At 49.7% G+C, this 243,664-nt stretch overlaps 6 protein-coding genes and 1 long non-coding RNA gene across 12 annotated transcripts; 4 read left to right on the forward strand and 3 right to left on the reverse strand.

Moving 5' to 3' along the window:
- The first annotated feature begins 4,919 nt into the window (after positions 1-4,919).
- Positions 4,920-10,363, forward strand: LHX1 (LIM homeobox 1). Its single transcript, XM_066333541.1, has 5 exons — positions 4,920-5,212; positions 6,461-6,687; positions 6,990-7,267; positions 7,884-8,049; positions 8,385-10,363. The coding sequence occupies exons 1-5, from the start codon at positions 5,043-5,045 to the stop codon at positions 8,762-8,764; spliced, it is 1,221 nt and encodes a 406-aa protein (XP_066189638.1). The 5' UTR covers positions 4,920-5,042; the 3' UTR covers positions 8,765-10,363.
- Positions 10,364-17,827: 7,464 nt separating this feature from the next.
- AATF (apoptosis antagonizing transcription factor) lies at positions 17,828-56,232 on the forward strand. Its single transcript, XM_066333560.1, has 12 exons — positions 17,828-17,914; positions 19,361-19,549; positions 19,754-20,185; positions 20,710-20,847; positions 31,205-31,319; positions 31,606-31,810; positions 32,526-32,690; positions 34,933-35,016; positions 41,803-41,870; positions 43,019-43,099; positions 45,903-45,974; positions 55,330-56,232. The coding sequence occupies exons 1-12, from the start codon at positions 17,830-17,832 to the stop codon at positions 55,391-55,393; spliced, it is 1,698 nt and encodes a 565-aa protein (XP_066189657.1). The 5' UTR covers positions 17,828-17,829; the 3' UTR covers positions 55,394-56,232.
- Positions 56,233-58,724: 2,492 nt separating this feature from the next.
- ACACA (acetyl-CoA carboxylase alpha) lies at positions 58,725-161,734 on the reverse strand. Of its 4 annotated transcripts, XM_066333557.1 has the most exons (56): positions 161,667-161,734; positions 157,062-157,108; positions 156,125-156,377; positions 145,479-145,611; positions 144,760-144,898; positions 144,129-144,238; positions 143,624-143,705; positions 143,171-143,269; positions 142,319-142,425; positions 141,519-141,629; positions 141,208-141,417; positions 140,528-140,698; positions 139,747-139,908; positions 139,333-139,496; positions 138,426-138,576; positions 137,862-137,965; positions 137,263-137,344; positions 135,861-136,006; positions 135,082-135,232; positions 133,735-133,869; positions 133,214-133,360; positions 132,846-133,034; positions 132,207-132,307; positions 131,999-132,087; positions 130,863-130,987; positions 127,707-127,820; positions 126,123-126,236; positions 125,377-125,466; positions 124,810-124,928; positions 117,959-117,982; positions 115,866-116,009; positions 115,270-115,366; positions 113,984-114,091; positions 111,539-111,595; positions 111,179-111,223; positions 108,448-108,489; positions 107,885-108,100; positions 107,227-107,382; positions 105,039-105,242; positions 101,885-102,040; positions 101,196-101,342; positions 93,095-93,364; positions 92,564-92,661; positions 91,994-92,114; positions 91,428-91,538; positions 81,574-81,717; positions 81,347-81,467; positions 79,637-79,733; positions 78,035-78,131; positions 77,298-77,433; positions 72,456-72,633; positions 72,093-72,205; positions 66,075-66,229; positions 64,718-64,888; positions 61,359-61,495; positions 58,725-60,841 (listed from the first exon to the last, which is right to left on the reverse strand). In XM_066333557.1, exons 3-56 carry the CDS (start codon positions 156,349-156,351, stop codon positions 60,715-60,717), a joined length of 7,044 nt encoding a protein of 2,347 aa, XP_066189654.1. In that variant the 5' UTR covers positions 156,352-156,377; positions 157,062-157,108; positions 161,667-161,734; the 3' UTR covers positions 58,725-60,714. The 4 variants fall into 4 exon arrangements, with proteins under 4 accessions (XP_066189654.1, XP_066189651.1, XP_066189653.1 ...); XM_066333554.1 differs by lacking the exons at positions 117,959-117,982; positions 161,667-161,734 and having other exon boundaries at positions 157,062-157,142; XM_066333556.1 differs by lacking the exons at positions 156,125-156,377; positions 157,062-157,108; positions 161,667-161,734 and adding an exon at positions 148,075-148,127.
- A 1,294-nt stretch (positions 161,735-163,028) lies between these two features.
- On the reverse strand, positions 163,029-164,768 carry LOC136370230 (uncharacterized). Its single transcript, XR_010745141.1, has 2 exons — positions 164,123-164,768; positions 163,029-164,042 (listed from the first exon to the last, which is right to left on the reverse strand). It is a non-coding gene; the product is annotated as an uncharacterized lncRNA (long non-coding RNA).
- Positions 164,769-166,796: 2,028 nt separating this feature from the next.
- TADA2A (transcriptional adaptor 2A) lies at positions 166,797-186,638 on the forward strand. Its single transcript, XM_066333543.1, has 15 exons — positions 166,797-167,172; positions 167,865-167,971; positions 168,699-168,758; positions 169,334-169,425; positions 170,040-170,197; positions 171,517-171,605; positions 172,438-172,510; positions 177,638-177,701; positions 179,058-179,101; positions 179,593-179,703; positions 181,015-181,086; positions 181,673-181,805; positions 182,614-182,657; positions 184,846-184,919; positions 186,232-186,638. The coding sequence occupies exons 1-15, from the start codon at positions 167,148-167,150 to the stop codon at positions 186,415-186,417; spliced, it is 1,332 nt and encodes a 443-aa protein (XP_066189640.1). The 5' UTR covers positions 166,797-167,147; the 3' UTR covers positions 186,418-186,638.
- Positions 186,639-194,026: 7,388 nt separating this feature from the next.
- On the forward strand, positions 194,027-204,554 carry DUSP14 (dual specificity phosphatase 14). Its single transcript, XM_066333544.1, has 3 exons — positions 194,027-194,187; positions 202,187-202,274; positions 203,596-204,554. Exon 3 carries the CDS (start codon positions 203,714-203,716, stop codon positions 204,308-204,310), a length of 597 nt encoding a protein of 198 aa, XP_066189641.1. The 5' UTR covers positions 194,027-194,187; positions 202,187-202,274; positions 203,596-203,713; the 3' UTR covers positions 204,311-204,554.
- Positions 204,555-206,616: 2,062 nt separating this feature from the next.
- SYNRG (synergin gamma) lies at positions 206,617-242,257 on the reverse strand. Of its 3 annotated transcripts, XM_066333545.1 has the most exons (23): positions 242,173-242,257; positions 238,691-238,731; positions 237,263-237,381; positions 235,990-236,120; positions 235,614-235,719; positions 235,234-235,345; positions 233,800-234,090; positions 232,847-233,074; positions 231,317-231,394; positions 230,438-230,634; positions 229,414-229,698; positions 228,554-228,681; positions 226,479-226,597; positions 226,221-226,283; positions 223,858-224,802; positions 216,453-217,043; positions 215,934-216,097; positions 215,176-215,229; positions 214,378-214,474; positions 213,966-214,114; positions 211,744-211,854; positions 211,160-211,195; positions 206,617-210,225 (listed from the first exon to the last, which is right to left on the reverse strand). In XM_066333545.1, exons 1-23 carry the CDS (start codon positions 242,241-242,243, stop codon positions 210,094-210,096), a joined length of 4,248 nt encoding a protein of 1,415 aa, XP_066189642.1. In that variant the 5' UTR covers positions 242,244-242,257; the 3' UTR covers positions 206,617-210,093. The 3 variants fall into 3 exon arrangements, with proteins under 3 accessions (XP_066189642.1, XP_066189643.1, XP_066189644.1); XM_066333546.1 differs by lacking the exon at positions 233,800-234,090; XM_066333547.1 differs by lacking the exons at positions 232,847-233,074; positions 233,800-234,090.
- Between the last annotated feature and the right edge of the window lie 1,407 nt (positions 242,258-243,664).

The raw sequence follows: 243,664 nt of genomic DNA on the forward strand, positions 1-243,664 counted from the left end.
TTTTGGGAGGGGGAAAGAGAAAAAAGAAATAGAGTGAAATAATGAAATAAAATCAGGCGAGGAGGTTGTGGGGGCGGGCGGGATGAGCAGGGAGCGCTTGGTGCCGCTTTGGGCCGGGTCTGGGCTCCGCAGGGAGAAGCGATGGGAAGGGGCGGCCGCGACCCCCGCGAGCCCGAGCTCCGGCTCCGCTCCCCGAGCTCCCACTCTTCCCCTTTAAAACTCCTCCTGCCGCTCGCGCTGACCATGCGGCGGGATTTATGGAGAGAGATGTTTTAGCAGAATCCCCCCGAGTCCCCCATCAGCCCTAAATCCCCAGCCCGCGCTCCCCGGGAGCCCTCCTGACACAGAGCATGCCAAAACAGCTTCGTTTTGCCTATGCATTAGCAATCTATTTTACCTTTTTGACATCTCTCACACATAAAACCGTAAGAGAGAAATAAAATATCTGTCTCTGGGCGAAAATAAAGCTTTGCCTCCCTCCTGATCTATAGGATATAAAATAAAGCCATGGCTTTGATAGTGGCTTTTCCTCAGACCGGAGTTGCTTTTGCACACACGGAGACAATGAAGATGGATGAGCCGGGAGCCGAGCGTCCTCCGGGGGTTCGCTTCACCCTCTTTTTTTATAGCCCCCCACCCCTCGCCCCTTCTACCTCTCCACTTTTCTTCCTTTTCTCTTGTTTTTCGCCTTTTCTCTGTCCTTTAAGGAGGGAAGGATGTCGCTCCGCTGTCCCACAGCTCGGGGACCCCCGGCCCCTTCCCCGTCAGTGAAAGGCAGAGCCGCGCACCTCGGCTTGGGAATTATTTATTCAGCGGATTTCCCATCGACAATGCGTGAGCTCGGGGTGTAAGCGACAACATCTAGCGACGCGGGGAGGGCTGATGGCGGGGGAGGGGGGCAGGAAAATAAATAAGGAAAAGGAAAAGGAACGGGAAAGAAATAAAAGGGAAAGGGAAAGGCGAGCGGAGCTGGGGAGCGACAGTGTGGTGTTTACCCTCAGCATCGACCCGAGTGTGGCAGGATAAACTGGGACCTTCTAATACATAATTTAAAGATCTTTTTCTTCCTTTTTTTTTTCCTTTTTTTTTTCTTTTTCAAGCAGTTTTAAAACAAACCTGAGGATGGATCCTTGCCCAGCCGCGGGGTTTATTGCGCGGGGATGTTCTACAGGCTTAATTACATCTTAACTTCAATATTTGGACAGTGCATTAAGCGCATATATATTTAATCAGGCGGAGGCGCTCTTTCTGCCGGGGGAAAGTGCCGGGGCCGGGGGGAGAGGTGTGACCCCCACCTTGTCCGCGGGCTGTCCCCGCACACAGCGGGGCTGTCCCCGCACACAGTGTCACCGGGGCTGGCTCCGAGACACCCCCGGGGTGCGGAGGGCTCGGAACGGGAGCTCCCGGGCTCCTCCCGCCCCGTCGGGGAAGCTGCTGCTCACCGGCCCCGGAGCAGCCCCGAGCCCGCAGCCGGTGATGGAAAAAGGTTAAAAAGGAAAGGAGGATAAAAAAAATCAAATGTAAACTAAATGGGGAAAGAGGGATAACTTCGTGCTGTCGGGGGATGGATGGGGTGGGAAGCGTCTGCCAGGGAAGTTTGTGGCCGGCTGGGGATGCGCGGTGGGGGCTCAGGGGTTGTGCAGCACCGGGACTCCGTAAAGGAGAGAGAAATCCCATTACTGAGCGCAGAGGTGGCGAAAGGGGATGATAAACAGGGTGATGGTTAACTAAAAAGACGGGAACGACATCCATAAAATGCAAATTTAAACTCGCCTGAAAGGGTCTTGGGGATTTTTTTCCTTCGGTATTAGATTTAAAATTAATTTGAGTTTGGGTTTGTTTGGCTATTTTTTTTCTCTCTTTTATTTCCCCCTCTCTTTATTTGGATCTCTCTATTTTATTTGCATTCTCTATTTTTAAAAATTGTTTTTCCCCTCTTTTAATTTCCATTTTTTAAAATTTTTTTTTCCTTTTTAAAACATCTGCTGATTTCCCTCTTTTCTTCCTTGCTTTTTCACTGTCCTAATGTCCCTCCTTCCCAGCGCTGCGGCCGGCCGGGGCTGCTCTGGAACACGCTGGTTCCCTGCGGGGTTCGGGGGAGCTCGGCCCCGCTGGGGATGGGGCCTCGACCCGGGAACGGACCCGGGCGAATTGCAAAATACAGTGAAGAACGAACAAACAAAAAAAAACACCCCCGGGCCCTGGGAGGGGTTCCCGGGGCTGCCCCACGCCGTGGGGCACAGGGGGCCCGGGGATGGTGGGTTTTGATTTTCGCCTCCTCCTTGAGCCAAGCGCGGGCATTTCGGCCTCTCAAACGCCTGCTCCGGGTCGGGCTCGCCGCTGGGGAGGCGGTGAGGCAGAGGGGACACCGCAGTGTCCCCCGGCTCTGTGCTGCCTCCTCCCCGAGCGGGCTTTGGGGGGTTCGGGTACCCCGGAGCCCCGCGGGGAGAGGCTGGGCACTGCCCGCGGCCCCCGAGGGAACGGGGGAGAACCAGATGCTTTCGCTAACGCCCGGGAAAGAAGGAGGAGGGGGAAAAAAAAAAAAAAAAAAAAGCCGCTGTGAAAAACTGGTGTTTGATGGACACGAGATGCTCATCTCCTTCCCCTCATTCATCCCCACCGACACATGGCACGGGGGCGGCGGGGAGCGCTCCCCTGACGGCAGCCCGCAGCTGTCGCCTTCCCGGGCGGCTCCGCATGAGAAGCGCCCATGTGCGGGCACCGGGCGGGGCCAGCCCCGCTCCTATTGATCCCGGCAGCTGCCCCGACGGGGGACAGGCTGATAGCGCCCATACGGCCCGCGGGCCTTCGAACACCCGCGGGAGCTCCGAGGAGATGTCTCGGCCCCGGAACCGCCTCTCCCGGCCCCGGCGGGCTCAGCATCCTCGCCGGTCCCCGCCGCACCCCGCTCGGAGCGGGTTTGCTCTTTTCCTTTTGCTTTCTGGTTTCCAATTTATGCCTTCCCCGCTCTGTCCCTCTTTCTCTCTATATATTTTTTTTTCCTCAAGGGCGAGGAAAACAGACGTGAAAGAGAGCGAGGGCGGTGGGGATGCTGCGTCCGGCAGCTCTGGGTGTGTGTGTCACCGCGGGCACGCTCGGACCCTTCCAGCCGCCGTTCCCTCCCGAATTCCCGGCCGGGCTCAGCCCCAGGGGACGGGGCCAGGCGGTGACACGTCCCCGGAGCGGGCAGCAAAGCGCCGAGGAAAGAGAAACCTCGTCCCTCCGCACCGCCCCGGTACCGACCGGCCCCTGGAAGGGAAAAGCGAATTAATTTTTATTTACCAAAATAAAAAAAAAATAGAAAAAAAGATAGAAAAAAATTAATAAAAAAGAGAAGGTCCATCGCGGTGGCCGGTGTCGCTCGGGCCCGGACGGGCGCTGCGAACGCCGGTGACGGAACCACGGCGAAGTTCCCGGTGCCTCGGCTGGACCCTCGGTGCCCTTCCCAGCGGCGCGGCCCCGCCGCACGGCTCCTCCCGGGAACATCGGCCCGGCTTCTGCTGCCCTCCTCGGCCCGCCGCCACCCCGCGCCCTCGGGCCCGCCGTTTACCGTGCAAAACCGCACGCTGGAGCGGGATCTCGATGATCTCCAGTACTGAGCCAGGCGCTGCGGCCGCCACCGGCTCCCTCTGAGGGCTGCCGGACCTCACCGAGCGGCCTCGTGTGTGCCCACCGCGCCCGCACCCCTCACACCTACCGCCGCATCGCTCTGGGGGGCGCCGCGCGGGCCGGGGCCGCGGCGTGCCCGTCTGTCGCTGTGTCGCTGTGTCGGTGTGTCGCCGTGCCCGTCTGTCGCTGTGTCGGTGTGTCGGCGTGTCGGTGTGTCGGCGTGCCCGTCTGTCGCTGTGTCGGTGTGTCGGCGTGTCGGCGTGCCGGTGTGTCGCTGTGTCGGTGTGCGGGTCGCTGTGGCGGCGCCCCGGCGGCTCTATAAAGGGGAGCGGACGCCCCGTCCGGCGGCGGCGGCGCGGCGGGCGCGGGGGGCGGCGGCGGCGCGGATTGGCCGCGGCGGGCGGTGACGCGAAGGCGCGGAGCATTAAGGCCGCGGCGGCGGCGGCGGCGGGACCATGCAGAGCCCCCTGCGCGGCCGGACGGCGGGGCCGCCCCTGTGCCCCGCGCCCTCCGCCCGGCCCGGCCCGCACACCGCTGCCACACCGACACCGGCACCGCCGGGCCATGCCACGCCGCGCCCGCTCGCCGGGGACACGGGCGGCCGCCGCGGGTAGAGATGCGCGGGGGTAGGTAGGACGGACTGACGGACGGACGGACTGACGGACGGTGCCGCCGAGACGTCGAGGGAGAGAGAAAGAGAGAGAGAGAGACACAGAAGGAGAGCGAGGAGCGGCGGAGCGTGTCCCCGTCCCCGCGTGTCCCCATCCCCGCATCGCCGATGTCGCCGCGGCAGCAGCCACAGCCCGTCTGACCGCCACCGCCTCTCCATGTCCCGGCTCGTTATTTATTATTATTATTATTATTATTATTGTTATTGTAATTTTTTTTCCTCCTTTGATTTCTCATCGGGAAAAGCACTTTGACTCCTGACTGCTCTACCTCAGACCTTAGAAAAACTCATCACGCTCGCTTTTTTTGGCGGTTTTATTTTAATTTTTTTTTAATTTTTATTTTTTTTTCCTGAGCGCCGATCTTTATAGCCGTTATTGTTTTATTGTTACTATTATTATTACTATTATTATTATTATTACTATTATTATTATTATCCGTGTGGTTGGTAGCGGCCGGGATCCTGCGGCTGTGTCGAAGCGCTGGGCAGTGGGAGGTTCTCCTGTGTACCCCTCCTAAGACACTCGAACGAAGATTTTTTTTTCTTCTTCTTCTTTCTTTTTCTCCTCCTTCACTTCTCCAAGGCTTTTAAAAAAATACATACACAAAAACAAGAAAAAATTAAGAGAGAAAACAAAACAAAACAGAACACAAACCTTCGCCGCTGTTGTCGTCTTTTTGAAAAAAAAAAAAAAAAATTGTTTTTATTTTTTTTTCCTTGATACCTGGGAAACCGCTGCCCCCCTCAGAACTAACCAAAGACAATGGTTCACTGTGCAGGCTGCAAAAGGCCGATCTTGGACCGGTTTTTGTTGAATGTACTGGACAGGGCTTGGCATGTGAAGTGTGTTCAGTGCTGTGAATGTAAATGCAATTTGACAGAGAAATGCTTTTCGCGAGAAGGCAAGCTTTACTGCAAAAACGACTTCTTTCGGTGAGTACCGGCCTGCGCCTGCCCCCGCCGCTCCTCTCCGGTCGTTTTTCACCTCCATTTCTTTTCCCCTTATTTTTGTTGTTTTCCCTCGTTGTCGGCGGGACCCACAGGCGCCTCTTCCCTCCCCGCGACACGCGAACATCTCAGAGCGCGGCTCCTTCTGCCGCTGCTCCCGGAGCGGACGGCGGCCGGGGCTCGGGCCCGTTGATGCCGCCGCTCTCCGCGTTCCCCGGCCGAGCTCGAGTTGCTCAAAGTTCCCTCCAAACTATCGACCGGCGGGACGAGGAACCCGGGGGAAGCGTCCCGGGCGGGGCGGAGCGGGGCTGACCCTAGCGGGGCTCCCCGCGGCCGCCGGCGCTGCCCGGAGCCCGGCGATGTTCCCGGTGCCGCCCGCCGGGGAAGGGCCGGGGCGGCCCGGCCACCGGAGCCAGGCAGCGACCCTCCGCCGGTGGATGGATGGATGGATGGATGGATGGATGGATGGATGGAGAGGGAGGCGAGGACCGACGCTCGTTCTCCGCCGTTCTCCCCGCGCATCCCGGCCGGCTGCGGCGCCGGCCTCGATCCCGGGCTCGGAGCGGCCGCTGTCCCGCCGGCGCACACCGGCGCTAAGGACAGGGAGCGGCTCGGGGCCGGGGTGGCCGCGGAGCCCCCGGAGCACACCGGCACAACGCCCGGCCCGGCCCGGCCAAGCGGAGCTCGGCCCCGCCGCCGCTTCTCCCGGGGCACGGGGCATGGCGCTGCCCCGAGCTGCAGCGCCTCTCCCCGGGCATGGGCCCTGCTCCGGTCCCGGTTCCCGGAGGCCGGCGGGGCTGAGCGGGGCTCGGGAGGCCTCGGGCCCCGGTGCGGCTCCGGCCCCGCCGTCCCCCGGCTCTCCGTGCCCGCCTTGCCCGCAGCGGCTCCTCCGGCCCGAGCGCGACCGCCGCCGGGACCGACATCCAGAACGGGCAGAATGTGTGCGAGCTGTTTGTCAGAGCGCCCTTAACACGGGGGGACACCCGGGCAGCGCAGCCCCGGCGGTCAGCGATCCCCGGCGGTCAGCGATCCCCGGCACAGCCCCGCGGCCGCTGCCCGAGCCGGGTTTGATTTTTTTTCGTTTTTTACAAGCCGTACTATGGGGAGGAGAGAGAGCGCTCCGCGGGATGCTGTGCGGCACCGAATGCCGTTTTGCATGGGCGAGCAGGGCGTGCGGAGGCCGCGGCTCGGGGCCCGCGGGCGCTGCTGACCGCTCCCGGCCTCTCTCCGCAGGTGTTTCGGGACCAAGTGCGCGGGCTGTGCCCAGGGCATCTCCCCCAGCGACCTGGTCCGCAGGGCGCGGAGCAAAGTGTTCCACTTGAACTGTTTTACGTGTATGATGTGTAACAAGCAACTCTCCACCGGCGAGGAGCTCTACATCATAGACGAGAACAAGTTTGTCTGCAAAGAAGATTACCTAAATAACAGCAATACTGCCAAAGAAAACAGCCTGCATTCAGGTGAGGGAGCGCGGCCGGGGCGGTGAGGAGAGGGATGCGCTCAGCACCGGCCGCTCCTTGGGAAGAGACTCTGCTCTCCCTCCTCTTCCTTTCTTCTCTTCTTTCTCCTGTCTTCTTTCTCATCTCCTTCCTTCCTTCTCCTCTTCCTCGTCTTCTTCCTTCTCTTTCTTCTCCCTTCACTCTTCTATCCCTTTCTTTTCCTCTCCTTCTTGTCTTGCTTTTTCTTCTTCTTCCCTTTTCGCTCTCCTCGCGGTCGGTATTTCCCCGCCGGCTGAGCGTGACCCGGGTTTCTTCTCCCGCAGCCACCACCGGCAGTGACCCCAGCCTGTCCCCCGACTCCCAAGACCCCTCCCAGGACGACGCCAAGGACTCGGAAAGCGCCAACGTGTCCGACAAGGAGACGGGGAGCAACGAAAACGACGACCAGAACCTGGGCGCCAAGCGGCGGGGACCCCGCACCACCATCAAAGCCAAACAGCTAGAGACTCTGAAAGCCGCCTTCGCGGCCACCCCAAAACCCACCCGGCACATCAGGGAGCAGCTGGCACAGGAGACCGGCCTCAACATGCGGGTCATCCAGGTACCGCCGCCTGCGGGCACCGGACACGGCTCCGGGCCGTGCGGGGGCGAGGAGGGGCCGGTGCCCGGCACGTTCCGCCCTGCGGGGCCCGGGGAAACCCAGCCGGCCTTGGAAATCGTTATTCCCGGTGCTTCCCGGTGCGTCCCGGTGCTTCCCGGTTCCCCAGCCCCGGCCGGTCGGCGGGGACAGAGCCGCGGGTTTGTTCGTAAAAGTCCTAAAGAAGCTGCAAAGAGTATGGAAATTAATAACCAGAAATGTGAGGGGTTAATGGGTAAATAAGAATGACAACGCGCTGGAATTATTAAAAGGTTTATAAACCCGCAGCGCTGGGGTAATGGGGGGTTAAAGGACCATTACAGACGAGGTTAGATTGGAGAGGCTCAGTGTGAGGGTAATTAGCAGTAATCTTGTCAGGGTAATAAGAATTAACTCAATCATTCTCGACCTGCAGTGGGTGGGGAGCGCGGCCGCCGTCACGCGTGGGTTCGGCCGCGCTTGGAGCACGAGAGAGCGGGCGAGGGGAAAAGCGCAGCCCCGGGATGAGGACGGAGATGGGGACGGAGGGGAAGGGAGGAGCGGGCTGCCGTGACCGGCTCCTGTCCCGCCGGCCCCGCAGGTCTGGTTCCAGAACCGGCGCTCCAAGGAGCGGCGGATGAAGCAGCTGAGCGCGCTGGGCGCCCGGCGACACGCGTTCTTCCGCAGCCCGCGCAGGATGCGGCCGCTCGTGGACCGGCTGGAGCCCGGCGAGCTCATCCCCAACGGGCCCTTCTCCTTCTACGGAGGTGGGTACGAATGCTGTCCCCGCGCTGCCTCGCTCCGGGCCGGCCTCCGGGCCTCGCTTCCCCGCCGCCCGTGGCGGGACTCCCCGCAGCCGGGAGCGGCCGTGGCCGCGCTGCCGGAGGGATGCCGGCCTCCTCCCGCTGTCCCCGGTGTTTTCGGGAGCGCCGCTTTGTGCCGGTGTCCCCGCTGCTCTGCGGGAAGGGGGTCCCGGCGCTGGCCACGGTCACGCGTTTCCCCTCGGGTTCGCGGGTGGCGCCCTGGGAGCGCGCCCGTGTCCTCCTCGCTCGGGTACCCGCCCGCCTGTTACCTTCCCTCTGTCTCTCTCTTTGTCCGCCAGATTATCAGAGCGAGTATTACGGCCCTGGAAGCAATTACGATTTCTTCCCGCAAGGACCGCCTTCGTCTCAAGCGCAGACCCCCGTGGATCTCCCGTTCGTGCCCTCCTCGGGGCCGTCAGGGACCCCGCTGGGGGCCATGGACCACCCCCTGCCCGGACATCACCCCTCGAGTGAGGCTCAGCGCTTCACCGACATCATGTCGCATCCCCCGGGAGACTCGCCCAGCCCCGAACCCAACCTGCCCGGGTCCTTGCACTCCATGTCCGCGGAAGTTTTTGGCCCCAGCCCCCCATTTTCGTCGATATCCGTCAACGGTGGTGCTAACTACGGCAATCACTTGTCCCACCCTCCGGAGATGAACGAAGCGGCTGTGTGGTAGCTTTAAAACGAACTGGGTCTAAGTAAGTGATGATCATCTAGTCTGCTTATTGTTATGGTGTACAGAAATGAATTCATATAACATCTCTCCCGCCCTAAGACAATTTTACCTTGGGAACGAACTGAATCCAATCGCTCCAAGGCAAGCTTTGCTCTAGACCAGGACAATCTCCATGTTATGGTTGTATCAAACAAGCGAGGGGACTTTTTTTGTACCATTGACAAAGAAACTGGGGAAAGCTGTACAGTAAAAGTGCTGCCATTTCCGTAGGATGGCGTAAGTTCGATTACCCTGTTGGATGTCATCCTAAGAGCCACAATCCTTAGAAACTTCTCGTTTAAAAAAAAAATTAAAAAATAATTGAATGAAGGAGAGGTCAAAGAAAAGGGAAAAAAAAAGCTTCAAGAACTCTCTATAGCGTTCCCGGTTAAGGATGGTTCTGGCATTATGAATCTGTTTGTTCATTTTTGTCTCTCAGAAAGTTCGACAACAAGAAACTCTTTTTAGCTTCAGCCATTTCAGCCTGCTGACGATCAGGTGGGACAACTTTTCCTTTTTCCTTTTTCCTTTCTTTTCTTTTTTTTTTTTTTTTTTCTGTTTTACTTTTGTTATTTTGTTTTTTCTTTTTTTTTTTATTGTTTTCCAAAAATAGCAAATACTAAATGTTAAGCCCTCAGCACCAACTCTTCTACCTTCATAAAGCTACACGTACAAAACCTCCTCATCATAGCAAAGGTCACCACCCAGACCTCTAACGAAAATGACTTGAAAAAGCGAACAAACAAAAAGTATTCTACCTTCACAGAGAGAGAAAAGCTAAACAAAAAGACTCTATTGAACTAAAAACAGTCAACTGTTTACGTCTAATGTTAAATTCAGGAGCTCAATGTTTTACTAATAAATCCTGTTTTAGAAAAAAAAAACCTCTTGTTCAAAAGCAAAAGATTTTGAGCAGCCAACCAAAATAGTTCATTTTCTTTTCTGTAGATGTTCTAACAGATTGCAGGGCTTGTGGTTCACTGTGCTAGTTTGTAAAAGGTGTTGTTTACAGAAGGCAAAGAAAAAAAAAACCCACAAAACCCAGACAGTTGCCAAATAAAGTAAATATATAGCACAAATACTGTAAGGTGCTTTGCACCAGCAACCCGAGAAGGTGTTTAAAAAGTGTTACAAGGTTAAAAAAAGAAAAAAAAAAAACACAAAAAAAAAAAAAAAGACAAACAAACATCTTTGCTAATTTTTAGTCCTGTTGAACATTCATGGAATTGTTAATATGACTTATATAGACCCACACAGGTTTTATTTTTGTGTCTTTAAAATAAAAGTCCAAAATATTTAAATTTTATGGTCAAATATGCAGTCAACAGCTGCTACTTTTTTCTTTATATATTAAATTTCTCATATGTCTTTTATTGTTCTAATGAACCTAAGCTTGTGTGACCTCCAGTGCATATTAGACCATTCACTGTATGAAAGAAAACATGTTGGATAAAATTTGTGCGTTTTTAATAAAATTAGAAAATCTGATGTTTAGATAACTTGTGTTTCATTTGATGTTTTAAGCAATTTTTAGCAATTGATTCTCTTGAGTAAAATAGCCCCAAGAAGGAATGCTCCACTGATCCTGGGCAGCTCTTTGGCTCTGGAGGAAGTCTAAGCCCTGGTGTCGATGCAGACAGCGGCCAGAGGCAGCTCCAGCCTTTCTTTCCATTTCCAGACTCAGTTGTTGAAGTCCAAATACCCTGTTCCACTGCATTTTAAATTTTAAAACTCAGAAATAATCTAATTTTTTTCAATGTCATCAGTTATTCGTGCTCTATGCTAAGAGAGAACGTTTAAAACGTTGATTTTGTGCATAAACCAAAATGTGTTGTTAATGTGAAATGCTTGCAAAGATACGGTTTGCGATTGATCCAGTTTTAGTTAATTCTGCAAAGGTAATTTTATTTTATTTTATTTTTCTCCTGATTGGATGGTTTGGACACAGCATAACCTCAATATGCTGAAAGTAATTTTAATCCTTTTTCCTCAGAGCTGAGGCAGACTCAGTGCTTTGATGGCGATTGGTGGTTCTGAAGTTCTCTAAAGGGCAGCGGGGGAGAATATTTTGCTTTGCCCTCGGTCCAGCCTCATTCTCTTGGAGAAAAATGAAAAAAAAAAAAAAATAATAAAATCCTGGAGCCTTGCGAAACGCCAGATTTCACATTTTAATTATCAACCGTGGCAGAATCCTGAATATTCAGTTCTTCAAAAGCAAAAGTCCCGCTGATCCCGAGAGGACTCGGAGCTGTGCTAGGGACAAAGAGTCAGGTTCGGTTCTGCAAAGTCTCTGCTGTGAATGTTCCACCTGCTGGGTTAATGGAAAGGGATGAGCTGGGATTGCATCTCCTCCTTCCTCTCTCGCCTCACCGGGGCTGGGGCTGGCTTCTCTTTCATTTGATGTAGACGCAGAATTTTATGCTAAACCCCAGACTTCCCCATTCCCAGCGATTCCATTCTCTCTCTCTTTGGACTGGGGGTGGGAAAAGAACCGACTCCAAACGCTTTTAAGTTGCATAGTTTGTGATTTTTCAATGGTGATTTTTTGATTTTGTTCACTACCTAATTTCTATGCCCGGCAGAGGGGCCACCTAGATGAAGCAATAGTTCACTTTAAACACAAAATGTCTTATATAATAACAATATAAAGATAAAAAAAACTATCTGCAAGGGATCTGTTAGTGTTTCTAAAGAAAATAATTCATGCTTTATTAAATACAGGGGAGACTTCTTAAAACTCCTGGACTCCGTGTCTAACTCATTTGTTTGTCTTTTGTGCTATTGCCATGTTTTGTTGCTCTGGTTTGCATTTATATAAGCGGAGGAATGGGTGATTTATTTATTCCAAACTTCTGCTTATCTGGGAAAGATAAATACTGCTGTTTGTGCTGCTGGGCTGGGCTGCTGCTTTATTGTTGAATCAATGATTTAAAATGAGGATTTCGTCAAATAGGTTTGTTTTGGAGGAAATTTTGAGGGGTTTGTTTTTTCTTTCTTTCTCTCTCTCTCCCCCTTTCTTTTGGTCCTTGTGCAGTTTATTCTGTGTCCATTTGGGCAGCGACACAGCTCGGTTTAGGTCGGTGTTAGGCTCAGTTTAGGCCAGTGTTAGGCTCCGTTTAGGTCAGTTTAGGTTGTAAAAAGGAGAGTTTGTCTTTTTGTGACGTTCCCCTCGCTTCCTTGGGGCTTCGCTGTGTTTGGGGGACCCCAGGAGCCGTTCCCATGGCCGAGGCCGAGCCCCAGCCCTGTGGAGATTGGAATTCTGCACTCCTCAGAGCGAGCTCGGTGCGTCTGAAGCCCCTAATCCAGCAACAATTGCACAGTCAAAACTCCTTTTGAAAGCATTGTCACGCTGGGTTCTTGTAAGTCCTTGTTTACAAGAGCATTTCCATTGACTCCGGCAGCGCTCCTGTGAATGGAGGGATGGACGGAGGGATGGGTGGATGGAGGGATGGAGGGATGGATGGATGGAGGGATGGATGGAGGGATGAAGGGATAGATGGAGGGATGGATGGAGGGATGAAGGGATGGATGGATGGATGGATGGAGGGAGGGCTGCAGGAGAAGGGCCTGGAGGGATCTCAGGATCCTGTCCTGCCTCTGCCGTGCAGTGCCCGGCTCTGTGTCCGTGCAAGGCCTCCCCAGGAGCCCTTTGGGAAGTAACTGCTCTCTTTTGATCTCTCCTGCCTCTCCTGCTGCCGTTAACGTGACCTCGGGGCCGTGGCCCAGCTGAGGGCAGCGGGGTGATGCCGCCCCTGCCCCAGCTTGGGGTGGCCGGGGATGTTCGGCCCTGGAAGGTGCCAGGCTGAAGATCTGAGCACAGCCACGGGTCAGAGCTGCTGCAGCCCCCAGGAAAAGGCTTCCAGGCACATCCTGTGAGTACCACCCGTGCGCAGCTGCTCTGTGTGGAGGGGATTTTTGCAGGTCGATTCAAGTCTGTGAAATGCCACGAGTTTCCAGCAGCCAAAGCCCTGCTTTTGGCCCAAATGTCACACGCTGTCCCCACCGAGGGTCCTCTCTCCCACTCCCTCCCTCCCCAGGCCCTGCTGGGGTCTGTTTGCTCGGGGATGGAAAGGCATTTGGGAAGATCTGTATGCCAGGAGTAAGGACATACTTAAATGATGATTTGTGGACAAATGATTTGTAATATTTTAATGCCTGCACATGCTGAGCAATGGGTACAGGATATAAATTGATAAATAAATATAATTTTAAAATATCAGTGGTGATTGACATACTTTTGCCATCCTGGGAAGTGGCAGATATTGCAGCATCCTCTCAGGAATGGTTCCTTTTGCTACAGTCTGGATTTTTTTACCTTGAATAACTGTGTTGTGTTTAGGCTTTGCATGTTCTTACAATACGAAAATGCAGCATTTGCAATCTCCCTTTCTGTTCCAACCCCTAATAGATAAATTCACATTTACTAAGTTTAAACAACTGATACAAATCCTTCTGTGCTGGTGAGCTGGGAACAAGGAATTGTGATGCTGGAGCAGATGTTGAAAGGTCCTTTCTTTGTCTCTGCCATGGCACTGGGGTGCTCAGCACTCCTCATGCTAACAAAACACCCATGAAGTTACAAATGAAATCAGTGGGTCTGTTAAAATATATTTTGACTATAAATCTGGGATTTGTTTATTTGTTGATAGTATTCATGGTGGTTTAGTTACAGGCTTGGAAAGAGGAGTTTGGTGTGGCCCAGAGAGTTGTTCACTCTTTAAATGCAGAATTGTAAGGCAGGAACTGGAGAGAAAATGTGGCCTTGTGGTGAGGTGGCCTCCAAATTCCTAAATCCACGTCCCTGGGGTTGCTGGAACCGTGATTTGGGGTGTTCTTGGGATGCTTTTAGGCTGTTCCCACTGGCAGACAGGATCCTAGTTGTTGTTTTTGTTGGCATCTCGTGGTTTTGTTGTTGGAGCATCCCTTGGTGACACTGCTGGGACAAGGGGGTGACTGGGCTCTGGTACAGCTCCTGCTCCAGGATGTCACCAGATTCAGGGACAGCTCTGCCTCGGTGCCACTTGGGCACTGTTCACAGCTTGGAAATTGTAAGAATTGGAGACATTTTTGCTGCTTGGTTTTACTCCAAGCTCCCTTCCTGAGGAATGTGACCCTGCTCAGAGGCTGCTGGGATCCCACGTGGTGTGGGAGGAAATCCTTGGCTCAGTTCCCCCGGCCTGTCCCTGTGTGGGGATTGTGACCCAGCACAGACTGGAACTGGGCTGGAAAATCCTCCCTGGCTTCCCCAGAACCGGGGTGAGAGGAATTCCCAGGGGCTGTGGGGAATTTCTGGGGGCGAAGCCCATGGCAGAGGCTGCCAGACACACGTCCCTTGTGCCCGTCTGTGTGCTGGCATGGCTGTGCACAGGAGAGCACACGTGTGCTTTGCTTGAAAATCAGACATTTTGCTCCTTCTAAAACCAGTTTTTGTCTAGTTTTTAAATTGCCTCTGGGTGGCCTTTAAAATTTTTATCTGCTGGAAGCATCTTTGGGCTGTGCATCTCTTCAGACACACTCTGTTCCTTCTATTTTTCAATGTAGGAACCATTAAGGGTTGATAAAATCTTTAAAACAATTGTGTTTTTTGAATGAGGGATGGGTTAGGCACAGCAGAAGTACTCAAGTAAATAAAAGCACAGAAGAAAAATACTAATAAATATTTATAAGGAGAGTTTTTTATGTACATAATCTAAATTTCATGTAATTTGTTTTAGTGGATGGGGTTTGCTTGTGTTCTTTTCTGCTTCTCCCCAGGTTTTTTTTTTCACTTCTTTTTTCTCTCCTTTTCACGGATAAATTGTGTAGCCGGTTTTAAAAGAAAATTTTATCTGAACTAGCATGACTGAAATGATAAAGGTCAGTTTGGAAAAGGACATTTGCTCACCCAAGCGTTGGCAAGACCAGCCCCAGCTCGTGGCTATTTTTGGCCAGCACGAGGCCCTCTGTATATGGGTCAAATTTTGCTGTTGATGAAGTAACTCAATGAAATGCAGCAGGGGTGGGTAATTCCCGTGGATCTGGCTGGGAATGCCGATGGAATGGGTGTCTGCAGCCCCCGTGGGGCCGGAGACAGCTGAGCTGGGAGTCCCTCGCTGGCAGTGCCCAAGAGGCTCCTCATTCCACCCTGGCCCATTCCTGTGTCCTGGTGAAGGAATCTGAAAGATGGATTGCTGTTACCAAGCTGTGATTATACAGGCACGGGAGGATGGTGCAGCCCTGCCCTGCCCAAGCCTCCATCTCAGCTGATAATCTCCCAAAAGCTCCGTGGGTACGGCAGAGAAAGACGCCGAGTGGGAGAAATTGGAAGCCCTTTTTATAGCCCAGCCTGCTCCACGGCCCCTTGTTTATCTGCCCTGTGTTTAGGGTGATATTCCCCTTTTAGCAAACAGGCATGCAAATCAAAAAAGTAAAATTAACAGGGGAAAATGCCAAAGAAATGGTGTCAGTGAGGTCAGTGGAGTTTCTAAACAGGCCGAGGGTTTCTCTGAACTGACCGTGAGGCGTGAAAAGCCTTTCAGGAGCATCTTAAATGAAAATGTATCGATACAGTTTTGGTACAAATATTCCCCTGCTCTGTTCTGAGTCCCAGGCACGGCAGCATGGTTGGAGGGCACGTGAACCAGAAATTAAAACCCAGCCCTGGAGTGTGATTTAATTACCCCGCTAAGTGAAAGGCAGAGGAGAGAGAATGAACGGCGGCGAAGGCGACTCTGCGGGTGAAATATTTGAACAACCCCCGACTTCCAGAGGCTGCAGTTGCTGTTTGATGTGGCTTTGTGCTGGCTGCATCCCCTCCTGCAAACCCGTGAAGGAACAGGTGCTGTGGCAGTGGGAGTGAGGCCGGGGTGACCCAGCGGTGGGGGGTCCCCCCCACCTGAGCACACGTTTTGTTCCGCACGGCTGTGAGTGATGGATGTGGCACAGAGGAGGAACAGGCGAGCTCTGCCAGGACCCCTGAGTTTACAGCTCTGGACGTGGATTTGAATGCATTGCTGGGCTCGGGATTTATATGGAGCAATTGTCCCATTAGTCTCAGTGGGTGAAATCCTGATCTCAGTGGCCTGAGTATCAAAAAACGCTGTGACTTCAAGGAGCTCATTTTTTACTCCAAAGGACTAATGCAGCTCGCTTGTATTTTTTATTAATTCTACTGGGTCTGTTTTATTTAACCATCACTAAAAGCCTCTCTCCCTTCATTAACAGGGCAATCCATTATTTGTGAGGGTAGAGAACATCCCTTTTTCACTCTAAGAGTGCAGACGTTTGAAAATGCAATTATGCAGGAGAGTCTTGGCACTAGTTCTTTGGTTGTGAGTGGTTAGTTACTCAGAAGTAACTGCACAGGTAAGCACTTGTTCCTGCTACTTCGTTTTCCTCGGATTTATTTCTCCAGGCTCCTCCCTTTGTTTATGGTGGCATCTGGGAACAAAACACCAACAAAGTCAAAGGGGGGGAAAAAAAGAGGAAAACCTAGAAGCAAAGCCGGGGAAGATACAGTGTGCATGTCTCCTGGTTTATAAGTTTCCTGTTTTTTCAAACCGTGTTTTAGTAAATAAATAAATATCGGTGTTTAATTTCTCCTTGCTGGAGCAGAGGCAGTCCCCCCATCAGAGATTACACAGAGCATGATCCATCCTGAAGTGATAAAATAAATACAAACTACAACACTGAGCTGGATTTTATGCTGTTTTATGAATATTTTAAAGTTGGGGAGGGGAGGTGTTTGTTGCGATAATGTGCGTTTTCAGTAACGACTGTTTTTTATATAAATCGAGCTTTATTTTGCCATCAAGGCCTCCAATGCCACCGGGCTTTGAGAGAAGGGTCACAGCGGGGCTGAGGAGAGGAGGGCGATGTTTGGGTTTTTCCAGCCGGCTCCTCTCGGTGCCTGCCAGGTTCGTCCCCGGCTGGAGGCGATGGGAATTCCTGATATTCCTCTGCCCTCTGTAGGAGAAGCGCCCGCATGAGCCGTGCTGCGGGATGGATCCCGCTGCATCCCGGCACCGCGCACATCACACCTCCTGCCGGTTTTCACGGCCTGGAAAGGCACCTCGGGGGCAGGGGAGGACAGAAAGGGATGAGCATCGGCCCGCTCAGGTTCACAGGGGGCTGCTGGAGCCTCGGCAGGCGAAATCCCAGCGCTGGATGTGGAAAAGCCAAACCCGCAGCCCGTGCTCATTGCGGGGCCTGAAGCTCAGACCTACACCCGCAGCTCGGAGAGGAGGACCTGGGCCCCGGCTCACAGAACAAAATCCGTGTCAGCCTCGGCTTCTGTTCCCCAATCCCAGGCAATTCCCCGAGTTTTGGGGCCACCGTAGGACAGGAGGAAGGGGCCGGGGGGGGCTGGCAGAGGGCAGACCCAGAGCCCGACCCTGCCGAGGCTCTCTGCAGGTCACGGCCGTGTCCCTCGGCCAGAGCTTGACCCCAGGAGCCCAAACCCCTGAATTCCCGGTGTAACTCCGGTGTAATTCTGGTGTAACTCCGGTGTAACTCCGGTGTAAGGATCTATCTGTGCGAGGCCTGACCTGAGAGCCCAGCTCCGGCACCTCGCTGCTGTGAGAGGGACTCCAGCCGAGGCCACAGAATATTTAACACAGGACGGGAAGGGAATTAATTCAGTTCTGCTCAGCGGGAGAGGCTGAAAAAGTTCGACGTTGATTTAAAGCGGTAGTTGCCACATGATGCATTATTTATTCATGGCGCTTTGCTGCTGTGCTGCCGTTATCCGGTACCGGAGCCCGATCCTCACTGCCCGCTGCCCACAGCGACCGGGAATCCCCCGGTAACGACGGGGGCTGAGGCAGCAGGAGGCTCGGGGGGTTCCCGGGTGGATCCTGGTTTCATTCCCGTTGGGATCCCGGTTTAATTCCTGGTTGTATCCCGGTTTAATTCCCGGTTGTATCCCGGTTCCATTCCCGGTTGTATCCCGGCGGCCCCGGGCCCGCCCCTGGCCCCGCCCCGTCCCCTCACGGAGGCCCCGCCCCCGGCCCCGCCCCGCCCCCGGCCCCGCCCCGCGCTCCCCGAAGATGGCGGCGCCCTTGGCTGTGCAGCTGCAGGAGCTGCTCGACCCCCGGCCGTGCCCGCGGGACCCCGAGGATGATGCGGAGGAAGGTGCGGGAGCACCGGGGCACGGAGGGGTTGGCACCGCGGCCGGCGGGGCGGGAGGGAGCCGGCGGGGCCCGGCCCGGCGCTGCCGGAGCGGCCGCACGTGGCGCCGCGGCGGCCTGAGGGGGTCGGGCTCCCGCTGTGGCCCGGCCCGGGGCGATCTCAGGGCTCGGGGACTGGGTTCATCTCGGGGACTGAGTCCATCTCGGGGACAGAGCCAGCTGCGGGGTCCGGGAATTGTCCAGGATCGGGGCTCTCAGGGCCTGGGGCCACCCCCGGCCTCGGGCCTGTGTTAGGCTTAGCCTGCTTCTTTCCTGCGGTCTGTGAGAGCAATAGTGACTTGTAAGAAACGTCTTCATAACCACTGAGGAAGTTCCTGCGAGCAGAGGCGTTTTCCCATGGTAGTAACCATAATTTTGTTCCAGTCTTGGCAGAATCCCAGACTGGTTTGGGTTGGAAGGGAGCTCAGAGCCCAGCCAGTGCCACCCGTGCCATGGCAGGGACACCTTTCCCTGTCCCAGGCTGCTCCCAGCCGCGTCCAGCCGGGCCCGGGACACTGCCAGGGATCCAGGGGCAGCCACAGCCGCTCTGGGGACAGCTTCATCCTGCGCTGGTGCCAGGACTGAGGATTCCAGAGATCTCTGGAAGGATCTGCCTCTGCCCCTCCTGCCCAGCCCCTCCTTGCTGGGCAGCATTTCCCCATCCTCTGCTGGCTGAAATGACTATTTAGAGCAGATTTGGTTGCTTTGGTTATGAGCAGGAGATTTTTTTAGAGGCCCCCCTCTGCCTCTAACAAACGCTCCAAGCGAGGCATTAACATTTCCAAACACACATTAAGAGCACTCAGCGATTTGAGTCGCTCGATTGCCCCGACAGAGCTAACCCTGTAATTTGGCACAGGGTGCCTTGCACATGAATGAAATCAGGGAGGGAGAGTGGTGGGATGTGTTCTCTGGGCTGCTCTGCTCTATGTCCTGGAGAAGGTGGGGATAAAGAAGGGCAGTAACAGTAAAATCATTTCCTCTGCTGAGCTTTTCTGAAATGTTTAATGTATTTATGTGGTTTGTATATGTAGCAAAAGGCCAAAGTGCATCTGAATTGGAGTTTTCCTCTTTTAAACTGCAAGCATGAAGTGAGTGAAGGCATTGCAGCTTGGCAGAGTTCTCTACACGAAGGGCTGTACTCCTCAGAGACCCTCCTGCGTCCTTGGGAGGGTTTAGATGGGCTTAGCTCATGGTCTGCTTCATGCAGAAACCTCTCCCCCTTGCAGGAAATTATTTGTGTGCCTTTCCTGCACTTCTCAAAGTTCCTGTTCCTCTGTGCAGTGCACTGTTGTTCCAGAGCATGAGGAGTTTCCCAGGGCTCCGTCCTGCAGCTGCTGCTTCCAGACTGGAATTCAGTTCCATTTCAGACACCTCTTCCCTCTTTTTCTGGGTTTTTTTTTCCCTACAGCTACAGTTGCTAAAGTGATTGACAGATTTGAGGATGAAACCACGGATGAGATTTTGCCTGTTGGTAATATCAGGAAAAGAGCTTCAGCCTCTCTCCTGGAAGCTGATAAGAGGTACAGTGGAAAAGCCACATCTCGGAAAGCTCTGCAGAAAGAGCTCTGGGGAGATGCTCTGTCTGAAGAAGGATCTGGTAAGAAATCTCTTCTTTTTTTCCCTCTTTTTGGTGGCAAGCCATGATGTCAGCACATGACTGAGCATGGCAAACCTCAGGGCCCTGTTACAGGGCAAGGAACAGCTCCAATTAAGTTGGGCATCGAATAGCCCAAACCTGAGCTATTGCTGATGAATTTTTCTGCTAAGTTAATAACTTTTTTTTTTTCCTCTCTTTAATTAGCTGAAGAAGCCTTGGATGACTGGTACAGTGACAACGAAGGCTCAGAAGAGGAGGACAGTGTTGGCACTAGGGACAAGGAGAAGCCCAGCAGTGCTGGCAGTGAGCAGGAGGGTGACTTGGAGGATGATGAAGAGGCCAAGGCACCAAAGTTCAGCTTCCAGAATATCACAGACTTTGAGAAGTTTACAGAGGGGATGGACGATGCAGGGAGCAGTGAAGGGGAGGATGAAGATGAGGATGAGGATGAAGATGATGCTGACATGGAAGAAGGAAGTGAGGAGGAGGAGGAGGAGGAGGAATTTGGGAGTGAAAACCAGGATGATGATGGAAAGGAAACCAAAGACAGTGAAGATGATGGAGGAGTGCTGACCTTCTCCAGAGGACAGGAGTCTGAAGAAGTGGAGAAGGGCAAAGCTGTGAGGAACCAGCTAGGTTTGTGCATGTTTGCTGTGTGTTTGTGGCAGTGCAAATAAAACCAGCCATGCTGGGAAGCCCCACGTGTGTGCAGATGTTCTGCCAGGTCTGGTGTCACTGCTGCTGTAACAGCTCATGGTGTGAAGTGTATTTATCCATTAGCTTAACTGGACCAGTGCTGAATATCCTCATGGGTTTGGGAACGTCCTGCCCTGCTCCTGCTGTGATCACTTTGTTTCTCTCCAAAATGTAACTCCCCAAATGCCATTTGTTCCTCTCTGAGCTGTTAAACCATCAAACCTCCGTTTGCAGGCTGCCCTTTGGAGCAGTAAAGGGCTGGTTTGATCTGTGGGTCACAGAGTTGCAGGTGGGATTTGTGCAGACACAACCTGTGGCACCCATGCAGTGCTGGTCAGTGCATGCCAAGGCTGCCCTGAGCAGGAGTAATGCAGCCCAGAGAGGGCCTGAGCTGTCAGCTCCTTCACCAGGAACAAATGCTTTGTTTTGCTAACTGACTCTTTTATTTCCTCTCCGTTGTGAAGCCCTGTGGGATCAGCTGATGGAAGGGAGGATCAAGATGCAGAAGGTGCTCCTGACAGCCAACAGGCTGCCCCAGCCAGACACCTACCCCAGGTTCAGGAAGGAGGGGGGACAGGACTTTGACAACGCTGTGGAGAACTGTAAGAGCCTTTTCATCTTTCTCCTTTGCTCAGACTCTTATAAACAACTGTTCAGTGCTGCTTTGTCCAGTGCTGCTTTGTCCAGTGACACACTTTTTACCAATTTTATGCTGGGCCAGTGAATGCAAAGGTTTGCCCAAAGCAGGAGTAATGCAGCCCAAAGGAGGGTCCAGCGTGGAGCTGCTTCACCTGTTTATTCCTGAGATCACTGCCAGTGGCACTGATCTGATGGGATCTGGAGTAGATTCTGCAGTGTGAAATCACAGCATGCAGGCTCCTGGGCTTTGGTGTGGTGTGCCTCTGTTCAGTTTTTATAGTTGGACACCTGTTTTTTTTGGCCTTGAGGTGAATGCACAGGGAGACAGATCAGTTATGGGTCATCAGACATGACCCTGACCCTTGGCCCTGCAGCAGGTTTTGGCTGTGATCCTCTGTCCCTGCCCAGGACAGGACAGTCAGCTTACCTGCAGCTACAGGTGAGCTCCTTTCTGCTTTAAACTTGGCTCTGCTGCTTTAAATGAGGTGATTAAGGACAAAAAGGCAAACTCCCACCAATGCTGTGCTGACCTTTCGGTGGAACACACGTTATTAATGTCCTTAATGAGATGCATTACAAACTGCCCCAGCTCCATGTTTCATTACAGGTCTAAGATGCAATATCATTAAAGACCTTTAACAGAAACAATGGTTGACATTTTGGTATTTCCCATAAGCAAAATACACCCAAGAGCATGGAGTGTAATGTCCCCAGTGCTGCAGAGGCTGATCCCTCAGTTGTGCAGAGCTCTGGGGGAAACTCCACTGCTGAGTGATCCCTTCCTCACCTTCTCATCCTCTGGGCCAGGGAGTTGGGGGAGTTCACTCTGGTCTTCCTCACAGCTTTATGTTCTGTGGTTCATCTGTGAAAACAGGACATAAAGCTGGAGTGGCCTGGGCAATGTCAGCAGAGGAAGTCTCACGCTGACAGGTGAGAAATGCTGAATTTAGGAACGTTCTGCTGCTGCTGCTGCACTTGTAGAGCTTCAGCCTTGGGCAGGGTGTGGGATCCTCATGGCACAGACACTGTTCTGGCCTGGATGGTGCTCTCCTTTCAGGGGAGCCTCAGCACTTCTGTGCAAACCCACAAAATAAATCTGGCACGTTTTCATCCTCCTCATTGAACAGGAGGGAATGATTTGGTGCTCCACTTGCACAAAAGGCTTGGGGCCAAAATGCCAGAGTCAGGTGAGTCCTGCAGGATGCTGAAGTCAGAAGGCTCCCAGTGCTCTCAGAGCTCCTGCACAAAAGTGTTTTCAGTAATTTTCCCCAAATCTTTCAATTTCTCCTGAAATTTCTGCTCTGTCCCCAGAGGAAGATTGAATTTTTGGAATTGGAAAATGGTCCTTTGTGTATTTTCCTCTTGAGTATCTCCTACTCAGGACAACCCTGTTGTGGTGCTGGAATTCCCTAAGGGCTGGATGTCATAGTGTTAAAGACTAGACAGCAATTCTCCATCCATTTGCAGTTTTAAAGCCAAACCTGGGGGAAAATGGCAAGGTCATGCTCATTTTCCACATTTTGAGACCGGAGGTTACAAAACCTAAAGTGTTTAATTTATTATTTTTGTAATCTTTTATGATTTTTTTTTTTAATGTTACAACATGCTTTGGACAACCTTAGATTCCTGAGATCTCAGGTTCTGGTAGATGATTTACTGCAAAATTGCTTATAAATTGAAGTAGAAAATGTTTTGCAGACCTGGCAGCTTTCAGGCTTCACACCCATTTGTCACCCAGCATTTCCCTTTGTGTATAGAACAAGAATTAATTAGGCTGCACTGCAGGAAAAGTTTATGGCCATAATTTATATAGGATGAATTTCTGTTTAAAGAGACAGCATTGCTTTGTTTGTGCTGTCTTACTTTTTATTCCCCCCCCTTTTTTTTTTAAATCTTTAATTATATTCCAGATTTTTTTTTTTTTTTATTTTCTGTCACCCTTTTTACATACAAATGGGAGACCAAACTGTGGTGGTGGAGCTCCTGTTTATTCCTGGTTTTGCAGCCACTGAGAAGGTCTGGATGGTTTTTAGTGCTGAGATGAGAGTGGCTGAGCTTTGAAAAGCAGCACAAATGTCCAATGTTCAGTGCCCTGCCCACACAAACCCAGCTCACAATTCCGAGGTGCTGCTGCCTGGGCTGGGCTCTTCCTCCAGGACAGATTTGTATTCCCCTGCACTGCATCTTCCACTCTTGTCCAGGCCTTGAGATGTTGCCTCTGTTTGGGGTCTTGCACGTTCAATTAATGTTTTTCATAATCAATGCGAGTCAGAATTTGCAATCTGCTCCTGATTTGCACATTAAAGAGACCCATTAATTAAAAATTCCAATCCCTGGCAGGTTCCCGCAGGATCCCTGCATTATTTACATAGAAAAGGAGTGCAAGGTGCAAGTTTCTGTGCTGTGCCTGTGCACAGATTGCAGGCCTGCCACTCACATTTCACTGTGCTGGGAGGGGATCTCCTGAAATTGTCTCCAAAAATCACCTCAGGGGCAAGGGAGAGCCAAAGCAGAGGTGGAGAAAACATTGGTGGGAGCCACATCCAGTGTCAGGGATTAAACACTTCCAGGGTTTGGGGTTTGTTGTGTTAAATCTTGATAGAGTGACAAAAAAAAAACAAACCCACAAATAATTGAGGGACAAGGAGGTAGCCAGGACTTGAAGGAATTAAATCACTTCATCCTCCAAGGTCCTGAGTTCCCAGTACAGACCTGTAGCTTTTTTCTTTCTAATTCTAGTTAAAAATACTAAACTGGGGAACATTTCAGTGACCAATACTTTCTGCTTTTCAAAAAGAGTTGGGATTTGCAGCTTTTGAATAGCAGACAGTGTTATTTTCACTTTATAGTTGGTGAGATGAGTTAAGAATGTACCAAAACCAATGTGAGGAAGGTTTTCTTTGCCAGAAACTGATGGAAATTGCAAGAATTTAAAGGGACAAGTGGCTGTGCTTTCCTTTTGCAAGAGTTCAGGAGGTCCCTGAAATGTCAACCGTTCACTGCATTTTTGTGGGTTGTTATTTCTTTTTTGGCTTTTGACTCCATCTGTCAGTGGAGTAAGAGAAAATACCAGAATCCCACATTTCTGTTCCTTGGCATAAGCTGCAGATAATTTCAAGAAATGGAGGAAATAGTGGGTTTGGTAAAAGAGATATGCAGGGTGTGTGGGGATGGGTTTGCTCAGTGGAGGGACAAAAGTGGGGACAACAAATATTAACTTATTTACACTTTGGAGAGCTGTGGTGGAGTTTCACCAAGATTTGTGATGAGCAGTAAAATTTGTGATGAGTAAAGTGAATCAGATTGAAAAAAAAAAAAACCAAACCCAAAAACACTGGGCTGTGTTGCTTTCTGGAAAATGAAGATGCTGTTGGATTTTTGTTCCTAAAACTTCGAGTGACCCAGAAATGGCTCTTCTGGGGTGGAAATAGGTGGAAATTTGTGGTGAGTGTGCTGGGAAAGAGCTGAGCTCCCATCTGGAATAATTCCCTGAGCTGGGCCCTGGCACAGCAGGTTGGATACCTGGTGCTATGACAAATTCTGTGGCTTGGGACTAAACAGCACTTTTAGACCTCTGAGTGCTTCACACTGAGTATTTTCATTTTCATTTTCTTCTGGGTTGGTTCTCCAATATTTTGACACTGAGAGAGAGAGGGAAAGATTCTGTTTAGTCTCTGGTTAGTGTATGAGCATGTTCTCAGTGTCTTTTTAATGAGGATTTTTGTTGGGCTCTCTTAATCCCAGTCTATAAAATACTATTTTTACATCCTCCACGACATCCAGGTAAGTCGTGTTGATGACACTGATTAAGCAAGGACTAATTTGGGCTAAAATCCAGTCTGCTGAAGGTGCCAGGGAAGCTGTTCCACTTCCTAGGAGAGAGGATGTGCCTGGCAAGGCTTTCCCCTGGACTCACCTGGCTAGGGAACAGCTCTGTGATGAAATGGGATTTACTGACACAGGCTTGGAATTTTTAAGGGAAGCCTGCAGGACTCAGCAGCCAAGAACTCCCTGGTAATTTTATTATCACCTCCATTCCTGGCTGGCTTTTAGAGCTCCAGTATATCCACACCTCCATCTGGAGATGTTAATGCATTAATACAGAGCAGGGTGAGTGTCACAGGGAGGGGGAGGAACTGAGGCACAGGCAGATTACACAGTTTCCAGAGGCATAGAGCAGTTACAGGATTAATTGGTGCTAGGCAAGATCATGGACTTAAATATATTCTTGCTTTGAAGATTTTACTGGGAGCCTGCACAAATGTGTGACAGCAGAACTGGGTTTCAAGCCTGAGTGTAAATTATTGTGATCAGATCTAGCCCACTTAAAACTGGTAGTTCATTTTAATTGAATTGTATTAGTCTGGACACTTTATGAATACAAAAAGCATCAGCCCTGTCAGCTCCTGCAGGGTTGGATGTGATTTAAATGGATGTGGATGCAGGTGTCCCCAAATCTCACCTCTCCTCTCTGATCTCATGGAGAATCTGTTCAACTCTTTCTGGGTCTGAGCCAAAGCCTGTTGACATTAATGAAGTCTCTTCTCTCGGCTGAAAGAAATGAGTGGATGAGAATTTTTTTTTCCCTAAATTTTGTAGAATGCACCATGCAGAGCTTTTGGTGAGGAGTGTGCTCAGTGAGGATGAATAACTCCTGGGCCATCCTGAGTGTTCTGTGTGTGCCACTGAGTGAGAGGGAAGAGCCCTGGAGTGAGAGGCTTCAGACAAGGCCCAGGGCTCAGCTTTGGAGCTCAGTTGTTGCTGTGGGAATGTTGGATCATGAAGTCCATGATGTTTTGGGCATGTGCAGAATCTGGGCTGTGAGAGGTACCAGGAAGGCGTTTTGTGGTTTGGCATCTCTGTCTGTGGTTTGTTCAGGAATTCTGTGTGGGAGGTGGGTGGAGAAATGCAGGACATTTATTTAACATGCAGGGTAGTGCAGAAATGCGGGACATTTATTTAACATGCAGTTTTGGGCTGTTTTCACAGAAACAACTCTTGCCCTCCCTCATAGAGTGCCAAGGCTTTTAGCTTGTGGTATTCAGTATTTTTGAGCAGAATTGTCTCCTTCTCATGTGTGGGTGTGCTAAAATGATTTTTCAGGTGATCTCCATAGCCATATGCGTTGTTCAGTGGTGATGTCTGAGGTTTATTGGAAATCTGCCTTAAATTTTAGTGCAGGAAATGCTGGGACAGTCCCTGGTTGGTGACCCTGATCCAGCTGAACTCCAGCCCGTGGGATTACACCACAGACAGCTTTGCCTACACCTGAGTTTCTCAAGATTAATAGCTAATTAAACTGAATTTAGCTAAATATTTGTGCATGTTAGTGCGTGTACTGCACAAACAAGGTGCAGGGAAACAAAGGCTTTAAAAGTGTCCAGACAAGCATGTGCAAATGTCAGCTAACTGGGATTAATTGGCAGTTGGGTACCTTGAGATGGAAACTCAGGGCTTGTCATGATAAATATAATTAATGGCCTGGTATTATGTGGGGAGGTCAGTCTGGATGGGCTAATGTTCCCTTCTGGCTTTAATATCCAGATATAACTGTGAAATTTCACATTTCCTCTTCCTTCCTCCTCCTTGCCCCTGTACTTGGGGACTCCAGGCTGGCAGAGGCAGGAACGTGTGCTGTCAGCTTCTTTGCATTTCCAGTAATGGAAAGCATCAGTTTTTATAAATCTCATTTTTGCCCAGCCCCGTCCCCTTCCTGGTTTGGGCTGATATCAAAAGATGATGGTTGAGGCGAATCAGCAGAGCATGAACTTCATGGAAGTGTTTCTCTTTCTCTCCTCCTCAGCTTTCCCCCTCCCCCAGGCCCCTCTCATCAACCCCTGAATACCCAGCCTTTATTCTGTTGTTGAATCCAGTTATTTTCTTTACTTTTAGCAAACTCATCTGTGTCTGATCCTGTTGTCCTCCCTGTCAGGTGCAGTAATATTGGAGTGAAAGGGCTAAATTGAGGCTGTTCTGGGACTCTTTGGGAGTCAGCTGAAGCTCTGCTGTGGCAGGGGAGTGCAGCCCTGCCTCCTTTGTGCCCAGGGAATACAATTTTTCCCTCTGCAGAGGCTCTTGCATCATTTGCATTCCAATGGAACCAGCAAACTGGGCTTGGGTGTGGAGCAGACCTTTGCTGTCAGCTTTTCCTGCTATCTTTTGGTAAAATTCCCCAAAATCACTGTTTTGGGAAGCATGAAAGGGATGTTGCTCCCATCATTTCCTAAATTTGGATGGATTTCCCGGTGCTTTGTGCTGAAGTCTGTGAGAAATGGGAATGTAACCACACCACCTGTAAAAAAATCACCTTTAGCCTACCACTGAGTCTGGGCTGACTCTTGGAGCTGCTGGCTGAGGCTTATCAAGCAGAATAATTTCTTTTATTTCTGTGCCACGTTGATTTGGGACCCCCAGGGTGCTCAGGGGTGCCACTCCTCCCTGCCCCGAGTTGTTTCCACACTGGGAATTACATCCCAGCTCCTGTCCACAGCCCCATGTCTGAGCTGTGACACCTGGAGGAATCCCCCCTCCTTTTCCTGGCTGGGAACGTGGGTCCTGCTGCTGGGAATAGAGAGCAAGCTCCAAAAGTAATACTGACAGGCTTCAGAATTATGATACACTGGAGCTGCGGCGTAATTCTTTGTTGAAGAAGTTAGAGGCCTAAAATGTTAAGGCTTATTGTTATTCCGAGTTGATAATCTCTGCCTTGCTTTAATAATTTTTCCTCATGCCTGGATAGCCTGCGAGTTGCACAATAATCACTCACACAGCTTTGTAATCAATGCCCAAAGTAATAGGATTCCGCTGGCCAACGGCAATTAATAAATTTGTGTCTTTTTTAAAACACTAGCAAGTCGGGCCTGAAATACGACTGACTGGCTTTCCTCATTTGCATATTTATTGCAGTGGAAAAATTCTTGCCGAATGATTGATGTTGAGCCTGCCTCTTGAATTCCAAACAGCACATTATTATGAAATGAAAAATGCCGGCCATACAGTTGATTAAAGTTGAAGACAGTGGAATCGGTGTTTTTTAAGATTGTGGGAGAATTAAAGGCATATTTTAATAGATGTTGACAAGAAGTGAACTAACAAAAGCAAAGCAAAGGATTTGCTTGAAAAGATTTAATCAAACGTGTTTGGTGGGGGATTAATTGCTGGGGATGACGAGTGCAAGTGGCTGGCTGCTGGATGTGAATGGGGAGCATTGTTCCGAGGCCAGCACATCGAGGGCCATTTTGACCTGGAGTTTAACTCCTGTCCCACGGCCCTTTGAAGGGAGGGAAGATTCCCCCTCTCCATCCCAGTGCTGGGATAAGCCCCTGTGCCAGGTGGAGATAACTTCTCATTGTGTGCAGAAATAAGAGGTTGGGCTTCTCTCCTCCTGCTCTTGGTGGGGATGTGAGGGCTCTCCATGGAGGCAGGGGAATGCTCCCAATATTGGGCAGCTCAGCTTTTGCTCTGCATCCTCTCATCCCAATTCCAGCCCTGCTCCAGCTTTTCTGTGTGAGCACTTCCCCAGCCTGTGGAGGTGCAGGGAGAATGGAAAGCATTGCATGCCTGTGATATTCCAGTGATGCCAGAGCCTCAGATTCAATTGAGGGAAAAAAAATTCCTTAATTTCCAGTGCTGGCACAGGCTCTGGAGTGGAGCTGTGTGCTGGGGAGGTGGTGGTTCCTGCTGGTACATCCCAGGAAAGGTTTTTCCATGGATTCAGTGTCCCTGTGGCTGCTCCCACTGCTTGGGAGGGTGTAATGAGAGCCTGTCCTTCGAGGTCAGGGAGAGGAGTGCAGGGCTGCCTTTTCCTGCGTGGGAGGCTGTGGGAATGCTGGGCCTGGATGAGCACAGCAGCCCCTCCTCATGGGCAGTGCATGCATTCCATGGCAGCTCTGGGATCAGGTCCCCCCACTCCGGTTTGTCCACTGCCACTGGCAGTGACAGAATTGATTTGGTGTGGTTTGAGAGCAGCAGGAGAGGTTTCATCTCTGCTGGCTCTCCTGACACTTTGATCCATGGCTGTGCTACTCCTGAATGGAGCTAAACACTCCAGGGCTACTTGCAGCCTGGCTGCAGGGCTGGATAAAACCAGGACATATCAGGAGGATTGAGGGAAAGGCACACTTTGATTTACTGGTGCTGGCTCCCAGCGTTCTGGGTGGATTGATCTGCTGCCTGCTGGATCTGGAGCAACGTTTTCCCTCCTGGGCACACGATAGAGGGGCTTCTGTGGAGTCTTCAAAGTGACTCTTCCAAGGTAGTGTCCCACCACTGACGCTGGGTCCCATCTGAGCTGGAAGTTGTGCTCCAGCCACGTTTGTTGTGTTCTTGTTTCAGACAAGGGGCAGCATTACAAAAGTCCTGCTGGGGGTAGGAAGGTCAGTCAGTGTCCAGCCTCCTCTCAAAATGACCCAGTTTGCATCTCTGGAATGGTTCTGGTTTGTGCTGAATTCATTCACAAATGGGGCCAGGCTCTGCCCCAAAGCAGGCAGTGTAAAGGCGGGCAAGGGCTTCAGAAGAAGAAAAGGAGGGAAGAAAACTGCCCCTTCTGGAATTAAATGTGAGATGGTTAGGGCAGGGCTGGGTGGGAAGAGAGCAGAGGAGGGTGACACGTGGCTGCTGAAGTTGAGTTTACAGCACACTTGAGCAGCCAACAGCAGAAGTGAGAATGCCATCCAGTGAGGCTGTTAAATACACAAGAACTGAGAGCAGGGAAATTACCCAGCTGTAAGAGGCTCGTGATGAAGCCACTGCCTGCAATAATTAGCCCTCCCACCTGGTTAGACACACGGTCATTGTCTTCCCTGCCCTCTCCAGCCCCTTCACTCCAAATAAAATTGCTCCCCATCCCCACTTCTGCTGGGCTCTGTATCTCGTAGCCCGGGGCAGCTTGAGCCTGTCTTTATTTCCTTGCCTGCTCGCCATGGCCCTGCTGTACCCCAGAAGGGCTGGAGTGCTACTCCAGTTGTAATTGTCAGGATCAAAGCTGCCTGGGGTGCATTAGCACTGCTGCTGGAGGAGAGGCAGCGGGGAGAAAATAAACAGTTTGGGAAGCTCTGGGGACATTTGGCTGTGTTGCAGGCAGTGGGAAGGATTTTGCTGGTGTAAGCTGTGCACTCGGGCTAGGGTGGGGGCACTTGGCTCCTGCAAGTGATGCTTTAGCTGCAGACACCTACAACAAATGCATTTTTTAAGGGCTTTTGTCTGTTTGTCTGGTGGAATTGTTTTGATGCTCGCACACGTCTGATTTACAAGTGCAGCAAACCTAATCCGTTAATAGGTTTATACAGAGGAGTTGTCAGAGTGGATCTATAATGAACCACGGGCTCAGGGAGGGCGACTCCAACAGCTGATGTGCAACAAAAATCTTAAAGCATCTTCTCCTTGACATTGCTGTTACTGAGGTCAGGCCATAATTTATCTGAAGGTGGTGACAACTGAGCAATATCACAGTGGGAACACGCAGGAGATTGAGACCTCTGAGTGTCTGGGCTGATTTCTGCCTCTGTCTGCCTGAGGAAGATTTGCTGTTCACTCTACCCATGATCTCTGTGTCCCCCAGTGAAAAGCAGAAATGAAGAGAAGAGTGGAGTGGGGAGAAGCTCTCCCTGTTCTTTTTGAGCCACGTGCAGAGGGAGGTTGGGGAATTAAGCAGTGGCAGAGGAGGCACCAGGGGAAGCTCTGGGGAAGGTCCCAGCTCCTGCTCCCCACACAAACCCACGTGCTCTGTCAGCCAAAGTTCACTTCAGGTTTTTGGGTAGGAGTGTGCCAAGTTTTTCACCTGGGAGAGCTGACCCTGTGATGGATGTGGAAAGGGACACTTTGTGTAGGCCTGGGCAGACACTTATTTTCTATCAGAGAGTTCTGCAGGGAGGCATGTTGGTTGCCACAGAGGAACTATTTTTGAAGAGCAGATGCTGTGGCAGTGTGCAGTTAACCTGTCCCACAGTCAGCTGGAGCTGAGTGTCCTTGGAGAACCCACAGCCACTGGAACAGGCACTGTGTGGGTACAGGAAAACTGTCAGCTGCAAAAGCCTTTGGGTACACAGCATCACATCTGTGATTCAGGGCTTCCAATTCAGGATTTGTGTGTGTGAACACCCCGGAGTGCAACTGCTCATCTCAGTAAAAATGACATTCACACCGTGTATTGATCAATTTACACCCCTCCACCCCATCTTTTCTTCCCTTTCTCTCTTCCTGAGGATCTCTGGGCCTGCAGTTCTGCTTTTCTGATCAGAATCTTCTCATTAAACTCACCAGCCATGGTTTAAAGTTTCCCCTGTAGATCAGATCTTGTCACTTGTGTCTCTTACTCTGCAGGTTGTAAAACCCTGGAGGCCTTGCTGAAAGTGCTGGTGGAACTTCAGGATGAGCTGCTTTATCAGTACCCAGGCACGAGGCATCTGGTCGATGGAAAGCAGGCAAAAACTGAGAGGTGAATGCAAAAAGAGATCAGATCTCTCTGAACCCTTTGTCTCCAGCAAAGAGGACAATGCCCAGCCTTCCTGCCCACCCTCTCCCTGCTGCTCTCTCAGTCACTGCTGTGTCTGGGGGACAGACACTGTTATTTGGGTTCCTCCTGCCTTGTGGGAAGCCTGGTTTGTGATATTTCTGATAGTGGAGCAGAGGTGTGGTGTGGGCTGGTGCTGGAGGGGCCATCAGGGACTCACACATTGCCTTAGGGAGGGGCAGGGTGTTTATCCTGAGTGGTTTTGTTCCAGTGAGGATGAAATCCCGAGCAGCAGCGATGAGGAGCCAGAGGAGAAGGCTCAGGAGAAGAGGAGGAGCCTCCCCAAACGGAAGCTGAAGTTTGAGGAGTACCCTGAGTTCATAGCCAAGCGCTACAAGGACTTCAGGACCTACAGGAACAGCACCCTGCAGAAGTGGCACGACAAGACAAAGCTGGCAACTGGCAAAATGGGGAAGGCAAGGCCTGGTTTGTGTGTGCTGACACGGCTCTCAGGGAGCAGGGATCTGGGGGGCAAGTTCAGACTGAAAAAGGGGAAATTTGGGTGGGATACATGGAGTAAATTCTTCCTTGTGAGTGTGGGGAGGCCCTGGCACAGGGTGCTCAGAGCAGCTCTCCCTTCCCCATCCCTGGAAATGTCAAAGGCCAGGTAGGATGGGGCTTGGAGCACCCTGGGACAGTGTAAGATGTTTCATGGTAGTTTCTGTATTCCCTCAACCAGATATCCCATCACAACCAATCTCCAGCAGCAAATAATCTCCAGGAAAATGTCACTCGTGCTGCTGCAGGAGCTGTTTGTGCTTCCTCCCAGAAGCAGGGCCCTCTGAGGCTCTCCTCCTCCATGAAGTGTAGGCTTTAATACAATGGGTAATCATTTCACCCAGAGATCCAGGGTCTCCTCACATCTCTGAGTTGGTATTAATCATCGAGAAGTTAATCTGAACCAGAACAGCAAAGGCATTTTATTAAGCCAGGCGTCAACTTGCCTCAGGTTGGGAAGGGAGAGACGAGGGAGAAACAAATAAAAAATCCTCACAGAAATCCCTGCAACGAGCCCAGACCCCCCTCCTCCCCTTGGAACTGCTTATCCAGTGACATGGAAAGATAGAGGAACAGTGGTGCCTTGAGGAGAGGCTGTGTGTGTGTTATCTGACACTGCTTAATGCCGTGCAGGGCTTCGGAGCCTTCGAGCGCTCGGTGCTGGCGCAGATCGATCACGTCCTGCTGGACAGGGAGCGATTGCTGCGGCGCACCCAGACCCGCCGCTCCCTCTACACCGTGCTGGGCAAGCAGGAGCAGCAGCCTGCCCCAGCCCCTCAGCCTGGGCCCGACAGCTCGGTAAGGAGGGGCTTTAATTCTCTAACTCATCCTGGGAAACTCCGCTGCTCGCGGAGCCTTTAGCGGACACGGTGATCTTTTGGGAGATGGTTGGAGGAGGTGTGTGTTGATTCCTGTAGTGTAATGGCCAAGTGAAAATATTTAAACTCCCTCTACACCGTGCTGGGCAAGCAGAAGCAACAGCCTGGGCCTGACAACTCGGTAAGGAGGGGCTTTAATTCTCTAACTCATCCTGGGAAACTCCGCAGAAGGAGCAGCGGAGCCTTTAGCGGACGTGGTGATCCTTTGGGAAATGGGTGGAGGAGGTATCTGAGTTTTAGCTCCTGCAGTGTAATGGCCAAGTAAAAATATTTAAACTCCCTCTACACCGTGCTGGGCAAGTAGAAGCAACAGCCTGCCCCAGCCCCTCAGCCTGGGCCTGACAACTCGGTAAGGAGGGGCTTTAATTCTCTGACTCATCCTGGGAAACTGCGCAGAACACGCAGCGAGCGTTCAGCAGGTGTGGTGATCCTTTGGGAGATGGGTGGAGGAGGTATCTGAGTTATAGTTCCTGCAGTTTAATGGCCAAGTAAAAATATTTAAACTCCTTCTACACCGTGCTGGGCAAGCAGAAGCAACAGCCTGGGCCTGACAACTCGGTAAGGAGGGGCTTTAATTCTCTAACTCATCCTGGGAAACTCCACAGAAGAAGCAGCAGAGCCTTTAGCGGATGTGGTGATCCTTTGGGAGATGGTTGGAGGAGGTGTGTGTTGATTCCTGTAGTGTAATGGCCAAGTGAAAATATTTAAACTCCCTCTACACCGTGCTGGGCAAGCAGGAGCAGCAGCCTGCCCCAGCCCCTCAGCCTGGGCCTGACAGCTCGGTAAGGAGGGGCTTTAATTCTCTGACTCATCCTGGGAAACTCCGCAGAAGGAGCAGCGGAGCCTTTAGCGGACACGGTGATCTTTTGGGAGATGGTTGGAGGAGGTGTGTGTTGATTCCTGCAGTGTAATGGCCAAGTGAAAATAATTAAACTCACTCTACACCGTGCTGGGCAAGTAGAAGCAACAGCCTGCCCCAGCCCCTCAGCCTGGGCCTGACAGCTCGGTAAGGAGGGGCTTTAATTCTCTAACTCATCCTGGGAAACTGCGCAGAACACACAGCGAGCGTTCAGCAGGTGTGGTGATCCTTTGGGAGATGGGTGGAGGAGGTGTGTGTTGATTCCTGCAGTGTAATGGCCAAGTGAAAATATTTAAACTCCCTCTACACCGTGCTGGGCAAGCAGGAACAGCAGCCTGGGCCTGACAACTGGGTAAAAAAGGGGTTTAGGTCTCTAACTCATCATGGGTCACTCCACAGAGCAGCAACTTTAGCAACTGTGGTACTTGTTTAGGAGAAGGGTGGAGGTATCTGAGTTATAGTTCCTCCAGTGTAATGGCTAAGTCAAAACATTTAAATTTAAACATTTAAACTCACTCTACACCATGCTGGGCAAGCAGGAGCAGCATCCTGGGCCTGACGACTCGGTAAGGAGGAGATTTAATTCTCTAACTCATCCTGGGAAACTCTGCAGAAGGAGCTTTCAGCAGGTGTGCTGCTTGTTTGGGACATGGGTGGAGAAGGAGGTGTTCTGAGTGTTGGTTCCTGCAGTGTAATGGCTGAGTAAAAGCATTTAAATTCCAGTTTTGTGATGTTTGCATTATCTCCTGTCCTGGTTCCTGACAGGGGAAAACGAGGTTTGAGTTGGGATTGTTCCCCTCCTGTGCTGCTCACTGAATCTGATCTTTGAGGTAGCAGCAGCAGAACTTGGTTTTCACTCTGCAACTCAGAGTCTTTAACCCAGAAAGTCCCTTTTAAAATCATACTGCATATAACCTGCAGAATATGTTAGTAGTAAGCCTGTTATTAATTTAGTATTTAAGAATGAATAAATACTCAATTCTGAGAGATCAGGTAGAATTACTGGACTTGCAAGATGTATTTTTGCCATTACATTAAAAATATCTGTAGTATTTTGCCAGAAAGACTTTGCACAGCCCTATTTATTTCCCAGTAAAGGCATCATAAATCTAGTTTGGCATTGGCAGCGTTTCTGCCTTGCCTTTAAATGCATTCCTGGCCCTTAAAAGCTGGTTATGTTGGGAGTTTTTTCCCCGTTCCTTCATATCATCAAGTGTGTTTACAAGCTGCTGCACGTGATGTCTCTGGAGTTGGGGACAGAAATGTGCACATAGGAGCTCTCATATTTCCTTGGTGCTTCCAGGAAGTCCTCCCTGCCTCGGATTCCAACAGGCACCTGAAGGACATCGATGAGGAGATATTTGATGATGATGACTTTTATCACCAGGTAGGTGATGGTAAATGTGTGCTGGAATTACAGCTCCAAGTTGGGTTTCAATACTTACAGAGAAAATGCAGTTGGTTCTCTGCTCCCTGTTTCTCTTTACCTGTAAAACCCAGTTACCTGTTTTAACACCCAAAATCTCTACAAGCCCCTCAGGGCACTCTGCTCTCAGGTTTTGTTCGAGGGCTCTGTGAGTTTGGAGTTGCCCTGTGGGTAACTTGGTGCTGGTGCTTGAGTGTCAGGGCTGCAGGAGCTGTGCCTGTTGTTCTCTCTGGGAAAAGGCTCTGAATTCTCTGCAGGTGACTGTTCTCTGTGGGCAGAGCACCCTTAGGAAAAACAGTCCCAGGAGATCCTCAGAGACACTGAAAGTTGCTCTTGTCTCAGCCTAAATCATCTCATTTGCCTGCTGAATGGGAGAGCTCCTGGGCTGCTCTGGCACTTCTCTTGGAATTGTGCCAGCTTGGATCCGGGCCAGTTATTCCTTTTATTTGCAAAATTCTTAGAAGCAAGGAATCTGCAGCCAGTGCAGGGAAACACTGTGTTTGTAGTTTATTGAATAAGGACAGTGCCAGCTTTATGAAAAACTGGAATTGTCACATATTGATGAATATGTCACTGTAAGTCCTTCTGTAGTGTGTGAAAGCCTCTGCCTGCTTTGATGATCCACACAGAGCCTGAACTTCAGGACTAAACAAATATCATTATATCACTGGAAAGACAGAAATTTTTGATCTGAATAGTTTTTATTAGAGTGGCCAGTAAAGTGCTAGGGGTGTAGGAGAGAGCTGGTGCCATGTGAGGATGTCAGATGGTGATGGGAGAGGGCCTGTCCTGTTGGCAGCAGGGATTGAAGGGGCCAAATCTGTTGAGATAACTCTGAGGTGGTATTTGGGGTCCAAGTGGCCCAGAAGCTCAGCTCTGGGGGCAAATTGGACCCTGAGAACACAGAAGGAATGAAGCTGGCATAACAAACTCATGGAGTGGAGGAACAGCTTAGGTTGACAGACCAAGGACCTGTACAGAGAAGGTGCTTCTTGGCCATGAAATGTTAAATTTTTTTAAAGAAAACAGCAATGGATGAGTGTCCCCATCTTTCTCTGTAATAACTGTAACTGTGCTAAATTGTGATTTCAGAAATATGAGCGGGCCCAGCCTAGCTTCTCCCCTCACTGGTTAATTGGGGTGCTGGGGTTAATCTAAATTAAAACTTAAACTAATAGAGGTCATCGAGGGAAGAGAATCACCTGAGTAAAACAAATGGCTCTGCCAGGCACAACTGTATCTTGGCCATTTCCCAGGAGGGAAGTGGCAGCAAATTGGAGCAGTTTGAGGCCCGGGCAGAGGTGAAGGATGGGTGGCAGGGGCTCCCTGCAGAAGGCAGCCTTCCAGATTGCATTCCCTGCTGCTCCAGCTGCAGGAGCAGGACCAGCCAGCAGCATCTGGCAGCACAGCCAGGCATGGGTGCCACTTTGGGAACCCCACGGACTGGAAATATGGTGCTTAGCCTGGTGCAGGCTTTAATCACTTCCCAGTCCTTGGCAGCGGCTCCGACAGCTTCTCCCGGCCTCGTACATCACACACAGACATCTGCTGAGCTGCCAGGCAGCTGCACATCCATTTTCCTCTCTTGCTGGGGTTGGTTTTTGATCTCTCTCCCTCCCTTCCACCCTTCTCCTCTCCTCCATCCCCCAAAATGCTTCCTGGCACAGAAGGATCCAGTGTGGGGATATTTGTGGGGATGGCAACCTCCTCCTCTGCCCCAGCTCATGTCCCATGCTCAGTGGGGTTTGGAGATTGGAGCTGAAGCCAGTTCAGGGATCAGGCTGAGGAAAATGGCTCTGCTGTGTTTTCTGTCACCTCCCCAATTAAATTGGATTCATAAAGTGCTTTCCTTTATTTGTCAGGGCGCTGAGCAGGAGCTGAACGTTGCATTGAGAGCAGGGAGAGCACAGCACAATGGAGCTGCCCAGGGCCTGAATGGCTCTGCTTTGCCTGGGTCAGAACTGAGCAGTGCTTTTGTGTGTGTGTGTGTGTGTGTGATTGCATGTGTGGGCATGGAAATAAAACCTAGGGAGGGAACTGCTTCTCCAGGAGTGATCAGCACCGAGCTGAGGGTGCTCACAACCTCTGACCCCTGTGCATAAGGCTGATTGCAGCCTGCATTTCAGCACCTGCCTCTCCCTTCCTATTTAAATCTACATCCAGGCTTCCCTTGGCATCCTTTTCATGCTTCTAAATGGCCTTTTATAGTTATGAATGTATTTTGATTGCTGCTTAAAAGGTAAACATTTGGATAAAGAACAGCACTGGAAAGCAGCTTCCTCTATGTGTCAGTGGGAAATTAGGCAAGTAAAAATGAACCAGATTTGATGAATGTGCACGAGTTAATAATAACAGAATAAGTAGTTATGCTGTTTTATTATAGATTATAATAAAAAGCTCTTTAATTAATCTGTTTTTCTTCTGGAAAAACAATTTTCTTGTCCAGGTCTTAATATTCAGTGGAATTCAGCAGGTGGGTTTGGTGGAATTTTCTGATGATTCAGGATTTAACTCTCTTCTGCCTGTTCATCCCACGTTGCCTTTTCTCCTATTCTTCACTTGTTTTATAAGCAGTTACAGTTTTTATTGTGATGCTCCACGCTGGATGGTGATGGAAAGCTGAGCTGGAATAATGCAGTGAAATATTTTTATTTGGGTGGGAATAGTGAAAGTGTTTCAGAAGGCTCCTCATTAGGGGCAGCAGTGAGAGGCTGGAGCCCATTTCCCTTTCCTTTAAATTCTCCTTCATACGTGGTTTTTAGGGAAGAAAAAGGCTTTTTATTTTTAGAAGTCATATTTACGTAGAATTCATTACAGTTGATATTGCAGCATTAGGACTTAAAATTCCAGCCTGCTACCAGGGAGCTGCTGCTCTGACATGCTACAGTGGAGATTTTATTGTTAGGTTGAAATACTCCTCTGGTAAAGGAGAGAGTGGAAATTGGTTTATTTCCAACAGGAATTAGGTTAGTGTTCATATGCTAAGTGTTCCACTGGTAGCAGCTCTTCCCAGAACAAATGTTCATCACTGCTGGCAGCAGGTATGCCTAAGGAGAATTGGGAATATCCATAATCCCCTTTTTTTCCTCTGCTCAGCTGCTCCCTCCTCTCCTGGTTTTGGTGCTGTTGTGCATTTTGTGACACACAGTCCTGGCTGTGGGCACCAGAGTGGAGGGGGAACACCCAGGGAAACACCAAAGCTTTCCAGGAGGGGTTCTCATCCCCCCAAACTGGGATTTACCCCAAGGTCAGCCTCCTTAAACCCCCCTGTGTGACTCTTGGGAAAACTTCACTGATGGGGTGAGTGTCCCCAGCAGTTTCCTGGGCCCACAGGAATCTGATAATGCCATAAACAAGGAATTACCAATCCAGAGGACTATTAAAAGTCGATAATGGTGAAGAATAGAGAGAAGCCTGGCTTTGTGACAAGCTGGTTTACCTTAATTAAACCGGTGAGTGATTAATATGGACAGCTGATCTTGTGGCTTTAATTAGATGCATTTAGAGTTTTGTGTGAATAAGAGATGTCTCGAACCATCCCACAGGTTAATGGCAATACAATACTCTTATCACGGGCATGTATCTTTCAAATGGCTGGGTAGATGGTTAATAACACATTTTAAAGCTTGATTTGGAGCTTCTGTTAATGGGTTATTCGAAAATAGGCAAATCTGTGCATCCTACACAAACCTGAATTTGAGTAAAATGGGTTTTAAAAAGAGACCGTCCAGTGATTTCAGCTTGCATTTTGTTAAATATAAAAAACTAGTTTTTTTCAAAGCATTTCAAGGGCGTTTAAAATAATATTTGAGCTGCAAACTTAAATTTTCTCTGCTGTTGGTAGAAATGTTGTTACACAGCTACTGAGTGGGACCTTGGAAGGGGATCTATAGATAGACTTTTTTTTTTTTTTAATTTGATTTGCTCTGTAAGGTCTTAAGACAAGTGAGCCTTTTGTCACGAGGCTGATTTCAGCTCTCCTTAGCTCTTTGTCTCAACTGGAAATTCTTCGGGGTCTGCAAATCAGAAAGGTCAGCGAGTGTAGGATTAGAAACACTGATAGATAGTGCATGAAAATGAGACCTAACCTCTCAAATGAAAATTGACCTCTCAAATGAGAAATGAGTCTCTGTTACCCTTGAACAACACCCTGATGGCATTTCCAAGTCCCTCTGATTCTGTCCAGTGGGCTTGGTGTGCATCTCTCCAGCTGGCACCGAGGGAATTCTATAGGAAGCACTTGAGTGGTGTCAGGACAGGTTTTGGGTTCTGCAGGAGCTCTGCTGGCAAACCTCAGCACTTCCTGCCAAGGAGAATTGAGCTGGCATTGACACCTTCCCTCTGCTGCCAGCTTTTGGCAGGAGCAGCTGGGATTGGGGAGGTTGAGCTGTGGGATGGGGCTGTGCTTCCCTGCAGTTGTGTGTGCTGCCGTGGGAGACTGAGCTGAGGTTCTGGGAAGAGGTGAAGGAGGGAAAGCAAAACAGGATCTGTTTCAAATCAAAGCCTTTTGATGCTGGAATTGCCTAACTCTGTCTTCACACATCAGGGCTTAACGCTGATGGTGATTTACTCACACTTCCTAGTTAATAATTAGACATTGGGAGACACCATATATCACTCCTAATGGAATATATGGGGCCTGATGAGAGTTTTCTGTTTTGACTAATAAATTTTAAGCAGAATCGCCAGGCTTAATGAAATATTACCGTTTGGGAAGTGGTTTAAGTCTTGTGCTGGGAAAACAGTGTGGCTTTATTCAGTAAATGAATTTATCATTCACTCTGTATCCCGAGCCCTGGCTGGCTCTGGAGCACGGGCTGGATGCAAGACTCTGAACCAGAAAGCAGAAAACTAATCAAATCCTTAAAGACCAAAGGCAGCCAGGCAGGCCTGGACTGACTTTTTCAGTGGTAGCCTCTGGCTACATCCACTTTTATTTTAGTAACCATTGTTAGCATGATTTATAACCTCAGCTCGGAGACGTTCGCTATTTAGATGTAACAAGATGCTTCACAGCTTTTATTTCCATTTCTTAATTTCCCTCTTGCTCCTGCTTTGGTTTTTTGTTTGGTGTTTTTTTTTTTAACTTCTCCCTGATCTTTTGCCTCGCTCTGCTCTCCCAGGCAGTGTCCCCAGCCCCACAGCTGACCCTGCACTGCAGGAGCATTTGGAGCACTGGAAGGCCCCAAGGTCGAGGGAGTTGGTTCAGGGTTAGGAACCTGCCCCAAAAATGCATCTTGGAATCCTGGAATGGTTTGGGTTGGAAGGAACCATAAAGCTCATCTTGTTCCACCCCATCACAATCAGGGACACGTTCCACTGTCCCAGGTTGCTCCAAGCCCCATCCAGCCTGATCTTGGACACTTCCAGGGATCCTGGGGCAGCCACAGCTTCTCTGAGCACCTCTGTCAGGATCTCCCCACCCTCACAGCCAGGAATTCCTTCCCAAAATCCCACCCAACCCTGCCCTCTGTCACTGTTCTCACCAGTGTGGGAACAATTGTAAGACCCTGGGACCCTCCTTGGTGTTTCAGTGTGGATTTCTGGGCCAGCAGGAGGAGTCCAGCCCTGCAGGGAATGTCCTGCTGCTGCTGCTTCCCCGGGAGCACAGGGTGGGGTTTGTGTGTGACATCTGTGCCTCAGCAGCTCCTCTGTGAGCAGCACCAGAGCAGACAGCAAACTGCCCTCTCTCCTCAAGCCACTCTCACCTCTCTGCACCACTTGTGGCTGCTGCTCCAAGCCTCCCTCCCACCTTGCTTTTGACAGAATATTGACTGGAAAGCGAGATCCCATTTCTGCTTAGCCTTAAGGGCAGCTGTTTGCAGAGTGGCAGTGTTACACAGGTTTACTGTGTCGTATGTCTGTGTAACACTGGATTTGGATCTTGTATTTAGCTGCCAGAAGTGACTGTGATGAAGTGGCAGAGATAAACTGATAGATTGTGTGCCAGAAAGATGTTGGGAATCAATCAGATAAACAGGGCAGAGAAGTAGCTTGCTGTTTTCTAGTGATAATAAACCAGTGGCCTGGCTCCTGGAGTTTTAAAATGTAATTGCTGCAGTAATAATCTCCAAAAATAAGCAAGTAGAAAAAAAAAAAAAGTAGTGGCAGGTTTTTAATTATGTTTGAATCACTCTTTTTTTCTGGTAATGTGATGTATGCCTCGAAGGAGAGGAAGTACAGGGTGGAGGAAAAGCATCCAGCATCCTTTCTTCCCTGGAATTGCCTGGATTCTGATTCCAGGTGGGTCTGTTTCAGGCAGTAACTTTCCTGGCTGGTGAAATGTAGGTATCCATAAAGCAGTTTGTTCCCCTCAGTTTTGGAGGGTTTATTTCTGTTCCTTGTGTTGCTGTCTTGGCCAGTACCCAAGGCACAGCACGCACGGTTTGCAGCGAGTGGTGATAAACACACAGCACCAGTCAAGGATCCAGAAAGGCTGTTCACAACATCCTCTGGCTGCAGGAAGCAGAGAGGACAAACCCCAGCCCTCAGGACACAAAAAGAACTAGAACAGGCTGCCTGAGCACTCCTGCTGTAGCTATAAAAAGGATTTTGCTGTGCTGTTCTCTGAGTGAGCATTGCTGCCCAGCTTCTCTTTGTGAGTTGTTTCATTCCCCCTGCCCTTCCCCAGGAGTGTGGGGCAGCCCTGTGGGGCTGAGCTTCTGCACATCTGCCCCTGTCACACCTCTGGGAGCTGGCTACACAACAGCTGTGCTTATTCCAGATGGGATTTTTGTCTTCCTGCAGCTGCTGCGAGAGCTGATCGAGAGGAAAACCACTTCCCTGGACCCCAACGACCAGGTGGCCATGGGCAGGTGAGTGACAGGGGCTGTGACATCCCTGCCTTCAGCCCAGCAAAGTGCCCTGTGCCCTTCCAGTCCAGCCCATTGCAGAGGGCAAAACACTGAGTTCATCTGGAAAAAGGCATGACATGAGTCAGGGAGCTCATCCTCTCTAACAGACTGAGTTATGGATCACCCAGTCTGATTTTTGAGCTGTTTGTGTGTGATCCTCTGGAGGTATTTCCCCATGGGAAAGGTTTGCTCCAGGTGTTTCTGTCTCTCAGTGGTTCCTGCAGCACAAAAACTGGCTGCCCACTGCTGAAATTTGGCTTTGTGTCTTTATTAACTCAGCTTTGATGTTGCCTCAGAAGAATAAACCTTCTGACCTCAGTCAAAGCAATTCCTGTGTATCCCTCCTGTAAGAAAAGCTTCTGTACAATTAAAACAATATCAGGGAATGGTCCCTGCATGCAGAAGTGAAATACAATTCCATGCAGAGAATTATTTCTCTCTTTAATTCCAGAGTTAGAAAGTAAAGAATCTTCCAAATGCCACTTGATGAGCAGTGTACCTTGAAATAGCCACAGGCTCTAATTCAGGAAAGTGTAAAAGCCAAGGAAAGCTGCAAGAGCTGGAGTTGGGCTCTTCCCTGACACAATTTTGGAGGGGTTGTCTAGAGGGAGGGGAAGAAAATGCATCAGGAAATTTTGTTGATGGTGAAACAACTTTTCTTCTTGTAAAATATCACCCAGATTTTAGTGCCGTGTGTCAAATTTATTTTGTGTACGTCTGAAATATTATGGAAAGCTATTCACTGTGATTTAACACGATATAGACAAAATTACATTTAAGTGGTGATTGCATTGTACATTTATCTGACTTTACAATAAAATAGATTACAGTAATTAAGATTATATTAAGATTGCAGTAATTGGATTTTGTTAGATTTTTTCCCTGATGTCGAGTTTTCACTGTATAAATCAGGTGAGATGATGCTCGTTTCAGTTTAAAAAAAATATATTTATAACCAGGAGAAGTTTTTTCCCTGCTGGAAACTTCTTTGACTTGAGGAAGTTGTGGTTGAGAAATGGAGCTTTTAATACAGTTGGGGATCAGAGAGTCTTTTTCTGGGAGTGTTCAGTGGCTCTGAAGCTGTGTTCCTGTTGTTCTGCATCCCCCAGGCAGTGGTTGGCCATCCAGAAGTTACGGAGCAAAATAAAGAAGAAAGTGGACAGAAAAGCCAGCAAAGGAAGGAGAATCCGGTGGGTGACACCTTCTGCCAGCACACACGAGTCCTGATCTTGCAAAAAACCCCAAAGTCTGACAGCTCTGGGTGTGTTTTAGCCCAGTTGGCCCTGGGGGTGTTGGGTGGTTTGTGGCCTTGAGGCCATTTCTTGCTCTGGGGCAGGCAGTGGGGAATGCTGATGTTCCTGGAGCCTGGAATAAAAGCTTGGTGGATGCATTGCCCCAGTCAGGGTCTGAGGAAACACCAGAGAAAGGTGCTCACCTGTCCCTGAGCCATTTGGGGCTGGGATTTCCAGAGAGAGCCAGTAAACCCCTCTGGTGCAATTTATATTTCCTGACTGAGACGTGGGCAGCATCTCTGGGGGAAAAGATGTGCAGAAACACCTCAGGTAAATCTCTATTTCTCACTGAGTGCCACTTGCAATTTGGTGTCAAATCTCTCTTTACTGGTAACTCACATCACAGCTTCCTTCATGTCTGAATCATTTCCCTCCTGGATCACTCATTTGGGTTGGACTCAGTGGAAGAATCTTCCAGGTGGGAAGGATGAGCAGAGCAGGAGGTGTTTCCCCTTTTGCAGAGCAGCTCTCTGAGTCTCCCTGAGATCAGCATGATTTGTGGTGGAGGAGGGAGGATGCTGAAAAGCTGCTCTGCTTCCTGAAAAATCCACCACATTAACCATCCTTTGTGAGTAAACTATAAATCCTGAGTTTAGATGGCATCTGATAGAAAGTCAGTGGAGTCAGTCTGGGTCTGGCCTGGCATAGCAATTTTTAAGATAGATGTCATAAGATAATTTATTGAAAGAGGGAAGAGCTACTTTGTTGGCCTGAAAAGCCTGTAATTATTGACTATCAATATTCTTTTCTGTCAGCATCACACATAATTGGATATATTCAAGATTCAGTCAAAACTCCTGACAACATCACACAAGTGAGGCAGCCTCATAAACCTCCAGGAATAATGGGGAAATCTCTCCTTGTGTGCAGTCTGTGCCTTCAGCACTCCTGGGAGAGCAGCTCTCCCCCCAAAATCTGTTGCCTCTTACATCTTAGGTGTCACTTTTTTGCTTCTTTAACTAAAAGTTGTACTGACCCTGCAGGGAAAATAACAATAAAAGAAAACCTCATTGTGGTTGGGATTAGGATGCAGTGAAGCTCCTGCATTTTTCAGAATAGGGCAGTAGAGCCTAAGTGGGTATTTTTAAATAGTTGGTGCTTCCATTGAGAGATTTGGTGTCACCCCAGGCAGATCCCTGACCCTCTGTTCTTCCTTCTCTTTCTTTAAAATTGGAACAGCAGTGCTTAAATTTGCCTGCATGACTTTGAGATGCTGGAGAGCCAAGTCTTTAATACCAAGTTTCATCTGTCTCCTTGACTCTCCCTTTTTAGCAAAGCCTCAGTGTTACAGCCTGGTTGGGTGCAGTGTTTATTGCAGGGGCTGAGGATCTTCAGGTGCTTCCAGAAGCAGTCAGTCTTCCACAAGGGAAATCTGGCCATTAAGAGGGGAAATAAGTTCATCCAAAAATCAAACGGAAGAAGGGGATGTTTGCACACCTCTTTCACGTGTCAGTGTTTCCTGATCTGTTCTGCTGTGACGTGGGGTGTCTTTCTCTCCACTGAATGAAATATTTTACGTCTGCTGGACTGGTGTTTGCAGAGCCCTGATTTCCAAAGCCATCAGATGTGGACAAAGAGCTGCTGCCAGGGGCTGTACCTGAGTGGCCACAAGCCTGTGCCAGGCTGTCCCTGCAGGAGCCCTGTCCCCATGGAGAGACCCCAGGCTGTGACCTGGTGCTTGTGGCTGCTCCTGCCTCCATCCTTGCAGCCTCACACCGAGGCAGCTCCTTCCCTTGACAAAGGCAGCAGAGTGCAGAGAAGCCCTGGTGTGAGCTGTGCCTGAAGAGCCTTCTGAGATGGGCTGTGAGCTCAGCATCCCCCAGGGAGTGTTCCTGCACAGGCAAACAAAAGGGAGTGCAGAGGTGACAGAGTGGAAAGGTGATTCTGGGCAAATGCCAGTGAATCCTTTTGCCTGCTATTTGTCAAGCTCTAAAAATAGCAGCAGCTTGGATGAGGCAGCTCAGGCTGGGGCAGGCAGGCAGTGCACACAAATGCCTGGCTTTGGAATCCCCTGCCCTTGGACACGGGTTTAAAGCCTCCTCATTCAGAGGTTCTCAGTACCCTGTTAAATTTTATGTCAGGTCCTTGAATATAAATCATGAAATCCCTGCAAATGGCAGATGGGAAGGGGATCCTCTCTCTGGAGGTGCAGGGCAGCTTGCAGCAATGTTTTGGTGATGAGAATATGCCCCATCCCATCTCTGCACAGGCCTTTTCCTGTCTCCTCCTTCCCTTGTTTCCACATGCTCCGTTTACTCAGGGTAAGATTTTCCATCTCTGGAAATGGCTCCAGAGTGGGATTTTGCTGTCCTTTAGGGCCCTGCAGAGCACAGAGCAGGGCTGGAGGGGGAGCAGATGGATGCTGGAGCTGCTGATGCTCCTGGGCACAGGTTTGAGCAGGTGATGAGGATGGGAGGGCTGGAAGGAGGGGCTGTTTCTCTGTCTAGGGCTCACAGTTCATGGCTGCTGCTGCCCTCTCCTTTGCTGGGCTGAGGAAGGATTTGCAGTTACTCGGTTCATTTTATCACCTGATCATTCCCGTTGTGAGAAGGGAGGGACAATTGGCAGCTGCAGCTCGTGACTCCTTAGGGATGAGCCCCCAGGAAAGCTTTTCCTGTGGGAGCTGGGCTGCTCCTGCTCAGGCCTGCAGCACTGCCCTGATGTGAGCAGTCCCTGATGTGCTGCCTGCTGCTCTCCTCAGGTACCACGTCCACAGCAAGCTGGTGAGCTTCATGGCACCTATTGACCACTGCACGATGAATGATGATGCCAGGTGAGTAAGAGATTAATTATGTTTCTCAAATGGCTCCATGACAGTGTGGTATTGACCTGTTCTTCAGCCTGTCACCCTCTCCATTCCTTCTTATCAGTTCCCCATTTGTCACTGGCGTCATAGCCTGGGTGTCTTGGTCACATCTGTCCTGGCAGCCTGGCTGAGCTTTCACTCTGTAATTACTGTGACACCAAACAAGGAGTTGTCATAAATCTCAGCACCTACCCTTTGATTCCTGCTGTAGAAACTCCTCCCATTTTGAATTTTCCCTGGTTTGTGGAATTAGTTTGGAAATACACATAGTTTGGAAATATACCTGGTGTCTTCAGGTAGAATCAGAACTTCTAACAGAAGTGGCAACTTCTCTGTTCTGGTTAATGTGCACATTCTTAGCTGAGTTAATGACTGCAATAGTTCTCTCAAGATTCACTCCAGACTTTTATGTTGCTTGTGTTTATCTCTATTTAAGGAGTAAAGAATTTTATTGGGAGGCTGTAATGTTTTAATGTGGGAATTAGTAAAAGAAACACCAGTGAAGTTTTATGCATGATTACCAGACAGCTCCCCCACATCTCCACCCGTATTTCTTCAGCAGAACACTTTAAACCCAAATCTCCAGAAGCTGAGCTCTTTGTGAGAAGGAGGTGGAATAATTTTTTCCAGTGAATGGATGGAAAAAGCTTGAGAAACATCTTTCCCCTGGGTTGTGGAACATGTTTGTGCTTTGTGAGGGAGAGATGTCATTTGTCTGTTTGTGAAATGGAAACCAAATACCTGCTGCTCTTTTGCTGCTGCCTTTTGGGGGATTGCAGGGACTTATGGATGAGAAGTTTTGTGTCCATGGGACCTGTGCTGGTTCATCAGTGCATCTTTCTCAGAGTTGCTTTACTCTGGTTATTTTCCCTCTCTCTTTTTTTTTTTTTTTCAAATGAGAGCAAAGCCCAACTGCTGTGTTTTTTCAGTATTGTTTGGATCCTCTCACCACAGAAAGAAATGTGGTGACAAAAATGTGGTGAAAATGACAAAAAGGCTCCAAGCCATGTAGTCCTGATGTTTAGCTTCAATTTCCCTCTGCTGTAATTTAGGACCAGGTGGGAACAGGTTCTTGCTTCCTCTTTGCAGCAGCCCTTGCACCTTTGAGTGGGAATTCTTGTGAAAAGCTGGGAGTTATTTTTTGTCTTCCTCCCCAGTTCACACCATTTGTATTTGCACTCATACACAGAACACATCCAAAACACTGCAGTGGGTGTCTGAAAATCAGCCTTTTTGTAGGTGTTTTGGTTCAGCTTTCCCCAGATGAAGAGATCTGCTGCTCTCAGTGATTTGTTTGAAAATCAGAGCCACTCTCTCTGGGGGTCAGCTCACCTCTCTGCTTAAAATTCCCCTGCCCTTGGCACGAGCCACAGGATCTCTGTCCAGCACTCAGCTGGACCACACAGGGCAAGAAGAATTCAACATCTGCAGGTGAATTAAACAGAAGAGGCCAGGCCTGTGTCCTGGGGAGGGAAGCAGCAATGATAACAGCTTCCCTTTGTGGCAGAAGCAGGGAATTTTATTTGTTTGCAAGTGTGAATTACTGGATTGAGAATGCACATGGGCATTTCACAGAGATGTGACTGTGCTCTGAGCCAGTTTTATTTTATTTTTTTTTTCTGGTCAGGCACTTAAAAAGCATGACCCCAGAATTTATACAGCTCTGAACAACAGGCCAGTGTGCTGTAGTGGGAGAGATTTCCCAGTGCCAGGGAGCTGTGTGTAAAATGGGTGTAGAAACAGCTGGCAGAGCTTTCCCTCTGAGTTCTACCAGTGGCCACAGGGGCAGGAAGACACCAGGAAAATGCCAGTAAATAGCTGAATATTTACTGAATAGTGGGTGGGTTTGGGGGTGCTGCAGAGGGCAGGAGGTGAGTGAGTGGTGCCGTGGTTCTGGTTCTTCCTTGGCTGTGCAAACAGAAAGGAAAGAAATCCCTGAGCACTGCCAGGAGAAGGGGGATCACTGCAGATTTTACAGCCTGAATTCGAAAAGAAAACCACACAAGTCAAATAAGTGCCTTTGTCAACGTCCCTGCCACTCCTGCTGCTGGTTTGGAGAACAGCATTGCTGGAGGCAATTCATCTTCCCCTTGCCCATTTTCCAGGCACCCCAAGCATGGGCAGGGCTCTTTAACCTCGTGCTCACATATTTTATGTTGTGATGTGTGGGACACTGGTGGCCTCCAGCCCTCCTCCTTTTTAACCCCTCTCTGGCAGTATTTTAAAACATACACTGGGAAGTGATTTTTATGGTTACCTTGGGGTCTGTGTTTATAGACTTTAACACATTTATTGTCCTCTTGGGCCAAGGTTTTTCTGATCGGTCCAAGGTCATTGCTGTGTAAATGCTCTGCCTTGGGACAAGGAACCCCAAGGCAAAGCTGGGAGTGGGGTCTGGGGGTTGTCCAGAGGAGAGAGGAGCTGGCTTGGGCAGGACAAGGTTGGTTGTGCTTTCTCCTGGGTTTGAGGGTGGCATCATGTGGTTTTCCCCCTTCTTGGACTTCCCTTGAAATAGATTTTTGCCACCATCAGGACATGGCACCTTGTGCAGCAGAGCTGGGAGCAGGCCAGTCTTTGCTTTGGGAAATGGGGCACAGGGAGGTGATAGCCCCTTTCTCCACAGGCTTTTGGGTCCAGAGATCCTTGAGGCAGGATCCTCAGGGAATTCCTGAAGATGTCACACAGGACTGGGCTGGAGCTGAGGTTAAACCCAGACCTTCTGTGCAGTCACTGCCCTGAAAGGGGCATCTTCCTCTTTTAGAAGGTCAGACGTGTACCCTTGCAGAAAGCTCCTGTGCCAGGATGTATTTATTTATTTATGGGCAGGCTGAGGCTCAGGATTGCCCCTGGAATGCCCCTGGAGACCTGCAGGCCCTGGGCAGGTGTTCCCAGTCCTGGGGTGGATCCAGTTCCCAGCCCAGGTGAAGTCTGTGCTCCTGGAAGAGCATTTGGGGTTTATCCTCTCCGTCTGTCAGCTGTGACACACAAACCCTCAGATCTCTGCCCTGTCCCTGTGTGAGGGGAGCAGAGACTGAGCACAGACTCTGCACAGCCAGGGCTGTGTCACACTGCTGCAAAGCCTGATGAACATCCTGATTTCACCTCTGGAGGACAGTAACTTGCAGGAAGAGACATCCTCTAAGGACACAGATGTTTGGTCCAAACACCTTTATCTCCCAAGACAACTCAGGTTATTGTGACAGGTAAAACAAGATTGTGCAAATATGCAACAGTGATCTAATCAGCTGGAACAACAGCAATATTTTAACTGGCGCTACCTTTTAACAGCATCATTAAGGGCTCTCATTACTCTTTTATTAGAGGCTCACTCTATTTCTTATCAGATTACAGAATGAACATAACTCATGGCACTGATTTGATCTCTTGTTAAAGAGGATTACAGCTTTGCATTAGCTGGGATTGACATGGTTTATAATTTGCTGTTGATACCCAGGCTGGCGGTGTCACACGTGTGACCCCTCCCCACACCCCCCCGAGGGGAAGGGCACCCATACATCATCATTAAACGTGGCACCCAGGGCTCTGCAGGAGCCTCAGGGAGCCTTTTCTGCAGGAAAGTCAGGCAGGACACCAGGGACACGCTGGAATTCCAGATGGGGATTTACAGCTGGGGGAAGGAGGGGGAACAGATCCCATTTTCTGTAGGTCGGTTTGTGCCTCGGCAAATGGATCCTCGTTAGGGAGGAGGAATTTGCATCCTTTATGAGCTGAATCAGAGGGATGAAGGTGGCTCTGATGGGACTGTGTCAGGCCATGCAGCGTCACCACACCCTGAGGTGGGAATCACTTCCTTAAATCCCACATCCAAGGGCAGGAAATGAACCCCCTGACCCCAGGATGCTGCGAGGCACAGGAGCCTCCAGCCCAGTGCAGGAGCTGAGTGCTGCCTGCTGGGAGGCTGAATTAACACCCAGATTATCCAGCTGCCAGTGAGGTTTGGATTAGAGCCTTTCCCTTGGATCCTGTGCATTTTCCCAATCAGCATTCTCCCTTTAGTGCAGTTGCTTTGTCACAGAGTGTCTTGCTGCAAGCAGAGGGGGGTATGTAGCAGGAAATCCTGGTATTAAAAGATTAATTTACTTATATGACATAAGAGTTTAATAAAAAAAAAATTAAAAAAAAAAAGGTTGGTGAGATACCAGCCTTTAACTTGGCTGACTTTGTGCTTGGGGTATTAAAACACCACGAGAGCAGATTAATGGAGGAATTTGGGCTCGGCGATTGTCAATCCAGGGTGTTCAGCACCACAGAACTCCTGGGAGGAAGCAAAGCCCTTCCTGCTGGAAGAACTGGGCCAGCAGCTCCTGTGCTGCACAGCCCAAACCCCACTGACCCTGCTGGTGTGAGGAAAATGCCTCCAAGTTTGTCCAGGCACAGCCTGGAAGAGAGGATCCTGCTTTGGCTGTGCTTTAGGAAACAAAGGGAGGAACAGGAGCGTGGAGGGCAGTCTGGAGCCAAAGGAAAAACATTATCCTGGGAAACTAAACCTGCTGGGATTGATCCTGAGGTACCACAGAACCCCAGACTCCCAGCTTGGCTTGTTTTAATTAAAGCCCATCCACCTTCCACTGCCCCAGGTTGCTCCAAGCCCTGTCCCACCTTCCCTTGAAGTTTCTTCTCTTAGTGCCTGATTTTTTGTTTTATTTAAAGCCCCCAGCCTGTGGCTGGGTCAGCCCCTGGAGGTGCAGTGCAGGGCTTTTGGAAGGGCTGCTGCTGCAGCAGGGGCTCTGTGGCTTCAGCTGCCAGTGTGAGGTGTGACCCAGCTGGTGGCTCTGGGCTGGAATCATCGTGTCCCCACAGCTGATGTTTGACATCCCTGGCAAGGGGACAGGCGCCTCTGGTATGGAAATTTCCCTCTTAAAGGAGGGGAAAAAAAAATAACCTGTTAAAGGCTGCGAGATGATTTGTCGTTTTTCCTTTGTGAGACAATTTGTCTTCTCCTGCATCAAATCTGTTATAAAATAGGCAAGCTGTGAAGGAGGGAAATCGTCCTCGGAATATGAGGAGCACAAAGAATGGTTCCCTCTGCACAGGGCACTTCCCAGCAGCCTCCCAGAGCCTGCCCTGCTCAAAGAGCCATCCCAAACCAGCCTGGGAAGGCAGCACTTGATGGATTTCCTGGGGAAATCAGAGCTGCTGCAACACAAGCCAGTGGAGCAGCCTGGAGGTGTCTGCATCTTGTGTGCTTTGTGCTGCAAAAGCTCCTGTGAAAATGGGACCAAAACCAGGATGAGAGAGGTCCCACCTCTGCTCCGTGTCTGTGAGCTGAGCTCAGGGCTGAGTGCTGCTGGAGGGGAATGTTGGAATTGGTGGCAGGGATAAACCCCAGGGCTGGTTATGGGGACAGTGCCCTGGGCTCCACCTCTCTGCTGTCCCCCTCTCCCCAGCCCATCCCCACATCCAGCCCCTCCAGATGTGCACTGTGCCTTTGTCTGGGGCCAGAACCAGCGCTCTGAAACATTTATAAACCCTGTGCCTGCTCTCAGGGGACAGGCCAGAGGTCACACGTCACCTCCCGTGATTTAAAGCCGTGGGGCTAAAAGCATCTGCAGGGGCACAGAGGACCCAATCCTGAGCTGCCTGGGAGGGAGGCAATTGCAGGAGCCCTTTGTGAGCCCCCTCCAGGAGCTGGGTGGGCTCTGGCCAGGGATTTATGGCTGGAATTTTGGGAAGAGGGTGAGTGCCACCTCCTGGGGCTGCAGCAGCTCCACAGCCCCTTGAACCCCGTCCCAGTGATCCCAGCTGGGAATGCTGGAGCAGGGAATGTGTGCTGGGAGGTGTGGGAATGCTCAGCACATCCCTCCTGGCTTTAGGCTTTGACTGGGGAGTGGGTAGAAACTGGGAATAAATGGTTTCATCCTGTTTGTCCTTCCTGGTGTGGAGCAGCAATACGTGGGATTTGGAATGGGGTAAAATCCACTGGCACTGAGCACACCAATGGAATTCCTGCTCCTTTCATTTCATTTTTTAAGAGAAATACTCATTTTTATTGAGAAATGTAAGGCTTCAGCTTTGTTTTGTCTTCCTGGTCCCTGCTCTGCTTGGTGGGCACTTTAATCTGAATTTCACACCACTGGACAAAACATTTCACAAAATATTCCAAGCTGAAAGAGACCCAGATGGATCATCAAGTCCAATTCTTCAGTGAATGATCCATCCATGGGCTGAACCCCCAGATTCGGTGTGACCAGCTGCTCTGACCAGCTGAGCCAGTCTGGGACAGACAGAAAGTTTTCTAAGGAAATCATCAGCCAACTTCAGTTTCTATCAGGAGCTGCGTTTTCTACGGGTTTTTATGTTCCATCTTCTTTTGCAGTTTTTGTGAATTAAAAATTCATAGTTCCCGGTGGAGGATGGCAGTAGGAATGGGGGATATACTCATTTCAGTACTGCTTGTGGCATATTCTAAATTATCTTCTTTTTTTGGGTAGAGGAAGAGAAGAAGTAAAAGGTACTTGGGAAAAGGCAGAGAAATTGCTTGGAGGGTATTTTTACTAAAGAGCACAGCAGTGACTGGAGCACTGTTGCTATTTTAATACAAAACCCACCCCCTAGAAACTGAATTTTCCCCCTTAAAATTGTTCTTTTAGTGGTTTACAGAACTATATTAAAAAAAATAAAAAAGGAAATAACATGACTGTAATTACACAGCACTGGCTGCTCCTCTCCCATGTGCAGGCACAGGTTTGGTTCCCCCTTGGAGTGTTTGGTGCTGCTGCAAAGGGACAGAGGAGATTCCTGGGGATCTGCTGAGAGCTTTTGTCATTTCTATTTTGATGCTTCCCAGAGATTTCTGAAATGTGCTGCAGCTATTAATATTCACCCAGGGCGCTGCTTTCTCTCTGTTGTGCCTAAAAAATGTCTGTAGTAGCAACAACACCTGGGATTTGGAGAGGGGAGAACCACTCTCACCACCTGGACTGGCTGTAGCAGCTTTTATTTAATTTTTAAAAATGATATTGTTGACCTGGAAGCAGCAGTGTCCGGGTGAGGAGGTGCCACGTGCCATCCTCTGGAAGAGATGCATAAATAATTAAGCCAAGGTACTTACACACACATGTTTTATGGCAAATGGCTGTGTGGTTCCTGATCATTTTTTCCAGAAACAGGTTTTATGATAATACAGTAAAAATATTAAATTAGAAAATGCCTCACTAAGGGTGATAAAACCTTACTACAGTGGAAAGAGGTAATTATCCCCTCTACAGCCTAAATGACAGTTTAAAAGAAATAAAAATGTTAGTGCTCATTACTTGCTTTTGTGGGTTGCAATAAAGGGTAAGTTAAATTTTAATTCAGGGAAGACCCCTGTATCGACCTGCTCTGGCTGTACCTGAGGTGGAAGTGGTGTTAATTACCTGCCCAGGTTATTCCTCTGCCTGCAGAACCTCCTTGTGCTAAAGTCACCTTTCCCCCAGCTCCAGGTAGCACTGGCTGTTTCAACCCACTGGCTCAAGTCTGATGTTCAATATCTGTGGGTGGAGGAGAGAAATTTTTATATTTTTTTTAACCAAAAAAAAAAAAAAAAAAAAAAAAATCCAAGTTCATTATGCATAGCCTTAAGGGGGCTGAAAGTATTAAAATCTGCACTTACCCTGGTGAATTGAAACACAGACAAGGTTAAACCTGGAGGATTGATGAGTTTTACTCTCTGCATGGGTAAATCCTGCTGAGGGGAGAGGCTGGAAAAGAAAAGGAGCCTGGCTGATGAGGAGAGGGGGGAGAAAAAAGGGTTGGGTTCTTTTATAGTTTCTTTTCAGGGTGAAGTATTTGCCCTGTTTTGGGGGTGCTGGGGTTATCTGATTTCTGTCTGTGCCTGCTGTGTCCTTACCCAGACAAATCCACTGAGGTTTTGCTCCATCCCATTCCTTTTGCCAGGATGAGGGAATCCCCCTGACCCCAAAACCTGGAGTTTCCATGTCACAGCCTGTCAGTGCCAGCAAACATTGCTCTGCCAGCAAAGACAAATTCTCCCCTGAAATCTCCCCGGGGCCCTGCTTGCTTGAAAAATGGCTGTTTATTTAAAATCTGTGGGATTGGAGCAAATTCAGCATCGATCCCTGAACTCCTGCACTCACAGGAGAGCCTCAAACCCACAAAAACAAAGACAAAAAACCTGAATAATTCTCCTCCTGGGTGCTCCCCCAGTGGGAAAGGCCAAGGCAGGCTGCAGAGCAGCACTTTTGGGGTTCAGCTGCTCATGAGGCACACACAGCTTTGCTCTCTCCTAATTCAGATTCCCCTGGGGTTCCCCAAAATGTGCAAAATGTTGGTTTTGAGCTCCCTCGCATTCCTGGGGATGGAAAAAATAAATCAGTGTGGAAGGGAGAAGAGCCTGGAGAGAGGAGCAAGGCCCCAAATGCCTTTAGGGTGCTTTTTGAGGAGGGTTTGGGGCTGTTCCCTGCAGGCAGGACAAACCCTTGTCTGTCCATCCTGCACTGCTGGCACTGGGATTTCCTTCCTTCCCCTCCTGGGGAAGTTTTTCTGCCATCACTGTTGAACATGGAATTAATTGCTGCTTTGGGAGCTGACAGGGAACCCTCCCATGAAGCAGGGCCAGGGCCCAAACCCAAATCTTGCTGTGCTTGGAATGGGAAATCCCATCCCTGTACCCAACACTCCCCTCCAGGTGTGCAGCCAAGAGCCTTTAGGAACTGCAGTCAGGGAAAATCCAGCTTTTCCCTTGCTTTTCCCTCCCTCCATGCCCAGAAATGCCTGGTTTATAAGGATCCCTCCTTTCCTTTCCCCCAGCTCCTGTTCTCTAAAATTAAAGATAAATAACACCAGCCCACTTTTTTTTTTTTTTTTTTTTTTTAAGGGAAATTTGCTCCTGTTATCAGAATTGCTGCACATGGGATATTAATTGGAATCTTGTTGCTGGGTCATTTTCATTGTTTGTCAAGTACTGTCCAAGAAAATGTATGAAAACTAAATTACAGCCCCACGTTGGCTGTGTGATTGAATCCTCCTCACGGCCCCGTACATCCTATTAAAATATTCAATCTTGTTTTCTTACTTGAAGAGCCTGTCTGTAAAGGGCAAACTTATAGAAACCCTCATTCTCTGGAGATCCAATATCCAGCCACTCTGGAATATTTCCATATTTCCATATTTCTGTCCTGCCTGGGATTGGGCTCACACAAGTTCCCCCCTCTGCCTGTATTTATTAATAAAGATTCTCAAATGTATTTTTAATTACATGAGGCCTTCCCTACTGAAAGAGTGGAGGATTTGTGGCAGCCTTTTGATTCCATTTTGACCTTGAGAAGTAACTTTTCCCTCTGCACCTTTTCCCCTCCAGGACGGAGCTTTATCGGTCGCTGTTTGGAAAAGTCACAAACGGAGAACAAACGGAGCAGAATTAGGATCTGGGATTGAGCTCCTGGTGCCCTCCCAGCTGCTTCTGCCCTCAGCTGCTCCTCAGGCTGAGCCAGCTCTCTCCAGCCTCTGGTTTGTCCCTGGAATCCTCCCTGAAGGAGCATCAAACCCTGTTAAATCGGGGGCTGAGCACTCCCTGTCCAGCCTGAAATGCTTCCTCCCAAAGACAATCCATTTTTAACTATTCCTTTTGAATTCCTGACCTTGATTTTGCAGCCTGGGAGGAGGGACACAATCCAGCCCCTCCTGCAGCTGTGCCCCCCACGGTTGGGTTAAAACCTTGGAGATTTGGGGGCTGGGTTGGGGGTTCAGTGCCCTGTTCTGGTGCTTGGCTGCATACTGGGAGCGTGTGACTTCATTTTTCAGCAGGCAAGAGGATTTAAATGTCATTTCCATAATTAACACGGCCTTAAAACAGAGGCAAGGTGCTCCTGTGCAGGCTCCAGAGCTCCCAGTTGACATTCTGCTTGTTGAACACACACAGGGACATTTGCTGACCCTGACACGGGGATGTGGCAGGATTTTGCTGCTGTGGGAAGATCCTGGGGACTTTTCCAGCCCAGCCCTGCTCCTGCACACTCAGTTCTTTGCCAGGGTGTCTCCAGCACGGCTGTGACATCCCGGGCAGGATGCCAGCACAGCACAGAGGTGACTCCTCTGAGGGGGCTGTAGTAAATTCCCCATAAAGGGAATTTGGGAGCTGCCCTGATCAATCAGAAACGGGGCTTCTCTGGTGTCACTGATCCCTCTAATGGCCGTGGTTTGTCCCACAGAGTTTTCCTGGCCTTGCCTGGGCTTTGGGCACTGCAATTAAAGAGGTTTGTGAGCTGCTTGTCCCGGTGTGATCCGTGCAGGATCCCCAGCAGGTCCCTCCCTCAGGTTTCCTGCAGAAAGCAGAGCAAGGGCCAGCTGAGGATTGACACTGGGTGGAACAGAGCTTCCAGGGGGAATAAATCCGTGCTGCAGCTCCCAGGGAAGTGCATTGATTTCCCTGCCCTCTCTCCCTCCCAGGCTCTCTGGTCCAGGCAGAAAAACACCCGGATTTCAGGTCCCACTGATGCCCTGATGGGATTTTAATCCCCCCACATGCAGCAGAGCCCATCCCAGGCAAAGCCCCCCCGGGAAACGAGCCCTGGGCACAGGGAAAGGCTGGCCTTTGTCACCTGCGCCAGGTGAGCAGCCCTGCCTCGCTTCAGCTCAGCTCCAGCACACAGCAGCCTCCCCATCTCTTGGGATAACATCTCCCGTGGACAATTCCTGGCAGTGCCACGTGCCATCAGCGCCAGGTCCCCAACACCAGGCAGGACCCTGGTGGGAGCTGAGGTTGTGTCACCAACAGCACGAAACCCGCTGGGTTTAACCCCTGCAGCTCTGGGAGGCACCAAGGCAGTGAATGGCTGGCTTTGGGGCTGTCCCTGCCCCGGTCTGTGCCACCCTCCAGTGTCACCACTCCTTGTCCTCTGCAGCCGCAGCTCCGCGCCTCTCCATGGGTTTATTTTTCTCCCTGTTCCCGTTCTGGCTGTAATGTTAAAAGGGTAATACGAAGCACTTTAAAATGTGATAACTTCTCGCCGGTATTGTTCGAGGAGATAAGAGCCCGAGCCGCGCTGAGCAGCGCTTTTGAATTCACTTATCAGTGTTTAAGCAGGCGCTTTCCCCGTCCCCATCCCTGCCACCACCTGGGCCGGGGGACACGGGGACGGCCCGGGGGACACGGGGACAGCCCGGCCCGGGGCATGCGGCCCCGCAGCAGCTCTGACCTTGCCGGGGAGGAAAGAAAAGGGCAGCAAAAGGAGCCGTAGCTGATGTGGGGATGCTGCAGGAAAAGTGTGACCCCCGAGGAGCAGCCAGGAGAGGCTCTGGTGTGGTGGTGGCACCTCGCAGAGCCTGGGGACAGCAGGGACAGGGGGTTCTGTGACCCGGGGTGACAGTGGCCAGCACAGGCACAGCTCCCCGAGCCTTCACAGACACCCAGAAAGAACCAAGGTGATTTCCAGCAAGTTTTCCTAATGCTGCCAGTTAACAGTGCCATCTTCCCTCTCCCCCCTCCCCGCTATATAGCATATTAATTCTTTATTAATTCATGATACAGCTGCTAATTAGTACCTCCACAAACGGGCATTCCACCTTAGCAAAACACTCGCAGGTGTTTTGGGGACTGGGGTGTGCAGAGGGAGGGACAGAGGGTTGTGATAATCCTCTCCCCCCAACCCCGCCACAGCCAAGAATTTCAACTTTCAGACAAACAACTTCATTTACAAGTGTGTCTCTAATTAGCTGCAGAATTAGTAAAGCAGAGTTTTCCCCCCATAGATCGGCCAAACCCCCGGGGGAGGCTCTGGAATGGAGAGAATCGCATTTCCAATTATTTTGTTGAATTGCTAATTTAGTTATTGTGCCTGGCGTAATTGTGATGGGTATTGGGTGTGCAATTCAATTTGTTTTAAATATTTGTGGGAAGGCTGATCAGTAATGGAGCTGACCTATTTCATGGCCCAAATTGAGAGGAGAGACTAAAACAAAAAACAGCTACAAAGCCCCAGTTTGTCTCAGTTTTTATTTTGATGTCTCTCATCCCTCTTAAGACTGTTGATGCAACAAAAGGTTTACATTAAAAGATGATGGCACTTTGATCTTGGGCTTTGGAGAGCTTACAGCTTTTGGTATGTCTTTTCTTGGCATTTTAATATGGAGATATTTTAGGCTAAAGAGTTTTAAATGTGATGCTGGAGTTCAGTAGGGTCTGTCCCCTCACCACCCCCCCAAATTTTAACTCTCCTGATTCTGGTTTGAGAGACGTGAAAAATCAACTGCTGGCACTGTCTGTGGTGGTTCAGGTGGGCAAATTTCAGTCTCACCTTTCCAAAGGGTGTTTGTGGATCAGCTCCTGGGGACATCCTTTAGCCAAAGTCCTGCTGGGCCCTTCCCTGCAGGCTCCTGCTGAGCAGGGCACAGGATGAGGCTGGAAAAGGTCCCCAAGATGCCCCAGTGCCACCATCCCTGCCCATAAAACAGCCCTGGGAAGAGGGGCCTGATGTTCTCCCACCTCAGCAGCAGCCACTGGAGTTTGGGGCTTTTCCCTGTTTGTCCCATTCCCTGTGAGGTTAAAGATGACAATAAATGCTGGAGGGTGGGAATGGGGAGTGGGCACCATCAGGTTTGGGGACAGTGGGGACCAGGGATGGGGCAGAGCTGTGGGATGAGCTCAGGTGAGGGCACAGCTGACCTGGAGGGGTTCCACAGAACCCTGGCCTGGCCTCAGGCAAAGCCCAGCTCCCCCAGGACGGGGGTGACAGATTCCACTCACAGCAGCAGAGCTGTAATTCATTCTTTTTATTAAAAGAAATTGAGGTAAGTGAAATACTTCAGCACCAGCGAGAACCGTTCGTACCCAGGGGCTTTCCCTCACCCTGCCCCACCCAGTGACCCCCACACACCTGGGGACAGCTCAGGTGCTGCTGCCACAGCGCCCCAGGCCCCCAGGGCCAGTGCCAGCCCCCGATGTCACCCAACAGGGTTTGGTTTTTTTGGAGCTGCTTCACCCCCAAATTCAGCTGTGACACTGAACTGGGGGGCTGCTCTGCACGAGGCTGTGGCAGAGGGCAGTGGACACTTCCCATTCCACCTGGGAAAGGGACTCAGGTGACACCAGCACGGGGGCGTCCTGGTGACAGGGGAGGAGCCCCACAAGTCCCGGTCCTGCCTGGCTGACACATTCTCTGTCTGTGTGTCCTGCTGCAGCCCACCCTGGCGTAAGCAAAAAGCATCTTTGGGGCTTGTTCGGGGGGCTCTAGTGGGAAAAAAAAAATCTCTTGAATCAAATTAAGGTTCTTAACTATTAAGAAAAAGCAAGTCCTGCAGGTGGCAGGGGAGCAGCGACCCCGGGCTGGCACCTCCAGTCACTGGCACCACAGGCAGAAGGGCTGCATTGCACTTCAGGAGGGAAGGAGGAGAGGTGAGAGGCACTGGCAGCATCGTTGATTAATTCTCCCGTAAGAAGAGCCCTTCTGATGTACCGTTCTCCTGACAGCCAGCCCTTCCTGCTGTGCTAAAGGAGGGGCTGCCAAATGGGAAATCCACCCAGGACCATCACTGGTGAGCCCGGCCCCAGCTCCGGAACAGGAGCTGTGTGTGAGGGGTGGGCTGTGCTTCCCTCCTGCAGCTTCTCGGAGCTTTTGTTACATAAAAAACGTGTAGAAAGAAGTTGGGGAGGGACCTGGGCAGCTGCCACCCCTTCCTGCACTTACCTGCCACCCAAATCCTCCTGGCCTTTGGAATGACATACCAAACCCAATTTTTTTTTTCACATTCCCAGGTAAGGGTGGCCCCTCCCCAGCCAAGCACAGGCAGCTCTGGGGCAGGGCAGGATGATGAAGAAAAAGCTCTCCTCAGATCCTCAGGTTGAGATTTCCTCCTGCACTTCCAACCCCACTGAGGGGGTTTGGCTCTGTCCTTTGTCCTCTGCCCCCAGGAAAGGGACGAGCACTTACAGCAGGGACACACAGTGGGGCTGCCCCACCCGTTATCCCCGAGAGCATCAGGGAAGGGGGAGCAGAAATGCTGAGCAGCTGCACTTTGGTCTCGGGGCCTCCTCCCAGAATGGCCTTGCCCACAATTCCCAGCCTGTCCTAAAGGAATTGGGCACAAAGGCAAAGCGAGGGGGCTTCAGCCCCCCAAATCCTGCCCACCTCCCCCCAAAAAAAACCTTCACAGCCCTGGGGAGCCTCCTGGGGGCACGGGGACAGCCCTGGCCACAGCAGCTAAAGGTTTGTCCTCTACCTACGAGACAAGACAGACGTGGGACACAGGAATCAAATCACGGCTGACGGAGGGTGGGTGACACACGAATCACCAGTGACAGAGCCAGGGGAGAGGGGACAGGGAGACATTGGCACTTGTCAGCACGGAGCTGCTGCTGCTGCCGGGCACGGGGGGGACAGGAGAGGAGGGCAGGGTGTCCCTGCAGGGACAGGGGTTTCCCTGTAAGGACAGGGGTGTCCCTGCAAGGACAGGGGTGTCCCTGCCACGCCAAGGCCTCGCGGTTCCGGAGCTCCCAGCGCCGCTCCGTTCAATAAATAAGGGACAGGAGGACAAGAGGGGACTCGGCTCCGCAGGGCGCCTGTGCTTTATACATTTCCCTCGTGTCCCTTGGCCAAAGGACAACGCTTCCTCTGGTTCAGTCTGATTGGAAAAAAGACAGAAGTGTCCCTTGCAGCAGCGTTCCCTGAGCCTCCCCGTGGCGGTGCAAAGGGCGAGTCCCGATTCCCGGCTCCGGCTCCTCCCGGCCGCGGGCTGGGAGCAGAGGCTCTTACGTGGAAGAAGAAGAGTCCATTGTGGAGAGGATCCGCACGACCTCGGCTCGCTGCGTGGGGGAGATGTGCTGGGTCATGTGCACAATGGAATCCATGGCAACCTCGGGGTTGGCCTGCACCAGGCTGCGGAGAGGACAGAGGTGAGGGATGTGCCCCAGGACTCCTGCCTCTCACTGCTTGTGGTGGGTTCTCACACAGCTTCCAGAGAACTGTGTGTGCTTTCGGGACTCGGCTGTTCTGTTTACATGCTTCTCCTCTGGGAGATGATGGTGATGGTCACCAACGGAGTCAAAGAGGTGGCAGCCTGTGTAGCCAACCTTTGGGCTTCTTCTCCAAGTGTATATACACTTTGGAGTCAGAAAAATAAAGAGCTTTTTTTCCTGCTGACCTTTCTGCTGGTCCTTTTGTGTCCCTAACAGTGACAGAAGGAGGCAGCTCCCGAGCTTCCCCCAGCTCCCAGCAGGAATTCCAGGGGCAGGAATGTGGGGGGACACAGCCCTGGGTGGGCTAGAGCAGCTCAGAGTTCCCTCAGGACACTTTTCAGGCTGGACCACGCAGGGACTGGGATCCTGAGCGTGTGGCCATGGGTGGCAGAGGGCAGGAATCCCTGAGCCCACCCAAATCCCCTCCCCGCTCTCACCTCCGGATCTGCTTGAGCACATAATCCCTGGAGATGTATTTGATGTTCTCCTCCACCACGGAGCGAACGCCCTCCTCCTCCGTCAGCTGCTTCTCCAGCCACTCCACCAGGTCCTTGTTGCTGTCCCACAGGTAACCCTGCCAAAAATGCCCCAGCTCAGCCTGGGCCCAGCCCTGCCCGCTCCCCACGGCTCTGGGGGGCAGCTGTGGGGGGCACATCTGGCTGGGGACCCCCACAAACACACCGAGCACTCAGCACAAGCCCAAAGGTTCGTTATTTCTTTTGCATCCCGCCATAAAAATGTGACCAAAAGCGACCAAGGAGGTGTTTGGTGAGTGCTGCAGAGAAGGAGCTGTCCCAGATAAATCCATTTCCCTGGTTATCAGCTCCCCAGTTCTGCTGGAACGTGGCTGACCTGAGATTCTGCTCTGGGGATTCTCCCCTAAATCATCAGGGGACCTGTGACACAGGGACATCACCCGCAGCCTGTCCCTGTGCTGGTGTCCCCAGCCATCCTGGGGCAGGCCACAGCAGCTCGGGGTGTCTGGAAGCCTCAGGCACAACCCCCTTTATGCCTTTCACAAGATCATTTCACCTGATGTTTGCTGATAGTTGGCTGTGTAATAACTCAGGAGTGTGTGAGCCCCTAACAGCCTTCTCTCCTCTCCTCTCATTTTCTTTACAAATCATTTAAGAATCATTTTGTTAATGGTTTCCGGAAAAGCAAGTACTGCCATTAGCACTCATTCATATTTATGTCATTTTATTTGGGTAATTAAACACAAAGCTCCTCATTTAAAGGTGCACTATCCTTCTCTGTTATCGCTAACCAAGTCAAAGGCAGAATGACAATGAGCTGGGGGCGGTGACACCGTGGTGGCACCTCCCTGAGCAGCCCCCGCTGCTGCCAGAACCTTTGGGACACAGAAGCAGGGAGCCACAGAGTCCTCAGGGCTGGGAAAACCTCTGGGATCATCGAGTCCATCCACTGCCCCAGGAGTGCCAAGGCCACGCCCCCTGACCGTGTCCCCAAGTGCCACATGCACACAGCTCCTAAATCCCTGCAGGGATGGGGACTCTGCACTGCCCCGGGCGGCTGGGCCAGGGCTGGGCTGCCCTTTCCGGGCAGGAATTGCCTTTTCCGGGCAGGAATTGCCTTTTCCGGGCAGGAATTGCCTTTTCCGGGGAGGAATTGCCCTTTCCGGGGAGGAATTGCCTTTTCCATGGAGGAATTCTCCTTTCCAGGGAGGAATTGCCTTTTCCAGGCAGGAATTGCCCTTTCCATGGAGGAATTGCCCTTTCCAGGGAGGAATTTTCCTTTCCATGGAGGAATTCTCCTTTCCATGGAGGAATTGCCCTAAACACGGAGGAATTGCCCTCTCCAGGCAGGAATTCTCCTTTCCATGGAGGAATTTCCCTTTCCATGGAGGAATTGCCTTTTCCATGGAGGAACTGCCCTTTCCAGGGATGAAATTTCCCTTTCCAGGGAGGAATTTCCCTTTCCATGGAGGAATTCTCCTTTCCATGGAGGAATTCTCCTTTCCATGGAGGAACTGCCCTTTCCAGGGATTAAATTTCCCTTTCCAGGGGTGAAATTTCCCTTTCCATGGAGGAATTTCCCCAGTGTCCCACCTGGCCCTCCCCTGGCCCAGCCTGAGCCGTTCCCTGTCCTGCTCTCCCTGTCCCTGGCTGTCCCCTCCTGTCAGGGCTTTGTGCAGAGGGGACAATTCCCATTTTCCCCGGCTGCTCCCAGCCCCAGCCTGGCCTTGGACACTCCCAGGGCTCCAGGGGCAGCCAGAGCTGCTCTGGGCACCCTGTGCCAGCCCTGCCCACTCTCACAGGGAGGAATTTCGGGTTCAGAGCCCAGCCCAGCTCCTGACACACCTCAGAACCCCCAGGATTATTTCATTCCCTTTCACACGACGTCTCCGATTGTCTCAGCCCAATGATGTCACTTCAAGATTTTGCTTATTCCATTGTTTTTTCTCTCCTCACTGTGATTTGAAACTCGCTGGTTTTCACTCCCTGCCTGTGCCCTGCCAGGCAGCTCCACTCCCTGCATACAAAGGAAGCTTCCAGGGAAAAGGGGGAAAAAAACCCAGCCCGGGAAGCTCCAGACCTGTGTAAAGCTCCATTTACCCAAGAATCCCAAAGCTTTTAGTTTAGGAGAATATTTAATACTCTTATTAATCATTTTTAATCCGTTTGCTTTTAATTAAGAAACAGCATGATGCTTCCCTATCAACATATGCCAGGGAGCAGATTAATTGTGGCTTAAGATAACTCTCCTTGATTGGTGTAATGTATTAGCTAACGAGCTGCCTGCTTTAGGAGAGCTCAGGCTCTACCTTGGAAAGGCTGCTGCCCTCCAGAGAATGTCCCCCCTTCCCTGGAACCCCTGGGGGTTGGGGACTTTAAACACGGGATGGAAAAAAAAAAAAAATTAGAATTAAAAAAAAAAAAAAAAAAAAAAACCCCAAGAATGGAATAAAATAGAATTTTTAAAAAGATAAAATAAAAATAAAATAAATAAAATGAAGGAAAATATAATAAAGGAAATGGAGTCGTGTAAAATGAATTGAGTAACATAAAGTCAAATAAAGTAACAGGAAGTAAGACAAAATGAAAGAAATAAATGAAAGAAATAAAATTAAATAAAGTAACGTAATAAGGAAATAAATAAAGTAAAATGAAATAAATAAATACATACAAATAAGCGAAATAAAATTAGATTAAATAAAAATAGAATAAAATAGAACAGAAGAAAATAGAATAAAATAAAATAAAACAGAATAAAAATAAAATAAAATAAAATAAAGTAGCATTAAAAAATAAAATAATTAAATAAATAAAATAAAGTAAAATAGAGTAGAACTTATAAAGTAAAATAGAATAGAATCGAACAGAATAAAATAGAATAGAATAAAAAAATTAAAAAGTAAAAAAATAAAACAAAAATAATTAAAAAACAGCAAAATAATAAAAAATAAAATAATAACAAAAAAATAAAATAAAGCAAAATAAAAAATAAAATAGAATAAAATAGAATAGAATAGAATAAAATAGAATAATATAGAATAGAATAGAATAGAATAGAATAGAATAGAATAGAATAGAATAGAATAGAATAGAATAGAATAAAATAAAGTAAAATAAAATACAATACTAAGATTGAAGGCTTGTACCAAACCCAAGCCCAGAGCACCTCCAGAGCTTTCCCTTCCTCCAGAGCCCAACTCCCCAAGGAGCCCCTGGGCCCACCGTGGGCAGGGCTGACAGCCCGGGGAAGGGACAGCACAGGGGACACCGACACGGGGACAATGGCCCGGGGGACACAGGCTGGGGCGGGCAGCACTGACCTTGACCGTGCCCTCCACCTCGACGAACCAGCGGCGCAGCATGGCCTGGATCTGCCCGTCGGTCAGCTCGGGGTTGGCCTCGTGGATCTTCCCCTTCACCGCCTCCTCCAGCAGCAGCCGCCGCAGGCGCCAGTAGAAAAAGGCCCGGGAGGTTTTCCAGTCCAGGATGTCCTGCCCCAGGCACGGGTGGGGAGGGGGACACCAGTGAGGGGCAGCAGGGAGCCCAGGGACGTGTCCTTCCCAAAGGGAGAGCCACAGGCTGGGAGTTGGTCTGGCCTCGGGCACAGAGGAAGATGGAGACGCCCCCACCGTAGGGAAGTGGCTCTCTAAGAGGGGTCATGTAAAAAATCCGCAGCTGGATAGCAGCAGGATGCTATCAGCTCTTATCTTTACTGTAGCCTTTTCCTTAGACACAGACATTGTGTCCCCGGGGTCCTTGAGGGTGCTTCTGGACAATATCAAATGTGTAATAGGAGCCACAGGAATGCAGAGGTGGGAGTCAGATTCACACTTCTTCATTTAACCAATAGTACGCTTACTTTTAGTTTTATGCAGGAGCTTATGAGGTGTGCTATAAATTCTGTAAATGCTTCTAATAAACTGAGTCTTGCTATTCAATCGTATCGATTGTGGCATTTCTCCCACCGACCACGACACCCCACTGGTGCCTTCAGTTTTAATTTCATGTATTCCAGGTTCTGGGGTGCCCAGGGGTGAGCTCACATCAGCTCTGCACACAGCAGGGACACAAAACAAATCCTCCTCCTGCTGCACACCAAGGACAACTTCCAGCACAACCCAGGGTGGGCTGGAGGGAGGAACAAGGCTGGGACCTCACAGCCTGGGGCTGGAATGGGACAGCTAAACCCCAGTGTGCAAATGGACCAAAACTTAGAAAAATATAAGGGAAGGGAATGGAATAGGAAATTATAGAATGGAATGGAATGGAATGGAATGGAATGGAATGGAATGGAATGGAATGGAATGGAATAGAATGGAATGGAATAGAATAGAATAGAATAGAATAGAATAGAATAGAATAGAATAGAACAGAACAGAACAGAACAGAACAGAAGAGAACAGAACAGGACAGGACAGGACAGGAGACTGGTTGTCCATTTTGTGACCATTCTTAGCCCACCCTGGGTGCAGCCCTGGCCAGGCTCTGTCCTGCCCAAGGTGTGTCCTAAAGGCCTTTCAATAAATCCCTACAGCTCTGTCCAGTCTCTGCTCCAGCTCAGCCTTCCCAAGGCACCACCACGAGGGACTTGTCACCCCCCTGTCACCCAAGTGGGTCAGCAGGAGCTGCAGAGGCTTGTGAAGGCTCTGGCTCCATCCCCAGCCCCAGGACACTCACGGTTATTGCTCCTTTCTCCTGCATCCTGCCGGGGGTGTCGTGCAGGTCAGCGAACTGCATGGCCACCTGCTGGTACATGGGTGCCAGGAACTCCTCCCTCTCCTTCAGCTTGGCCTCCAGCTCCTTCCTGTCAGCCGGGCTCAGCTCGGGGGTGCCTGAAAACACACACAGCTCAGACCCTGCGGCAGCTCCAGGCAGTGCAGGGCTTGGGAAAGCCAAAGGACAAACCCTGGAGCATCAGCTCCCAGCAGTGCCCAGCAAACCTCTGTGGTCCAGAGCAGATTTTGTGCCACAGAGACCCAGGCAAGAGCTCTGAGGGTGTTTTCACCATGGAAACTCTGCTCCATTTAAATGCCAACGATCTAAGCCATCAATTAAGTGACATTTACGGGACTTACTCCTAAAAGAGAATAATGTCCCAGCACTGCTGTTCATTTAGCAGGAAACACAGAGCATGGCACACCACCTTCAGCACTGTGAGCTCTCCCTCAGCCCCACTCCAGGGGCTCTGCAATCACAGCAGCCAGCCAGAGCCACCCCAAGCCAGGAAACCCAGCTTAAACCAGAGGGCAGAAGCTTTAGAGAAACCCCAAGAGGGAGCAGCTTCACCCAGCACAGAATGCGAGGCTGGAATTCACTGTCACTGGGCCCAAAGAGGCTCACAGAGGGGAATCAGACAAATCCACGCAAGGAAATCCCAGCACAGGCTCCTGAGCATGAAGATCAGATATTAATCTGTTCTCAGGAAGCCTCTAAACCACAGCTGGAAGCTGAGCCAGCATCCTGGGGGCTGCACCCCGCTGCACCTGCAGGATGCTGCTGCTCTCTGCATGGCTCATTCCCACAGACCCCATAATCCAAGGCTGCTGGTGCCAAGGGAAGAGCTCCCCAGTGGCCTGAGCACTCCAGTGCCTGCTCACACCCCCCAGTTCTGTGTTTTTCCAAGGCACAGCCCCTCCAGACAAAGATCCTTCCCAGGGCAGGAATGTTGTTGGTTTTTTTTTTCCCTGTGCCTACCAATATAAATGTCACCTAACCCTTCAGATGCGAGTAAGAAGGTTTTAATTAAGAGAAGCTCCCCTTCTAACCTTCAGAATAAAAAATTATCTATATTTCTCCACGTTGAACTCCCAGGCTCCCTGATTTTAATGGCAACACAAGCACTTAAGGCAGCCCCACTGGTGAATTCCAGCCCCTGCCACCGAGTCCACCCAGCCAGGCCCAGTAATGATTTAGGTGAGATTAACAAATATGTCAATGTCTATTTTCTGCTTAATTTAAAAGCAGCGTCTATAAAGATTTTTGACTTCTGAACCCTGTTCTCCTGGAAGAAAGAAGGTAACAATGAGGAGGGGGGATAAAGAGTGATTATCCCATCATCGATCGTTTGTCAGGAGCATTTCTTATTCACTGGACTATTGTAAAAAGCTAAGCTCTCGATCAATCCCGTAAGCCCCCTGTACAATTAAATATCTTGGAATGGTTTTCTTTCTTTCCTAGTCAGATCTTGAGGCCTCAGGGTTTTTTTTGGTTTTTTTTTCCCAGAAAGCCTGGGCTTTATTTATTTATTTATTTCTCAAGGAAAAAAAAATTTAAAAAAACAAAGAAAGAAAGAAAGAAAGTCTCCTTTCACAAATCTTCTCCTGGCAAGGAGAGCGGAGTTAAAATATGGGATTCCTTTGCTCTTAGAGGTACTTGACAGTTAATGAAACTGTTAAAGTTTAAATCATAGGAACATTATAGACCTCCAGGTATGGATTGGCTGCTGATCAATAGGGAAACAAAAGGAGCAGCCCTCTGAGACAGCCCCATTCCGTGAGGAGATGTGGCACACAGCTGGGGCACACCAGGAACACGGGTGACCTTCCCAAGCTGGCAGGGAGCACAGGGCACCCACCAAGGCAGCTCCAAAGTGCCATAAAATGTCACCTTCCTCTTGGACTGCAGCTCCACCGTGCCTCCAGAGAGTGCCAGGATGGGAAGGGGCTGGAAAACATCTTAATTCTGCTCCCAGCACCTCCAGAGCCCACCCAGGACAGGGAACACCCCAACACCTCTTGGTTCTACACTCCTTTCTCTTGTTTAATCGTAGCAAAACTGCCTTAACCAAGCTGAAAAGATGCTCTGGGAAAGCAGCAGCTTTGGGGTGTCACCTCATTTCCACCCCTGCAACAAGAGCCTCCCACCTGAATCTCACCTTCCCTTCTCCTGCCTTGAGCAAAGCAGTGGCCAGACACATTTTTTCCCTCCTGTGGCCCTGGTTCCAGAGGTGCTGTGGCTGGATCCCTGCAAGTGTCCAAGGCCACATCTGGGGGGCTTGGAGCAGCCTGGGATAATGGAGGATGTCCCTGATGAGCTTTAGGGTTCCTTCTAATCCCAACCATCCTGGGACCCCAGGAAATTCAGCAAAGGCAGCAGAAATGCCAAAGGTGTCCAGGCTGCCCAGGCAGCTCCCCCCAGGCCAGCTGCAGAGGGGAGAGGGAAGGTCACAGGGAGGCACTCACGTCCCTGGAGAGACAGGCATTTTTGGATTGTCTCTTGTTTCTTTAAATGAGACGGGCTGTAATTGCTTCACTAAATATTCAGCAGGATTTATGTCAGAAAGGTGCAGCATGAACAGCCAGTGAAGGTCACACATGCTCGTGGCACAGGCTGCAAATATCCTTGTACAGAATCCCTGGGATTCCCACCCTTTGCTCCTGAAGGTCTCATTTCCCAGCAGGTGGAGTGTGGCAGGGACAGAATTCCAAAAATTTCCTACCCCCAGCCCTCCTGGGAGGATATCCCAGGTGCCAAGAGCTGGGGAGGAGCTGAGAGAAAGCAGGACTTGCTCCTGGAGCCTTGTGATTGTGAATTAACACCAATTTAAATGCAGCAGCACCTGCACACTGAAACCAGCGTCACCCACAAAACAAAGTTACAACCTGTGTTTATCCAACAGCCCCTGAGAGATGGAATCAGAACTGCAGGGATTTCTCCCAGGTTTTCCTGAAAAACTGGCAGAGGGGGTCAGTTCTGGTCCTGCACCCCAAAGAATTTCTTTTCAGAGAGGAGCTGCTGTGCTGGAGTGGAGCTGAGGGATGAATATTTGAGTGTTCTCTCATGATTTGGAAATTTAAAGACAATTTTGGTCACCCTTTAGCCAAGTAAAGTATGAAGCAAGCCCCAGCAGCACAGTGTGACTGCCCTAGGACATGAAATAAATGAAATAAATAAAATTAGAGGTTCATTCCAGCACACAGGAACCCCTCAGAGCGAGGAGGACACTGCCACTGTCACAACACACATCAGGAGATGAGTGGACGCTGCCTTTTTCCTACAAGAAACATGGAAATACAAAAGCCAGTCTTGCTGTACCTGGAGCCATTCTGCCACTCCTCTCACTCACATCCCACCCCATTTCTGCCCCATTTCCTGCACTTCTGACACAAGGCACAGGATCTGTGTGATGAGCCTTATTCCCACTCTGCTCCTACGTGGTTTAGTGCGATTGTAATAAATAAATAAAACTGAATCTCTGTATTTTAAACTGTGGCCCCAAGGCTTGCAGGCTGCACCGTTCCCATGCAGAAATCTGGGATTTCTGGGTGATCCCAGCACACCCATTCCACGTGGGAATGTGCTCTGGGGCAGGGTAAGGGCCACTCCTCTCTCCCCCTGCCCTCCGCTGGAACAGCCCAACTCCTGAGTGACACTTTAATAAACCACGGGGGCTAATCAACATTTCAGCAATGGTGAAATGGAGAATTGATAATGAACAGATTTATGTCAAATGATTCAATATCTGCCAGCCTCCCTTGCTCTCCCACTCCCCAACTGCCAAGTCCAACCCCGGCGTGGGCTCGTGGGAGAGCATCTCCCTGGTGCCTCTCCCCAGAGCTCCGGGGAGGGATGACAGCCACTCAGGGGTTAAAGAGAGGCAGTGAACCCCCAGCTAATGAGTAAGAATTCAGCAGGCAGTGTAAGATAAATGGAGCTTTCTCTGCTTCTGCTGGAGTCAGCATGAACTGCGGCCCTGCGGCTTGTTTGTGGCAAATGGAGTGCGCGAAATATCAAAGGGCAGTGATCCAGAAGAAGACCGACTTTGACAAATTTTAAATTGGCCAGAAAGAAAACCAGGAAAAGAAAAAAAAAAAAGAAAAAAAAAATTATGCAATTCAGTGTGTCCTGCAATCTTGGTTTTTCCTGCTCTGGTAGGGAATCGGTGCCAAAACAACAGCAATGATCACCCAACGCTGGGAGCAATTACGATCCATCTCGGGGAGATGCTTATCAGTGACTGAAGCTTTTAGAGCTCTGCCCATGTACAGTTGTAAGTGACTTGCTCTTGTGTTGCAGTCCTTTTAATTAAAGTGTGTGGAGTTTGCTGGGAGTAATTACCCTGTAGAGGAAGAGGGGGAAAAAAAAAAACCCTGACCAGGTTCCTGCCTCCTCACATGGGGTTTTGAGGCTGTGGGCACAAAACTCTATCCCATCTTTCCCCTTGTGGGTTTTTTGGTTTTTTTGGGGGATTTTTTTGTTGGTTTTTTTTTTTTTTTGCAGTGTCCCACAGGATTCAAGGCTGTTTTGCACCCAGAGGGCTGAGTGAAGGTGATGCTCTGCTCCCCTTCCCTCCAGGATTTCCAGCCTTTGTGCACAGCATTCCTGGTGGATGGATCCATCCCTAGGGCTCTGCCTGCAGCAGGGTCTGGTTTGCTGCTGGCACAGCCCAGGGCTGTGTGAGGAGGAGAAGGGGAGCACTCCCAGCAGCAGTGTTGTCCTGCAGGGCCATCCATCCGAGCTGAGAGCTCAGCACATTCCCCTCCCTAAGCACACATCTGATTTCTCCTTCCCTGGACATTCCTGCTCTCCCTGTCTGCAGCTGCCTGCCCGAGGAACTCCACTGAGCACCTCCAGAGAGGCAGTCACTGCCCCTTTGCTCCTCAAGGGACACTGTCAAGTCTGACAGAGGCCAAAAGTGAGGTTTTCTGAAAGTAACCTCCTTGCTACAACTGCAGGCTTTAAAACTGGGACTTCAGTCACAGAATAATACAATGGTTTGAGTTGAAAAGGACTTCAAAGATCGTTTCATTCCACTCTTTGCCATGGGTAGGGACACCTTCCACTAGCCCAGGGCATCCCCTCACCCTTCACCTGTTATTATTCTCTGCCTGAGGCGTATCAGGAGGGTTGTTTTGTATATATTGTTGCCCTGCCATAAATTAAAAAAAAAGCCAAATAATAAAATGTAACTGCAGCAATAGCCAGGATTTATCAGTCATTTGCAGAACACTTTTCCTCCTGAAGGATCCCAAAAGGCTTTATAAATTCAAGCCATACCCACATGGCACTCTGCTCCCTCCACTGAAATGTAGTCAATTTTGGAGGCAAAAGGAGGCTCTGTAAGATTATACTCTTATAGTAAGAGCCAGTAAAGAACTATTTAAAGAGCCTATTCCCCCGAGAGAGAACATATCTGATATGAAGTGCAGTTTGCTGAACACTCTGTATTTTGGGATGTTGAGTGTGCAGCAGGCACTGGGATCACTCAAGAGTGGTAATAACACAACCCTGAGCTCTGCACAAAACCCCAGGTTACAGAGACATGGACAACATTCCTCATCCCCTTGAAACCGAGGAGCACACGGACATCATCACTGCAAACTACCCCAGACACTCAGTGACAGTCCAGCAGCCCAAAATGTCTTTGGTCAAACCCTTCCTTAGGTGAAACCCACAAACCTTCAGTGAGCTGAGCTGGAAATCAGCCCCAGGCATGTGCAGTGAGGGTCTATTGTGAGATCCAGTCCATAAAACACGATAGGAAAGAGAAATCAGCTCAAAACCCCACACATTACACACCCTGGGTAAGCTGAAGGTGCATGAGGATCACCTCACACGCACACACGTGCGGTGGTCTCATCTGGTTTGGTTCCCAAGTCAGACAACAGTAACTAAGAATGGAAATGGCCCTGATGCAATGGCTCAGCAGCCCTCAGAGGGTGCCCCAGGGCCCTGTGAGGAGGGGGTCCCACGTACCCAGGCGCTCGGCCAGGCTGATGTACACAGGGTCCACCCTGCGCATGGTCTTCACCAGGTCCTTCCTGCGGAACCGGATCTCCACCGTCCCCTCGGGCTCCAGGATCCCTCCTCTGCAAAAGGGCACAGAAAGGCTCTTGGTGACCTGCAGGCCATCAGACACACAGCTGGTTCAAGGTTAGCTGGAAGGGTTCAGGAACGGCATGAGCAGAGAACGGGCAGGGAGACAAAACCAAGGGAGAACTTTTAGCTCCGGTTTACGCAGGCAGACAAGCTTCCACCTGGGAATTATCCACCCCCAGGGAAACAAAGTGCCCCAGGCCACAGGGAGCCGGGGTTCCAGGCAGGCAGACGGCTGTGTACCTGCTCTCCCTGTCAGCATACATCTCCATGTGGCGGGGGTTGATGGTGGGGTCCACGACCACCCAGGAGCCGCCGCGCAGCTCGCCCTGCGGCGGGATGTAGATCAGCACGGGCTGCTGGTACTCCCGCAGCCCGTCCACGATGTAGGCACCAAACTTGAGGATCTGGTCATACATGTCTGGGGAAGGACACAGAGATGGTCAGACAGGGCTGGGGAAGGACACAGAGCTGGCTGGGGAAGGACACAGAGATGGTCAGACACAGCTGGGGACAAGGGCACAGGTAAGACATAGCTGGGACAAGCACACAGAGCTGGGACAAGCACACAGAGATGGTCAGACACAGCTGGGACAAGGACACAGAGCTGGGACAAGCACACAGAGATGGTCAGACACAGCTGGGACAAGGACACAGAGCTGGGACAAGCACACAGAGATGGTCAGACACAGCTGGGACAAGGACACAGAACTGGTCAGACACGGTTGGAGAAGGACACACAGTTGGTCAGACATGGCTGGAGACAAGGGCACAGGTCAGACAGACCTGGGGAAGGACACAGAGCTGGGACAAGCACACAGAGATGGTCAGACATGGCTGGGACAAGCACACAGAGCTGGGACAAGCACACAGAGATGGTCAGACAGGGCTGGGGACAAGGACACACAGCTGGGACAAAAGCACACACAGCTGGGACAAGGACACACAGCTGGTCAGACACAGTTGGAGAAGGACACAGAGATGGTCAGACAGGGCTGGGACAAGGACACACAGCCTGCAGTCACAGCTCATCTGTGCCCCAACCTTGGACACTTCCAGGGCTGGGGCATCCTCAGGTTGCCAGAGAAGCCAGCACCTTCACAGGGAGGGTTTTCCTCTGATGTCCCATCTCAATCTACCCCCTCCAGGTCCAGGCCATTCCCCCTGTCCCATCACTCTTGGGAAAAGCCCCTCTCCAGCTGCAGGATGTTCCCACACCAGCCACGGGACCTCCCCTCTGGAAATCCAGTCTGGAGACTTTCCACAAAACCACATCTATGCCAGGGCTGCAGGTCCTCAGTTCACAGCAGCTGCTCTCCACCAGGTGCCCTGGGGATGTTCCATCCCTGACTTCCCAGCCCACAGCATTCCCACAGTTTGGGAACTCAGGTACATCTGTACTGCCCAATTTCAGACTCACCACCCTGGACCTCTCCCACAACTCAGGTAATGTGAATAAAATGCACCTAAGGGCAGCAGAGCTTTTCCAGATCTTCATAAAAACGTGTGTGGGGAGGGATGGGGAGCAGCACTCTGCTCTTCTCCTCCATTAAAATTTGTTTAAGGCATTTTGCTCAAAATTAATAAGAACAACTCCACTGTGTAAAGACAGTACATTGAAAATACCAGCCCCAAAGGTGATTTAAATAAAAGAGAAGAAGAGAAGGCAGAAGAATTTCTACGAGATGATATAGCTTCTAATGGATACAGTTGGTAATGGAAACGGGCACTCTTGAATATATATATATTTTGTTACATATAATTATATCTAGAAGTATTAAATCAAAATACAAGAAATGAAAAATAGTTATTAGGCTCATCTTAGCCTAATAACACACAGGACCGTTTCCTGCACAGTGCTTTTGAAAGCTCCCATTTAGAAAGCCCAAACAATAAATCTCCTGCTTCTTGAGGGGCATTTCCACAGCCAAAGAGATGAGATTCCCCTCAGAACTCAGCCAAACCTCCCCTCCCTCCCCATTAATTTCGTGTCACCTCCCCTTGTGCCACCCTACACAACGTCTGCACTCCTCCAGGCTCACCACAAACAGCAGCAGGATCCTCAGTGGGGTTTGTCTTTAAACACCACAGGTTTAGTAACCCCTCCTCTCTCTTCCAACCCTCTCCATTACTGGGTTTTGGTTGTTTTTTTTTGCTTGGACCCTCCCTGTTTGCCTCTTTTTTTTCTGGCCATTAAAATTCCAGTGCAGAGAAACTCAAAGGAGCTGTGTTTATGTCCCTCCCACCTGCTGCAACAGGAACAGTCTGAAAACACTGAGACACTTTTATTCATCTAAAATCCTCCTATCCCTCGAGAAAAGCCCCATTTCTGGGGAAGAAAGAGGCTCCAGCCAAGGTCCCTTTGTCATTTAACCCTCATTTTAGTGTTAAGTATTAATGTGAACATAATTAAGCAATTAATTCCTTGGGAAACTCACTCTTTAGTATTTTAAACATATATATATATATACACACAAACAAATATACATAAATATATATTAGTACCACAGGCACTGATAGGATCTCTCCATTTCATTTCCAAGGTCATTGCCCAAACACCCAAGAAAAGGAATTTATTGTTATTTAAGAGGTATCAAATGCTGACAAAAGGAAGAACAATTTATTCCCTCTAATTGGGAATAAACATAAATCCCAGCAGAGACAGTGAGGACTGAGAACCAAACAAAACTCCAACCTCTCCCTTTGTCCTGAGCAAAGGAAAAGACTCAAAAGGGGTGACAAATTTATTACTAATTATACAATTATTTTATTATGTAGTGCTAGTAATAAACCACTTGAAGTACTTTCAGCTAATTCTAGTGTTAAGAAAATAATTGCTTGATTCAAATTATTTTAACTGAATTAATTCTTTACTAGACATTTTTTACTAGTGCTACATAATAAAATAATTGTGTAATTAGCAATACATTTTTCACTCCTGCCACGGGTATATATTTTACTCAGGTGCAGTGCAGAGAAGAGCAGCACTAATTGTTTGAACAGGGCAGAGGGAGGAGGAGCAGAGGAACTGGGGGAGCTCCAAACCTTGGGTTTGATTTCCCAAGGTGCTCAGGGAAGCATTTGTGTGCCCAGGGATGGTTTGGGATCAGGAGCCCTCCGTGGTCCTGCACACAGCTGCTCCCTGCAGTGCAGCACTTCCATGTCCTGGAATGTCCCAGCAGCCTTGGGATCCTGCTTAAACACCTGACTAAACCCCAAGATTTGTTATTAAATCAAGTGCTGGCTTTCTTTGCACACTTCAGCAAGGCCAGTGCAGCTGCTGCTGCTCCTGGGGCTGGAGACACTCTTGGTGCTGGAGACACCTTTGGTGCTCCCAGATCTGCTGAGGAGCATCCTCCTCCCTGACTGCCACCACCCAAGTGTCCCCACGGTGCTCCAGGCCAAAATCCCTGTGCTCAGTCAAACCTCAGCCCAATCTGAGGTGTCCCTGTCCATGGCAAGGGGGTGGAATGAGGAGACTTTAGGGCTCCAGGAGCAGCAAGGCAGAGCTGCTGCAGGATGTCCCCAGGAGAGCAGAGCTGGGTGTGCACAGAGCCCTGTCCCCTCCTCTGCTGTCCCTGTGGGTGTAAATCCTGGCTCTCCCTGCCCTTCTGGAGCTGGAACAGATGCCACCAGCCTGCCTGGAACATCAGGTGACAACCCAGACCAAGACACCCCATCCCAGAGCCCAGCTCCAAACCTCTTCACTCCACTGAATTACTTCATTTTTTTTTCTTTTATTCTTCTTTATAATCTGTCCTGGGCCAAAAGGGAGAAGGAAACCTCCCGAGGGGAGCAGGGGGATTTGCATGTGCTCAAACCCTCCCTGCAGAGCCCAGGACCCTGGTGCTAATTTCCAGGGAATTTCACGCTCGGATGTGTCCCCGTCGTGGGTCACCGCCGCTTCGCCCAAATAAACCCCTGCCAAATGGCTCCTCCACTGGAATATTCCAGCCAGTTTTTCATAATTTAATTTCACATTATGCTCAGGAGCCTTCTGGCCACGCAGAGAGCTCGTTGGGGGAACCACCAGCACCACGAGCTGCCTTTCTTTAGGGTGTTCTGTATTTATTTTACAGCAGGAATTGGATCTCCCAGGTCGACGAGGAAAGAGGGGGTTTGATTTTTTCCCCCTCTTTTCTTTTTTTTTTTTTTTTTTTTTTTTTTTTTTTTTTCCCTCCTTCCTCCCCCTCTCCACTAATGTCAATTTTCAGCATAGCAAGAGCTGTCTCTAATCTTTTCCTACTCATTACACACAATTTTGGAGTCATTTTACCCACAGTGCAGTCGGCTCCTGGCAGTGTGTTTGTGTGCACTGAGGGGTGGCATAATTGTTTATTTTCCCTCCTCGCATAATCCCCAGCCAGAGCTGAAACCAAAACTGCAAACAACTCCCCAAGGGACACCCAGAGTGTCAGGAGACACCAGCAGCAAGCAGGAGGCTGGAAAATGCAAGGAGCAAACTGCAATGGCTCTGTCCTTCCCTCCTCCTCCTGCCAGCTGGAATAACTCAGGATATGCAAGATCAAATATTAACATCCCCCTGGCTGCCTTCTTCCACCCAACTCCAAAGCTAAAACTCTGTTTCTGAGGAACCCAGCATGGCCAGATCTGATATTTTTAAGGTAAAAATGGTATTTAAGGACTAAAAAAAAAGGGAAATAAATAAGCTAAAATTCCATCCACAACTTCCCAGCGAGGTGTGTGGCTGGGAAAGGAACTGGTGTAGGGAGAGCAGCAGCAGCACACGGAGCAGGATCCATCCCCAGAGGCAAGGGGCACTTTCCAGAGGGAAGAATTTTGCCCTCTTTTGCCACCCCTCACACCTTGGCACCTGCAAACTCCAAGGCCAAACTGAGGAGGCAGCAGAGCCCAGCAGCCTCTGAGAACTTCCACCAGCTCAGTGCCCCTGGAGCTTCTCTCACAAGGCTAAGAGCCCCTGAGCTCATCTTTTGCTTCCAGTTTCACAGGCTCAATCTCACATCCCTGGCACTTCACAGCGTTTCAAGCAGCACTCCGTGGTGCCCTGAGCAGCCAAGACTGAGCCCAAAACCAGCCCCAGGACAGCTCCAAAGTGCTGCTTACCTTTCATTCCCCCAGAGAAGCCTCTCCAGTTGGCAAAGACCATCAGGGGCAGCCCTTCCCTGTTGAAGTCCTTGATTGCCTGGGCTGTTTTGAAGGCAGAGTCAGGGAACCACACCTGCCCAGCCTGCTGGATGATCTGGAGGGAAGAAAAACCTGCTGTCAGCCCTTGAAGCACACTGATGTAAGAAATAAAACATAGAAAAAAATCATCAGGGGCTGGGATGTGGGATAAACAATGAGGAACAAAGTGGGATCTGCTTGGCCAGGGGAAAATTGGGACAATTCCTTTTGTCACCAACCTCAAGAGCAGCATTCCCATTAATTCAGCCAAGAAAAGAGAGTATGGACAGCCTGACACTGAGATGCTGTGAGGAGGGGAAGGAGAAGAGAAGGAAAAGGACACAGAGAGAGGAGAAAGCCCTGGAGAGATGGGGCGGTGAAATCAGGGAGGGGAACAGCAAAATGTCAGAGCAGGGAGTCCATGGAACAGCCCAGTCACAGCAGGAGAGCAGGGAGGTGATTTTTTTGGGGCCCTAATCCCTGCCTGTCCCCTGAGTCCTGAGGGAAGCAGGAGTGCTGGGGATGTGTCTCCTGCAGGAATGTCCCACAGCAGTGCAGGCACTGCTCCAGCAGCTCCCCAGGAACAGGGGAGAGGAAGGAGCCCCACGAGCACAAAGGGCTCCTTGCACAGGCACAGAGAGCACAAACAGGGCCAGCAGCACACAGCCCACACCCACCTTGGCCTCGGAGTCCAGGTTTGCAGGATCAGCAGGGATGCTGAGCTCCACCGACCTCGTTTCCACAGCAACCACTCCTACAGGTATTCCTCCCAGCCTGCAAACAGGTGAGACACACAGAATTCCCACTCCTGCTCTCCCACAGCCAAACAGGCAGCAGACACAGGCAGAGCAGTGTGCTGCCCTTCTGCCCACGGGGCTGCACAGTCCCACAGAGGTCACAGCTCCCAAAGCAAAATCTATTCCAAAAACGAGCACATTCCCCTCTAAAGATTAAACAGAATCAACCAAACCCGGATTTTGGACAGTATCCACCACCCTGCACCTGCCATCACCCAGATTTTGGTTCTGATGGTCTTGATTGTTAAAAACCAGAGAATCCCAGAGCGGGTTGGGAGGGACTTTATAAACATTTTCTGCGGGTTTGTTGTTTTTGGTGGGTTTTTTTTTTTTTTTCCCTAGATCTGCTGCTGCAGGGTGACAGCAAAGTGGGCAGGGTGACTGCCAGGTGGGCAGGGTGACAGCCAGGAGGGCAGGGTGACAGCAAGGTGGGCAGGGTGACAGCCAGGAGGGCAGGGTGACAGCCAGGTGGGCAGGGTGCAGGGCCAGAGGGATGGGCAGCAGTGCAGGCACCAGGGAGGATTCCCAGCTCTGCCTCCCAGGGGATGCACACACAAAAGCCATCGATGCCACACTGCCAGGACAGTCCCAGCAGAGTCCCCTCTCCCTCCCCAGCCACCCCAAGCTGATGACACACGAACAGGCAGGCAAGAGACAGGGCCCATGTGCACTGAGGGGCTGGAAATATTCCCATTCCCTATGATGAAGAGTCTGCTGGAACCCCGTAATTGCAGAAGCCGTCTTAAATCGGTAACTTATAACTTCTGTATTAGGGCCCATGTGACCTAATAAAGAACATCTTTATCCAAGTATTACAGTTATTTATTGAACTTGAAAACAGCTCAAAACAACTTCTGTTTTCCATAATACTTCATATAAATTTTATCAGGCTAGCACATGAAGATGCTACATCTTGTTTTATAGTGTGTCCCTGGACAAGTTGCCATAGAATAATAAAAGACAATTTACAGCCAACAGCACACATATTCCAAACATACATACAAGAGATGAGTTTTGGCAGCACTTACAGTAACAATCCCAGAAGAATACATTCATATTTGTTTGGTTTTTTTTTTTTTTTTCAAAGTGCCACTGCTTTTGAAAGGAGTCTGTTTCATTTGTGTTATATATCCCTGCCGTGTGAGAGTCCAAAGGCACTCGGAATTTGTCAGGAGAAAAGAACTGCAAGTGAAGCTGAGCATGGACAGAGAGCTTCTGGCTTTGCCAAATCATTGATTTCCACCCCTGGCACACGGCTTAGCCTGGAAGCCTTTAAATTATAGAATTATAGAGCCATGGAATGGGTTGGAAGGGACCTTAAAGGTCATCTCATCCCTTTTTCTCCAACTCTTTCTATTAAATAGATATATATGCACAGAGAGAGACAGAAAGAAATAATCACAGGGCTGTTGTGCTCAAGAGAAACGCAAAACATGACCCAAACTGGATTTCTACAGTTGTCTAAAACACCTCAGAACTTACCTTGCTCTCCCCACCACGACTGTCTGTGCCCAGGGCTGCATGATCTCCATGAAGGAGCCGTGGTCGAAGAACCCACTCAGCCACTGCCCTTTCTGATCTAAAGGGAAGGGAAAAAAAGGGAAATATCAAAGGAGGAAGTAGGGAGGGAAGAAAGAAAATGGAATTATCAAAGCAGCAACTCAAACTTGCTTAAAAATGCCAACTGGATAACATGGCACTGTCTCCTTATTTATTTAATTTTAAATCGATGGCAATACAAGGGAACATTAGACAGCTGAGCATTTGTCTGCCTTCAGCCATCATGTCTTATTTCATTTCCTAGTCTGCATAAAGACAGCAATTTATCAGCAGAAGCATCATTTATTGTTAAACGATGGGGTTCGGAGAGCAGAGGGACTTCCCGTGCTTTTAAATAAATAACTCTGCTTTTTTCAAGACGACAAACATTTGTCAAAAGGCAGTAAAGTCATTAAAGATGGTTTCTAACACATCTATTTCTATTTTAGAACTTATCTCATATTCTTCTCTTGATCCTGCCTAATCTTGCCTTGAAAGAAGGAATGCTGAAGAAATCCAGGAACTAAACACGAAAATGTGTCAACGACACTTTAGAGCCAGTCACAGAAAACACAACTCTCTTGTGCTCCCTTTGCACTGGGCTTTTGGGAAGCCCTGCATAAAAACAAGCCACAAAAAATCCCCCCAAATCCCTCCCAGCTTCACCCCTCAGCACAGAGCTCCCGAGGAACTCTTCCCTCTGAACGAGCCCCTCTGCCTCTGCAAACCCAAGTCCAAAACCAATTAAAAAGTGGAGATCCAAGCAGGCTAACCTCTGCTGACTTAAACAGGATGGAGAGTGTTTTATCAAGCCCAAACTTGTAATTACTGTGTTCTACATTCCTTGCCTCTGTGGCCCCACTGTAAAATGTGACCATCCATTTCAAAATTATCTCTTTATCGCGAGCCCGAAGCTGATCGTTTAGATTCCGGCCTCGTGTCGGGCGTCAGTTTGAAGAATATCACGGCAATATCTCCTCTAATAAATGGCTTTAACTTTTCACCTAGGAGATATCTGCTTTAACTTATCACAGGGAATCATCTGCTTTCCTTAACGCTTCCACTAAATTAAAATCTGAAGTCACTCGATTTGGAAGCCGGCGTTTGCGGCGCCCCGGACAGTTGGATGAATTGCTCGAGAGATGATGAAAAAATATTATCCAAAACCAGAAAACTTAGTTTATCACAAATCTCATTTCGGCCCCCCAAACTCATTAATAACAGCAGGAGTAATGGTCACCCAGTTTGCAGCTTGTACCTACACAAGGCTGCACAACCTCGGTGGTGCCAACACAGCAACTGCCCCAGGATCTGCAGGAATAGTGTGATTCCTTTAACTTACAGATCCTCTGTGGATGGACTTCCCCTTAAATCAGACCAAAAAATCCATAAAAGTTACTATTCTAAGTAAATATATCATCTATAAAAGTATGGTGTCCTTGAGCACTCAGGATTTACATGCTACTTTTCGATACTGTTTATAAATAATATTATAGATTAATATTATTATATGTAAATATATATATATATATATATGTATATATCCATTTTGCTTAGAGATAATTATTTTACAGACTCTGAAACACATTTGGGTTGCAGACATGAGGCAAACAGCATTGAAATGAGCTGAGCTGCTGCACATCCTGGCCATACTTGGGTTGGGGCGTCCAGCCAGCATCCAGCGAGGGTCGTAGGGGGTCTTGGTGGGAACAAAGTCAATGGTCCTGTCAATGGGATCCTTGGCTTTCAGGATGGGCACAGGGCTGTGGATGTTCTGAGGGAAAAAGGAGAATACAGCAGGAAGTGAGAGGCCTCTTTCCCAAAACCCTGCAGACGAAGCCAACAGTGGCACCCCGCAGCTCTGCAGGCCCAGGAATTACCTTTGGCATGTAGGAAAGCCACTGCAGAATGGTGTAGACTCCTTCAAAGTCATCACAGACGGTGTCATGGGTCACCCCGTTGTTGTGCATGATCTGGATCCCTCCCAGCTGGTTGTTGGAGGTGTAAACCTCCCGTCCAAGCACCTGGGGAGAGGAAAAGGGGAAAGACCATCAGTGCTGGGATGTGCTGGCCAAGGAGCTACACACAAAACCACTCCTGCAGCACCTCAGCACCACCTGGAAATGAAAAGGATGGAGCAAAACTCTCCCAGCACAGCCTGCCAAGTCCTGTGTGCAGGTAAGAGCTGCTGAACAGGGAGCCCTAACCGGGACAGGGGTGGATGGGGTTTTGGGAGGGAATTGTTCCCTGGCACAGGGTGCCCAGAGAAGCTGTGGCTGCCCCTGGAGCCCTGGCAGTGCCCAAAGCCAGGCTGGACAGGGCTTGGAGCAGCCTGGGACAGTGGGAGGTGTCCCTGCTCATGGCAGGGGCGTGGAATGGGATCTTTAAGGTTCCTCCCAAACCAAACCATTCTGGATTTTACAATCCCCAAGGGGGATGATACCAGTGGGGAAACTGAGGCAGTTTTCCCATTTGCCTTCCCCAAGCAGCAGTGTGACCAAAGGTCCCCAGTGCTGAGCCCAGCTCAGCTCACTAACCCCACATTGCTCCAAGAAAACTGTAGGGTGAACATATTTAAATGGATAACTGGGGAAAAAAAAAAAAATAAAAATCCAGACAAAGGCCCAGCAGCTCCTGGGAGAGGCTGGACAGAAGCAGGCTGGGGCTCCTCATTCTCTTGCACAGCTCCATCTCTAATCTGAGCCTGGGCAGCACAGCTCTTTTCTCATTCTCCTGCTGTCTCTTCCCATTTGCCCTCTCCCTGACTGATACACTGATCTCTCGGTCACTTGGCTTTCTGCTCCACTGACTCCATATTACTAATAACACCTCTGCCACGGCCAGTTTACCTCATGAAGGCAGGAGCACATCATTACAAAATAAACTCATAACTTTGACATTCCGGCAAATACACGCCGTTTGTTATTTTTATGGGTTGAGTCTTTCTAACAGACAGAGGACATTACACACCTGCTTCATTTGGATCTTAAAAAAAACCCCCTCCAACAGCCTGGCCTCCCCCAAACCCCCAGCACAGCTCATTTTGGGGACAGAGGAGCTGGCAGATGCCAGCCAAGGGTTATGTACAGAAGAAAGCGAGGCGCAGATGTTACAAAACTGATTCCCAAACACGGAATTCCGCGTGTGTTTTAGCACAGGGATGTCCCTGGGTCTCCCTTCTGAGCTCCAACACCTTCCTCCTCCTCCAAACAAAATCAGTGCCAAGCAAAGCCACGGGAGAGAAGACAGCAGCACAGATTTAGCTTCAAGGATAAGAAAAGCCCAGGCCTCCAGATGCCAGGCACAAGCCTAGCTAAACGCTTCCCACAGAGGAAAATAAAAATAAAGAGGATTTAAACTCCCCCTCTCTGAACTAATGCAAAAGCATGTACATGCAAAATGGGCCTCTGCTCCTGCTTATCTGGAGGCACTGCAGACAGCTCAGGTTTAGCACTGCTGACAGGCAATGAAACAGCCTAATATACCACTGCTCTCGCCCTGAAATCCCTTTTGGAGATCAAGATAAACACACAGCTCCTTCTCCTGAGTGCTCCAGCCCTTCCAGCAGAGCCTGGAGCAGGTCAGAGACCCCAGAGCAGCATGGAGCCTGGGGCAGGGGGTGCCCAGCTGCAGGGAGAAGCTGCTCTGAGGAGAGTTTGATGTGGGATTTGGATGGGCTGGACGTGTACAGGTGAGCACCTGTGCAGGTGAGAGGGGACACTGAGCTCTGAGTCTGCCCCACGTCAGCACAGCCTGAGCTGCTCCATCCCCAGGCTGGCACTGGGCTCTCAGGGGCTTCAGGAGGGTCCTGGAATCCACAAATGGTCTGGGTGGGAAGGGACCTTAAACCCTTTCCATGAAGGAATTCTTCCTCATGTCCAACCTGAGCCTCCCCTGGCAGAGCCTGAGGCCATTTCCTCTTGTCCTGTCATCTGTTACCTTGAAGGAGACTTACAAAACATTCCAAAATACTTGGAATACATTCAAAAAAACTCATTAAGGAACCACATTTCTCGTTATTTCAGAGGATCTTTCTGGCAAAACACAAGCAGAGCCAGGATTCTGACAGCCTCTAAAGGATGGTCCTCAGCAGGTCCAGAGGCCCATCATGTGCATGTTAATAATTTTCTAGCACTCCAACCCACGCTGAGCAGCTGCTTTCTCCTCTCAGAACCTGAGCTGCTGGAGAGTTGGGACCTTCCCTGCAAAGCTGGGCTGGGTTGGCTCATCTGTTTCACCCAGGATGAAAGATCTGCAAACACGACAGCTGGGAGGGCTTGAATGGGAATCATTATGTAACATAAGTGCTGTTATTACTCCAAGCATATCATGTGTTTATATCAAATCTAACTGCCAGATTTTTACCCAAATAATTTCAATAATTGCAATTCCCATCCCACAATTTATATTGTCTGCCAGAGACACGAGGCAGGAGAGGCATATGCACGTCCTATAAATAGCCTATTTTTCATAAACAGGCAGAAATGATGGGAATGAATGCCTCATCAGAAAAAATGTAGCAACACGACGCAGGAACTTCAAAACCTGACTGCTATTATGTGCAGCACAGAGCTCAGTGCTCATTTCCAGCTCTTCCCCCACATGGATCATGTATTAGAGGGGAAAAGCAGCACGAGGGAAGAGAGTCCAGCTGAGCACAGCCCCTGTGCCTGGCACTGGGAGCACAGACAGCTCCTCTCTGCCCTTCCTGCATTCCTAATCCCTGAATCTGTGCAGTTCCTGCACTTCTAATTTACGAGCCTTCGGTGGGGGACCCTCCTGACTTGGGAACAGATTGGCTCGGTCTAATGCTTGGAGATTATTAAAGGCAGAGCTATACTCCACTATCAAGTCTACAGATCTTTTATTTAGAAGATATGGTGCTCTAAATGCACAAAGAGCTCCCTGTCACCTTCACATTAAAGCCCCTAGTGCCTGGTAAATGGAATTATATAGCTGTCATCTCCTTTCCCCAAAGTTTTAAGAGTACAATGGGCTCATTTTTTCCCACTCCATCCCAGCTTCAGAACTAAGAGACCTACTTTGTATTGATTTAGAGTCTGGGAAATAAATAAACCTGCTTCTCCAATGTGATTCACAAGAAATTCATGATACACTATTGCATGATATATTTCAAGCTGCAGCTCCGGCTCTTTTTTCCCTTTGGTGAGTGATGGGGGAGGTGGGAGCTGGGGGGAGGTGGGGAGCTGACAGCCTGATGGTTATTGGGGATGGCTCCTGACTGCAAATCCACAGGCAGGTCCTGCTGGTGGAGCCTTTCCCTGCCTTCGTTTGGTGAGATCAGAGGAGGAAGGGACAGAAAAAAAAAAAAAGGGATTTGCACTTCACCTGGCAGGGAGCACAAGGTGCACGTGGGATTACAGCTCCTGCCTGGAGATCCCAACACTCCTCACAGACACACAGGGAGCAGGGCTCCACAGCTGCTCACACACTCAAGAGATTCTGTCTGTTTGCAGCATCACACCTCTTTGGTGGGAAGGTTTTTCCACCCTGAGGTTGTTGAGGAGGATTTGAGAAGATTTGTGGTCGCAAGAGAAAAATCTCGAGAGCTGAACTACAAACTTGAGACCAGACAGGCTCCAAACGACCTCTAAAGTATTTGTTGGACGTATTAAAAATAAAAATTAATTTGGGAAGCAAAGTCAGCTGGGAAATAAAAAAACCTAACTTTTCACTCGACCCAAAAAAATTCGAAAGGAGAAGCTCATCCAAACTGCTACTTTTTTTTCCTGAAGAGCTCCAGTTTCAGTGAAGTGGCATTTCCAAATGAAAAATGCCTTGTCAAAACCCTCGTGCCCCTCTCTCCTCTCCCTGCGTGTGTTTTGCTCAAGGTCACTCCCTCAGCCAGTGGTAAATCAAAAGGACTCAATACACTTGGCCAACTAAAAATTACAGCCCCTATTCTGCATGGTGCCAACAGCCATAAATCCCACCTGTCTCAGTCAGGGGTTCCCTAATCTAGATATGAACCCCATAAACAATATTAATGGTTGTCTCCAACTTAAAGATCTTGGTCATTTCCTTTGTCACCTTCTGGACCCCTGTCAGAGAACCCAGTGACTCAGAGACCCCCGGGGCACAGGGACCTCTTCACCAGGACACTGAAACTCTGTCCACTTTCTCCAGTGGGAGTTGAGGTTCAGTCACAAGAAAGGTTGCAATTTTCCAGTGCTGTTCCTATAGTTCCCATCAAGTGCCCAGAATCACAGGGAATTTCACAGGGAATTTCTCAAGAAATGACCCCAGGCTGGTCACCCCAATGTCCTCCTCAGGGTATCCCAACAGGGATGGTCAGAATATTCCTGGGATACGTTTGAGAAGTTCAGCTCCTGTGGAACATCAGAGTTAAATGCTCCAGGGAGAATGAGCCCTGCAGGATCCCCAGGAGCTGGGACACACTCCTGGGGAAAAGATTTGGACAGGCAGAATGTGGGACATGATATTAAACTCCTGTTTAGCAGAACTGAACACACACAGAGTCCCCCACCCACACAGATAAACTGAGCAAGATCTGTATTAAAAATGATAGAAGGAGGGAGAATAAAAAAAAAAAAAAAAAAAGTCAACAGAAATCTATTAGACTTTCTTCCCTAAGCAAACACCAAGGGACTGATAATGGCATGCCTGGAACGTAAATTGTCTCTAATGGGAACAATACACAAATATCACCACTTAAAGAAAAGCAATTAAAAGGAAAATGCAGCCAAGGAGGGTGCTGGTTGTTTATCTGCACTGAGGCCAGGCATCCATCCTGCCTGCATCCACTGCTCCACACACAGCAGGGACCTGTGTGTCCCCAGCAGGGCCACCAACCACAGCCCCTGCAGCACCTAAAGCCTCTCAGAGGCAGGGAAAGGAAGGGATGAGCCTGCCTTGGCTGGTTCTGAGCCATGGGGACCCACACCAGGGACACCTCCAGCAGCTCCTGGGGCTGCTCCTCAAGAGTGGGACAACCCTGGGCAGCTCCAACCTCCCCACAAAGAACCAACACTGGATGCCTGGTAAATGTTGATTTCTGCTTGACCCTTCCTTGCTGAGCATCCCCCAACAGCCTGCACCCACCCAGATCTTCCCAAGAGTCCTGCCGTGCCACTACAGAAAAGATTCATATCATGCATTAATAATTATAATGCTCCTTTGAATGACAGGGCTGGCACTTGCTGTTCTAACTCACACGATTGCTCTCACATGATTGCCTTGATCTAATCCCAAGGCTGGAGTCATCTTGAGCAGATACTGAGCTATTCCTGCCTTGAATCTCAAAAAAACCACCTTTCCACAAACCCCAAAGAGCATCAGGCTCACAGGGCTTTTATTTATTTTTGCAGATTGTGAAATTGAAGGGTAAATCTTACTGTTGGCAATCACTCCCCAGCCTGTGGGAGCCTCCTGTTCCTCCCTGAGCTCCTCCAGGGAGCCTCAGAGCTGCCCAGATCTCTCTCACATGGGCACAGCCCCCTGAGCAGCCCTGACCTATTGTCTCATCCCCAGAGCATCCAAGAAGTTCTGCAGCCCAATTCAGGACTGAACCAAAAATACAAAGGTTTTCTCTTCTCATGCAATGGAATCCAACAAGACCAAACAACTCTTCTTGGTTTGGTTGGGGTTTTTTGGTTGGTTTTTTTTTTACCAATTCTGGTCAAAAGTATCACCCCAGGGTGATCTTTTTAAGTATGAGGCAGGGAAATCATCTTCCCTGCAGACTCCTGGCACATGGGATCTGTCCAGCTCATCCTTGGTACTCTGGGATGCTCCGAGCAAACCACGGTGAGCACAGGGCCTGAGGGTTCAGGCAAGTCAAAACCAGAGAGTTTGGGGGGGAAATAAAGCTAAAACAGGAGAGAAACAAACCAGTGCTGGTCAGAATTCTGTCACCTCCAGAAGGGACAGCAGCTTTGGGGCAGCTCCTCATCACCATCAAAAAACAAACTGCTGGAGAGCCTGGCTGGACATCTACATAAACTGCTGGGAATATCCCTGAAAATCTCAGCTGAGCCTGGCTTCCCCCAGGAAAAACCCAGAACATGTGTCTGCAGGGAGAATGGGACTGAAAGCCACTATTTGTTTCCATTAACACAACAGTCTCCAAGACGGGATTCCTTTTAAACACAAAAGACAAGGAGGAGCAAAGTGATTAAAAATAGGTCAGCAGCAGACTCTGGAACATCCTTGGGAGGACTGAGATGGAACAGAGCCCTGGAAGCTTGAAGCACAGAAGCAATGCAGGAATTGGGAATGCCAGGCCCTTTGGTCTTCCTTCCATTAAAAAGAAAACCCATGGAAATGAAGGTGTTGGTGCAGGGCACAGCATGTCATGTCTGGAATCACCCTGTGCTCAGCTTGTGACGAGGGAAGGGAGTGAGAGAGGAGGAGGAGGAGGAGGAGGAGGAGGAGGAGGAGGAAGGTTTGAGGGTGGAAAAAGGGGGAGAGGCCAGGGGAAGTTAAAAAAAAAATTAAAAAAAAAAATAAAATCTCTTGCCTCAGCAAAAGTTTTCATTAAAATTTTAGACAAATGATCTCTGTGTCCTTCTCCCATGCTGCCTGGGGCTCCATGCTATTTCTATGCAAATAACAACCTCGTGGTTTATATCTTATTATTTCCACCGGAGCTGCGGCGACATGACCCGAGACGTGTGTGAGGTAGAGACAGAGAGAGAGAGGGAGAGAGAAAGAGAGGGAAGGGAGGGAGAGAGATGGAGTGGCTGCTCGCTGAAGTGTGAAAAAATATTGTCAGGAGTGAGCAGCAAGAACAAAAAAAAAAAAAAAGGAAAAAGAAAAAAATTGCAGGGATAACGTGTTTATTTCAGCCCCTCTCCCCATGTGAACCAGCATCTTTTAAAATTCATTGGGCATCAGGCGATCATGCACAATCCATCTGCTTTCACTTTATCATTTGCATTTCATGCCTCCTGGCTTTTGATGTGCTGATACTTTGATGCAGTCAGGAGACGCGCATTATCATTATTTCAATTTGCAGGGGGGTCAGCGGGCTCGGCACACGCTCACCCCGAGCAAGGAAATGGCATTTCCACCTCTCCACCCCCTGCTGAAACGCGCTGGGGAGACAAAAGGGGGCAGCTGAAACACGGCCCCGTGTCCCCTGGGCTGGCACTGTCCCCAGAGTCACTGTCCCCAGAACACCTCAGCGCAGGTCTGGTGGCACCAGGACAAAGAAAGAGCTCCAGCAGGAGCACAGGGAGACCCTGCACAGCCCCGGGGTGTTCCCTGCCAGGGAATGGGGCTGGAGAATGCTTCACCCAGGGTGTCTCCCCAAGGTGTGAGCAGCCAAGGGCAGGGAGCACCAGGAGCTGCAGCTCCAAATGACACTGACCTTGAGCTCATCATCTGAGTTAGAGGTCATCCTGCGGCTCTGGCAGCTGGACCTTTCCCTCCACACCTCAACCCTCGGGCTGGTTTTACATAATGATAATGAACAAGACCAGCAACGGCTCTGGCTGCACATAATGTTTGTCACCATTCCCCTCTGCTCCCTTTGGAAATTAGAAAGAATCCAGCATTTTACAGGAAAAAAAAATTAAATGAAACAACTTCCCAGAAAACCCTGCCTGCTCCCTGAAAGCCCAATTGTCTCCACTGCTGCAGAACACAGTTCTGTGCTGCACATTCTGCTGGCAGAGAGGAGACATTTTGAAGATGTGTTTGCAGACACAAGAAGTGTCAGCTCTGTCCTCTGGGAACACACGTATGGAAAAATCAGCAATGGAAAAATTGTCCCAGATCTCCGGCACCCAACTGGGGAAAGCTGAAGGTGGCAGTTTTCCACGTATTTATCTTTTTCTCAGCCATCACCTCTTGAGGAGGCCCTGCCAGCCCTGACTCCTCAGCTCCTCCAAGGGAACAAACAGCACCAAGACTGACTGACTCCAAACACAGCAAACACAACAGGTTTTCCCTCCTGGAGTCTCCTTCCTGGGCATGAGCAGGAACACTTCACATCCCACACCCCGCCAGCCTCTGCCCTCCTGCAAGGGGACACTTTGCAGAGCTGGCCCCTGGCTGGCAGTGACCTGATCTCTCAAAAATTTTAAATTGGCCCTCTAAATCCCAAAGAAAAGTGTTTAACAGGTTTCAGGGTGAGGCTGAAGTCAGACTCCACGGCAGGAGGATGCCAATGGAGCAGCATCCACTGCTTGTTTCAGATCCTCCAGAGGATCAGCCAGACTGAGCTGGGACACTCCAGGCTCACCCTGGACACCAGCTCAAACTCACACAACTGCAGCTGGATCCCTTCAAAAAGCCCTGAGAAGAACTGCAGGGGCTGGAAACTGAGGATGACATGAAGCAGCAGACACATCACACACCCCCAGGAGTGTCTGGGGGCTCTAGGGCAGGTAAATATTGTTGGGTCCTGCTGGAAAAGCTGCACAGGATGCAACAGGTTCTGCCCTCACCTTCAGACAGGTAGAGGTTCAGAGCTGACACCAACACACAAACACCCCAAGAGAACAGGGAGGAGGAGGGAAAGGGACACACAGGATTATTCAGCCCACTGAAATCCTGAGGATGGGATAAATCCCCCCCTTAGAAAGCAGCTCCTTCTGCCTGTGCCTGCTGACAGATGTCAGGCGCTTCATTCAGTCCACACCCTTCATTTTGAAGTGCCTAAAATGCAGTGAGATGAATCCAGCCCTGTGAAAACAGCCCTTGACTCCAGGGGCAGGGAGTGCAGTTGAAGCTGGGAGAGGGGGAACAGCCTGGCCCTGCCATCTGGGAAACTCTGCAGGGCCCCGAGCCCCAGCAAGTGACAGCTGGAGCCAGGCAACTCACTGCACTCCAGCAGGCACTAAACTGGCTCCATTTCTTTTTAAAGGCTGGATCTTCAAAATGCCTCTTTTCCTCCCATTGATGCAGGTGTGTGTGATGTGTGTAAGAGATCTAACTGAGGGTGCTGCAGCCTGGAGTTGATAGGATCAATGCTTCATTTTCTGCAGAGCCCCCTTTATTCAGGGGAATAATTCAACAAGAGCCTGTTTTCCTTTATCTCCCATTGTCAGGCAGGCACTCCTGGAAACACAGCTTGCCATGGAGCACAGCCACCCCAGGTGCTGAGAGTGCCTGAGAACAAAGCTGCTCCATGTGCAAGGGCACTCACAGCACACAGCCCCAACTCCAGGGAAACAAAGCCCTCAGGGACAGGGATGGGAGCAGAGTGGGCTGGGAGCTGTGTCTGCACCAGGCAAGGAGCTGCAGGCTGTGGGATTAATGGGCTTGGGGCAGCAAGGGAGAAAATCTGCCTCTGGAGTGGAGAAAATAAAATAAAATAAAAAAAAAAAGAGCCACTTTAGTAGTGAAGCTGTAAGTTTTCTTTGTAGCAGCCCCAGTTGCTCCTCCTGTCCCCACAGCTGAGATTTCCAGCAGGAAATCTCCTTCCCAGCCTGGGAAATCAGCACCCAAGCTCCTGAGGTTCAGTGTTCCCCAAAACTAACACAGTGCTGTGGATGATGGGAAGTTCAGGTGAGTCTGGAAGTTCTGGATCCTGGGATTATTTTGGAACAGCCCTTTGTCCCTTCACAGCACTCAGGGGGTGAGAGAAGACACTGCCTGGGCTTCTCCACTCCTGGGATTTAATCACAACCCCTGGGAAAAGCTGCTTCTCCTCCTTCTCCAAGCCAACCCCAAACCATTCCAGGACTCCAGGGCAAACCCCAGCCCCACTCAGGAGTGCTCTGAGGGCTGAAATGCAAAGACTTGCCTTGTTGAGGGCCCCGTAGCCGGTGAGGATGATGTGGGAGTTCTCCACCTGGATGGTTCTCTGGCCCAGCCGGACCAGGTAAGCCCCAATCCCAATCGCCCGACACGTGACCTGGGGAAAACGGGGAAAAAATAAAATAAATAAAAGCAATGGCATTGATTTCTGTCTCTCCACACAGCCCCAACCTATTGATTCAAACACTGAGATAAAACTCAAAGGTATGTTGGTAGTACAAGGCTGTAAAATCTACTCTGGCTGGAACATTCCAGAATCCTTTACTCTGGAAAAACACAGCATCTGAATATAAATGTATTTTATTAAAAAAAAAATGAGAGAAGCAGCAACTTTCAGACTGAGCAAATACGAGGCCAAATGCCTGAAGGGTTTTAAATTGAGTGTGGAGGGGACCCAGCCCTGCACTGCCCCAGGAGCACTGCTCAAAGCCCACAGCAGCCCACTTCCATCAGCCAGAAGGCTGATCCCAGATGGATGTCTGGGATATCATCCCAGGATTTTTAGCTGAAACAGACAATACATTTGAAGAATAGAAAGCAGTGGGGGATTACCAAGCTGATGGTGATAACATTCTCATAGGCTAAAGATGATTCTCCAGCAATCATGCCACATCCTCTGAGGTTCTCCACTCCAAGCCCGTCCTCCTTCCCGATAATATCCGTTATCTTGTACCTGAGGGAGATACAGACAGCCTTTGAGTCACAAGGTCCAGTGATTTGCTGAATCAGTTTGCTACAAAGAAAATGAAAAGTGACTAAATATCATTAAGGTTCCAAGGAGAAATGTGCATTAAGGCCGGGCAGGAGCTGTGCAGGGCTCACCCTGCAGCTCCATGGAACACTGTCACGGCTGCAGCACTGCAAGGGGAAGTGCCAAAGGAGAGGAAGGCTGGGAAAAGTGTCCTGTCATTCCCACAGGATGTCAGGAGCAGGCTGATTAATAAAGGAAGGGAGTGCAGACAAAGGGAAAAAGGAAAAGAACAAGGATTACAACAAGGCTCTCACCTTTTCTTCACTTCCTTGTTCCATGCCTCCAGCCCCTGACCCTAAGGAACGCCTCAGCTGGGGACAAGGACACACCAGGCACCACCCAAGGATGAACAGAAAGCTTTTCATTCCTACCTGGACTCTCCATTTTCCTCCACGTGTTCACAGTGAACAGAGTTCAGGGCGCTGACTTTCTTATAGTCTTGAGGAGTCAGGTACAAGTATTTGTATCCCTGCAGGGAAAAACAGTTCCTTCATCCCAATCCCACCCGTAATAACCCCCGTGACCCCTCCTGAGACAAAACTTTCATGGGACAGAATTTAATTCCACAGAGTGATAAGAACATTCTCTCAGCACTGGAGATGCAGCTGAGGCCAGTGAAAGCTGGGAATGCTGCAATATTTAGCACTAACTCCTTCTAGATGCCAATCTGCTGCCTGGGAGATTGTCAAATCCTGTCATGGAATGGTCTGGGTGAGAAAGGACCAGCTTGCTCCCAGCTTCATCCAGCTTAGCCTCGGACATTTCCAACGCCAAGGAGAACTCTGGAGGTGACACGCTCTGAGAAACCCTTACCCCTCACCTCTGTTAGAAGAGGTGGTGCCAAAACAAGACTCCTGTGGGCTGCTGCAGAGTTCCCTCCTCTGCCTGCTGCAGCCCCTCACCTTGTAGGGGTTGTCTGGGTCTTCCCAAGCCACGTGGAACATGTGCCGGATCTCCTCGGCCAGGCCGATCCTGGCCCCGCTGTTGGCGGCCACGTAGATCCTGGGGATGCCCTGCACCCTGGCCAGCTCGGATGCCCTGAGGAACAGCAGGTCCTCCTGGGGCCCAAAGGAGCCGATTTTGTAGGTGATGTCATTGCTGATGACAATGATGTCCCGACCCTCCGGGTACTCGGGCGTCTTCAGCGTCATCCTCCAGGCCACCATCCCGATCTGCAGCCCCAGAGCAGAGAACAGCACAAAATCAACCAAAATCGGCCAGGGGGGAAGGAAGGGAGCCACACCGAGGCCTTGGGAAGGCTGGGCTGCAACACAGACTGGACAGAGCTGGAGAAGAAAGTAGGGATTTATTGAAAGACCTCCAGGATCCACCTTGGGCAGGACAGAGTTTGGCCAGGGCTACACCCAAGGTGGACTAAAAATGGTCACAAAATGGACCCAAAATGGTCACAAAATGGACCACTGGTCACGAGGTCTCACACTTTAATAAATTTTGGTCCATTTGCATACTGGGGTTTAATTGTCCAATTCCAGCTCCACGTTGTGAGGTCTCATCCTTCCTGTTCCTCCCTCCAGCCCACCCTTGGTTGTGCTGCTGGGTCTGAAAGTTGTCCTTGGTCTTCAGCAGGAGAAGGATTTGTTTTGCCTACCTCCTGTGTGAACAGAGCTGGCTAGCATTTAATATGGGGCTCAGAACTGCACCCCCAGGCAGCACAGAATCTGGAATACATGGAAGCTCAAACTGAAGCCATCAACACTGGGAGCATTTCTCTAATTTGAAGAAATAGTCTCTTGGATTCTCTTGGACTTGGCATATTTTCCTGGGGAACCTGGATAACAGCAGCTCTGATGGGCTCTGAGCACAGCACTTGATCCTTCCCACATTCCCTGGAACACGTTCTGCACTGCTCTCATCCCACCAGGACACTCACCCTGGTGTTCCCTCTCCCTGTTCAGGGGTTTATCTCAAGTCCAACACGTTCTGTCCACGCTCCTCCCGGGGAGCTGTGTGTTCCCTGTGCTCCCACGGTGAGGTGGGATGTGCTGCTGCACAGGATTCCTGACCACCTGCTCAGCCTTCCCAGGAATCACCCCACACCCTGATCCCGCTGGAGTCTCATTCCTGGGAATGAGCAGGAACACATCACATCCCACAGCCCACCAGCCTTTGCCCTCCTGCAAGGGGACCCTTCACAGTGTCCCTCATTTTACTCTCATTTTAACCATCTTTTGAATTCACTGCTATCTCAAATTCCCCCCTCCATCATCCCTTTCACTTCTTCTTCTCTTTCCTTTCCTTCCCCAATTTTTACTTCATCCCAAACCTGCCTGGGTAAGCAAGGCTTTTTTTGCTGCCTGTTTTTCTGTTTAGTTTTTTTTTTTATTTTCTTTGCCCAAAACTCAGGGGATGATGTCTCCTGGAGGATCAGCAGTGCCTCCCCTGCCTGCCCCATCCCTCAGGCAGAGCTCAGGGCTGAGCTGGCCAGCTCAGAATGCCATTAACAGATGGCAACAGCAGCATCCTTTGAAAGGCACATGCATCACCCAGTCCCCGCTTGCCCAAGGATCATAAGCTCTGAGTACACATTCCTCAAGCTGATTTCACATCCTCTGCAATCAGCAGGGCTGAGACTCTCATCGTGGAGCCTCGGAATTCAGAGCATTGATGAACTAAAGCGGGAGGGGGAGATAGATCTGTGCCATTTAATCCACAGCCAAATGGCACAACACACAGCCCAGATCCAATCAGCGGCTGCAATAAGATATGCCATAATAGGCTCATTAAAAAAAATAAAGAGGCAGAGGAATTAATCAAAGGGTCATTGGAAGTAAAGAAGGCAGCAATCCAAAAATATTACAGCCAGCTACTGGCAGATCCTTCCTCACACCCTCCCCTCCCAAGAGCTGAGATTGCAAGTTAACAGAGTGTTTCAGTTCACCTTCTCCTTGGATTCCTCCACTCCTCCTCTGACAAGCCAAAAGGGAATAATCTGTTTGCCTCTGAATATTTGCAGACTTCAGAGTTCCACCTCAGCATCCAGCTGCAGGGTTTGGAACAGAGAGATGCTGCAGCAGCTTCAAAGAAATGAGCAAAAATCCCTAAAAGTTGTTTCCTCACAGCCACATTGATCCCGTCAGCCAGGGACCAGTGATGGACCAAGGAGTGCCCAGGGCTGGTCTCATAGTCCATCCACCAGGATGTAAGAGATTTTCCTCACTTTCAGCAGCTCGATGAATTTTTGACAGCACAGGAAACAGGCCAACTTAAGGCATTTCTTATTTAGCAAATTCAGGTTGTAAGGGAAGCGTTGGTGCAGTTTCCTAACCCAGGATCGTGTGTCCTCCACACCAGTAAAAGCCCCTTTTGCTAGTGCTCACCAGGAGAACAGAAAACAATCTACCCAGGGCACAAACTCCTGAAAACAGTTTACACTTGAGAAATACAGAGCAACCCTATACAGTTTAGGAAAAGAAAAATTAAAAGTGCACCACCATTAACTTGGGTGTCTTTTGGCTCCCCAATTCATTGCGTGTTTTGTGCCATTTATCCAGTCATAAAAAGCCACGGGGATCTGCACAACTAAGGATTTTTTTTTGCAATGAATTTGCTAGATTCAGTTGAGATTTATGGGCAGTGGAGAATGGCTTTCTATTCCAGAAAAAAAAAAAAAAAAGAAAAAAAAAAAAAGAAAGGAATAATGAGATTTTTAAGTTAACGGTAGCACTCCAAAAACTGGAGAGTTCCCAGGTTAATTAACCAGGCTGAGTTAATCACCTAAGAGCACTGGCAGGCAATAGTAGGTGATGGTGAGCAGCCCTGGCTTTGGAACAGGCTCTTTTGAAGAGGCAGCACAGTTTGGAAGTGCTGCTCCTGCCACGGCTCCATCCCCAGCACACCCAGGAGTGGAGCAGAGGCGGAGGAAAAAAAAAAAAATAAAAGCAGGAACCGTCTTATTTAACTGTTTTTATGTTGGCAAAATGATTTGTGCCACGGTATTTCCATAAGAAGTGGGACCATTATTCTCCTGTAGGAACACATTTGGTTTGAAAAGTATCAGTGGGCAGCACGTGAAAATCAAAGGGGATGAATTATTCACAAGCCCCGATCAGAAGTGATCATTATTTCTGATGCTCCGAAGTGTGATTAGGATTCAGTGCTCAGCTGTCATTTGCTCCCTGAACGGCCCCAGCCCTGCAGAAATTGCACGACACACGGAGATGACACCCAAGTTTCAGCTGTGTAATTTTACACACACCTTCTCCCTCTCCATCTTGGCCTTAATGGAAGCATTAAGAGCCAGTAAAAGGGGCGCGCTAACGAACGGCGCTCGTAAACGCCGCTCGTTTGACACCCAGTGTCAACACTAATCATGGCCTAAAATTAACACCAAAATTGACTTCAACATTAATTGCACTATCGATGGGAACAGTAATACACACACTGATGCAGTTCCAAATTGACTGCCGGTGGCAGCCGGAGCTGTTGACGACAGGCACCGAGGGGAAGGAGCCGGTCCCAGGCTCCCTCCGGGAAGCTCCGAGCAGAGGGGAGCCACTGCCAGTGGTGCTGCTGGTGCTGGGGACAGGCAGCTTTTCAGGCTCATTCTGGCAGCTTCTGTAATTCCTGGAGAAGCACAGAATATCCTGAGCTGGAAGGGATCACCCAGTCCAACCCACGGCCCTGCGCAGACGCTCCGGCAATCCCACCCTGTTCCTGAGAGTGTTGTCCAAACACTCCTGGAGCTCTGGCAGCCTGGACCATTCCCTGGGGAGGCTGTTCAGGGCTCCACCACCCTCTGGGGGAAGAATCTTTTCTTGGTATCCAACATGAACCTTCCCCTGGCCCAGCTCCAGCTGCTCCCTCAGGTCCTGTCACTGGGCACCAACAGAGGAGATCAGTGTTGGTTTATTCTTCCCTCCTCACAACAGGACAGTGCTGAGCCCGGGGACTGGAGGCCAGGCTTCATTTTATCTTTAAAATTATCTTTATCTTTCATTTTATCTTTATTTAGATGTTTTTAATTTTTTCAAATTTACATCTAAATTTGTAAAGCTGAATTTGGGTATTTACTTGGTGCAGATGCAGCAATTTTGGCATTTCATCACTTGAATCTGTTGCCTGGAATTTCAGGTCTAGAAGAGCAACTCTCTGCATTTTACACTGTGCAGAGCTTTCCAACTTTTGTCTGGAGCACGAACCAGCTCCCAGGAAAAGGGCAGAGTGCACGTGGTTTGCCAGAGGCATTCCAGCTCCGTGCCTTGACGAGGGTGGAGTGCCAAAACCCAGGATTCCTTCTTGGCTCTGCAAGAGGTGTCCCTCAGCAATCCAAGCGTGGTGGTGGCAGGGTGTGCTTGTTTTGTGCCAAGCACACTGGCACCAGCTGATGGGAGGGAACAGCTCCAGGGTGAGACCAAGTGCCCAGGGAAAGGTGTCACAGAATCCCAGAACAATCCAGGTTGGAAAAGACCTCACCAAGGTCATCGAATGCAACCTTGTCACCCAGACCAGAGTGCCACGTCCAGTTCTTCCTTGGACACCTCCAGGGATGGGGACTCCAGCACCTCCCTGGGCAGCCCCTTCCAGTGCCTGACCACCCTTCCCATGGAGAAATTCCTCCTGAAGTTACAGATGGGCAAAGACACATTACAGAGACACAAAACCTGCATCAGGAGCTTTCCAGTGAGCAAGAACCTTCCTGCCCACAGTATCCACGTGAGCCACATACACCCGTTCAAACATCTACATGAAAATAAGAGAATAAAACCGTGCCACCTCTTCCACCTCTGTTCCTGGAAAGCTTGGATTTGGGGATTTTAAAACCCTCCAAGAAATCTGCAGCTCTCACTGCTGCTTTAATTCCCTGTGCCTGCCATAAAATGCAGGAACAGGGGGTGACAAAGCAGAACACGCAGCTCAACGATTAAGCTGTGCTTGTATAAAATGCATTAGCTACACCTTTCTGCCTCTGGCAATCCAGAGCAGCATTCCAGGAGCCCTCTGCCATCCTGAATTTCCCCTGGCCAAACCTTCCCAGCTCACCCAGGAAAGGTGCTGCAGCCAAAGCTCCAGCAGACAGCGGCGATTGTGGATTATTTCTGATCCTCGTGCTACTGAGGAGGAAAAACTGTGACATCTAGTGCCAGTGGGGAAAAATGACACATTCTCCACGGGCACCGGGATGAAGGGGGATGTGGGGTGTTGCTGCAGGCCCTCCTTACATCACTTTCTCCTTGTCCTTGAAGATTAGTTGGGTCTTATCAGCAGCTGGAGCTTTCCCGGTGCCAGAGGATCAGGGGAAATTGTAGTCAAAATACATAAAGTGCTATAGAAAAGCATCCAAACGCCCAGCTCAGGACTGACAAGGAATATATTGAGTTCTGCAAGGGGCTCAGGGAATTACCTTTTCACACTGAGATTTCTGCTAATATGCTAATCTTGGGAACAAAGCCCTGGGCTTTGAAGGGGGTGTCACTGCGATTTAAACAGTGGTGGATACACTCCTGAACTGCTCTGTGCTCACCCAGCTCCTCACTCTTTCAGAGATCTCCCCATTTTAGCACAGCAGGGGTGGAGCAGGATGAGGTTGAAGGTCCTTACGACCCAAACCAGTCTGGGATTCTGTGACAAAGTGGTGAAAGAGGATGGCCAGAGGCTGGGAAAAGGTGTGTTAGTGATGCTGCTGTGTCCCAAAGGCAGGGCAGGGCCAGCAGCACGAGGGCTGGGAGCAGCCAGAGCAGCCTAGGAATAAAGAGCAACTTGTATTTTCACAGTCCATTAATTCCTTGGCTTCTTTGTTGAGACCACAGCAAAGAGCTAATTACTGCAGTGGCCTGGTGGGCGAGGGGAGTGGTCGTGAGCTACACGGAGAAAAACCTCGTGGATTGGGAGAAGTCTAGAGACATCAAGATTTTCCTGAAATCTCAGACGAGATTTTTGCCCAAAATGCTGCTTGCAAACTCTGTGAGGACAGGGAGAAGCCCAGCTTAGAGCTCGTGCCCTGCCCCGTGTCAGAACAGGGATTGCAGCTCTGGCTGAACGCTCTGCTCCACAAATCTCCTGGATTTGATGTTGGCTTCTCAATCCCTCCCACCAGCTCAAACACTCAGGGCACTCGCTCAGCTGAATGCTGTAAGAGCAAAAGTGTCCCGACCCCTTTTCACAGGGAGGAGATGTAACTGTGAGGAGAGCCAAGCCCTGGCTCTGAGACACCAACCCTCCAGTGCTGGGCTCCCTCTGGAAGTGTGGGAATGGCTCTGAACCTCTGACCAAAACAAGGAGAACCTGAATATACCCAACAACAACAACAACATCATTAACCACGGGCACCAATTCCCACCAGGAATCTCCTCTTCACTAAAAAACGCCACGGGCAATCTCTCCAACAGCTCTGAACTCAGAGAATCGGCACCTTTTGCTGGCAAGAAAGAAAAATAATGATAAAAATCTCACTTTTACCTGAGAAGTTCCTATTTCACCTGCCAGGCAGCTCGCTGGAAGCAGCTCTGGGGCACAGAGTCCAGTGTGGAGCTGGAGGGACCACAGAGCCCACCCAGTGCCACCCCTGCCACGGCAGGGACACCTCCCACTGTCCCTGGGTGCTCCAAACCCATCCAACCTGGCCTTGGGCACTGCCAGGGATGGGGAGCCCACAACCTCTACAACGCCTCTGGGCAAGAATCCGTTTGACAGATCACACCAGCTCAGATTAATTTACAAACCAACACTCCACACACCACGAGAGTCACGTAATTTCTTTACAGACAGAGCACAACGAAACCTACCAAGGGTTAAAAAAAAAAAATCTCCTAATTTTTTTTTTTTTTTGGTGGTCTTTGGGTACAGAATCTCTTATAATAAGACTATTTGTATTCATACTGGCAGAGTAAACACTACATGTTCATGCCCAGGCAGCTCTGTGCTTGTAATTTCAGCAAGAACAGAGCGACGTCCCTGAGGGACTTTGCTGTTTCCCCAGCCACCATCCACTCAAACGCTGAATGAGAGCAGGGAAAGAGAGAAAGATGATGGCACAAGGCTCCCCAGCAGCCTCAGCCTGCACTGGGAATGCAGGGAACAGCTCATTCCAGCTTTAATTACACCAGCTCAAACATTGCTCCTCAAGTCCAGCAGAAGACCAACAGTCACCATCGGGGGCAGTTTGCAAAAATCCTATTCCAAACCTTCCCCTGACAAGAGCCACGCAGGGAATGGTGAGGAAAACCCTTTTCCTTGCATCACTACCCTGATGGCTTTGAACAGAGCCTTTGCAAACCTTAAGCTGTGCATTGAGGAAAATATGGTTCAACGACACCAAGAAAAAAAATAAATGATATCGTCCCTTAGAACTGTTCAAATTCAAACGACTTTGGAACATTCACTCACTAATTCCCACAAAAATAACCAGCACATCTTCTAGTGGTTCTCTTGACCGTGCAGTCATTCCAAAGCTCCAATTTTTGCCTTCCTAATGGGAAGACACCCCAGCAAAACCCCACCACGACAGCAAAACCTCCTGATGCCATCCCCAGCATCAGCTCCTTGTAACTCTTGAGTAAGTCCAGCTCTAGAGGGGGAGGTTTCACACACCTTGATACAAACTGCATGGGGAGGATGGAAATGGAAGCATAAACCAGATTGTTCTGTGGTTTGGGTTGGTTTTTTTTCTTTTTTCAGCAAATGAAAATATTTCTCTTTAGTCTTGTAAAACACATTTTGCCCAAATACAAACCGCAGTTACCTGGAACAGCTGAATGAGTGTTTTTTAATTACAAAGGAAGCCCAGCACAGGCACAGGTTTGAAATGGAATCATCACTTACTATGGAAGTTAAAACACCCATTGTAGGGAAGGTATTAATTTTTAATGAAACAAAAAAAAAAAAAAATCCCATTTTCAAGAGTGAGATTCCATCTGTGAAAAGCTGAAAGAACAGATTTTTGTGCCCGGCTGGTAAATTTTCATTACAACTATCAAACCCAGCCCCAAAACACAGCATCTTGTGGGGCAGGGAGGGAGAAGGAGCACGAAAGGAAGGGACACTTGCCTCATTTCCTCCTGGCAGCCTGTTCATGTGCACCAGCTGGCCCTGGTCATCCAGCACCAGCTCTGTGTAGGTCAGGATGTCCGAGGGCAGAGGTGCTGGCGGCAGGAACGCGTGGTCATTCATGGAATTCCACAGCTTGATCAAAGACTGAGGGTGGGGAGAGGAACTCTCGTCAACAACATCACCTTCTGACACATTTTTGTATTTATATTCAGTATTTTATATTAATATTTATTTATATTCAATCCCTTCCTCAGTGTGGTATTCCCACATTTGGGAATTTGGGATTATTCCTGACTCAGTATTCCCAACACGACACCCTAAAATATCCCTCCTCCCAGTGCCTGTCCCTCCTGACAGTATTCCAGGGATAACACCTGCTTTGGGGTTTGAATCATGAAAGAGTTTTCCCCCCAAAGTGAAATTTGAATGAGGTGGCTCAGGACAGGACCCAGCAAACCAGAACCACCACCCAGGAAGGGCAGATGACAAGGTGGGAAAGCAAAAAATAAAACAGCAACAAGAAAGGGGAGATGGTTTGTGTTTCAACTTCTACTGTTTGACTCATTCATGGAACTCCAGCAGTAATTTATCCTAATTTCACTCCAAGTAGATTCAACCCACAGCTGATAATCCCACTCCAGGCCTCTGACAGTCAGGATGGCAAAGAGAAGAGCCCAAACACTCACCTGCCTGAACATCTCAGGGATGTCATAGACATAGGACGTCCCTAAAGTCTGTGCCTGGAACCTCTTGGACTGCAGCAGGTCTTTGGTGACGTAGGGAGTGTTGATCAGCATCCCATGGAGAGGTCCCTGCTTATCTCCATACGCCTGGAACATGATCTGCAGGACAAACCACGGCCAAGCCCTGCTTAATCCACGGGTTCTCCTCCCAAAAATCCCCAGGCTGACTGTCCCTGACCTCTGCAAAGCTGCTCCTGGTGCCACAGACAGGCACCTCATGCTCCATCACACACTGCTGCCCTTTTGGAGACGCCGACACTGCGCCAGGCCAGCAGAGCACAGAGCACATCCCCAAACATCACAAACCCGGGCCTGAGAGGAGCTCCCAGTGGCCAGCAGCTCCCCTGCCACCGTGCCTGTGCCAATGGATGGATGGGGAGAGCCTGGGAGCAGCCAGGAGAATTCTGTTATTTATGGGGCGGGATGCGCCCGCCAGCCGGGTCAGCACTTGCATATGTCACTGGGCTTGAAGTTTTGATATTTTAAGTTTAAAAGATTTTCCCAGGGTAGCAACATGAATTATCAACTGCCGTGCTTCAGGGCACTAAATATTCCGGGCAGGGAGGGTTGGGAAGGGAAGCTTTTCAATGGAGAAGCAGGAGGAAATAAAAACGGGATAAAAACGGCCCCAAACGCTGCTGAACAGGGACACACCTGGCAGGAGGGGCATGGCTGGGATGTGTTCAACAGAACTTATCTCATTGGAGATTAATTTATCTCACTGGAGATGAATTTATCTCATTGGAGATGAATTTATCTATTTGAAGATGAATTTTATCTATTTGAAGAATTACACAGAATTCGGTAAAGCCCATTTTTGTTTTTATTTTGTGCCTCTTCAGTCTGCACGAACATTAATTTGGCAGCAGCTTGTTTAATGGGAGAAGCATTTGTTCAGGGTAAATGAGGGGTTTTGTGACACTGCCAGTCCCGGGATCTGTCAGGATCTGCACTTGGAAATTCTCCTTCCATCTCTGGAAAGCTCTGTAGGGAACTGGAGAAGTCTGTGCTGAGCATCACCACTTATCACTACTGAGAAACAAGAGATCAGGGTCATTCTCTCACCATGAAGCCTTCTTCCCATTCTTCAGAAGTCAGGAAAATACCCAGCACATCAGTAATATTTGAATTTTTTTAAAAATATTCCTCTATGTTTAAAAGAACCCTCTGAAAACACAGGAGAAAACCCACAGATCTGAACCTTCCCTATAAACCTCCATCACGAGGGAGAAGTTTCCTAAAAATATCAGATTTTTATTTTTTTTTTTTAACTAGAACTCAGTTTAATATTCCGGAAAACAAATCAAATTTAATACCAGAAAAGTTGCTAAAGCCACACACAGCCACATGAGCTCATTTCCCCAAGCTTTAAATAACGAAGCTCAATCAGTTCAGAGTTCACTCGTGACCTTCACAAGTGACTGACCCAACTCAAGGGTTAAGCTGAGCTGCTGGAGATTATTAAAACGTTCTTTTCTTTCCTCCTCTGACCTCAAAGGCAGGAATGAGGTAAAACACACTGACACTATCTGCTCTGGGATCTCAGAGCTGGATGGACTCCACGGCCAGCAGCTCGCTGGAAGAATTAAATGGAAAAAAGAGGGAGAAAGGTGACTCAGCACTTTGTGTTCTACATTCACAGTGCCCAAGTGATTTATTCTGCTGCTTCTCCTGCCTGGCAGAGAGATGATTACGGAGGGAGATGTAAACATTTCTCTATTTAAATATTTTCCATGCATCCCATGCTCCATGGATTTTAGCATATGTAGGTATTGCAGTTAACCACACTGTTCCTGCACCACGGAAAACAGAAATACCACAACAGCCACAACCATTACAAAAGAGCCCATTATGCTTCGTAAAAATGATATAAAAGCACCTTCCATAATTTTACATCATCCTACCCAGGTCACTCCTTATATCTTTATAGAATTTAAAGGACGCGTTCACAAATTTTCTTCCACCTACTCAGGAAAATGTCTAATTAGTAACATTTTTTATTACAACTTTCAGGATAAGCATCAGCAGCGATTCTAGTACTTTTTGGAGCACTCTGAGGAAAACTCTTTGGGAAAACAGCTGCCCAAATGACTGAGGGCATGTACAAAACAACCAGAAAACTTGACTGATTTAATTGATCACATTTTCACATCGGCTGCTTCAAGTTTATCTTTCTCCTTCCTTTGGCTAAGTTGAATGGCAATTTTGTGTTACATGAGACACATATTACAGGGCTTGAAGCAACCTGGTCCAGTGGAAGGTGCCCATGCCCATGGCAGGGGGTTGGAATGGGATGAGCTTTAAGGTGCCTTCCAACCCAAACCATCCTGTGATGACCTGGAAACACCAGAGCCCACACGAGAGTGTTGGGGTACAAATCCCCCTGGGCCCCACTCACACAGGCCCAGGAGTGTCCAAAGATGTGAGGACTGAGTTAAAACCTTCAGAGAAACTAAGATACATGAATTCACCCAGACGTGAGATAGAAATGCAAGTATGGTTTTAAATAAATAGAGGATTTTTTTAAGTGCTTAAAAAAATAAGAGCCTGTGCTAGTAAGCAAAAAAAAGACCTAATAAACTAGGTATTCCTAGTTTATAGTTCAGTAATATCACCTTTTGCAAAGTTAGTTAAATTGTTAGTCATAACAAAAATAATGTAGCCTTGCTTGAGATTCCTAGATAGAACAGACCTCGAATTTGTGTAAGAATTTACAAATATTAACACACATAGATCTTAGCTTAGGATAGGTCCAACACTTTTGTAGAGCATTTGTGTTTAAGCCTGATTGGCTAAAAATAGATTTGAATGCACTAAGAATGTTGGAACACTCACTTAGGGGACACAGAACACATGCTGCTGCTGCTGTTCTCTTTACTGCTGCTGCTAAGATGCTACCACTTCTGCTTGGGACTTCAGAGACTTTATGTTAGAAGGTTGCTGCACACTGCTATGGACTCAACTTTGCCTCCATGGGACTGATTTAACGATGCAATGAAGGACTTGTTTTTAGAACTGCTCATCTTCCAGCCTTCAATGAAGACGCCCAAACCTCTCGGCGTCACAAGAGCTCCATCACCCAACCCCGGGGACCTACCTGCCCCGTCCTGGAGTCTGTCACCTCCTTGTAGAGGCTGATGTCCAGGTAGTAGCCCGACTCGTTGGTGAGGAAGAGGCGGATGGGGATGGCCTTCCCCGTGGGCGTCAGGCGGATGTTGATCTTCAGCTCAGCCTGCAGCACGCGCAGCTTCCAGAGGCGGCTGCCGTAGCGCATCACCATGGAGCGCACCGACTCCTCGATCTGCACGGGGAAAAGGCTCCCTCAGCAGGTGCTGGGCAGCCCAGTGGAGCTGGCCCTGCCTGTGCCAGGGGTGCACTGAGATGGAATTTAAGGTCCCTCCCCAAACCAGATGGTTCTGGGAATTTTTCTGGATCCGTCACTGCTCTGTGTTCTCCCACATCCCGCTGCTCCGAGGTGATGAAGGAGCATCACGCATCAGCACGTGCCCACTGCAGGAGCTTGGTGACTTGTCCCTCCTCATCCCAAGCCTTGAGACAGGCAGGAACTCCACCTGGGGACTGCAGATGGAGTGGGACAGTGTCGCCCCCAGGTTTGCCTGCTTTTCACTGTTTGAATTTTGTTCTCATGCAGCTTCAACAAAACTACGTGTATTTTCAGAATTTATCTGTTTTGTTTACATATTTCTCCTCTGGGAGGAGAAAGATGATTGATGGTGATGTTCACCAATGAAGTCAAAGAGGTGGCTACCTGTGAAGCCAATCTTTGACCTGCTTGTCAAAGTGTGTATTAGATAGAGTCAGGAAAATAAAAAAAAAGAACTTTCCTGCCTAACCTTTCTGCTGCCTGCTCGTTTTTTCGTGTCCCTAACAGTGCTGGATTCACGGCTCTGTTTCCTCATGGCACACAGAGCCACAGAACCATGGAACACAATCATTAAGTTGGAAAAGACCTTGGTGATCATCAAGTCCAACCACCACACCCCACCCAGCACTGGGAGCCCCTGCCTCCCCTCCACAGGCATCACCCACACCCGGGAATCACAGAATCCAGGGAAGCCAAACCCTTGGCAAGCAGTTCTGTAGCCTTCCTATGCACAGTAATCACATTTTCCTGCCTGCACGGAGCTTTAAATCAACAAAGCAATTACCACTTGGAGCTGGCCCTTCTGCTCTTCTATTAAACTTTATAAAATACCACTGTGGGCAAAGCGCATATTAAAAGAAGGCAATTTATAGGCTGGGCTAAGCATTTTTCCCCAAAAAAAAGTCTCTTTTGCACAGCAGCTCAAGGAAAAGTCATGGTTTGTATCTGAGGGCAGCCCCAACTTCCAGGGATGAATATTCCAGCTTCTTCTGAACTTCCTGGGAAACAAAGGCACTGGATGCACCAGGAAAGGTTCATTCATAAAAGGGATTTAAGCCACCAATTTTTAATCATGATTTAAAAGTCAGCAAGCAAGAGGGAGCTATTTTGTTAGCAGTTTCATCTTTTTAAACTTTCAGCTGTTCTCCTCAGGAAAGGTCAGCTCTCATCTTTGGGTACCCATGAACTGAATGCTGATTTCCAGCTAAATTCAGCCTGGACTTGGGATTTGCTTTGTGGTGATTCTGCTAACCACAAACATCCTTTATCCCTGAACACTTTTATCTGTGCATCTACAAAGCTTAATGTTCATTTATTTATAACGTTCATCTCTGTGGTTTTGTACCAGAGACTGAAAATGAGGCACTTTTCGTAGCTGAATTTACAGATTCTTTTTAAGCTCCTAATTTACCTCATGTTTTATTTGGATGGAATCTGAACTTCTGTAACAAACAGAAGAGCGTTTACATCTGCTTCCTTATTAAAACTGTTTACCTCAAACACGCAAGGAAAAAAAAATAGGTTTAGTTTCAAACACAAAGCTTATTTCTAACACTTCTCCCTCAGTTTACACAGAGGTGCTGAGCTGCACAACAAAATGGATTTAAACTGCCAGAGGGCAAGGTTGGGTGGGATACTGGGAAGAAATTCCTGACTGTGAGGGTAGGGAAACGCTGGCAGAGGTTGCCCTTTCCCTGGAGGTGTCCAATGCCAGGCTGGATGGAGCTTGGAGCAGCCTGGGCTAGTGGAAAGCACCAGGGTCAGAACAGGATGACCTTTAAGGTCCATTCCACCCCAAATCATTCCATGATCCTGTGATTCTACGAACAAAAGACCATTTAGTTCTGACAGGTGAAGCCCTGGAAAGACAAGCAGCCCCGAGCTGGGCAGGAGCTCCCACCTTGGAGGGGTCCATGATGACGGTGGGCACGAAGTTGAGGAAGATGTGGTTGCAGTCCGTGCGCACGTTGGTGTTGTTGAAGGCCACCTCCAGCTCATCCATGGCCTCCAGCAGCAAACGCTCCCCCTCGTTCTGCAGGTACTCGAAGGAGGCTTCCTGTGCCAACAAACCAGTGACTTCTCACTCACAAATCACTGCCAGAGAGCGCAAGGTTTGGAAAACTGCAGAGGGATGTGGTGGGGAGAACGGGACCCATGGGTGCTGCTGGATGTGCAGCCCTGGAGCAGATCCACCCCCAGCCCAGTGCTCCCAGTGCCTGATCCCATACCTGGCTGCCTTGTGCCCTCTTTCAGCTCAGAGTAAATCTGAAATCAGACAGGGCAAGCCACTGTTGCCTCAAGATCTAAGGCAACAGACCTAAGTCCAAGATTTAAGTTCAACAGATTCAAAAAATCTAAGGATTTATGACTCTTCTCTTAGACTCCTGAAAAACCTCCCTGGAGTACAGGAACACCAGGACTTCAAAGGGATGGTTCTGCAGAGCAGCACCCCCAACACAACCCCCAGCCAGCCATACAGGGAACGGTCAGTTTGGGATCCTGCAGGTCCCTAGGGTGACCCCGGCGTTCACTCACCCTTTGGGAAGGGCCAAACTCACCTTGGTCACCAGGTCCGAGTGCCTTATGATGGCCCTGACGAAGAACCTGTAGTCTGTCACCTCTGTGCCCACCTCCACCTTGGCTGCCCCCAGGTAGAGGTGCATTTTGTGGTTGGCACAGGGGATGGCCGTCAGGTCGAAGTTCCTCATGCGGTTCAGCTCCAGCTGGAAGGCCAGGGCTGGCTCCAGGTGCCTGTAAATCCTGTCCTCCTCGAACTGCAGGGGCCAAGGGCACAGCAAAGAGTGCATTGAAAAGGTGGAACACTCAGGGCAAGAGCTTCACAACACCCCTTAGGAAATTTCATATTTAAATCAAACTCTAAGACTTCCAACAAACCCAAGCCAGGCTTCTTTATCTGGCACTGGGAGCTGTGAAATCCTTGAAGCACTGAGAGCATAGTACAGATTGCAAAAACAGCAACTCCTCAAGCTCATCCCCTCAAAAAACCCTCTTTTCCACAGAATCCAGAAGGTTTTGTGCTGATTCTGAGTCATGAATCACTGCATGAAAAAAAGGATAAAGCCAACAGCTGGAGAAAAGTGTCTAAAAATATCCAACTCACCTTATCCCGGGCACGGAACGTGAAGAACTTCGGGAATTCCCTCTGTTTGGAAATAAAAACAACAGTGTTAGTCCTCCCAAAGCAAGCCCTGCTGTCCCCAGAGTGCTCTCAGGCCACTCCTGGGGCAGCACAAGAGATGACACAGGTTGTCCCCAGCTACTTTTTCAACATCACAAAGGTGGTGGGAAATCAAGTCACCTTCAAGACAGCAGAGGCAGCTTTAACCTGCCCTCACTAGTGCAGAAGAGGCTACTTGATTGGCTTTAGATTATTACTGTCAGTTAGGAACAGAGAACAACACAGAAGTGTCCAGACAGCAGTGGGAAACCTTTTCTAGTTCTGATTTAGACTCCTGTGGAAATGTCTGGAGTGATATGAACATTCTGCTATGGATATGCAGATGTACACAGAACAATGATCTTACTCTACAGCTCTCTTCACACCATTACTGCCAGAAGTACTCCCTTCCCAAGGAAAACTGGGAGTTGTGATCAAGTAATTTTATTATCCTCTATGGAACAGCAAAAAAAAAATTTTAAAAAATCCCTCATATACCACTCAGTTTCCCTGATTTTCTGTTGCATAGAGAAACCCCTGGCAGAGCCTTGGGAGTTTTCTGAAATATTGTACAAATCTTAGATGAAGAGACAAAGTCTAGACATCATCCTGTCCCTCCAGTCCCATCCAGGCAAATCCATCCCCTCCTCTGGAATTACACTTTTACTGGGCAGAGCTTTGGTCAGTGCCTTGCACCACACGAGAGCACTGCTGCCTGTGCTGAAGGTGACCTGAAGGGACACACACAACTTGCCAGAACTGCCTTATTAAGCAAAAAAAACAGGGAATCTGACCTGGAGTCACTGAATTTCTGGCTCACATTCCATTATCCATGGAAGATGAACAGCCCCAGCTGGAGGGAGTGTGACAACCAGTGACACTGTGCAGGCCACCACTGAGCAGCACAGATTTTAAGGCTGAAAGTACATCTCTAGTCAATCACCTTCCTTTCTTCCTAGGTAAAACAGCCCCCAAATCTCACCCTGATGACTCTCAGTTGAGCAAAACGACTTGTGTTTGCCTGGAAACCCTTCCAAAATAAGCAGTGGTACAAGAAATGCTGCCTAAAAACTCAGCCTCACCCAATCAATCCATTGTCTGCGAGCCTCATCTAAGAAACAACCTCCTCCATGGTTCCTCACTTCTCCCAGTGCCTCCTACCTGTCCTCCTCTGCACTCTGCCAGCTTCTCCCACCATCTCCAGGCTCATTCCACCACTAATGGAATTGCTTCCAGGGCACCTCACTGGTGGGGTGGGCAAATGTCATAATTAGATGTGCACAGGCACAAAAATCCTCAGTGCTCCGGTACCAAAATCCAAAAAGAGTGCTCCGTTTCCTAGGCAGAAGAATTATACCCCTGCTGTGTTCTAATCAACCAACCATCATCAAGACAATCAAAATAATTTGCCTAAATTAGCCAATCAAGACACCCTGCAAACTGCAGAATGCGAAAAGCTACACCAGAAATCATCAGAGTTGATTATTATACTAATAATCACGTTAAAAACCTAATGAGATGAGGAAATTGGAAGCTTGCTGGAGCAACTCTCTATTACCTCAACATGCTGGGAACTAATTATATAGACTGTAATTAAAACAAAAACAAACCCAAGCCCAGGCCCTGGCTAAGTTAATAGTTGGTCCAGTAATGAAGGGGCTGGGATAGGAGACAGTAATAAAGACTGACAGAGCAGCTCCCAGAGGTGCTCCACAAACTTTGCAGCCAGATGACAGCACACCGAGGATGCAGGGAGGGCTTGGGGATGGTTCCTTCTGCTCTGTGCCTCCTTTCCGACCTCTGACACGTCCCACAGCACTCACTCAGCAACTCTGATTTTTCCTTTCCCCCAAGTCCCATTCTGTTCTCTAAAACTTCCTTTTTCAAACCTAAAGCCTAGATCTTTTGTGCAAAATGCCCCCAAAAAACTCTCCACAAAATCTGCTTTCCTAAGCCATTGGCTGACACCTCTGTACCATGAGCAACAATTCCCACGTGGTGACTCCAAAATAGGTTCAAACACTATTTCTGCTGATTTGTAAACTAGTTTTCCCTTCATAAACCTTCCTAGACCAGCTGTGTGGAGCACAGGGTGGAATTATTGCACTTCAAAGGCTGCTGATAACTTCCAGAATTGAAAAGTGGACACCCAAGAGATAAAAATCTGGTTTGTGCCTTACATTGGCACCTGAACCAGACCTCACTGATGCCCAGGCCCTGGGGAAAGAAGTAATTCTCAGCAGTAAGAGCACCAGACATTTCCCACATCACAAAAGCACTCTGCAAAATTTAACAAGTCCCTCCAGCGACTGCGCCGAGTTATTTTAAAAATCAGCAAGAGGCCGAAAGAAATCACCAAACTAGGTAAGAAATGCCAAGGCTTCACTGATAATTGCACTCCAGAACAGAAGACAACACTGAAACACGAGGCAGTCTTGGTCAGTGTGGCTTCCTGAGCTCAGCCAGGTAACGAGGGAGACTCAGAGCCTCAGTGCTGAGGTTTTCAGCCTGGGTTTGCAGCCAGATGTTCAAATAAATACTTCACCCCTTCACTTTGACACCAGTGTGGGCATTAAATGCCTGCCTGAGATCCAAATGAGCAGCCCAGAGCCCCCTGTGTGTCTCCTGGCCTCACGTCAGGAATGCCACCATGCTCCAGGCCCTTTTTACTTACATGGAATCTCTGATCCACCTCATAGTTGACCTGTTTCCTGAAGTCCTTACAAACGAAACATACACACATAGGAAGAAAAAAAACAAAAAGCAGAAGACAGCTAGCAATTAGGATTAAAATCAAAAATTAATTAATTCAAGAATACAAGAGGCGTCAAGATTGTTCACAATTGTAAATTAATTTTCTTAAGCGAATTCATGAAAACCGTCTCAAGTTTTAGAGGACAAAAACAGTGAAGACAGAACTAAATACAGTAAATATAGTGTTCAGTTTGGGGGAAAAAAAAAACTTGTCAGATGCCAACATTACAATGAGCTAGAAACCAAAGAGTTCTGAGCATCAGGAGAGACATTGAAATACCTTTTGTGCTACAAGGAAAGTCAGCCTCCGAATGCCATGTTCAATCAGGACTGATTTCTGCAAAAACAAGCACGGAAACAGGTGACTGGGCTGCCAGGAAAAGCACAGGCTAAAACCATGCTGAAATCCTCTGTGAAGTGAAAAAGCTCAGCAGATCCTTCTACCTCTGAGCTCCTGCTTCCCTTCAGCCTCCCCTGAGCCAGGATTTCCCACCAGAGGCTCCTTTAGCAGCATGAACACCCAAATCCTGACCCAAAAATCCCAATTCCACCTGAGCAGGTAAATAACTAAATCACAGGAGCGGTGAATTCCAGCTGAGCCTGGCTGAGCTGGAAGCCAGAAGAGTCACACCCAAATCTTGCAGGAAATATCCTCCTTCATCTGCCAGGATTTGCTTTTTGAAGGGAGCACGGCGTAAATGTGGTAGGGTCATGGAAAATGATGGAAAAGGAGTTTTGAAGGAGCTAACCCACAGAAACATGTAGCTCAAACTTGCCTTGGGCACAGAAAGCTGATGGATAACCCAGCCCAAAGCACACATCCAAGGCTCTCAGCCTGGAGGAGCCTTTGGGGGGCCTCACTGTGACCCCCCAGTGCTTTAAGGGCATTAAAATAGAAGGGAGAGGGACTTTTTTGTATGGGCAGAGAGCAACACGGCAAGAATTAGATGGACAAGGATTAGATGGGATGTCAGGTAGGGCCTTAAGGTCCCTTCCGACCCAAACCATCCTGAGATCCCCCATTGCAAAGGTGATACAAGTCAGATGTCAGTTATTTTTTTTTTTTTTCAAACAGATCACAGAATTTCCATTCTGGTTCCTTCTCCCTCATACACCCCCGAGCCTCCTCTCAGAGGAGTGCTGCCATCAGAATTTGCCACACCAGTGATCCTTTGAAGCGTTGAGATCTCGTAATTCTCCTCTTTTTCAAACTTTTCTCCTTCCTCCTCCCTCTTCCAATTCAAAAAAGGAACAACAACTCAGCTCAAGCAGGAAGAAACCAGCCCCTCTCGGCACAGACTGTGATGTTTCACTAAGGTTAAGCCCTTTGAAAATGAGCAGCAGTGACTATATTCATGGCAAGAGGAAGAAAATAACTTTAATAACGCCGCGATTTAAAAAAAGCAAAAATTGTTATTGCTTTTAAAATTCCACAAGTGGCAGACAATAACAGCAGAGCAACAGGATTCTGATTACATGGTAATAATGTGGGTCTCCCAGCAAGGCCACAGCTATTAGAGAGCGATTAGCCATCAGCACCTGGAGAAACTCCATTTCCACTGACTGCCTCAATCTCCTCCACAAGTCATTTACAAGTATATGATCCTAATTTCTATTAAAAAAACCACACACAACATGCTGGGACTAGAAGATTATTTGGACAATTTGGATCAACCTATTTGATAGTTTAATGTGGTTTTGGATTTTTTCTTTTTAAATATTTTTTTTTTATTATTATTTCTTTCCTCCCATTTTATTTATTCCCCTCCCATAAAAACGCCTGGAGCATGATCAAGCAGATGAAAAGCAGAACTAGTTTTAATTCTTAGATTTGATTGTTTTCCTTGTTTAAAGAGACAGGAAGCTGCTGAAGCCAAGTGGATGCCAGTCCCATTTTGGAAGCCCTGATTTCTGCAGGATATGTTCCCACACTGAGAAGCTGGAGGTGCTCTCTCAGTGCTCCCCAAACCAGTGCAGAGCAGGAATCCCAGTTCCTGGTGGGATATTCAGCTCCACAAACTGGTGGAGTTCTTCACACCACCAGGAAGAGCCCAGAGTGGACACAAGGATGCTGTTCCTAACCCAGGCTGTCTCACAACTGCCCCAGCACTCACATCTGGGTCTCTAAAGTGTGTCCCACACTTAGGAAGGAGACACAGAACATGCCAAATCATTCCTGCTCATACCAGGAATATCGTATAAGGTGGATGCTCCAGCATGCTAACAAGGGCAATAAATGTTAATTGCATTAAGACTATGATGATACACAAATCCATTTTAAATGCTTCTGTTGCTCATAGAGCAACCTTATCATCAGGGAAAGGGACTGAGCACATTTTTCAGAGCACGTGGAGACAGTTACTGAACACTGACCTGATGTGTTTAAAACCTTCAGTTACTGAACACTGACCTGATGTGTTTAAAACCTTCAGTTACTGAACATTGACCTGACGTGTTTAAAACCTTCCAAGTCTTTCATCCCACCAAAAATTCAAGGGAAGAAATCCTGAGAGATCAGGAGGAGAAACAATGACCTGGTGGCTTCAGGAAGGTGCAGCCACACCCAGTCAAAGGAACGGCTGGGCTTTAAACGGGATAAATTAAGGATGTAACTGCAGCACGTTTGGTTTGAAATCAAACAAAACCACCCCAAACCTGGGGAACAGACAGACTTTTCCTGCTTTCTAGAAGCCCAGAGAGGCAGAGGGGGATGCAGGGACCTCACCTTGCTCTGGGTGAACTCCCTGAACATGGCAGCCAGGCTGTCGTCGTCGACGTCGCTGTCGGTTTTGATGGCCACGTTGAGGATGTGGATGGGCTCCTCCCGGGCACTCTGCAAGCACAAGGGAATATTCCCCACGGTGAAATAACCATCAGCTTAACACCTGCCAGTCCTCAGAACAGGACCCAGAGATGCTCTGGGGGAAATGAGCTCAGCAGACAGCAGGGAAAAAACTCTGAGGGGAATCCTCGACCAAAGAGCCTCATAAATCTGCAGTTGCACACAAGTCAGTGTCCACAAACATCCAACAGGAGCCTCCTTTGGAGAATCCAACTGTGAGGATGAGACACAGGGTCAGGGCCTCTCTTTACCAGATGCAGCACAAGGACAGTAGAGGACTTGGACATGAAGGAAAGTAAATTAATCCAATTGTAAGGGCAAAACAATGTGAGTTTTCATATCTACAACGGCATGAAATAATGTTGGAAACATCAATTCCATTAGAGCTCCAAGCAATTACAAATTCAGCCTTCAGGAGCCTGTGATGAACTGGGAAAAACTGAGTCTGGACAGGAAATTACCTTGGTGAGGTGAGGGGGATGTAAAGAGAGGGACCTGAGGACATTAAGGTTGACAGTAATATTCTGGAAGAGGCTACGGTGCTTCCACACATCAGGATCAATGGATCAGTGGAAAACAAAGCCCTGTTCTGGACACAGGCTCTATTCCAGCAGAGTCTTCCACTCTTTACCTGTGTCTCTAAGGGAAACTGGACTTCTATCCCTACGGATTAGGGACCACCTGCCTCCTCTGCACCTGTTCTCCACATCCCTGCAAAAACTGAGCGGCTCCACTCAGCCTTTCCTCCCAAAAACAGTTCCAAGGGGTAGAAGAGAGGGAAGAATCAGGATCTGAGGTGACTGGGAAGGGTGTAAGACAGGAAACAAGGCAAGTCAGATGTCGAACAAAGGCGGCTGAAGGTGCAGCTCAATATCCTGCTGCAGAGAGAGGGTCTGGAGACTTCATGGTGCCGTGGATCCAGTAATTCTGCTGATGCTAAAAGCCATAAACTAAATTTACATGGAGAGCAAGAGGCTGAGCCGTGGCTTTAGAACAGAGCCGGAAAGCGGCCGCCTACGCCGAGTCACCTGCTGTGGAACAAGCAAGCAAATCACAGCCATAAATACACAGAGCTCCCAACTCCTGCTCCCAGCACTCCAGCCAGGGAGGAGCATCCAGCCCTGCTGCCAGCCTGAGAGTGCCTTCCAAAACAAAAAAACCCACCCTACCTTGTCTTCATCGTACAGGGAAGCGTGGCCGGCCTCGGGGAACGTCGGGCTCTGCGGGGGAGAGTCGCAGAAGCATCCCATGACTTCATCAAAGATCCTGGAATACAGCAGGGAAGGAGCAGTCACCACCACAGCACTGCCAGCCCACGGAGCACCCAGCTCTGAACCCACCAGCCCTTGGAGGAGAGGGCTCCTTCCCTTGCCGGGCTCAAAGATGAGGAGGCAATTCCTCAAACCAGAGTCTGGATTGTCCAATGTTTGTCAGAGACCTCCTGGGTGCAGGCTGAGGGCTCTGCTGGGGGATTGCCTATCCCAAAAAGGTAGGAAGCACAAAAAACTCCACCCCCTCACATATCTACAAAGCATTAGGAGACATCAGCACGTTCCCAAATGTTTTCCAACCAGCAGGATGCTGATCCCTCTGCCTGCAAACCGCAGCATGAGACGGCACAGGGACACATGGGGATCCAAACAGAGAAACGCGCTCAGAACCAGCCTAAACCCGACTCTAAAAACCTGGCAAAGCCTTCCCCAGCTCTCCCAGGGGCCCAGGTGGGGAGGTGGCCACAGAGGGGAGGCGCAGGCTGCCCACAGACCTGACGAAGTCCTCGAAGGTGCGGAAGGAGACCATGCCGCCCATGCGCTGGCACGGCGGCGTGAAGGAGTTGTCCAGCAGCACGTCGCTGACGCTGGCCACGTGCACCATCCCATAGTGATTGAGGTTGGAGGAGAAGGACATTCTAAACAGCAAGGCAACAAGAGCACAGTCAGCAGGGACAGGGGAAGAGGGGGGACAGCACTGGGAGAAGTTTGGGCAGGTGCTCTGACCACCTGGAGCCGTGCAATCCACGGGGGACTTCCCTGCCAAGCCTCTGGTGCCACCCTCACCTGGATGCTGTCCCAGCGACAGGAACACTCAAGAGTTAGCAAATAATGTTATAACCCCTTGAAACAGGCATTTCTTGAGATGACAGGAGAATTCTGCCTATGCAAAGCTGAACTGATTTTTCCTCCTGTCTTTGTGTTTTGCCTTTACAGGTGGAACATGATTCAAACAGCAACAAGGCTAAGATTTGACACTTGAAGGATTCAGTACATTTCTGAAAATTAGGCTGAGGCACACCATGCTGTATTATCTTATTGATTGCAGGATTCTTCTGATCACACTGTAATTTGCACTCCCCGAGTGCAGTATGGTACAGTGACTTCTCCAAAATTCTTTATTGAATCTTACACTCATATTCCTACTCTTTCTGTTCAGGAAACAACTGGACGTGGCACTCAGTGCTCTGGGCTGGCTGACAAGGTGGGAATCAGTCACAGGTTGGACTCAAAGGTCTTGAAGGTCTTTTCCAACCTCAGTGATCCTGTGATTTTTATGGTTTTTTTAAAGACGCACAATGCCATGGTCAAGACTTAGCAGAGGAGAGGAAAAAAGCCCACGATTAGACTGGACCTTCCTCTGGTGACCACAGCTGGGGTTTCCCTTCTCTGCAGCAATCACCACCAATTTCTGAGCTGTACTACAGACTCATCTCAATTCAGACTTCCCTCAAGAGCTGCCTGCAGCGTGGTGACACTTCTGAAGAGACACAAGCAAGGAGCTGGCTCAGGAACCAGCTCTCCCTCCCTGGAGCTTGGGGACATGAATTTTGCTCCCCTCAGCTGCTGCCACAACAGCAGGAGATGGGGAAAAAAACCCCTCAGGGGATGGATTCCCCAGCACAGAGGGTGCCTCAGAGCTGTGAAGTCCCAGGGGTGCTGAGCTGTGTGGGAAAAGCAGGGCCAGCCACTCCAAGCCCAGCTTTGCTGACATTCCCTCCTTTCCACACAGCAAACCCTCTGTGATCCAGCCCTGAGTACAGTGTTAACAAGTCTAAAGTATCATCAGTGTGATTAATAGCTCTCCATGCTTAAAGTCACCCTCTGTTTCTGCAATTTATCTCTGATTAAGAGCCGTGAGACTTCCAAGCCCATTTTTACTATTTTTCCCTAAATAGGCTTGTAAGCAGTAATAAATAATAGGTATTCACGTTTTGGAAGAGAGGAATTTTTCAGGACATGCCTTGGTGGACATTTCTTACAACTAATACAAAAACTATCACAGAACAAGAACTGAACAAAAAGACAGCAGACATTTTTCACGTATTATTTAAAACAAGAAATAGTTTTCAACTGAGACACAGGAGGAAAAATTAGCGTCCAAACCACAACAAAACATGCTGTCAGCTGTTTGAGATGTAGATTCATCTGCGGTGTGAGGGAAGTGAAGCAGCCTTGACAAATCCTAAGCTATGGACAAGAAACCAGGGTAACACCAGGTTGGGCTGGGGAGGAACTGCCTGGGGTCACCCTGGGAATCCAGTGCCAAAAAAGACCCTAGGACAGCACTTTGCTGTGTAACACACTGCACATGAGCTGTGTCACCCAGCAAATCTGATTTCAAAGACTGCTGCATGCAAAGATTTTATGATTCTTTTTTTTTTTTGTTTGTTTGTTTTTTAAGGAAAAGCTGAAAACATGTTTTAGACAAAGGGAGAAGAAAAGGGAAGGTAAAAGAAGAGTTATGGTTGAGAGTTTCCCAAGTAAAGAGAGGGGCACTACAAACAGAACATGTTAAAACATTCAGGATTAGGCTACTTCTTTCTAGTGTGGCTTTTGAAATGTGAAAAGATGACGAGTACCATACCTGTTGAGCGTGGGGATGTTCCCTCTGTAATCAAACAACCACAGTTAGTCACAGACTGGTTAGTGACAGGCGTCATAAAGAACCATCATCAAACTGATGCACACAACCAGCAACACCTTTACCATTGACTCTCCCACATTTGTCAGCTGCCAGGGAGAGAGCTCCCTGCCAGGAGCCCTGGGGAGGCACCCTCTGCCTGCCAGGGCCACAGCCAGGCCATGCAGAGAGCAGGAAAATCCTGGAATAGCCCAGGAAAACACTTGGCATCTGCAAGGGGACCCCACATTCCTGTCCACCTTCCACTCCAAGCCCTCTGCACACACCAAGTGCAAAGCAAGACAGGAGGGGAGCCTGCACTCCCTGACACACCAGCAAACAGCAGAGATGCAAACAAAACAAAATAAAATAAAATAAAATAAATCGCCACCTCACACAGGAAAATTGCAACAGGTTCAGGAAAAGAAGCCAAATGCTCAGTGCCAGACTCCAGGCTGAGCAGCAGCCCACGCACAGGCTCCCACAAGGCAGGAACAAGGCAAACACACACAGCACCACGGAACACGCTGCGTTTTCAGCCCTCTGCACTAAAAAACAACAACCTCAAGGCTAAAAAGAACAAACTAAAGGCTCATTTCAGGAAAACTTGACCAATTCTTTTGTGACATCAGGCCAGCTCTCCCTGGATTTGCATGCAGCCCAGGGCTCAGTGATGCACACAAGGCAGAGGGGAATAGGGGCACGTTTTCACAGCAGCAGAGCAGCAGCACAGCCCAGCCCACACCAGGGACAGCCAGGACAGTGCCCCATGCAACGTGGAAAAATTGCTGGCATCTCACATGCAAAAGAGCATAGACCAAACTTATTAAAAATCCTTGTACTCAGGAGGCTTGTGCAAAGGGAAAGGAGAGCTTTGAGGAACATCTGAGTGGACATTCACCCCCTTCCCTTCAGGAGATCAAACCAAACACTTTTTTGATATCCTGGACCATAGGCAAGACCCCGAGTTACTGAGCACAGAGGCTCAGTGTTTAATGAGCAGTGTGTTCCATGGTCACACTGGTCAGCCAGCCTGGCCTGCTCCTGTCCCAAACTGGTTTGGTCACAGCAGAGTCACCTTCACCACAAGGAGATGTGTTGGGTGCATTACTGATAGAGGCACAAAAGATCCCTATAACCTCCTTAAACCATATGGAGGGGGAAAAAATCCCTAAAAACGTATCTGTTATGGTGTAAGCAACACAAATATTTAATTTTTGGGGGGATGGTGGGGACAGACCCTGTGCTGCAGAGCCTGTGGTCAGCACAGAACGGGCCTCCAGCCCTCAGGGGGTTGGGACTATTTTTTGAGCTTGGCAAAGAGTGGGAAAGCTGCATGTGATCTCCTTCAGTTGGAAAAAATAGTCTGGAGAGGACTGGCAGTTCCTACCCCCAGCAGGAACACGCCTGTCGCCGTCCCTGGAAGGCTTTCAGGAAAGAGAGGGACAAAAAAAAAAAAAAAACCCAGCAGAACAAATGTTCAGGTCAGCCTCAAGAAGGGCACCCTGGTGCTGTGCTCTGGGAGCTCCTCCTGCCACTCCACACGGAGCTGAAGAGGCTCAGGCAGGAACAGCAAGGAGGGAAAGACAAGGAGGAGAGGATTGGAGCTGAGAGAGGCTCAAATGGGATGGGGAAATTCCAGGTGAGGCCCTGGCACAGGGTGCCCAGGTCAGCTGTGGCTGCCCCTGGAGTGTTCCAGGTTGGACAGGGCTTGGAGCAGCCTGGGACAGTGGAAGATGTCCCTGCTCATGGCAGGGGTGGAATAAAAGATCTTTAAGGTCCTTCCCAGCCCAAACCATGCCCTGGTTCTGTGTCAGAGCCACACCAGAGCCCCCAGCAGCACCAGGGGTGAGATGGGCACAGCCATGGGGCAGTGCTGGCACCCACCCTGTGCCCCAGAGCAGCCCCAGCCCTGCTCTGATCCCTCCTCAGCTCCCAGGACAGCCCTTCCTGGCCAGGAACTGATCCCAGCTCATTGCTGCTGCACCCCCTGGGCACTTGGAATTCGGGTCCCTTTGCCCTCTCCTCCTTTTCTGCCCCTTTTTCCGTGAGAACAGGGGCTGCATGCAGAGAGCTGCAGCTGAGAGCCAGTGCCAGCACAGGGCAAGGCTTTGGAAATGAGGCAGCAAAGCAGAATCAGCAGAGGTTGGCTCAATAACCCACTTGTAGTTATTAACAGCAGTACCACAGGAGAAAGAGCAATTCCACTGGCTCTGACCAGTGCCATTCCTCTTATGTTTCTTCATTTCAGCAGAAGAATCTAACCAGAAGGCTGTGAAACATGCCTCAAACCATACATTTTGATTGGGTTTTTTTTTCCCCTCTCCCTCTTTCTTCCCTTATTCTTCTGCTCCCTCTGTGATTCAGCCAAGCTGAATCTGCTACAGAAGTCCAATTTGCATAAAATTATCGCCGTTCCATTCAGTTTGCTGCCCCTTCCACAGCCCCTTCTTTGCTCTGCTGGAAGATTTTGCCCTTTCCGAGGCAGGCAAGCCAAGGGAACAGCAGCACATTACTGCTGCCTGCTGCCTAATTAACATCAAACCTCAGCACGGAGCTGCAGGGATTTACAGGTGTCCTGGAATCGTTTTTCCTCTCCTCCTTCCCTGTACAAACCACTCTCACAACAAGGAGGGGACCTCAGGCTTCCTGAGAGCCCAGGAGTTTTCCCTTTGGGGCTGCAGGTAGGGTCAGAGCCCACAGCTGGGTCACTCCTGCCACCCAAAGACTGGTGCCAGAGGCTGTTCCTGCAGCTAGAAAATGCTTTCAACTTTGCCAGAAATTCATATTTTACGAGCAGATCACTGTAAAATGATAGCAGGGAAAAAAAAAAAAACACCTCTCCACACTGCTCTCAATGTGAGTGAGTGTGGGGTTCCTGAAGAAGCCCTGTTTGGGAGCAGGGATATTTAACCTGGCTTTCAGCCTTCCAAACGGCTCCTACCTGTAAGCTAAGGAAGGAGCTGACAGACAGGAACAACCAAAATACCCCACAGATGATAAAACATCAGGAGACAGCAAAGGAGACATCATGCACCACTCTCAAGCCTTGAAATCAGCAACACCAGAGTCCAAGGTGGGGCATGAACAAACACAAGGGGAGCAGATTCCAGGCAAAACCCAGCCCAAGATGAGCCATTTCTACTGATGGAAATCCCTTGGATGGGGCTCTGAGCAGCCTGGTCTGCTGGGGCTGGAATGAGATGAGGTTTAAGGTCCTTCCACCCCAGGCCACTCTGTGGTTTGACGGTGCTGATGAAATGCAGAGCAGCTCATGCCTAGGCTGGAATGCCAGCCCTGGAAGCCCCATGGAGAGCAGGATGCAGCCCCAGGAAGGAATTCAGGCCAGACAAGGCATTTGCCTGCGCACCCATGGAGTGGAGTGTGTGCAATCCTGGCTCCAGAGGCACCCAGGGCGTGCTGCCAGCAGACATCTCCTTTGTCACACCTGCCCTAAAGCTAAGCCAGGCCCATTATCAAAACTCCATCTGCAGCGCCAGCCTCTTCCTCACTGCCTCCTCCCAGTGCTACATCCTGATCCCAGATCCCTCAGGACATCCCAGTGTGGCAGCTGGGACAGAGGGAAGGTGTGGGCTCAGTGCCCAGAGGGCTTGGAAAGGCATGGCAAAGGCAGCAGGGACCAAAACCCGGCTGGGTTCTACTTCAGCTTCCTCTGGGGCTCAACCAAGCAGAAGGCAGAGCCCTGGGCTATCCCTGCCACGCCCCAAAATCAGGATATATCCATCCCAAAGGGCAAAATCAGGATACATCAGCACCTCTGGGTGTCCTTGTCTCAGCACCTGGCACAGGGGACGCATCCAGCTCTGAGAAATACAGGGATGGGGTTTGTGGGAGCACATTTATCCCTGAGTTCTTCCCTCCAGCACATCTGTTCCTGGGGAAGGGGGGTCAAGGAAGCAGCCTGCCTGGGGGAGCTGCAGAGAAGGGGATGCTCTGGGAGGAGCAGGGCAGCAGCAGGCTCCAAGAGCTGGCTGCAGCAGACAATGTCCCAGTTTAATTTAAACCTTACAGCTTCAGACATAAGAAAGGCTGCTGGAAAGCAGGAGAGGAGAGGGGATTAGAAAGCAGCACTTTTTGTTGAGAAAGCACTATAATTCCCTCTCCTCCACACACAATGTTTCTTTGAAGAGAAGATTTTAAGCTAAGATTAGGCAAGGCCAGTTCCATGAACACCTCAGCGAGGCCTTTCAGTGTCTGTCACCTGGGCTGCCAGGCTCACAAAGGCAGCTGAGCCCCAGTCAATATTCCAGCCAGGGCTGGCAGAAGGAGCAGGGAGCAGAGCACAGCTCTGAGCAGGGCTCATCTCTCCCTCCCATCCCCTCTCCCTCCCCAGGAGCTGCTCCAGGCAGGTGACCCATCCCCAGGTAAGGGCTCTGCTGTCCCCTGTGCAGCGTGGGGCCATCAGCATGGCACAGATCCCCAGGAATCCACGCCTCCAGATTGAGTTTCTGCTCACAGAGGGCTCCCAAACCCCATTTGCTGCCAGATGGTGACACTGCACTCCTCATCTGCCCTGCACTGGGCACAGGGAGTGCTGATGGATCCACAAAACCCTCTGGGATTGCCATTAGAAGGTATTTTTCTCCCTGTGACTTTCCCTTGCCGTTCAGTGGGGATTCTTGCATTAGGATGGTTTCTGTTAATCTCAACAAATAATTCCCCGACCAGTTTTCTGCCCACAAAACCCCACCAGGAGCAGGTTGCACTTCTGTGACTTTGTCAGCAGATTTAACAGCTTTTCTGTCCTCTCTGCTTCCCTGTGGGCAGCTGATGGCAATCCTTCCATGGCCAAAACCACAAAGTCTGAGCCCGAGCTGTGATCAGGCAGCTCAGGAGGAGTGACTGGGATTGTTTCTGCCACAATTAAGTAGAGCCATAGCAGGGTTAAACACCAATAACAAAGAATTTAAATGTAAATTTAAAAACCCAATTAGAATTTAAACCATTAGCAGTTTGCTGTTTTCTCTATGTGAATATTGGCTTCAGTAAAACTTGGGCTCTCAAAGCTTCACAGACATCTGACACAAATGGACCAGGGTTTAAAAATACCCGAGGCAGTGGTGAAAAATGTGTGGCATCATGTAACAGCACCTCCCCAAGGGAATGCTCTCCTAAGGGCATCTGCTCCTGGGTCACCTGCCCTGCAGAGCCTCCAGGGACATTTTGGGATATTTTGGCTTTGGGGTTTGCCCTTGGAATGCATTTTTAGCTTTTCAGCCTAAGAATTTGTGCTCCAAGAGATACAGAAAAGCACGTGATGAACACAGACCGTGGTCGGGAACAACAAAGAAGATTTAAGCAGGACAATGTCAGAGTTTAGAGATTTCACATGTGGTTTTCAGAGCTCCTTACACCCTGTGCCACCATCAGCCCCTGGGCACCCTCCAGCCACCCCAGAGGGTGAGCAAGAAGCTGCCCCAAGCACCAGGAGCCAGATTCATCACTGGCAGCTGCAGGCACCTCCAAGGAGCTGAAGCTGCTTCCCCCTGCTCAAGGAACAAGGTGCATTTTCCAGCAGCCTGAGGAGCAGAACTGAGCTCAGAACACTCAGAACACTGTCCCAGCCAATTCAGTGTAAGGGGAGAGGAGATTTCAGGCCGAAGAGGTGTTCCTGGAGCAGGGAACATCTCTCCTCTCCCAGCTGACCTTGTCTGGTTAAACCTGTGCACGGAGCAGAGCAGTGGGCAGCACTGGCCACCAAAAAACTCCCTGAGCAACAAAGGCAACGGAGGCCAGCAGAGAAGAAATGGAGGAAGAATGAAGGGGAGAAAAGAGTATTATAAAGGGGTACTAAAAATAGCATGCAATCATTTACAAATATTCTAGAAATGCAGGCAGCAGATGAGCCCCAGCACACGTCCCATTTGTAGCAGGGGTGGTTCAGGGGCTGGCTGGGGACAGCCATTCATTTCCAGCAAAGCACACCCTGAAAACCAGCTCATAAAAAGGTCCTGATGGATTCTCAGCGAAGCGAGACCGGACCCCACCAAAAAATGAAAGCAGGGAGAAGATGTTTGGGAACAAAGGAGGGAGGAAAGGCCGAGGGGACCCGGCACGGACCAACAGTGGCACCCGGTGGCTGCAGGGACTCACTGCGACCTCCGAGGCAGCAGGGACAAACGCAGGTGACAGCCCAGACATCTCCCTGGGCAAAGCAGGGGCTGATCCCACTGACACCCAGTGCTCCAGGGCAGGGGGATGAAAGAGATGAGCTTTAGGGTCCCTCCAGCCCAAACCACGCTGATTTAATGCTCCTCTAAGTTCTGATAATCAGGGTTATTTTGGGGTTTTTTTTTTTAATGAACTAGAGATGCCACCCTCCACTCCAGGAGGAGGCAGCAAGAGTCGAGGCTTTTGGTCGTAGTCACAAGAAATGGCAAACTGAAAATCAAACTGTGTCAAGCCCAGTGTATAAAACCCTCATCTTGGTCTGCTCCATCGAGAAACGGCGTGCTACAGATGTGACCTCATCCAGCAAAGGCAGGAAGGAGCAGAGCCACACAAGCAGTCAGAAAGGGCTGGCAGGAAGGGGACAGAAACTGTCTGACTGCTCTGTGTTACAATTCTCATTAATTGATTATTCTGCCTGGAATTGTATCTTTTGGAAGGCTCAGCATTCAGCTAGAGCTGACATCCCAGAGGTGATTTACCACCCAAGCTGAAGTTAAAAACCAGAAAACACATGAAAACTGCATCACACTCAAATGACCCCCCTTCTCCTGGGGCAATTTCTCTTTGCCAGAGCAGGACAAGCCCCTCTCAAAGGTCCAGGCTGCAGAGGCAGGTGATCTGACCTGTTGGGGTGGGAGGTGGGCAGCATGAACTGGAACTCCACCACGCAGGTGTTGTCCTTCAGCTGGCGGTGCTGGACGCTGTTCAGCTCATAGGCAATGTAGGCTCTCCTAACATACACCTGGGGACACACAAATTCCATCAGAGCACTGCCCTCGGGGCAAGGCACAGCCCAGAGAGCCCCAAAGTGTTCAAAAACAAAACAGGTGCCTCCAAAGGAGCAGCTGATAAACTGTAATTCAACCAGAACTAAAATGATTTTTTGAGGAAGGCCAGGAGCATCAGGATTATGGGCCTGTCCTCTGACAGCAGCTTCACTTTCTGCCTTCAGCCACCTCAGTCCTCACACAAACATCACTTGAATTTGAAAATTCACTCAGTTATCAGTGTTAATGCTGTTAATTACCAGATTCTAAGCATGCCCAATCCCACACAACCTACAGCTCTCTTGGATCTTGCTCAAAACAAGACAGTGCTCAAAACAAACCAAATCCACAGGAAAATTAAAAATACTGATTTTTTGGTTTTTGTTTTTGTTTTTTTTTTTTTTTCAATGAGAATAAACTCACCTCCAAAGCTGCCATTCTTACCACCTGGTTACTGTGGTAGAAAAAGTTGGGAAGCACATCAAAGATGGATGTCTCGGACAAAATCAGTTTCTAGGAGAGATCACATTAAGCAGAGGTTTAAAAGAGAATTCTGTCTTGCAACCAGGATCAGGCAAAAAAGGAAAAATCCCCAATCAAGCCTGGTTAGTTCTGATTTCTACACTTTTCCTGTTGTTCATCAAGGATTATGACTTTTTTGTATTAAACCACAGAAAAGCTGAAGGTGGAAGGGATCACTGAGTCCAACCCCTTGTTCCTCACAGGACTAAAACTAAAACCACATGAGAGGAGCTCATCCAGGTGCTCCTGGAGCTCCAGCAGCCTCGGGGCTGTGCCCATTCCCTGCTCAGTGCCCCACTCGGGGGAAGGACCCTTTCCTAATGTCCAATCTGAACTTTCCCTGGCACAGCTCCACTCCATTTCCTCGTGTCTGGTGACCACAGGGAGGAAGCAGCAGCTCTCCTCTGCTGTCCCCTGTGAGGTTTAGTCGAGGTTAGGGTTGGGTTGGACTTGCTAATCCTGGAGATCTCTTCCAACCTCATGATTCTGACTGTGCAGAACTGGCACAAGGTGATCCCCACGAAAACAAAAAGCAGGGCAAAGCTGGACACAACAGACGTGTCCAGACCAACACAACTGAAAGCCACAAGGACCCTGGGACACGAAGGTCACTGAGGAGGAGGCAGGGAGAGGAGGCTGGTGGGTACCTGCAGGTTCTCAATGCAGAACTGGTGGCCGTACATGTCGATGGCAGACAGGAAGATGGACTCCACCTGGTTGTGGCGCAGCTCGTAGGAGGGCAGGTGGGAGGCAATGAGAACCTGGGGAAACACGGGCAAAGTCAGAGAAAGGAGCCACGCCGGGCCATCAGCAGGGGGCTGGCACCTCCAGGCAGGAGCAGTCTGCTCCATCCCTGAAGAGGCAGGCAGATTCTCCTGGCTGGCACCCGGGAGATGCCGCAAAGCCTCTCCCCTCCCCGGCCTCATTTGTGTCTCTGCTCCGTTTGTATTATTGGCAAATCCCCACGGAGAAAGGCAGCAGCTTCAATCAAGTTCCATCAGTGCATGTGATTTAGCAGTGCAGAGCTGCCAGTCCTGGGGATTGCCTGCCCAGCTGTTAATTGGGAAGCAGAGCTGGCGGGGAGCAGCTGTGGGGAGGCCCACGCTGGAGCCAGCCTCTGCTCCCGGGCAGGAGAAGGAACAGACAACCAGTGCCAGGTATTAAATGCCCAACGTGAAGGATGCAGAGGTAGGAAATGGCAGCAGCCAGCAGAGAAAATGAAGTGGAAGAGCAACACAAGGACTGCGGCACCATCCCCAGTTGCTGCGGGGAGGTTCAATAGCGGAACGGTTCAAGGACACAAACACAATCCTGAAGGAAACAGAAGGTCACTGAGCAGCTTCAAACACCGTGCTCATTTTCAATAGCCAAGCTTTGAAATGAAAGGAGAGACCCCCGAAGTGTGAGCTTTCCTGCTTTAGGCTGGAGACAGGGGCTGTGGAGGGAGAGGAGAGATCAGACTCCGGGGTCAGCGTTATCAGGAAACCACTGCGCCCTCTCACCCCTTCCTGGCAACAGAGGGAGGGTTCAACTGAACTGCTGAAGAGGAAGCTCACAACAATATCTGGGTGCCTGTGTGACATTCAAATCACTTCTGTAGCAGACTCTTGGAATTTACAGCATCTAGAGTTTTTCCAATTATTTCCAGGTTAAAACAGAACCGACAAAGCGCAACTCAAAGATGGAAGAAACCCTGCAAAAGGCCAGCATCATCATTCTTTGAGTTAATTCCTCAGCAGCTGCAAGGAACATCTGGTTGTTGTGCAAATGGCTCTCCCTGTTCCCTGCACACATGGATCCACAACAGCAAGGCAGCTGAGGAACCTGGAGAGCCCGTTCACGTTGTTCCTGCACAATCCAGGCAGCCCGTGCTGGTCAGGTTTGCAGATGACAAAACCACGGTGACCAAGCATTTCCACTTCCTCCATCACACAAACCATGGGCTACTCCCAGCTAACTCCTGTGTGAGCCAGACAAAACTTTCTGGAGGGGCAGGGACAAAGGAACGCACGTCGAATTTAAATATTTCAGTGCTTGGGAACGCACCGCAATCTTCGCCCGTCACCACGGTTAATCACTGTTAATTAGCTGCGCTGTCAAAGTGCTGCTCACAGGAACCCACTCTCCCCATTTGCATAGTGATCAAAATAAACATCAGGAGGTCTGGATTTCCCAAAGGGGTGAGCTCCAGGCAGGAGCAGCCTGAGCAGAGGAGGGCAGGGGTGCCTCACCTGCCGCGCTCGCAGGGCCACCTTGGCGTTGGTCGTCTTGCTGAGCTGGGTCAGCTCCGTCAGGATATTGATCAGCTCGTCTGTCAGGGTGGGGTCACGGCCACAGAGCTGGTCCTGGCAACAGAGAGAGCAGGACATGCTTAGAACAGAGGGAAACCATCATCTGTGCTCCCCCAAAGGAGTTTGAGCCTGGAATATGGACACACGCTCAGGGCTGGATCACACCGTGCCCAGGATCCTGACCTGGGTTATCCTGGAATTTTGGGCTGACAAGGCCACAAATATTCAGCATTCAACAGTTTTATCCACATAAATAAAAGGTGAAAGAAGGGACAGGCAGCATCTCCCATTCTCCTATTTGAGGCACATGTTTTGGCAGCAAGACACATGAAAAATGTGTTTATCATTGTCACTTGTCAGAGAGACTCAGAAAATCTTTTCCTTTTACCCAGTTTCTGGTTTGTACCAGAAGTTTCTCATAGCACCAATGCAAAATTCCAAGAGCTTAAATTGTAGCCAGACACCGTGTGGAACACGTAAGGGTCAGCAAACCTTCTCCATGAAGGGTGACCAGAGTCACACTGCCACAGAACCTCCTGAGTTCCCCTTAAAAAAACACCTCAAACCTCAGAAGTCCCCACAACTCCACAACCACAAACCACCCAAGCTTTGTGCAGCTTCAGCCAACATCAGAACAAAGGTCTGTCATTCCTCTGACAAGGCTAAGCAAAGCTAACTAAACCCATGAATAATGTACTGTATTTCCTGCCACAGTACAGGACTGACTCCATAATATTTCTTCTAACCAGAGAATCCTGGATCTGAGGAAGTCCACAAGCTTCCCTTACTGTCTAAACTGGCTGGATAAAACAACAAAACTAAAGAGCCTAAACTTCCAGTGTTAATGCTGTTCCAAAATTCTTCTGAATTCATTCATTCAAAAGAACAAAAAAATGCCAACAGTAAAGGCTTTCTTCCAAAAATAGTTTCAATTCCCATGAATAATCCCACAGTCTTCAACACTTCTTGTGAGCCTCTTCCCTCCCACCCCGAAGCTGGAAACTCTCTAGGAGCCTCTAACGTGATTCTTCCACACAGCACTTAACAGCTTGTCTTGATAAATTAATCATAGGAGGGAAATGTGAGATGAAACAGGGATTTGCCACGAGAAAGAGCTGGTGCCTAAAAGTTTAAAGAGATCTTAAACATCTACAGACCAGAATAGGCCATCTGAAGATCCAAGAAATAGGGAAGGATAAGGGCAAACCTCTGTGCAGCAGGTGGGATTGACAAACCTGCCAGGGAAAATAAAGTGGAAACCAAAGCCAAATAATCCAAAAGCCCCACAGAGTGAATAACGACACAACAGCTCATACTCCACCAGATTCCAAGGCTCAACAGCTTTTCCCTCACACTGCTCTTGATCCCTGTGTCTCCAGCCCCACTCAGGCACGATGGCACCTCCAGGAATGATGACACAGATCTCTCCCAGGGGGACAGACCACACTCAAACCACGGAGAAAACATCTGAGCTCCTCACTCTGATCAGACTGCTGTGTCCTCCTGACCAGCTCTGGGCCACCAAACACCAGTGTGATTGCTCCCAAAGACAGTTCTGTGCCTTTATCCACTTCAGGACACTGTGGGGATTCACAGTGAGTAATTCATGAACTGCTGGGTGCGAAACACAAACTCCTGGGTGTTGTTCTGTTGCTGCTCCAGGGAACAGAAATCCAACAGGACACGAGCCCCTGCCATGCCACCAGCCACTCCACCCTGTTCAGACCAGGATGTGCATAAGTTAAGCCCAGAAAATGAACCTACAACAACGAATCACACCGTACTTCAACAGCTGTATGAAGGATGGAGCAGTTCCCACCCTGCCTGCAGTGCCTGCTGGCTAAAAAAGGTGAGTGATGGCAGCACAACACCACTGCTAAAGGCATCCTCAGAGCCCCTGGTTAATGATGGATTCCTGGGATACATCAATAACAGCCACACGGGCAGTGAGGCTGCCCTCACCCCACCCAGCCTGGCCACCATAACACACCACAGCTGTCACCCTGGTGACACCAAACGTGCCACAAGGGGACACAAAGAGCCATCAGCTGGGAGGGAGAAGAGTGATGGTCTTTTGGTTCATGGAGTGCCCAGAAGCTCAGGGACACCCTGAGCTGCCAGCTCCAAACCCAGCAGCTCAAATCAGCTGTGCCAAAGGGGACCACAGGCACACTGTCCCCACCCTAGAGGAGAAATCCCTGTGCCCCCCGTGGGGCAGCACTGATGGCACTCAGATAACCAGGAGAGGCTCTTCCATCGTGGTCTCCCTGCTGTTCAAAGCTCTGGCAACCTGGGATGTTGGCTTTTCCTTGAGCAGAGCTAACTGGCAGTGATGGTGGGAAGAATGACCCAACAAGAAGGGACAAGGGAGGTTCTCCTGAGCTCTCCCCTCACACGGCCACCACCAGCCAGCGAGGTGACACACCAGCCCCAAAGTTCCAGCCCCATTTTAGCAAGGAATAATCAGGATGACAACAACAGCCCAAAGGCAGGGGCTGGCTGTGCCTGCACTGATTGGCAAAGGCAGCAGCAAAGCCTCAGCCCAGCTCTCTGACAAGGGCTAACGCCTCGCCGGCACCCCCGTGTAATTACACACTTGAGTGACTGGACTCTGAAGAAAATTGAAGGCCTGAGCTGTGAACAGCTGCCATTTTCTCTCTCCATCACGCCAGCGTGATTACTTGAGAAATGAACAGCCCCGGCTCAAAGCTACTCCAGAATTCTCAGAGGAAATATGGCTCCGTGTTCAAATAATGAGATTCTTAAGGCAAGCGTTACTTACAATCACACCACACACCAAAAAGGGAAAGGGGGGAAAAGAAAAGGGGAAAAAAGGAGAGCCAAGAAGAAAGAACACCAGGATCCTTACATCTTACAAATGAGAATTTAAGAAACTCAGCCTCGGTCGAGGAAAATTATGACACTTTTTTTTTTTTTTTTTGCTTTGGAGAGTTATTTCGTGGATGGCTACTTTGGATGTATTTTTGGCAGTAAGAGACTACATTTGGCTTGTAAAATAAAGGGTAAAAAAGAGAGAGAAGGAGAGAAGGAGAGAAGAAGGAGAGGAAAGAAGGAGGGAAGGCAGCAGACACTTACAATGAGCATGGTAACCAGCAGGTTCTTCTTGGTGACCTGGGCATGGGAGAAGATGTAGTTCAGCACTGCGTTCATGTCACTCTTGTTCTCCTCACGAAGGGTGAAGACACACTTGTCATAGTGACCTGCAGGCAGAAATGCACATTTCTTTTCCATTCTTCACACCTCCGTGGCAAGGATTGCAAGTTACCAGATAGATGTGTCTTTATTTTTCTACTATTATTTCTTGAGAATCTCCTTGGCCTGAAGGGAGCCGACAAGGAAGATGGAGAGAGACTATTTGCAAGGGATGGAGTGACAGGACAAGGGGGAATGGCTTCACACTGACAGGAGCAGGGCTGGGTTGGGTATCAGGAAAAAATTCCTCCCTATGAGGGTGGGGAAGCCCTGGCACAGGGTGCCCAGAGAAGCTGTGGCTGCCCCTGGATCCCTGGAAGTGTCCAAGGCCAGGTTGGACAGGGCTTGGAGCCACCTGGGACAGTGGGAGGTGTGGAATAGTGAAATGAGATGTGCTTTAAACTCCCTTACAACCCAGACCATTCTGTGTTTCTCTGTGGTCCACACAATCAATCTGGGAAGGAATCATTCCCACCATCACCTACTGCAAACTTTAATTCTAACATCCCACTCTTATTAAACAGCTCCAACACCAAATGCCTCCTTTGTGAGCAATACTGACAGAGGAATAGGGAGCTCAGACTTTCATTCAAATGACAACCAAAATGAAATAACAGCAAAAAGCCTTGCACCATCCTCTGCTGCCAGCAAATTGAAGTGGAAATGAATCTGCAGTACCATTAGGCCAGGGCAGGTAATGGAGCAGGACAAAAGAAGAGAGGAATCTGAACTACCTGTAAGAGCCAGAGCCTTGGAATTAGCCAGGGCTTCATTGCCATCTTGTGCCTGGATACAGCAGTGCAAGGCACTGATTTCACCTCTCAGCTTCAGCAGAGCTTTGGGGACAGAATCTCCTCTAGAGAACCCAGGATCTGACTGCAGACCCTTAAAACCAAGGCTGTGCACCTCACCCTCGGCACAAAGTGAGAGCAAACCTCCTCCAAAGGGCCCACGGGGCCTTTCCAGCACCAAGCACAACTCTTCAACAAATCAAATCCTCGACGTGCTCAGGAACTCACCGTGCTGGAACTGAGTCTCCACCTTGAGGTACTGCCTGAGCAGATCCATCACCACGGCCTTCATGTGGCCCCGAATGCCACTGCGGTACCTGCGGGGACAAAGACACCAAACCCAGCCCTGAGTGAGGCTGGAGGCAGCCAGAACAAGCCCTGCCATGCCTGCTGGGGGTGGCTCCTGTGCTGCAGGGCCCCCCTGGGGAAGGCTCACCTCTGCACCAGCTGCACGATGCTCTGGGTGTTCATGAAGAAAACCTCGCGCTCCGACTTGCGGTTCAGGGTGGCAGCGTGGCTGTCCAGGATGTTGGCAATCTGAAAGTGGGGAAAAAAACCACACAAAACATGTTAAAAAAGCACAGGAGAAAGCCCTCGATGGGCTGGACAAGAGCAGAGACATCAGAGCCCCAGCATACTCTAGCAAAGGAAGTGCAAGACCTGCCAGCGATACAAAAATCACTGCACTGGATCATACAGTGGAGAAATCAGCTTCCACCATCTCCCTACCCTCCCTTGGCTGCAATCATCCTTTTTTGAGGTTACACTGACACTACAAACTGCACTGCAGTATATGCACATGGAAAAAAACAAATAAAAGCCCATAGGAGCACCGATAGATTAAAGTGTTTCCAAAGTGCCTGGTTAAAGCTGTACTGAGCAGGGAACAGGGATCCTTCAGCACAGGTACAGAGGCAAGCCTTGAAGTGACACAGACAATTATGTTTCATCAATGGGGACCCCATGTTCAAACACACTTTCAGTTTCAATTACCCTCCACATCATTTAAAGGAATTTTCTCTTTTTGCCCCAACACAAACCAATTTTTATCCCTCTATGAAGTGTGGTTGGTCACCTGCTGGCTGGGAAACTGGCAGAGGACCGAGGTGATGTTGCTGGCATACTGGGCCATCTCCTTCTTGATGGACTTCTCTACGTTGGGTGGTATCCGTCCAGAAACACTGGTCATGATGTCCTGAAGCTCCAGCAGGGGCAAAGATGGATCCCTCAGGGTCTTCATCAACCTCTCAACCCAGCCCTTCACCTAGAGACAGACAAGGCAGAGTGAAGGGGAGAATAAACAACAAGAACGGGGAAAAAGGAGAGGGGTGACGTCCAACATCCCATCTCATGGGTTCTGCCCCGTGGCAGAAGAATTGCCCAACCCTTCCCTGAGCTGCAGAAACGTTGTGTTTTGGCTCTGGAAGAAGAGGCCCCCGGTACCTTGCTGCTGAAGAAGGGCTCTGGCAGGCAGTACCCATTCATCACGTTGACCAGGTTGTCCAGCACGTAGTGGAAGATGCGGTGGAGCTTCTCGCCCCGCAGCGCCGTGCTCTGGATCTGGGGCAGGGTGCCCGTGTGCAGCTCAGCCTGCAACAAGGAACAGCCTCACTGAGCCTCCTGTGGGGCACCAGCCTGGGGGAGCAGCCAGCTACCCTCACATGGAGCCAAGGTTTAACCTGCAAGGATTCCCAGAGTGGGAAATGTGCTTGGTTGAGTGACACATCCCCACAGTAGAACTGAGCTAAGCAGAGAGCAGCAGGTTAGTTTAGCCTGAATCAGAGAAAGAGAGAAAAATCTCAATCCCCAGTCTTCATCTGAGACAAATAAACAGTGAAGTGACAATTCCAGTACAATGCACAAACGGGGAATTGGTTCACTGGGAACTGGTTCATCCTGTACCACTCTCGACATCACTCCTGCATTAAAACCCCACAAAAGCTGTGCCTTCTGCAACTCCTCACCTGCTGAACCCTGCTGGGATCATCCAGCTGGAGCTTGGCAATCACACAGCCTGGATCCAGGACTGCCCCTGGGCGTTTGACATAGTGGATGCAGCCTGATTCTCCTGCTGTTATTGTCATCACCATTTTCATCACCTGTAGCAAGGAAAACAGGTTACACACTCAGCTCCATGTGCCCCAAAATGGTTCTAGTTTTGGGAGGCAGCAGACAGTGTCCCACCACAGACAGACCTGCATGAGCACCCCTGGCATTCAGGTGCTCCCAAAACTTCCAAGCACAGATGTTGGGAACAAAACTCAGCCACTAAAGTGAGTGGGAGAACAAAACAACTGGCCAGAAAATAGCACAGCAGGAACTTCAGGAATATCACTGCTGACACTGCCTGAACCAACAGACTCAGGAAGGTCCCACACTCAGCACAATGAACAAAGCAGACAATTTTCTGCTGCATTCCAAAGGCTGCTCTCAAAGGCTACAGCCACACCTTCACTTCAAGCAGAGGGAACCAGCATCACTTTCTAGAGCTCTCAGACAGCTCTTCCCAGACAGAAATGCTTCCTTGGATCAAGAGCCTTTGGAGCAGAAGGGCTGGGTATGGGGGAGCCAGTCTGGTTTTACCCTTGCTCTGCTCTACACCACTGGGAGCCACAGGGATTGTGTGGGTGGTGCCTTCTTAGCCATGACCTGTTGCAGTGCAAAAGCACTTACATAAAAGAGCTGGATCTCTGTCTTGATATTTTTCTCCTACACATTGTCCCCAACTGGTTTAATTGCCCCTCTGTTATCACACACCTTCCCCTCCCTCAAATCTGTTTTGAGCCACACACTCCTACACAACCCCCTGCGCTTTCCTCACTGTGATGCAAAAATTGCTCATCCTCCTCCTCTGTAAGAGTTAAGTAACTTCTCAGGGAGAAGGGAGGAGTGACACTTATTAACTTAGGGGATCGACCTGATAAATGAGCAGCTAACCAGGATGAAGTTTGTTGCTTCATCCTGACCCTGTGTCAGTACTACAAGGAGAAGGCCTTCTTCACCCTATCTAGGGAACACATGGATCCCACCTTCCCTTGGAATCTCAGGAAGGTGATAACCATGGTCTCACTGCTGAGAAATTTTGCTCATCACTTGGTGTACAGTCATTAAAACTCAAATTTCAGCTGTTAAGGAATTTCTTGCCCACCCCGTCACTCTCACTGATGACTCCCGCTGTAGTTCAGGTTAAAATTTGTAAATGAAATACTCTGAATTATCCCTCATGCTCAACTCCCAGTCCCAAAGCATGCAACATCCCTCCCCCTTGAGCTTTTCCCTGGGCAGCCAAAGCAGCTCTCTGAGACTTTTACCTCAATTTCTGCAAAGCACTGGCCTGCAAACACGTGTCCTCCATCCTCCACCACGTACTGGATCAGCTTCCCAGCGGAAGGCGAGCGCAGGATGGAGGGATCATTCTCCTTCTCAAACACACAGGTCTTGTTCCCGATGGTGATGCGATACCTGGGGAAGAACAGGACACATCAACAACAGAATTCCTCGGGGAAGGCAGGGGAGAGGGAAAATCCAGTCTGCCTTTCCCTATTCTACTTCGAAACAAAACTACGGGAAGACAGTCAGCTGAGAGGTGAAGATTCAAACCCAGAAGGTTCACTAAATTCTTTTTCCTCCTGAGCAGATTCATTACTTTTCCCAGAAGATAACACAGCAGAAGGGGCAGAGTTCACATTCCAGACCTGGGGATGCCCTTTACTGCCCTTACTGCTACGATCCTTGCAGGAAATTTTGAGGGGATGCACTGAAACAGTAGAACTTGTCTTTATTTCTAAAGCAGCCGTGGAACTCCAAGAATTTTAAAAACTTTCAGGTTCTGGGTTTTTTTTTTGTTTTTATAATCCCAAAAGTCACTTTTAAGGACCAAGCAGAGGAATATGGATGTAATACACAGCTGGATCCTTCTTCTACAGTAGCAAAGATCCGTTCTGTCTTAAAACTCACCCGGGGTGCACCTAATAAACCCTTTCCAGGAGGGAATTCCATTCCCAGCTGATCTTTTGGCAAGCACGAAAGCTACAAACACACCTCGTTCTGGCTGTGTAAATGCTAAACATGAAGCTGTACAGGCTGCTACCTGTCCACTTCTTCTTTCATGTAGGTGGTGTAGCTGCTGCCATCGTAGGAGAGGAGCAGCCCCCCGTCACTCAGGCGATGCACGTCGACTTCCACACAGGAGCTGTTCATGATGACCACGTAGGAATTGGGAGACTGCCTGGTCACCTGCAAGCCCACAGGGATGGGAATTACCCAGTGAATTGAACACAGCATCGAGTGTCTGGGCTGCCACAGCACGGAGTTTTCCAAGTGCTGCAATAGCGGGAATTAATGAAGAGGAACGGAGGTGTTCGATGTCACGGAAAAAAAATTGGGGTCACAAAGGCAAGCAAGCAAGCTGATCAGAGGGATGGAGCACCTCTCCTGTGAGGAAAGGCTGAGAGAACTGGGATTGTTGTTCAGCATGAAGAAGAGAAGTTCTGGAGTGATTTAATTGTGGCTTTCCAATGCTTGAAGGGAGCCCACAAGAGAGAGACTTTTTACAAGGGCCAACCCAAACCAGTCTGGGATTCTGTGACACAGCAGCCAAGAGACATCAGAACCATGCTGTCCATGAATGTTGATTTAATCCTCTCACACTTTTGCACTGATGGTTGAGGTTTGATTGTGCAATTTGATTTTCTCACCCTCATCTACTTACAAGTCACAGTCGTGTACTAGAACTGCACAATGGAGGAGATCATTTGGGGAGAAAAAAGAGAAATTGTCTCACAGGGAAAGCAACAAGGGATCCTTGGAGATCCCTGGAGAAAGGAATCCTATCCCAGCCTCCACCTCAGAGCTCCTACTTGAAGCTAGGTAAATCCTTTAAAGAACATTTCAGCTGCTGCTCAATGCCTCTATTCCTCATCAAAGATTAACCCAGGCGGGTGCAGAGGTGCAGAATCCTCACCGCTGCAAAATCCAGCCTATGGTCTTGTCATTAAAAACTTCACCACCACAGATCTGCCCAAGGAAGCTAATGAAGATTGCACAGGCAACCTTAAGTCTAATATTTCCTAACTTTCAAATGTTTTGTTTTGCAACATGGCGTTTTGCACGCAGCAAAAAAGCAACACCACGGGGGAAAATTGCTGCAAATTCTGTCACGTTGGTGTGTCAAAACCCCAGCAGAGGAGACCTACATGCTCAGAAAAATCAGCTGGAAGCTTTGGTCAAGCTGCAGTAATCTTTGCCTGCAACAATGTGATTTTCACCCTCCTCAGAGCAAGAGGCTGAAATGTTCACAGAGACACTGCAATGGAAGGACAATGAGGGGTGTTATCATAAGGGAGGCCGTGCTGGTTTCTTCACCCACTAAAGCAGGGAAAATAAACCCTGCTCAGCTAGAACTCCCTGTGGAGATGAGTGCAGAGGTGAGGCCAGAGCAGCACACACAGCCATGTCCAGCTCAGAGGCAGGAGGTGGGTCCCACACTGTACCTTCAGCACGTATTTCCTTCCCTCGTAGATGAGCTCCACGTCCACCGTGTTGAGCAGCGTGTGAGCAGGGAGGACTTGGCCCCTGGAAAGGGAAGAACAAAACAAAACTCATCTTCCACAAGCCACCAAATGACTAGCAAGGGTCTACAGGGCTTCAGAGATTAATGCAAGGTTTTAGGAAACGCTGGCAGAGAGATGGGAGCAGGTTTCTATAGAGTCTCTTCTTAGGAGAGACATGAATCAGTTTGACCAAGTCAAACAAAGTCCCTCCAGCCACACAGGCCAGCTTTGCTCTCCTTCCCATTCACCCCTGGGGGATTCAAGATTCCCTAATGCTGCTCTAGCAGCACACAGAGAAAGAACTCCGTGTTTCTGAGCCATTTCCTGGAGCTCCTTCCTGCTGGAAACCAAAGCAATCAGTGCAGACAGCAGGGGAGACTCCGAGGAGATGCAGATACCTGCCAGTTTTCTCAGCAGATAAAGAGCTCCCTGGGGCCAGGGAACAGTCAGCAGATAACAAGCCCTGAGCATTCCTGGACTGGACTTGAAGAGAACTTGTACACCAGGAGTAATTACTAGAGAGCAGCTTGCACTTTTACCTTTCCAGGGAGTGCAGGAAGTTGGAGACGCTGTTTCGGAGGCTGACGTCAGCCACGTGCAGAGCCCCACACACCACCCCCAGCATGGTGTCAGGCCTCTCAGCCTAAAAAAGGGGACAGACACAGTCACACCTCCTCCAGCCTCAGCCCAGCTACAAGAATCAGCAGTCTCAGCTCTATTTTTGGTTCATCTCTCTTTAAAATCAAGTCAGTGTAGCAGCCATGTGAACTCTACACAGAAGCCATTATTTCTGTGACTCCTTAAAACTCCATTTTCTCCTGCCTGGATGAAATCTCGAGGTTCCAACAACATTTCCACTGTCATCAGCCCCGGATTCCAAACACAACACTGGCCTCAGTGCTTTTCTGGACAACTTTAAGACCAACTCTCCCTCCAACAGGGACGACCTAGGATTTCGATATATGTAAGATGCGATGCCACTGAAAATGTTCATTCATTAAGTGGAAATTCACCACTCCTAACCCCTTTTTGCAGCAGCAGGCACCCATCCCCTCCCCTGCTCACTGCCACACGTGTGTTCCTGCAAGGGGAAGCAGCTGCACCTGCACTTTCTCAGCGATGAGCCTGTCCAGCCAGCCCGTGTCGATGCGGTTCTGCTGGAAGCTCTCTGTCTCCAGCAGCTTGATCAAGTATTCCACAGTGGTCCTGAAGTCCCCTCGGATGGACAGCTCCTTCAGAGCCACCACCATGTTTCTGAAAAGGGAAAGAAGCCCTGTTATCTGTCCCATCCTAATGGTAGCAGGCAAGCTGCAGCTCCAGACAGGAAAGGTCAGAGCAGAGGAGCACAGGATCCTGTAGGAATGGTTGGGAATGGGGGAAGATCAATTTCCCTGCTGCTGGTGTGAAGAGCAGCTCAGTGGGGTCAGGAGTTCCCCCTGTTATCATCACCCAGGGCCCTAGCACATGTCAGGGGTGTACAACAGACAGACAGACAGATGTGGCATCCACCCCACCCAGAGTGGAACTGGGGAAAGGCTCTGATGAAAAATGTGGATGACAGGTCAGACAGCTCTGCCTTAGGACCAGGTGCTTTATAATCCCACACCACAGAGGACACTCCATGGTTCACAAACCATCCTGAAGCATTGGTAAGTCAGGTTAGCAACATTTGTTCCTGTTAGAAGCCTTCACCTGGATGCTTTAAAGAGGGGCTTTCACACTGTGGTAGCTGTGCCATAGCCCAGCAGCAGGTACACAAGGCAGGGGTGAAAGAGAAAGGAAGAAAAAGAAAGAAAATGAAGCAAAAAGTGTAGAAATGTAGGTGCAACACTGTGGAATTGCAAAGCAAGACAGGATGAGAAGCCTGATCACAAAATGGAAAACAAGGCAAAGAAAGGGAAATTTCTCTTGCAGCTCCTAGAAGTGAGGAGCCTTGTTTTCCCGTGGCACTTTGGATCAAAGAGGACAACCCCGAGCCATTCCCAAGGCTCTCCCACATTTCTGACTTACGAGATGGCTTCCTCACGGTTCTCTCCCCAGGAGAAGCAGTGACCAAACTGGGAATCAGCAAACTCATGGAGCCCTCCTGCAGCAGCCACGCTGAAATAGCCCCAGACATTCTTATTGCTGCGGAAATTCAGCTCCTGCACCGTGCCAGAGCTGGGCTTGAACCCCTGTAAAGACACACAGACATTGCTCTAGGCCCTAAAGAAAAGGTGAATAATGCAGAATTAGGGTTCTGCAGGCTCTGAGAGCACTTCTTTGTGCTGCAACACGGTATAACAAATCCAGGCTGTGTCTAACCAGGGTCTAAGTGAGGTAAGGGAAGAATCTGTTCAATTTGCTGCCAGCATTTTCAGCAGCAGCAGGGAGTGGCCCTGCAGAGCCCACAGGGAGCACCAGGCACAGAAGCTGAGCTCTCACCTCGTCAGGATTCTCACTGGTGATGCGGGCAGCGATGACGTGGCCGCGGGGACTGGGGACGTGGGCTGAGTTCTCAAAATCAATGGCTGTGTCTCCCCAGGGAGAAACCCCATACATCACCCTGATGTCCTTGATCCTGTGCAGGGGGACCCCCATGGCAATCTAAGGAGGAAAAATAATAATAATAATTTTTAAAAAAAGCCCACCACTAAGCTGCTCTCCTCACACAGACAAATGTTCACACTTCCCTTGACAAGTCAGCTCAGTGTAATATCCACCTTAAGCCCTTCAGCCAGTATTTTCCATTGACTGATTAAAAGGCTCCAGGGAAAGCTGGCAGTGCCAGGTCAGCTGAGGATGGGCATGCATTAGGGCTGTTAAAAATACACTGAGGTCCCAGTGAGACACAAGGGCCCTAATTGGTTATAGGAAACTGTGGAATTTTGCAATTATAAACTGTGGGGAGAGCAACCTGCAGAACCAGCTGCTGGCTGCATCCTCATGGAGCAAAAACCCACTTGCCCTGTTCATTAGTTGGGTATTTTTTACAGACAGAGTTCAAAAAAGAAGTAGAAAAATCATACAGAGTCTTAATGAGGTGTGAGGGGACTGTGGAAAGTTGGGGTCAGGAGTTTGGGGGGACACACAGAGGACTGACAAGCCACAACACATCAACAACTGCTCTCTACAGGATCTCTGAGGGGTCCGCTCGTGGCTTTGGGGAACCTCAAACAACTCCTGAACTCGCTGAAAGCTGAGCAATTCCATGCTCTGTGCTCACCTGGAGCTGTGCTGCTGGCAGGTTGACATCTGCCACCATCTCAGTGCAGGGATGCTCCACCTGCAGGCGTGGGTTCAGCTCCAGGAAGTAGAAGCTGCCATCCTGGCTGTACAGGTACTCCACAGTGCCTGCACTCACGTATCCCACCATTTTGGCCAGCTTCACTGCACACTGCACACAGAAAAAAAAGGAATATTGCATTGCCAGTTACCCCTGCTGTCTCTGCTCATCCACCACACCCACTTCAGATGTTTGCTGGCATTCCCCAAAACTTGTAACAGGCCCAAGACCTGCTCAGAGAAAAGCTTGTAGCACAGCAGTTTTGATTTCCAACTTATTCCAGCTACAATTTACAGAAGGCAGAGGTTGAAGCAAATATTTGCTACTTTCAACATTAGGCAATTCCTGCAACACCTGAAACTTGCTTTTAATATGGTAACACACATTCAAAACACACTTCCCTCCCCTGTCCTATCTTTGAAAGGAGCTGTTGGTGAGGTTTAGTGTGGAAATGTGAGTGGCTGCCCACACTAAGCAGCTCGAGACACACAACCCCACATTGCTCCATTGAAACATCCAACAACGCAAAGCTCTGGGTGATGTAAAACAAAAACACAAAGTCCTGCCTGCTCCTGGAGCCTGGCCAGGGCAGGGGGAAAGCTGCAGAGCCACACTCTCACCTGTTCCATGTGCTCAAAGACTGTTGAGGTTGCAATAGAGGCTGGAGCCTCCTCGATGATCTTCTGGTGCCGGCGCTGCACGGAGCAGTCGCGGCCGAAGAGGGAGATGGCATTGCCATACTGGTCTGCCAGGATCTGCACCTCCAGGTGCCTGGACTGCTTGGCCAGCCTCATCACGAAGATGGGAGAGCCTGGCACTTCAGTTTGAACCTACAGCAGGGACAGAATGGACAGGCAGAGCAGCTGGTGTGAGATGGGCGGTCAGCGCTGAGGTGTCACAGACCCGCAGCCTGAACAGAAGGAAAGGTCACCTGTCTGAACAGATTGGGGAAGTCATCTGCATTGTTCACTTTCCTGATTCCTTTTCCTCCTCCTCCTTCAGAAGCCTTGATCATGACAGGGTATCCAACCTCCTCAGCAGCCTGGAAAGATGGGCAGAACAACAGGGTAAGTACAAAAAGGGCAGCAGAATCCAGTGAAAAGATCATTATTTCTCTGCTGATTCACAGCCAAGCTTCTATCTGACTAGTTAGCAACCAATGGGATAGAAACCAAATATCCCATTGGAGGGATTGCCTGTAGCTGGAAAAATCAGCAGGGATTTTGTGATTACAGAGAGCTCTGACCTCTCCAAGTGAACACAAAATCTCTTGCCACTGCTTCCATGCCACAAAATCCACAAACTCACAGAAAAGCTTTTGTATAACACAGAAAATCATTAAGCTGAGTGACATGGCAAAATCATATCCCTACTCCTGCTCTTTGCAAAGGAAAACTCCAAATCCTGTACTGCACCAGGAAATATTCTAAAACTCTTCCTCAAGCGAAAACTTGAAAGATGAAGTCATGTGAGGCTGTGGGTCCTCACTAAAAACACCTTCCTCCAGCACTAAACAAAAACTAGACGACAGCTTTTACAGCAACACAACCTTCACCCTGTATTTTGCCTCTCCCCATTAATCCCCACCTAATTCAGCAGGCCGGGGCCAAAAAGATCCCTGAACGATCACTTCCCAGCTTGCCAGAGGCAGCTCTGGGGCTGCAGTTTGTGGTGCCATGAGGAGAAAGCCCAGCCCCAGCTCCCTGAGCCCTGGGAGAGCCCCAGACCCACCCTCAGTCCGTCGTCGGCGTCCTTGACGTAGCCCTTCTCGTAGAGCTCCTGGGGGACGCTCAGGATGCGCTTCTGCAGGTCGTTCTCCTGCCAGTCCACCCGCAGGCCTGCGACACAAACAGCACCCTCTGAGCCCCCTGTGCTCGCCAGGCTGTGAGAATCCTCCTGTGGGATGTGGGTGACACGAGGCACAGCCACAGCTGCCTGAGGAACCAGGCTGGGAGCCCTCGGAATGGAAGCAGACATTCCCCATCTCTGGGGAGCAAGTGTTTTCCTCCAATCCAGGATATGCTCCTCCTTTTATCTGTGAGGAGCAGGCTGTTATTTACAGTGTTTTGAGGAATTTCCATGGAAGAAGAGTATGGGTTCCAAAACGACACAGAACCATGGGATGGTTTGGGTTGGAAAGGACTTTATAGATCATCTTGTTCCAAGCCCCTGCCATGGGCAGGGACACCTTCTGTGGGAAATACTAAAGGTAAAAAAACTTCCAGAAACCTCCAGAAACTTCCCTTCCACTAGCCCAGGGGTCTCCAGGCCCTGGGTGTACCAGGTGGGCCTGTGAGCATCAGCTGCTCTTTAGGAAACAACCTCTTGCACATTTCCTCCCCTCTCTCTGTCCTCCTCTGCACTCTGCCAACCTCTCCCACCATCTCCAGGCTCATTCCATCCCCAATGTCACTGCCCCCAAGGCTTCTCTCTGGTGTGCTGGGCAAACAGCACAAATGGGAAACCCTGAGCAGATGGAACATCTCCTGGAACACACTTCTGAGCTTCTTAAAAACCAGACATGTTGAAGGGAAAAAAAAGATTAGGATGATCTTGATAAACACAGGACGATTTCCTTCTTACCACTGCCACTCCAAGGAAGAGTAGGAATGCCAGCAGTCTGAGCCACGATGGAAGAAGCAATTTTATCTCCTAAGGCCCACATGGCTTGGCTGGGAGGACCTGCAAAGAGCAAAGACAATGCATGAGAGAGACACAAGGGGTGTCAGACACTTGGGAAATTCTGATTTAGGAAAAAACACCACCCTTCCCATGAAACTGAACCCTCTTTAAAATGGGATCAGGGACCATCTGGTTTAACAGGAATCTTCCCTGATCTTTTATCTCAACATTCAAGGCTATTTTGGAAAACTTTCCCCTTCTTCCATACAAGAACTACTGTAAAGAACAGCTCATCCATCTTGCCCTGCAGACCACTCCTCATGGCTCTTTCTTGGACCCAGGATTTTCTATCTCCCTAAACATCCCCACCTCCAACCAAAGACTAGACATCAGATGAACAGCCCATCTCCTCACCCATGAAGGCAATCCCGTTTTTGTGGAGAAGTTCTGGCAGTTTGGGGTTCTCTGATGCATGGCCCCAGCCAGCCCACACAGCCTGCAGGAGAAAAGAAACAATTTGCTCTTTGTTGGAATAAATCGAGCAAGTGAGCAGAAACAGACACGTGCAAACACTCCAAGTCTTTCTTTTCCTCGTGGAAAACAGCCTCAGAACACCCAGGAGCCAGAGCAGCCTCTGAGCTTCAGGGTGTGCTGAATTTAAAGCATGACTTGCACCTTGCAGACAAGTGCAAGCAGGCTGCTGCAGCAAGCTGCTGAGGAGGAGCTGGGTGCAGGGAAGTGCAAAGGAACCTCCCTGTCCTGCAGATATTCCTGCTGGGACAGCCACTGCACTGTCACACGTGCTGCCTCAGGGTGCTAATTTGGTCTGGAACTCCAGTTGCTTTGTCCTGCCTTGGTCCCCAGGCACAGCTCCTTACTGAGGGAGAGGAGATTGCTCAGTGTGTGTGACACTTCTCACCTGCACTGGAATCCTCTTGGCAATGTCGAGGATGAGCTCCACGTTTGCATAGTTGTTGTTGTTGGGTCCTCCTGGCACGGGCACGTAGTGATCTGCCATTTTAATGTACTCTGCAAACAACAGAGGAGGTGCCATTCAGGCTGCAAAGCTAACAACAGGATTAAAATTCTGCCCTAAAATTCTCCTTTTCCCCAGGCTGAGCCCTCCTGTCGCCATCAGGGACACGAAAGAACAAGACAGGCAGTGAGAGTCAAGCAGGAAAGCTCTATTTTAATTTTTCTGACTTCAGATATATATCACTTCATCAAAAGTCAAAAGATTGGCTACACCTCTTCGACCTCATAGGTGAACATCACCATCAATCACAAAACTCCTCCCAGAGGAGAAATACGTAAACTATACACAGTTTTTACATGAAGCTATGTAGGAATCTCCACTACAAAAATGTGAACACTCAAAATGCAAGAAAATTCAGGGTGACACCCTCCCAGCTCCCTCAGCTGCTCCTCACAGAGCTGACCTGCTCCAGAACATCCCACTACTGCCAAGACCAGCTGGACATCCCACCCTTTGCAACCCCAGGGCTGTGCAAGGAGAAGGCTGGGACCTTTCCCCAGCTCCCCCAGCTCACCTGCGTTGGCTTTGAGGTCCTCAGGAGTGACCATGACCACGAACCTGATGGCCCTCTCATTCCTGAACATCTCGTAGGACCAGCGCCGGATGGACCTCATGCACTTCACTGCTGCAATGCCATTGTTTGCTATCAGGACCTGGGTGCATCAGAAGCTGGGATGAAATAGAGTCTAAATAGCACAAAACAATTACCAATCCTGAAAGAAGTTTTTCTCCCTCTCCCCTCCACAGGCTCCTTTGCCCAGTTTTGGGCTGTGGCAGTTTCCTCAGCCAGCATCCAGCTCGTGGCCCATCTGTCAAGTCAGTGAGCAGCTCTCTTGTTTCACCATAAAACTTTAATGTGTCATGCCTTGGTTGGATTAAAGAGCAGAAGGACTCAAAATCAAATTATTATGCATTTTTATATCCATCTCTTAGTGTTTTTCCAGTCTAGAAATCTAGACTGGATTTTGTTTTATCTGTCTAGAAATCCTCCTGCAGAAGTGCTCTGGTTCACTCACGTTTTGCTTCCTTTTTTTTTTATTATTACATTAAGCTGAAATAATGAGATGTTTGTTTATCACATAGAAAAAGGAAACGCAATGATTCCAGGTGGAAGCACAACTTCCAAGCTCAGAAATATCAGTAATTTCATATCTGCAATGTACAACCTTAGAGAGAGACAAGCCAAAGCTCCAGAGAGGAGCTGTAATATGCTAAAAAAGGTCAAGGAGTTACCTTCTCAATAACTTTATTTCCTCCAAAACGAGTAACAAATTCTGCTGGAGAAGCCACAGTGAAATCTCGTTGCACATCCACCTTCTTCCTGTCCCTGCCTTGCTTGACAAGGTGCAAACCAGACATGCTGGGCCTGAGGAAACAGGGGGAGACAGAACCAACCTGTCAGTGCAGCTGGACACCAGTAAAAGAAAGTTTGTGAATAATGTCCAAGTCTTCTTTGACCACATTCCCCAAACAGACAAGCAGAATATCTCCTTTCCTCCAGACCCTCATGGTCTGCTCCTCAGTTTTTACAGGGATTACCCCTTTTAAACTACTTTTCAGTTGTTTCCATGCAAAAGTTTCAGGTTATCTGGGAAAAATTCCAGCTATGCCAAAATATAATCAGGTAAAAGGAAAAAATATAATCAGGTTTGCTGCTTGTCACTGCCCAACACATCAACAACAGTGCTCCAGCAGATTGCTTTCAATCCATCTAGAGAGGCTGGAAACAACACTGATTGCTGGCTTTGGCAAAACAAGCTATAAAGATCAGATTCTGTAAGGAAATCCTCTTGAGAAGCACAGCAAATTTATCTCCAGGTGCAAATGAGAGACTCAGACTGGCTAAGGAAATCATTTTCCAAGAGTTTTCCTCTACTCCAGTGTTTAATACCTTCCTCAAAAGCTCTGAGGGCCAGAGGACAAATTAATCACGTTACTCCTACTACAAACACAGAAAGCCAATTTTGTGCCTGCCAAGACCAGCCCCGTGTCCTGCCACAGCCCTTCTGTGTGGGAATGGCACAGCCACTTCCCCTCTTTCTGCCTCAGCTTCCTCAGCAACAGCACAGGGATGGATCACCCTTTGGCTTGGGTTGGCTGAGGTTTACAAAGCTGAGCCTGTGAGAGGAAATTCCAGGGAAAAGCACAGAGCTGCTCCTGACAGTGAGTGTCTGCCATGGACAGCACGAGTGGGAATTCGGGAATTAATGAGATCTTTTTACTGCACTTAAGCTTCAGCCTCTCTGCTCACCCCACAGTTTACTTGCTGTGTTTTCCCCAAGAGTTCCCCATCCCAGGAGCACAGGGAAGCCTTTTCCCTGCCCCTGGCACCACCACAGAACCCTCCTGCAGGAAGGAAGCTTGGGAAGCTCAGCTCAGAGCTCTGGAAGGCACCAAGGGGTCAGTGCTGGTCACTGGCAGATCTGTGCCCTCTGGGTGGAACCTCTGCCCTAATCAGCTGCTGAAGGGCTGCTCCATTGAGTAATTCCACTGGGAATGGGATGGGAAGCAGCAGAGAGCAACTGGGGGTGGGCACAAAGGGAAAAACAACGCCAGGAGAAGCCAAGGCACATTTACAGAATTTTTTTATACCATCACAGGCACCAAGGCCAGGGAGCTGCACCTGCCCCAGGGCTGGAGCATCCCTGCTGGAATGAATGAGCTGCTGTTCCAGGGAACACACAGATTCCCCCTCACATTCCCCCAAAAACACCTCCTGGCCCATGAAGATTTACCCACGTGGATCACAGCTCCCCCTTCACCAAGGAGCAATCCTGCCACTCCCAGCGACATTCTGGGACACAGAAAAGGCTCTGCTGGGTCAGGCCAACTCCATCCAGCAGAGTATCTTATCTCAGGGAAGAGCAGGGAGCTGACAGCCACAGAAAGGCAAAGAACAAGCTCTGAGTGCACAGGTCCCTCCCCTCTTACTTTCCCTTTTTCCAGTAAGCTCCACTTCCAGACACTGACACCAAACTTGGTGTCCCCGTGAGCAAAAGTTCTCACACTCCTGTGAACTCAGCCTGGGAATACAAGGACAGGAGCCAGCAAGAAAGAAAGAGAGCATATGTGTCATTAAGGTTGAATTTATACTAAATTCGTGCATTTAAGGGTCAGAGTCTTTCTTCCTGGCAAGGAAGGAGCACAGCCCAAGAAGTGAGAGAGGTTTATGCATTACAAGTTTATTGAGAGCAGTCCCAACAAAAATAATAATAAGAGATAAAAATCCCAAGGTGAGAATTTGCAGACACATTTAAATATGAACTGTCCCACCACGAAATTACTAGACACAAAGATATTGCTACAGGCAACATGTCAACAGAGCCTGAGGTGCATCATCCAGGACACAACAAGCACTTGGACATAAACAACAACAGTTTGATTTGTGAGCATGCCACGAACATAAAGTTTATTTATCAATAATCACATTGTAATCAAAACAGAAGAGTTGGGGTTGGTTTTGGGGTTTTTTTTTTTTGCAGGATAAGATGAGGTAGAAGCTGGACAAGAGGGAAGGAAGCACAGAGCTCTAAACAAAACAGAAGAAATGCTGAGTTAGTGACTGCCATCCCTATTAACACCACTGCCACGCTTTGTGACGGAGGAATTTCCAAAACGCTTTTCCACCCTCCAGAGCTCACAGGGGGCAGAAGTTGAGCAGAAGCTGCAGCAGGAACAACCCCGAGCCCCCAGCTGAGCTGCACACCGGCACCTCTGTCCCCAGGCTGCAGGCAGGGAGAGCCCACGGGCACAAAAACCAACAGCAGAGGACAAAACGAACCCACAGAGCTCGGTGGGCACCTCCAGCAGGGACACGTGTGAGCCCTACCTTTGCAGCATGTGGTACCTCATCTCCTGACTCTGCTCCGAGGACTCCTCCATGCCGAATTAACGCAGCCGGGGCCGGCTCCTCAACGCGGCTCCTCAACCCTGCCAACCCCGCGGCCCAAAGGAGGAGCCTCGGGCGGCTTCTGCGCTCCAGATGTGCCGACCTCTGTCCCCGGCTCGCCCCGGCAGTGTCACCCGCGCGGTGACGCAGCGCAGGGGACCAGCCTCCCCGGCTGTCACCCGGAGCAGCGCAGCGCAGCGCCAGCGGCAGCCACAGCTTACGTAACGAAGGAGCCGTAGAGCGCCTGCACGGCGGCTGCTCCGAGCCGGAGGCTCCACGGCCGGCGGCCAAAGCGGGGACACGCCGCGAGTGGGCAGCGCCGCTCCCCGCGGCCTCCGGCAGCGCCCGCCGGGATGCGGGACACCCACCGGGATGCGGGACACCCACCGGGATGTGGGACACCCGCCGGGATGCAGGGACACCCAGAGGGATGCAGAGACACCCAGAGGGATGCGGGGACACCCAGAGGGATGCAGAGACACCCGCGGGGATGCGGGATACCCACCGGGATGTGGGACACCCAGAGGGATGCAGAGACACCCAGAGGGATGCAGGGACACCCGCCGGGATGCAGGGACACCCGCCGGGATGCGGGGACACCCAGAGGGATGCGGGACACCCGCCGGGATGCGGAGACACCCGCCGGGATGCAGGGACACCCAGAGGGATGCGGGGACACCCAGAGGGATGCGGGGACACCCAGAGGGATGCGGGACACCCAGAGGGATGTGGGACACCCAGAGGGATGCGGGACACCCACCGGGATGCAGAGACACCCGCCGGGATGCAGAGACACCCGCCGGGATGCGGGGACACCCGCCGGGATGCGGGGACACCCAGAGGGATGCGGGACACCCAGAGGGATGTGGGACACCCAGAGGGATGCAGGGACACCCACTGGGATGCAGGGACACCCGCCGGGATGCGGGACACCCGCCGGGATGCGGGACACCCGCCGGGATGCAGGGACACCCAGAGGGATGCGGGACACCCACCGGGATGCGGAGACACCCGCCGGGATGCGGGGACACCCAGAGGGATGCGGGGACACCCAGAGGGATGCGGGACACCCAGAGGGATGCAGGGACACCCACTGGGATGCAGGGACACCCAGAGGGATGCGGGATACCCGCCGGGATGCAGGGACACCCAGAGGGATGCGGGACACCCAGAGGGATGCAGGGACACCCGCCGGGATGCAGGGACACCCAGAGGGATGCAGGGACACCCAGAGGGATGCAGGGACACCCAGAGGGATGCGGGATACCCACCGGGATGCGGGGACACCCGCGGGGATGCGGGACACCCAGAGGGATGCAGGGACACCCGCCGGGATGCGGGATACCCACCGGGATGCGGGACACCCACTGGGATGCGGGATACCCACCGGGATGCGGGACACCCGCGGGGATGCGGGACACCCGCGGGGATGCGGGACACCCGCCGGGATGCAGGGACACCCGCCGGGATGCAGGGACACCCGCCGGGATGCAGGGACACCCGCCGGGATGCGGGACACCCGCCGGGATGCGGGACACCCGCCGGGATGCGGGACACCCGCCGGGATGCGGGGACACCCGCCGGGATGCGGGGACACCCGCCGGGATGCTGCTCCAGGAGCACATCCCCAGCTTTGGGCTCTAAGACCCCAGGAATTCGGTCCCCTTGTAGGATTTCACATGGGGTTTTTCAGGAGGGGTGAGGAGGTGACAGGGACAGTGCCCCATGTCCTCCAGCAGCGCCCACAGAGATGCAGTAACACCCAGAGGGATGCTGCTCCAGGAGTACCTCCCCAGCTGCAGGCTCTGAGACCCCAGGAATTCGGTCCCCTTGTAGGATTTCATATGGGATGTTCAAGAGGAGTAGGGAGGTGACAGGGACAGCACCCCATGTCCCCCAGCAACATCCACAGGGATGCAGCAGCACCCACAGGGATGCAGCACCCACAGACACATCCCCAGCTGCGGGCTCTGAGACCCCAGGAAATCAGTCCCCTTGTGGGATTCAATATGGGGTTTTCAGGAGGGGCAAGGAGGTGACAGGGACAGCATTTCCAGGGCTGCAGAGAGGAATGTCACAGGCAGCTTGTGCAGGCACACAGTGTGTCAGAGGTGACAGATCAAACTGGACACCAGCCTGGGAGCTGGGAGACCCTGGACATGTCACTTCAGGTTTCTGTGCCTGTTCCCCACCTAGAAGATGGAGATGAGATCACTCCATGTGCTGGGAGAATAAATATCCTCACAAGCAAAGTGTGGCAGGGTGTAGTAACATCACTGGAGGAAGGAAGAATGTTTACTCAGTACCAGAATCATGGAACACCCTGAGATGGAAGGGACCCACAAGGATCATCAAAGTCCAACTCCTCTTGGAAAAGCATCTCAAACTACCCAATCATCAGGTACTTCACAAATTCCCCATTTAATTCATTCCCCAAAACCCCACCTGCGGCCCCCAATCCAAACAGCTTCTGCCTATTGTGGCTGCAAGGAAACAAATCCACACACAGCTTAATGTGGCACTGTCAGAGACATTCCCAGTGCCTTCCACCAAAGGAATCCACTGCTGGGAGAGAAATGGCCATGATTTGCTGCTGCAGGAACACACCCAGAGGAGCAGCTTCAGCATTGGTTAAAAAATAAGTCTGAATTCGCTGCTGGGAAATCAATGGCCACGATTTGCTGCAGCAGCCCTACAAGAACGAGGTGCACAAAGATGTGTCACTGATCCAGGGCTGGCTCACACACATCCAACACACACACAGGCTCCCCAGAGCTCATTCCCTGCAGGCAGTGCTCCCCAAATCCCCAATCCCGAGGAATCCACCCCCTCCTCGGCGCTGGCAGACAAAGGGAAGGGCTGTGCCTGCTCCTCTGCTGCAGCCTGCAAGGGAAAACCCTTCCTCAGGGCCACGTACCTGAGGCACATCCCAGCCAGGAGCCGGCACTGATCCCAGCACTGCCACATGCCAGGGGCTGTGGGTGATGCTCCCGTGGATTCCAGAGGCAGGGATGCATGAGCTGTGTGTGTGTGCTGGAGCAGACTGCAGCACACACACACACACACACACACGGACTCCCCAGAGCAAGGGCTGGGCATTGCTTCCCTCTGGATGTGGCCCGTGAAGGGTGTGGAAAGGGCAGCTCTCTCCCCATCCTTTTGGGCTCTGTGTTTTGGAAAGATGAGGAGAACACAAATTCCAGTTCCATCTGGGTGATAAGTCTCAGGCAGCTGAAGCCTCCCTAAGATCTGCTCCAGTTTTAGCTCTGCCCTTGCATCTGATTTCCCAGGAAGGCAGAGGGAAGGAACAGGCAGAAATGCTGTCCAGCAAGGGATGCAGAATTCCACAGCTGGAATGAATGGTTCCCTCCACCTCGGGTAACAGGAGGCAGCAATCTGCACCCTGTCAGCTTTGCCCTTGCTTTAAAGAGCCAGAATTGGCTTGAACACAGACACTGTCAAAACCAGGGTTTCACCTAGAGGTCAAAACAAATGAAACTTGACTCAGCTCTGACAAGGAATTGAGCCTCAGGATTTCAGGAAATTAAATAAAGGATGCAGCACAGAACAAAAGCAGCCCTCCCTGCACTGCCTGGTAAATAACTTCCCTTCCATGCTGACACAGAACTCCAGCAGCAGTCCAGGCAGGTCTTTAGCCTAAAGCAGGAACTTTCACAGAGCCCAAACAGGTACAAGCTGCCAGGATTCCTCCTAAAATAACCAAGTGCCAGCAGTTTGCCAGAAGTTCCTTTTCCTAACCACACACCTGGCTGTATATCTGTCCTGCCAGGTGCATTTGGAACGGGACCATTCCCAGGACACACAGCCCAAATCACTGAGGTTCACTGCAAGCCCAAAAGCAACACCCTGACACTCAAAATACCCACTGAATCCAAGCATCAATCCAAATAAACAGCCAAGTTTAAATCAAATTAGTATCCACACTGCAGTGCCTAAACCTACAAAGTACCACCTTTTACTTTTACATCCTCGTGAAGTATAAAATTCCACATGTTCCTAGAGCAGCAGACAGCCCAACGCTGTCCAGGTCAAGCCCTGGCACCAAGATAAAAGTGAACTACAACAAGAGCAGCACGAGATAGTTCTGCACCAGAGGGTGGAGTGGAATTGGAGTCCCTGGCAGGGAGCCCTCCCCGTGCTCTTTGGCAAAGTCCAAGTGTTGAACAGATCTGATCTGCAGGAACAGAGAATGGACCTTTTCACACCACAGTCAGGGGGTAGGTGGGGGAGTCTCGTATTTAATTCACCCCAAGTTAGAGATTCTCTCAGGTAGAAGGATCAGGTAAGTGAGCATGTGGGAGATGCTGTCACGCCGTGGTATCTCAGGGAATCTCCACTAAATCTCCCAACACACGACTGAATTTAGAGAGGACATTCCCTCTGTTACCTGAGGTTAAAGGCAGTAAAACAACACCAAAATAAGAATGCAACTTCTGAGAGGGATGCAGAGGTATAGAACGTGTTCGAAGGAAGCAGAGCACCTTCCAGGGAAGAGAAGAGCTGCAATTCCCACCTACTGTTATCAGTCCAACCAGGCACAGCCACGAGTCCAAACTACCTCCTTTGCTTTCAACAGAGAGAGGAGGAGGAAATCAACTGTTCACTCCAGGTGGATGAAGTTCATGGCCTTAAGCTGAAGGAGGGCAGGTTCAGATTAGAAGCTGGGCAGAAATTCTTCCCTGTGAGCGTGGTGAGGGCTTGGCACAGGCTGCTCAGAGAAGCTGCCCCATCCCTGGAAGCGTCCATGGGCAGGTTGGGATAGATTAAAGTGTTCCTTTGCACACAGAACCTCCAGCATCACCTGAATAGCACAGGCAGAGCCAGAGGAGGACCCTGCAGACAGCCTGGAGCAGGCAGGACTCCGTGCAGCAGAGGAGGAATCCTCTGTGGAGCACCCCTGCAGACCCTCAGAGCACATTTGTACCTCCCTGCCCTCGGCTGGGCTAAAACCACAGCAGCCCCAACAGCTTGACAGCATCAATGCCCCACAGTGCAACCTCCCAGCCACACACTGGAAAGGAATTTTTTTTACATTCAGGAGAGGCTCAAAAGGATCTTTCATGACGTTCAGGACTCTGTGCAGTCACTCTGGGGCTGGTTTCTAAGCAGGGACCTTGTCCCAGTGCCAGGCTGGGCATGCTCAGCCACTACTGTCCAGGCTAAAATTGAGGCATTTGTCCAAATTTCCTTTAGCAGATGATTAGTTCTGCTTAAGCATCCCCATAATTTATGGAGACAACGCACTGGGAAGTCCAGCCAGTGTTAGGAGCAAGGAGCTAAACTCTGTGGGCTTCCTATGAGGTAACAGCTGAACTCCATCCAAAAATTTGGCTTTCAGCTGATACAAGTGGATTGTCAGGTGACTCTGTGCACCCATGTCACTGCTTATGAAACCAGAGCCCTGATGTACAAATACCAGAAGACATCCAGGTTTTGTTCTATTTTAAACAAGAATTTGATACGAGATACCATCTTGGCTAGAAATTAAAATTCAGCAATAATCAGCAACAATTCATTAACCAAAACAGATGGGCCTGAAGTACTTTGCAAGTGGCATTTATGGAGTTATTTAATCTGCCACTAAAACTTCAGAAAAGAGCACAGCAACTCTAGAACAGCTCACCACAAGGAAAACTGTACCCCAGCAAGACTGGCTGGAAGTGCTGATGGAAACTTCTGAACTCAGAGACAGCACAGGCAGAAAGAAGGAAAACACAGCAGGCTTGGTTCTATTATTTAAAGGTGCAAAACGCAACAAAGACCCTCTGAGCACTCAGTCTGTGTGGGTACTGTCCCCACACAGCAATTTTTAGGTGCTGATGATCCACACAGTTCATTTCTCAACCCTGGGGAGCAGCAGCCAGCTGGCACAACTGAAGGTCTCCACAGATGTCCAGTGGCAGGAGAGCCCAGAGTGCACAACCTGTCCCAGCAAGAGTGTCTTTGGCAACAGCACAAACACCTCACAAGGTCAATAAGGTCACACAAACCTGCCCTTTGGCAGCTGAGGAAATCCTAATCATAATTGTATTTTAATCATAACTGTTCCCTGAGAACTGCCCCCTCACCTCAAAGAAAGAGCCATCTCTATTTTAATCCTGTGGGAAAATCACCAGCAAATGGAAAGATTTTTTTGGCAGCTTCTTCCAAAAGATATGCTCCCTTGGACCTGCACCTTGTGTCAGAGTGCACAGAGCTGCCTGTGGATTTCCCTCTGTGATCACCAAAAGGAAGAGCACCTCTGTTCCATGAACTGACTGCCACAGAGTGACTCCAGGCAAGTTGTTGAACTTGTCTTTGCTGTTGTCTTTGTCTCAGTTTCTCCATCTGTAAACACGATTTAGAAATCTCCTGATGAAAGGGACAACCATCCTGAAAAGTATTTCAGCTCATCTGAGTTTATCTTAGAAAAACAGCCCATCATGCTGTAACTTTTTTTTTATTTGAATTGGCATTTCTCTCCAATTTAACTCAAAAGTCAAGTGCTCCCCAAAGGGACTGCCAAAGTAAGCAGGTTACAACAGAGGTGCCCAAGGTTGCACAGCTATTGCACTGGGGCTCTCTGGTGCCAGCCACTGTCCTGGAAGTTTCTTGCTCTGATATTGTCCATTTACACACTTGTGGTTAGGTGCTCATTCAATTTCTTCTGTTCCTAACATATATATATAGTCACAGTTTCCTGCTTCAAAATTACCTTTTGTGCTGCCAAATGATTGCAGCTGGCAGGCCCTGGAAAGGTAACCCTCTGTAAATTTGCTTTAAGGTTTTGCATCTGTTGTGCAAGTGCCAGCTGGTTGAACATGCCCAGCAGCCTGGCCACCACAGCCCTGTCCAGCACAGACCAATGTCCCCCTTCTGCCCCAAACTGGGAGTCTGGCACTGTGTGTTCTCCCTGAAGTGGGGAGGGAGCCACAAAAAAAAAAAAAAAAAAAAAAAAGGAAAGATGAAAGATTACAATTCCTTAACCTGCACAAGCAAAGAAACCAGTGAAACACAAGAATAAGGATTAGCTGGTTGTGTAAATATCTCCCACTGGTCAGAAAACCTTCCTGGAATCAAACACTCCTTCAAGAGCAACACAGAGAAGGCAGGGAGGGATTGTCCAGCAGGAACTGGAGTGGGACTCACATTGTCCTGGTGTTCCTGGAATGGGATGGCACAGGCAGGAAGAGCAGAGCCCCTGGGATATGGCAAACAAATGAAGGATACACGGGAGAGTGAAGCCAGACTGACCAGGCACCAAGACACTGATCTGTACACGAGAAGTGCCCAGAGCACAACAGGGAAAATCCACCAGGCACATCCCATTACTGGAATGCAAATCAGCAACACCTAAAAATAAAGGGACCTTTGGACAAGGAAACACCCCGACCTCAAAAGCCCAGCTCGTGGTTCATTCACAAAGAAGCAGGAGTGGGGCAGGCTGAGACCAACCCTGAGCTCAGGCAGAAGGGACCAACATTAAATCTTGGTTTATCACCACACTGCAGGACTCCAATCTTCACTACAACCATCACAACTTTCCCTATCCAAACCAAAAAAATTCCAGCATGGAGCCACTGATCCTACCCACTGCCAATCCTCTGGTTATGTTTAAAGCAGCAAATCCCATGGAAAGACAAAATAAGCAACTATTGTTCTTGCTCTCAACAAACAGGGCCCAGAAAAACCACAGACAAGTGAAAACTTTAAGTATCTCAGTGAAAACACTTGCATTTTCTGAGAGCCAGGACAAAAGAAGCAAGGTGCTTAAGGAATTTAGGCACAAATATTTCAGCAGAACCAAAGGAAAATGGAAGGGTTTGATGCAGACAAACGACCAAGAGGTCATTTAGAAATAAAACACTCAGCGCGTGTCTTAGCACAACAAAAACATTTGAAGCCAAACAAATAAAGCTATAAACCTGAACCTTTGGATTATCCTAGGAATTGACAGGGTAAAAAAGCCTGGAGAATGACTCATCCATACCTCATGTGGCTGGCCAGCCCATCCTGAGGGTTTGGAAGGCCCAGGTCCGAGAGGGAATCGGAGCAGACGGACGCAGGGGACAAAGATCTCTCCTTCTCCTCCAGCAGATCCAGTTTCACCAAGGAGCTGGTCTCATCCTCAGAGTTATCCTCTGACACGGAGCCAATGATGAAGCGAGAGTGAGCATTGGCATCCAGGCTTTTGTTGGCTTCTGAAGATTCCTCCATGGCTCCGCCAAACTGGGCTCTCAACACTGTAAGGGGCAAAGGAAAGGAAAAAAAAACACACCTGGGGTGAATACCTGCCCTTGGAGGACGAGGAGGAGGAGGACAAAGCAAGGTTCACTGATGGGAAACACAACGTTAAAAGGTGAGAGCAGAACCCTGAGTCCAGGATCCAAAACAGTTCTGCTCTAAGCACTGACTTCCCTGTTTGCACAGGACTCTGAGAGTCACCAGCTGCAGGACCTCCCACCTCAGACAAAGCTGCAGGAGTCACTTAAAGGAGAAAAAAAAACCACCAAAATAACCCCACACAGCAGACCCAAAACCTAGAGACAAAGGCAGGGAACTCCGAGAATCAAAAACCACAGGGTCAGAGAATCCCTGACTGGTTTGGGTTGGGAAGGGAACTTAAATCTCATCTCATCCTGCTATGGGCAGGGACACCTTCCACCAGTCCAGGCTGCTCCTGGCCTTGGAAACTTCCAGGGATGGGTCTTTTCCAGTATTCCAGCAGGGAATTAAACCATTAAAAAAAAAAAAAAAATCCAACTGAGAAAGAGCCATGAGAGATGTGGAAAACAAAGGAACACTCCACAAGGCAAAGGTGGGATGGGGAATAAATGTTTGATACCCTCTGCTCTGCCTTTGCTGCACTTCTATGACAACTACAGCCAGCTGGAAACACATCATCAGGAAATGAGGAATGCACTAACCTCTTGATATCCGTGCAATCTGAGCAGTGAGCCACTTCCAAAACGAACTGGAAAAGAAAAGAATTAGGAAGTAAGCATTAGGGTTATAATGAAGCATATTCCATGTGGGTTTTCCTGTTTGTACCATTAAAAAAAAAACCCCAGGGACACCAGGACTGCCTCCTTTGCTCCAGGTACAGATTAACCCAGGAGCAGTGCCCCGAGTCCAACGTGGCACCTCCTGCTGATCCATCCTTCTGGAATCTTCCGAGAGACCTGACCCTCCCACCGGCCAGTTTACTCCTATCAAACCTTCCCTGTCACCTTCTGCACCTGCTGGCTGATTCCCAAGGAGTAAATCCCAGTGAAAACTTCCTCAGCCCCGCTAATTACAGCCACGAGGACGCAGCACAATCGGCCGGACGGGAACGCGGCACAAAAACCTGGCCCGTGGTGTCACACAGATGGGACATGATGGGACCTTTAATGAGGGCCCAGACAAGGATTTACAGCCAGAGCAACCCCTAAGCACCACGCTCCTGCTTTCCATCAGTGACTGAGAGGGAAAAACTCATCCAACTGGCTCATGCACTTTTGCCATGAATGTACTCGGCTGAATTATTTAGATGGAGTCCTGTGTTGACATCATTCCTCCCACAAACTCCAGTTGCCCTGGGGCCACGGGCACTTCGTTTGACAGAGGCATCATTAACCATTTTATAACTGAAAAGCCACAAATATCTGTCTGACATGGACATTAAAAGCATGAAAAAAACCCTTTTTTGAGGGTAGAGATGAGAAGAAGGGGAAGCATGTCCAGAAAGTTTCCCTGTCTACCTGTGATGTGCGAGCTAAACCACGCAGGGAGATTTATTTCTTCACCTCAGGTGCTCAGACAGCACAAATCCAATTTTGTTTGGATGCATACAGAGATGCAGACAGTATTTAAATGGATATTTATCCTGGCATCTGATCACTCCTAAAGATTTTCACCCAGGCAGATTTACTGCTGGCACAATCACCAGCGCTGAAGAGGTTGGGATGCAGCCAAACTTACTTCAGCCCCTTCACTGAAGAAAAACCTTTTCTGATTTCAATAACTAATATATTAATAACCAAGTTTCAAGGATATGTATATATATATATTATTTTTTTGGAAGCAGAGGGACAGGAAGTGAAGTGTTTCACTCAAATATTCCATGAGAAACCATCCACCCAAGGCCACGCTCACACAGCTTCATTCCAACACCTTGTTTGAACAATTCAGCACCAAAAACCCCAGTTTTTATCCATGAAAGCCCACTCAGGTCCATCTCCCAAGCCCTGGGAGCCCAGTCCCACAGGCAGGAGTTCTGCTGGGGTTGTGCAATCAGCGCTGGGCTGGAGTGATAAGCTCAGCTTGTTCTCAGCACACCAAGAGTCCTCGATCATAATTAAATTAATTCCAGCATTGTCTGGGGCTAAATTACACAGGGGCTTTCTCAGAGATCTCCTCACCCAAGCCTCTGGATTTCAGTGCTGTGAATGGAATGCATAAGGCTCTGTACTGTACACTGGTAGATTGCATATATAGAAATATAAAGATAAATTTTATATCTATATATAACTATAGAGGTGAATTATGTATAAATATAGAGGTGTATTACACACACAAAAACACACTTCTACTATCTATACACATATAGAGTGGTATTTTATAAATATATTATCTATACATCTATAGAGGTGTATTTTATAAATTTATATAATCCATACCCATATAGAGTGAATATTTTATAAATATATGTATATTACCTGTACACCTATGGAGGTATATTTTAGAAACATACTTCTATTATCTATACCTCTATAGGGGTATATTTTAGAAACATACCTATCTATACACCTTTAGAGGCATATTTTATAAATATATTTGTATTATTTATACACATAGGGGTATATTTCATATATATATATATATATACAAACACAGAGGTCTGTTACATATCTACAAATAAAGGAGGATGTTACATACATACAAATAAAGGAGTGTGTCATATATATACAAATAAAGGGGTATATTTCTGCACCTCTGCATATTGCATTGGCTCTCTGAAATTCAACTGCCACAGTTCCATTTTTACACAGTCCAGCTGAGCACCAAGATAAATCCCTGTGCCACAAACCACTGCGAATGCAGTGCTTGTCTCAAAAAGGCTGAAGCAGACCCTACAACCCAAAATAACCCAGACCTCAGCTGTGCACAGCCCCTGCACTCCCTCCTGCAGGTGCCAAAGGCCAGACCAACAGGTACCTTGTGCAGAGACAGAGAAAAACCTCAGTTTGTGGAAGGATGGGGATTGAGAGCTCAGTCTGTGATGATGTCAGGACAGGTAACAGCACTGAGCCTGCTCAGATGTAAAAACACATTTAGGCACAGCTGGATCTACACAGACTGAGCCTCTCCCAGGGAAATCAGCTCCAGCTCTGCACTGAACATTTAACACCCAACTCGTGTCCGTGCCACCAGCAATGGAAACTCTGCAGCCCAAACCCAGAGAGTGTTGTGTCTGCTGCTGCCAGGGGTGGAACAAAGCCCACTGCCCTCCTCCACAGCTCTGCTGCTACCATTAGTCACATCTTTGGCTTGACACTGAAATGCACTTGTAAGAATAACAGACTTCAGAAGTTTTACAACAGCTTCACTTTAAAAATCACTTTCAATATTGTAAAATACGCCCAGGCGTGAAACTTGGGCAATGACAGGTGGGAATTAAAGTTTCCTATTTTTCTCTAAACCATCCCATTCCGAAGACAAATCCACAACTGAAGAGGACATCAGAATTTCAATGGGCTCTTTCAAAGAATCAGAGTAACACCTCTACCATATTGATATGGTAGAAATTAATAAAACTAGCTGTATCCAAATGTCTCCTGATTAAAGCCCAGGGAGCTGTGGCATTGCTGATCAAGGTGAATCACTTTAAATTTGTGCTCTCACAGAAACATGGAGAAACACAGAAAACAGAGAAAAAAAAAAAAAAGTAAAACCAAATTAAAATAGAGTCTCTTCTCCTGACCACAGAAAAACCAGCAGCGTGCTCACCTATACCAGGGCTGGGGGGGGAGTTCCAGGTCGGGAGAGAAGGGATGGCTCCTGCCCCAGAGGGTTCCCAGCTCTGAACAGCCTCAGTGGCTCCCTGGCCGGGCTGTTTTAACCCACACAAGTGCCCAGCCCGGCCGGTGTCAGCCCCAGCTGAGCCTGCCTCCTGGTTAATCATTGGGCATTGCCTCACCGCCGGCCCAAAACGGCCTGGGCACACAGCAAACAGCCCCAGAGGTGCTGGAGGACAGGATCCTCACGGGTTCTTCACCAGCTCCACGTCCACTGCACACTGCTGGCAGCTCAGGCTCCACAGCACCAGATCCAGAGCTGATGGAGAGTGTCCAAAGGAGGGACACGAGGATGGGGAAAGGTCTGGAGGGGTCTCACCAGGAGGAGGCTGAGGGGACACTCACCAGGGGCTGCTGCTCCGATTTCTGCTCCCTGTGACAATGATGGGACATGAAGGAACGGCTGGAGCTGTGCCAGGGCAGGGTTAGGTGGATACTGGGAGAAAAACAACTACCTAGAACTTTCCACCTGTGGATGCAGAATCACAGAATCATGGAATATCCAGAGCTGGAAGGGACCCACGGGGATTATCCAGTCTGACTCCCAGACCCCCTAGAAATCCCACCCTGGGCATCCCTGGCAGTGTTGTCCAAAGGCTCCCGGAGCTCTGGCAGCCTCAGGCTGTGCCCATTCCCTGGGGAAGAACATTCTCCAGGGGAAGAACTGTTTCCTATTATCCAGAGAGCAAAATAAGAGCCTGTATTTACAGCTATCCCAGTTTGCTAAAACACTCGAGACTGTCTAAATCCCACTGTCTTTCAGAGATTTTGGCATCACTTAAACAGTTTGCTGAATATTTCCTGCCTGCTGAAGTGGAACAGACTCCACTCACGCTTCGGATACTTTCTAACACAGCACTCCTTCTCATTTTAAACTTCTCCAAGAATATTTAGGAGAAGGGAGGGGGAAGAACAATTTGGTTTGCTCTGCCAATCTGCCTTTAAAACTCCACAGGTTTTGAGCAGCTCAGGGCTGCTCTCAGCCCCTCGGCGGAACCAGACCCAAGCTGTTCCCCAGGATGCTGAAACTCCCGCAGGGATAGCGCAGAAGGATGAGCTGGAGGAGGGATGTCCCGGCCGCGGAGCTCCGGCCCCGCTCGGTGCCAGACCGGCCGCCGCCCACGTGCTGGGTGTTTCAGGGGACGGGGGAACCGGGGGCGGCCCCGGCCGCGCCGGCCCGGGCGGAGCGCGTGGTACCGGCCCGGGAGAGCCCGGCCCGGCCCCGGCTCAGCCCGACCTGGCTCGGCTCGGCGTGGCCGCCATGTCCCGCCGGCACGGCTCGGCACGGCACGGCACGGCCCGGCCACCTCCCGCCGGCGCGGCGCCCGGCCGGGTCCCGCCCGCCCGGCACGGCATGGCCCGGCCATCTCCCGCGGCACGGCCGGCCCCGCCCAGCCCCTCGCGCGGCCGCCCGCCGGTGCCCCGCGCCCCCCGCGCCCCCCGGCGCTCCCCCCGGCGCGGCCCCGCCCTCACCTCACGGTGCCGGTGCAGCGGAGGCGCCGCGGGCCCCCGGCCTGGCGCTCCCCGCGCGGCCCCGCCCCCGGCCCCGCCCCTCCCGCCAGGCCCCGCCCCCGCGCCGCCTCCCGGTGGTGTGATCGGGGTTACCTGGGGTCAGGCCCCGCCGCGCCCCGCCCCGCGCGCGCCACGCCCCGCCCCGCTCCCATTGGCTGCCGCCCGGGCAGCGGCGGGGGGCGTGACCAATGGGGCGGTGCGGCGGGGGCGGGGCCCGTGGGGCGATGCCCGTGGCCTGAGCGCCGGGCGGGGCCGCGCCCGGGTTCGAACCCGCGACCCCCGGGACCTCCGGGACCGCCGGGACCGCCGAACCCCGGGACCCCCGCCGCACCAGGGACGGGAGCATCGCTCCTGGGAGGGAAGGCCGAGAGGGCTGGGCCTGCTCAGCCTCCACCAGAGGTGACCGAAGGGACCTGGTCAATGCCCACCGGTCTCCGTGATGGGGGTGCCAAGCTGGACCGGGTTCCTCCCAGCATCAGCACAAGAGGAGACGGGCGGGAAGTGATGCGCACAGAGTTCCACCTGAACATGAGGGAGAGCTTCTCTCCTGTGCAGGTGTGCGGGAACAGAGGCCGGGCAGGCTGTGCAGTGTCCTCAGCGGGGATATTCCGGAACGGTGGGCACAGCCCTGTGCCCTGTGCCCTGCCAGGCCCCTCCTGCAGCAGGGAGTGGGACAGGGTGACTCCCTGTGTCCCCCCCGACCCACGGAGTGAGTGTGGAGACCCCAGCCCGCTCCCTGCGCACGAGGGCCCCGCGTGGCTCGGGGACAGTGGCCTGTCCCCGCCTTGGCACAGGCAGGACAGAGCTGATAACAGGTGGTGAGGACACGGCGAAGCAGAGCCAGGCACTGCCAGCACCTCTCCTGCTTGTCTTTGACCTTCAGCTGCTTGTTCTGTCGAAGAACAGTGGTTTAAAGAACTACCCCTCTTCCTTTTTTCCCACATTTTGTGTTTTATTTAAACTCTGTGGCATTACAGGGTTGCTGAAATTCAAATAGAGTGAGGAACACAAGTTTAACTCCTGGTGCTGCTGGATCTGGTGACCTGTGCAGGCTGATCCTGCCGGAGGTGCCAGGGGCCCCGAGGATCTGCACAGAAGTGGGATCCACTGTTCCAAAGCAGAGATAATTTCCACCAAGACAGTGGTTAGAAGGTGTGAGACCGTGCAGGGAACTACACTGACCTGGGAGCACGTGGTGGGATGGGTGCCCACTGCAGCCAACAATTACCCAGCCAGAAAATCCAACTTGGGGCTTTGTAGTTAATAAAATTATTGGGGGAACAGACCATATTCTCACATCCACTTGGGCTAAATCTGGAAATCTGGGGGCATGGACACTTTTATTTATACCTCTGTAGACATAAATACATATGTACAGATGTGCCTTTTACATAAAGGATCTTCCTCTGATGAAGTATTTCATGAAGGAGCTAAAGAAAAGAGGTTTGGTGTTAGTTCATCATCTCCAGTGCTCAATCCCAGCTCCTGCAGGAGTGAGGGGGAGTGCTTGCCTTGCTGAGGGGCTGGTCCCAAATCACTGATAATAACTATATACAGAACTTACCAAACCAGGAGATTACGACAGGTGCTGAGTTCACCCTGGCTGCTGTTCCCAGAGCTCCAGGCGTGCTAAAACCTGCACCTGCACTCTGCCTGTCTGCCCAGCCCAGCACATCCATCCAGGTACAAACACTGTCCAAACACTGCTGGGGGAGGCATTGCTTCACACACTGAAATCCTGCAGCAACTCTTCCACTCAAGGGCAAAGAGAGGCACGAACACGTGGAAAGGAGCAAGTTAAACGCATTAACCTTAAGAATCCAGCATGGATTTGGAAGGAGCTTTTTTGGGCTATGAAGATGGTGAAGAGTCTGGAGGGGAAGGCATGTGAGGGGAGGCTGAGGGCACCTGGAATGATCAGCTGGAGGAAAGTGAGGGCTGATCCTTGTGAGCCCTTTCCAACTCAGGAGATTCCACCACTCCATGAAATTAAACTGCTAATAGTGGTGGAGTCCCCATCCCTGGAGCTGTCCGAGGAATGCCTGGATGTGGCCCTCAGTGCTCTGAGTGATGATCTGGGAGGTCTTTTCCAACCTAAATGATTCTGGGATTCAAGTCTGGGCAAGAACAATCTGTGTTTTAATTGTTTCACCAGGGTTTAGACACACTTTCCAGCAGTTTTCTTTTAAATTTTTGAATCATACCCACCTTCTGCTTTGGAGGAGGGGTGGTAATTGCACATCCTTTTCCTGTCCTGCTCCAGCACTGCTCACAGTTATTTACCCTCATTCCATGATTTCCAAGCATGTGCACCGTGAGCTCATGCCACTCCGTTTTCTAAAAAATAAAAAAAAAAAGGAAGTTCAGCCTTAGTTAATCAACTCCAAAAAAACGCAGGGGAAATGTTTTTTTTTTACCTTTCTTGGTGACGCCAAGGGCCAGTCCCACCTCTCCTGACCAGGCTCTGGTGACACCCCCAGTGCAAACACAGCACAGATCATCCCAGGTGAGGGGTCAGTGACACTGCCAGCCTGGCACCACCTGTGCCCTGGCAGCCAAGGAACGGAGAGAAAGGTCACATCACTTTTCAAGAGCATAATATTGACATGCCAGGCCTCGAGGCTTCATTTGCTCTTGTTTCAAACACAAACATCCTAATTTAAATAATATCACTGCCGATGAGGAAGTTTTCTGGATTTTCTAGAGCCTCGGCCACTTGAAATGTCAGTGATTATTTGGGACTGGGCAGAAATATTTCATCCTCCTGTGCTCGGGGACACACACGTGTGGTTACTTCGCACTCCAAAGCCCCAAGCTCTGGAGGAAAAGGTGATTTCCATCGCCACCGTGTGTCCGAGGCAGAAAACAGCGATGCCGTAAAAAACTCCACCCAACAACGTCGAGAAATCCCAGCAGGACTTTGTGATTCACCGGCAGGGAGAGGTCTGATAATGCTCCCACCGATTTTTCTGGATCTGCTGGCCACAGCTGCCCCAAAACTGTTGTGCTTCACCTGGGGCTCAGCCTGCACTGGGTGAGGTGAGCACAGGGAAGCAGAAATTATCAGCAAATCATTTCAAATAGCAAATGAAAATTACCTCATTCACTAAAACCTCCGAGGAGCAGCTGAATACATTCCAAACTCCCCACTGAGATCCTCTTGGAGTGCAACTGGAGTGACAAACGTGCTTGGAGAGAGGCTGGGAATTGAGCTGAGACCCTTTGGAGCCATTTCACAGATGCACTTCAGGCCTCTGCTCTTGGAAACCATTGGAGCAGACTTGAGGACTTTTCCTGCCACTGCTCCCTCCAGGAGCCATCAGGGGCCTGTGGCTCCAGCTCAGGTCAGCCAGATGTTGTGTCACTAAAATGCTGCCCTGAAAAACCTCTAAAACTCCACGGATTTTTAATGTCCCTCATGAATATTTTTTCATTCCTATGCCAGAGGCTTAACAGGAAGACCCTGACCATGGAAATATCCACAGTCCACAGAAAGCTGCAGGTTTCAGGGCAGCATTTTTACCTTGCAGATCCATCACCTTTCCTGGGAACAGCAGGAACCAGCTGCTGAGAAGATTCCCATATGCTGATTCCTCCCATTAACCACCCAGAGACCTAATTCCCAGATGCAGGAAAAACCTGTTAGTAGAACCAATAAATATTTCATTGACATTCCAGTCTTTGCCTCTCCCAAATTCTTGATTTTTTCCCATAATTTTTCACAGGCGCTTGCAGCCTGGGCAAAAGGAAACAATTGCCAGTGTTTTTAATCTTACAGGGGAATAGTTCTGACAAGGAGCAGGGATGGAGGAATGGTTTCAGACTGCAAGAGGGCAGGGTTAGATGGAATATCGGGAAGGAACTCTGCCCTGGGAGGGTGGGGAGGCCCTGGCACAGGTCCCACATCCCTGGCAGTGTCCAAGGCCAGGCTGGATGGGGCTGGGAGCACCCTGGGACAGTGGGAGGTGTTCCTGCCATCGCAGGGCGTGGGGCTGGACGATCCTCAAAGCTCCTTCCCAAACCACTCCGAATTCTCTGCGGTTATATCCCGTCCTAATCCCCCCAAAAGCTGCTCCTGCCGAACCTGCTCCACAAGGCCATCCACAGCGGCACGGGAGGCGGCCAGAGAGCCCTTTCCCCATGAAAACCCCCCCTTTGGCACCCCGAGACCGGCAGGACGGCCCCGAAGGCCGAACGCCGTCGGGAGCCGGGGGAAAGCTGCTCCGGTGACGGCGGGAAGGAGCGCGGGGCTCTCCGGGGCGCTCTGAGGCGCTCTGGGGGCTGTTCACCGGCTGGCACGGCCTGGGCCGCTTCCCCCGTGTGAGGCCCGGACCGTGCCCAGACCCCGGGCCCACTCCCGTGCCCCGGCCGGGCCCGGTGCCCTCAGGCCCCCGACGGGCGGGGCGGGCCTTGCTGCGCGCACCGGGCCCGCCAGGGGGCGCCCGCCCCGCCCCGGCGCGTGCGCACGGCAGGGCGCGCGCGGGCCCGACCCGCCGCCCCGAGCGAGGTGAGAGGCGGCCCCGGCGGCCGCGGCTCCCCCCCGCCGCCCACAGCGGGCCGCACCGGGGCCGGGCCGGGCCGGGGGCAGCGCGGAGAGCGGGGATCGGGCGGCGGGGGGCGCGGGCGGCGGGGAGCCGAGTGCGATCCTCACGGAACCGCGCGGGCCGCGGAGGGGCCCGGCGGGGGCGGGGCCGGGCCGGGTCAGGGGGGCGGGGCCGCGTCAGGGGGGCGGGGCTTGGAGGGGGCGGGGCCTGGCGGGGCGGGGGCGAGCTGTGGCGCCGCCTGGCGGTGATGGGGAGAGGGGACAGCCGGGGCTGGAGAGGGGATTGGGAATGGGATATGGGATTGGGATATGGGGTATGGGATATGGGGTATGAGGTATGGGGTATGAGATATGGGGTATGGGATATGAATTGGGATATGGGATTGGGACAGGGATACAAGATATGAGGTATAGGATATGGGGTATGGGATTGGGATATGGGATACAGGATATGGGATTGGGGTATGGGATATGGCATATGGAGGAGTGGGAACTGGGATATGGGAGAGGTGATATAGAGAGTGGGGATTGAGATATGGAGGAGTGGGAATTGGGATATGGGGATTGCTTGTGGGAGGTGCAGAGCACTACTTTGCACAACACTTGCTCATAACTCTCCACTCAGCACACCCAATCCCACTGAAACCATCCCTTTGGGATTTCATCCCCATCACTCCCCATCTCCGTGTTTTATTTCTCCCCATACCCAGAGAACAGCCTCTGATCCGTGTGGAATGGGGTCTGAAGGCTGCTGACAGCCTTCCTGCTTCCTGCTCAGACATCCTGGGAGGATCACACCCCTGAGGGCTGTGGAAGAGGCGGCTGCAGGGAGAGAATTCCCTTTGGGATACACAGTTTGGGACCACTTTTACTCCAAGGAGCAGCACCAGGGGGGAGGGATGGAGCGCCTGGCCTCCTTCAGCAGTAAGTGTCATCAGAGAAATCCCACATCTGGTCCTGGAAAACCTGCATGGGACAAGGATTTCTTGCAGCAGTGGGATTTTGGGGTCACCATCCCTGAAAGTGCTCAAAAAAAAATCTCGGAATGTGGCACTCTGGGGGCGTGGTTTAGTGGCCACACAAATGATTCAGTGTGAGTTTTGTCTTATTTCTCTCTGCTTATAATTGAGCTGGTTTGAATCCATTTTCTTGGAAAAATTAAAATCAGAGAATCTCAGACTGGTTTGGGTTGGAAGAAACCTTAAAGCCCATCCAATTACACACTTTGCCAGGGCCAGGGACACCTCCCACTGTCCCAGGCTGCTCCAAGCCCCAATATCCAGCCTGGCCTTGGGCACTGCCAGGGATCCAGGGGCAGCCACAGCTTCTCTGGGCACCCTGTGCCAGGGCCTGCCCACCCTCCAGAGAAGGATTTCTTCCCAATACTCCAATCTAACCCTGCTCTCTTCGAGTCTGAAGCCATTATAACCTTATTATTAGTCTAAATAAATAGTCTTATTTATTTATTGCACACCTGAATTAATTTAAAACCCGTAGAATCACAGAACATCCCGAGCTGGGGACCCACAACAACCTGAGCTAGGCACAAGTGAATTTAGGGGCTGCCAAAGTATTGCTGTGCTCGTGTCCCAGGAGATTCCCTTTTGTTTTCCCAGGTGACCCTTTTGATAAGCCCCCGTGCCGAGGCTGCTCCTCGTACCTGACAGAGCCCTACGTGAAGTGTGCTGAGTGTGGCCCTCCTCCCTTCCTGCTGTGCCTGCAGGTGAGTGCCAGCAGCAGGCCTCTGGGGCAGCCCCCAAAGCCTGCCTGGGGCCAGGGACACCTGAGTTAGTGTTGTGGTTTGAAAACAAACCAGAGTGAGAGGCTCCAAGTCAGAAATACAATTTCATGAGAAGGAGAATAAAATGAAATGAAATGAAATGAAATAAAATAAAATAAAATAAAATAAAATAAAATAAAATAAAATAAAACAATACAAAAAAGACCACTGATAGAGTCAGAATACAACCTGTGCAGGGTGATGGAAGCAGTCCAGGTGAAGTGGTCTTCCTGAAGCTGTGATCCTGTAGAAAGGTCTTGATAACTCTGGTCTTCTGGGAATCCCTTGTACTGTCCCAAATCCCAGCTTATATCCAGGTGAGAATGCTTGGCTCCTCCCCCTGGGCGGAGCATCTCACACTGGGATGATGAGTCATATATTAATTAGGTCCTTGATGGCCCATTAAAGAGAGATAACCCCCAAAGGCAGTTATCTGTGAGTCATGCACGAGGCATTGATGGGCCATGAACTGAAGATGGTGATAGAATACATCCTAAACTACAGCCCAGGACAGTTACTGCTCTCTCCAAACACGGATCAGCACACTCCTTTGCTCAGGGAAATGGCAAAGGGGGTTTGCAGGGTGAAGACATGGGCAGAGAATGGAAGTCAAAAAAGGGGACCACTTTTCAGGGCAAAAGTAACACAGTTCTGATCTTTTGTTCTGCAGTGTTTCACCCGAGGATTTGAATACAAGAAGCATCAAAGTGATCACACTTATGAGATAATGGTAAATATTATTCCTTTTGGATAACACCTACTCAATCCTGGCCTCTCACAACTTCCCAGGTGTTAGGGACCCTTGCTTACCCATATTACGTCAAAAGGTTAAGTGATGCAATTCTTTGATTCAGAGGTTCAAAACTATTAAAGAAAAAGAAAAATACCCGCCTGGAAGAGAATGGAGTAGTGGAGTCATTTACAGCTGCATCTTTTTGTTGTGCCTGGACAGCACAATGCAGCTCACTAAACTTACTGTCCTTTAACCAGGTGCATTGACTTCTGTTTCTCTAGGCTTGGTTCTTCTTCCTCAAAATTAGTACTTCTTAAAATCTTGAGTAATTTTACTGTGTTTCCTGGTATAACATTGTGAAATTACATCTGGGAGGCACGACATGTACCGTTATTTGCTGTGACTGATGACCCAATCCCTAAGCAATCCAATAATTATTCAATCAGGGTTTGTGAAAGTTGAAAACTGCCAGAATTATCTCATGTGTCACCCTGTGGTTCAGAGCTCCTTTGCCCTTTCTGAGGTGGGTTGGAACAGAGGATCACAGTTTGTTCTGCTTTTCTCTTCTCCAGACATCTGACTTCCCTGTCCTGGATCCCAACTGGACAGCTCAGGAGGAAATGTCTCTCCTGGAAGCTGTGATGGACTGTGGATTTGGGAACTGGTGAGTATTCAGTGGTTCAGCCAATGATGGGCAGTTTTCCCTCTCTTTTTCCTGGATCTCACTGTTGAATTCATCACATTCACTGTTCAGTGACTTTTGGTGTGGGTGAGACACTAATTCAGCAGCTGAAGTGGAAGGCTGGAGTATCAGATCCTGTTTTCATGAGTTTTCTGTCTTCTCCTTTATTAAAAATAGTTGTGTTACAAGTACAGAACCCCAGGATTCACAGAAGCAGAACTGAGGGTTCTTAGTTGCACATTGCTGTCAGAAGTAAAACTAAAAACTGGTCACAGAGTTTCCCATTACCTGGGGTCAGTGAAATGTGTAAAAAGCTCATCAGTAAATTTCAAGCCTGTTAAAGATGTGGTACATTCCATCAGCCAGAGTTTCCCATATGGAAACAGTGAATTTCATTGTTCATGGACACCCAAAAACGCTCCCTGGCACAAACCATGTCAGTGTTGGTGTTGAGAGTGTGAGTTCAGACACCATCACAGGCCAGCCCTCTGCACACAACCAATCTCTTGTCCAAAATTATCTTTTTCCCACTGGACAAATTTAAAAAAAACCCCAACATTTCTGCGTTGTTGACCCCAAGCCTCTCCCCACTCCAGGCAGGACGTGGCCAACCAGATGTGCACCAAATCCAAGGAGGAGTGTGAGAAGCACTACATGAAACACTTCATCAACAACCCCCTGTTTGCCTCCACCCTGCTGAACCTGAAGCAGGCAGAGGAGGCTCAGCACCACGAGACAGCCATTCCCTTCCACTGTGAGTATCCCTGCCCTGCACTCCCTGGCATCAGCAGCTCTGGGAAGGACAGGCACCACAGATCCTGTTTGCTGTCATTCCCAAAGGGATAACCTCTTCTGGTAACTGCCTTGGAGAATGTCAGCATTCTCTTCTCTCATTGGGTTAATTCCTGGCTGCAGGAAAAGGCAGGACACAGCAAATTCTGACCCCAACGTCAGAGTCTCAAAAGCATCAATTCCTCCACAGCCAGAACACTCAGGAACCACCCCAGCAGAAAGCTGGGTGTTTTATCCATTGGATTACAATCCACCCCAAAGCTCCTTCACCTGTGTCCCTCAGGATAAATACCAGTGTGGTTCTCACCCTGTCCAGCACAGCAAAGAGAACTGAAAAGGCAGAACTCTCCTGCCTTCAAACATTTCCTCTGATCACGTGCACATTACTGTGTACACACCGTGTCCCAGGCCTAACTGCTGATTTAATTTGCCATAAAATCACTGCTTTCAACTCTGCTGATTTCACACCTCTCTCTTGAAAACTGCCTGTTAAAACACTCTGCAGCAAGTTCACAAATTCTCAGTTTTCCTCGCATTTCCCATCTTTAGCATTCCCCCGGTCTGGCAGCTGTTCATTCCAGAGCTCCCCAGCCTCTCTGGGTGAGCCTCTTGCTGGCTGGCTGGAGGTTTGCATTTCCCACTGAAGTGCTTAGAGCTAAACAGTAGGAACTGGGCAATTTGGGTTCTGTCCCTGGCTGTTATTGGTATTTTTATGTGCCCTGGGCCAAGACAAACTCTCTGTGCCTCAGCCTGTTTTATCTGTGCCCTGGGACACACAACGCTCGGCTCCTGCACAAGTGCATTGTGAGCCTCAGACTGTTATTGTCTGTAAAACCCCGAGCTCCTCAGCTGGGAAGGGCTGTAAAAACTGGGAGTTCTCTGCCTTTAATTGCAGCTCTGCCAATGGCCCCCAGAAGAAGGCAGATTTAACACTCCTGTTGCTATTAACTGAAAGAAGCTGAGCACGCTGTGCCCCAGGGAGCTGCAGAGGTTTAGAGGGGGATGCTTAGCTCCAAAATGTAAAGTTTACATTTTATTACCTGTTTATTACCTTGAATTTGTGTTTGACTCCTGAGAATACTACGGAGATCTCAGATTGCTGCGTTTTTCTCTGGATGAACTCTTGTCTTTTCTGACTGTAACACCGAATAAAAGCCCAACCAGGGTATTTTTCTTCAACTAATTATTCCCACTTTTCCTGCAAAACAAACACTTATTTACAGATCCTCAAAAAACCATCTCAAGGCCTACTCCACAACTGAAAATCTCTGGTTTTTTCAGCTGCTGATGATCCCCCACGGCCCACCTTTGACTCCTTGCTCTCCAGAGACATGGCTGGGTACATGCCAGCCAGAGCTGACTTCGTTGAGGTAAGAATTACTCTCCTAATAATTTAAAAATTATTTTAAATTCGCTGCTGGGTGCAAGCTCAGCCCTGTTTTGCCCCTGCCTGTCTTTGCTCTTCATTTAAAAACCATCCCAGGAGGGCACAGGAGTGAAGGATGCTCTTGGTCCTGTGGTTTCATTGAAGGTTATCCCCACGAGGAGCAGGGAGTTGGACTCTGAGCCTTACGGATGCCTTCCAAATTGAGATTAAACCTCTGGATTATGTCAATCCCGTGATTAAAGCTCGGGGTTAATGAAGGCTTTGATGCCAGAGGTGGCGCTGGTGGCCTGCAGAGCCGGGGGAGGCAGCAGAGGCTGCAGGATGTGCTGCTGCCACCAGATGTCCGTCTGTCCATCTGTCCATCGGGGGCACTGGGAATTGCCAGAGGATCAGCCCCAGTTCCTGCTCCTGGCCGTGGAGGAAGGAGTTCAGCCATACAGGGGCTTGTTTTTATACCTCTGAGCAAACTCAGCACCCCAAAATCCCACCCAAGGCTCTCTTGGGGGTGTCCTGAGCCAAGCCAGGGGCTGGACTTGATGATCCTTGTGAGTCCCTCCCAGCTCAGGACATTCTGTGGCTGATTCCCATCCCAGTCAGGAGTCATGACCTGCCTAATTCCCACTGCCCTGTCACGACACCCTGCTCCAGCTGCAGCCACCACACACGTTTTCCCCAGGTAAAGCTTCCCTTGTTGCTCTAGGATTGAACCTCATGCCCTGAGTCTGAGTAAATATCTCTGTTCCCTGCATGTTCTCAAACCTGAGGCCAATATTTGAGTGCTCCTTAGTGACAATGTATTAATCACCCCTGAACAGGAGTTTGACAACTATGCTGAGTGGGATTTGAGAGATATTGATTTTGTAGAAGATGATTCAGACATTTTGCATGGTAAGTGCCATGTTTTTGTACCCAGTCTGAAAACTGTTTCAGATGCCTGTGCAGCTTTCCATTGGGTCTCTGTCTCCACACACTTCAAAAGGAAACATACTCTTTTTAATGTATGGGGTTTACTGTTTGGGTTTTTAATGCACTGAATCTGTCAGTGTAGGTATTAATGCAGGCAGCAGGGAGGTGTGCAGTTTATGTGAAACACATTAAAAGTGTTGGACCTGAAGCTGTGTGATTTTTTTTTTATATGTTCAGCATGCCCTGAGTTAGAGTAGCATCAGCTGTGTGTGACAACTTCCTTTTTATTGTCAAAATGATTGTACAAGCCCAGCTCCTGCTCTGAGTTCCTGTGAACATGGCTGCCTTAATGACATGAAATAACAGGAATTACCAAAGTGACATTTTAATCCGCGGGGAGGAAAAGATCCTGCTTTTTCCCCACGTTTGTAAGTACACCCAGGGTTTAAAAGTCCTGTGTTTATGCCTCAGAATTCTGCCATCTGTGTCAGGCAGTTCTGAGCTAAAGCCTTTGCATCCCTTGGAGACAGACAAATCCTGTTACGTACAGACAGTCTGGGCAAAGTTGGAAGCAGCAGTTTGAGGTTGAGCAGTGTACACAGGAGCTTTAGGAATGCAAAGTGCCCTGGCTCAGGGAAGGTTCTGAGAGTCATATGTCTGCCTCTCCCCTTTCAGCATTTATTGCCAGGGGGACATGGCAGGAGTTCCTTGTGCCGGCTCTCTGCTCTGCCATCCTGTTCTGGGTCCTGGTGAACTGAGAAAGCCAAATAACCCAAATAATCTCTTATTTCTGCACGTTAACTGATAGGTTCGTGTTCAGTCCAGCACTCCCCTTCCCCTGCCTTCCTCCCAGGCACAGCTCAGCCATTTGAGGTCTCTCCTGCCAGGTGCCACCCTCCAGGAGCTCTGCTAACTCCTGCTGGAGCTGGATCTGCTCCTGCACATCCTGCACCAGGGACTTCCACAATCGAGTTAGGAGTTCACAATTCAATTACCTGTCGTGTGAAAAAATACTTCCCCCCTCCGTCTGTCCAATGTTTCTTTGCCTGATAATTTCATTGGGTGTTCTCTGCTCCATCCTTCAGTGGCCTTCAGTGTTTGGGGAGAGATGTCAGGGCATTTGCTGTGTGCAAAGTGCTTGGCAGAGGTTTGTGGAGCGTGACCAGCTGCATTTTGGATCTCTGAGCCCAGGAACTCTGGCATCTGCCTTCCCACAGCTGTCCCAGATCTGCCCACGTGAGAGAGGAAAACCTCACAAAAATGAAGTCCCAGGGTGCAGCCAGCTTTTTCCCCTCTCACATGAGGCATCTTGGGGAGAGAAGGAATGCTTTTCTAAAAGAATTTGGAACGAGATCTTTCATTTCTGCGATTTAATACAAGAAAAGGAAGGAGCCACCTCCTCCCTGTCCTGCACTTTTCAAGGGCTCAGCTGCCCACTTTGCCTGGGAGAATTTTGCAAGCCAAATGTAGGAGGCCACGGGGCAGGAAATGGCTCAACATGTGGCTCCTGAGAGCTGGGGGGGTTTGAGGAGCTTTTGTGTTTTGTAGCTGATGGGCAGAGGGGCTGTGAGGCAACCTGTAAAGGTGAGAATGTGACACGTTTAAACACATTTTATAGCCCAGAGGAACCCAAGTGGAGCCTCAAAGCTCAGGTTAGGAGGAAAACCCTCAGTTTGTTTTCCTGCCACTCATTAAACCTCACTGGGTTCAAGATGAATTTTTGAAACCCACTTTGCTATTGGGTTTTCTGCAGGTCACTCAGGCTGGGCCAGTGAAAGTAGGAATAAGTAGGAATAGCCCAGCCAGTTACAGTTTCTGTGGTTCTCTTGGTGCACCAGTCACTGCTCAGTGCTGCACATCCCACAGGAATATTTGTGCTTCCATTGGGGTGGATTTTCCCCTTGTTCCCTTTTCTCCCACAATGCTTTTTGTAGTATTTTGTAAAAATACATTTTTAAGAAGTTCTAGATCTGAGCTGCTTGACCTCTCTTTTCTGATGTAGTGTGTCTTTTATATGATACATGAGATAAATCTATAAATATATATATTTTTTTACCTGTCAGATTTTCCCTGTGTCACTCTAAATGAGTTCCAGGTATCCCCACAAGAAAATGCTGTTTCATACAAGGTGGGAAGGCTCCCAGGCAGCTTTTGGGAAGAGCACAGAAGCTGTACCTGCTCTCCCCACCTCACAGGGGGTCACAGACATCACTCAGTCACTTCTTGGTATTAGTGAGATGGCAAAAAATTGCATGAAATCTCTCATATTTCAATTAAATTCTGGAATTGTTCTCTTTTGTTCAGTGCTGGCAGTACAGTGAGGGCATGCAAATATTTATTGCAGTTACACAAAAAACATAATGGACAGATCAAAAAGCACCAACCAGTTACAACCCTAATTCAGCCCACAGTGCTTGAATATTTCATGAACTACAAGTTTTCATCAGGCTGAATTAGAACGTTGGTAATTTATCTTTTTTCCCAGCTTCCCCCCCCCTTCTCATGTAAATGATTTTTCACTTCTAACACTGCAAAGTAATTGCTGAAACCACAGATTTAGAAGTGAGTGGAAATAGGCTGCAACTGGCAGGGAAATTTGATTTTAAGCTGCGAGGCAGTTCAGTGTCCTTCCTGACAGAAGATGGTGTTTGTTCTGCTGGGGAAGGTGCTGCCATGCTCCAGAGGCACACAACTGTTTGCCAAGGGTCCTGCTTTGCTCCAGGGTGGGTGAATTTGGACTGCAGCCCTTCAGCTTGTCCCCAGCCCAGCACACACTGGTCCCACAGGCTGTTTCCTGGGATTAGTTTGCATTTTTCCCGTTATCCCTGCCAGGGCAGGTTCTCTCCCCTGGAACAAAGCTCTCACTGATTAACCCTCAACAAAGTTTCCTGCACACCAAGTGAGGCTGAGGAGGAATGAAAAGCAAAGGAGACTTGTTTTGGACACACTCCGGAGAAACCAAAATATTTGGGGTTTGGTTTTTTGGAATGGAGGAAGGAGCCTTGAATTGCTGCCTATCAGTGGGACCTTCAGAGCACTGCAGAGAGCTTTTATCAGAGCCCAGGGTGGACACTGAGCACGGTGTCAGCTGGAATTATCTCTCATTTCCAGCACAAACAAGTGCCTCCCCTCCAGGATCCAGGGGGGAAAAGCACAGGCAGATCATTCTCATTCCCCCAGCATCTCCTGTCTCATTTCCATGCAGTGTGTAGCAGTGTAGTAGTCAGAGTTATTCATGCATTCCACATTTGGTAATCGCCTGGGCCTGGGTGAATATGGCTATTAAAAACAAAAGCCCCTCCAAAAGGCCATGTGGCAGCAAAGACTAATTTCACTGCAAGCAGAAGCTCCTTTTTTTTTTTTTTCCCTTCATTTGTTCCTTCCCCTCCCCAGCTGATCATCATTTCTTTAGAATATTGTGCACTCAGGTGAAAGCATCAAAACTCCATGGTTAGAGGTGCATAATTACTTGTGATATTTATAGAGGTTCTCCAGTGCAGTTTCTGCATGTACTTATTAAGTTCTGCCCACACAAACCCCAGAAAATAACAAGTTGGCTGAGCTCGCAGAGGGTTTCAAAACTACAAAAATATTTTCCATAAATTGGCACCAATTCCAGCCCTTCCTAATGGATTTCATTCACGTTTAACTTGCTGCATTCCCAATTTCTCATCCCCACATTTGAGCACAAAGGAGAATTTGCTCTCTCTGCTTGTTCTTCAATTAGGAAACTGGAATCTCTCCCTGTGAAAACACACGACGATGCTGGAAAATGCAAGAAATTTGGAAAAATAAGTAGGAATATTGTAGCACCTCTCCTATCTCATACAGAATCCTTTACTCTTAGATTAATGTCAGATCAGTTTGGGATAAGCTGAAGGTTTTTGGTTTTTTTTCCTTGGGATCAAGCTCCTGAGCAAATCCCCACAGGCTCTGGGCTTCAGCTGTCCCTGTTTGTATGAAATTTGATTACCCAGAGGGATGCAGGGATGAATTTCCCAGAGGCTGGGGGCTTCCTGGTGTTTACACCCACATACACATTGAAAATAGACACATAGCCACACTTCTTAATTGCATTATTAATTATTAATCTGAGAGCAACGATCAATAAACTGTCACCATCAGTTTTGCTCTTTTCTGTGGATTACAGAGAGAAATGGATCCTGGATTCTGTCCCCTTTGGGCCACCCTAGGTCCCCTTTTTCCAAAATCTGGTTGTTGTGTCACAGCCTCTAAAGCACTGCCCAGCCTTGAGCCTCTTCCTTCTGAGAGCTCCTGGAAATTATTAAAGTTAAAAAACCCACTAAAAATCAGCCACCTCTACACTCATTCCATGCCCCAGAATTTGTATGTTATCTAACAGAGCGAGGGAAGGGAAGGTGATAGGTGTCTCTTTATCTTGTCTTTCCAGAATTTACCCCAAAATAAAGTTCATTAAGCTAATGGCTGCAGGAAAAAGGAGCTGCAGGCTCCTGTGAGTGGCTCAGGCAGGTTTGATTTTGGGAAGGATGTGATTTCTAATGAGCATGGCTTTTTCCTGGGCTTCTTCACATTGTCCTGAACTATTCTTTGTTCTCCTGGCAGACAGATTAAGCCTGGAAGTTAACAAGCTGGACTTTTCCAGATGTTTTTAACAACTGTAGCAAAGGCTACTTTTGAGTGCTCACAGTTCAGAGCTGTGTCTGCTTTTTGGAGTTCCTTGTTCTGGGCAAAGAAGCCCTTTGCCCAAAGATGACACCTCAGATCCTTAAATCTTTTTTCAGGAGAGGGAATACTTGGCAATTTCATGTATGAAGGAACAAGTAAGTGCTGGTAGCAAAAAAAACAGTCCAAGAAGGAAGAGGAGGGGAGTTCTCAGGATCTGCCCATGTTCATGTTGACATGAGTGTGTTTACAGAGATGAATTTGGCAGGAGCAAGCAAAAGAAACCTTCCCCAGGTAACCAGGACTTGAGGTTTGTCTCTAATGAGTTGATGCCACCGGAAAATTGCCTCGGGATTTTTAAACCAGCAAAGCAGTGACCATTTCAGCCTAATGTGAACATAAAAGCTTGAAATTCAACCTCCTGCAGTGATTGCTTATGAATTCTTTCATCTTTGTGTTTTGCAGCTCTGAAGATTGCAGTTGTAGATATCTATCATTCCAGGTTAAAGGAAAGGCAGAGACGGAAAAAGTGAGTTTTGAAGCAGTGACTGTGTTTTTTCCTTCCTTGTGCAATGCTGAGGGATTACACATCATTAATTTCCTACTTAAGGAGGAAAAAAAAAAAATTCCTGCCAGACTGTGACTGATTGCTGGACCCCCACTTTTCCCCCAGAAATATTGGCATTATTATTTTTAATTCCTGGTGGTCCCTAAGTTAGTTTTCCACCCTGAAGATAACCCTATTGCTGACGTGGGCTTGAATAATTTATTCAGCTCATTTGACAGCATTCTAGAATGACTCAATCTATTAATTAAATGAAGTTTTATTATAACTTTGAAATACTTTGTTCAATATTTAATATTCTATCTTGCTGGATTACTCTCTTCTGGAAGAATTAGTGATTTGAAGTGAGGCTGCTCCAGTCCTTCTCATAAAACTACCCAGTTCTGCTGAGTGACAGGAAGGATTTGACCTGGTTCTTTATAATTCTTTATAAAAAGTATTTATGTGGTGTGATTTCCATGATGATCCATCTTGTCATGCTAAAGGAAAGTGCTGCAGGGCTCTTCATAACTCCTGTGCTCACATCAGTGTCGGGGTTTGTGAAGTTTCAACAGGAGAATGGGACAAAAAGCTGGAAAATGACACAGAAGTGCTGATGTCACTCTCAGAAAGGTGACTCTGCACGGGTTTTGTGCACAGCAAAGGAAATGTAATGGATTTTATAAAGCAAGTTCTGTCCTGACCTTGACAGCCCAACTCTGTGGTGTGTCATTTGCCAGAGTGGAGTCACCACAGAGCAATGAGCACGTGGCACTGCTCACACTGGTGACAAAGGGATTTTTCAGGCACCTGCTTTTCCCTCTGCTCCTTCCCCTGATCCTGTCAAGAGCAGTTCAAACCCAGAGTTTCCTCCATCATCTCTTTAAAACTGCCGTGGAAAAATGTTTTTTCTCTTGTTCCCAGTGGTGGCATTTACAGCCCAGCTCTACCCTGGGCTTTAGCAGAGGGATGTTTGTCCCTCTCTCTGAAGCTGGAAATCATGTTCATGACACATTCATTAGCTCTGATTTTGGGAGGACAAGTTATAAGATGCTGTAGATGTGAAATCTGTGCCTAAAGAAGCAATTTTAAACCTTTAAAGTGATTGCAGCTGCCTTTGTGCTCAGGGCTAATGCACACCACTGTCCAAAATTGACCCTGATTAAAGACACACTGCATCATGTTTCCATTCCAGCCAGCCCAGGGCTTATGGAAATTTCATTCATGTTTAGTTTTAGACCCCTCTGATGGTCTAAATCAAAGTTTCTTCTGAAGCCTTTGTGTTTGTGAGGCAATGCAGGTGTAATGGCCTTTATTAATATAATTTTCTTTCATTTGCAGGATTATAAGAGATCATGGCCTGATCAACCTCAGAAAATTTCAGAGTGAGTATCAGGTGTAACTGCTTCACTTCAAAGTGGCAAAACTTCACACATTCACCATTCCCAGGTCACCAGTGTGGTTTGTTCATACTGGAACATATTCAGACGTTCTAAATTCCAGCAGATTTCCTGCCCCAGCTGTTTCCAGCTGTCTCATTCAAACTACTCCCAGCTCAGTGTTTTAGTTATGGCCTCCAATTTGCTCTCCAGAAGCATTTGGAGCTCTGCTGAGTGGGGAAAAAAAGGGAGAAGGTGAAACCCAGGCCTTTAAATGCACCTCATTCTTGTGACCAAATAACATTTAAATATCACCCTTTATGCCTTAAGGATTTTAAGGGCTGCAGCATCTGTTGCCTCTCACTCAGCAATTTGTAGCTGTGACACCAAAAAGTGGATTTTTAGGCAACCCCGAGGCCGGTGCTGAGCTCAGCCCCCACAGAAGTGTTTTCTCCCGGCAGCAGGAATGGAAATAAGTGGCATTTTCCCCCCTGTAGTTCTGGAAAGGCGTTACCCCAAGGAGGTGCAGGAGCTGTATGAGACCATGAGGAGGTTTGCCCGGATCCTGGGGCCAGTGGAGCACGACAAGTTCATCGAGAGCCACGCGCGTGAGTCTGGTGCTCTGCACACACACACACAGGGACAGGGCTTGCATCATCCCTTTCCCAAATACATCCCTCTCCTGGAGGGCAGGAGGTGGTTTTTTTCCTCCTCCCCCATCCAGCTACCTCAGGAAAACAAATCCATTTGTGGTTTGATACGTTGGAGGAGCAGCAGAGTGGCTTTTTTTCCGCTAAACTGTGTCCGAGCTCTTGGTTTGAGTTCGCAGCTGACTGAACATTCTGGTCACGTGTTAGAGGTAATAATTTTTTTATCTAAAGACCACTGTTTATTTACTGGGCCTCTGTACTGGGGGAAGAATAAAATCCCTATATCACATCTGTGTGGAGAGATTGGGAGCTGGCAGCAAACTGAATTCTTTGAAAGACACAGGTTAAACTCTTAAATGTCACATAATTACACAGTGCAGTGGTCATTATGTCCTTACCTTAGGGGAGAGGCATTGTTCCATCCCTTGAATCATCCCATAGCCTGCATTTAGGCAGATTCCAGTCCGAGTCACCACATCCTGCTTCATTCTGTGACTTCAGCTGGGAGAGCTGTTGCTCATTAGAAAGAACAAAGCATTTACGCAGTTGTGCCCCTGTTTTTGGGACACCCTGAGTGAAATACCAAGAGCATGACCCTGCAGAATCACGAGTCCTACCTGAGAGTGCTGCTCCTGGGACCTGGTTTTGTTGTTGTAGTGGCTGCAGGTCCTCAGGTGAACCTGACAGTCAGGTACAGGCACTACATAAGTCTCCTGAGCAGCAGCAGGAAATAAATTCACAAGGAAACCTGCTCCCTGTAAAACTGAGCAGTGCTGGAAGGCAGCTGATGAAAGCACCAGACAGGAAACATCTCTGAGCAAAAGAAACATTTCATGATTTCATCCTACTGACTGCAGGAAAAAAATTGTCTGCGAGGAAAAATTTTGGAAGGTCCAGCTTGGAAAATGATAGTTCCAAGAGAATATTTGATGTGTAAGGAGCCTGGCTGGAGTAGTTCCTCAAATCTATTGAAATGTCTTCTAGAAACCCCACATTATTGTTACTTGCCTTGTCTAGGGTATGGCAAAGGGGCTGTGAAAGCATGAAAAGAAAATGCCTTTTCTGAGCACACAAATGCTGGAAACCAGCTGAAATCTGTGACCAAGGAGCGTGAGGACACAGGGAGATTGAGATCTTGTGGAGGGAGGTTCACCCTGGCTGGGGTTTGTGCGTTCAAGGAAATAACAAAGAGCCACATTCCTAGTCCACCCCACTGACCCACTTTTGCTTTTTTGGTTTTCCCTCCTGCCACCTTGTGGGGTCCAACAGTGGAGTTTGAGCTGCGCAGGGAAATAAAGAGACTCCAGGAATACAGAGCAGCGGGAATCACCAATTTCTGCAGTAAGTACCTGATGCATTATTCAGCCCATTCCCATCCATCACGGAAGGGAAGGATGATTTTACAACATTCAGGACGTGTTGAATAAAAAGACACTTAGTTCAGAGAGGCTCTGGAAGTGAGCAAGGCTTCAGCAATGATGCACAGTCCAGCTGGGCTGGTTTAGAGCTGGTCTGAGCCATCAGCTTGGAGATCACAGTGTCTAACCCAGCTCTGCTCTGGGCACCACTTCGCAAAAGCTTCATTAAAAACTATTTATGTCATGGCACAGTGGTCTCAAGGCTTTATCTTGGGACACTTTCACTGCCTGTCAACTCATGTGGTATTTGGAGAGAGGCCTCAGACCTCCACCTCAATGAAATGGCCTGTGTTCTCCTGGAATTAGATCATGGAAACCTTTTTTGTTTGTTTTTGGCCTGAAATGACCAAGGGGAAGGCTGCAGGGCAGAACCTAATCCCTCGTGGTGCCAAACACTCATCACGAGGGAGAACAGCAGGGCTTGGGCCCGAGGTAGAGAACTCCCCAATATCTCCTGAAGCAGGGGAAAGGCAGTGTGGCCTTTTTGTGTGAGTGTTTGTGTGCCACAGGTGCCCGGACCTACGACCACCTGAAGAAGAGCCGGGACGAGGAGCGGCTGAAGCGCACGATGCTCTCGGAGGTGCTGCAGTACATCCAGGACAGCAGCGCCTGCCAGCAGTGGCTCAGCCGCCAGGCAGACATGTAAGCACTGCCCTGGGCTGTGCAGGGAACCTGCCCCATCCTGGGAATACCCACAGGCAGCTTGGAGAGGGTTTGGAGCAGCCTGCTGCAGTGGAAGGTGTCCCCGCTCAAGGGACGCGATGAGTTTCCAGGTCCCTTCCAAAGCCAAACAAACCTTGCTGGGATCCCGTGGTTTGGTTTGCAGCCAGCACGTTTTCCTGCCTGCTAGTAACAAACCCATTCCCAATTTATCAAAGCAGGAACAGCCTGTAAAATTGAGAAGGGCAGAGAAGTGGGTGACAGCAGTAGTGCTTGTTGAGAGCAGGCAAAGGAGGGACTCAAAGCCCTCAGTTTTATATTTCAGGAAGTCACGGAGGGAAATGAGCCCTTTATGGGTATTAATGAGGGCACAGCTGACGCCTGAAATATTTCAGATGATTTTAGATGTAGCAGCATTATTAATGTGTCATCACCCTGCATGAGCACTCGGATTTAGGGAGCAAGCTGCAACGTAAAGGAAATGCATCCTGTGCAGGAGATGGTTTGGAATTTCCCCACTCAGTCTCCACTGGATTTTGAATTGTGTGCCCCTCCACCTTTCTCTGTTGGGTTTTTTAACAGACATAAACAGACAGGTTTCAGACATATTTTTCAGTGTGGGAACACTAAATATTTATAAATCATGTTGACTCCTAGTCAGGGCTTGGGTTATGCAAGTTGAATTGTATAATTATTACAAGTCGTGGAAGAAGCGCTTTCAGGGCCAACATATGCAGTTATTCTTAAAAAAAAAACATGAAGGCAATTTGAAAATTTCCTTTCTTTTCAGCGATTCTGGCCTGACTCCCACAGTACCAGTTCCTTCAACTACAGGTAAGTGTCAGATGATGTCTGCTAACAACCCAGCAATATCTCTCTGACAGCCTTTTTCTGGCTCTTTTTCTTGAGTGCCAAAGTGTCAGTCCTCAAACCTCACATTTAACGCTGCTTAAGTCAACATTACATCAATCTGCAAGTCATTCCACTCCCATATCCTGCAGGATTTTTTGCTGAATTTCTAGATTTTTCTGACTAGAGGTCAAAACCCATCCTAAAGCTACATTAGCAAGGCAGGAAACAAGAGAATTTTCACAGTCTGTAAGCACAAATTAGGGTTTTTTCCACCAAGAGGACCTCATCTTCTTTCAGTGCCCAGTAAGGACAGATTCAGGGGGTCAGTCAAGGTCCTCATGAACAAGACTTAAATAAATTCCCATCCCATTTGTTGAGGTCAGGGGGTGACTGAGACTGGGATAAAGTTTTACTACAAGGTTGTTAAATGTTGCCAGGGAAAATGGCTTTGGCTCTGCCCCAGTTTTTATGGGGATGCTGTTATACCACTTGAATCAAACCTCTCAGAGGTGGACACTGGCTCTGTACGTTCTTCCTCATTTCTTCCAGGAGCCTCAGAAATGTGGGTCAGGATCCCAAGCGGTGAGTCAGGGCACCACAGACTGTTCTAAACCTATTTGGTGATGGCTAAGATCTGATATCTTGGAGACAAAACAGCTCAGTGGAGCTCAGGGCGTCAGAGTCCATGAGGGGAGGACAGTGTCTTCCAGCTGAAGGTCTGGGATGAGGGATGAACTTCCTTTTTTGTCAAGGATCCCGTGTCCCACGAAGGGGATTGTGTTCCTGTGGAGCTGTGATAGCTCACAGTGTTTACAAGCAGCATCACATGTGGAAGAAAACCCAAACAAAATACCAGAGAGTTGCTAATTAAGCAAACATCCTGCCCAGGGAACGGGATGCTGGGGAAGAGCTGCCACGTGGCTCTAATTAAAGGCTGCATCACTCTGAATATACAAGAGGGCAAATTAATGCTTCTCTTCTAGATTCTAAGCTCTTGACTTTGCAGCCTTGATGTGTTTCCTTTAACGTAGCTCGTGTGTGTGTGTGTGTGGTATTTTCTGGGTTGATAAAAGAGTAAAACTGGATTCTGTCGTGTCTCCTCCCAGCACAGTCGCCCCATGCCATGGGGAGAGGGAGCAGTGCTGAGAAATAACTTCCTTTACACCTCCCACAGACTCACACTCCAGCTTCTCCCCAGTCCCTCTGAGCTCTCTCTGCTCAGGCTCCTCACACCCAGCCAGATCCCTTCTGTTCCTGCAGATGCCCAGAGGCAGAGAGACTTCCCAGTGCCAGGGGCAGGACCTGGGCAGGGCAGGCTCCTTGGGAAAAAACAAGGAAAACATTTCCCAAGGTCTCATCACTTTGCCAAATTTGGGAAGTTCTGCTGGGATAGAGACCTGTCTCTAACAGTGCGAAATATGCAGCCCACAGCACAGGAGTGGGAGACTTTTTCCAGTGGGAAGAAATAACCCAAACTTTGTCCTGAGCTCTGCAAGTTTCCAAAAAAAAAAAAAATACTATTAGGGAAAAAAAAGCCAAACCTGCAAGCAGACAGCCCCTGTGAAAGTTTAGGCTGTGCCAGGTAATGTTCACCAAAGTTATAAACAATAGTGAAAATGAGAAATAGCAGATGACCTTGTGATAAATATTCCTTCAGAACTGTTTATCGTAACAGACAAAAAATAAATCCCCAAACTGCATCTGCCTTGCAATACCTGCATCATATTTCAAGGCATTTGAAGAAATCTCTGCCTCTCATGAAGTTGTCAGTAATCCAGAGAGAAATTGGCTGCTTAATCACACCAATAAAGAGTCTCAGCATCCTTACAAGGTGCAGGTTTCAGCACACCTGGCACGCCCTCCCTGGAGCTGGGATTGTCAGAGCCTCTGCCCAGCTGAGCCATGCCCAATGCCAGTCTGACACAAAGCTTTTGCCTTGCAGTTCCTCCCAAAAATCAACAGCTCACGAGCCTCATGCAACATTCACAGGGCTTGAAATTGCAAAACCAACCCTTTTTGTCGCATCAGCAGAGCTTCACGCTAAGCCCTAAATGATCCTTGCCTGTAAACACTTGGCTCAAGCTGGTTGAATTGCCTTCCCTAACACACCCCAGGAGCAGCCACCTCCAAAGGGCTCCAGTTCTCCAGCGTTTCCTTTGTCATTCCACAGGCAGACGGAGTGCCCCACCACTGAACCTCACAGGCCTGCCAGGCACGGAGAAGCTCAACGAGAAGGAGAAGGAGGTGAGGACAGCGTGGAAGGATCATCTCTCTAAACTGTGTCTCCACAGCACAGGGCTGCCCACACCACGTCTGGGGAGCTGTGAATATCACCTCAGTTCCAGGCCCTGACTACTCTTCCTTTCTCACAGAAATCATTCAGGTTTTCCAGTTGGCTTCTTAATTTCCTGTGCCACACATACAGCACAGACCGGCTTATTTAGCCAAGAAAGGAGCAGAGCACCAGGCTGTAGCTTGGTGCTGTTACAACATCCATCTCCCTGCCTGCACTGTGAGGCTGGCCTCAGCAGAAGGGTTAATTTTCTTAATGAACACTGGTTGTTTTTCAGCCCAGTGCAGCCCTGTCCTCTAACTCAGTGAAAAACTATCGAAATAAGAGATTGTTATTTTTAATAGAAGCCCTAAGGTGTCCTTAGGCTGCCCCAAGCAGGTTTGCAGTGCCTGTGAAGCACAGCTGTCTCTCAGCCTCCCCTGTGTGTGTGTTTCCCTTGGCTGGAGCTGGCAGCATTGGGAATCAGCTCACAGCTCCATGTGGAATTGGCATTTGTGGCTCCATTCAGCACGGGAATGATGGTGGCAGGGCATCAGTGTGTGTGCCTCCGTGTGTGTGTGGAATCTGATTTCCTGGTCAGCTGAGACAGAAAGTCTGAGGTCTGAGGAATTCTGCAATTTCCTATCCGTGAGGAATGAGCATGAAGCATTTCCTTATTCAAGGGAGGAGACAGACAGTTTCTCCAGCGGGAGCAGCTCCTGGAAGGCAGCTGGAATTTGGGAGCTGAGCAGGAGCTGTGCAGCCAAAGGGCTCAGGGGCTGTGCAGAGCCATTCCTTACCAAACTCCCAACCACAGAATGCCTTCCCTGCACACGCCAGGCTTCTGGAGGGGGCCAGCAGAGCTGCTTTTGGAGCAGGTATTAGAGCCTGAGTCTGCAGGGGATTAGCAGCCAGATGCCCTCCCTGGCTGCTGGCCAGCCAGCCCAGTTGCTGTTCCAAGTGTGGCATGTGTGCTCCCCGGGCTTTGGAAGGAGCAACGCCCACACAGGACACACTGAGAGCTGTGCTCCTGCGAGCCCAGGGCTCGCTTCCATTCCTCCTCCTTGATTTTTCCACCAGGAGTGTTTCCGAATGCAGCAGAGGCTCCTCCCCTGCCTACCTGTGGATCCAAACAGCTCCTCATGGCGTTCCCCAGTGTGCAAAAAAACACTGGGAGTGTTTTCTCAGGAAAAATATTCCCCGTGTTCCTCCCCCAGCAGGGCTCTGGGAACGGAAGAACATGACAAGTGTTGGTGTTTATTAACTTCACCTTTTGTCTTGCAGCTCTGTCAGATGGTGAGGCTGGTCCCTGGAGCCTATTTGGAATATAAAGCTGCTTTAGTGAACGAGTGCAACAAACAGGGAGGCCTGAGACTGGCGCAGGCTCGAGCCCTCATCAAGATTGATGTGAACAAAACCAGGAAAATCTATGACTTCCTGATCAGAGAAGGGTACATCACAAAGGCCTGAGGACAGGCAGCAGTGCTTGGCTGGAGCAGGCAGATGTGGAGAAGCTTTGAAGTCGCTTTGACAGCGTTGAAAGATTTTTACCAGTGTTGAATGAAGGACATTTCCTTTTGTTTAAAACCTTTCGGGGCTTTTTCTCTTTTTTCTTTTTTTTTTTTTTCTTTTTTTTTTTTTTTTTTTTGTAAAAACAAGTAGGGAGCTTTGTTAAATTGTATGAATGCTGACATTTGTCTGGGCTCCTTTTGACTCTGCTGTTGTCAGGATTCCTCTGCCTCCAGCACTGGGAAGGATCACACACCATATAAGCTGATCTTAAACCTGAATGGGCATTCATTCCCCACACCTCCTGTGACTGCAGAGAGAGGATCACGGTACTTTTGTGCTGATGGTGACAAAGAATTAAGGACAGAGTCACACTTTGTGCAGTACAGGGCATAGAAACGCAGTTCCTCCCTCCTTGTGTTCCTTAAATCAGCAGCAGCTCTCAGAGGCAGCAGCACGTGCCCGAGGGTGTAAAAATACATCTTGCAGTGGTCCAGTCTTTTTGTACTTAATTGTGATAAAGGATGGGAAAGGACATGGCAGGGAAGCTCCTCAACAGTTGTGACTTTTATGTGGTATTAGCACATATCCCAGCAGGAGGGTTCTGCACAAACCAAGGAGCTTCAGCTGCTCCCCCCGTGATTTGGGGGTGTCAGGTTATATATAACCCCTCTGGTTTCACTCTTCTGCTCCTTGGGAAGGCTGGAAGCTGCAGCTTTTGGGAACAGGAATAAAAAAGTTCTCGGGACCCTGATGTTCTCCCACAAAAGAGGAGTGAAAAGCACGAAGCTCCTGTTTGTGGGGTTTTGTTCCCTCAGCATTATCAGGGACATGCCTGAGGAGGTGCCACAAGCAACTGCTCAAACACAGCCCCCATCACATCAGCTGAGCCCTGAGCTTCAGCTTCACCAAACCTTTGGATGTGGCAATCAGCTGGAGGATGAAGATGGTTCTCTGCAGATGCAGCTTATGTGTTTATTGAACAGTAAATTGTTTGTCAGGCAGCTTCCTGCTAAGGTGCAGTGCTGGAATAATGTCCCACAGGAAACCTGGGAGCCAAAGCAGGAGGGGAGGGGGATGCTCCCAAATTTGGGCTCTCTCAAAAATGGGAGAGCCTAACTGAGCTACAGCTGCACCAATGCCTGTCTGAGGGGCTGAGATTTGGCTTGTTGTTTGTTCCCCAAGAGTAATTATCCTGTGGACCTGAGGTGCCATTGAATGTGAAGTATTTTGGTTTGTAATAAAATCAAAATGACTTGAAACAATCTTACATCCACATCCCTGGACTCGGAGTGAGACTGTAAAGGTCACACAGCTGCCTGGATCTATATCCATCAGCTCCTCACCGGGAGAGAGGAGATAAACACCCAGCGGTGGCTGTAGGGATGGGGCCACTGCATTTCCTAGCAAATATTACTATTTAAAGAGAAGCAGCAGTAATAACCTACGTGTTGAAGATTAAAGTCTCAAACCTGAGACTGGGGATGCCAAAGGAAAGGCACAGTAAGCTGTAAAACCTTGGGAATGTTTTTCCCAGTTTTCTTTTAAACGTTAAACAGCCAAGCTGCCTTTCTTTAGCCCAGCCTTTGGGGTGGCTTACACCCAAAGGCAGCGGAGGAGGGCCCTGGAGCCACCCTGGGGTCAGCTGGGGATGGATTTGGGATTGGGAAGGGCAGCCCTCGCTGCACTCCGGCCTCGGGGATGCAGATCCTTAATTACAGACTCGGGTGGGCACGAGGCATTAAAAATGGAACAAGGCAGGTGAGAGACGGGCGCTTCGGGACCTGCAGAATTGGTGGCACCGGGGCCGGGGTGACGCGGGGAGGCTGCGGCTGCTCCATCCCAGCGCTGGTTTAGTCACGGCGCTGAGTGAGGAATGCGCGGAATGAGTCTTCCCGGGGCTCTGCTATCCGCCTGTCATTAAAGCATCAGCGCTGGGGTTTTTTTTTTGGGACTCCCAGCTGCCGTCACCCCAGCAGCAAAGGCGCTGGTGACTCAGCCCGGGAGGTGGGGGACGTCCTGGAGCGCATCCCGGGGGCTCCTCTCCCCACGGAGCAGATAACGCCGATAAGGACGGCACACAAGGAGCCCTAGTTTTCGTGCCTGCTCAAATTGCCGTCGGGAGGGGGGCCTGTGAAACCTAAACCGCCTCCTCGGGAGAAAACGCCGGGCTGGGGCAGCAGCGTTGGAGCCGTGGTTAGAGAAAGCCCAGGCTGCCGTCCTGGGGAGAAGGGACAAGGGGAACATCCAAAGCACGTGGTGATGCTCCACAGTGATCTCTGGCCTCCAGCAAACTGGCTCGGTGACCTTCCAGGAAAAGCCAGCACGGATTTATTAGTGGCTGTGGAGAAAGCACACGCAGTGGGGACAGGCAAAGCACATTTCCCCAGCCCTGCCTGTGACTGGAGCCCACGGACAGCAGGGACGGAGCCCAGCAGCACCAGGCACACCAATTCCTGCAGCCCCCAGCCCAGCCGGCTGCTGCCCAGGGAGGTGAGCACACCTCCACAGGGGAGCCACGGCCACGCCACTCATCCCAGCCACTGTCACACTGGCACAGCTGGCTCAGGACCGTGTGGGACCCCAGCAGGGAGTAGGAAGAGCAAAGGGAGCACAGAGATGGGGTCAAGCAGCAGCTCAGAGTCCACAGGCGTCCAGCATTTTGTGTGTCATGGAGTGGGAGCTGTTGGGCAGTGCCTGCCCCACCACAGGCTCTGATGGCCACAAGCAAGGATTGTGAGCACCCTCTGCCCTAGGGAACCCTGGCATCTCCTGAGCTCCCTGTACAATCACCAACATCTCATTTTTTTGCAAAGCCTGTCTGGACAGCCAATGCTTTATGAACCAGGCACCAGCACTCCCCAGTGGGAGCGAAATGGGAATAAATGGGAGCTCAGAGCACCTCACGCAGTGCTGGAGGGGCAGAGCACCCTCCAGGCTGAGCTCCAGGGGATGTCTGGGGTCCCTGGGGTGGGCCAGCCCCCAGCTCAGCCGCCCAGGAGACAGGCACTGACCTGCAGGCTGGGCTGGAGAGGAGCAGCAGTGTCCTGGGGAGGCTGAGCTGCCTGAGTGCCAGAGTGCCAGCCCTGGGCTGTGCAGAGAGGGGTCAGGGCACGATGAGGAGCATCCCCAGCTGGGCTGGAGGCACACAGGGCACGGCTCACGTGGCTGCTCAGCCCCTGACTCAGCAGGTGAGCACAGGGTGAAACTCACCCCACCCTCCCGAGAGGAACCAGCACCCTGGCACCCCTCTGTGCCCAGCATCTCACCGAGGGAGCTGCCAAAACACAGCCAACACGGTGGAATCCCTGCTCTACACAGTATCCCTGCATCCCTCTGCCTAAAGAAGGGCCAGTCAATGCAATAAGGGGACCCCAAAAGCAACAAACAGCAGAGCTGCTCCTGCTGACCCTGTAGAGCCCACGGTCACCCATCAGAGGGAAAAGTGGCCTTGGGGGACAGCACTTTCCTCCATGAGGCAGCTGGGTGGCCAGGAGCAGGCAGGGATCCTGGCATGCAGGGCAGGAGACAGGGATTGTCTGGTGGTGACTAAGGTTGTGGCACATGTGTGGCTCCCCACAGCCCAGCACACCTGGGCTGTGGAAACACTTCCCATTTCACCCACTGGCCCCACAGATCAGAGCAGCCCGTGGATTTGGGAAGGGTCACACCCTCATGGCCACATCCTGGGAGCCCCTCGGCCAAAACCCTCCTGCCCAGGCAGCTTGGATTGGAATACTCTCCCTTTCTGCTCCTTGTGCTGCTGCAAGACGAACCAACCCCTGCTGTGCCTGACGTCCCTGTGGAGCTGTGACATTCCTGCCTCCTCAGCGAGGCCTCTGCTGACCCACATTCGGCCACTGAAGCCCCACGTGGTGACCCAGGCTCAGGTTTTGTTCTCTCCCATTAAGGAGCTGCAGCCCCAGCGCCCGCTCCGGAATCTGCTCCGCGCTGTCACCTCGCATTGAGCGCCAGGCGGCCGATGGCTCCAGCTGGGATTTATCCCCAGAAGATCCTTCTGTGCCTCCCCTGGGTCCCTGCTGCCGTCAGGGAGGCCAGGAGGGGAGGGCAGCACCCCAAACCAGCCCCTCCAAGGCTCCCTCTGGCCGGGCTGTGGTTGCTGCCAGGGCGCTCAGCGCCTGTCACTCCGCGGTTCCACCACCCTGGACGCAGATGTTGCTGCCAAAAACAGCAGGTCCCAGATCCTGAGCTTTTTGACTCACACAGGGACCTTTTATACATCACACTGGTGCAGGTGGTTGAAGGCAGGGAAGAGTCAAGTCTGGTGTAGCCATGGAAACTGGAGGGGATGGAGGGATGGATGGATGGATGGATGGAGGAATGGATGGATGGATGGATGGATGGATGGAGTGATGGAGGGATGGATGGATGGATGGAGGGATGGATGGATGGATGGATGGATGGATGGAGGGATGGATGGATGGATGGTGGCAGCAGAAGGCTGCTCCCCTCTCAGCAGGCCTTCGTGACCCTGAGCACACCCCGAGCCAGATCAGGGGAACACCCGTGATTAAGATAATAGCCCTAATGACCAGCTAATGGCCCGTGGTCAGGCGCACCCTTCGGGAATGTGCCCCTGCTCACCCCAGCACAGCCAGCGGGCACCTGCCAGGCTGAGCTGGGCAAGGTGCGTTCACAGAATCACGGAATATCCCAGCCCACAAGGATCAGAGTCCAAGTCCTGACCCTTCCAAAGCCATCACCCCCAAAGGCAGCACGGGCTGTCATCAGCCACCACTTCAAGCATCTGGGCCCTACACAGTCTTCAAACCTTTCCAAGAGATGCGCAGTTCTACAGGAAAGGGGAAAACCTGTCCACAACACCATGTCTGCCTTAGAGGAGAGCTGCTGCTGCCCCACAAACCCTGAGCTACGAGTGGGAGCTCAGGCTGCCTTCCCAGGGCTGGGGGTCCCCCAGAGGCCCTGCTGTCCCCCCCATGCCAGGGCAGAGAGTGTCCCAGAAAGCACCCAGTGCCTGACACCTCCCCGGTGCTCAGGAGCAAACCCTCACAGTCCCACCTGTGCCTCAAACATCCATCCTGGACAAAACTGCTCTTTGCAGGAGAGGGCTTGGCAGGACACCAGCCCCCAGTGGCCCCAGCCACCCACCGAGTTCCCCCAGCTCCCGTGAGTGAACCCCTGGCCAGGGTTGAGTGGGGTGAGCAGCTGATATTCCCTTTTAGCTTTGTTCCCTGCTGTGTCCCTGGGTCAGAGGCCTCCCAGGTTTCCCCTCTTTGCATCCTCTGTCCCTCACCAAACACACATAAATCTCCCAGCAGGGTGAAGGTTAAAAGCACAACTTGTACCAGCATTAAAAAACACCTTTAATTGTGTCAGTAGTTAAAAACTGCTCAGGATGAGCAGTGCAAGAGTCTTTTTGACGTTCAGTGGTGGTGAGGGGGAATGAGGGGTTTAGATGCTTGTGGAGGGAATCCCACAGGCTGCCACTCAAAACCCATCCTCGCCTCTCCCTACGCTGCCGGTGGCCGACAAACGCCACCCCAGGGCAATAAACCCCCTGCCAGGGCTCCGAGCCCCCAGCCCAGGGACCCCAGCCCAGCCCCGGGGGCTCAGCCGTCTCTCAGCTTCTCACACACTTGTGGTCACCCGGGGATTCGTCTCTGCCCCCGAGACGGCGCAGCTCCAAGGAAGGCAGCAGAACTGATGCAAACGTGGAGGCAAAGCAAACCTTGAGCTTGGGGAGCCAAAAACCCTCACAATTTCTTTTTTTTTTTTTTTTTTGGCCTTTTGAGGTTTTCTTAATTTGTCTATTTTTGTTCCTCGCCCACCTCCGCGCTGAGTGTGACGCGAGCCCTCGCTGGAGAGGCAGGGTTTTAAGGGAGAGCTCTGGCTGTTATAAAGCAGCGAGGTTCTTGGAAAAACAGCCTCTGGAGCAATAAACAGATTTGGAGCTGAGGGCTGTGAGGGACGGCTCCATCTGGGCTGCTGAGTCATGAAACCTGCCCGAGCGAGATACCAGCCGAGGGCTCGGGCTGGGGGAAGCTTCCTTATGAGGGATTTGGGCTATTTCGGTCGGAGCGTGCGACAACAAAACCAGAAAGCGAACAAAAGCGGGCTGGGGTGGCCACGCTTCGCTCCAGCAGCCGCGGGGTTAAGGCAGAGGCTGCCCTCCTCCTCCTCCCCCTCTTCCTCCTCCTCCTCCTCCTCTGCCAGTGCCAGCCTCGTCCCGTCCCTGCCATGGTGGTGGGAGCAGAGCCTTCTCCTTAATCCCACAGTTGAGCAGCTAAAGGCAAACTCCCTTTGCTGTGTGGATCCCCTAACTCATGGCATCCTTCCATGGGGATCCCAGCCCATGTTATCCTTCCATGGGGATCCCAGCCCATGGCATCTCTCCGTGGGATTCCCAGCCCATGGTATCCCTCCTTGGGGATCCCAGCCCATGGCATCCCTTTTTGGGGATCTCAGCCCATGGCATCTCTCTGTGGGATTCCCAGCCCATGGCATCCCTTTTTGGGGATCTCAGCCCATGGCATCCCACCACAGGGAGCAGAACCCACCCTGCCCTGGGCAAGGGTCCAGCCTGGCCCTCGGGGTGGTGGCACAAGAAGCTCCAGAAGCCTCAGGACCACCTGCCCTTCCTTCACTGTGCTCCCAGTGTGGGGAGGAGCTGTGGCTTGGGGTGTCCTGAGTCACAAAAACCAGGTTCCTCGCTCTCTCTGTCAGGGCTGGCCCCCTCCCCAGTGAGCACCCATCGAGCCGAGGGACTCTGGCACATCGCCACCCCAAAGGGACCCCATCTTGTCCCCACACGTGCTGGCAGGGTCCCCACGGGGACATGGCATGTCCCGTCCCTCACAAGGGATGTCCTGGGTCCTGCCACATCCCCACACGCTGTCCCAGCCTCACTGGGACTCTGCCACACCACCGGGACCACCGAGACCACCAGGACCACCTCTCCCTGCCATGTGCCTTCACTGACTCCGGCACATCCCATCCTCACAGGGACCCCATCGTGTCCCCACTGGGATCTCACTGTCTCCATCCTCACAGGGGATGTCCCCATCATGTCCTCACTGCAAGCCCCCTTTTTTCCCATCCCCTCAGTGCATTTTGCTGTCCCCACAGTGTCCCCACAGCGGTCCCATTCCCACAGTGTCCCCACAGTGTCCCCGGTGTCCCCACAGTGTCCCCACAGCAGTCTCGTTCCCACAGTGTCCCCGGTGTCTCCACAGTGTCCCCACGGCTCTCCCGTCCCCACAGTGTCCCCTCTGTCCCACAGTGTCCCCACAGCGGTCTCATTCCCACAGTGTTCCCACAGAGTCCCCGTTGTCCCAAGTGTCCCCACAGTGTCCCTGCTGTCCCACAGTGTCCCCACAGCGGTCTCGTTCCCACAGTGTCCCCACAGTGTCCCCGCTGTCCCAAGTGTCCCCACAGTGTCCCCACAGTGTCCCCGGTGTCCCAAGTGTCCCCACAGTGTCCCCGCTGTCCCGCAGTGTCCCCACAGGCCGGGCGGGCCGGGCGGCGGCGGCTCCTTTAAGCGGGGCCGGTCTCCCGGAGCCCCCGCCCGGAGGCCGGGCCGGGCCGGGCCGCCCCCCGTAGCCTGGTAACGGCGGCTCTGCGGGCGGGGGCGGCCCCGGCAGCCGCGGTCAGGTGGCACCGCCGAGACGGAGCCGGCCGAGCACGATAAAAGTCCCGGGCCGCCGCCGCCACGGCCGCGAGGGATCGCGGAGCCGCCGCCGCGGAGCCATGGTAGGGCCGGGCTGAGGGGATCCGGGCCGTGAGGGCTGAGGGGATCCGGGCCGTGAGGGCTGAGGGGATCCGGGCCGTGAGGGCTGAGGGGATCCGGGCCGTGAGGGCTGAGGGGGGCCCCGCCGTGTTCGCTGTTTTCGCCGTGTCCGCCGTGCCCTGCCCGCCCCGCGCTGGGACCGTGCCCTCCGGAGGGGACCCTAAGGCGGGGACGGGGCTCGGGGACGTTCCGATCCCCGCCGGGCTCGGGGCTGTGCCGTGGGACAGGCGGGACGGGGCAGCGGCGGCGGTGCCGTGCCGGGGGTGGCCCGAGGAGCGCGGGGAAAGCGGCGAAGAAGGCGGCCGCTGCTCAGAGCCCGGCGGGACAGCGGGGGACACCCGGCAGAGCTGCCACGGGCACGGCTCCGGGGCTTCTCTCGGCGTGGAGCCAGCCCCACGGCGGGCTGTGCTGTCCGGGGCTCTCCATCCCGGGTCCTGCCGCCCAGCCCTGCCGCGGTGGCCGTCCCTGCCTCCTGCCCTCCGCTCCCGGGGCGCCCCGGTGCCCAAACCCCGGCGGCTGCCCGGCCTCACGGCTCCTTGACTCAGCTCCGGAGCAAAGCTGCTTTGAGCAACACCGGTAATCAATGAGTGGCTTTTGGCTGTAGGGAGATGGGGCAGGGTTATAACCTGTTCGACTGGGCAGCAAATGAACCTTTTATTCTCGAGGTTTGAGCGCTGGCAGATGCCCTAATATCATGTTGCAAGTGCAGTTTATCCCTAATGCCCCTGCCTCGGGAATGGTGGAGGATTAGCAGTGACAAAACACTGTTTTCCCTTATGATACACCGGATCAGCTGCCCCTGCTCTGGCAGGGAGTGGATTCCTCCCCCAGGCCTGGCTGTAAACCTTGCTGTTTGCTGTGTTCCCGGAGGCTGGGACGGGCTCGGTGGCGCTCTGGTTCCCAAGGAACGAGAAGGAAGGATCCCCGATTTGGGGGACACGTGCTGTTCCCCGCTGGCAGAGAGATCTGCTGCCGCGACTTGGCTGACGTGACCCTTGTGAACGTCAGGGAACAGTAATGCAGCAGGTTTTAATCGATTTATGCCTGGAAGGTGTGAACGTGCAGCTCTGCCTTGTCCTTCCTGCCCCCGAGGGCTCGCCTGGGTCCTGGACAGGGACACAGACATCCCGGGTTCCTCCAGGAACAAAGGTGAAATCCCAGGGATTTCATCCCAGCCCTTGCTGCGGGGTCTGCTCTGGGCTCTGGCACTGCTTCCCCGTTGGTCAGGGCAAGATGGGAATTTGTATGGCTTAACTCAATAGCTGATCCCAGCTGGAATCTCGGAGCTGGAAAGCCAGAGAGCTCGTGCTGCTCTAGTGCTAGAAATGTACAGGGTGTCGGGGGAGATCTCCGTGAGCCAGGCTCCATGGGAGGGAGGAAAAGGATGAAGAGCCAGGGCAAAAAAGTCTCAGGTCTCTTCTCTGGGAGCCAGAACCAGCTTTGTCCCAGGGAACCAGCCACCTGCTCGCCTGGGTGTGCAGGAAGAGGCTGGGAATGAGGAGTGGGGAAAAGGCAGTGGGCCCTGGGATCACCACACATTGACCCCACCAGGGCCATCTACTAAAGGCTGTTCACCAGAGAAGCCTTCCAGGCTTCCTGCCACCACTGCAGACCTTTCCTTCCAGGGTGGTTTTCCCTAAAAGAGTGGGGTAACACCTCAAACCAGGCACGGGAGCTTCTCCCGGCCCCTCCTCTCAAGGTACACAACCCTCAGCACACACACCCCCATTTATGGCTTCAAAAAGGACACTCTGAGCAACCATAACGCAAAGGGAAGCATCTAGCACGGAGGGCTCTGGCGTTTGGAAATAGCTGAGGAATCTGTGAACAGGAGCCCCAGCTCCCTGGATGCTTGGGAATAAAGCCAGGAACTGGGAGGCAAAGGCACTGCCCACCCTTCCCGGGGCACCTGTAGTGCAGGCAGTGTGTGGGCTGAGCTCACACAGCTACTCCCCTGCTTTAAAAATAGTATAAAACGATAATCCTCAGGCAGGTTTGGGGTTCCCAGGAGGGGGGATCAACAGGTGCTGCCACAGTCACCCCAAGGCCAGGTGGGTCAGGGTTCCCAGGCTATTGAGAATTAATTCTCATTTCTTTTCACCATCCCACCCTGCAGTGTGGGGAGGGTCTGCAGGTCCCTCCCTTCGAGGGCAGGAGTCCTTTATGGGGGAAATGTGAATTTACACAGCATCCCTGAAAAAGGGAATTCCCCCCAGCCTGGAGCAGCCAGAGAGACCTCCTGGGAGCCGAGAGGAGCTTGCTGCTCACAGGGGAAAGCTCCACACATAAACCCCATTTCCCCCCACTGATGAACATTGGCCTCGCTTCCTGTCACCCTACACAACCCCATGGATGTGCTCAGAGGTGACCTCATTCCTTACAGCTGCTCCCACCCTGGCCCAGCCAGCCCCTGCCCGGCCTTGGGGAGCGTGGGGAAAGCGTGGGCAGCCCCTGCCCGCCGGGAATTCCTCCGGAAGGGAATGTGTCACCGTCAGGCTCCTCAGGGTGCCAGCTTTGAGACCCCCAGAGAAGCCAGGCGGCTGAGAGCATGCCCCAGTTGGCACTGGCCCTGGAAGAGGCCCGGGTGAGGCCGGCGTGGAGGCACCGGACCGTTTCCAGGACACGTTGCAGTGAATTTGCAGCTGCCTTCAATTTTACGGGCTCTGGGGTGGGCTGGGGCAGAGCCCCAGGAGCTGCAGGCACAGCCCTGGGCCCGGCAGGGTCACACACGAGCAAACACACCGAGGTCCCCGTGTTTTGTTCTGCTCACAGGGAAGAGATTGTGTCCCTCCTGTCAGCTGTGACTGCGCAGGGCACGGCTCCGGAAAAAAACAAGGCTCCATCTTGCAGCACCCCGGGAGCCGCAGCCAGGCGTGGGTCTGCTCCCCGAGTGTGCCCCCTGCTCTCCATCCACGTCCCCCGGGGTCACCCTTGGACACAGGGAGCAGGGCATGGAGCTGTCCTAAACTCCACCTGCAATCCAGATGCCATCAGCTGGCGCTGGAATAATCTGTAGTGCTCCAGAAGAGGCGGTATCTCCACCCGGGGCTAGAAAACAGCCCTCAGTGCTCAGCCGAGGAGGGAACCGATGCTGCACACAACTGTTGGATCCCGTTCGTGCCTCCTCAGAGCTTGGTTCTGGTTTTTAAAGCGTTTCATGCACCTACCAGGAGTTTTTAAGCAGGATGCAGGTGGCCCCGTGCCCCCACTGTGCTCTCCCAGTGAGCAGCACACAGAGCGTGGCGTGCAGAGCCCGTGGCTCTGAAAGCACAGACGTGGCGTTTAACAGAACGATGGTTTGTTTTTCTTGCATCAAATCCTCTTGCTGCTTGCCGAGGGAGGCTTGTCCTCGGAGCAGAGCGAGGATTTATAAATACCAGCGCCCGCTGCCCGTCTCGCTCCGTCCCCGCGGCCAGGAGCTCTCCCTGTGGCCAGAGGTTTGGCTGGCAGCTGGCAGGATCCAGCTGCCAGCTGGAGAGGGAGCAGTGCCTGCTCCTGCTCTAGAGGGGGTGGCTGCACGGCAGGATCGCAGCGTGGCCGTGGGCAGCTCCGCTGGCACGGCAGCTGGTGGCAGTGGGGATGGAGAGGCAGCCGAGGTGCCACCCTGCCTGCCAGCCTGGGACCCTGCCCATGGGGACAAGTGGCATCCTCCTTGCAAAAGCCTCACCGCCTGTTTTTCCTGCTGGGAGAACGGCAATGGAGGAGTGAGCCTTTGGCTGGCAGAGCGCTCAGACACTGCTCACTGGGTTGGAGTCACCACCCCTTAGCCTGGTGCCAGCCCGAGGCTGGGTGCTGCCATGGGGCTGAGCCTGGCTGTGCAGCGAGGGTGGCTCATCCTCAGCAGAGGCAGGAGGCAGCAGGGGAGCCGTGCCGAGCCCTGGCCTCACCCAGGGCACCGGGCACCCCACTGCTGCCAGCGGGAGGGACACGGGCCGTGACACAGCAGTGTCAGCTGTCACCCCTCTGAAGGCAGCAGGCTGGGACAGGCTCCTGAGGGATTGCCAGCCCTGCAGCCCGGCTCTGGGAGCAGCCAGGACTCTGTGCTTGTGGATTAAACTGCTTCATCTGGCGTTGAGTTTCCCAGGAGAGCCTGGAACGGTTTGCAGGGTGTCTTGTTTTGCGTTTTGGGCACGACTCCCCTTTTTGTGGATCCTCTGGGAAGTTACTGGTGTGTTCTGGCAAGCGCCGGGACCCGGCTGTGCTGGGAGCTGCACAAGCAGCCAGGGCTGCTCAGAGCTCCGGGCAGACAGATTATTATCTTGATTTAACATCTGACAGCTCCCATCCTGCTCGGAGAGGCCGGCACAGGCTGCCAGCAGAATCAATCAGGGGTTGGTCACAGCATCCTCTGTCTCAGCCCAGATCACCCCGCCTGCTCCCCTTCCTTCCCCGTTCCAAACCTGAAACACTCGACCTTTTCCATCGTGAGGATGTGCTGATGGCTCTGACCCACCCGGGAGGAGCCTGTAATGGCTCCAGGAGCACAAGCAAAGGCAGGAGAGCAGAGCCCCGGCAGAGCAAAGGGCTGGGAAGAGGAGCCGGCGGCTCCCACACATCCTCTCCCCTCCCGGCTCTGCTTTGGGCTCCCTCGGACTCGGCACAAGCAAGCCCTGACCCGAGAATGGCTGCAGTTTGTGCTCTCTGCTGAAATTTATTTGAAATGCCACTCTCCAGGACCATTTCTGAAGCAATTTGCTGTTCAGCCTGGCTGGGAAGAGCCCTGAGCAGGCTCGTTCATTCAGCGCCTGCGATATTGACTCTTCTCTTTACTGCAGGATTAGAGAGCATTTGTCATCTCCAAAATGAATAACTTTTCCTCTCCTGGGAGGGGGGAGAAGCCTTGCCTCAGTACTGACATTTTGCACACCCAGCCCACAAACCTGCTTCGAATCCCAGATGATGATCTGGGAATTAAACCAGGGGCTTCAGTGTCTCTGCTCCAGGCCCACCCTGCACTAAACCCACGGTCCAGAGGGAGGCAGAGGCCTGGGGGAGCTCTCACCTGTCCAGGTACCAGCCCCAGGGTTGTCTTACTGCCAAACAACCCAACAGAAACTCAAGTCCCTCAGGGACAAGCCACAGCCTCTGCTCTCAAGACAGAAGAGCTGTGTTAAACAACAGACAAACAAACAAAAATCAGAGCAAACCACCCAGCAGCACCAGAATAAGAAGGCAGAAGCTCAGACTTGCCAACTCATTGTCTAGAGCCCAACCAGTTCTCCCTCCTGTCCTGGAGATCACAGTATTTAACTCACAAACTCACCCTGTTTGTCATTTGAGCTTCCAGAGGTGTTTTCAAGTCTTTCTCAGGAGGCCCAGGAACCAGCAGTACGTTCCCATGGGAATCTCAGCCTTTGTTAAGAGGACTGCGTTCCCAGGAATGAAAGCAAGAGAAACAAACTCCAGCTGTTACAAGATTTGGAAGAGCAGAGCCACGAGCATTGCCGGCAGCAACCTTTCCAAGGGGCTGCACCACCAAAACACCAACCATGGCATTGGGATCGCTGCACTGCTTTGGAAATCCTCTTACCTGGAAAGGAGCTGCTCTGAGGCCAGGAGAGCCAGCCCAGGGGGATACAGCCAGCCTTCCATGGGAGCAGCTACCCCGGGCCAGGCACCTGCCCCTCCTCCTGGGACGGGAGATCCACAGAGCTCAGCCTGGAGGAAGAGCAGGACCCACCTGAGAGCTGAGGAGGGTGCAGGATGAGATCCAGGCTGGATGGGTGCTGGAGAAGTGTCCCCTCGCCATAAACCCGAGGATGGTGCTGGCCAGGAGCGCTGGGAAAGGACCCGGAGGCTTTGAAGAGCAGAGTGTTCTCCAGGCTGTAATTAGCCACTGGCTTCCCCCACCCCTGATTATGCAGAGGAGGGAAATGGCAGAACCCACCAGTCTGCCGGCGAGGGAGGAGGCTGCTCCTGTCCTGCCCCTGCCGCACCAGGGTCCCTCTGCCACCCCAGGGTCCCTCTGCCACCCCAGGGTCCCTCTGCCACCCTGGCACCCCATTGCTCCCCACGGGCTCTGTGCACGGGCAAGACCAAGGCACACTCTGGACAGGGATTTGCTGTGGGTCAGGGCTGCTACAAGGTGAATTCATTCATTAACTGGAGTCAGCTCAGAAAAAGGATGTGATACCTGGTTGTTACCGGCCCACTGCCAGCCAGGCTTCTCCTGAAGGACCATCTGCACCCTCTGGGGGTGTCAGCCCTCTGCAGAAAACCCCAGTGACATCCCAGCTCCTTTAGGGACACTTCTGGGTCCAGGACAGGCTCTAGCACTCCGGGGCACCATCTCTGGGCTGGTGTGACTCCCCAGCCAACACCATCACTCAGAAAGCCCAACCAAGGAGAAGTGGGAGAAGAGGTGGGGTTTTATTTCACAGGAGTTGTATCCTGGAGGCTGAAGGGGCAGCTGGTGCCTCTCCCTGCGCCCTGCCAGGAGCCTCTTGTGCAATCGGCCTTCCCAGGCACAGCCACGCCAGGCTCTGTGTGTGCTTTGTTCCGTCTTCAGCGATTTTTTTTTTCCCTGCACTCAACAACGGCTGGGAAGAGGCTTTTCATTCCTTTTCTCTTTCCCTGCCCCAGCACAATGACGGCAATGGCTGCGTGAAGAGCAACAGTGTTGGATTACGGCGGGGTGCGCTGGGATAAGGCGAAGGGACTTCCACGGGAGCAAAAACAGGCGACTTTGGGCCGGGCAGGAGGGATGCAGCCTGGGGACAGATGGAGGCTCACACCTGCGAGCCTGGGGGAGCTGCCGATCCCAGCCGGAGCCGCTGGCAGCCCAGGCAGACGGGGCTCTTCCCTCCATCCCCAGCTCCGAGGACGCCAGCAGCTGCTCAGCCCGGAGCGTGGGCAGCAGCGTGCCTCTGTCACATGCCCGACACAGCACGGCGCACTCGGTGCCATCCCCGCTGCCAGCGCCGCCCAACACGGCAAGGGACGGGCACCTGTCCCCTGCTCTGCTGGCTGTCCCCAGTGCTGGGCACAGCAGCCTCATCCCCCGCTTAAATAACGAGCTTCTCGCCAAAATATTCCGTCCTTCTGGCTGAGAGCTGCTCCGGGTGGGGTGGGAGCTGTGACGGCCATGCCGGGGATGTCGGTGGCACTGGGATTAGCAGCTTGGCTGTCCCTGGATCTCTGGAGGTGTCCAAGGCCAGGCTGGACAGGGCTTGGAGCACCCAGGGAGGGTGGAAGGTGTCCCGGGGATGGGATGGGATGAGCAAGGTGTCCCTGCCCAGGGATGGGATGGGATGGGATGAGCAGGTGTTTGCTGTCGGTGAAGCAGCCCCGGAGTTTGCAGAGCCAGCCCAGCCTGTCACATGCAAATCCCTGGATAAGTTCCTGCCTGCAAACAGGAACCACTTTATGGAAAGCAGCTGAGCCCTTCCCAAACTGCCTCAGGAGTGCTCCGGCTCCCCCGGGAACAGCTGGAGGCTCGGCCTTGCTCACAGCTGGTTTGGGGCGGGAGCTGCTCTGGCTCTGCTCGGGTCCAGCAGCGTTTCCCAGAGGATTCACCTCCACGCTGGGGAAAGAAGGGGATGTTGGCCCCAAACTCAGCTTTTTGGCTCTGGCATCAGGTCTGCCCCTTCCCACTCACAGGGACAGGGAACAGGGGGTCCCAGTGGGTGACTCTGGGCATTGTCAGAGGGACACAGACCTGCCCCAGCGGTCTGGGCCTGGGCAGATGCTAAAGAAGACATTACAACAAATTAATTACTTAAATGACTTAATTTTTTTTGAGCCATGACTTCTGTGCCAGCCTCAGATTCCTCTGGGCTCACCGTGATTTTGAGTGCGGTGTTGGCAGGAATTGGTGACATTACAGTGTTGGCAGCAAGTGCCACCCTGAGTCCTCAGTGTCTCTGTGGGGAAGCCGTGGTCCTCCCTCCCAGTTCTTGGAGACCCACCTAACTCGAGTCCAGTGCAGATCCCAGTAAAATCCATGCTCTTTTCTCTCCCCAGCTCGGCGTTGGACACACTCCATGAACCATCCCAGCCCCAGCAGCCCAGGTGCCACTCGGTGATTTAGAGCAGGACTTTGTTACCAAGTGTAAGTGTCTCAATCCTTTGCATTGTCAATAAGAGCTGTTTGAGAGCAGGGATTTCCCCTGCTCAAAGAACTTTATTCCTTTGAAAAAGCCACACCTTTCCTTGCTGCTCCGACTGGGTGACTGCACTGGGGGGAAGCTGAGCAGTGGTAGCTGCAGCAAAAACTTTGTTGGGGCAGGAACTTTTGCAGCTTTGGGTCCACAGCTTCAGGAGCTGCTCAAGTAGCTGCCAGCAGGGAAGAGCCATGTTATGCTCATTACATTTCTGTACCACAGAGCCAAAAATCTACAGGCAGCACCACCAGCCACTGCTGGGACCTGCCAGTGCTTCCCAGAGCACGTCATGAGGGCAGACAGCTAAGGGCTGGGGAAGCCACAGCCCTTTAAAGGACCCTCTTAACGTAATTAAGGATTGCTGGAGGGACAGATCCCTCTCCCCAAGGCCTTGAGCATCCCCCCAGTCCCCTCAGCTCTGCCACCAGGGTGGGCTCAGAGGTACCTGGGCAGGGGCTCCCCAGCCTGCACAGACTGGAGCCTTTCCTCTGACCCTCTCAGGAGAACACACAGACTGCCAAACTGCTGATACTCCAGGGCTCATCCTCTGGCTTTGGAGATGCCCCACAGGAGCAGGAGGAGTCGGAGCAGGGACCCTCATGGGCAATGCCAGGCCTCTGCAGTGTGTGTCTCTCTGCCAAGCATTAGTCAGGCTTAAAGCAGGACAAGAGCCTCCCCTGTCCCAGCCTCTGCTCTTGGGTTTGACTCTCAGCTTCTGACATAACCAGGTCACTCTTTCCACACTTCCCCTGCCTCCATGAGGGCTGATGACTGATGGGGATGGACGTGACTCACCGCCTTTCCTAATGAGCGACTTTTCTCTGTTTATGTGCTTTGGCGGGGCCTTTCCTACACCTAAAAAAGGAGAAGGGTGGCACTGGGAAGAGGGCACTGTGCTGGAAATTGCTGGCATCTACTGTTCCTCACCATCCCTTTGAACTGTGGCCAGCGGTGAAGGTGTTGTGTTTAAGCATGGAAAAGGTGTAGCTCATCTTCCACGTGCTGGTCCAGGTGAGATGCTGTCCAGGCCCACAGGTAAACCCTTGGCGAGTAATTGCAGCTAATTAGGCTGGAAGATTTTTTTTTTTTGTTACCATCTGTCCAGGCAGCGCCTGAGGGACAGTGGTAATGAGCACTGTGAAACCAGCCCCACATTCCCCACGGAGCTTTGCCAGGCCACGGCAGGGCGAGCTGGGCTTTCCTGTTCCCTCACACAGACACAGGTCAGGGACGGCTCCCCGCTCATGCGGCCTCACTTGTGTTTTGCAGTGACTAAGCAGCGGGAGCTCTCGCTGTCCTGCCACCACCAGGCCAGACAATCCCTCCCTTGGCTGAAGATCCCGTTGGCTCTCTTCCCATAATGGAAGCCTGAGCGCCAGGATCCTCCATGACCTCCAGAAGCCACAACTCCCTGCCGAGAACTCTGATGGCTCCTCGAATGCTCTCCGACGGCGCCCTGGGGGGCATCGCCCAGATCACGCCCTCGCTGTACCTGAGCCGGGGCAGCGTCGCCTCCAACCGCCACCTGCTGCTGTCCCGGGGCATCACCTGCATCATCAACGCCACCATCGAGATCCCCAACTTCAACTGGCCCCAGTTTGAGTACGTCAAAGTGCCTTTGGCCGACATGCCCAACGCCCCCATCTCGCTGTACTTCGACAGCGTGGCCGACAAGATCCACAGCGTGGCGCGGAAGCACGGGGCCACGCTGGTGCACTGCGCCGCCGGCGTCAGCAGGTCGGCCACGCTCTGCATCGCCTTCCTCATGAAGTACCACAAGGTCTCCCTCTTCGAGGCCTACAACTGGGTCAAGTCCCGGCGCCCCGTGATCCGGCCCAACGTGGGCTTCTGGAGGCAGCTGATAGACTACGAGAGGAAGCTCTTTGGGAAGACCTCGGTTAAAATGGTACAGACGCCCTATGGCATCATCCCAGACGTTTACGAGAGAGAGAGGAGACCCCTGATGCCTTACTGGGGAATTTAATGGGACTGCGGACGGGAAGCACAACGAAGGGACGCGCTGTTCCGAGTCAACCAGACTGGAGACATTCCCTTCTCCTTCTACAGCCAACTTTGGTTCTCTACCATACAGCAGAACCTCGATTCTCACCTCACTAACCTGCAAGGCCAACGATTCCCGTCGAAGCATTTTTCTCTATGGGGATTTCCCATCCGCATCTCTGATTTAGCAACACCAGGTCTCATTACAAGTTTATTCCTTCCATAAAGCCTCCGTCTTTTATTCTTTTTTTAGTCAGTTTATTAGAACCCTCCGAGGAAAGGCCTAAGAGGCACTGGGCAGAGTTGATGGCCCAAGTGCGCTTCCTGCTGCAGTAGTAGCCTGGATATTTTGTTATAGCTTGTTTGCTTCCTTGCAAAAACCCTGTAGTGGCTCAGGAGCAGCACTAGTGAGGCCCTGCTCCACAGCAGGTTTTCCAAGCACCAGGGAGGCAGGAAAACAGGAGCTGTGGTGCTAGTGCTGGTGTTTTCTTTAACATCCGTAGTGACTCTCAGTATATAGTGTTTGAGATCTTTAGTCAGCTCTTAATCATATTCAAAGTTAGGGGGAAAAAATAAAAGGGAAAAAAAACAAAAACAAACAAAAAACCCCAAGTGAATCAGTCCGTGTCGGCCACAAATAAAATAAAAATTGAGCAATTCAAATCAAATAAATACAAGATCCTTTTTCACTCATTCCATGCCAGGAATAGTCCTGGAATACACTTCAACTACTGGAGAATGCTGGCGTGTTCTGTGGGTGGAAAGTTGACAGATCTTGTTCAGACGTGGCTCAAGACAGGAGCGAGAGGGTTGAAGGCGCTGGGCAGCAAAGAGATGCTCAGGACTGTGCGTGGCCCCGGGGCTGGGCTGTCCGTGCCCCGGCCCCGCAGCCCGCCCAGCCCCGGGGGAATCCGGGAATCCTGCCTTAGCCCATTCCTGCCTCTCTCCATTCCGTCCTCACGGTTATGCTGCATCCCAGGGTTGCTCCTCTCTGTCCCCAGGGTGGGTGACAGAGGCTTGGCTGGCAGAGTGTGCCAGGAGCCGACTCCAGCCCCAGCCCTGCCCTGGGAGAAGCCTTCCCGAGGCTCCAGGGGCAGGCACTGCTTCCTTGGAGTGTGACTGGAGCCCGGGAGAGCCCCGCTCCTGAGCAGGCACCAGAGTTTCTGTGGCCTCTGCAGGAGGAGCAGGCAGAGCGCTGCCATCGCTGCCTGATTTAAATGAGATTCTATACTTGTAAAAAAAAAAAAAAAAAAACACCAAAAATCAATAAAGATTAAACCAGAACATGTGTTGGTTTCCTGTTCCAAACGGTGCTAATGGAGCTCCAGCAGCAGCCTAAGGCTCAGCAGTGCCTTTAGACAATTCTGGCTGAGGGATGTTTTCTCCTGCTTTTCCTGATGAGTTTTTTGCCCTGCTGAAATAAAGGTGAGGTTTGCCATCAGCTGCTCCCAGCTCAGGTTCCGTGGCTGGATCCCAGTTCCAGTGGCAGGCAGACACAGGAGACTCATCTCCTAAATTTATCAGGAGTTAAACTTCAGCCAGGGAAATGGCAAGTGAGGAACGAGAGAGTGAAAATCAAGATTAATCACTGGTCTGGAGACGTTCCAACACATGACATTTTAAAGGGGTAAAAAAAAAAAAAAAGCTAAAAACTGAAATCTGCTCACAAAATTAAACTTTACCTAAAAATGGGCAAAGTAGGGTTTAACAGCGTTTTTAGTATAAAAATGAAAAGTTAAAAATTCTCCCCTTTGAATTATTCTAGGGACTTTATACACACACTGCCTGAGGATTGAGGGGAGAGGAGATGCTGATGTTCAGCCAAGAAGGCACCAGAGGCTGACTTTAAACACAAGGGAAACTTAGACCTATAAAAAGTGAAATTGCCTAATAAAGCACATGAGGAACCAAAGAATTCACCTGAAACTCCCATTAAATGTTATATTACAATGTTAGTGCTTGGGGGGATTTCACTGCAAAAGCTCCTCTTGTATTGACTACAGCAAAAGATTTTACACAAGTGTTTTCCCCCTCAAAATCCAGTTTTTTGTTCATTCTCAAATCCACAGAAACTGAAGAAGAGAGAGCTTTGGTTTGGCTCTGAGCACACCCACTGGCTTTGAGGAGCAGACCCCTTCTCCTGCTCCCCACAGGCTTTTCCAGATGGGATCTGAATTGTCTGAGAACTATTTTCTATCTTCCAATATTTGGTGAGACACCTTCCCCATCCCAGCCACAGAGCAGGTTTCACTTACATGATGGTATAAATATTTCAGCTTCTCAGGCTGGTCAGATATGAAACAAGCTTTTTATTGAACACCAGGTCTGAATCTGAACACAGGATTTATAAATCATTGCAGGAATTAAGGGAGTAAACAAGGTACTAAAGTCAATTAATAACACTTACTCTCATTGGATTTAAAATATCAGCAGCAACTCCAGCACAGCACAAACCTAAACAGCTCCAACTAATAATCACAAAACCACTTCTGGAAGAAAAATAACATTTGCCCGGAGGGCAGAAGAAGAATCACAATAGAAAGAGAAGTTTTTCTGATTGTTCTTCTTCATAAAATTATGACATTCCTATTTCAACACTGAGAACTGGAATTAAATACAGGTGCAGAATTAAAAGTAAATCCAAAGCAGCAGTTTGTACAGTAGCAGCTTTTATTGGAAAGGCAGGTTTTGTTTCAAGTTTGTGATTCCCAATGGAACTGACAGGAGCATTTTCCATGGGTTTCCATGAGCTCCTGCTCAGCCTGGGGCTGAACTTCAGCCTCACTCCCACACCCTGCAGGGATTTCAGGGGAGGAGCTGCTCCCACCAAACCCAGCGAGGAGAAGCTGCTGCCAGGGAGGGAAAGTCCTGGGGATGAATGGTGAGTGCGGGAGGGGACAATTGCCAGGGCACAGGTGACCTCGGAGGGGCTGCAGAGGAGGAGGAGGAGGGAGGAGGAAGAGGCTGGAGCAGCCCCCAGCATCAGGGAGAAGCTGCCACGGCACTGAAGCACCAGGAACACAACGGGGCTAAGCCATAAATACATTAAATAAACGAGCAAATAATTAATCAGAACTCCAAATATACACAAACGGACAGAAAGTCCTCACAGGTCACGCCAAGGCAGAGCCCCTTTTATCTATCTACACATGGATTAAAAAAAAAAAAAACCCCAAAGAAAATGTCGTTTCTCTTTTCCAGTGAGAATCCATGCAGGAGATGGAGTTAGAGGTCTGAAATGGGGCACAAGCAAAGGCAAGGCAGCGTGTCCAGGGGCCTGCAGCAGGGGAAGGTGGGCTGTGACAATCCTGTCACCTTGGATACAGCTTGGAAGGGCACTGGGCTTTGGCTGGCAACAACATCCGAGAGGATGCTGAATGCTCCAGTGAGTCATTGGAATGACTGGGACCTGCAGCTATCTTCCCTGTGCACTGCCTTTCTCGAGGGGATCTCCATGCAAACCCTCCCCGTGCTCCCCTGGCTGAAGGTGCTGGGAGCAGAGCCCCTCCTGCTCCCCACGCAGCCAGGGATGGTGCCTGCTGCTGTCCCTGCTGTGGGAGCAGGAGAGCAGCAGTGTCACCCTTCAGTGAGCTCTGCTGCAGTTGGAATTGTAAATGTCCATGCCTTTTTTTATGGGCCAAAACACAACGTTGGCTGCAGCTCAGAGAGGGGCTGACCTGGTAACAGGTACTGAAAAACCAGCACTGGAAGATGCTCCTATGACAAGACAGCTGGGGCTTTAACTTTCACACCCTGACCTCTTATTCGTGGCATTTTCTTTAAACTAGGGGAATAAACCTTCCTCTCTAGCAAAGTGTTGGGGAGCTGTGGTGGAAACCCAGGCTGACAGTAAACTCCCTTTTCCCAGTACAGCACCAGCCTCTCCCAGCCCCTGGAGAACACCTGCCAGTGGCTCCCTGTCCCCAAACTGCTGTGGGAACACTGGTGAGGGGCACAGCAGCCCCTGACTGTGCTGAAAACAAGGGCTGTGGAGCTCTTCCCCACCTAATAAACAAAAGGGAGAGAAGCAAGGAGTTGCTTCCCTGTTTTTTTGCTAATTCCTGGGCAGGATGTGGGAAGCACAGCACGGGAAATGTGCCCCTGGATCAGCTGGAACTGCAGGCACAGGGTGCTTTATTTCATGAATGAGCTAATTTGAGGCAGCAAGGAGATTTACTGTAATTGGTGTAAGGAAGGAGCCAGACACCTCTGAGCCAAGATTCTTTCATTTGGGCTAATTAATAGTTTCGTATAACTAAGCCTGTTTGTTTTTTAAATACAAAGCATCGTTTTCCTCATTGTAATTTCTGTTTCAGCAAATAACCACAGGTCAGTGTCAGGTACTTGTAATGGGGGCAGGATTAACTTGGAGAAGCTGCTGAGATCTCTGGAGGAAAGGGACAGATCTGAGAGACTAAGCCACAGAATTAAGGAGGAAGTTGTACCCTATGGATTTGCACCCCACTTCATTCCCTGCAGACCTAGACATGCTCGTGGGATGTCTCTTGTAACACCATGAAGCTCCCACAGGTTTAAAATCCTATAACCAGCACTCCACTGACTGCACTGTCCTCTGGATATTGGATCTGAAGGAGGAACCAGGTACTTCAGAGGTACAGGTAACATTTAGTGAGCGTCTGTGACACAAAACCTGTCCAGAGAGCCACCTACAAAAGCCACAAACCAGCAGGGACACAATGCCTGCTTCACACACAGCTTGCTGAGACCACCAAATCCCAGGGTTAAATCTCTTTGGGTGTTAAATCCCACTCCCTGCTGCAGCAGCCAGGGGCCACCTTGTGCTGCCAGCTCTGAGTCACAGGAACAGGTTGCTACAGGTAGCAGCAGACTGCAAACACAGCCATCCCATGCCATCAGGAACAGCATCTCCACAGCCAAAAAAGGGAAAGATTCTACACAGAGCAGATGTGCTGCATCAGCAGAGTCCAGCCTCCAGCACTGCTGCAGCCACACAGCTCCCAAAAGGTCAGGAGAGACAAAATCATACCTGGAGCTCAGGACAAATCCAGGGAAGTTTTATCTGTATTTACAACAAAGACTGTGAGTTTTAAACTCCAGCTGCCTGCTCTACAGAATCCACATAGCACAGGGAAAATTACAAATTACAACAGTTTTCCAGTCCTCACCTTCCAGCACTAACCAGTTCTGCATCCAGCACAACTTCCAACACAGAGCAGTGGAAGCACAAACACCCAGCAGCTTCTCCTTCTGAGTCAATAATTCATTCTGCCTCGATGCTGCTGTGACTCATGTGCTGTGATATCACAGCAGCAAAAATGCTTAAAGAACATCAAGGTCCGTGTCCCAAAAACGTTAAGGAAAAGATTTGCTTGCAAATACAGACTTCAAGTATTTAAGTGGTTGTTTCTATGCAAATCAGCCCAGCATTCCAGGTTCTCTGGGAAGCTCCATGCTGGCATCTCCCAGGTTTATGCACATGGTTACCAGGCTGCTTTTACACAGGATAACATTTTCATCTTCAGAAAGACTGAAATGCCACTTTTTTTTCTTTTTCTTTTTTTTTTTTTTTTTTGCCACACTACACATTTTCCAGTTACCTCTGAAACCTTGGCCATTACAAGTGAATTCTTCACCGTCTGTAACAGCGGCTTTAATCTGATTTTTGGTCCAAAAATCAACCCCAAACGTGTCAAACCCTGTGCCCAGCTCCTGCCTCTCCAGCACAGCAGTTACCCCAAGTCCTGCAGGATTAGAGGCAAGGCTCCACCTGCAGTGCAGCTGCTTTCAGAGCAGGTCTGGCAGGATGAGACCTGGAGGTTTGGGCTCCACGCAGTTGATCCAGAAGTTGGCACAGCTGGCGTGGTACTGGTGCCCTCCATATGCCAGCTTGAAGTTGTCTGTCTCAGAATTAAAGGCCTGCAAGAGGAATGGAAACAGGAGTGACAGTCTGATCCCCTCCAGGGTCTAAACCTACAGTGGAAAACAGCACAGGACTCTCCCCTGAGCACTCCACCCCATCCACTCTATTTGATTTTAGCTGCAGGTGGACAAAACCTTCAGCCACCACACCTGAGCCAAGCTACACCTGCAGGAAGGGAGCCCTGGCCTGACCCCTGGCAGCTAACTCACCTTGTTTCCTGCATCTTCTGGTTCTCTTCCATCTCCCTACCCAAGGAAAAGCTTGTCCTGCTTGCCAGCAGACAGCTCCTGCATTTATTTCCCTGGCTCCAGCCTGGCTGTGGGTTAGGCAGGTGCAATTCTTGCTATTAGTGTTATTTCAGGTTGAATTTGATCTACTTCCTCCTGTTAATTGAAGCTGCTTTACAATAGGAGCCTCTGAGCGTGTGAAGCCATGAACAGGCTGAAACCACCTCGCTGTTTGTTGCTAGGAGATACTTTCCAATGCCTCACAGCTCCCTTTAAAAAAAAAAAAAATATCCCAGCCCTGCTCTCCACACCCTGGATTTCCTGCAGAGATTTCTAAAAATGCCACTGCCTGCTACACAAAGCCAAAAGTCAATATTTCTAGCACAAAGCCCCTGAAATCCCCCCTCTCTTGCTACAGACACACAGGCAGCACAAATTCAGGAACTCGGGGATTTTCTGCCACACAACAGGAGGAGCACAAACCCAGAGAGCTGGGCACAAGGTACAGGCATGCAGACACACAGGGGGAGGCTCTGGAGCATGTTAGTTGATCAGATCAAGAGTTAACGGCCACAAAACATGACTGGAGAAGAGGATTAATGATTGGTACAATCGAGAATGACAGCTGAGAGCCCATTAGCAGCTCAGCCTTCCACACTCAAGAAGAATGAGTCTAGAAAGAATGTCTTTTACAGGTTCATACTTTTTTGGGAAGTTCTTCCACAGGTTTCTCTTCTTTCTGAAATGACGTTGAAACCAAAAAGTCAGGAAAAGTGCCTCTATTTTTAAGTGGTTGGCACAACTCTGCACATGTCCTGGGAGTCCCTCCCAGCTCTGCTAATGGCAGCAGTCCCCTCTGGTGAGCCATCTCATGAAGAAAAGTCATTAAAAGATTTTTATTTGTTAAAAAAAAAAGAAGTATACTTAAAAAAAAATCTTACTATCCCAGTTTCTTGCCCATTACAAACAATTCAACTCAACCCTTTCTCCACGGCTGAGTCACACCAAAGCCCAAGAACACTGGACAAAATCTTATTCCATTATAAGATTTTACTGAGACCCATCTACAGGTCAGAGTTTACAAATTATAACCATGAAATTGTTTTCAATACACCCATCCCTGGAAGTGTCCAAGGCCAGGGACACTTCCTGGACAGTGGAAGGTGTCCCTGCCCATGGCAGGGGGTGGCACTGGATGAGCTTTTTCTTTCCAGCCCAGACCAGTCTGGGATTCTACAGATGGAATTCAGACTGTAAATTCAAAAGGAGTTGAGGCACCACACTTACTTTGCTTCTGGAATCCACATTTAGGAGACACACTCCACAGGCAAGGTCCTGGGCATTTTTAATCCCTGGGCGCAGCATACAAGAAGAGAAATCCAGGGAGTTTTCATCTGGCTGAAGAAAGGAGGCAGGAACATTTTAGGCATTTTCAGTGCCTGAGAAAGTTTCAGACATCATGATAAAAATTACTGAGCTCCAAGAGCCAGCGTGTCACGTGGCATGGCAGAGGTGACAATCATCAAAGCTGTCAGGATGGATTTGCCATCTCCATCAGCACTCATTTATAACACTCCAAGTCTTAAAAAAGGCCTCAGCTACAAAAGAAGGAATTCTTGAGTTGCACATTCCTGCATCCAAAGGGGAAGAAGGAGCACTGGGAACTGGGGGAAGGCAAACAGAGAATCTGCAGGTGTTTGTGCAGCTGTGGGGAGGTGGCTGCAGCAGGGTTCATTGTCCTGGACTCCCTGGCATTGCCTCAGCAAAAAAGGACAGCTGGTTTTCTCTATTTTGGTTTTTTTGGGTTTTTCTTTGAACCTACAGTATGGCAGAGCAGTACAAAATGGGATATTGAAGGTTAACCAAACCATGGAATTGAGGCCAGCAGCCACACACATGCTCAGGTTAAAGAGAGCCAAAGGGTGGGAGAATAAACCTGTAAATAATAAATTACTGTGGTCACTTTTCCAGTACTTAACCTCACATTTCAGCCACAGATGATCAATTAAAACACTGCATAAAGATGACATAAAACTGTTCAAATTTTGCATGAAAATAGTAATGCAAAGAAAAGCAATGGTTACAAATGCAAGAAGCTTTACAAATGGTGTGATCCCAGGCCATGTGTGTCTTAATCCACACCCTGGGTATGCTGCTCACGCTGCCCTGCTGAATGGCTGGAGAATAATTGGAATCCTGAAAAAAAAAACCCCTCACCCATTAATCTCTAAGTAGATCAATCAAATTAATAAAGGCACTCTAATATTTGTTTACCAAATGCATGAGTGAAGCAAATGAGAAGGTCATCCTGCAATTTGCTGTGAAAAACCACAAGGCTGTGCATAAAATTACCTTGTAACAAAATCCTTTAAAAGATAAAATTAACCTTTCCGAGCACATGCCTGGGAGCTGGAATCCTTCTCTGCAGTTAATTGGCACTTCTGCATCATTTAGGATTGGTGGCTGTAACACCAGAGGGGTTCCACCCCTTCCAGTGAATCCCGTGGGGGAGAGGAACAAGAGAAGGGGTGACTTGGAGAATTACAGGAGTCATGAGCCCCTGGTTTTTAGTAAGTTCAGCTGCACTGTGTGTGCATGTGAGAAGTCACTGTTTGCAGCTCCTGATGTGATTAAACTGGAGCTGGAGCTCTGAGCCAGGAGCTGCTGTGGCTCAGAGAACACAGGGCCAAGCTTTGGACTCTCAGGTAATCCCTGTAATCTTCCAAGGAAAAGCACTTTAGCAACTGTTTTAATCCACCTGTTTAAATTAGGAAAAGATCCTGATATCTCTTGGGATTGTTCCTATCAACAATGCCAGAGTTCAAACAGGTGAATCCAGGTCTATCAAATTCCTCTGCCAGGCAGCAAAACGCTGAGGACATAAATTTCCTAGGCTGGCAGGCTCTGTCCATCACAGAGCATCCCAAAATACCTGGGGAGGTTTAAAATGTGCAAAAGGTGTGTAAAAAGAGACTGATCATTTATAACACCTGCCTTGCAGGGAATGACAGCAAGCTGGAGATGGGTATTTCAAGCAGGAACCAAGAATTCCAAGCCTTATAAATGAGTGTTTATTGGGAAGGAAAAAGCCTTTTGTGGGCACAGCTGCAGTGCCAAGGAGGAAGCCACAAATTAAACTGCTCAGTGGAAAGCTCCCCATGGTAATGATCTGCTCAGTGATGTTTGGTGGGATGTGCTGCTCCTGGAGGCTCCTTGGGTATGCACTGAGTCAAAGGGATCCAGTGTCAGTCAGTATAAAGCACACACACACTGGAGATGTCCACAGACACCCAGGACATCACCTAAAGCATTAAGGTACAATGACAAGACCATGGCTGTACATAAATAACAGTTTTCTTCCAGGGTTTTAAACTGGCTTTCACGAAACAGTCCATTTCCATTTCCCAAGAGAAGAAACACAAACTGTCAAGTCAGCACACCCTGCAAAACCTCTCTAAATAAAATGATGACATTTGTTTCAGTAACCAGGCAGCTTATTTGGGTCTTACCGTTAGAGCAGCCAGGGACATGAAGCTGATCAGGTTGTTCCACACTTTATCAATATCCTTCAGCAGCTGCTGCAGCTTCTCACTGCAAACAGCAGTGGCTTTGATGCCCAGCTCCACCCTCTTTGTTACTCTGTAGACTTCAACAACCCCTGTGGATGTAGAACGGGGCAGGATTGAAGAGAATGCACTGCATCCCCAGCTCTGGACTCAGAAATGGCAAAACCACAGTGGCCCAGGAGGGGTGGCCACAGAAGGTCAGTTCAAAGCTGGAGTTACATTTATCTGGCAGAAGAGTTCTTCATTATTCAAATGCTTTATTCAAAAATAAAGCCATTTGGTGAAGAGTGATTCTATATTCCTGGTTTTTAGGGAAGAACTTTTAGTGCAAAACACGTGGAAAATTAAAACCTACCCTGTAAATATTCCATGCCTTGAGCAGACTGGATGACTTCAGTGCAAACAGATGAACTGCTGATTCCATTTAAGGTGTCGTTTGCTTTCTTTATGACCTGGTGGAAATGAATTTCATAAAATGATGGGGTTTCTATCTTTAAATAATCATTACAAACAAGATTGCTCCCAGCAGAAACTGTTATTCAGAAAAGGAGGCAAATTAAACAAGAAATGATTACCACACTCCATCACATGTTTTTATACACTCCTGCTTAAGTAGATCAGGGGGAAAGTCTGAACATTTAAAACCTTAATGTATTCCCCCCAATACTTCCATTACCAAAATAAGAGTTTTAAGAGCACGCAGGCCTTGCTGTCTAATTTAATAAGAGCATTCACACTTTGGGCTCTCTAATACTCAAATGTAAAGGAGCACTGATGTGGCTGTGAAATATCAGACAGCAGCACAAGAATGGTCCCTGGGCACAGCACAACAACAGCTCTGTCCCTCAGGGAGCCCTGAGGAGCCAGGCACTGGTACCAGTGCCCTGAACACACCATACTGGGCACCCAAACACGGGACCACCCCACTAACCAGAGAGCTGGAGTATTTAGGGAAAAGCCAAACTAATCCCCAGTGACAGGGAGATTAGTGTAGGGTGTTTAGCTGAGGAGGTGGCAGCTTTTGGTTTGAAAACTGTTAATTCCCAGGGCTGATTGCCCACACTTTCTCTGCCTGTTGGTCTCAAACACTGAGTGAGGCAGGTCCTGCAGGGAGGAGGGAAGGATCTGCAGGAGGAGGAGGGCTCACACTCACCTGCAGGGCACTCTCCAGGCACCTCTGCCACTCGTAGGCGTACCTCTCGCTCTCCTGGAGCAAAGAGAAGGACAGGCTCAGTCTTGTTCACACACATTTCCCTCCCTCTCTCCTACACAACAGACACACGGCAGACAGGTATTTTTAAAAGACTATTTGCAGATCAGCTGTGTGGACTTCTAACAGATCTGTTCCTAATTTCTCCCTGTTCTTTCAAGATTCTCTATGCACCTGAACTCTAAAATTTGATTTCTGGGAGTGAGAATGAGTTTCAAAAGGAGACCATACAGGAGTGGGTAAAAGGTTTCATTGCACACACCTCCTCCTGGCACATTTGTTACCGTCTGCTGTTCTAGCAATGGGGATTAGCAGAATTTAATCTGAGTCCTTTTCCCATCTCTTCTCAGGATGAGCAAGAGAAATAACAACCACAAAGCCAAAAAGTGATGCCATTTCCCAAAGCAAATGGCCTCTGCCAAAGCTGGGATTAGATTTAAACTGTAACTAATTTCCAGTCATAAGCTTCAAGGCTGCAAGGTCAAGTGATTCTGTGTTTCAGACAACATTCTGTGTTTTCCCACTTCCCTTTAAAGACATGAGAGAAGAAACTTCCAGGTTCCACTCACAACATCCAACTGCACCCAGTCACCATCTCACAGTCACACACCCATCTTCAAACAGGTGAAGCCCCAAAAAGTTGGACACAGAAGCCCCTTGATGTCAGTGCCAGCTCAGGTGTGCCTCAGACAGTTCCTCACCTCCACCTCCCCAGTCAGGTCCTTGTACTTGTCCCTGATCACAGGCAGGGCTGGCTTCTCGCTCAGAGTGTTGGAGCGGTCCCTGAAGGGCTGCTCCAGAGCTGGCAGAGGAGAGGAACGACTGATTTCTCTGTCCCCCAGGCTCAGGCTCCTCTTATGAGACCCTAAAAAGTCAGGTTGTAAAAAGTTAGTCCTTTACTCCAAAGACCCGGGCTGTTTAAAATGAATGAAGTGGCAGCAAGGGTTGTCCCGTTCCTCCAGAAGAACAAATATTTCTCTTTACTCAGTGACTGCTGCAGATTTCCCCAGTCTCTCAGTTCTTACAGGTTTTTGGCACAACAAATATTTTCCTTGTAGAAAAAGACCTGCTCCAAATGCCACAGAAATCAACAAGAAGATTCAGGTCGTTTCCAGCAGCCTTTGGAACAATCCCCATTAGCTAATTTATAATTCAATTAGGAAAATCAGCCTTTGATAAGCACATGCATCATGAGGTCCCTCCATCGCGGGCAGACTTACCTTGCACAGACAGGTCAAAGGTGGCCAGCTCACTCTTGATCATCTCCTCACTGGATTTCACTTTCCCTTGGGACGTTGCCACCAAGAAGTCGAACTTGCTGATTTTCGGTTTTTCACTTTGGAACTCTCCAAAGTCATCTGTGGCCTCTCCCCTCAGCTCAGAGGAGACTCCAGCGAGGAAATCAGCACCCAGGGCTGCATCAGCTGCTGCTGCATCCTGAGCTTCCGAGGGAAGTCTGGCAAAATCCCCAAAGTCCCCGACGTCGTCGTCGCTCGGACCGCCGGCCACCGGCCCCGAGTCCTTAAAGTTTGCAAAGGCTGCGAAGGAAACATCCTGCAGAGCATCCTCGCTGGAGAAGGTTGTCACTTTGGAAACTGTTGTCATGGTGATGTTTTCTGAGCTGCCAAACAAGGTCTCCTTCTTCTGGAGGACAGAGGTGGCCGTGGAGGAGGGCTGGGGGAAGCAGGGGAGCTTCTTGCCCTGCTGGGCGTCGTCCCTGTCGGAGCCGGACCAGTCGTAGCTCGCCAGGCTGCTGACTGCAGAGCCACTGTGACAGCTTCCAAACGGGCCACCCTTTAAGTCATCCACATCTGAAACAAAGCCCCACAATTAGGAGCTGAAGTTCAAACCCTGAACTCTCCAGGCAGCCTAAGAACAGCTCGCTGAGAGCCCGGAGGAACTGCAAGAACAAACACAGGGAATTGTTGTCTCGCTGAGGCTGGAACTGGAGTTTGCACAAAAATAATCTGGAAAATACCTCAGCATTTCATACAAGAATTTCTCTGTTCAATGAGTGTAAGCCTTGACCTTTGAATGCCATCTTACATTTTAAGCTCAAAGTCACCATACCACTATGGTAGTGAAGAGACACCAAAAAAAAAACGTGTTTCTGACCAGTCCAGGCTGCACAGATCACCAGCTGAGTTTTCTGGCTGCAGAATCTACAATCAAAATATAAATGTTACAACTCAAACACCTTTAACGCATTATTTCATCTTATCAAATCCAACCACACAGAAGACTAGGCTGACTTTTCCAGTCCTCCGATAAAGCATTAATACCCTTTAATTTTATATTCATGCATTGATACAAATAACGTATAAAAATGTGCTGCAAGGATCTAAAGAAGCCTGGAAATCCTGTTGGAGCTTATCAGGGCTCCTGCAGCGCCGCACGGCCGACTCGTCAAAACTTCCAGGTGCCAGCACTGACAGGGATATTGCAGAGATCATGTTTCAACGGAATAAATAGTTTGTAAAAGCTAAGTCTAGAGAAAATCCAATTATTTTGCAGAAAGCTCCAAACATTTTATACCCACCTGGTGATTACATGGCCCAATAGGTTCTTCTGCCTGCCAGGGGCAGGTGTGAGCTCAGAGCCTGCAGTGCCCGGGGGCTCTGGCTGCTCCCACTCACTGCTCCTTCACCTCCACACTGAGGCTGATCCCCAGCGAAGGCACAGGGAGCCTGGGCAGTTTTCATTAGCACAGCAGCCCTCCTAGCCTACATTTGGCATTTGTTTTCCAGCAGGAACAATTGTCAGTTTGGATCAGAGACGCGGCGGCTGCAGGGACAGCAAACCCAGGCCACAGAAATGTTTTTTCCCTGAGCCTCAGTGGGGCTGAGATCCTGGGGCTGAACAGCACGGGCTGGCACAGGGGCTAGCACAGAGCCACCACAGTGGGGAACAAGCTGACTTCCCAGCTTTATTCACTCCAGCCACACCAGCCCCAGGATTAAACCCATCCTAACAAGCCATTTGTGCCTCGGTTGATGCATCTCACTGGGAGGGGAGAGCAGGCCAGGCTCCAGGCTGCTTCCCAGGCACGACCCACACCCGTGGCTAATGAAAAACCCCACAAACACACAGCACGGTGGTGGTTGAATGGCCACTGCCACGGCCCAGCGAGGCACAGCGTGTCACCCATCAGCTCCTCCCCGGGGCCTCCCTGCCGCTGCCACTTTGTCCACCACAGCATCCCAAATGCACACCTGAGCCCCTGCCCACGGCCGAGATCTCCGCCAAGTGCCACTCGAGTTGTGAATGCGCCGAGCAGCAGCGTGCAGAGGGTCAACAGAGATGAAATCACCTCCTCCCGGCACAGGAGGGGAAAGGAGCCGCCGGCAGAGGGGTCGGTGATTTATCACCACAGACCAGACCCTGTGCTCTCAAGTTTTTGTTTAAAGAAGGGAAAGGAAAGCTTTGCATCAAAGAGAGAGGCAGGAGCACCTCCAACACGTGAGCCAGCTGTAATTAACCCCGGGATCCTGCAAATACCACCAGCTACCAGGCAACCTCTGTTCTCCCTCCACCTTGTGTTGACTCCAGAAGCCAGCAAAGATTTAAACCTCGCCGTTGTTCTGGTGCTGCTGGGAGAGAAAGGCAGGAGTGATGGATCTGCACACTCACATCCTCAGGGAATTATTCCTTTGATAACTGCTAAGATTTTGAGCTGCAAACACATCCTAAAGGCCCAGGTCAGGGCACTGCTGATCCAAGCCTGGCTCAGGCACAGGCAGGATCAGCAGCAGGCTCCAGGGGGAATCCTGAACTGACCTGCAATCAATAGGGCAGGGCAGGGGAGGCACAACAATAGTTTAATTATTCATAAACTAAGAGTCAAGATTCTCTGTGTGTGAATTCAGGTAGACACAAAACCTCTGAAATGCAATGGTTTGATTCTGTACATTTGATTTTTTTTTTTTGCATAATTCCAGAAGGATCACTCCAGTGAATAAACTTTTTCCTAGGAATATTCTATCATAGGGAAAACACTGCATTCAGAGTCAGTGTTAACAGCTCAAGCAGTCCTAAAACAATTTAGTGAGAAGTATGAAAAATAAGAATGTGGATCCCCAAGTCCAAGCTGCCTGATCATCACCTGGGACCAGGTGCTCCTGCAGGAACCAGCCAAGGTAAAGCACTGGCTGCAAGAAACCTAAAATACTGTTTCCCAGTCTTATCTCATCTACAGAAAAACTTGCCACCCCTGATTTGAGCCAACTATAATAATTTATTTCAACTACCAAGGATTAAGTTATGGCTGGAGGCAAATTACAAGCTGGAGCCTTCAATGTCAACAGTTTCATCATTTAAGGAAAACCCTTGACAGCATTAGTGACTGCCTGAAGAAAACTGAGAAAGACAATTCAGGGACACCAGAATAAATTTAGGGATTTCAGCCAGCACTGGAGACTTCCAGGTTTTTGTATTCCAGTGGATATTAAAGCCTGATGAACAAATCTAACTGAGGTGGCACGTTTTGGTTGTTAGGGTGACAGAGGTGGTAGCTGTGGAGCTGTGCTCCCAGCAGAGCAGCAGCAGTGCTGTTACCCTGGGAACATTCCCTGCAGCCTGTGTGGGGCCAGGCATCACCTGCTCACTGCTCCCGTGGGGCTCCACACCTGGGGAAAGGAGATCAGGCTGCAGGAACACAGAGTTTCATGCACTGCTGCTCTCAGTGTCATGCCTGTCAGCAACCAGAAAAATCCAAAGCCTATTTTCTCAGCTGGAGAAGCCTGGAGCAGTTAACAGTAAGAGAATTATTCCCATTTGCTTTCTCTATAGAATGGCTGTAGCTAAGGTGGAAACCATCAATAATGCTGACTGTAAGGTACATGAAAATCAAGGAAATAGGAGAGAAAAGGCCCCAAACCTTGTGGAATTGCAGAATTTGCTAATTATTTTGAAATGATCATGAAAAATGACGTTTCACAGCAAAATAAAACCTCTGGGCTGACACTGGGAGCTCAGTGCCACGGAGACCCTTGGGAAGGCCCATGGCAAACACATCCACACCCTCCCTGTCAGAGCCTTCCCAGGATAAACCAGGGGGGATAAGCTCTTCTGTGTGCAGAATTAACCCAAATGAGGGCAAGGGAGGCAATCTGACTGTCAAGTCTGGACAAAAACAGAATAAACACAGTGATGAACGTTCCTCTCCCTCCTCCAGGAATGATTGGCTGAACAAACACAAACTGCACGAGCCCTGCAGAATTAGGTCTCAGCTTTATGTTCAAAGCTTTGGTTCAAAAACCTTTAGGGCTGGGCACGTCTTGCTGATCTCCAGAACCAAGGAGGGGTGTTGTGGTTTTCTCCCTTTTTCTTTTTTTCCCTTTTAAAGTCTCTCCAGCTTGGTGTAAAGAAGAAAAGCCACTTTCTGCTTTCCTGGGCTGGTTTCTGCTCTTGTGGCAACTCCAAAACCCCACAACATTTTAACTATTCCACATCTCAATTATTTTTAGCTTTCTACATCGTCTGCTAATTTCATGCTAATCCCAAACTGTCAGTGGCTGAGGAGCTGGAGGAATTTGAAATGACATAATTGCACGCCACAAATTTGCAGCTGTCATTCATGTTGGAAAGTTTCAATATTCAGAAGGCAGAACTTCCCAAATGGAAAATTTACTTTGGGGGTTCTGGTTAACTCACACTGGATTAGCTAAATAAATATCAGAATATTATTCAGTGAGCTTCTACTCATAAAAGTCTAGACAGCAACACAGTTTTTCAGTGCCAGCTCACAGAAACAACCCTGCCACCACACATTTCCCCCACTCCATCCCTCTCAAACACAGATCTTTGGAAAAACATTATTTAGGCTGATATGTCAAGATTCAGAAGGTCACAGGGAGCAAAGTCAAAGCGTTGGAAGAGGAGAAAGAAGCTCACCCACACCCTGCTCTGCGAGAGAAAGTCACCCACCAGCTTAAGGGGACCTTTAACTCTGTATTTTTGAGGAAAAAAGAGATGCATTGCTGGTTTGCAACAAATCACACACATCCCCATGTTTTCAAAATATGCCAAGATAATATTTATTAACACAGCAGGACTTACAGATCACAAAAGATAGTGATACAGAGGAGCTCGGAAGGGCGGAATCAGAGTAAAGCATGCAGGTCAATACTTGCAGAAGAGAGATATCAAAGCAGATCTGAAAAGGCACATTCACACAGGAAATGTTTAGTTGAAATCAGACATTAGAAAAAGCAGGAAAAAAAAAAAAAAAAAAAAAAAAGAACCAACCCTGCAGTTGATTAAAATATACAGAGAATCTCCAGTAATGCCAAAGAAAAAGGTACTTTACAGGTGTGTCAGTGCAGCAGATAACCCTTTGAGGGTGCCCAGGGCAGGGCTCCTCTTGCTGCAACCTTTGGCAGGAAGAACAAATCAGGTTCACCCAACAGGAGCAGGTGCTCATTCAAATGCTCTCAACTCGGAGTGAAAAGTAAATTTGGTTGTAAAAGAAGCAGCCTGGTTCAAACTAACAGCATGCAGCCAGTGCTCAAAGGGTTATATGGAGTAAACGCAAGAGAAATCAGGCAACATTAGTATCCTCTACCTTCCACACAGAGAGTTAAGAGCCCAGTTTAAAGAGACTGTATCCCCTTTGGAGAGAGAAAAACTGGAAACCTTTCATCCCTCAAGAGACCACAGGGCCCTGGCTTGGGAAGCAAGCCAAGGATTTCTCCCTGATTCCCAGCATAAGCACCTACCTGCCCATACCTGGAAGCTACAAGTGTCAAACCTCACAGCCAAGGGACAAACACCTCTGTGTGGACACATCACAAAGTCAAATCATCTCTCAGCACACCTCTGTCCTGCTGCTGCTCCCCTGGAGATGTGACACAGGGACAATCTCCCAGCAGCGAGGTGACAAAGGGGTACTGTCCCTTTTTGACATTAGAGTTACAGATCGAAGGAAACGATGAGGAAAAAAGAAAAAAAAAATCTGCTTTTTAACTTCATGTAAACTGAAAGAAAAAGAAGGAAAAAAAAGACTTGACCATCAGCAGTTCACAGCTTGAAATGCATCAAACACAAAGAAAGGAACACGTGAGCACAGGAGTGTTTGTAGCAGTGTCCAGAGCACGTCCTGCTACCAAATCCAAACAGTTAAATGGAGCAAAACTCTCCCTTTTGGAATAACATCTAACTTGGCACCATAGGAGAATACAGAGTTAAGGTTAAGTTTAATAAAAATAGCTTCTAATTAATACTTCAGAGTTCAAAAGTTTAGCAACAAGCACATGAAGGGCTAACCCCTTGAAACAAACCAAAAAAAAAGAGGCTTTCCTGCCACAAATGGCAATTATTCATCACGGATTGCTGTGGCAAAAGCACACGTCCTGTAAAGAGCTACAGAAGTCAGACTACCACCAAAAGAGGCTAGAAAAATATTAGGAAAAAGTGCTTTCAAACCCAAAGTAAACATTCAAGAATACACTGTTGGTGCTACGTTTTGACAGCTCACTCAACTTGGAGTCTTCCCAAGCAGTAATATGAAAATTAAATGTCTTTGCTAATAAATTATTCCTGATATTTCGTACCCTGTTAGAGAGTATCTTCCACATCGAAGTTGCTGACTTAATTCTCTCCCCTACTTAAAAATATCATATAATGCAAAATTACAGTACTGTATATTTTTTTCTCTACCCATTTCTGCAAAAAATGGAAGAAATATTTCATGTGGAAATAACCAATTCTTGCAGTAAGAGCTTTTACATTTTACGGTTTGTATGTTCCCCCTGTTCAGAAAAGCCTTTGACTGCATAAAACTTGTCCTAGAACACAGTAATGGTTCCCGTGTTGTTGAAGGCCACAGAACATTTAACTACAGCTTATCTCCTATGTATATATGAAAAGAAAAAGCAGGACACTTGGGAAATTTGTTTTATGATATGTGATCAGGTCAGAGATGGTCAGTTCACTCCCTCAGGAATGTTGTAATAAAGGGAAATTAAAGAAGGTGGAAATTTGATAAGGATAAAGTGAAAGTCCCAGGGTTTAAATTTAGGTCCAAGAGCTCCCAGTCATGAGACCAGCACTTGCAGCCCCTTGGCACAATGATTCCCACGAGGGATTTAACACTGGAAGGTGTGTGAAATACTCTACAACTGCAGTCCTGCAAAATCCTGGCTACCCAGATCGAGCCCCACTGTAAGGGGAATACACTGGTGTTGGTGATTAGTCAGCTTCTCATTACCAGCCCCAATTAGTGACCCTTGGAGCAGGGGAAGTCCCCAGGCCAAATGCTTTGTGGAAAACAAGAGATTCAAGTGAGACTCTGCCATCACCTTGCTGATATAAATGGAATGACATTGTTTGCACTGGAATATTTCCCACTCGAGTCCCTTAAGTGCCAATAGCAAACAGGTACCAGCGTGATGATGTTAAATCTCAAAAATAAACTGGCCTGGAGTTCAAACTGTTCCAGCTATTGATATTTATAGTCTTCTAAGACAAAAACTAAAGAGTGCCCTGCTGAGGGGCCGTGGCTGGCGGGGACACACACTGAGGAGTCTTCCACTACTGAAAGACGAGTGCATAATACTGTAATTGAGCACAGAGAACACGGAATCTGCACCAACCTACGTTACCAGAGCAATCTAACCAGTTCCTCACCTGCTGCTGGTGGATGCTGGCCACTAACTGTTGGCAAATCCAAAGAGCTATCAGACATGACATGCTTAAGATCTCCTCCCACATCAGCCAGTTTCATGTCAAACTGAACAGACAGCGCGTCTTCGGAGTCCTCCTTGCCCACGCTGCTGCCGCCGATGGAAGGCAGATCCAGGGATTTCACTGAAGCAGAGTCTTCCTTGGCCTGCTTGAAAGCTGCCACTTTGTCCACCAGCGACTTCTCGGCGCTGCTGGAGGAAAACTTGCTGGAGTGGAAGTCAGCAAAGTCATCATCGCTCTTCCCCGAGGAGAGCGCGCCGTCCTTGGCCTCCTCGAAGCCCGCTCCGGGGCCTTCCAGGGACAGCTGCTTGAAGATGTCATATTTGGTGGGTGTAGCAGTGGTGGCAGAGCTCTGCCCACCCTTCACTGTGCTGGCTGAGGAGCCAGCCTGAGCTCCAGGGCTGGCCTCCAGCTTGAGTGCATTGTATTTGTCGTCGGGTTTTGGTTCGGAAAACCCCGCGCTGTTGTTGAAAGCCATAAAATCTGCAAAGTCATCTTGTCCACCGGCTGATGCGCCGTTAGAAAACTCCCCAAAAAGGTTGAACTCTCCAAAGTCATCAGCTAAGCTGGAAGTTTTGGTGGGTGCTGCCTGGGCAGAGGCGGATGGGAGGGGTGGAGGGGGAAAGGAGCCCGGCTTTGAGGCGTTAAACGCAGGTGGGAAGGATGGCTGCTTGTTTTCTCCAGGAGAGGAAAAGAGCTCCAAGTCTGCCAGATTCAAAGGAGTCTTGGCTTGTGTTGGCTGTTTTGGCTGAGCAGGCACAGGAGGGAAGGGTGCAGGGAAGGTTTTGTCTTTGCAGGGTGGCTCTAACGGGGAGATGCTGTCGGCGGTTTTGAAATCTGTGAAACCATCGTCGGCTCCCGTGGGCTTGAACTCTGCAAGGTTCTCTCCTGGGAATGAAAACAGGGAGACAATTAAACCCTGCACAATAAACACAGGACATTCACACCATGCAAGCAAGCAAACTATTTCACGCAGTGTCAGAAGGTTTCACACAAACTGTTTAAGTGAAAGAGCTCGGGATGCACACGGAACTGCAAACTCAACTTCCATGAGCCACACAAGTGCCAAGGTCAGTGATTCTACTTTTCACTCCAGCAAACACTTAATTCTCTCAAACAGCCTCAGAGTCATATTAAACTCCCTTTACACTGAGTTAATATCAAAACACACCATGATAAACAGATTCAAAAGGAGATCAATACTGCCTTATTTGGCCTCCATGCAAGTTCTTCTCCCCACCTCATCCTCTTCGTGTTTGCCAAACAATGAATGTCATTTTCAATTTCACTTATACCAGTACAGTATTTGCTTTTTATGGAAGCAATTCCTCCCTTCCTCCCTCTGAAATACTGCAGCTTTTTCAGGGGAGATCACCAGATGGCTGAGACAAAACCAACATGAGGTAACAATGTTTTCATCGAATTTATATTAAATATTTTGGTGTGCTAATTATATAACTTTCTTCTTTTGAACATGAAAACATTGTTTAACCCATTCACCAGCATGTACATACTTGGACTACCTGTAATTTTCAAGTATTGATGCTTACTTGAAGACAAGTGTCCAATAAATAGATTTTTTTCTGTTTTAGAAGCACACCACTAGCATTTAATTCTTAAGCTACCACAGTGTCACACCTTAAATCTGCTTAACCAAGATTTAAAAGAATACTCTGAATAACAGCAGTAAAGGACCACAACTACACCTGACCTTTTATTCCATTCTCCCTCCCCTTCAAACCATTCATTTGGCTCAGCAACAATGTAAGTATTCCTGAAATTGCTACTCACTGATCAAAACTGCAATACACAGCAAACTACACTTACTGAAGAATTGCAAACTTTTCCATTAGAAATGTAAGCTGGTGAAAGGGTTAAGAGTGGTCAGACCTTGACAGCAGGCAAATACAGCAACTTTCTATATTTTAGAACATGTACTGAAAGAGATCAAATGTTATTTCATTTTACTGCAAGCATTTAATCCTGAAGAGGTTCCAAGAATGAGAAGCTCACAAAACACCACAGGGGTTTCACAAATGAATGACTCCTTACTTAAAACAAATTCCAACCACATCATTACTTTAAAATAAAACTCAGGAGCACCCAGAAGAGATGCTAACCGTCCAGAAATACCATCAGCACATTGTTCCAACAGGATAGTGTCCTGTTTTCTCAGGATACTTCCTACCAATTTTTTTAGAGAAGCAGAACCACTTTTATTTTAGAATGGCAGAGATGGAAATTCTGCAGCTCCAAGAGAAATGCTAAAAATGATAATGAAAACACACTAAAGTCCCAGTGCTTACCCAAGTATTTGCTTTCTGCTGGTTGCTCTAATTCCCGGAAAGCACTGTACTTGTCCCCTCCATCTAGAGAAGAGGAGAAAAGAAATACACTTACACTGAGAAAATGATCAATTCATATAGAAAAAATATTAATTCATACGGCAAATGCTGTACTAATTGCTTTGATTTTTAAATATTAGTATCTTATCAATGCAAAAAAGAACATATATGAAATTGTACAATAAATTTCTCGTAGTGGTTGTGTATTTGTCCTTTTACCTCCAAAAGCAGCTGCACTCTCAGAAGGCTTCTCAGCTCCCATTCCTTTAAACACAGCATATTTATCAGCTGGTGAGAGCGGCTTAGTACCTGGGAGTGGCATTAGTAAAGAAGGAACACTAAAAACAAAAGAGATAAAAGCAAAGTTCCTTAATTTAGCCATAAGAAATCTGCATTTCCAGGTTTTATTTAAAGGAGCCTCTTATTATGCCTACACAATTTGGTTCCTAAACCTAAGCTTATGCCTTAATGAGTGTTTAATCCAGCCCCTGATGTAAGTGACGTCAGCTGGGTAAATTCTCACTTTATCTCACCTAAAACCTTCTTTAGTTCAAAGTCAATTTGCACCATTCTTGATTTTAATTTCTATCAAACCATGAACAAAACACTCCAGAGCTTTATACCATGGAACTCGTAGCCCAGGAGAGAACAAGCACACAGACACACCCCAGGAATCACTCCTGCCTAATTTATCCCTTTGAGAATTCCCTGACAGAAATAGATACAGTAAAGAGTTAAAAGTGCAGGAGATTTTGACAGCTCCATACTTTCAGCTTATCTGATTATATCTCATTACATATTGTAAAATTAAGATAATAAAGTGGGATCACTGTTCAAAGGAAGGAAAATAATAACTCTGAACTTCTGTGGGTGCCAATCAGTGAGTTTAGGCAGGTATCTAGTCAGCAAAATAAGGATTAGTGCACAGTTACACAAGCAAGTCTTTTTGCATAAACACACTCCATTTTATCCGGTAAAACTGCCACAACAACCTAACACCTTGTTAGCAAATGCTGGAAGATTTAGGAGGGAGCTTTGCTCACCCTCCACACAAGCCCCGTTATCAGACCTTGGCAGCTCCACACAACAACATCCTTTACATATGAATGATGCATTCTACCTCCAGTTTGTGTCATTCACATTGAAAACCTGAATGAATTTCTATTGCATTCTTCAGCCTGGAGCAAGAATCTTTCCAGAGCCATTTAAATCTCCTTATCAGCAGCCTACAAGCAACACACAAACGAAGCACTTGCACACATGTGCTGATGCTGGTCTGTGATGCTTGCAGACAGACAGTGCAACGGCAAAAAAATAGAGCTTATGGTAATATAATTAAATTTCCCATCCCTGCAAAGCAGGCTATTAGATATGCAATCTTGGCAAATGGAATGGTTAATCAGCTGTACTCCACAGATGGCTTTTTTTTTAAATAAAGCTCCATAAGCAATTAGATTATAGCTCATTGTAACATTTTGTTCAAAACTGAACGCTTTCACAACTGAATAAAGAGAACTGCTGCAGTGAAAAAGAAACACCATTTTTTGAAATATTTTTTATGATCCTCTACTTCCCATTGTGCAATTTACAAACAGTTTTCTGTCAAAACTTCCAGCAGCAGATCAGCTTCAGCTGCAAAAATGACATCTAACACAAGATATACTTAAATCAGCATTTCAGATCCATGTTGCATTGACTGACATCCCTGGGAGTGTCCAAGGCAAGGCTGGACAAGGCTTGGAGCAATTTGGTCTAATGGAAGTGCCTCTCTGCCCATGGTAGTGGGGAAACTATTGATCTTTAACGTTCCTTCCAAACCAAAAGATTGTGGACTTCTATGCCATCAGCAAAATTCTATTTCTTACACAGAAGCCATAGTGTAAGAGGACAATTGGATTGAGCATCCCCATTTGATGTCACTGCTGAGGAAGCACCTGCTAAGCAGGGCTCACATGGAATTCAGAGCTCTGTTTGCCCCTAGGAACAGCCAGTTCCTACCCAGAAAATGTGTCTGTCTACAATCAGACACCTGGGAGGCGCATAAAGAGGAAAGAAGGCTGAAATTTTGTAGTCTTTGTAGACCTTGAAAGGTTGATTGTAAACTATCAAAGGGAGGAAACACGTTTATTTATTTTGTTACACAAAACCTGCCTGATCAGGAATTACATCTTGGCTCCCCAAAGGAAAAGCCAGGATTGCTGGAGTCTGAATGATGTTTCAATTGAGATTTTTAGTCAGGTATAAAAGTTTAGGCACTGGCCTTAGAAATGACAAAAACACCAAGGACCTGGTACCTGCTCCGGTGCTGTGAACTGGCTGCTTTGGCTGCCTCCCCCTGGAAATCAGTGAAGGAGTCATCCAGGGAGCCGGACTTTGAGGCATCCTGAAACTCCTGGAAGTCATCATCTTCTGGTTTTACTACCTGAGTTAAAAACAACACATGAATTGCTATGCTGTTGGTTCTTCAAATTCTCATACAGCATGAAAGCAGCTCGGGGCAGTGTGATTAAGAGGGGAAAAAAAGAATTAAAAGAACCTTTCAACACCAGCATCATCAGCATTTCCACTTTGTGTGCACCTCACCCTACTCAAACACACACAGGATTACAGGGAGGAACTTCTACTCCCTTTACAATAAATGTGTTACTGATCACAGCCATGTCATCTTTTAATACAGGACAAATATTAATTATTTAAATCAATGAATAATTTAAAATTAATAGCACCGCAAACAAAATATTTTCTGAAGGAGGAACCATGTCTGCAAACAGCAAAATTTATCCCATGTGATTTACCTTTGCAAACTGGAGGTTTTCAGTGCTCTCAGCTGCTCCTGAAACTCCTATTTTACCAGTTGTTAGTCTGCTGTGCAGTTTAACCCAAAATTCCACTTTATGTGCGTTACAAAATCCTAACTACAACTAAAATCCTCTTTGCAGCACAGAACACTTTTGTACCTCTTCTAATGCCATCAGAAAGAACCGAAACAACAAAAGAACGCCCTTAGCGGCACTTCACATTTTTAGACGTCACATGCTGGATTTCAGCTCTGTTTTTTTGCCAAAAAAAACCTGTTATCACCATGAAAGTTTGGAAGTGCCGGGCTGATTTCCCTTCCAGGGAAGGGGGTTTTCCAGGCAGGCAGCGAGCTCACCTGGCCGGGCGGGTAGGAGGGCAGGAAGGCTCCCGAAGGCTGTGCTGCAGCTCCTCCCGCTGGAGCCGGGGCTGGAGCCGCGGCCGGGGCCGGAGCAGGGCCGGGGATGCTCATGCCCATCACGGAGGGCCCGATGGCCAGCCCCACGGAGGCCGGGGCAGCCGCGGGCAGCAGCGGGGGCTGGCTCACCCCGCCGGGCAGCGGCACCGGGAACCCGGACAGGGTGGGGACGGGCGCGGCTGGAAACTGGTTGAGCACGTCAGGGCTCACGGCAGGGATCCCTCTCTGCAGAGGCAACAAGCAGACAGTCAGTTACACGTGCAGCATTGATGAAAGGGTGTACTGTGTTCTCAGATCCAGTTTGCAGCTTGTGGCACTGATGCCAACAATGAGCATCAAATGCATCATTTACTGGTCAAGCTCCCAGTAAACTCCCACATCCCAACATGCCATCAAGGTCCATGGAAGTGAATTAGATTCAACACAGAATTACTGAGGTAGGAAAAGGCCTCCAAGGCCATGGAGTCCAACCTTTGACCCGCCCTGTCACCCAGCCCCATGGAGTGCCATGTCCAGTCATTCCTTGGACACCTGCAGGGATGGGGACTCTACCACCTACCTGGGCAGCCCCTTCCAGTACTTAATTACCCTTTTCATTAATAAAGTCTTCATGCTCCAGCTGAAGCTGGCACAGCTTGAGGCCACATATTCTTGTCCTGTTGATGCCTTTTTACCTTTCATATTTTTCAGATTCTGTGCTGCCTTAGCATGTAATTCTGAACTTCATATTAAGTGTTTGTAAGTTCTCTTCACTCATTTACTCACTTGCTGCATGTGATATTAAAAACATATATACATGTGTTTCGTAACTATATCTAAGACCTTCAATCGATACTGAAGAAAATTGAAATGTAAGCAATGAAATTGATAAAATCATAACCCCATTGAAGCGACAAGGGAAGTTTCTCCTGTGGACTTGAAGAGAAGCAGTATTTTACTGGAGGCTGCCAGGTGAGAGGCATACCTGAGTGACTGCTATCATGGCCAGCACAGAGTAGAGCTCCTCCTTGGTGAGTTTCCCAGGCGTGGTGCGGTTGGCCAGAGCCCAGATCTGCCCCAGCGTCTCCCTGGGCAGTCCCGAGGACATCAGGATGGGGTACAGCTTGGCTGTGTCAATTCCAGCAGGAGTCAAAGTGGTTTCCAAGATTTTCTTATACAGCTCTGTTGTGAGGGAAGCATTGTTAGACAGTGACAACTGCTCTTTTCAAATATTATTGCTTTTTTATGTTGTCTCGAACTCAACGTGATATCAAATCAGGAGCATTCTGGCACTGTATTGTATCATCATGTTTCATCTAAATGTGTTATTGGATGGTTTTTACAGACAAGTTTAACTCAAGCAGAGAAATATTTTATATAAAATACACTTAGTGCTGCATTTCAAACCACGTTTCTTTAATGAAATTGCAGGATAACTCATATAAAAAAGATAGTTCTAAGAGCCTTATGCATTTAAACCTCAGTGTAATCAATATTTACTACAGCAATTCATTTTCTATTCACTGTGTTATTTACACATAGAAGACAAATAGCCTTCAGAAATGAGCCTGCCTAATTATACGACATGCCAAAAACCAGAATACCCATGAAAGCAGCATTATCAGCAATGCATCCTCTGCTGGGATAAGCTGCTGCCACAAATGTTTAATCTAGAATTTAACATGCTCAAATAAAACCCCCATCTCTCCAAATGCAGATAAGACACCATAAATACGTAACAAATCAGAGACCCAGGAGTCCTCTGATAAGGGAATAAGACTTTGATCAATAAGTGGCCACGCAAGCACAGGTATGTTCACACCCTGCACTGTCCACCTGGCCAAATGCCCACTGGTTGGTTTACCTGGGACCAAGCTGTCGTTGTAAATCCAAGGAGGCATGATTTGCTGGATGGGGTCCTGGGGAGGGAACACTCCAACTCCTAAAGGTATTCCATTCAGTAAGAAAAACAGTTGTATTAGGAGACAGAGTACAATGAGCTTAAGAGACTACACCACAGCTGGGCAGCATCATTCAGCATTTCAGGCAAAGATTTCAGACAGGAATCACTGTGCTCAGAGGAAAAACAGATACTGCAGGAATATGAAATAATAACTAGAATGATTTGGCAGTAATAGATTAGAGTTATATACGTAATGAAATAAGGAGCTCCTCACGTGCATCCCTCTTAACATCCAGATGTACAGAACCTGAAGTCTCACTGCCTTCTGAGTTTCACAGCAGTTCTGTGTCACAACAAATTCAGCTTCCCATCAGCTCCCTGCTATTAGGACTATTTGTGGAATAAATAAATCCATACCTACCATAAACCTCACGATGTCCCCCCAGAACATCCTCCCCTGGGAAATCCACAAACAGCCCAGTGACTGAAGCTCAGCAAGAGCTCAGCTCCCACGTCCACAAACGTGTATCCACTGCTCCCAGTCCTCAGCTCCAGGGGACACCACAGCCACCTTCACTACTACAGGCTTTCATAACATGATCTGCCACACTTCACTCCCTGAAAATCGGTTATTTCCTCCTCCACTATGTGGACTCTTCCCCTCAATCTGCCTCAGCAGATTTTGTGCTCATCTTGGGTGGAGCTCTGACCAAAATCAGCATCATTTCAGATTTCATTGTCTTTCCCAGTACCCTTGCATCTCCTCATCTTCCACATGGATTACCTCCTGACTGCAGTCTAATTTCTAATCATCCCACATCCAAGCATATTCTAATATAAGCAATCCCTTCCATTTCACCAAGCAAGTAAAATAAATTTGCCACTTCCTCAGATCTCATTATTCTTCAGTTTCCACCCCTCCCTTCCATACTCAGTCAACAGTTTTAACAAAATCCAAAACAGAACAAAACCTTGGTTAAAGTTTTCATCTAGACCATCTTTTGAATATTCACTCCTAAAATACAAATAGTTTTAGACATAACTTGTATGAGCAGCAAATATTTGAGAAACAAGAATTAACTAGCTGAGAGTTTTAACCTGGCAAGATTTTATCCCCTCAAGGTTAAAAGATTAAAACTCACCATGACATTGACCATCTTTAGTGGTAAGTTTCCCTAAACAGTTTTTTAAAAATATCTTTAGACAGCACAACTTCTTTTTCCCCAAGACAGGACAGAATATTTTAAAACCGTTAACCTGGTTAAACCAACATGTTAAAGGTGATTACAACAATAAACTCACATGGAGAAAGTTCAGAGCAAAATCATGGCAGTTACACTTGGAGCAAGGAGCAGGAGGCACTGACATATTATTCAAGCAGGCATTCAGAGCAAAATTACGCAGGGCTGGCCTTGGAATTAGTGAACAGAGCGTTAGCACCAAGCAGCATCTCATTAGATTGAAATTCTGTCAAACGTTTCGATTGCTCACCACACTCTTCAACTGCTCTGTTTTGTTCTGAAGCCTTGTGCACCTCTGCAGCAGCAGTGGGACCACTTTCATGTCCACCTACAACATGCCAGTCACTGCTGGGGAGACTGGGATGGGCTTGGCTTGCAGCTGAGGCTTTGTGCCCAACTTCAGACGTTTTAAGTTTAGTTTGCTCTTGTTCAGATTCATCTGAGCCATTAGCTAAGGCTTTCTCCTCCAAGGAAGAGCCTGAATAAACAGCAGGAGGAATCATTTATACTTCGTTAGGAACTGCCCAGACTGCACTTCCACACTTTTCAAAGGAAAAGTACTTTTGGTACCACTGATGAGTTAGAGATGATCAGCCCCAGCTCAGACCAACAGCACCACCCTCTCTGGAAACTTCCAGAGCCTGGTTCTGCCCTTTACTTACCACAAACACAACAAATTCAACAAGCAACAAACAAGAGGAGGAATACAAGAAACTATTCCCTGTACTAGGATTATTGTTTCATAACCATCCAGGCATCAGGAGCAGAAGTGCTCAGTATCTACTTACATCTCCAAAATTCTTCATGTTCATCTCACCAACATCTCTTCAGCCTCCAAGGCAGGAAGCACACAAGTGCTCCACAGCAGCATAATCATTATTTTATATACTATCATCTCAACTGTGTCTTTTTCAACCACACAGATTTAGGCTTATACTAAAACACAAGATTTAATTCACCTAAGATCAGGCATGTGTATATTTAGCACTATTTGCATCCACACATGACTTGCTTTTACAGGCAGTTCTAAGAGAAGGGAGGACTTAAATCATCTTTTCCCATGGATCAGCAGGTTTCTGCTTAATTGCCTAAATTATTTTTTCCAGCCAGACTGAAAAAAAAAAACCCCAAAACCCAACAGATTAAGTAAAGACTCTGTGTAGCTCAGAGGGTGACATGTAAAAGAAGATACTTTAGAGTTACCTGTTTTATGGGTATTGGATGGAGATGCAGAGGTAGGAAAATAAGGAACCTGCCCAGTTGTACCATGCAGGGTGGATAACACTGGAGCCTGGGCTGGAGGGACAGGTTGGAGCACAGCCCTCTCTGAAAGCAGCTGCCCAGCCTCAGTGGCAGGATGGAAAGGCTGAGAGGTGGATTGAGGCACCAGTTTGGGGGTTTCAACAGGCCCTTGCATAAAGTCACTAAATTCTTCATCATCGAGAAAAGCAGAATGGGAAACAGACACAGCACAATGGGATGGTGTGGGATGATCTGCAAATGGAATGAACACACAAGGCAAAGTGATGAGGAATCAGGGCCACGGGTGGGGACGTGGGCAAAGTGGCAAACACAGGGAATACACAGCAAATGGGTGAGGAGGAGCAGGGTGGAGTGTGTGTGGTGACAGAAGTGAAGGGTGTCACTGCCAGCGCAGCAAACACAAGGTAAAACTGAGCAGCCACTTCCAACCACCCATCTTCTCTCCCTGGTTTTTAGGATGTAAACGCTGAAACTTGGCTCTTAACACTGGCTGTGAAAGTATTCTGTCTGTTTTAAGCAGACAGGGTCAAAACAAATTCAGAGGTAATATTTCAAACTGGACATAATGGGGTCTGTCAGGGGGACAATCTCCCTCAAAGGCATGTTTTATCCACAGAAACTCAGCAATATATCATAAGATACAAAAGAAATGTCTGCTCATGTAGACAATTTTCTGCTTGATCCCTTCCAGTGTTACCCATTTTAACAGAACTGGTGAAGGACAGGCAAATCTACAGACAAAGGGAAGTTGTCAGAGACCACCTGTAACTGCAAACTTACCAAGCAGTGAATCCACAGCACAGACACAAATTTTATATAGGAAGAAGCTGGCCTAGATAAGCTTTGTTTCAGGCTAGACACTAAAAAAACTACACTATAGACCATAAGAAATCTGAAGTGGCAATTGTTGCCAGTGTAATTACTGAGAACACAGAGGCTTGGTTTGACCATGCCCAACAAACATCAGCCAGCTGTGACACTCCACTCAAATCTTTATACATGGTTTTGATCATTCTTAGCACTTAAATAACACTTTTCATCTTCAAAAGCACTCTGCAAAACATTAATTAATGCTTTGACTAGAAAAGAACAAACGCTTTATCAATTTCCTTGATGTTTCACATTTAGCACAGCACATAAGGCTTTCTGTTAAAGATTTCTAGTCTTTTTTTAATAAAGGCTGATATCTAATATTTCTTCCTCATACCCTGACCAAGAAAACAGTTGCCAGAACGACACTTGATTTTTAAAAAACCATTAATCCACCCATTTTGTACCACCAAATAAAAATACTTGTTGGAATTAGTTCCCTCTGCTGAGGATTTCAAACACTGGAGTTTTATTTTCAGTTGGAAAATGAGGAAAATTACAAACCTGGCTTTTTTGGATGTGTTGCTGGTGTTGGGTGCATTTTAGCATCTCTAGAAAAGCCATCTAAGTTCCCTTTAATGGCTTCCAAAGCATCATCTCTGCTTTTTTCACCTGTCTGAAACAGCACAGAAAACATTTTGAAAAATCCACAGAACAGCTCAGTTTTCTTTCAGTACCCACACTTCTTCAGTACCAGAATTAGCAATGCCTGCTGCTGGCAGAGTGTGTAAAGGACAAACTCTTCCAGAGGTTTTTTGAGCCATAATCTGGCATCTCATGCAATCCCCACTGATTAATGATCCCCACTGATTCTCCCATTAAAAGCTATGAAAAAAAAAACAAACCCTGAAGAAAGAAACACCCCCTCATTTATCAGGCCATACCTTGGGTTTCACACTGCTCAGGAGTCGCAGCTTTTGTTTCTGCTCTTCAAACTGCCGCCGTTTTCTTTCCTCCTCTAAGAACTTTTGCTGGTGCTCAAACCTCTTCCTGAAAGAAAATTATTTAAAATATATATATATATATGAATATTTTTGTGAGACTTTTCCTGGCAGGTTTGTGCTTTATTTCTCCATTTCTACTGCCTCAAATTCAGATGGTTTGATGCACACGCTCCCGTTTTTTCTCAGACCTGACCAAGCTCTACAAACTTCAGAAGCAATGGGAATATCCAGCAACATTCCCCAGCCCTAAACAAGAAGAAACCCCATCTCCCCCATCCCAAAAGGACTCCCCAGGAGTCAGTGAGGTGTCACTTACTGCTGCTCCTCTGCAAACTGCTTCTGCATGTCGGGGGTGTACTGCGGGGCGGCCGGGCGCATTCCCAGGAAAGGGGCCTGTCCCATGTAGGGCATTCCAGCTGCTGGCATCGGCCCCAGGGCCATGCCACCCTACAAACAAACACAGCACACAGATGTTTTTTCCAACTCCAGTGTATTCTTTTTTTCAGAAAAAGCCAAGCTGCTGGCAGCGCCAGGAAAATCGAGCCCGTAAAATGCGGTGTTGGAGGAGCAGTGCTCTCAGTAGATGGCACTCTTCCTCTCCACAAGGACTCACAGTCCTCACAGCATCTGGGAAAACTGCCAAAATTCAGGCCTCCAAATCCCACCTGCCCCAACAGCAGGAAGGCTACAGCCATCCTACACAGTTCAGTAGGGGTTTCCTCGGGATTTTTTGTTCATATTCTAAGTGATTTCATAATACTTTTATATTCTCTCCTATTAACCACGGATGCTGGAAAACATGATCTAGGCATTTCCCAGAGATATCCAGGGAACCAATATATGACAACAGCCAAGAAGAACCTTGTCTGAATAAACTGTATCAGAAACATTCGCTGAGAAATATATTCTGGGACATTTAGAGCAGCAAAGCTGCCTAATATAGAAGGAGCCAGAAAATAATTTACTTTTCTTACAGTTCATTTTGCATTTGGTCTCAGAACACGTAGGAAGAGAACAAAAGTTGTTTATGATTTTTAGACCAGCTCTCATAAAAACATCTTCCTACTATAAATTTTGCCAAAATAACATAATAAATTCCAGGTGGGGGAGGGAAGGGAGTGCAAGGAGATGGCAAAACACAATAAATTCAGTTTGTGACACAGCAATTTGGTTAGAAAGTCATGCAAAAACATTAAATTCCAGCAAAGTGCAAATCTGTACATAAGCACATATGCTGCTAAATAGCAAACAATAGATTAAAAGAGAGAAAACATTATATTAGCTGCTCATATTTCACTCTTATTCCTCAATTAGCAACAGCAGCACTAAATACAAAGTTACTTTAAGGGAAAAGAATAATGGTAGTGATACAACAGAGGGAATGGCTTTAACCTGAAGGAGGGAAGGCTTAGATTGTATATTAGAGAGCAATTCTTCCCTGTGAGGTGGGGAGGCCCTGGCACAGGCTGCCCAGAGAGGCTTTGGATTCCTCATCCTTGGCCATGTCCAAGGTGGATGATCTTTAATGTCCCTTTCAACCCAAGCCAGCCTGGGGTTCTGCAGTTTCAGTCCACATTTCATTCACACACCTGCATGGTCATGGGTCCAGGAGGCATCTGAGAGCCATAATTCATTCCCATCATCCCTGGCATATTGGTCTGCATGACAGGAACCATTGGAAATCCCTGCTGCTGCATAGGAATCATCCCTGCAATGAAACATTAAACAAGGTAAGTGCCCAGTCAATGTTAACACCCATTTTTCCCCACCTTTTCTAATCCTGCCTCCCCCATTTAATTGTTCTTTTTTGCTTTCTAAAGCAGCAAAGGAAAGTAAAAATCTCTGAGTTGTGTTGGACTGTTTAAAAATAAAAAAAAATTGCTATACTGCAGGCAGCCACAGAATATCCTTAGTTTAGACACTGGTCAATCTATAGGGAAAAATGTTACAGGGCTTTTCAGTAACTAAGCTGACATATTCTCTCACCATCCTAAATATTCTCTGTGGGTTTCTTCCCATATGATTTTTGGAAGGGTCATTTCCAATTAAAAAGATTTAATTAACCAGGGTGACTGGTGCTGGTAATTCCCATTTCTCTTGAAAGCAGCAGCTTCTGAAAATAAATCTTGGGAAATAAAGTCAACCTTTCACAAAGCAACTTCACACTCTGACCTGGCTGGATAACTTGTCTATAGGTTAATTAGCACACTTTAGGTTAATTAGCCCATCACACGTTATAATGGTAACAATCCTTGTCAGTAAGAGCTAAACTTGCACAAAATTGGACAGACCAAGCTGGAATATATTAATCCACTGAATAAAGCAAGTGTGTTGTGTTTCAGTATCTTCCTGTCTCACATTTTGCTGTCTCGGGAGACAAACACTGACACACACTTGTTACCAGCACACCATGAGATAATTATGCAGAAACACTCCAGGAGGGCATGACACAGGCAGGAATAATCCATGAATCAGTCCCTGAGATTTTAATTAAAAACTCCCTATCTTCCCCATAAGTTCTCTGCATATTTTCCCCTAATTAAACAAACAGCACTGCATCAGGAATGAGAACAAAGGCAATTTAAGGCTGAGGCTCTCCTATTGTATTAATACTTTCCACACAGGTTGTGACTCTTGTCCTAGGGTCTTGATGTGCTTTGTAAATATTTACCAGGTCTTGCAACACCCACACAGCTGGGAGATGAAGCAGAGAGAGGTGAAATACCACACTCAAAATAATACCAGAATCTAAAAGGCAAATTCAGGTTAAAAAGGGAGATGTAGTTTTCCTGGACCTTTAATCCAGATTCTGGTGACACTGCTTCAACAACACACAGGAGGTTTTCCCAACAGAGGGGTGAGGGTCATTTGAGCAGAGCTGAATTTAAGGGAAAAAAAATAGCTATGGAGTTCAATTAATAACCCCACCTCTGAACATCACTGCAGACCTGGTTTAGGTCTAATTTATCTAAACAAAATAAAGAATTTTGTGCTCAGAATGGGAAGGTGATACGTACCTTGAGGGGGACCCAAACCGCCAGCAACAGGAAACATGAAGCTGCAGGAAGAAAACAAGAGGATGTGAAATTCTGTCACTTCAGTGCCAATATCCACAATGGAAAATCCACCTCGATTTCCACGCCAGCACCATCACCTGGAGCCTCCCAGCCTCTGGTGAGCACTTGAGGTTATCCCTCCACGGAATCCCCCAAAGCAGCAGAGAGCCCTGGAGCACTGCCACAGGCTGCACAGCCACCAAACACACAGCTGGAATGTTCCCAGCAGCCCTGACACGGCTTTGACTCATCCACAGCACCCACAAGAGACTTTCAGCACCCACACAGCTCAGGAACAGGTCACTTTCTCGTGTAGGCTAAGCACAGGATGAATAAACAGCTCCTCTTGGAAGTATCTGACTCAGCAGGACTATTAACTGCACCAGAGAACGTTTCTCAGCTGCTTAGGAACAGCCTTTGTGAAGAAAAACCAACTACCTACAAAACCCCATCACTTTTTGCCCCCTTTAGAAACATCAACTATCACAAAATAATGGAGCTTCTATTTTCTCAGTTATCTAATCACAAAAAAAAGCACCTTGGAGAAAACATCCATTCACATATTGAGGGTCAAGTGCACCTGGGGGAAGAACCATTAAAATTTCAACTAAAATCCTAATGGAAATTGCTAGCCCTCACTCTCAAACAGCTGCCAAACAGCAAAAAAGGACCTAGTTTAAAATTCTCATTTGCAAGCAAGTTGCAGAAACCCACATCAGCAGCAATTTCTCAAACAAGAACTTCACTCAGTGTCCCAGGCAGTTATTACATCCAAGTGCTGAGGAACAGAAACACACTTATAGGTATTCAATGTTCAATTCCAAGGGTGGATGTAAAAGAAAGTGCCTAAGAGTACAAGAGAAAATGCCATCAGAAATGGCTGCAGGAAGTCCTGTAAGCCAACCTGCTTTATAAATATAAAAGAGCTGTGTAATATGAGCACTAAGATAAAATAAGGAACTTAAATTATGCATTTATCCAGGAGCAAATTGCACCTCCCCACTGCACAGGCAGCAGGTCACACGGTCACCAAGACAACCCATTTGCTCTTCACTTCATCCTCTAATCAGGATCTCCATCATCCTGAAGCTTCTTCTTCAGCTCTGACCACTGTGTGCTGATTTCTCCTTCCACAACTATCACACAGCTTTGCTTTCCAAATCAGTCTTGCCATCCTCCACTCCCACCACCTGGGGTTCTCTCTGAAGAACTCTGCAGACTCACACACCCCAGCCCCAAACATGTGCAGGGCTTGGTTCTCACCACAGCCAAGGTCTGTTTAACTCAGTTCTGTCATTTTCATCCACTCCTTGGCATACGATATCAACATGAAAACCGGAAGACTTACTTTAATCAGAATGATTTAATATTAAATGTAATCTCTGAAGGTCTCCTAAGTGTAGAAGTGTTCTAAGTTTCATGCTTCCCCTTCTTTTTGGGGAGCCTGGTCAACAAGAATTCTCCAAACCAACAAATGCAATGTAAACGGAACAAGCGTCGGGAGGTACCACTGCTTGTTGCAAGCAAGTAAAGGTCAAACTATTAAATATTTATCCCTTTCTACAGAGCTCTTGGTTTATTTATAAGTCTCTGCTGAAAGAAATAAAAAGAAACAATCGGCAAAAACCCCCTCAGCTAATCAGAGGGCACTGGAAGAGGAGCTAGTCCAAAGCAGAAAAGCAAGCTCTGGCAGCACAGTCCTGTACGTGCCGCTCAGATTCACCACAAATTCACTCCAGGATTCAGTGTGCAACTGCCAGCAGGGCCACAAACCAGCCCACTCATGGGGATTTATGACTGAACTGCTTTTCTGGAGATGCAGAAATGCCCAGAGCAGTCAGTGAAAGCAGCTGGTTCTCATGGCTGAGGGAGCCAGCAGAGGGACGGTCCTGTGTGAGAACAACTTGGGGTACGCTGCACAAACACAAGAAAGAGAAGGGAACTAAGTGACCACCCCACAACAGACCTCTTAAAGCAGTACTTTAAATCTGTAAATTCCTACTAAATAAGTATTTTAAATATGGAGCTTAAGAAAACCACCAAGAAGCCCCAAACCAACCAAGAAACAGCTTCAGCCAAAACGCAGGAGTGTGGGGAGAAGTAACTCCTTTTCTGAATTGAAATTTCACTGTAACAGCTCCAAACCATACATTTTCCCATCTACAAGTGGATTTTTAAACCCCTCAATTCCCAAGCAGTACAACTCTACGGATGCAACAGACTGTCAGAGTATTTTCTGAATGGCAGAAATGCAAAAAAATTGAAGTGAAATCAGGCAAAGAACCCACACAGACACAGAACAGAACTTCTCCTCTACCTCCAGACTTTGTCCTTAAACAAACCAAAATACTATCAATGGGAAATGGTGATTTGTAAATCCTTTTATTTTTCAGAACCTTTATTGCACTGACAACGTTCCCAATAACACAGACAAAACCGTGGGCTTCGGATATCCGAGACAACTCAATGAGCTTAATTGTGAAATGCAAAATTTCTTCAGCCTCCCTAGAAGTAGGACAAGAGATAAATAGCAGACAAGAGCCTACATTGAAAAAAAAAATAAAAAAATTACTAGAGTCTTCAAAGGTGGTGAAATCCAGTTTTCCAACCTTTCCAGAAGCACAACAACACCTCTGTTAACACTGCTTCTTTCTCCTGACAGGATTCCTCCGGCCAAGGTGCCCTTTGTGGGAAGGAGGGGAAAAGGGGAAGTCCCCAGGGAGGCTCGGTCCCAGGAGGCCACAGACAGACCTGCCAGGCAGTGACAGCAACATTTACTGCTGGTGACACCAGCAGCACCCGAGCGGGGCTGGCAGACCCCCAAATCCTTCCTTCCCACCCCAATACCTGCAGCTGCAGAGCCCGATGGCAAGTGGGGCACAACTGCCCAAGCCTGGACACACCGGGGAGATCAGCTGGGCCCCCGCAAATGTGAATAAATCTCAGCGAAACGCAGAGATACCGTGGCTGCATCCCCACCAACACACCTGGGACCTCGCCACTCCACCCAGGGCCCCACCACATCCTGGCTGGGACCCTGATGTTCCATCCAGGATCACAGGTACTACACCTGGGAGCCACACACCCTACCCAAGACCCCACAAAGCTCAGCTGACCACCTGAACCCCACCTGGGGCCGCCACCCAAGATCCTATGTACCTCACCTGAGAGCCCAGGTACCTCACCTGAGACCCCCACATCCCACCCAGGACCCCGTGTATCACACCTGAGACTCCACATTACCCAACCCGGCACCCACAGAGCCCAGTGAGAAACCCCACACACCCCACCGGGGCCTGACCCCTCCGCCCTCACATCCCACCCGCACCGCCAGCCCCACCATCGCCCCCCAGCTCCGCCCTTCCCCGCGTCCCTTTAATTCCCCATCATCGTTCTCCTCCCTCTCCACAGCCCCTCGCCCGCTGTCCCCCGTCACCACCGACCTGGCGGCCCCGGCCGCTGCTCCGCCCGCCCCTCCGGCGCCCCCCGCGCCGGGCCCGGGCCGCAGCGCCATCTTCGGCTCGGCCCCGCCGTCTGTCAGCGGAGCGGCGGCGGCGGCTTCCGGGGCCGGCCCGGGCAGGGACCGCCCTCGGGCCCGCCGCTCCGCGCCCCGGCGGCGCCGCGGTTCCTGCGTTCCACGGAGCCACGGGTGTACACAGCCCCACACAGCCCCGGTTCCTCCGTTCCACACAGCCACGGGTGTATACAGCCCCACACAGCCCCGGTTCCTCCGTTCCACAGGGCCACGGGTGTATACAGCTCCACACAGCCCCGGTTCCTCCGTTCTACAGGGCCACGGGTGTATGCAACCCCACACAGCCCCGGGCCCTCGCTTCCTCCGTTCCACAGGGCCACGGGTGTATACAGCTCCACACAGCCCCGGTTCCTCCGTTCCACACAGCCACAGGTGTATGCAACCCCACACAGCCCCGGGCCCTCAGTTATTCTGTTGCACAGAGCCACGGGTGTATACAACCCCACACAGCCCCGGTTCCTGCGTTCCACAGAGCCACGGGTGTATACAGCCCCACACAGCCCCGGTTCCTCCGTTCCACAGAGCCACGGGTGTATACAGCTCCACACAGCCCCGGGCCCTCAGTTATTCCGTTCCACAGAGCCACGGGTGTATACAACCCCACACAGCCCCAGGCCCTCGGTTTCTCCATTCCACAGAGCCTCGGATGTATAGAACCCCACACAACCCCGGGCCCTCGGTTCCTCGTTCCACAGCCCCACAGCCCCTCGGTTCCTTCGTTAGACAGAGCCACGGATGTACATAACCCCAACAGAGCTCCGGCCCTTCGATTCCTCCATTCCACAGCCCCACAGAGCCCCGACCCCTCGGTTCTTCTGTTCCACAGCCTCACGGAGCTCCGGCCCCTCAGTTTCTTTGTTCCACAGCCCCACGGAGCCCCGACTCCTCGATTCCTCCATTCCACAGCCCCACAGAGCCCCGACCCCTCGGTTCCTCCATTCCACAGCCCCACGGAGCCCCGACCCCTCGGTTCCTCCATTCCACAGCCCCACGGAGCCCCGACCCCTCGATTCCTCCATTCCACAGCCCCACAGCTCCTCCGTGTCGCAGTCCCCACAGAGCCACAGCCCTACAATCCATGGGTTCCACAGCCCCACGATCCCGCGGGATGCCCCTTGCTTCATCACCCACAGAGGCCCTTGGTTCCTCCATTCCACAGCCCCACAGAGTCCCCCCAGCCCCACGGTTCCTCGATTCCTCAGCTCCACGATCCCGCAGCCACCCGGGAAAGGCCTGGCCCGGCTTCTCCTCAGGAATGCTTTCCAGCATCCAAACCACCGCTTTTCCGTGAAAAGGAAAAGAAAGTTTTCTGCCCGAGCTGCCCCGGGGTCAGCCGGGGACACGCAACAAGAGCCTGAAGTGACAGGACGAGGGGCAGTGGAGGGGGAGATGCGATATTG

Source organism: Sylvia atricapilla, chromosome 20, assembly GCF_009819655.1.
Source record: "Sylvia atricapilla isolate bSylAtr1 chromosome 20, bSylAtr1.pri, whole genome shotgun sequence".
Lineage (NCBI taxonomy): Eukaryota > Metazoa > Chordata > Aves > Passeriformes > Sylviidae > Sylvia > Sylvia atricapilla.

Bases quoted from the DNA above. Each gene is read 5' to 3' on its own strand.
- TADA2A (XM_066333543.1), top strand. From the start codon at position 167,148: ATGGAGCGCCTGGCCTCCTTCAGCA. The intron at 169,426-170,039 runs GTGAGTATTCAG...TCCCCACTCCAG, and splicing joins GACTGTGGATTTGGGAACTG to GCAGGACGTGGCCAACCAGA. The intron at 172,511-177,637 runs GTAAGTGCCATG...TGTGTTTTGCAG, and splicing joins TGATTCAGACATTTTGCATG to CTCTGAAGATTGCAGTTGTA.
- AATF (XM_066333560.1), top strand. From the start codon at position 17,830: ATGGCGGCGCCCTTGGCTGTGCAGCTGCAGGAGCTGCTCGACCCCCGG. The intron at 19,550-19,753 runs GTAAGAAATCTC...CTCTTTAATTAG, and splicing joins TCTGTCTGAAGAAGGATCTG to CTGAAGAAGCCTTGGATGAC. The intron at 20,186-20,709 runs GTTTGTGCATGT...TCCGTTGTGAAG, and splicing joins AGCTGTGAGGAACCAGCTAG to CCCTGTGGGATCAGCTGATG.
- SYNRG (XM_066333545.1), bottom strand. From the start codon at position 242,243: ATGGCGCTGCGGCCCGGGCCCGGCGCGGGGGGCGCCGGAGGGGCGGGC. The intron at 238,732-242,172 runs GTCGGTGGTGAC...TTCTTCCTGCAG, and splicing joins GCAGCGGCCGGGGCCGCCAG to CTTCATGTTTCCTGTTGCTG. The intron at 216,098-216,452 runs GTAAGTCTGCCC...CTGACTTTTTAG, and splicing joins CTTTGACCTGTCTGTGCAAG to GGTCTCATAAGAGGAGCCTG.
- DUSP14 (XM_066333544.1), top strand. From the start codon at position 203,714: ATGACCTCCAGAAGCCACAACTCCCTGCCGAGAACTCTGATGGCTCCT.
- ACACA (XM_066333557.1), bottom strand. From the start codon at position 156,351: ATGGAGGAATCTTCAGAAGCCAACAAAAGCCTGGATGCCAATGCTCAC. The intron at 136,007-137,262 runs GTACAGTGTGGG...GTGGGCTTGCAG, and splicing joins GAAGGAAATACGTGCTGAAG to GTGACCAGGCAGTCTCCCAA. The intron at 92,115-92,563 runs GTAGGAATGAAA...TATCTCCCTCAG, and splicing joins GAGGAAAATGGAGAGTCCAG to GTACAAGATAACGGATATTA.
- LHX1 (XM_066333541.1), top strand. From the start codon at position 5,043: ATGGTTCACTGTGCAGGCTGCAAAAGGCCGATCTTGGACCGGTTTTTG. The intron at 6,688-6,989 runs GTGAGGGAGCGC...CTTCTCCCGCAG, and splicing joins AGAAAACAGCCTGCATTCAG to CCACCACCGGCAGTGACCCC. The intron at 8,050-8,384 runs GTGGGTACGAAT...TTTGTCCGCCAG, and splicing joins GCCCTTCTCCTTCTACGGAG to ATTATCAGAGCGAGTATTAC.